This window comes from Equus asinus, chromosome 8 (assembly GCF_041296235.1).
Source record: "Equus asinus isolate D_3611 breed Donkey chromosome 8, EquAss-T2T_v2, whole genome shotgun sequence".
In the NCBI taxonomy this organism is placed as follows: Eukaryota; Metazoa; Chordata; class Mammalia; order Perissodactyla; family Equidae; genus Equus; species Equus asinus.
Genome location: NC_091797.1, coordinates 80,704,828 through 80,993,185, shown reverse-complemented (window position 1 = coordinate 80,993,185; position 288,358 = coordinate 80,704,828). Strand labels below are relative to the sequence as shown.

General features: G+C 45.8%; 2 long non-coding RNA genes across 16 annotated transcripts; one reads left to right on the top strand and one right to left on the bottom strand.

Annotated features, from left to right (window-relative positions):
• Positions 1-59,614: 59,614 nt before the first annotated feature.
• LOC123287650 (uncharacterized) lies at positions 59,615-276,315 on the bottom strand. Of its 15 annotated transcripts, XR_011505353.1 has the most exons (11): positions 275,936-276,300; positions 239,342-239,421; positions 186,631-186,772; positions 111,015-111,158; positions 109,224-109,370; positions 109,085-109,129; positions 72,842-72,997; positions 69,738-69,865; positions 66,925-67,089; positions 66,681-66,817; positions 59,633-63,589 (listed from the first exon to the last, which is right to left on the bottom strand). It is a non-coding gene; the product is annotated as an uncharacterized lncRNA (long non-coding RNA). The 15 variants fall into 15 exon arrangements; XR_011505356.1 differs by having other exon boundaries at positions 59,615-61,981; positions 63,458-63,589; positions 66,925-72,997; positions 275,936-276,315; XR_011505358.1 differs by having other exon boundaries at positions 59,615-61,748; positions 63,458-63,589; positions 66,925-72,997; positions 275,936-276,315.
• LOC139045923 (uncharacterized) lies at positions 81,525-126,545 on the top strand. Its single transcript, XR_011505361.1, has 4 exons — positions 81,525-107,806; positions 113,306-113,412; positions 115,972-116,079; positions 119,539-126,545. It is a non-coding gene; the product is annotated as an uncharacterized lncRNA (long non-coding RNA).
• Positions 276,316-288,358: the final 12,043 nt, after the last annotated feature.

Genomic DNA, 288,358 nt, shown 5'->3' with positions numbered 1-288,358 from the left:
CACGTGGTGCCTTTTAAATACATAAATTGAAACAATTTTCTCGAAAATGTACATGGAATCATAACAGACTTGTTTGATCTTTTTGAACGCTAGAACAACGCCACCTCTCTCTATAAATGTTGTTGCAATGAAAATATCTATGAAACCCTTCAAGCAACAACTGCTCTGTTTTCCCCATAGAAAGATCCAGTTTTCGGAACAATTTTCAAGAGACTGTATCCAGAAGAGACATAAGAATAGGTCCGGGCACAGAATTTGAAGTTATAGTGTCTAGAGATAAACAATTTTATTTAGCATCTACTATGTGCCAGGCACTTTAAAGACTTTATCTCACTTAGTCCCAACAACAGCCATAGGTAGATGCTGTTTTGACCCTCATTTGCCTGATGAAAAGATGGAAGCTCAGAGAGGGTGAGTATTTTGCCCATGGTCACACAGCTTGAAAGGGGAGACTCGGAGCCTCCCAGCCAGGTCTGCTGGATTCCAGAGCCAATGTTCTTAACTGCTACTCACTCTGAATTTACTCTTTGAAGGGAACAAAGGATGGCTGTTCCTGAGGAAAAAGTACATGATGGCATTACCATTCCTCTGCGGGAAAAACCTTCCCTAACCAGCTAATTATTTTAACAGCAGAAACAATGGTTCCTCACCAAAATGTCTCCCCTGGTCTGATGAGTTTCTCTGTCTGTTTCCTCCCGCCTCCACGGCCCTCTCAGCTACCGACCCAGGTGCCCCCATCTCCCAATAGACTGGGCAAATTTGTCCCCTGAAGGACGTCTTCTGGCGAGTTCTGAGGGAAGCAAGAATAAAGCTGATTTGGACTCCAACAGACCTGGATTTGAATGCTGGATCTGTCCTTCGTGAATTATGAGATCTTGAGCAACTTATATCATCTCTCTGTGCCTCCGTGTCTTCGTGTTAAGAGATACAGCGATGCCTGTTCTGGGTGCCGTAATGTGCTGTCCAGCTCCCCTTTCAGGAGTGAAGGACCTGTTCCCTCAGCTGCCAGGAGAGCTGCCGCCTGCCAGACCTCGGCTGTCAGTCTCTTTGGAAGCTGCCTCAGCTGTGAAAAGAGCCACCTCACCCAAGGGCGCCCCACCTTCCCAGGGCAGCTGTGTCCCTCACCCCAGTGGGAGAGGCTCTGAAGAGTTATCCTGGCTTCAGGGCTCCCTGTTGGGCAAAATGAGGCCTTTGTTCAGACTGTCAACCCAACTTGTCCCTCTGCCCCCTCCTGCTTCCTTCCCATCACTTCCCCAGGTACTGATTCTGACAAGTTCCTCATAAATGTCCTGCTTGCTAACCTCCCTCTCAGAGTCTGGTTCCTGGGGAATCTGGAATCTGACCTGGGACAGAAGGCCTTAAAGCACGTCCCAATTCATTGTTAGCTATTATTAGTATTCATTTTGGAAAATATACACTTAGCCTCTTCCTGTGTGCTGGGTAGAGTACTAGGCACAAATGGTAAGAGGCCAGGTTTAAAAGATGGAAAGTTCTTGAAAGGGTGACTCAAATAAGCAAAACCATAGTCATGGTCTCTTCAGTGATACGTATGCTAACAGACCTCACATGAAGGGTGCACTGATTCTGGGGCCCCTTCCATCTTGTCTAACTGATTCGGCTTAAGAAGAAAGCCCAGACTCAGACAAGAGTGCGGCTGTTGACTCGCCCAGGAACACACAGGAATGGGGCTGCTTATGCAGAAAGAAAATCAAGTCCTCTGCTTCCCCAGCCTGTTCTCCTTGGGTGTAGTCTTCAGCCTTTGTCTGGATGTCCTTGCGAAGCTCCTCCCAGGTCCCACCAAGGATGACGGGGCCAAAAATGATGCTTCCTCATAAGTGCTGGTATTCCAGCAACCAATCACGGATGACTGAGGATGAATTTCGCCAAGTTCAAGATGGCTTCTTTCTCCGTCATCACCATCACCATCATCGCCATTATAATCATTAGCCCTGTCATCATCATCACCTTCACCGTCATCATCATCATCATCACCATCAGCATCATTCTCACTGAAGTCATCATTAGCTCATCATCTCCATCATTTATTGAGTAAGCACTTTTATCATCTCGTATAATCCTCCCAACAATCTATGACATTGTTGACACCTTTTTAGAGGTGAGAAGGCAGATGCTCAAAGAGGCTAGGCAACCAAAGTCACACAGAAAAATAAAACAGAGCTGGGATTCAAAGCCAGTTTGGCCAGGCTGCAGGACCCCTCCCTCTCTCTCTTTTTTTTTTTTGAGGAAGATTAGCCCTGAGCTAACATCTGCTGCCAATCCTCCTCTTTTGTTGCTGAGGAAGACTGGCCCAGGAGCTAAGATCTGTGCCCACCTTCCTCTACTTTATATGTGGGATGCCTGCCACAACATGGCTTAACAAGAGGTGCCACGTCCGTACCTGGGATCCAAACTGGTGAACCCTGGCCGCCGAAGTGGAACATGCAAACTTAACCGCTGCGCCACCGGGCCGGCCCCTGCAGGGCTCCTCTCTTAACCATTAAGTTACACAACCTTCTTTTTCTGTCTTTTCTTTATATTAACCAAATAGAAGAATGTCAGATGATAGGTCTGCAGAAGAAAGCCTTATGGGAAAACACAAAGGAGTATGTGGAGGTGTCTGGGTGCTGAATTAGATGCCAAGAGCACCCAAAATCAAGATTTCCCTGCCATCATCTCTGAATGTGCAGCCATGGAGAGCAAGTTTTGGGGGTAACAAGAACAGGGTTGATTTGGAGTCAAGCAGATTTAGATTTGAATTCTAGAACCATTGCTTACTAAGAGATCTTGGGCCATTTATATCAGCTCCCTGTGCCTCAGTTCCCTCACTTATAAACAGCAATAAAAATATCTAGTGTGCATAAAACCGTAGTGGATGCTGTGATGTACTCAGAGCCTTTCTATTTTCTTCCCTAGCTTCCAGATGCCTCTGCTCCAGGAGAAGCAATAAGAACATTTTTAAAGTCATATTTTCATTAACTCACTCGAAACACATCCGTTGAGCCTACCGTGTTACTGCAGGGTGGGAGGAGGCGATGGGAAACCTCATAGCTAGAGGTTAGCTTTGAGGTCAGAATGGAGACTGGTGGATCGAGTGTCCCTAGGAGAGGGAGCATCATTCTGGGAGGGACACTGGGGTGTACAGAGGCTCATCGTGCGGGGTATTTGGGATAACAAGGAATGGAGTAGAAGGTTTGTAGGGGCATCGTGGAAGATAAGATGCTGGGTTGGGGGACCAATTTGCTGTTGGGCTTAAGGGTTCACCTAAGGGCTTTTGTCTTACTTCTGCAAACCTCGGTGGATTCGGACCAGGGGAGTGTGGTAAGGTAAGTCCTCAGTCAGGAGGTCTGGAGTGTTACGTTATCACGGTGGCGTCATGCCAAGTACAGAACACCAGCCTCTCTCGTCTGTCAGTGGTAGAGCAGTGGACACTGCCAGCGTGCCACCCAGGGCCCCTCTACTCTGGTCTGTTGGTTTTGTATGCCTTTCTCCAGCTTCTCCTCACTTCTATTTCTAAGAACTGCCCTTCTAACATTTCTAGCAAGACTGGTCCTCACGTCCTCAGAACCCCTATGTCTGCACAGAGCAGGGAGAAGGATGCCCCGGGGAGCTTTATCCCTCGGGCATAGCCCCTTAGCTAGTCTATGATTATCTGCTCTGGGAGGATGAAAGTCCTGGCCTGGGGTAGGGATGAGCTCTGAGACGCAGCTTACAGCCCAGAGCTCCCCCAGGGCATCAGGACGAAGCCGTCTTCTGCTGGACTTCCCACTCTGGCTTGGCTTCTTCTCATTCCTTGTCCTGCTTTTCCTGCTCCCCTGGCAACACTTCTGGGATAAATTACCTGAATGAATGAAGCATTGTTTTAGGAAAATCCATCAGGAAACAAAATGAAAGATGCGCTCAAGTGGAAGGAGGTTGGAAAAAAGGAGAGGAGTCTGAGCTTCTGCAATATTAGGAGATTATGGTAGAGCCGTGGATCTCTTTCAAGGCGTTCAAAGCCTGGCATAATTTGACACCCTTCTAGCTCTCCAATCATGCCATCCGCCGCTTCCCCAAAACCTCTGACTCGACTTAGACAGTGCTGGGATCCTTCCAAACTCTGGATTTGCCTGTTCTGTTCTCCCTACCTGGTATTCCTTTCTCCTCTCCTCTACTTGGTGAACTCCTATTCATCCTTCCAGATCCAACTCAGATGTGCCCTTCCCTAAAGTCTTGCCTGTAATCCAACGGGAACAATAAGCCATCCCCTCCACATTACTCCCTCCAGGCTTGGCCTCTAGTCTTCTCATGCTCGCCTGGTACTGTGGTTTGCTTCAGGCTGCTTTCTTTTTTCCCCTGGACGGTTTATCCCTGAGGGCAGGGGCCATGTTTCACTCATCCTCATAATAACAAAAGTGAGAGTGAACACTAATATTGTGATTAGTGTTTGCCAGGCACCACTGCAATTGGTTTGTCTGGGAACACACAATTCATCAAATTCTTCTAACTGCCCTTAGGTGAAGAAAGGTCCCATAGCTAGGGAGTGGCGGAGCTGAGATTTAAATCCAGGCACAGCTGGAACCCAGAGTCCTTGCTCTGGAGGACTAGACTTCAGACCAGGACTTGCAAACCGTGCACCCAATCCCACTGCCGCCTCCTTTTGTAAATAAAGTTTTATTGAAACTTCCTTGAAACACACCTGATCATTTACATGTTGTCTGTGTCTACTTTCCTGCTACAGTGGTGGAGTGGAGTCGTTGCAACAGAAACCATATGAATCACAAAGCTCAAAATAATTCCTAGCTGGCCCTTGTCAGAAAACATTTGACAATCTTGCTCGATGGCACTTCCTTGAGCTGTCACATGCATATCTCAGAGTTCACAGAATAATTTGATGGAAGGGGTATTATTATTTCCATTCTGTGGATGAGGACACTGAGACCTAAGCAAAGTGAGGTAATGGGTCCAAGTTTAGCAGTCGCGGTACTGGCAAAGCAAGGACTCACTTGACTCTAGGAGTCAAGGCAATTGACCCCAAAATGTGTGTCTGTAAAAAAAAAAAAAACTGAGCTTCCCCAGTGTGCAAAGAAACGCTGGGGCGTCTGAGCAGTCACCTCTCCAAGGAGAGACGGCTTGTCCATCTGCAAGGCTGGGTGTTACTGAACAAAGTGAGCTGGGCCTCCACGCCCCCTTGTCCTCCCCCACTGGGCCCAATGGCCACTCAATACGTAGTGCCCCTTCTCTCCCGCAGCGGGTCCTTGATCTCTCTCGGCTGGAGCGCTGTCAAGGAGTGGAAGCCCATCCGTCTTCATGGGAAGTTCTCTCTCCCAGCAGGACGCTGCCTCCCCAGCCACTGAAGTAACAGGACCCTGACAGGCATGATGCATTCGCCACGGGTCACCGTCCCTGTCCAGGGCCGGGCTCCTGTGTGGGAAGTCCTGGAATCCAGAGGAGGGGAGATGAGAGAGATGCCTGGCAGCCATTTGTAATGAACAGGACAAGGGCCAGTTCCATCCAGGCACCTGGACAGAGCAGTAGGATGGAGATAGAACAGACTAGCAAAGTAGAGTCTGTCCTAATGATACTGATGACGATAATAATAACAATGGCAAACGCAGAGTCCTTAACCGTGGGCAGGCTCGGCTCTCAGTACTTCGTACATATTAACACTTACATCTCATAACAACCTCGTGAGGTGGGACTGTTGTTATCCCTTTTACAGCTGAGAAATGAGAGATAAGTACTTGGTCCACAGCCGCACAGAGAGTGAGGAGCAAAATCACATGAGCCCAGCCAGTTGGACCCCAAACAGCGCCCTGTACTGCTTCTCCCAGGTGCAGCGGATTCCCGGGAGGGTGGAGACGAGCAAAGCATGGCGGGTGGAAGTCCACGTGCCCAGAACCCGCTGCACCTCTGCTTTTTGTTCTGTCTCTTCTGGAAGGGCCCCACTGCTTACAAAAGTCCAAAGGGAAGATGAAGCACTAGCAAGGGTTCTGCTTGTTTGTGCGTGCGTTTCTTCCACCGATATATCGTGAGTCCCTCTGATGCACCGAGCGCGGTGCTGCATTTACTAGGGAGCTGAGGGGAAGGCCGAGGAAGATTCCTGCTCTTGTGGAGCTCAAAACCGAATGGTGCAAAGAGACCTCAACCCAGTGCTGAGTGCGCGAGTGTAAACTTGACAGGACGGAGGGATGCGGGAGTGTGAGCCCCCGAAACAGGGGGAGGCGGGGGGCCTTCCCTGCGGAAGGGACACTCGACTGAGGTCTGAAGGAGGTGTAGGAGTGAACGCAGGGAGGGAAAAGCAACCCAAGCAGAAGGAACAGAGTGAGCAAAGGGCTGGCGTCTGAGGCACGTGGTACTCAAGGAACTGAAAGGCAGTCAGCACAACTGGACTCCTGAGAGCATGGAGGCTCGAGGCACGTGATGGGAGCAGAGGGGTGAGCAGGACCCCTGGGACCTTGAGGGCTCTGTGAGGGGTCCTGAGAGCTGCTGAGAGCCCTCAGAAGCCTTTAAGCTGGCTCATCACAGGCTCAGAGCAGCGGATCCCATTGGCTGGAAGGTGAAGCGTGGGTTTGAGTTTCACAGTCCTGCACAAGGCGGTCACCATCCACCGCCACTCCCACCAAGGAGAGTCAGGACAGGACCCGGAGGAAGGGCCAGAGAGATGGAGACAGGCATGGGGGAGAAGGTGAGGTTGTCTGGACACCTGGCGGCAGGTGAGAGGGAGAGAGCAAGGTGTGGTCAGAGAGAGGGCATGAGGAGCGCTGCTCCAGTCACTCCACAGAGGTGACACCGTAGCTGGAAGTCTTGAGATCTCCCGAAGCGGAGTCATGCAAACCCTTCTGCCCCCTGGCCCAGTCCTTGCCCCCTCTCCCTGGGGCCTGAGCTGAAGTGGGGGAGTCTTTAGGGCAGAAGCAAAGCTGGCCACCTTTTCTTGGGTGCTAGCTCAAGCCTAGAGGAGCGAGGTCTGGTAAGGGAGGCAGAGAGCAGCCCAGACAAGCCAGGGAGAAGGAATAGATGAGGTCTTGTCCCCCTAAACAAGCTAGGGCCCATGGGAAGGGCTTTCAGCAGGCACTGCCCCATGTCCCCTCACCTGGAGAATGCTCCTGTGTGAGCTGGGGCAGCCATTGGGTTTTTACGTAGGAGCTGGCTGGAGCAACCCCGATTCTGGGGGATGTTGGAGGGGTCCCGGGGCTGCTCCTTCATGACCTCAGTGCAGAGGTCAAAAGAGCAACTTTCACCCAAAGCATCCTCTAACTCTCATCTCCATGGTCCTTTCTTTCCTAAGATCAAATATTATTGTTCATTCATGTGTTAGGATCCTGGGGCACAGAGAGGTTGTACGACTTTACTAGGGTAACACAGGGAACAAAATAGAATGGAAGAAAGAAGGAAAGAGCTTTTAAAATAAAAGTCAATTATAACTTGCTCTTTTTTCTTGAAGAGTGGCATTGTTTGACAATTTGTCTCGAGATATGTAACACATAAAGGCAATTAATAATTATTATTATTCAGTTACCACTGATGTATAACAAATCACACCAAGATTTAATGGCATAAAACAGCCATTTTATTTATACTGACTCATTCCATGGGTCAGGAATTTGCACAAGGAATAGTGGGAACAGCTTGTCCCTGCCCATGACATCTGGAGCCTCAGCTGGAAGATGTGACATCTGGGGGTGATCCAATGGCTGGGGGCTGGAATTATCTGGAGGTGTCTTCACTCACATGTCTGGCAGTTGATGCTGGCTGTTGGTTGGCCAGAACATTGGCATGAGGCATCTCCATGTGGGCTAGTCGGGGCTTCCTCACAGTATGGCGGCTGGGCTCCATGAGTGCACCATCCAAGAGAACAAGGAGGAAGCGCATGGCAGTTTTATGAACTAGCCTCGGAGGGCACGTGACATCCCTTCTTCTATAGAACTGGTCAAATCAGTCACAAAGGTCCACCCAGGTTCAAGGAGACGTAGTCACATTATAAGACAAACAGATGGGAGATGTACGGCTATCTTTGGAAAATAAAAATATCAAAACAATCTAGGCAAACAGCTAAGTGATGCCTTCTATGTGTCAGCCACTGTTCTGACAACTCTACATGAAATGATCCTATCAGTTAGGTGCCACTATCATCTGCATTTTACAGATCAGTAAACTGAGGCAAAGGGCTGCTCATGTGTTTGTGATGGAGTGGAATGACCCTGTTGGCTGAGGAAGGGGAGGCCATATGTGACGGATGGATGGCAGGAGAGGGGCAAATTGCTCTCCCTGGGGACCTCCCAAAGCGTGGTCCCTGAGCCGGCTGCATCAGCATCACCTGGGATCTTAGAAATGCAGATTCTCAGGCCCTAACCCAGACCGGCTGAATCAGGAACTCGGGTGGGGGGGTGCCCATCCATCTGTGTTTTCACAGGCTCTCCAGGTGGTTCTGACTCCGGGGCTTATTGCAGTTTAAGAACCCCCGATCTACATAATAAATGATGAGGCTTTTAGTTTCTGCGGGCAGACCAGAGATGGGAGGTGAGGTACCAAGTCTGTTTGAAAAGGTGAGAAGAGAGAAGAGTTTGGAAATAAAGGGCCCTGAGGCCATGGTTGGATGCAGGAGGTGATGGGGAGACAGAGTTAGAGAGAAATTTCCTGGGCAGGCATATGATTGATAAACGTTTAGAAACAGGCACATTGGATAATGGGCTTGAGGTGGTTTCTTGCTTCCGACTATAATGACTCTCTGTAAAGTCCTACCATATACATACTGGGACTTTATATATATTTATGTATATCAGCTTTGGTTGATGGAGCATTGCATTAAAAAGTAACAATAATAAAATAGGGTCAATACTCTGAGACTCCCCCGCTGTTATTGGGATCAAATCTAAAATCCTAGGCACAGACTCGACCCACTGTGATCCAACCCCGTGCATCTCTCCAGCCTTGCTGAAAACCATCAGTGCTCCTGTTCTCTCCCTCCCAGCCGTACCCACCTTCATTTATTTCCTCGAATGGGCCTGGCTTCCGTCTCAACTCAGACTCTTAGCATGTGTCACACTCTCCACCTGGAAAATACTCTTCCTGACCCCTGACGCTACCCTTGGTCTGGTTGACCAGCTCCTACTCATCTTGCTCTTTTCAGCCAGGTTTCACCTCCTCAGGGGACCCTTCACTGGGCGTTATCAGTTCTTCCTCTTCTAGCCTCTCGGAGCTCCACGTGCATTTCTTGCAAAGCATGTGCTTGGGTCAGAGCTCTTCTATTTTGCAAGTAGCAGAAACCAAAGTCAAACCAACCCAATCAAAAAGGATGCTTTCTTAGCTCCTATGACAGCTAAGCCCCAGAGATGGAGCTACGCACAGACCCCTGGGACTTGAAATCTCTCTCTCTCTCTCCTGCTCAAATCCTGGTTCTGCCGCCTTCTTATGTGCTGATCGCAGTTCTTTCTCCTGAGAAATGGTTCTTCTCCATATGGCTGGAGTGGAGGGGGGGATGTGTGCAGACTCACAGCTCCATCCATGCTTCATCCTTTCCATTTCCTTTGCCCATGTAACTTTCCAGGAAGACACTCCAGTTGGCTCTGTTTGGGTCACGTGCCCATCCCTCAGCCAATCACTGCAGCCAGGGGGATAAACAAATATGATTGGTCAGCCTGGGTCATGCATCCACTCTTGAAACCAGGGATGTAAGGATACCTAGGGATATAATCAGCAGGCCTAGCAGAACCACATGGTGTAGGAAAGGAGCAGCTCCCTGGGAGAAAGTAGCTTGCTGTGGGCTACAGAAGCGGGAGAAAGATGTTGAACAGAAAAAAAGAGCAGATACCCATGTCAGCAGCTATCACATCGATTGTATCTGTTTGAGCGATGGTGTATTGACCTTTGTCTTCCCCACTTATTGTCCCATGGGGGCAAGGACAATTGTTCACATGACAGAGGGCTACACTGTCTGTGCCTAACCTAGTGTCTGGCACAGAGTGGTGCTCAATAAAACCTTCAGACATATTGGAGTGGCTCTGGGCTTTTTCACCAGGTACATTATGGAAGGTTGAGGTTTTTAAAAAGGCGTTTAAAGGAAGACAGCTGGAGTACTTGGGAGCACCTTGCCTGGGGACATTGGGATAGAGGGGATGGAACTTGTCCTTGGGGCTCTCCCTCTCATGGTCTCATTGACACAGATGGAGTGGAGATGATTAGTCCCCTTTCACAGATGAGGAAGCTGAGGCTCAGAGAAGTGAGGTGACTTGCCCAAGGTCGCTCAAGTGCTCAGTGGCAGAGTCATGACTAAAGCCAAAATTTTATTCCAAAAACCTTAGGGCAAAATGTGAGACTCCTAGGCCAGAATTAGAGCTCACCACCTCCCAGAGATGCCATGCAGACTCCTGAACCAGGCCACGCCACCTCCGTAACTTCCTCTCTCCCCGAGTAACTCACCCGCTTCACCGTTTCTGTCAGATTCCCCGATGCTTTGGAGAACAGGAAGAAGCAGTGGCTGGGAAAATGCCATTGGAAATGAAAAAGCACATTATTCCCCCATGTCCTTGCCCCTAAAACCCATTTCCCGGTCAGCCTGCTGATGTTGAACGCAAGAGCCACACTGCAAGATAATGAGTCATAACTGCCAGGAGAGGATAGTGGCTACACTCGGCACTCTTCATCCGGAAGGCGTCTCGCCTTGACTAACGGCCTGTGACAAGAGAAGGAATTATTATCCCCATTTGACAGATGGGAACGTTGAGAAAAACAATGAGTTTCAGCAAGCATAACTGGATGGCTTTGTTCCCAAAGGCTAGTCCATTGACTGAGTTCCAGGAAAAGGTTGAGAACTGTTGCACAGAGATCTCTGGGAATGAGATCACATATTTGGTATAACATTCTAGCCATTCATAGACTTTCTCTATGGAGTTTTCCCATACCCCTTGGAGGTAAGTTTCATTACTGAGCCCACTTTACAGGTGAACAAACTGAAGCTCAGAGAAAATAAGTAAAAAGCTAACATCTTGCACCCAGTAAATGGTTCCTACTCCTATAGGTGCCATAGCAATGCCAATGCCACCAATGAAATCTTCACCTGTTCTTACAGGGGTCATGACAATCCTGGCTTGACATGGTAGAAATAGCGCTGAGGGTTTTCTTAAGCACCTACTATGTGCCAGACACTCTGCCAGCCCTGAGGATTCAGCCCTGTGACACATGGAGCTTATAGCTGAGTAGGGGAGACAAGCAGATAATTATACTTGTGGGATCTGCTGACACAATATCTGCTCTTTATTATTGCTCAACACCTCTCTTCCACCTCTTTAAGCACAAAACACTAGTATTTTAGGGGAACTACCCCTTCTCCATGCCATGTCATTTTGTTAATTATATTTGTAAGCTTGATGTTCCCCAAGTCCAAAGGCTGGACATGCGACCCATGCTGGCCAATCACAGTCGTTCAACCCTCTGGCTACAGTGAATGAAGAATGGACACACGACCCAAACAGAGCCAGTTGGAGCTCCTCCCTGGAAATCTACATGAGGACACTAGGAGAAAGGAAATGGTGAGGATTTAGTTATGGGACTGTCTGTCTGCAGAGACATCTCTTTCAATCCCAGCCACACGCAGAAGACTCGGTTTCAGGAGGAGAAATGGAGTCAGTATATAAGATGTGATAGAGGGACAGAGAGAAAAGCTTCAAGTCCTGGAGGTCCAAGGGCAAGCAGTCCAAGCGAGAGGGCCGGCGGAAGCTGTGGTGCCTTCCTAGCCAACCTCACGAGTCGAGCATCACTTCCGCCATATTCTGTCCATTAGGCGTGAGTCACTCAGGCTGGCCCACGTTCAAGGAGAGGGGAATTAGACTCCATCTTTTGATGAGAGGTGTGTCAAAGAATTTGCAAACACATTATAAAACCACCACGCCTCCCGCTGCCGATTCCTCTTCCTGGGGCCGTGTTCTTACATTCTTTCCAAGACCAGTGGACTTTCAGAAGCAGCCAGTACCACAGAACCCAGAGCAGCTGCAAGTCATTCCTGAGAATCTTTAAGGACCGCATGTACTAAGTACTGCCTAATTCTGACCATGAGAGGGAGAGAAAAGAAACCAGAGACGAGGTCCCTGTAGCTCTTTCTGGCCCCTTCCAAGAGAGGAAATGAAAAGAGGCCAGTGGCTACCCCTCCCATTTGTAGACACCTTTACCTTTCTCATTATCTTTCATATTCAAACAGCTCCGTGAGTTGGGCAAGGTAATTGTCCCCACGTCCCAGAGGAGGTCCTGAGCCTTAGAGAAAAAGAATGAACTTCTCATGATGGCACATAATCAATGGAGCCTGGACTCCAATCCTCCGTGCTTTGATTTGGGGGTGCGGGTGGGTCCATCCTCTTATTTCTAATCTTGTGCTTCTCCATCATAGCAAAGAAGCGGGTTCCCCCAGTGAGGTTTACACCCATCTTAACTGCTCAATAAAACCTCATGAGACTTCCTCGAATCCAGAGAAGTTAAGTCCTGACACTTTAACAGCTCGTTCACGATACACAAACCAGATGGAGCCGGGCCTTGAAGCCATTGCGCCGCATCAGGCAGCAATCACGTTATGGGCTCTGCACGTTGGCCGGGCACAGAACCCTGCTCTTTGTTCTGTCCCCAGACACCCTGGGGCAGGGGCGGAGGGCACCTATTTCCTGTCCTGCATCTGTTTATAAATGTGCCACCAAAGAAGAGGGGCTGAGGGTCTTTCCCTCTGGATTTAAAACACACTTTCGGCTCTGCATGAACTAAGACAGGTAGGGTTTTAGGAAACTGGCATCCTCTGAAGAAATTAACTGGGACGTGAGGTCTCTTTAGTGAAAGAGAAAAGCGTAGCCTTTGGCTTTCATGCTTCTAGGAGAGAAATGGAGTGGTTTAGACCATGGATTCGTGGAGAACTTGGTTCAAATCCCAACTCTGGCCCTCACTGTTGGTTTAATCAGAGACAAATGGCTTAATCTCCACGGCTCCCTTTTTTGATCTGTAAGATGCAGATTGCATAGAGTCATTACATCTAGGGTGACTATGCCTATAACATGGCCAGCACATGCATGTGCTCAGTTTGTGTTCTCCACTAAAGCTCGAAGGGCTCAGCAAGGCATTGTAGGAAACAGGGGATGGCCTGGCTAGGAATTCCATTTGGGAAGTCTACAACTCAACACTTCCCAAAATGTCATCCAAGGGGCACTGGTTTCAGAAGGTGTGCTGTGAAGGTGTGTGTATGTGTATTTGCACACAACAACCTTCTAATACAGACTCCTATTATTAATTTTACTATACAGGTGGAATACTAACATAAGGAGAGTTTAGACATATGGCTTCAGGCCACACAGCTAGAAAGGGGTGAACCCAGGGCTCAGATCTGGAGGATCTCGCTTCAGCATCTATACCCATCCTAACCACGCTGCCCCTCTTGGTGTTTGTGAGTGTTGGGGAAGGAGAGCTGGTCAAGAATTATAGGATGGGTGAGATGCTATTAAGAAGGAATGGAATTAAAAGGTAATTTACATTGGGGCCGACCCCATGGTGTAGTTAAGTTGGCACGCTCTGCTTCGGTAGCCCAGGGTTCACGGTTTCGGATCCCCAGCACAGACCTACACACCGCTCATCAAGCCATGCTGTAGCAGCATCCCACATACAAAATAGAGGAGGATTGGCACAGAGGTTAGCTCAGGGCAGATCTTCCTCACCAAAAAAAAAAAAGAAAAGGTAACTTACAATTGGCAGGGTGGATGGAGCACTGGAACAGCCTAAATATCCAAGAATTGAAGAGGGGTTGGGTACCCACGGCCCCTGACACTAATGACAATGTGAAGAGTATAGTGAAGTCCCTAGATGTTGCATTCAAGTTCAGCTCCCATCTCTAACCAGTTATGAGGCTTTGGGCAAGTGACTTTACCTCTGGAAGCCTCAGTTTCCTCATCTGCAAAAGCGGCATCATAACAGTAAACACCTCATACGGTGGTTGTAAGGATTAAATGAGATTATACATAAAAGGAGCCTTTCTCAATGCCTGATATAGTAAACCCTCAATGATAAGCTGCTATTATTAATTTTATTATTACCACACAATACCACGTAGCCATCAACAATCATGTTGACTTTTTTATGCTAAAAATTAGTTGTGACATATTAAGTAGATGAGTCAATTAGAAATTAGTAAACTTAGCATATTAATGCAGAGAAAAGACATGTCTGGGGGAAAGAGCTGTTTTCTCTGAGAGATTAAATTATTACTTTTTTCTTTTGTCCATTTTTTTAATTGTGGTAAAATACACATAACATAAAATTTGCCATTTTAACCGTTTTTAAGGGTACAGTTCAACAGTGTTATGTACATTCACAGTCTTTTATCCTTTTTTACTCATTTTTATTTTCTACATTTTCCTACAATGAGAACAAATTGCATTTGTTAACATATGACAACAAGACATATTTTAATATTGTTTTTAAAGCAGAAGAAAGGGCTAATCAAAGGAATACAAAGGAAAATAAAGAAATAGCTCAGGTGAAAAGATTTGCAACATGTAAGATAGTCAAAAGGACAGAGGCCGTGATCTGTAGAAAGGCTTACCAATAAATTTAAAAAGACAAAAATCTGATAGAAACAAATGGGTAAAATATATTAATAGTTAATAAAGATGAAGAGATGCTCAATCTTATCAGAAATAGGAGAAATTAATCCAAGTGGGATAACCCATTGATAAACGTTTCAAAGTGCTTATAACCATCATTAGTGAAGGTTGAATCATTCTCTCCACACCTTTACCAAAATCAGGAATAAGTCTTTTCTACCCTTTCAGAGAGCAGCTACACTTTACCCGGCAACATCTGAAGTTCTCTTTGCTCTGGCAGTTTCACTTCTAGAAATCTGTTCTAAAGACACGCTCTTCTGCATACGGGCAGACATACGCACGAGTGATTTACCGCAGCATTTTTGCATTGACAAAATTTGGAAAACAACCCAAAAATAAATCAATTGAGGATTGGTTAAATGAATTATGGTATATCCGTATTATGGAATATGAAGTTACTGTCTCAAAAACGAAAATGAAATACGTGTATTGACGTAGAAAGATGCCCGTGATGTTAACAGGGAAAAACGCAAATATCAGAACAATGAGTGTAGTATGCGCCCGTCTAGGTTTAAAAATACGAATCGTACAAGGACCGCTGTGTGTGCATGTGCGTGTGTGAATGCACATTCAAAAAGTCTGTTAAGATTTACCCCTAATGTGAACAGTATTTATCTATAGAAAGGGAAGTTGCATTTGCAGAAAGAAGTAAGAGGGAAGTTTTCTTTTTTGAATTTATTCTCATCTGGGTTATTTGGATTTTTCAAAAAATTTACAATGAACATACAGTAATTCTACAGTCAAAAAAAAAAAAAGGAGAAGTGAAAACACGAAACCTGCTGTCAGTGGGGAGTTTTATAATCGCCAAGCATCCGCGAATGACCTCGGAGGCAGACGCAGCTGATGCGTGGTCCCCCGAAGGGGTCAAGGATCGGTGCAGACAGGCTGGGCCGACTCTAGCAGACCAATAACTATCCATCTTGGTCTCTAAGTCAGGAAGTCACTTCCACCACCTCTCTCAATAACTCATTCCCGGGCTTAATAACCTTTCCTTGCAGGAAGTCCTTCCTCTCATCACAGCTAAGTCCTTCCTGCTGTGCTGTCAGCCCTAATGGATGGGTCTCGTTTCCCTCCCTGGCTCTTTGGAGTCAGGGGCCAAGAGTGAGGAACGGGACAGAGGTCGCATCGATTTTCTGCGGTGTATCACTTCTGCCCCGTGCAGTGACAATGTTCTTAGGACCTTGGCACGGCAGAGACCATAACTGCCGACTACAGCCGGGGACAGCTGAGGCTTCTCTCTGCAGCCCGAGGGGTCCCCAAGGGCCCCCAGACTGCCCATCCCCGCCGCTGGATGCTCCGCTCTGCGTAAACTCTGCCTCTCTGGCCTCCTTCCTGTCATATTTCATGCATCCCGATGGTCACTCAGGCCAAGATTTACGGAATTCATATCCTTTCGAGCTGGAGGAAAATGGGAAACTCAAGATTTAGTATCCTCCTGGGAAGAGCTAGGAAGATGCGGACCCAGGAGCTTGAGGGGGATACGGAGGTGATTCGGAGAGACGAGCCTGTCTTTGGTCACAGTCTCGTCAAGGTGGGGCTGGAGTCTCTGCCATCCCCACGAAAGCACGTTTCACCCAGAGCCTTCCTTCCTCTCACGGGCTCCGCCAGAGTGTGGGGTCAGGACCTGGGGCAGCAGATGACGAAAGACCAACAAGACAGGGCTCCTGCTTTCCATAAACCCAGGATTCCTGGAAGGGGATATGCAGGTCCATCAGTAATTCCAATCCCAAAGCAAAAATGTTTTAGCCTCCCCTTAGGACAGTGATGAAACTATGGATTTGGAAATCAGTAGTCCTCACTTTGTGGCTTCTAGTAGAGATATTTAAGCGAGTTATTTTAACCCTGCTGAGACTTAGTTTCCTTAACTGTAAACTCTGGTGGATAATTGCACTTTCTTTGTAGAGATAATGGAATAATGTGTGCTTTTAAGGGAATGGAGCATGCAAAGGACTCTAGAGCCAAACTGTCCAGGTTTCATTCACAGCACCGTGACTCCTCAGCTGTGCCACCTTAGACAGGTCACTTAACTTCTCTGTGTTTCAGTTGTCACACACATCTGGAAAATGGGAATGATCGTAGGAATAGTACCAACCTCATAGGGCTAACATGAGTTAACATATGTGAGGTGCTCAGGACAGTGTCTGGACCATGATAAATATCACAGGGGTTTGCCGTTAGTGTTAACACTGTGACTATGTGGGGAAGATAAATCCAGGAGTGTGAAGTGGCATCAGATGACTCTGACAACATCAACCTGGGGACTAGATCGGCCTGGCTGAGTGAGTTAATAGCTCAGGGTGTCTAGCGGTGCCGTATATAGGCATCAAAATTCATCGCAGCTCATTAATGGGGGTACGCTTTGCTGTGCATGCATTATACCTCCATGAAAAATTAGAACTTCCATAATAACATTTTTTAAATATAAATAAGAAAAAGGCAAGCTCTGCAGTCAGATGGCTTATGTACGTAGCTCAGAGCCACAACCAACTGTCTGTCCACGGCCGTGTCACATAAGCTTTGTGCCTCTCTTTCTGAGTCTGTAAAACAGAAATGAAGTTAGTACCTACCTCACGGGGGAGCGGGAGTTAAGTGAGATAAAACGTGTAAAGCTCTTAAAAGAGCATCTGACAAATACTAGGCACTCAATGTGATAATTTTACTGGCAAAATTAGTGGCTTAAAGTTGGTCTCTTAGGTTTGCAACCAGCTCTGTCCCTTCCTAGTGATGTGGCCTTGGGACACTCACATCTCCTTTCTTAGCCTCATATTCCTATATTATCAAATGCAATAATCAGGCCCATTTTACAGTTATTGCAAGGTTTAGGGAGAATGTATATAAAACAGCATCAGTGGGCGCCCAGCCCGTGAAAATTGATCATCTTCATCATGGCCATCATCTTCTAAACAGCATCAATGTCATCATCCTCATCATCTAGAACATCGTCCTCATCAGCATCATTATCATCGTCTCCAACAACATCAACATCATCATCATCACCACCGTTGGTCAGAAGGGAGTGAGTCCAGGTTCAAGGTGAGAATACTCTTCATCGAGATGGTGCCAGGTGCAGATGGGGAAGACTAAGCAGGGAAAACCAGAACAGGAGGTGGGTTGAAGGACCCCTCCCCCAGGCCATGCCCTTCTCCCACACAGCCTCCTGCCACTTCTTTGAAATAGGAAGAGATGTGCTTCACCTCCTTTCTCCTTTATAGGGATCCACAAGACCCATTTGCCCATCAGTAATGGAGCTGCCTTCTCCACCTCGGGGAGAATTCGAGTCCAAGACACTTCTGCTCAGTAACTTCATCACACACGTCCTGGACTGAGAACCAACTCAAGTCTTAGGATGCCTCAGGGAAGTCCAAGGAGATGAGGTCTGCAGGACACTATGAGACTATAATAACAACTGACATTGACGTCCAGTGCTGAGAACTGTGCTTGGTACACAGTAGGTGCTCAGGAAATATTTGCTGAATGAATAAGTGGTTTCAGCTTTCATTTGTGGAGTGCTTATTGTGTGCCAGGCAATACACTAAGCATCTTACACACGTGAACCTAAGTAAGCCACACAGCCACCCCGCAGGCAACTTTCTATCACTATTCCCATCTTATAAATAAGAAAATTAAGTCTCAGAGAGGTGAAGTCACATGCCTATGATCACACAGCTACAGAGGGGCAGAACCAGCCTTTAACTCGAAAGGAGGCTGATCCTCAAGCTGGTGCCTTTCCAATTTGCTTCATTGCCTCTCAAGTGACTTCTGCTTTGTAAGTACACACACTATCCACCCGCCACCCCCACCCGCCAACCCAGGACTCACCCAAGTGTCTTGAACCCGACTAGACATTCAGAAGACCTTCGCTAACAGCCTACTGAGTGAATGAACAAATGTCACAGACCATCTGTTGAAGTCTCCCGGGGAACATACATCTTTTTCAACTTTCTAACGATTTGCAACGTCTTTCCTCCCCAGCTCCCTTGGGCCTCTTAAAACTTCAGGAGGATGCAGCAGCCCTCTAGCAAGGTCTCTGTCCCAGAGCTAACAATCAATGGGAGATTAACATCCATAAGTTACAGAACGCAGTGATTATTTTTCCCTTTCAGCTTAGAGTCCCAGGATCCGTAATATTTTCTCGACGTGACTCCAGACCAAAGTCACTTTGCGGTCAAGGTCTCCAGGTTTGCACCTGGAAAGGAACAGAGCGACACCTGCCCTGTGTCCCCCACAGGGTCGTGTGAGGCCAAGATGAGAAAGTCGGTTAAGAGAGTGAGTCTGGTCTTAGAGGACCATGGTTCAAATCCCAAATTTGTCCTTGACCTACCTTGTGACCTTGAGAAAGAGAACCTCCCAGAGTCTCCATTTCTGCATCTCACTGAGGCAAATGTTTAGATATTAATATGTATAATGTTAATAATACTTGCTTTGTGGGCCCTGTGAAAACTTAGGACACTGTCAGGAATATTTTATTTATTAAGCAAATGGAAACTATTCTCACTCTTTGTTTTCTTCCAAGACTTCATGGTTTTAAAAACTGCTTTTGTTTAATTCAGGAAAATAGGAGACTTGGCCATTTTATCTGTGTACAATGATTGTAATATATCTTGATTTCGGAAACAATAGAATATGAAAAGTAATAGAATATGAAAAGAGCCTTGGCATTAAGGATAGAGGATATTATTATCACAATAAATGTTAATGTACTTTGTCAACTAGAAAAAACAAAACAAAAACAGAAGGAAGGCGAAGAAAGCAACTAAAATGGGAGGGCAGGCCTCATTGTGCCCTTTAATGGGACATAAAACAAAGACTCAGAGAAGCCAGTCACCTGCGTTAGGTCACACAGCAAGTGACACTCAGCTCTAGTTTTCATTTTATTTCATTTGACTTTATTGATTTGATTTTACTTTGGATTTTATTTTATTTTTTCACTGTGCCTCCTTCGCAGTTGGGTCTTGGTTAAATTCCCTGCTCTAGAGGAACTGATGTTACACCTTCTATCATTTCTTGAGCCAGAGCTGACCCATTGGCCCATTTGTGTGTGTGTGTGTGTGTGCATGTGTGCATCAACCCTAAACCATTGGAAGTAGCTGCCTTGGAGAACTCTGTTGAAGGGGATTCTGAATTTATATCTGAGGTCAGTGGAAAGGCTATCATTATCAGCTAGTGATGTCTGTCATGGGTGCAAAATGGAAGCATGACATCCAGTGTGTCATGCATTTGCTGTGTCTGAAACAGGCCTCTGAGATCTATAGAAAGGTGTAGCTCAAAAGAGAGGAAAAGACCTTTGGAAATCACCTGGCCCATCCCCTACCTTCTACATGGGAGGAAAAGGAGACCATGGAGGGTGAGCCCCTTGAGGAGAGACGGAGGGATGGGTCCAGAATCAGCCTACCACCCCTTCTGCTGTACTGTGATAGAGCCGCAAAGAGCATTACCAATCACAGGAACTGGCCCATTTACAGCTGCTCCATTAGCAACAGGCCCCCGCTTTCCAATTTGGTCACGTCACCCCCTCCGACCAGCATGCCACATGGAGGTCCCCTCCATGACGGTGGAAGCGTCCCCCTGGGCAGAGGCTCCCGAGGGGGTCGCGTCTCTTCTCCGTCTTCCAAGGTTTGGCTGCGTTTATCCTGTTCACAAAGTGGCTTCCTGTTTCGAAGAGGAACGAGCTTTTTAAAGGGTTATAAAGACAATTCAAAAAGCTTTTTGGACATCAAACGGCTCATAAAAAAAGAAACATTTAGACGATTTCAGCATAAATGAATGGAAAACATACGGCATATGCCTCCCACTCTTCTGCTGCACCAAAATGTTCTGGCGAGAGAGGAAAAGAGAAGTGGCGAGTGGTTTGGGTTTCGCTGTATCTCGGACTTGAGTTTCCAAAGTGCAAGAATGTAGCTTTTACTGCGTGCCAGAGCATATTTGAATAGAGAGGTCGCCTCATATTGAACTAGCTTAAAAAAAAAAAAAAAACTTGGGAAAATATTTCCATGGATATTTTTAAGTCTGTTCTAACTGTCTTGCTGACTTCACTTCAGTCACAGGTAATTCACTCTTCTAAAGCAGAGTTTCTCAATCTCGGCACTGTTGACATTTGGGCTACATGATTCTTTGTGGTGGGTGCTGTCCCGTGCATTGCAGGATGTTGAGCGGCATCCCTGCTCCCTCGCCACCGGATGACGTGGTGACCTCCCCTTAGCCATGATAATAAAAAATGCCAAATATCCCCTGGGGGGAAGATTGCCTCCCTCTTCCCATGGAAAGTCACTTGTCTAGGGTCACAGTTCATTTATCCAGGATGTTCTAGAGTCAACAATGTTGGAGTGAGAATAGGTGAATAGCTGATCTTTAGGAAAAGAAAAGAAAATTAAATTCTAATAGGAAAATAAAATAATTTAGTTTCTGTATTTCTGTGAAAAATACATGCAAATTATTTACACTATTATGTCCTTTTCACTGGCGTAATGTGGAAGGGTCTCTTAGCCAACCCACACAAACGTCTAAAACGCAATCAGGAGGCTGAAGTTGGCTAGCCTACCTTCACGCAGGCGAAAGAATAGTCAGGAAGAACATGCACTGAAGGTCTTCATTCAGACCTCACTCAGAACCTAAGTGGATGGATTATGTCTATCCAAAAATCTAATCAGCTTGATGAACTACTTAGACCAAAAGGAACACGTGGTAATGGTGAGAGTGTGTGTATGTGTTTGTGTGTGTGCACGCGTGTACACGTGCTTTGGTAGGTGGGGTGAGAAATTTGAAGGATGGAGATAAGATGACCAACTATCCTGGTTAGCCTGAGACTGATTTTAGCAATGAAAATCTTGCATATCTTGAAACCCCTTAGACTCTAGCACACTCCAACACATATAGTGGAAAATTTGGAAAGCCAAGTACATAGCCAGGGCAGGATGAATGATCAGAGAGCCCCCACAAGATTATAAACGTTTACCTCCAGCAGCTATCTAGGTTTGGTACAAACAGGAAGTGAAAGCTAAGGCAAAGTTATAAATCACCTAGCTACACTCTGAAAGTGTGCCCCAACACACAGACACTCTACAGAAGAACAGGGGCGGAGAACTACTGGAAACCAAGAGAAGGATGTCTAAACAAATAGAGAATATCAATAAGGAGATCGAAATTATGAATAAGAACCAAAAAAAAATTCTAGAGTTTAAAAGTAAAACAATGAAATCAAAAATTTACTACAGGGTTTCAATAGCAGATTTGAGCAGTCAGAATAAAGAACCAGTGAACTTGAAAATAAGACAATTGAAATTATCCAATTTGAGGTGCACAAAGAAAAAAGAATGGGAAATGAACAGAGCCTGAGACCTGTGGAACACCATCAAGTATACCAACAGAAGTATAATGGGAGTCCCAAAAGGAAGAGGAAAGAATGAAAGGGCAGGAAGAATATTTGAAAAAGTATGGCCCCAAACTTCCCAAATTTGATTGAAGACAAGAAACTACACACCCAAGAAACTTAATGAATATCAAGAAGAATAAATGCAAAGAGAGTCATGCCTAGACATACTGTCATCAAACTACCAAAAGCCAAAGACAGAGATAATCTTGAAAGCACCAGGAGAAAAATGACTATGAGAGATCCTCAGTAAGATTAACACTCAATTTCTCATCAGAAACCAGGCAGGCCAGAAGGCAATGACAAGAATTCTATATCCATAAAAACCATCTTTCAGAAATTAAGGAGAAATTAACCTCTATATTCTAAGGAGAAAATCAAATTTACCATCAAGTATTGCAAGTGAGAGTAACTGCCAAGAGAGTTTCTGCCAAGAACTTTGCAAAAACCCAAGCAGTTATGAAATAATTCAGTTACTCACTGGGCTTTTTTGATCATGTAGATCTGAGTTTGGGTCTTGGTTTTGCTACTTACTAACTGAAAAGTTTACTTCATCTTTCCTAACTTCAGTTTCTTCTTCCGTAAATTGGGAAAGCAAAGGAACTCAGTATGACGCAGTGATGGGCTTTGTAGGTGGACTGCTTGTTTTTTGTGGGGTTTTTTTGAGGAAGATTAGCCCTGAGCTAACTACTGCCAATCTTCCTCTTTTTGCTGAGGAAGACTGGCCCAGAGCTAACATCAATGCCCGTCTTCCTCTATTTTATACGTGGGATGCCTACCACAGCATGCACCACTGTTTGCCAAGTGGTGCCATGTCCGCACCCAGGATCTGAACTGGTGAACCCCGGGCCACTGAGAAGCAGAATGTGCGCACTTAAATGGTTAATTTTATGCTACAGGAATTTCATGCATATATATATTTATATATTTGTTGCTTACGTATTTGATATCATTGCAGGCAAAAACATCCTTCGTCCTGGAGCTTCACTGTCTGATACAGTAGTTCCTAGCCACACCTGACCATTTAAATTTAAAATAATAAAAATTTAAAAAGAAACACTTAGCTCCTTATGTGCACTAGCCACATTTCAAGTGCTCAGTAGTCACATGTGACTAATGTCTACCATATTGGACAGCCCAGCTATAGAACATTTTCATCATTGCAGAAAGTTCTATTAGACAGCATTGCCCAGAAATGTTATGCCTCCAGATTTCTGATGTTAGATTGACAATCGCGGAACTCTTCTCTTCTGATTACCTTCCCAGGTCTTGGTAAATAATGTGTGTGCGGTTTTAAGTGTGGGGCATTCTGTGCCTAAAAGAGTTGGTCTAACAAACTGAGCTTATCCTTAGCAGTTCTGAACAGGCGTGGCGCAAATACTCCTGGCCTCGAGTTGATTTAGTTTGATGTTTGGTTGAATTCCTCACATTTTGGGTCTCTCTGGTAACCTTTTCACCCCGTTCTTTTTTAAGGTGGCTGGCTGGCAGTTATAATTCATCATGAACGCATCTCACTCCAGGCCTGGCTCCCCTGACAGAAGGAACAGCCGGTCTCCAAGAGGTCAAAGACATTTTTCTCCCTTCGTCTTTCTCAGTTTCCAGCATAGATTTGTCACTCTGAGAAAGCATGAATTCTGGATTTGATGTACTTTAATTGATTTCACCCTTGACAAGTCAGACTGTCCATCAGCTCACTCCTTTGCTTGCCTGAACTTTGCTTAAGGCTAAGGTTTTCATCTGTCCATGGACCCAAGCTGTCACCAAGCAATTTACTCCCCTCTCCGGTGCCTAGAAGCCATCTCATTTTCGTTTCTGGAACTCTCCTGAGGGAAGAAGAAGAGATGGAGGATAGCACAGGGAGAGATGGCAGACGAAGGAAAATTAGGATAAATGAAAGAAGGATGGATTGGAAATCCTTATCAATTGTCACCTCTTCTGGTGAATTTGTCTGATGACTTCATCTGAAGTGTTAATGGGATGAGATTAGGGGAAGAATGGGTATATAGATGGATGAATGGGTGGATGGATGGACAGATGGATGGGTGAAAGCTCAAAAAGAAAGAAGGGTATATAACAATAAAAAGTCACAAGATAGTTTATATTAAGGACATTTACCGTACTGTAAGAATAAAGAATGACAGATGAGTTTCAGAGACTTCTCACTAAAGTTAAATAAATAATCAATTAAGATAATAAATTAGGGCCGGCTCCGTGGCCGAGTGGTTAAGTTCGCACACTCCGCTGCAGTGGCCCAGGGTTCAGATCCTGGGCGCGGACACGGCACAGCGCATCAGGCCACATTGAGGCGGCGTCCCACATCCCACAACTAGAAAGACCTGCAACTAAGATATACAACTGTGTACAGGGGGAGTTTGGGGAGATAAAGCAGAAAAAAATAAAAGATTGCCAACAGTTGTTAGCCCAGGTGCCAATCTTTAAAAAAAAAAAGAGAGAGAGAATTGCTTTAAAAAAAAAAAAAAAGATAAATTAATGAATGTCAAAGTGCTTTCTGGGAGGAGAAACCCAAAGAGCCTATTCAGGACTGTTCCTAGGTCAGACTTAAAATAGAATATGTGGGTTTTCCCTGAGTTCCTTCTGTTTCTCCCTCATCCACGTGAAGAGTATGGGTTCACGTTGACCTATCTCTCCTTTCACGAAGGAACGTTAAGGTGTAAGGGTTGGCTAAATATATTGCTTCTCCCAAGCATTTGTGCATTTTGAAAGAGATTTCCTAGATTAAGACTCCTCCTGGTAGACGACTTAGGGCATCAGTGAAAGAATTATTTGGGAGACCAGAATTATATATTGAGTTTATCTTCCAGTGTGGTTCTAGCAAACTGAAAATACCCAGTTACCTGGAAAAAGCCAATGATTTTCCAGATGATGTCTGGTGATGAGACTGGCAAACCAAGTCAATGTCAAGGACTCTATGGTTAATGATATAAAGTAGTCACTTCAGCATAAAAATCCAGGTGGACCGACTTGTTTTCTCGCCGACCAAGTCTGCTATGTGATCATTGGTTTGGTTCATGTTGGAAAGAATCTCCAGCACCTTATGTCTGAAGCCTGGAGAAGATATTCCTAAAACCTGGGTGCTGTCCATGGTTCTAGATGAATTCAGGTGTGCTGTGGATTTCTAGCAGGAAGAACGCAAAACACACCAATGATGACAGTGATCTCTTGCATAAAGTTCTTCTAAAGGGACCATTTTAGATTGGCTACCAAAAGTTCGTAAAGGATGATGACTTTGCATATGAAGATCGCCTTACTGAAGAGAGATAGTTTAGTCCTGGGCTCAAATTCCATCTCTATCACTTCTCTGAGCCTTAGTTTTTTGTTCTGTCAAATCCTACTTCATATGGTTATTCTAAGAATTGAGAGGAAGCAGAGGATAATAGGTAAGACTGGGGATTGTGGCAACACTCTGCATGGTTTTGAACTCTGCCACGTTTAACTTTGTGACTTTAGGAAATTTACCTCATCCTTCTGCGTGTCACTTTCTTGAACAATAAATGGGGATGTGATCATAATAGTATCTACTTTATACATCTGTTAGATGAGAATGAGATAAGTTAGCTCATGTAAAGCACGAGAGCAATACTTAGCACATACTGAGCACTCATTAATGTTTGTTGTTTGTTATTATTAGATCATTTCCACATCACAGGTTGTCATGTGTCTGCACCCTTCACTAAGGAGATCTGGCTTTTTCAACAGTGTTTATTCCTTTGTTGTTCATTCATTCATTCACTCAATCCAGAAAATATTTACCAAAGATCCACTCCTATTCCTAACTTCCCCAAACACCAATTACAGAACCAAAAGTTTATATGGTAGGACTCCTTGACAAGTACTTACTAGATTAAAGATCGGACGTGGTTAACTTTAAGGACACTTCCAACTTTATTTCCATGAATTGAATTGAATTGAATTGAATTGAACGTGCTAACTACGTCTGTATAGAATCTTTAAGTTATCTTTGGTTCTGCTGACATTTTTCTTCTGTTTTTGTTTTATCTACTCTTGAATGATTCTTATAAGTCCCACTTCTAGTGAGATCTTGAAAATGTTAAAACTGAATGGCACATTAAGTATAATTTGAGTTTTCTTTATCTGGGCCTGAAACACAATAGGTGTATGCTGTATACATTCAGAAGGCATGAATGGAGAACTGAAATTACTTTATAGTTTCTACATCTATTTTTGGTTTTTATCAGCTTTCAGATACTGGGAGCAGGAGAATAGTGGTGGGACTAACTCAACAAAATTCCAAGTTGGTTTTTAAAAAGAGTAGCGGGCCAGGGAGCTAAATAATAATGCACCCCAAACCCTCCTTCATTGACTTCATTATTTCTTGAACCTTCAATTCAGGGATTAATCCATGCCTTTTATCTGTGTTAGCCTCAAAAAGCAGCCCCACTTTTCAGAGGGACAAAGCTTCAGAATTGCTAGAATGTATGGCTCTGGCTAATTATTATATCTGAAGTCTGTCTGTCCATCAGTAGCTCCATCTGTCTGCCTTTGCTTACAAAAACCTTCCTTTAACTCATGCCTTTTGTTCCTGTTCCAAGAAATGGCTTTACATTTGGGGAGAAAGAGTCTGGCTAAACATCTCCATCTTCTTTCTTGTTTCAAACAGAGAAAATGATCCCACTCACTCAACTTGAATAGAACTTTGCTTTAGGAACCACCTAAGAGCTTATCTTCTGGACCACGATGAGGCATTCGCTCTGTAAGTTCCTGCACTTGCTGAGTCTGAAAGGTGCTGATGCAGAAGTCACAGGTCAGGAACTCGTGGCAGTTTTTAATGTGTCTTGATGCTGGGCTGCCTAGATATTTTTTTAAACAGATTTATGCCGCATTTTCAAAATCCATTATGCTACATTACGGGCTTACTGTCAATCTAGATAATGTTGATCAATTTCAGTCTTCCAAAATCTGCATTTATAATTACACCATGTAATCAAAATTATTTTTGTATGTCTATGTCCAGACATTTATAAAATTATAAATCAGAATTATTTCTGTGTGTCACAAGATGCTTGATTATTTTGAATACCCAATATATACCAGCACACGTTTTTTTTTCTCTTCATATTCCATAAGTCCTTGCTGGTGGTTCTACCTTTCTCTCTAGAAAATACTTTTCAGACAACTCAGAATTAGTGCATATTTGACAATTATTTTAAGATAGCACATCTTGTTTAGCCTGCCCATAAATAGTAGTGTTGGTTTATTATAGAAAATTTGGCATTTTAAAGAATAGACTAAAGAAAAAATTAAAGTCAACCCTAATTACATCCTTTAGAGACAACCACAGTTATTTTGGTCTATTTTATTCTGATCTGTTTGTGTATATATGGTGTGTGTGTGTGTGTGTGTGTCATTTGTAAGAACCTGGATGAAACTTGAGGGCATTATGCTAAGTGAAATAAGGCAGACAGAGAAAAACAAATACTACGTGATCTCATTTATACATGGAATCTAAAAAAGCCAAACTCAGAGAAGCAGACAGTAGAGTAGTGGCTACCAGGGACTTGCGTGCGGGAAACTGGGAGAGACTGGTCAAAGGGTATAAACATCCAGTGATAAGATTAACAAGTTCTGGGGACCCGATGTACAGCATGGTGATTATACAGCTACTAATACTGCATTATACTCTCAAAAGTTGGTAAAAGAGTACATCTTAAAGTGTTCTCACCACAAAAAAGAAATGGTGATTATGTGACGGGATGGAGGTGTTAGCTGACAGTGGTAATCGTATTGCAATATAAAAGTGTATCAATTCAATACATTGCACACTTTAAGCTTACACAATATTTATACGACAATTACATTCAATTGCTGGAAAAAAATCTTGGGTGCAAGCAACCCAAAACATAAACTAGAATGTTTTAATCCATATTTGTTACTCCATCAATCTGTTCATTGATTGCTTACGGAGCATTTACAATGAGCTAGATACTGTCCTGGTTATTGAGGATACAGCTGTGAGCAGGACAGACAATGCAGCTGACATTCAACTGAGGGAAGCAGATAAGAGACAAAATACATCAGTTACTCATATCTGTTAGGAAGAAATTAAGAGAGAGGTAGTATACAGTGATGAAATAATGTGACTGAATTACCAGGAAAAACTCAGTGTTCCCTTAGAAGTATGATTCTCCATGTTTCTTGGGTCTCCATCATCCTTTTGAAAATCTGATGGATACTATGGACCCTCTGTCCAGAAAAAAATACATACACACAAAGCTCACACACATTGTTCATATTTTCATGGATCTCTGCTTTTGGCATTCATCTAAGTCCTATATTTGGCTGTGATATTCTGGGAGCCAGAAGCACAAGTGAGAAATATTCAGCCTATTGTTTTAGTCCAAATAACAAAATTATATCACTTTTCTAAGCTGGAAAAGCAATTGTGTGAGCTCCCAATAGCTGTTGCCAGAAAATCTAGACACAGAGGCAGTATGCCATATTATCTCTGGTGGAGGCTGCTAGCTATCCACCAGAATGCATGCCCCCTCTACCATAGCATAAAGCTGTGGTCAGGAAGCCATTCCCTGGACAAAGACTACATTTCCCAGCAAATCTCTTCCCAGGTGGTGGCCATGTGACTAGTTCTTGTCAATGAAATGTGGGCAGACGTGGTATATGCTGCTTCTGGACCACGTCTTTTAAGAAGATTTCTCCTTCCTGTGGTTTCACTCCACCAGCTGAGCCTAGCGGGAAGCAAAGTCACAAGACGGAAGCAATCTGGATGCCTGAGTCCCCACTTGAAGGCAAACTACGCACTAACCAGGTATGTTCACATCTGTTGTGCGAGCAGAATATAAGCTTACATTGTGTTAAGCCACCAACATTTAGCATCACCCTAAATCAATGGTTCCCGAAGTGTGACCCCTGATCCAGCAGCATCGCCTGGAATTTGTAAAAAATGCAAATTCCTGGGACCCATTCCAGATGGACTAAATCAGAAACTCTCCAGGTGGGGTCCAGCCATCTGTGTTCTAACCAGCCCTCTAAAGGATTCTGGGAACTCCCAGCTTACACAATACCATGCCTAACAGTGAGATACACAGTCTGATTTCCTGGATTCCGATCCTGGCCCTAGCCCTTACGAGCTACGTGACCTTGGGCGTGCTACTTAACTTCCTGGTGTCTCAGTATATTACCAGATATGAATGCCAAGAGCGCCCAACTCACAGATCTTGATATGAGCATTAAAGGAGATTATCACAGGAGGGCTTCGATCAGCATCTAGTACACAGTAAGCACTCAGAAAACTTTAACTATAATTAATATTTATCAAATTGAGCCAAATCTCAGTCACAAAGTTTGCATAGGGGCCTTTTAATTTCTCCTTTCTGCTTAATGCTATTCCCTGACATGCACAAGCCTCTATGCACACCTGCCATGGCAGGCACTCACTCCACCAGCAGATGATTACTATCCATCCTTGAGCTAGGCATCCTGATAGATCTGGATCCACAAGAGAAAACACGGCAGACTGAATGCCTGGAGAGTGACAGGCCACTGACCTAGCAGACATCAGCGTGGCCAGACCATCAAGGACAGTGAGCAAGCAGGTGGCCGAACCTGGTTCTGAGGGGGTAGGACCAACCAGCATTTCCTCACTATAGCAAACTTCTGACTGATCTTTTCTCACTCTTGCTAGAAGATGCTCTTGCATTTCAACACTTGCCCTGTGTGCAGACTAATCGTTGAATCTGTGTTCTCTAAACTGCTCTAAAGTATGAAGCTTGGTGATTAACCCAAAGGCTGTAGAAAGAGCTCTGATGCCAGGTGGAAGCATTTTTTTAAAAGGAGGGGATACTTTCAAAATCAGCTCCTGGGGGCCACCAATTAAATTTCCCAAAGAACAATGCATGGACCAATGGACAGCTGGATGCCTCCACTTTGATTCTTGCTCAACTCAGATTGGCCATAGATTTGGCAATTTGGTTTCCTGGACCAAATGGTACCTGTCACCCCATTATGAGGACTTGCACCTGCTCTTAAAGGGACCAAAGCTGCCAGCCCTCCCCACTCCTTTTGAACGCTCCTGATCAGCTTTAATTCTTAAAGCCCCAGATTTTGTCAGCTTAGCTTCCCCACCATTTGGTGGGCAAAGGGGTGTGTGCTCCAAGCAGCAGCCAACTTCACTGTCACAGCTGTGACTCTCCACAGACCCTCTGCTGAGGAAATGCAAGGAATTTTACAAAATAGTCACCCTAACCTCACATGGTCTGTGAACTCTGGTGCCTCCTGTTCTTTCCTGTTCTTTCACAGGAGATCGGATTTCTCTCTGATTCAATCTTTGTCAAGGCACAAGGACAACAGACTGGCTTCTTAGTCTCCTAGAGTCTTAGATGCATGCTTTGGGAAGGAATGGACACACACAAAAAATCTGTTCCCATGGCAGACATCAATAATCAATCACAGAACATTTGTTCCAGGCTGGGAAGCATCTTCTAAATTTGTGAGAATGCTCAAGACAACCATCACTAATAAATCTCAGTGGATCACTTTGACCTATTTGCCATTCTGACCTAGAGAAGCCCCTTTACATAAAATAAAACAAAAAGCCAGGGAAGAGAAATGACCTATCCACCTTCAAATAGCATGTGTGAGTCAAAACTGAGATTAGAACTCAAGTGTTCCTATTTCCCAGTTCTATGCCTTTCAATGACAAGAGTTCATTATTCCACTTGAAGTCTCTGGAGATCTACCCCACCTCTCCAGATTAAATAGGCCTGAATAAACAACCCTTGAAATGTCCCAGTGGCTAGCTTTCATCTCCCACCAGCATGCAAAATAAATGGTGTATTAGTCAGCTATTGCCATGGTAATGCTGCATAACAAACTGCTCCACAATCCAGTGGCTTACAGCAACAGGAATTTATTCTTACACTCACGGATCTGCCATCGACTGCGGTTCTGCTGACGTAGGTAGGCTTGGCTTGGCTGCATGACTCCTTGCCTGCTCCACACGTGTTTGTTCTGGAGTCTTGGATAAAAACGCAGTGACTACCTGGGTGATGACTTTCTCATGGTGGATTAAGAGAGCTCAAGAGTCAAGCCAGAACATGCAAGCATGTTTAAGAACTCTGCTTATGTCATGCTTCCTAACACTGCCTTGACCAAAGTATGTCCCGTAACCTAGTCCAAACTCAACAGCATGGGGAAAACATTCTCTGCTCAGAGGGAAAGAGGGTGGGTAGTAAATATTCACTAAAAAATAATATAGACTATTAAAAATGGCTCTTAAAATGATAAAGAAGCACTTCAGTGAAGGTTGGGATAAACAGAAGCTTTTTTCGACAGCAAGATTATACCAGGCTCTCTCTAAAGAAAGTTGATAAGCTTCTGCGCACCACACTTAATCCCTGAGAAAGCTAAATCCTGTGGTGTGTTAATATTGGCTCACTGGTTTTGCTGCTGAGTGCCCTGCTTTAAAGAAAGCCTGATATGGAAATTCTAGTCTGATGAAAGACAGATGATGAACATTTTAACGGCCACACAGTGAATTCCCAAAGAGTCATCCTTCTTAATAGTACTTTACCTGGTGCCTTGGAAATACATGTTGCTTCTGAAAGAAAGCATGGAATAGATTTTAAAAAACAAGGACAACAACATGGTGGTTAAGAGTATGGACACTGGAAAGAGAGAGCGAGCCAAGTGCAAAGTTAAAACCATCACTCACTGGCCAGGTGAACTTGCGCATTTGTATGGTCTTTCCAATCTTCAGTTTTACACTCTGTGAAATGGGTATATTCACATCTATCTTGCAGGGGGCATATTAAGTTAGACAATGTAAGTGGAGTTACAGTGTTAGGCTATCAATGCATTCTAGCTCATATTTTTATTCAAAGATTCTCTTAAATTGCTGGATTCCTTTGGTGCAGTAAACAATAGTGCGACCCATCGGATATTTCTAGTTCTCTGCTTTCCGGGCACTTGGAAGAATTGTACTTCTCTGTCCCTTTTGCAGTGTGGCATGGCCGTGTGATTTGCTTCAGCCAATGAAGCATGAGCAGAATGGACATGTGTCACTTGAGGCAGCAGCTTTAAGAGCCATGATAAGCGATTCACCAGCTTCATTTCCCCCTGCCGTGGTGACCATGGAAGCACACGTCAAGAGAAACCCTGTATCAGCCTGGATCTCTGACAGACTTCAAGAAGTAGAAAGCCAACAGGTGCTTGAAATTCTGATGACACCTATGAAGGCTCTGGCCAGAAAAGTGCCAATAGGAGCACATACACACACACACACACACACACACACACACACGGACACACATACAGTGCACACACACGATATCACGTAGTGTTTTGTCTGCAAACCCCAATTAGCTTAGGAGGTGCAAGTTGTCTGTCTTGCAGTCCATGATGGACCCCAAGTTCTCCATCAAAATCCTCCCACTATAGTCATGCCTAGACAACTTTGACAGCTATTCGGGACCCCAGAAGAGCCCCCTCACCGATGAATTTCTTATAGGCAGAGGTCACTGTCTGGTCCCAATTCCCCCTCCATCTCCCATTCACCCTTTCAAACAACGGAGAGAAAAGCAAGCAAGCACCAGCCAAGTGACCCACGCTGAGAAAAGCGCAGGGGCCAATAGGGCCCTGACCTTCCTGTGTAGGTAACAAATTGGATGCTGTGTTTGCACCAGGCCCTGGAGGGAGGGAAGGAAGGGGGGAAGTGGGGAGGAGGAGGGCAGTGTGGGATGGAATTGGGGTTACAGGGGTCAGCAGCCTTTGCTTTAGGCATCCACACAGCAACTCCTTCCACCCGTTCTCAGGAAATAGCCACTGCTGTGGGGCATGCAGAGGGCAGCAGCTGGAGGTCAGCAGAGGCAAAAGCGTGCACACACAAGCGTGTGTTTGCGTGTGTGTGTCCACACCCAGCCATGGGCAGGGGAGTCATTGAATAGAATTCTTTTAAGAGATCTCTCTCTGCCCCAATCCCCACTTCTTAAACACATAAGGTAGCATTCCTTTTATTTTTCTTTTTCCAGCATCACCAGAAGGCAGTGTAGTTTGGCCTTCCAATACATAGTTTCTGAAGATAAACTCCCGGGGTTCAAACCCCTCCTCTGCTACTTAATAGCTGTGTGACTTTGGAAGGTAACATCATCTTCAGGTGCCTCGGTTTCTATTTCAAAAGAAAGGAAGACAGCCGTGATGACTTCCTCATGCATTTTTGAGAACTAAGTTAATGTACACAAAACACTTAGAAAAATAAGTGCAAGCTGTTAATTAGTCATTCAACACACACTCATAAAGGACCCTGTACACAATGTACTAATTTTCTTGAAAACCTACTATGTGCAAAGCAATGTTTACTTTATATAAATTATATCATTTAATTCTCCCCCAAAGTCCTGGCAAAACAAATGCATTTTATTTCCATTGTACAGAACCTGAGGCTCAGGGGGTCAGGTCTCTTGCTCAGGGTTACCCCACTAATGAATGATGGAACCAGGCATGTCCACTTCCTTCCAGAGCCCTTGCTTCTAATCAATTCATTACGGTCTCCAATTTGCCCTTGGATTCCAAACAGTGAGGTCGAAGTTTGACTTACAGATGAATGAATGAATGGGTGAGTGAGTGAATGAATGGTTCTACCGTTCTCCCTCCACTTACTCGTTCCACTTTAACCTTTGGCCCAGAGACAGCCCAGGGAAAGTCACGCACTTCTTGCATGCGTACATCTCTTTTCTCCTTCCTGCTCCCTGATGCTGTGCCACCAATCTCCATCTTCCCCTCTCAGCTGCCGTCCATCTCTCCTACTGGTTTCTCCTCTGCAGCAAGGCCCCAAATATTTCTCTGGCGCTGGAGGAAACTCATTCTTTCTGGTTTAATTCACCCCGTCTGGCCTTAATTGCTTTGCCCTGTTGTGAGAAGAGACCTCCCATGGCGACAACCTTGAGGATGGGCAGGGGGCGGGAGGGCTGCAGAGGAAGTCGGGCGAGCTGTTGAGTGGGGAGTGAATTAGTCAGAGGCCAGTGGGGCAACGGAAGTCGGGGTTCTCCGAGCGGGTGGCTCCAGACCCACCCTTGGTTGTGACGTTTACGATTGAACTTGGGCAGGAGCATGTGTCTGGGGCGGCGTCGGCCTCCCTTGCCCCTACCCTGAGTGTTTGGTCCTGCAGCTCATTAAGCAGTGACACTTAACACATCATCAAACTGCTTTACAGGCACAGCCCACACAGCTCCTGGCCCCTGGAGTCCCCAGGTAGTGGGGGACGGTGACCTCCCAACGACTGTAGCCAGGACTCGGTGGACACACAAGGCGATCAAAGCCCTCATGGGAAAACCAGAGCAAGGTCTGGATTAGGACACCAGGACCCCTGACCTTTCACCCCCAGGACTGATAAAGATAGAGGTGCGTAGAGAACAGGGGGTCTGGGGCTGGTGTCATAGGACGGACATGGCATCTGATGTCACATGAACAAGGTTCAAATCCCCGATTTGCCACTTCCCAGCAGCTGTTGGACATCGGCAAGGTTTTTAACTTCTCTGACCCTCTGCCTCCTCAGGGAGGCTAATAGTGCCTGCCCCCGAGGGCTGTTGCTAGAAATATTGAGATAAGATATAGAAAGTGCTTAATGGAGGCAGGCAATAAATGGTGCTTATTTGAATTATGCATTCCTATTTCTCCACTCTCTGAGGAGCAAAGTGTTCAATTGGGTCAGGCTGACCATTATTAGCCTCCTCAGCCCAAGTTTTCTTTCAATGTTATCAAAAATCACAAGAAGGAAAGCAACACGAGAGTAGCCCCAAGTTAGCAAGCATCCTCCGTGAGCCTTATATATATATCACCTCCTCATGTTTTGACACCACTGTGAGGCATTTACAATAATTACTTCCGTTCTACAGAAGCGGAAACTGAGGCTCAGAAGGGTAAAGCCGTCTGTCTCAGGTTTCCTGGTGACAGAGCTGGTCTGTAAACCCAGATCTGTAGACTCTGAGTCCTTGTTCTTTCCAGCGTTGGGCAGGTCTTAGCAGGGGGTGGGAGGAAGGAGCAGGAAGAGCTGCAGGGGGATCCACTGGTGCATTAGGGGGCTCCTGGTCCACGTCTCCTGCCCTGAGATCACAGAGAGGTCCATCTGAAGAGTTCCTGATTTCCAGCCATTCTTCCGGAGCCTCAAATATTTCCTAAATCTCCTTGAAATAGTCCTGGCCAAAAAGGGCCTGCTTTCACGGTTGATGTGTAGTAATGAGGCAGGGTTAATACCTCATTAGGTCACGGTGCCATTTTGCATTTCATGGATATTCAGTAACACAAGCAACAACAAACATATGAATTCCTGGGCCTCGCTTTCTGTGGGGGTGGGGAGCGAAAGATAAGGGCCTCCTGGATGTGGGCACAGGATAAAAGCTGACGCCTGGTTCTCATGATGCGTGGAGAAGATGCTCGGGCAGCTGGGACCCATGGCCTCATCCTCCCTCTCACCTCCGAGTCCCTTTTGGTGTGGGAGTCAGTTGAGGGCTTGGAGCTATGAAAGTAAGCAATCCTCTTGGCCTGCCTAAAAGGTGAGTGTATTTTGCATGGATGCTGTATTAGTTTGCTAGGATTGCCATAATAAACTACCACAAGTTGAATGGTTTAATCCACAGACATGCATTGTCCCACAGTGCTGGAGTCTAGAAGTCCGAGATCAAGGTGTAGGGAGGGTTGGTTCCTTCCGAGAGCTTTGAGGGAGAATCTGGCCAATGCCTCTCTCCTAGCTTCTGGGGGTTTGCTGGCCTTCTTTGGCGTTCCTTGGCTTGTGGAAATATCACTCTGATCTCTGCCTCGTGTTCACGTGGCATTCTCCCTGCATGTGTATCTGTGTGCAAATTTTCCCTTTTTATAAGGACACCAGCCATATTGGATTAGGACCCACCCCAATGACCTCATTTTCACTTGATTTCTGCTATAAAGATCCTAGCACATTCTGAGGTGCTGGGGGTTAAGACTTCAGCATGTGAATTCTTGGGGAGGACACAACCCATAGCAGACACACATGACAGTAAGGGAGACAGGGCTCCCACAGGACCTGAAAACTGGAATGACAACAGCAGATGCTGAGAGTAATCTGCTCAATTCTCCATTCTGCTGTTTTTTTCTTGCTACTGGAATCCTGACTTTGTTCAGAGTGGCAATTTATTCACTCAATGCCTATTTATGCACTCCCTCAATGCACCTACTATGTCAAAGGATAAATCACCACAAAGGGAATGCCTTTTGTCCTCACAGGGGGAGGCAGACAATGAGAAATAGTTTAGTAGATCTATAGAAAGTTAGAAGGTATATAGCAGTTTTAGAAGGGAAGAAAAGTAAAGTTGGGTGCACTGGTTTGAATACTATCCCCCCAAATTCATGCCTACCTGGAATCTTAGAATGTGACCTCACTGGCAAAAGAGTCTTTGCAGACGTAACCAAGTTAAGATAAGGTCACACTGGATCGGAGTGAGCCCTAATCCAGTGAATGGTATCCATATAAGAAGAGGAAAATTTAGACCGAGACACCCAGAAACACCAGGAGCAGGTCATGTGAGGATGGAGGCAGAGGTGGGAGTGACGCATCTACAAGCTGAGGAATGCCAAGGATTGTTGGAAATCACCAGAAGCCAGGTGAGAGGCAAGGAACTCGTTCTTCCTCACAGCTTTCAGAAGAAAACAATCCTGACAACACCTTGATTCTGGGCTTCTGGCCTCCAGAATTGTGAGACGATGAATTTCTCTTGTTTTAAACCACCCTGTTCGTGGCACTCTGTTTACTGCAGTCACAGGAAATTAATACACTGGTAAGGCAGCTCAGGTACGGCTGGGGTGTTGTGGTTGCCCTGGTTGAGAAAGGAACGTTTAAACAAACATGAAGGAGGTAAGGTGACTGTGTGGGAATCTGGGGGAGGAACATCCCATGTGGAGGGAACAGCCAGTGCAAAGGGCTGGAATGGGACCTGGGAGGCCAGTGTGGCTGGAATGAAGTGGGGGAGGGAGCGACTGGTAAGGGATGAGGCCAGACATGCCACAGGAGCCAGATCTCGCAGGTTTTCCAGGCCGCTATGAAGACTTCAGCTTTGACTCCAAGTGACATGGACACGGTCTGACATTTAGGAGGAGTGACGTGATATGACCGCACCCTCTGCCAGATGGATTAAACTAAAACCAAACATGACAAGCTTATCCTTCACTTTCACAATCTTCCTCGCAGCTAGCAGAGGCTAAAAGATGACCCAGTAAAGACCCACAAGATATAAGCATAAGTCTACTGAGGGAGATGATCTCTGGGAAATGTTTACCTTCCTAATAATAAGGGACAGAAACAGCTGGCACAGCCCATCTACCACCCCTCTTCTTTTCTTCCAACTTAGGCATATGTCTGGTGCTTCAGCATCCATCTTGCAACAGGAGGCAACAAGCTTTGGGATAAAAAGTCAATCCACGAAGCAAAGGAAGCTAAAAAGAACCTTGCCTACAAGGGCATCACCAAGCCACTAAACCAAGAGAAATAACCACCTACTATCTAACTTCTTGTGACGTAAGGAAACTACGTGTTTAAGCCAAATATCAAGTTCTCTTTTACTTGCAGCTGAATACTTTCCTAATGAATATAGTAGAAAATCAGACCTCAGAGAGTCAGTAACCAGAAGGTCATTTAGAAGCCAAGGGGATTCTTAATTGAGTCAATCTTTACTCCGAAGGTGGAATTTTGCAGGAATACAAGGTTGAACAACTTTATGAGAAAAGGTTTTAATAGCTGGAAGTCATTAAGCAGATAATGATGAGTTGCCGGGACTGATCGCTCTGACTTTAAAGGGATTTGAGATAAGAGGAAGCTGTGTGTAGGAGCAGGGATAGTCATGACCCCTTTTCTCTGATAAATGTGACTAAGCCCTGTGATAAATAGTCAATAGAAAAACAAAGTTGTGCATTGAGATCTGACTCTCCCATTGGGTATCTGCTGAAGAAAGGGAAGATGCCTACATTGCGTTTTATCAAATTCTAGATCCCTTGAAACTGACACGATTTCCATTTACGGCTACAGTAACTGGTTATAAATTGTTTCAGCTTTGGGATCCCTAGGTCAGTGTGATGCGACCTATGGACCCAGCACCTCAAGTCAATTCACAGGGACACATGCATAAGAAAGTTTACATGATTTCAGAGGGTTCATGGACCCTCTGCAACACGAAGTCTACGGCCACCAGATTAAAACCCTGGTAGGACGTCCTGAGGTCGAAGACAGCCAAGTGAGCAAAATGTAGTATGTTGGGAGTGGGTTGGAAAATAAGAGGGGAAGCTCAGTTTGGGGCATCTGAGTTGAAAGTGCAACATTAATACAGTGCATGTTACGAGTGCAACATCCAAGTCCAAATTTTTAGCTCAGAAGGGAATTTGGGACTTCAAGTTCAGAATCCCTTATTTCTTCCTTTCTCTCTTTTGTCTTTTCCGGCATGCCCAATATATGCCAGCCTCTATGCTAGATGCTGAGAATACCAAAAGGAATAAGAACATCTGTATCTTCAGGGAGCTCACAGGCTAATGTGAAATCCAAGGAGGGAAGGATGGGGGAACCCTGTGATGGAAGCTGTTAGGTAATGTATCAGAGGACAGCTGACCCGAGACAATGAGTTAGGTGGTGTGAACGTGCTGTAGACGCCGATTTAGTGACGACCGTGTGTAGGCAAAAATACAACTAAAGCTGCATTGGAGAAGACCTTGGTCTTCCTATTTCTGGCAACGGCCCTTCTCTATTTTCAGTCTCTGTGATTCTGGTCAAACTAAGCTCACTTTAGAGTCAAGAGTGAACACGTGATCCAAGGCTGGCCAATCAGAACATCAGCTTCTTCCAAGACCAGTGATTGGTTCAGGAATAGTCATGTGATTCAAGTCAGACCCATTAGAGCAGGTGAGATTGAGTTCTGACACTTTTGTTTGAATTTTTGGCAAAACAAACTCTCTTCTCTCTGAACGAAAGCGGGAGAAGATAGGGCTGGAGCTACTGGAGAGTCTTTTCATCATGAGGAGATGTGACGTCTGAGAGCAGAGAAAACCAAAGGAAGGCAAAGTGGCTGGATGGGTGGATGGGTGAGGCTGCGTGAGACCTGGAATCAAGCCAAGACAGAAACCACAGCTGGTCCCTGGCTTTTCTAGTTATAGGAACATTTATATGTAGGTACATGTGTGTGTAAGTTTGTATATGTAGGTGGATATATATGGATATGAACACAATTTTGATGGGATTTCTGTCACTCGTTATCAAAACAGTTCTGAATTGGTAGCTCAGGAGATCAGTTTGGAAGGCCATCTACTCAGAAGGGGGAGCTAAGCAGGGAATGGAGGAGTTAGTCAGGAAGAGCATATATAGAAAGCAGAACCTGAACTCGTCGAAGGATTACCCTTGACATAACACTCGCACGGATGTGCCGTGAAAATAAAGAGGATTCCCTGAAGGAGGTAGCGTGGGAATCACTTAGAACCAAATGATTCCAGCTGAAGACAGTGTTGCAGCATCCTTGGGCAGGTGAAGACTCAGGGTGTGTAGGTAGATTAAGTTAATTGTTAAATATCTTATCCTTAACTAACCAAGCTGAGTCAATAAGAATAAATTCCAGAACATCTACTGAAATTGCTTGAGTAGGGGAAAAGTGTTCTTTTTCACTGAGATTGCCAAATTGGATAAAAGCTTGTAGTTACTGGTGGTCAACGTACCATCACATGGGCAGCCCTGCCTAAGAATGGAGCTGTTGCTGAGAAAAGAAAAACCAATAATGAAGTGATACACCAAGTCCTGATAATACTCCTTTAGCCCCTGGATCTAACTATGCCTGAAGCTAGCACAAACTTGAACTTTTCCATCAGTTAAGTCAATTAATACCTACCCCTCTTTGGCAGATGTTGTGGATGATACATCCATATCTTCTTGGAAGTCACCTTTACGTGCTGACAATTCTTTACAGAAAATAGCTGTACAGAACAGGCTTTCTGTCTTAAGGTCCCTGCCCCAGCCCCTGGGCTCAGGAGTACACTGGGCATCACGCAAGGAAAGCCAGGAATGCCAGAGAGTTAAAACCCCAGCAGTAGCCATCAACCAATGACTGCAGGGGGTGAAAGGATAACTTCCCCAGCTCCTCCTCTCAACTGGGATAACACAAAAAGATGTTCTATAATATCACCCAGAGTTCCCATCCAGAGTTTGGAGCAAATGCGTTAAACCCCATTGCCATATTATAACCAGCTTGATAACGAGCACCCTTAACAATGACCTTCCTTTTTCCATGCCTTATCCTTCCACTACCTAACCATGGTTTCCTGGGATCATAACTCATCTCCCTGTCTCAAGATCTGCTGCAGGGGGAGTTCAAAATAAGACCCACACTTGATTTTTTTTTCAGTCTTAGGGCAGTGCGAATTGTGTTTCTGCATCTCACACCCAACAGAGCTCTGACTAATATACCAGGTTACGCGAGATACCCCAAGCATTTGAAGTCACTGGAACCATGTTCCACTGATAAGGACCTCAGCATCCTTATCATAAACAGAAACTCCTCCATCTGCAGGAGAAGCAGAGAAGCACCTTTGATCCATCATACTCAGCAGAGAGGCCACACTCTTCTGTAGGAAGAGGGGCTGGGATGCTAACAGAGCAAGGAGAGGTGCCCGGGGCTCTCCAATGAGTGTCGCTCGATCCTGTGGAGAGCAGAAACTTCGGATCTTGCGAAAAGTCCCATTTCCTTTTCTCATAAATGTTGCAGGCTCCCTGCTCCATATATTGCTGTTAATAAATTATACCCCACCTCTCTTTTAAGGCCCTTTTGTTATAACTCCGGCTCCCAGTTCCATTAACTCTCCATTACTTGAACACTTCATTATGACATTTTTTTGCAAGCTGAGAGCATGGCTCCTGACACCCTCAGCCAGGCAGGAGGCAGAGATCAAAATGGCCCATTAAGTTCCTGTGGCCAATGCACTTTTTTTCCCAGAGTCTATTTTCTGCTGCTTTTAAAATAATGGACTTCAACGTTTCCCTTCTCCAGCAAACTCTCCAGTAGCCTGCCAAGCATATTGCCCAAGACAGAGAGGTTAACGTGGCCTGAAACGCAACTGTTCCTCCACATCCTTCATTTTCCCTACCGCGGATGAAGGTTTCATCCTCCTCAAAGCGAGGCCACTCCTTTGGGTCATTGGCTGAAATGTGCAATCCAGGCCATTGTGGGTAGTGCTGTAAAGCTCCAAGTGTTGGTCTCAAATGTGTGATTACAAGATGTTGAAGAGGAGAATACGGGCATTGGAAGGTTGGGAAAGAGAATCCCTCAGCGTCTTCCAAAGCTGGGTTGTCCAGTGCTATGCTTCTGAGATGCCATGTTCTATTTCTTGTTTCCAATGGCTTACTTGGGGCACAGGAGCCAAACCCCAGGGAACACAGCAATTTGCAAAATACAGAAGGAAAGACCATCTAGGCACAGGACACTTGCACATGCTTCATACGTAAAATAGCTTTGCGTGTACGTAGCGAGCATACAGAGCTCTGTTCTTAACGTGCTTCACCTCGTTTAATCTTCCTATCAACCTTTTTTAAGTAAGAATTACCATGATGCCCAATTTTAAGAAGAAGAAATCAAGTCACAAAGAGGATAAGTTATTCATCCAAGACCACAGAGATGTTAAATATTAGGACCTGGTTGCAGCTTTGAAGAGTCTTCTCGAGATCACATGCTTACAAACATATTGCTCTGTTGCTTCTTAAATTTTCACTTAAACTGAAATGGAAACACACATGTACTACACTCCTCACGCATTTACACAAATATCATCCACCCATGACCTCACATGATAGCAGATACACTTTGCCTTCAGACTGGCTGCAATGCTCTCAACCTAAACAGCATAAAAATCAGTCCTTTTCTTGGGGCAATGCCTTGCCATTTACAAAGCACTTTCATATACATTAACTCATCAGCACTGAATTCGCTGACAGGGCCAAGACGAGAAATGGACAAGGGAAGTGTAATACATCATTGGCCAAAATAATAATTTGGCCCTTTAGATCGAGGTTTCCATCCAAGGATAAATTACATCTTCGAGCCACAGACAGGCAAGATCAATAGTCATATAACCTTCATACTGGGAGGCATCTTAGAGATGGCTGCCATAACAAAATACCATAGTTGGGGGCTTAAGCAACAGAAATCTATCTCACAGTTCTGGAAGCTGGAGGTCTGAGATCACGGTGCCGGCGTCATCAGGTTCTGGTGAAGACCTTCTTCCCGGCTTGCAGGCAGCTACCCTCTTGCTGTGTCCTCACGTGGCAGAGAAAGGGAGAGAAAGAGGGTTCTAGCCTCTTCCTCGTCTTAGAAGGACACTAATCCCATCATGGAGCCCCCACCCTGATGACCTCGTTTAAACCTACTCACCTCCCAAAGGCCCCATCTCCAGATACCGCCACATCAGGGGTTAGGAGTTCAACAATCTTTCTGGGGGTATACAATTTGGCCCATAAAATGTCTAACCCATATTCAACCCATATCTCAGCAGAGTATGAAGAGAGATGTAGTAGGTTTCCCAACTCCAAAGAAATGAGGAATAAAAAGTCATACAGCCGATTGGACTGGCCACTGCGTCATCAACTGACTATATCATTGGATTCCTTCTTCTTTATTGGATTGATTGTTAAAGTCAATGGTCATAACTGTCCTTATAACAAACCCCCTTTCCCATTCTCTTCCCCTCTCCCCTATGCACACGCATGCCGTTTTCTCCAAGCTTTCTTGAAAACTGGATCAGACAAGCTAAATTGGCAGATGGACAGGTCTGGGCTCAGCTCCTTGGATGGTCAGAAGTATGGTTCATTTTGGTAGTTCTCTACACCGATCATTAGACTTCAAGGCGGGCCACGTCTATACACAGTCCAAACTGACATGTCTTTGTCTAGCTATTGTGGAGGGATTTTTTTCGTGTGGTCAAATTAGTGGTTGCATTTGGTGCCTTTGATCAGCTTGCTTCTGATCTCAACATTGCCCAAGCAACTGACCAGTTTGGTTCATTCACACAAACAGCCAGTTAAAAATAAGTCAACCACACCATCTGTGTGGTATTGCGCAGGCAAAAGAGAATAACAAAACCCTGAATTTTACATGTGGCTTCTTTTTTCTCTCCCTCTTCCCTCTCTCAACCAGTTCTGTAGACACAACCACAGAAGAACTGCCATCCTGGGGGGAGAAAAGAAGAAACACATACACACACTATTTCCGTTGGGGTGTTCGTGGGATCTTGAAGTTTTCCCCCGGTTAGCAGAAACCTGACACCTTATCGATTCACAACGCAGTTCCTACAAATAAGAATGTGCATGAGCCATGCTGTCCTGTAAGCCCGGACCGGGGTGATGGAGGGTGGAGGTGGGAGAGCAAATCAGATTGAAATCAGTTTCTCTCCCAGGCTGGGCCCAACCTCTGAATTCTAGGATTCCTCAAACCTCAAAAATGGAATTGCTGTTCTCTCAAGTCCCAGGGTGGCCGGATTCCAAGCCCCTTGCAGCCAAAGCTTAAAACGTGGCTTTACTTTAGAGAATTCAAATGTGGCTTCGCTTTCAAGAATTCGGCCCCAGCGTGACGGAGATCTGGTGAATCACTCGGAAAATCAAAAATGGAGAGCTCTAGAAGGCTGTGCATCCCACCCAGGCCCCGTGGCAAACTGACCTCACTGGCTGGACTCTGTATCCTGAGGGCGCCTGCCTGGCCTTCCAGATGCCTCGCTTTTGGGCAGGAGGCATTGCCCATTTCTTGGAGCCCTCAGAGCTCCTTTGTTCTTCTTCCCTTTTCCCACTGCAACCTTGAGGCCCGAGACAAGGCCACAGCTGCTTATGTGTTTAACTTTCCTTGGGATTTTTTTTTCCAGAGGCCCCATTCCTCGCTTGGCCCAACGAGGTATGCTAACCTCTCCAAACCTCCCAATATCTCCCCGAACATGTGCCGTGTACCCACCGTGATGGCCCAGAACACCAAAGAAATTAGAAAACTGGCTGAAAAACGAGGCACACGTAGGTTTACTAAAAATAAAATTAAATTAAAAATTCCGACGATGACTTTGAAAAACAGCTGCAAGCTTCCTGATCAAAATGTAGCCTTCTGGGGTTATTTCCAGGCCAGGCTGCCTGCCAAAGGCTGTGATGAATTCTAGGCTCCATATGGTGTGTCCCATACAACAGAGATTTGGCACCAATGAATTCCAAACCCTAACCTGCAGTTGCAAGGCCTGCCCTTCTGGAGATGTGGGTTTGCAAAGGTTGAAATCCAAGACCATCTTAGACCAGGGTTCTTTCCGCAGTTCTGAAGGAAGATTCACACGCAGACCTCTTACTTCTAATGTGGCTGATGAAAAGGCCCTGGGCTTTGGAGCAACAGGTCCATGGGTTCAAACCCTCGCTCTTTCACTTACTGGCAAAGTATATTCAGATAAGAGATTTAACTTCTCTGAACACCAGTTTCTGCATCTGTAAGTGGAATATCATCGAGTCCAACCCATAGGGTTGTATGAAGTCACAGACTATCTAATTAAAGTGGCTGGTATTATATCTGGTATATATTAGATGCTCAAAATCTAGTACCTGTCCTTATTGTTATGTCCCTCCATTTTTTTCCCAGTGGGACGTGAAGCCAACTGCCAGTACAGAGCATCTTGTGCCAGCCGCCGGGGTCTCCAGAAGTCAAGGGCAGCATCTGGGAAATCAAGGTTGCATTCAAGAGACACCCCTTAAGCATCCCTTTGTGTCAAGCTGCATTCAAAGCCCTGAGGCTGCAGGAATGAGTCAGACACAGCCCACGTTCTCAAGGAGTCGCAGCAGGAGAGAGAAAGACTAGTGTAACAAGGAAAATATCTGTGTGTCGATGATTGTCTACTGATGGACTTTTCTCCTTTCTCTCCCTCTTTTTTTTTAAATTCAGCTACATCCCTTCCTCCATTAAGTCAAAGCCACAGAGATATTGCCCCAGATAACGGGCAAGTGGATGTTTCCTAGAATAAAGAATTCAAACAAGTAAGAGTAAAGGAGAATACGATATCAAGGAAGTTCTTGTTAGAAAATAAGGGGAAAGAGAAAGTTCGTTTAGCACTGAGTGGTCAGGAATGGAAGAGTCTTTGGTCAACTCCCAGCAGTACTCTGTACCCTGGAGGAGTCAGGGGAGGTAGAAACATCCTGATGGGTTTGGAGGAAATCTAAGCACATCTGGGATTGTGGCCCCAATTCACTAGAATGGAGACTGCAAGCTGCTCAGAGCATGCCCATGCTGGTTGCATGACTCAAGAGGGGGCCTTTGGTTCCCCAGGGTCTGAGCAGGGCATCTAAGGAATCTGGAAGTTCCCATGTATCCCAATGGTAAGTGCTAAGAGGCTAGAAAATCAGAAAGAGACTATGATCAGAAATGGGCAATAACAAGGGTCAAAGACCACATGGCAGCATGGTACCTAGGAGACAAGCAAGTCCAGGCAACCCACAACAGAGCAGAGTGAAGACTCAATGGAGGGTGGTCACCCTGTCACCATGAGGGCATTTCAGCTTCCCCACACCCTGAGGCTGCCTTGGAAATGAGGCAGAGATGCAGGGACCTCTTGAGAAAGGAGACAGCGCCCTTATCAGGAGGGTGCAATTCTGAATTGACTGAATACTTACTGAAGAAATCGTTACCTCTTATTGACAAATTTAATTTTTTCCTGCCATTAATGGAAACGGGGACTTAAGGGCCAAATGAAATCACTTCTAGAAAATGAAGAAAGCTGTATTTTATTTATTAAATTCTTCTGGGCACATCTGAATCATAGGATATGAAACTGAACCCTCCTACACATGAGTTCATTACCATCCACTGTGAAAGAGGCAGCCCTATGAGTAGGGGGTAAGTGGGAGGGGCTTTTAACCCAGACTTCAGAGATTAGCTATAGGAAAACCTCTTGGAGGAAAAGGATAACTGAATTCAGTCTTGAAGCATCCTTAGGAGTGGGAAGGATAAGAGGCAGTTGGAGAGAGAAGAGAGAATCCAAGGCAAAGAGGACAATATGGACAGAGGTGGAAACAGAAATGCACATGATGAAAACCTATTATCTGGTTTAAAATTGGTGGAATGCAAAATGCAATTCTTTCAACATGAATTGATCACCTACTGTGTGCCAGGCACATAGTAGGTGGATCCTGAGGATGCGAGAGTATGGTAAGGATGGAAGAGGTTTCAGGAGATTACATAACCCTTGGGAAATGGAATGGGCAAGTTATGCTATCCAAAGTCACCTCAAACTCCAGGAGTACGGCAGGTATCACTTCTTAGACTTCCATGTAAAACGGTTGGGTACCTGTGGGATGTGGACAGTCGTGGGACAGGCTAAGTGGACTGAGGCTCCTTCCCGTCTCTCAGAGCTGTCCCCAGTGACTCCTGGGCTCACTCAGACCACCTGCTAAAACCAGGGCATTGGCTCCTTTCTCTGCAACATCATCTTCCTGGATGTGAAATCCTTGCCAACCAAGACCTGGGTGTCTGCCAGGCCCTGCCTGCCACAAGGACACACTCAGCCAGCCCCGCACAGGCACAACACATGGACTGCAATCTGGGAGCTGGACCTCACATTCTCTCTTGCCAATCCCTTTGCCCATCCAGGTCTAGCCTGACCCAGATGCCCCTTAAGGGCACTATTGTTCGTCCATCTAGAGCTGGGCATGGAAGGCGAGGCAACACAGCCTTTTAGGAAGCCATGGAACATTCTCAATGGCCACTTTGGTCTAGTATTTTCAACTTGGGAATTTGGATATGACTGAGAAATAATAGTGAAATTATTTGTTTTAATTACTTTCACAACAGGAAAATATCTTTAATTTATCTTTGAGCCTCTTCTCTCCATTGTCTACTCTCCCCATACCAGTCCAGGAATGGAATTTCAGGGATGAGGTGACATTTAGGCATGAAATTAAGATTAGGACGAAGGGTGACAGACTCTGACAGATCTGGGAATTCATCATGGCCATGTCTCTTTCTAGCTGTGTGACTTTGGGTGAGTTACCAAACCCCTCTATAGAATTAAGATTGTAATATCTAATTAATAAGGTTGTTGTGAAGAAGAAATTCATCAGGGTTTGCACACAGCTAGTGATAACTATTATTATCAACTGTGGTAGTTCTTTAAAATATCCACAAACTTTTCAACCCTCCTCTCATCAGCAGGGGGCATCTGTGCACTCCTCACTCAAATCTGGGTGCACCTGTGATTTCTCTGACCAAAAGATTATGGCAGAAGTGATGCTGTCTGATTTCCAAGGCTAGGTCATAAAAAACCATGCACTTTCTGTTTTGTTTGCTAGAACGCTGGAACCCTGGGCTATGAAAAGAGTGTGACTGCCCTGAGGCTGCCATGTTGTGAGGAAGCCCAAGCCACAGGGAGAGGCCATGTGTAAAGCTCTCTGATGGAAATTCCCAGCCAAGCCCAGGCATCAGTCATATGAGTGAAGAAGCTCCAGATGCTTCCAGCCCTCAACCTTTAAGAATCTTCCCAGTTGAAACCTGGTCATCATAGAGCAGTGACAAAATGATCCTGCCATGCCCTAGCCATTACCTGACCCACCGAATCCATGGGCGTAGTAAAATGCTTCTCATTTTAGGGCACTAAGTTTAGAGAGGTTTTTTAAGAAGCAGTAGATAAATGGAAAACCAATCATCATCATTATTATCATGGCTTTTTGTTCTGGGCACCCTTTGGTAGAGACTTCCATTTGATGCATTCTTACATACCAAATGTTTGCGCCACAATACAGTATCAAATCTGAAAATAAGTATTCTCAAGCAAATGTCAAGTATTTCTACACCAACATTCACACGTTGGGAGAGCCTGCAAACAATGGATAAAATGGTAAGCATTGGCACTGTAGCTGCCAACAAGTTCTTGCAGGACTTGTTACAAATTATTAGTATAATAACAGATTTTACAGTTATCTGTGGCATATAATTATGACCCATATTATGTGTCACCAGCTTATTGCTTGAATTTACTGCTCCATTAACAAGAATGCTCTGGATTTTACATTGGTTGTAATGGGAATTAATGGCTACTTCTGAGGACTTTTTATCTGCAAAAGGACATTTTTGACCCAATTTTGTTTGCATATCAAAGAATGACAATATTAAACCATGTAGATGATGTAAGGAAGAAACTGGGTATCATCTTCCTTTCCTCCCTCTCAGGACCTAGTCCAGTCCTAATGCATAGTAGGTATCAAGGTGTGTGGTAGCCACCAAGATGGGACGCTAAGATCTCCCTTCAAGAAAGAATTTGTCATTCAGCTGCAAGGAGTGCAATTAGCAGACAGCCTCCAGCAACAGCACCTTTGGGATCCACTTCAGCTTTTAAATCAAAGCCACATCTTTCCTGGGAAGCCCCTTTCCAAACACTGAGCGGAGCCTGGCCATTTCCACTCACACATGACACTTCCAATGGACTCTCTTTGCTCTGGATCACCCCCTTGAGTTGCCTGAGACTTTCTCTGATCTTTAGTGTGGTCCCATGTTCTTCCTACCTAATCCTGCTTCTTTCCCCCCTTATCTTTCACAGGTATCACCCCCCAATAAATCTCTTGCATTTCTCACTCTATCTTAGCATCTTCTTCCCATAAGACTCAACCGACACAAGCAACGTGCTCATCCAATTGATTACGTAAGAAAATATCTATTTGGGGAGATAGAGCTTTGGTTGGGAAAAGAGAAGAATCAAATGACTTTGCCTTGTCCAGATCTTGAGTATATACTGCTGGTGGGTAGAGCTAGATGACACGTGTTACCTAAAATAACCATCTGTGTTAGGTTTGGGGTGTTGGCACTGTTTCTGAACTTCCCCCTCAGCATCTATTCACATCTATAAAATTATATTGGGATAGAGAAGACTCCTGGGAAAAGAAAGGTAAGGCTCTGTAGGAATCACTGGTGGTGGCCCACCCAGCATCCATCTTCCCCATCCTTCCTCCTAATAGAATCTCAATTTTGTCCCTCCTGCATCCCTCCCTTCTCCACACAGCCTGTGTTCCTCGAGGGATGTCAACACCACTCCCACCTCCAGTGCTCAACCCAATTAATCTAAAACTAACTCGGTGCTACTCTGAGTGATAGTTCAGGCATGGTCATTTGGTCCATTCTGGACAATGAGATGCAAGAAGAGGTTTGTTGGGGGCTCCTACGAAACTTCTTTGATCTTCTAGCAGAGTTTCCAGAAGCAGCTCACTCTCTTATTCCTCTGAGTAAGATCATGTGTAGGCAGCAGACCTGGGGCAGCCACTTGACTTGTGGCTGACAAAAGTGCTGGTTCCTGGGGGAGAGCAAGACCGAAGCAGCTCAGAAAAGCAGAACCAGAGATACTGTGTGAAGTCAACTCTGAAACTCACCCTGCTTCTGGCTTCCAGGTGTGCTTGTCAGTGCATTTTCTTATTGTTTAAGCCAGTTCCCATTGCATTTTTTATATGCATCGTACAACTTAAATGATGTAGACATGCTCTCCTCTCCACTAGTTACAAAGATGGTAAAAGTATGTTCTGGCAGACTGAGTGGGCTCTAGCAAGGTCAGGCGGCAGGAAAGTACAACAGAGTCCAAAGCAGAACTTGTCCTAGGGGAGGGGAAAGGCGGGCAGGGCAGTTGCCCCAGACTCAACCCCATGCCTAGGTCAGTGGGAAGAAATGCTCTGGGTACCCGTGCAGCTGAATCTGGAAACATCTGATCTAGCCTCCATGAGAATTCAAAGAGCCGTAACACTGGTTGCGCCAGGACTTCTGCAGCGGATGCCTTTAGCTGTGTGTGCCACAGAAAGAAAGCAAATCTTCCCTCTCTCCATGAGGGAACTCATCCTCCACATCAGGCTCCACCATGAGAAACCAGAATGAAGCCCTAGGGAGACCAACAGGCAGAGCTGGGGGATGATGAGTGAGGGTCAGGGATGTCACAGCTATGTTTCCTCTCTCATTCTCCCTGCAAGCAGCAAGAGGTACGAAAGGAAGAGAAAGCAACTCTGGGATTCTTGAGAGTATTTGTGGAGAGGATCCCCAAGCCTTGCAATCAAGCTGACGGGAATCTGTTTCTGTCAGGAGAGGCTGGGTTATGCTGCAATAACAAACAAGCTCGCAATCTCAGTAGCTGAAAGGATCACAGAAAGATTTCTTTCTCACATGCATGTCTATTGTGGATTGGCTATTTGAAGGATCTGATTGCAAAATCAGGGAAATGGATGCTTTGTAAGCCATTCTCAGTATCAGTCACATTTGTAGATGCCACTACTTGCTCAAAGTCAATGAAAGCATACTTACCATTTCTCCTACCCCTTCTTCCAAAACCCCAGATATGTTCCTAAAGAAGGGCATTTATCTTGTAACCTCAAGTGGCTGCAATCCTAGGATCTGAGTTTCCTCCAGGTACTAGTTATTGTGGAAATTCACTGTGGACACTAGTCTTCCCCCCTTCCATCTTTGATGTGATGAGCAAGAAAAAACATACAAATAAACTAGGAGAGAAGAGCCTGCGACCTGGAGACCCTTAGACCTGGGTTCAAATCCTGCCATTACTTACGATCAATGAGTCTTTGACCATGTGGTCTTATCTCTCTGTCCTCCATTGCTCATCTGGAAAAAAGAGGTGACTCAGAATACTGCATTGATTGGTTGCAAGGACAGAATGAAATAATAATTTTAAAGTGCTTAGTGCAAAACCTGGCACATGGTTGTGAATATGATGCAGTCTATACAGAAGCTGGGACGTAATGATGTACACTGAAATTTACACAATGTTATAAAGCCATGTGACCTCAATAAAACAATTAAAACTCGAAAAATAACCCACAACTGGTACATGGTAAACTTCCAGCTCGTGGTAGCCATAAAGCAGAACAGGAAGGAAGAGGATGGGAAGGAAGACGAGGAGAGGAAGAGAAGAATGGCCAGTGTGGGATGCTGACGTGGTTTTGACCCAGGCAACAAACCAGAAATTCAACCTGGAGAAGTGGACTTCTACTGTGCCAAAAGATTCCTCTGTTCCTCTTGGATTGGCGTTTATTTACTGCATGGCTCCCTGTTCCTATCTCTTCTTTGAGAATAGCCATGCTGACCTCTCTGTTGGAGCAACTCCGGGAATGCTGTAAGAATACTGGGTGCTTCTTGAGGGCTGGGAGGGTGTGGGTGTCTGTATCCACCGCTGAAGGCTTCAAGTAGGTCTTTAGTAATCATGTGGTGAATGAGTGAATGTGAATGAATGAATGGGTATGGCAAGCTTTTGCCAGCCCTGAAACAGCCTTTAGTTGTCTCAACAACAACATAGCAATTAGGGATCTCTGGAAGGTCTGCTCCTTGCAAAATTCACATCTTAGCCACAAGGAAGGAGGTCTGGGAGTTATTAGAGAGCCTCTTGTTTGTTTGTTTTGCAAATGAAAATCAGAGGGTAGGAAGCTCAAGAAGTCGGCTGCAGGGTTCAGAGTTAACCCCTTCAGTGTCATGGGAGCTAGCGTCTCCTCTTCAGAATTACATCTTGTTGGGGACGTGCCTCAAACAGTGGGAGGGTGGTGAGACTAAAGGTTCCAGAGACTTAGCTGTGCCTCTAAGCAACTATGGGATCTTCAAACACTCCCTTAATTTCTCTATGTTAGTTATGAAATGTAGGTTTTGTTGCCTAAAAATCAGAAGGTGAAGCCACTTATGCTCCAGGTACCTCTCAGTTCCACCACCCCAACACCAAGACCAGTTTGTGCCTGAAGCAGAATGTCTCCTGGCTCAGAGTGAGGTGGGAGTGGCACCTGTCTCTGACGTCTGTACCATACCACAAGGAGGGGTGCTCCCTCTATATCTAATACTAATGACAGTATTGATGTTAATAGTAACAACTATTCATTGAATGTGTACTGTGTGCCAGGCACTATTTCAAAAGTTTACCTGGATTCTATCTTAATCTCCACTGTAACTCTATGAAGTAGATGCTAATATTCTTCCCATTTTGCTGATTAAAAAAAAAAAAAACAGGCACAGAGAAATTAAATAACTTACCCGAAGCCTCATGGCCCATAAGTTGGGATTTGAACCTAGGAATTTAGTGCAGATCCCTTAGTCCGGGGAACCCCCTCTTGGATTCCCAGTAAGCTATTGTCCCAGGATTGCCTCGGTCTGTTCAGGACCCTCCAGGAATCTAGAATACAACAGCGCCATGAGCGAAGCTAACACTCAACAGCTAACGAACCTGAGGCAGGTTACTCCTGTGGTCTTGGAGTCAGGGTCTTCGAGGGTGTCCAACATCGGATTGTTTGAAAAATAGAAAAAGCTATATAATTGGCTTCATTCGATCGTCTTCCAACATCTAGAAACTTCTAGAATAGAGAGAAATAACATGGCACCCTTAGGCTCAAAATCTCTCTCTGTACACAGCTTCTCTTCTTTCCCCAAGGACGTATGTCTCCCTTGCACGCAACTCCCTTCAGAGGAAGCCAGAAATCTGTTGTCACCTGCAAGGATTTCCAAATGGACCCAGCAGAGAAATGTCAGCTGGATAAAGTGTATGAATGTAGAGGCTGCAGAAACAGCTAAGACTCAGAATGTCCTCATCCACACAAATGTGTGTGTGTGTGTGCCTGTGTGTGGTGGGCGATGGCGTACAGACATTTGCAAGTGGGGGAAAGCGGTAGGCTGCTGCAGCAACAACACCAGATGGAGAGTCAGCCAGATGTGGGTGGAAATCCCAGCTCCTCCCCTTACCAACTCTGTCATTTTGGACAAGCTCCTAACCTCTCTGAGCCTCAGTTTCTTCCCCTGTAAAATTCCAGCGATTTCACAGTGCTGCTGCAAGGACTTAACACAATAACTCGTGGACTGAAGAATTCATGTATCGCAGCTGCCCCGTAAATAGTAGGAACTCAACATATGGGAGTCCACACGCCTGGGTGACCTTGGAAAATTTTTTTTTCCTTTCTAATTTCTTCACCTGTAAAATAGAAGTGGAGTGGCAGAAGAAGTTGATTCTTTAGTTTGCTTTTTATTATGGAGCTTCCCCCATCCCCCAAACAAAATCTCATGGAGAAACAGTTAGAAATAGAGTCTTGGGTTCAAGAAGAAACGACAAACTCCAGCAGACTAGATACTTTTTACCCACCCTCTTCCTGGCAAAGCCCTCAGGCGCTGGGCTCCTGTGAAGAATGGGAAACCAGAACACCACACCAGTGTTCCCCAATCTTCCTTCGTCTGTGAAGCAACCCACCAACATTGGCCAGGTCTGTGTACCACTTGTATTATTTACTAGCATTTTTCTCAACTCCACCACCTACTGTTGGCTTACATTTTATCTCAGTCCAAAAGGAAGCTATATGTCACGACCCTAAATGAAAGTCCAGTGTCTATTTTCATAAATAGAAAGTCACATGGGTCAGACATGTGATAAACACTGGGTGGAGGTGCCTGCTGAAGGTTCTGGGCCCTCTCTCTTCCTCAAAAAGGAGGATTAGCAAGTGGCCGGAAGGTGCTAGAGATGTACTAACACAAGCTGGGCCTTTCCCCCTGCCCTAGTCAGGACTGAGAGAGAAGAGACAGGGGAACACAGCAGGGCATTTCTCTAGCTGTGTCACTCTAGGTAGGCCTCCCCATGGGACATTGTTGAGAAAAACTCTATGATCGCTGTAGTGGGTTTAAGGATGTCCCCCCAAAAGATGTGCCCAAGTTCTAACCCTCCATACCCGTGAGTGTGACCTTATTTGGAAATAAGATCTCTGCAGATGTGAGAATCTCAAGATGAGATCCTCCTGCATTCGGGGTGGGCCCTAAACCCAATGGCAAGCATCCTTGTAAGAGAAAGGAGAAGGAGATTTGACACACACAATGAAGGCCACGTGAAGATGGAGGCAGAGATGGGAATTACGTAGCTGCAAGCCAAGGGATGCCTGGGGCCATCAGGAGCTGGAAGAGGCAAGGAAGGGTTCTTCGCTAGAGCCTTCAGAGGGAGTGTGGCCTCGCCATTGGTGATTTCAGACTTCCGGCCTTCAGAACTGTGCAGGAATACATTCCTATTGTTTTCAGCCACATCGTTTGTGGCGCTTGGTTGCTGCAGCCCTGGGAAGCTAACGCAGTCACCAAACCCATTGCAATGTGACCTTTGTTCAGCGTGACCTAATGAATCTTTTCTCCTCCCTCCTTTCTCCTTTACCAGGAGCTGCCATTTCAGAACTGGCTCTCTTTCCTCTAAGAGATCTCCTCTCCCCATGCGAGGGCATGTCCTTGAGTTTCCCTAACTGACAGGGATGGGTAAAGACATTGGTCTCTCAATGTCTGTATTCTCAGGACTCGTTTCCTTGGGAATCCATGGTCTCCAACTTTCATCCCATTTCTCCCAGCTGTACCTGAAAGATGCAAAGAAAAAGGAAGGATGGGGCTCCATCTTGGTAAACTAAAGTGTACCTTTTGGCTGCTATTAAAAAAAAAAACCCTCATGAATAAACCATATTTTGTGATTTCAAAAAAAAAGGCTATAATTCCAGAGTGAATCAATGGTTGGAACTTTCTACCTTAATGTGAGCCAGATCCCAGCTCCTCGCTCTCTTTCTCTCTCTCCTGCCTCTCTTTTCTTTCTTCCCCTTGTACCAAAAGCTGTCTGCTAAACTTCTAAAACACCCTTTGCCTTTTTGACCCTTCAACTTGTCTTGAACTTCAGAAAAAATCGGGGAAATGGTACTGAGTATGAACTATGTATGAGTCCTGGGTGTGGAGGGAGGAGGGGGAGGACCACGTGGGGGAGGAGGCTCACCATGAACTTGGGGTCTCGGATATTCGCTCGGAAAAAAAAAAAAAAAAAAAACCTCTTCTGTTAATGGAATTAGTAAATATTTGTTGCTCTGTTCTAGGCCGGTGCCCCAGGGGGATATCTGGAGGAAGGAAAAAAAAAGGGCAAATAAAAATAAAAGACAAGCTACTTTTCTGCTCCTTTCCCCTCTCCAAAGACACTAAACAGACAAGTCGCAGGATTAGAATGAGGCCTTGTGTGGCTGCTCTGAGCAGGAAGTTGTGAGGGGGCTTTGCGGTGGGGAGGGGGCCCTGGTGGGGAAGCAGCAGACCTGCTATCTGGTAATGGGAACGCCATTCCTGCTTAATGAAATGATTGCTGGCGGAGTTCCTGAGTTATGGCGCAGCCTGCACAGTCTCTGGCTGGCTTCCTGGAGCCCAGAGACCCCGGGCTGGGGCCGAGCCTGATGTACAAAGAGTGTGCAGTGAGACAGGGAGAGAGTAAAAAAGAGTGAGAGATGGAGGTGGTGATGCAAGCAAGAGGCAGAGAAATGGAGCAGGAGGATCAGAGATCATGAGCTGGATGGGGAGCAGAGGCATGGGCAAGGCGGAAGAAGATGCTAGAAGGAGGAAGCCAGATGGAGAGAAAATGGTAGAAACAGTGGCAGATGCATGGTCAGAGAGAGGCAAAAGGAAAATGGATGGAGACAGACAAGGAAAAGGCAGGACAGAGTCTCTATCAGGTTCAAAGAGGTAGATGCGAGAGAGAGTCAGAGAGGCAGATAGAGCTGGGATGGGATGAGAGATGAATGGAGAAAAAGAGATTTGGACACAGAAAGAGAGAGACAGAGAGAAGAAGACCGAGAAAAACAAAGAGGTGGAGAGACAGATGAGAGAGAGATGGAGCAAGGCAGAAATTCTGACTCTTAGAAGGACGAGAAGAGGAAGAAAGAACCAAGCAGTGGGAGAGACATCCCTGGAGACAGAAGGGGATAAAGAGGCAGAGAAAAAAGAATGTAGGCAGAGAGAGAAGGCAACACCTCCGTGCAGGTGGGGAGTTAAATTGCAATGCATCCATCAGACTTCATCACCTCGACACAGTGTGAGGTCCAAAGAGACTGATTACAAAATAAAGATCATATCCAAAGACACCCAAATGACGAGGAGACAGGACAGGAGAATGAAAGGACCCAAAGTCCTTCAAGGCCACTGAAATAGATCTATGACTTCTCCATCTTCTAAGAAGATTTGGGATCAACACACAGACGGAACGTCTTCACCTCCCGTAGCTTGTTTCTGGCCATCCAACAGCCTTCCAAGGGAAATTTTATGGCTCCCACTTTTTTCGGTTGAAGAATCTGAGAATCAGGGAGGTGAAATTACTTACAAGTTAACACAGAGAGGAAGGACAAGGTTGGGACGCTAATCTGGTTTGCACAAAAATAATATGAATGTCAAAAAGGAGAAAAGGTTGGAGGCTCATTGTCCTGAGAGCTTTGTTTTGTTCAGGAGAAAGTGAGACGAGTTACGGTATTGACCACAGCGATTACTCAAATGCATAGTAAGAATTTAATAGACACATTTAAAGACTAGAAATAAAACATAAAGCTGCTAAACAAGGAGCAGGGAAAAGGTGGGTGGAGAGGAGGAGGTAAAGGAAATTTTGTCACTCTGAGAAAGAGGAGAAAGAAAGAAGCAAAGACCAAAGAAAAAAAATATGATAAATAGAAATCTTAGAAGCAGAAGATAAAGTCCAAACTAATCTGTAATTACATTCATCATAATGGGATTAAACTCTTCAGTTAAAAGACAGAGACACTGGGAATGGATTATTTTTTTAAAAATCAGCTTTGAGCTTTTTTTCAAGGCAGGCATAAATTAATAGAAAAGTTGAATACTAAAGATGAGAAAAAAGATATTCTAAGCAAACACTAACTAAGAGAAAGCTGCTGCGATAATATGAGTCTCAGACAAAATAGAGTTTGGGGCAAGCCAGCTCCCTCTGACACCCAGGCGTGGGCTCTTACTGTCCACACTCGTGTCCTGGCCTCTCTGGCCGCCTGGTCTGACCCACAGGCGCCTTGCAGGCTGGGCTCTGGACTCAAACTTCACAGCGGGGCTTTACGAGGCACACTTTGGGCAACCACCTTCTCCTACCCCTCGCCTTTTTGGTTCCCCACCCCAAGCTTTGAGACCTATTTTTCAGTAATGATGTGTCACCAGAGAGGAACATACAAGAAAACCACCTTATGAAACACTAAGCTGCAGAGGCAGCGGAAAGAATCTGACACCCGAGAGAGAAGTGGGTGGGAAAAGATTTGAGGGGTTCGGGCCAGCTTCCCCCACAAAAGGCTGCTTTTCGTAGCAATGAAACATCCCATGCTTTCCTGCCTCTCCTCCTCCCGTCACCTCATCTTATTTCCTCCATCTGAAAATGTCCAGGTTGCCGTCAGTGTGGGTAGCAGCTTCCTGTTTCTTGTTTTTATTAAGAGGGCAAGAGCTGAGCCTCTTGGAAAAGGTAATTATTCATGGATTCTTGCAATGTATTCAACCAAGTGCCAAGGAACTGCCAAACCTTGACCTCCCACCTCTGTACCCCTCACTGCACCCAAGATGGAGTAGATAAAGTATCGGAGGAGTTTGGAAGAGACAGCTGTCGATTCCAACACCCTCCCTCCTGTCTACATTCCCAGTCACATAATACAGCTCACAGTCCTCATTGCCTCTCTCCTCTGTAGCCTCGCACGAGGGACTTGCTCTGCCTGAAATGCCTTCCTTGCCTCATGTCCCCCACTTGCCTTTGGTCTTTCTATCGCCCATCTTTTCCTGCCAGAAAGCCTTCCGAAAATCTGAGTCTGAACTAAAAGCCCCTTCTCTCAGTGCTCTGTGCTCACTCCTATTAAAATGCTTTTCACTCAGCCTTGTAACCGCCCACGACCTTGTCTCCCCCTCGCCACTCTCCTTTTCCCAAAAGATACCAAATCTGAGAAGGCAGAAAGAGCCTCTCTTGTCTCCTTGTAGCCCATATACTCAACATCAAGCTAGACACGCACAGAGGGGCCCCAAATGTGGAAGGAATGAATGATGGAATAAGTGTAATCAAGGACGTTTGCTAACTTGAGCAGCAGCACCAAAAGCTACACTTGACGCCATCCACAGAGCTCAAGGTTTCCAGGGACCGGATTCTCAGAAACATCGAGCAACAAAGCTAGGAAGCCACTTGGGAGAAGCTCTTGTCCCTCTGGTTTGTAAATGAGTTCCACAGTATCCTGGGAGTTGCCAGGAGGTGTCTCAGGTGTGAAGGTTGGTTCCGTTAGCACAACTTTGCATCGCCCCCTTCACTCTGCATCAACACGGCAATTCCACTTACCTCCTGTTATAGATCAGGCTTTGTGACTGGCTGCATTTGAAGAAAGAGTCCACGATTAAAAAAATAAAATCCCTAAACCACCATCCATCTGGTCCAACGCCCTCATTTTACAGAATTGACCACCAAAATCAAGAGAGGAAGGGATTTGTGGCATGTTGTATCTTGCAACTACATCTCATCCCTGTCACCCACTAGGTGTAAAATCTTGAGCATATGACCTAATCTGTTTAAACTTGGTTTCTCCCATGTAAAATGGGAGAAGAATGGACCTATCTCATAGGGGTTTGTTGTGGGGGTCAATCAAGCAAGTTAAGTCAAGAGTAGAGGCACTCAATGAATGTTAGCTCTGATGATGATGATTGCTGTTGATGATTATTATTGTATTATTATTACACAGTATTATTCTCTTTCAATCGAGTGCTCCTTCTACTCCATACAGCTGGCTCTGAGACATAATGTAACATGCCAGTACCCCAGCCAGAGGTGGAGAAAATGAAACCTAATTCTCCCAGCAGCCTTGTTCTCCAACTTAGTTACTCCATTAACAGCAGACCAGTCTCAAGTTGGACCTGCTCCATCTCTGGGCAGCCAAGCCTCAGACCAGGGACACTTAAGATGCCAAACTGCTCTAGAAGGAAAGATTAAGAGAAACTTCCCACAGGCCAGTTGGAGAAACTGCAGTCTCTCTTCTCAGGTTGTTTTTCCCTTCCTCCCAAACCCGACTGTCAGTCTAATGTGAAATCACCCATTCCACAATGGGTGGCATGAGAAGCCCCCAGCTTCCACCCTACCCACAGAAGAAGGTGGGGCCAGATGAGCTACCAAGGGCCTGGAAAGCATCTTTGTTGACGAGGTGACAGTTAGCCAGTCTAGCGAGACTCAAGCTTGAAACCCACTCCTTTGCCCAGGCCTTTGCCTTCACCAAGAACAATATGACCATCTGAACCACCTACCCCCAGACCTCCCAAGTAGCACCCACGTCACTGCAGCACATGGCATGATTATTGGTGGCAACCAATGGATGTTTTGAAAAAATTATAGATTTGTTTTCGGGCGTTTTCAAAAAATCTACAACCAGCACTTTAAATCTTCAACAAATTTTAAAGTTCTGGACAAGGCTTATTTAAGTTACAAGTGTGCAATGATTTACAAAACAAGTGTGTAATAGATTTGGTCATTTGCCGATATGACAAAGCTGGAAGTGTGTGGAAAACGATGTCCTCATTTTAAAGATGGAGAAATAGGTGTCAAGGATAGAGGAGTCATGCCCCAAGGGCTGCTGGCAAGTCGGAGGCAGAACTGGGGCTACAAGCTCATCCTTCTAGCTGCAGTTTGGGGTCCATACCTCCCTATCCTGATTTTCGTGGGATAAATTCTCCTGAGTGAGGAGCCAGGTATCTGAAGAGGCATTGGACAGCCATGGAAGAGTCTGAGATGGGGGGATTACTGTCTGAAAAATATGAGTCTTCACTCAGTGCTGTCTGCCATCAACAGATGAGTCTTCCTACAGATTCAGGCTTTAGCTCAGGTCTTGTTGACCCCTTGCTCATACAAGAACAGTCAATGTAGTGATGGAAGGAGCAGGCCTCAAGGCCATGCTGCCTGGGTGCAAGTCCGTGTCCCTCCACTTTACTAACTATGCAAATTGGGGAAGTCACATTGGCTCTGAGCCTTTTCATCTGTGAAATGAACATAAATGCTTCCTTCATTGGATTTTTGGTGAGGTTTCAATGAAATAAGTTATAAAAGCCCATAGCACAAAGCCTGGCACATTGTCAGTACTGGGTAAATGTGAGCTGTTGGAGATGGATGTGTATCTGGGATTGTTTTCTAGAAGGCTTCACTTAGCTATTGCTGTATAATAAATCAATTCAAAACCTCAAGGTTGAAAATGACAAGGATTTATTATTTCTCACAATTCTGGGGGGTCAAGAATCTGGGTAGGTCACAGTGGGATGGGTTTTTGGCTCCATGTGATGTTGGCTGGGCTCACTCATGGCTTTCAGCTGGTGGCCAGCCTGAGCTGGAAGGTCCAGGAAGAAGTCTTCCCATGTCTGGTACTTTCCATGTGGCCTCTCATCCTCCACACGGTATCTCATCATTCAGTAGTAGCGTGAGCTTCTTTATGGCCTGATGAATGACTTTCCAAAGTAAAAGTGGAATCCACCAGGCCTCTTAAGGACGAGGTCCAGAACTGGCACAGCATCCCCTTCTGCTGCATTCTATTGGCCTAGCCCTGGCCCAAGCCCAGCCTAGATTCAAAGTTTGGGTGGAACATCAGGTATGTTCAGAGATGAAGTCCTCAACAGTGGGCATCTTTGGAGGCCACATACCATAGAGAGTCTAGAGCTTTCTTGATCATCAAAGTGGTCCAAGCCACAGCCTCATGCCCCACACGCTCTTTCCATACAATGCTCCCTGTTCTCTATAAGAGTCCTGTGATTTCCACCATCATGCCATGCCCCCTCCAATGTCTAGTTCTTTGAACAAGTTGTTCTTTTTCTGGCTAACTTGTCTTTATCATCCTTTGCTCCTACTTCAACCATCTCTGTTCTGGGAAGCCTTATGTGATCTTCTAAATTTGTCTGATGCCCCTGTTATTTATTTCCCTAGCATCTGGTACCTCTCCTCCTTAAAACTCATCACCTCTGTAAATAACTGTAAATTCAGTGTCTGTGGTCCTTCCAGACATGGACCCATGAGGACAAGGACCCTGTGAGCCTTGTCACTTCATCCCCAGTTCCTGGCTCAGTGCCTGGCACCCAGTAAGTACTCGGAAATGGGCCAGGGGTCTCCTGAATGAGCAGGAGTGTTGGCACTTGGATCCAGCCTCATCTTGGCCCTTTTCCCTTTGTGTGACCTTGCTGTTGCGGGTTCCCTGGGAAGCAGATGCCCGGCTAAGGATGAATGTGCAGGACATTTATTAGGGGTGGAAGGGAAGGAAAGGAATTAGAGTTGGGTAGAGGGAGAAGTTGAGATGTGATGCAGTCAGAACAAAGGCCTCAGCTGACCCCATGGGAGTTCTGAAGGTGAGATGATGCTTCTGTTAGGGCCAAGGGGCTGGGACTTTATTCTCTTGCATCACCAGTTTTTGGATGTGAACTGTCCTTGGAAGGGGACAAAATCATAAATAAAGTGGATTTTCTCAGCAGAGTACAATAATCAGAGAGGACTGGGAGCTAAAAAGAAGGAAGAACTCTTCAAATGTCATAAGATAGCCAGAAGAGGAAGACTCTCTGATCCCTGATCAAAGTTTGTCAATAATGAAATGAATGGGGCTCGAACACCTCCATGGGCTATCCAAATGGGAAGGCCTTGTCTTGAGCAAGTTCTCAATGACACCAGTGCCCAGTTCAACCCTTTGGAGAATAACTTGCATGAAGCCTTGGCCCACTCTGAAGCCATCCTCCATGGACCTCAGGGTCATTCTCCTTGTCTTCAGTGATTTCCTAAGGAGAAATTCCAACCTGGATTTCTTGGGCCACTGCATCAATATTTACATCAACAGGCACTGTCTGGCCAGGATGTGGTGACTTCTGCTCCAGACAGGAATACCAGCTCCCAAGAACACAGGGAAAGGAATCTGGATGGTGTAGAGGTTTATCTTGATGGAAAAGATCCCATGTGTGGTCTCAGCAGCTCCTCTAGGTTCCCATTGGCTGACAAACCACAGTGGAAGAACAGAGGCATCAGATCTCAGATCTGCACATTTTTGCTGTCACTTCTTCTCCCAAGCAAATGATGTAACTCAGGAGGTTTTTGTTTGGGTATGTTTGTGGCAGACATCAGATCCTTTAAAGAACCAAGTCACAGCAACGATATTGTTCCCCAGTAACCAAGATGCCAGTGGCTGTTGGCATGAATGCTGGGGCCACTCCCTGGCTTGTCTATCCTGGCAGCAAGAAGAGTGAACAGTTCAGATTAAGGGGCAGGGCCTCGGCAGAAGAGGCCAGTAAGAGGAGGAAGAGAGAACCACAGATGGTCTGAAAGGATGGCAGAGTTCCCAGGCTCAACTCTCATGGATATTAAATTTTATTGATCACTTACTCTGCACCAGGCACTGGGCAAAACATTCTACGTACTTTACCTTGTTTGATCCTCATGAGCATCTTTTTCCCATTTGACTGATAGGGGAACTGAGGCTCAGAGAGGAGAAGTGCCCTCCCCAATGACTGATTGATTGCAGAAGGATTTGAACCCAGGTCTCCAAAGCATAGGCTCTTAATCCAGCTACATTGTGTAGCCTGGGAAATTTGCTTAAATTGAATACGTTCTAAATGGAACTCAACTTGATCGTTTGTCCAACCGGCTGTCTGTTACACAATGATAAAATTTGGCCATGGACAATGCAAGCTCTAGATGTTTCCTGTTCCTTCTGCGTCCTCTTTCCTCTATCTCCTGCTTTCTCCTTTCCTTCCTTTTCTCCTTCTTCCTTTCCCTCCCCATTTATTGAGCCCCTAGGTTATGTCAGAGTCAGCCCTGGTGGTCCAGTGGTTAAGATTCAACTCTCACTGCCGCAGTCCGGGTTCATCCGTGGGTCAGGGAACCACACCACCTGTTTGTCTGTTTTCATACTGTGGTGGCTGCATGTTGCTGTGATGCTGAAAGCTACGTGACTGGGATTTCAAATACCAGCAGGGTCATCATGGTGGACCTATTTCAGCAGAGCTTCCAGACTAAGACAGACTGGGAAGAAGGACCTGGCCACCGACTTCTGGAAAACTGGCCATGAAAACCCTGTGAATAGCAGCAGACCATTGCCTGAGACAGCGCCAGAAGGTGAGAGGATGGTGCAAAAAGACCGGGCAGGGTTCTGCTCTGCCATACACAGGGTTGCTAGGAGTTGGAATCAACTCCATGGCACCACAACAAATGTTATGTCACACATAGCGAATGTCAAGAAACTTAAACCCTTGGTCCTGTCCTCCGTGCATGTTCTGGGGGACATCCTCTTAGGAAAGCCAGACACAAAAGCAAACTATTACAATGCCACAGGGCACTCTTAAACTTAGACTTGATGGATAAAGAGGAAGCACAGAAGAGGAAGCAGGCAAAGCTGGAGGAAGGCACAGCATGGGCACAGCTAGAGAAAAGGAAGCAATGCACTAGGCTGGGGAAACAGGGGCCCAGGAGGAGAGGAGAGGAAGGCACAGCTCCAGAGAAAGCCCATTTGGAATACGACAGGCCTTGAATGCCATGCTAAGGCCGTCAGACCTGCTGACAAAGGTTCTGCAGAGCCCCACCAGATATTTAAGGGCGGGTGGTAAGAAGATGGGCTGTGTATTTTAGAAAGATCATGAGGCAGATGTGTGCAAGGTGGGCTGAGGACAGACTATAGTAATGCAGAGACTGGAGTCGGGGAACTCACCCGGAGATTGCTCAAGCTGTCCCAGAGTAGGCGAGGGTCTCCTGGTCACCAGTTCTCTTGGGGTGTCCAATGCCTCTGATAAACTCTTCATCCCAGTGCATCAGAGATGCTTTATCCTCCACAAGCATCTGCCTTTGGAAGGGACAATACAGAGGGCAGCTTAACTGAAAAGAGCCATTGAATGGTGGACTTTCAAACTGATTATATAGGGTTAGTACAAAGAGCTTTTAACACCTACAGAGACCACCACTTATTCTAACTTGACTATTCGGGGGCTAATGTCTTATTTAACTTTATTTGCATGCAAAGGCTTCATCTAAATTCAACAGGCTCTTGGCTGAGATCTGGACCTGCCCTTTATCCTCCTGCACAGACCCACAGCTGGTTTTACCCCAAGGTCCTAGAGCAGCAAGGAAAGGGTCTGGCAACCATTCCTCTCTCCCAGGCTGAAATAAAAAACTATTTGGCTGGCGCTCTCAGCTCTCAATTTCTCCAGCCACCCTCTCCAGCAGAGTCCCAGTCTCCATTAATACTATTACTCGGGATGACATTTCCTCTGACTGTCGTTGTCTCTTTTTTTTCCTCCTCCTTAATTCTCTAATTTGTCCTAATATGCCCATTGCCTGCGTATCAAGTCATCCGTGAAGCCGCCCCATTTCCAGGTTCCTTCCTCCCCATCAGCCGAGTCTCCGTCTCCCACAGAAATTAGAGGGAGGCGGCTGCAAGCCCGCAAGGGCAGGAAATAGAATTAGGGGACGTATTAATTGGGACATCAAGTCGGATTTCGTTCCAGGCACTTCCTTCCGTTAACCACTTTGAAGCTTCCCCTCCATGGCTCTGTTTCTCATTAGATGGAGCTCTTAATGGCGAGCGGTGTTTACGCATGGTGCAAATATGTCATGCCCCAACCTTCAGACTGGCAGCCCCAGCTGATTGGTGAGGGCTGGAAGAGGAAAAGGGCAGCCAAGGGGGTCGGGGTGGCAAAGGGTGGCAGTGATGCTGAGGAAGAGCAACTTTTTAACGATGCTAAAAAAAGAGGTGTGTTTTTGGGCTGAAGAAAGAGATTCCATCAAAGCGCCATTATTTTAAACTTTCCCTTATGTGCAGTTTCCAGGGTCTGCAAGTTCATTCGCAAAGCAAGTTCCTTTCTTCTTCTTTTTGTTACGACTGTGCTTTTCCCAGGCAGCCATGGATTTGCTGGCTGCTAGGACTCACGATGCCTTTGCCAACACCTAAGAAACCGGTTGAAATGAAAGTATCCGGCCTGATCCAGAGAAAGCTGCCAGGAGACCTCGTCTCTCTGTGCCTTCCCAGCTCTTCGTTTTGACATTTCCTCTCAGGGACACTCACTGCCTCCTTTGCCCCAAAACCACTCCACCCAACCCGTCCACCCCACCTCTTTGAGGTCCTCTCTCTTCAAGGTGTGGTTGGCTTGTGCCTTTGTGGAATCCCCACGCGGAGGTGTTTTTGCCAACACTAATTCAAGGCTGTGAGAAGAACTTATTTGTGGAAGGGTATTTGTTTTTCCACCGACGCAGCCAAAACCACCAGCTTCCCTTGCTGGAGAGGAGAAGGGAGAAAAGAAGAACCGTTTCTTTCCCATGATCCCTAGTGGTAGCGCTACAAAACACAACACTTCTAGGAGACGCCAATCAGGTTTCACTGAGACTCAACTGTGGGGGCCTTTTGTCCTAATCGCCAGGGCAAGGAACCCCAGAGAGCAAATGTCTGATGCACTGAAGGCTGAGGTCAGGCCCTTCTACTAACCCAGCAGCTCTGACAGCCAATGCAAATACCACAGCCCTGCCCTGGACACCCTTCAGTCCTCTTGAGCAACCAGGAGCCAAGATAAAGCAACTGAGACTCATGCCGAAAGCAGGGAAGACAAACCTCAGCGCTGAATGGAAACCAAATCAAGCAACTTCTCACCCATCAGCTTCAAGTGATGAGGGCAGAGGTGTTCCATTCTTTCTTTCTCCTCCTTCTTCTATTTTTTTCATCTTTAAATCCAAAGGGATGAAGAAGCAGGAAGGGAACTGGGAGCCGTAAGTGGCCGGGCTGCTAAGAGATCCAGTCTTTGTCTTTGCACAAAGGCCATGAGATCTAGAGCGTCTCATTTCTGGGCATGTGAGTGAAGACTGTTTGGGGTGTAATGACATAAATCAATTTGTGCTAACTGGAGCAAAAACGTTGGGGAAATTATAAAGATTCAGGATTATATCCAGGAACTAGAAGAATCTCAGGAATCCAGAGATTTATCTTTCTCCATTTCTCTTCTCTAGTGCTCACTCACACTTTCCTTCTCTCTCTCTCTCTCTCTCTGTATTTATTCTTCTGCTTCATGGAAAACCATCTTTCCTTCTTCCTTATGTTCTTGGTGAGGGAAAGACGGCTCCCCATAGTAGCCACATGAACACATTACAGTAAATACAACAGGCAAAGACAGAATCTCAGTCTCCGCTCTTCCCGGGGAAGATATTTTCCTTTGTCTCCTTGGGTTAGATGCCAATCCTGTTCCAGACAATTGTGGTCAGAAGGAATGAGTCGCATTGGACAAAGGCGGGCACTGAGAAACCAACTCTGCAAATTGCGGGAAGACCGTCAAGGGCACCATTATTCACAGGAAGACACTCTGCAATTCTCTCATACATTCAAACTCAGCCATTTAATGTTATTTCACTTTGGGAATTACTTTCATTCATTTATTCATTTATTCCTTTCTTCTCTTATTCATCAGTATTTGGACAGTATCTACTATGTGTATATCCTTGTTTGTTCTTTCCCTTTCATTAATTTTTTTCAACTTCTTCAATAACTATTTATTCAATAAATATATCTATCATGTGCTTGGGGTGACCATGATATGCAAGACACACTGGTTCCTTACAACTTCCTTCTAGCAAACAAATTCTAACCACTGCACTAAAAACGAAATTTACTTTCTTGGGCAGTCGTCAAATTAGAAGGTGACTTTTGCATTCCCTCCATCCAAAATGACTTGGTCAGAGAAAAAGAGACACTTCACCCATTTAGTCTGTCTCCTTATGAAAGCCCAATTGGAAGGTTTCTGTCCTGTAAGATGACAGGGTCAGCAGGGTAGTTATGAGAATCTCTTCCTACTCCGGAGTTGAAGAATGTTAGATTGAGTCTATTCATCAGACTAATGACAAAACCATTAGCCAACAAGAAGACAGACACATCTCAGCGGATGCGAGAGACTTACAGCAACTGGTAAGCATGATCTCCGTGGAAATGAATTAGGGGTCGAAGTAAAATAAATTCATAACCTCTTCTTATGGGAGGAGGCAATGGACATGATGCCTTCACCTCCTTGTTTCTTAAATATCTCAAGGATCCGACCTGTAAAACACGAATGCAATGACTTACAACCAGCAGGTGCACCTCAACCATTAATTACCTGAGAACCCCGATGTGTTCCTACCCTGACAGACCAAAAACAAACTCACTGATGCAGAAAGACAGACTGACACCTTTTTCTTCTGTGAACAAGATGAGTCAACAGGACGGAACTTCCAGAAAATTGTGATTGACCTGAAGTCTCCAGGCAAAAATTCATCCAGCCAACATTTGCCAAGAATCTGCTCTACACCAGCCACCATGCTGGGCACACTCTGCTAGAACCAAAGAAGCACAGAATTAGTTCTCAGCCATTTATATCTGGTTTCAGAGTCCATAAATACACCTTACAATAAAACGTCTAAAGGAAGCTGACAGAGGAGCAAAATCCATCCAAAAACTGTGCACATTAAGGGGAAAAAAACTCCATGGAATGATGGGATTTTCAGCTGTGCTGTAGGAAAAACGACTTCCTCTCTTCCTCTCTGTTGGGCTTACTTTTTTTCCATAAACCTAAACTCATGGCAAAGTGACAGTGAGACCCAGCCAACATGGCAGCAGACACACGTTGGTTGCTGTTCCTTTGAGGAACTTTTCAATTTTAACTCTTACTTGCCTTTGCTGCTCCAGCACCAACGTCTTACTCTCCTTTTCGGGATTCAGGAAACAAACAAGGAAGGCATTATAAGCTCTCTGAACCCCGGGGACCTTTAAGAAGAGAGCTAGCAAGGCTATGACAAAGAAGTATAGCAATGGCCATAGTTGGTTGCGTGTTTCTTAGAAACCCTCATCACAGTTGCAATTTTTCGCTCAACGTCTAACCTCACTCAATGTCAGGTCCAAGTGGGCAGAAACCACATTAGCCTCATTTACTGATGTGTTCTCAGAGCTCAGCCCCATCACTGGCACACAGTAGATGGTCAATAACTATTTGTTGAATGAATGAGCCTGTACACGTTTGTCTGATTTAATTCTCTCAGCAAGATCAGGTATTATGGGTCCCATTTTCCTATGGACAAAAACAATTGACTTCTCTCACCTAGTAGGTATTAATAGCCCCATTTTATAGGTCAGGAAATTGAGGCTCAGTGAAGTGAAATAATTTGCCAGTGGACGAATAGCTAGGGAGGAAAATGCAGGACTTTGCTTAAGAATGCTGCTCTGTTTGCAGTAACTAGGACAGCGCCTGCCACGGAGAAGAGACTCATTAAATAATTTTTAATACATTGAATAAATATAAGTACAGAGCTGGGATTCAAGCCATGGATTGTTCCACTGCAACACACGCTCCCCCCAACCCTGGGAGCCATTTCTCTCCGAATACACCTTTACACTTGTCTTCTGCCAAGAGCCACGTAGAATGCCAGGGTCTTTGCACCCACTGAAGTGGTCAAAGAGCTCAGTGCTCCAGCTTTGGATCACACAGATGTGGGTTTGAGTCTAGCCTCTACCATCAGGTGACCTTGAGCATGTTGATTTTAACAACTCTGAATCTGAATCTTGTGTGTGATGCTTCTAAGAGGGAACTCAATGATGATTTCATTGAGTTGGGAGGTGAGGCTGGCTTTTTGGCTTTTGGGATTCATATGTCCCAATAAAAAAAAGAGAGGTTTATAGTGTCAGCAGGCTGGGATTGATGACTCTCTCTGTCAAAGGAAAATAGAAATTCTGATTCACAGCATGAGCCAGAGGAAGGTGAATGGAATTCAAGTGATGTCCTGAGTGTCTCCCACCCGCATGTAGCCCCATCCAGGGGTCAAAGTTAATGGAAACTATGACGAATTCTTTCGGGCAAGGACACCAAGGATTTAGCCACCTGAGAAATAAAGTTTTCGGTCACCTCACTGGGCAAACAACCCCAACCAGGGAATACAGAGTAGGTAGTGTAGGATTAATAAATACTAGCCACAACCTTGTGAGTAGTCACAGAAACTTGTTATATTTGTGTGGGGGTGTGTGTTAAATATATATTTATATACTTTAAATAATCTTTCTTCTCTTTCTTCTCCCTTTCACCCTCTCTGGCACTTGGTAATCATTAAATTTACCATTTCATAGGTTGCAAGATATTGAAATAGAGTCACAAAAGAATAGGAGAAGATTTAGCATGATGCAAGAAGCACAAACTTCTGGTTAAATGCATTTATTGATGAGATATGTATTCTTTCCCTTCAAGGAGAAGAAAACTGTGTCTCTGTTTGTACAGGGAGGTGTGGATGTTTAGATAGAGCATACTTAAAAGTGTGTATATGGAAAAAACTCAAGTTGGGTCAGTGAAGGGATGGACTGTATTAGTCACACAATGTTTTTGACTGCTTGGCATCCACTGCTGCTCCCTAGATGCATTCCGTCTGAGGTCAGTTTTCCTAGAAGCAGAACCTGAGACGAGAATTTTTGTCCAGGTTATTTCTGGAGAGTGTGTTCTCAACCTGGAAGGGAGTGAGGGAAGCAAGATAGGGAAGGGAGAATACAGCAAAGATGAGTTTTCAAATGCAGTGTAACTTCAGCCTGATCTTGCGGGGAGCTCTGGAGTACAAGTTGCACCACAAAGTCAGTTTCTCTTTGACATAAGGGAGAAGGGACTTTGTACCCATGAACCAGTCAAATGTTGGCAGCAGGCCATCCTGGAGGTGAGGGACCGGGGAAAGACACAACTCCCAGGCACCTCAATAGCACCTGCAACAGCCAGGTGGGTGGGACACTGTTTTAGTTTCCTACTGTTGAGTAACAACCTATTCTAAAACTCAGCTACTTAAAGCAATCATAAACATTTACTTTGCCTCACAGTTTTGTGGGTCAAGCTCAGCTTGGGGGTTCTGGCTCACAGTCTCTCATGATGTTGCAGTTTTGATTGGCTTGGGCTGTAGTCTCACCCGAAGGCTAGACTGGGGCTGGAGGATCTGCCTCCAAGCTGGTCACTCACATGGCTGGCAAGTTGATGCTGACTCTTGGTAGAATGCCTCAGTTTCTCCTCTCCGGGGCCTCTCCACATGTTGCTTGAGTGTTCTCATGACATGACAGCTACTACCCCAGAGTAAGCAAGCCAGGAGACTAAGGGAGAAGCACAGTGCCGTTTATGACCTAACTCAGAAGCCAGACACAGTTTCCTCTGGCGTAATCTATTGGCCACACAGACCAGGTCTGATTCAATATGGCAGGAGACTACACAAGGGTATGAACACCAGGGAGTGAAGATCATGGATCACTGGGGGCCATCAAAGAAACTGGCTGCCACAGGCATCAACAGTGTCTGCTTCTCCACATCCAAATTTTATTTAGAGGGATTATCTCTGCCTTGTTGTGCATTGATGGCCAGATAATTCCAGGTGTCCCAAGTTTCGCTACAGAAGTCAAGAGATACAACCAGGAAACAGTCATGTGACCTCAGCCCAGCCAATCGGATGTCCTCTCCTAAGACTTTGCCCCCTTAGCATATTAGTTTGCTGGGAGTAACATAACAAAATACCACAGACTGGCTGGCTTAAACAACCGAAATTTATTTTCTCACACTTCTGGAGGCTGGAAGGCCAAGATCAAGGTGACTACAGGGTCAGTTTCTCTCTCCTTGGCTTGCAAATGGCTGTCTTCTCATTGTGTGTATATAAGGCTTTTTCTCTGGGTGTACATATTCCTGGTGTCTCGCTGTGTGTCCAGATTTCCTCTCCTTTTAAGGATACCACTCATATTGGATGAGTGACACCATTTTAACTTAATTATCTCTTTAAAAGCACTATCACCAAATGCAATCATATCCTGAGGTATTGGGGGTTAGGGCATCAACATATGAATTTTGGGGGACACGATTCAGTCCATAACTCTTAGAGAATGAGGCACTAGAAGGAGCAGTTCCAGGTCATTTACCACAGCAGAGGTGTGCTGACCTGAACCTTCCTAGCATGACACTGGAGCCGTGCTCCTCTCTCCCCCGCCCCCTCTAGCTTCCATAATTAATTCCCACTTTCTAAGCCTAGTTTACAAAACCTCCTGCCAATTCTGAGAGATCCAGACTGTGCATCGAATAAATTAAGTTTTGCTTAAGCCAGTCAGAGTTGGCTTATGTTTCTTAACAGTCATGTCCCCGGACCGATACCTCGCTTTTTCCGTATTTTCTGGAATGAATGTATGTTTCCTCTATACTCAATTGGGGGCAGGGTGTGGAGAAAGGTCATTTTTAAAGTACAAAAGTACTCAGGCTAAATTAAAAATCTTCCTAAGCACGTCTTTCTTCTCACCTGAATAACATATTTCTCACCTCATTCAGACACAGACATACACAAATTCACTAAATTTAAAAGAAAGGGGAAGGTGTAAGACCTGTGGGGTTTGGGCAGTGAGTCAAAGTACCATTCAGTCAGTCGATTGTTACCTGATACTATGCTTTCCTGATCATCGGCAGAACTCTGCCCAGAACGATACTGAGAACAGAATATAAGATCCCTGAGACAGGAGAGCAGTCTCTTACTCCTGTCAAACTGTCTCATGGAGATGCTCTGAAGACTAAATCCAGAACAAGATCAATCAAATGAAGCTGTAAAATCCACATCCTGCTGAGATCTGTGTGTTGGAGAATTACTCACAGTGAGATGGTCTAATGTCGATAGTTATGGTAAGGAAATCCAACTACCTGTTCTGGGACAAAGAGGAAGAGGCAGAGAGAGATGACAGAAGTAGCGAGAGTCATGAGCGCGTGCCCCCAAGTGAGTATGAGATGTGAGGGTGAATTTGGTCCTCACTCAGTCAGACCCAGTTCCAATGTCCTGCTAGTGCATGAGCATCCGCCATGCTGAGTGCCATGCTGGGCCTTCAATATACATTTTTTTCATATAACATGCCATTAAATTATAGCCAGCTACTTTTTCTGGTTCTCAAATATAGAAAGAGATCTTCAAGGGTGGAAACAAAACTGGATCTGGCAGGCTTATGGAGAGATGAGATATTGGTCTCTAATAAGACAATCTCCCAAGAGAGATTCAAGGATTTTTTTTCTATTCACATGCTGCCTTATGCTCTCACTCTGCATGGAGTTAACCCTCACACAAGAAGCAATCCCTCTGTATGTTGTTTTTCTTTTCTTTTCTGATCTATTCCAAGCTCATAAAATGACTTTGCCAGGCTTTCAGAGACCACAGACCAGAGGAAGCCTGAATGAGTACTGGGTCTCCCCATCACCACCACCAGTTAACATGGAGCGTGTTTGTTTGTTTGGTTTTTTTTTTTTTGCCATTTTTCCTTCTCTTTAGCAAGTTCACAGTGGACCCCAAGAGGTCAGTGATCTTGAATCCGATAAGGAGAGACATTCTTGCCTGCTGGAATGACAGGCTGCAAACATTACAGACTGAAGTAAAAAGAGAATAAAGTTCAATTTATAGGAAAAGAGAGAGAGAGAAAAGTATAAAAACATCCCAGGGCAACTGAACTCTGTCATCCAAACACATGAAAACGTTCCAGATAGCTGAGTGATAAGCAGGAAATTGCTGGAAAAACCAACAGTCATGGAAGGAGAAAATTGAAGTGGGGGGGGGGGGTTGAATTGAGCTAAGTGACTGTGTCATATGGTTTATTATTTTATTAGTTTTAATAGTTGGGTAGATAAGCTAATAGCAATAGGATTTACTTTAAAGATCAACACTATAGACTCCGCTGTTTATTATTTGATAGTAATGTGTCTCCAGCAAGGGGAATATTAAATCTCATAAAAAGCCACTCCTGCAGCCCTGTCTGAGTCTCATGCACACGGGTTTTCCCTCTTAGTTCTCATCTCTGGCAGGGGTTTTGTTTGGCTAATACTCCAAGGCACATCTGCTCCTCGGGAATCTGTGAGAGCCATTGCAGCTCCTGGTTTGCATTCTATGACCAGAGGATGGAACTGGAGCTCACCTTTCTCAGAATTCTTTTAGCAAGAGGTGATTAACTCATCTGGGTCCTGAAATATATGGCATAATGTAGATGAGGGAATGAATCTGATAGATGGGACCCTCACAGCTCTGAAATCATGGTGGGCGAAAAGAAATAATGGGTTTAACTTACTCAGCACAGCGCCTGGTCAATCCTGAATAAACGCCAGCCAAATGGGGAAATGGTAAGTGTAGCCGATTATTGTGAGTTCTGCAGTCGGACTGCTGGGGGAAAAGTCCTGGCTCTGATCTTCATACAGTTTCAAAGTATTTCCCCACAAGATACTTACTAAGAACAAAGGAAAAATTAGACACCACCTTAAGCAAATGATCAAACCTAGCATCACCAATCACAGGACCGATCCTGATGGCATGTGCCTCCTGCTATGATGTTCTGCGAAGTACATAACATCATTTCTAGGGTGTTCCTGTCAAAAGAACATAACAGAAATCCAATGTGACAAAGCCAAATTGATGAACATTCTACAGAATAATTGGCCTGTACTCTAAAACTGTCAACGTCCTGAGATACAAAGACAGAGCAAGGAATGCTTCCAGATCACCAGAGACACAAGAGGCATGACAACTGAAGGCACTGAGTGATTCAAGAATTTCTCTTTGCTTTTGCTTTTTTTCCTTTTCTTCTCTCTCTCTCTCCCTCTCTCTCTCTTTCTCTCTCTCTCCTCCTTCTACTCCTTCTTATTCCTTATCATTTTGCTATAAAGGACACTGTTGGGACTATTTTCCAATTGGCGAAATATAATCAAAGTCTGTAGACCTGATACTAATATTCTATCTGTATCAATAGCAATTCCCTGTTCTCAGTAGCTGTACTGTGATTATGTAAGAGACCATCCTTGTCTTTAGGACGTAAACTAACGTATTGAGAGGTAAAGGGACGTTAAGTCTGCAACCCGATCTCAAATGCTTTGGAATGAAAAAGAAGAGAAAGGGTAAAGCCAATCTAATAAAGTATTAACATTGCGAGAGCTGGATAAAGCGTAGACGGGGATTCTTGGCAACTTCTGTGCAAGTCTGAAATTATGTCAAAATAAAAAGCTAAGGTTTAAAAAAAATAATAATCTCAGCTCTGCCACTGTGGAACTCCAAATGACTTGACTTCTCTGAGCCTCAGTTTCCTCATCTCAAAATGGAGATGTCAGCACCAGCATACAGAACATCTTCCTTCCAATGACATGGCCAAAGCAGTAAAATATTAAATCCTTAAACTTTTTCTTGAGTGAGGAGATGGGTTACAGAGTCAGGATTAGGGTAGAGATCTGGGGCACTACCACACGTTTCCTAGTAATAAGAACTTTGAGTTTACACTTCACCATGGCCATTCCCTCCAATGAGCTGTGTCAAATGAGACGTAGCAGAGGTTCCCTCTCAAAATCGTGCTTCTCTTTCAAGCTTGTGGGAATCAAATGAGCTCATCTATGGAGAGGGACTCTGGCTGTGCCTGAGGCATAGTAGGGGGTTAAGTCCCAGTGGCAAATACCCTGCCATGATTGTTGCATTCGTTAATTAATCAGCATCATGCTTCTTTGACTAATGATTCCTGGAGGATAGGAAACTTCCACGGTTCCTTACGGTGGCAAGCTTTGCTCTTGCCTGGCAGTGAAGCAGAAGTTCTTTCCAGAAAGTCAGGTTTGCTCAGTGAATGACATTCTAGCCACGGTGCCACCCACCAGCCTCATCAAGCTTGGGTGGCTGCTGAAGCCAAGACTAGAGCTCAAAGCAGTTTCCTGAAACTCACTCACCTGGTGAACAAATCCAGGCCGAAGCGACCTGGGAAGGTAAATGGATGTGAAATGAACAAGGTCACGGTCCACCTCTTCTGAACTAGAGCTCTGCATTTTTCTGTCTTTTAGAAGAATTCCCCATGGATTTCTTCCCGCCTCTTCCTCACCAGCTCTCCCTATGCCCTGCCACACACACACACCCCTACCCCAGCTCTCTATGCTCTGAAAAGGACTCACTTGCTAAAGTAATCCAAACCCTCATTTCTTAGTCCCTGTGTTTCCAAAACTCATCTAAGAGAAGTCCCTCTCTACCACTCTGCAGGTGGCAGTCATCTCCAGGCCACCTGGAGAGAGTAGTTCCAAGGTCTCAAAAAACTGGTCTTGGGTGATAAGGCTGAGCCCCATCTTGAGAAGCGGGACTTCTGCAACAGCCAAGAACCCAACGTCACTCATAAGGCACCAAAGGAAAAGCATCAAAACACTTATGCAAAGGGGCTCTCGACCCAGAATTTTTGGTGGAAGCTCATCAAAGCTCGCCACAATCCCACACTTTGCCATTCCTTTTGCCTGGAACACGTATTGCCACCCTATTCACCTGGCTGAGCGCACTTCCTCCTGTAGGCTCTGCTTCTGCAAGGAGAACTTTGCCTCATGAAGCCCTAAACTGGGTTCCCTCCCACTGCTTTGCAAATATTAACCCTTTCAATCTCTCAACGACCCTCTGAAGTTGCTGCTGTCACTATTATTATCCCACTTTACAGATGAGGAAACTGAGGACCAGTGAGGTGAAGTGACTTGCCCAAAGTCACATAGACAGGGAGGGTGTGAACCCAGGAGGAAGGCCAGGCTGTCCCGTTACTGTTTTGCGTGGACGTCTGGCTGCCCTTTCCGTGTTCATGCATCCCTAGGGAAGGTGCCGACCCTCAGAATCTGGAAGAAAACAATGGAAGAACATCGGCTGGGAGACAGAGCAAATAACCAGGTTGTGTAGTGAGCATCTGTGATCTTTACCAAATATCTCCATTTCACCCCCCGGCCCAATCACATGAGGACTCTGTAGTCGGGTGGAGCCATGTGACTAGTTCTGGCCAATGGTTGTGAACAGAAGTTCCATGTGTCACGTGCAGACCACAATATTTAACAGTCAATGTGAAAACTACTTTCAAAGTTCTCTTGCTCCCCGCCGTGAGAGCCAACAATATATGACATAGTGGCCATTCCATCAGCCAGGTTCCTGAGTTATTCCATGAGCAAAACCCCTCTGAGATCCATGACAGACAAACAGCGTGAGTATCAAATAAGACTGTGTTTGTCTTAGGTCACTGGAATTTTTTTTTTTAGGTCAGCCTAATCTAACATGCCTCTTGTCTGAAACACGATGAAAGCAAAACCATATAATTAAATGACAGCTAGATGCTTTTAATTATATTAAAGATAATATAATTATATTGATATTAATTTCAAGCCTCTGAACCCAGGCTCTGCTGTCTCTTTGTCAAAAATGGATATAGCAAGTTACAGAGAGGAGGGAAATGCTAGCCTCAAACTCCCTGAGTTATCAGAATGATTAAATAAGCATTAAAGGAAGTAATTTTCTCACTTGGGATTCAGCTTTGTTTAATGTAAGTATAACCTAAATCATTCAGTGGCTAAAATCTCACAAATAGGGTTACACTATTTAACTACAATCAGGACAACCTCCCATCCAGTATCTTGTAACCCATGCACTAAGGATAATTCTAGATATGGATAAAAGCTGGAGGAACAAATGACATTCCTTCCATCACCCTCCCAATACGGTCTCACTCTTTTCCAAAGGTTCCTTCAGTACACTCCAGAAAACCATGATTAGAAACTCAGATGCAATTTTCGATTCCAAGAATTCAAAAATAGTTGCAAAAGATACATTTCTATAGTGCCGTCAGATTCAAACTCTACCTGTCATGAGTCTAAGCATTTCCGTAATGACTGGTGGCTACTTCTTGAATATTCTTGAGTTGTGGGCCATCCAGGTTTCATAGTCTAGAGAAGCATTCCTTAAACTATGATATTTGACCACGCAAATCAAAATCACCTGGGAAGAGTGTAAAATACGCAAATTCTCTGACCTATGGAATCGGAATCTTCCAGGATGGCAGACTGGGAATGTTCATTTTCACCAGGCTCCTTGGGGAATCTGGTGCAGTTAAAGGTTGAGAAGACCTGCTTTAAACTAGCTTTGCTAGGAAGACAGAAAGCCAGGCTTCTGGATATTGGTGGAAAAGCCCGAGTCCAGCCTACCATAAGGATATCCTGAAGATTCACAGGTTGACTCATTGGGCTCCGTGAAGAGCTGAGGTATCCAGGTGAGCAGAAGGCGGTCACAAACATGCAAACCCTTCCCCCTCAGGGTCCCATCTCAACTCCTGGAGTAAATTTCACAGTCCAGCCAACCAGCACACAGCTTTCCCTTGAGTACTGGCATTGGTCTAGGAATGGACAGGAAGCTCAACCAGCTGGCACAGAAGATCTATAATCCATGCCTGTGGGAGAGGTTTCAAGGCTTTTCATTCTCTCCTACCAGATGGAACAATGGACATAGACTCATCTGCCATTGGCAGTCTTGTAACTAAGAGGAAAAAGAGAGCGGGAGAGAAAAAAAGAGAGAGAGAAGAAGAAGGAGGAGGGGAGAAAAAGATGGAAGGAAGGAATCTTGGGATGAAGCAAACTGAGACAAGTAGAGCAGAAAGGCAGAAAGCACCCAGATTCCTGATAATATCAATGTTCACATTGGACCTGGAGCCTGTCCTTTCTCTGATCTTCCGAATACAAAAGATAAGAATTTCATGGATTGTTTAAATCACTTTGAATCAGGATTTCTCCATGGAAAGCAGGAGCCTTAGCTTGTCCTTACTCAGTACACACAGCTGTTCAATTCTGGAAAACTGACACTGTTCTAGAATCTGTATTGTAAAGGAAAGAAAGATAGAACTCAGAACTGGTTCTCATCCCAACTCTGCCAACGACAGTCTTGTGACTTAAGATGACTTAAGATGACAGTTGTGTGACTTAAGATGACATCTGTAGAATGAAGGGGCAGAATTAGAAGTCCTCTCTCTGCTCCAAGGGTCTTCAGTGGGGGACCACAGCAGATAATCCATGGCCACCATTAGTGGTCACATTAATGAAGGAGAGCAGAGAACTCCCAGACTGTTTTTAAAACTGTGCACTAGTTGACAATGTTTTTAAAAGCAGATTGCTCATGAAAACCAAGGTTTTTAAATTATTTTGACAAATCAAAACATCTGTCAACACTGGACCCACATTTCCACACGGCAAAAATTGGGTAGGGGTCGGCCGCTGCTCTCTTTAATTGAGGCGTGTCCCCCACACTGCCCACAACTCCCCATTGCCTCACAACATTGAGACTGTTAACTGCCTTTTGTCACCTTACACTCAGCTCACTCACTAGCGTACATTTCCTGCCCAGCCTGGGTGGACATGGACTTTGCACCCCCAGATCTAAGACAACAGCCTAATAATGCTTCTGGGATCCAAATTCTCTGGAGCCTTTTAAAGTTGACAGTTCTTGTCTTCACATCGCATCCCCCCATGGAGAACACAGGAGCCCAGCCTCCTTGAGAAACCACCCCAGAATACTACCCTCGACTCAGCTCACCCATGGTTTTTCTGGAAGCATGGTTTTGCTTCTGGGTTGTGTTTTCCATTTCTTCTTTGGACACTTCTGTTTCTTTCCCGCTTTGAGGTCTGTTTCCGGCTCATGGGCGGTCAGCTCCTTGGGCTAGATGAAGCAGGATTTTCTGCAAGCGCCACCTCTCCCGAGCCAGTTTGGAGTTTGGGGTTTGTATCTGAGTCACTAAGTTATTCACTGCTGGGGACTTGGCACTTCGCAAACCCGTAGAATAAACAACACATCTGCCTCTTGAGCGTGGATCACAACAAATGTCCTGACTCCAAATATTGGCCACATATATTTTTGCTTAACAACAACAGTCTTGAATAATCAATGTGTTCTCTTGAGTTATCTGAAGCTGTAATTCACAGTAACTGAACTGTAACCTCCTCGTCTTGAGTTTAGGTGACTTTGTAGAAAGTATCTTATGGCCTTCTCAGAGATTGATAGGGTATGTTACTGAACTGGGCACCGGGATGCTTTCTACAGTTCTCATCCAGACTTGGGCAAATCCTTTCTTGTACTAGACTCTGTTTTCCCCTCTGTACAAAAAGGGGTGAAATAATTAATGGTTTGCAAAGTGTATTTCATAGAATCTTGGACTGGTTTAAGAAACACCTGCAGAGGTGATGGGGAAACCTAGGAGGTAAGATATGAGACTACTGTGTTCTGTTTTATATGTTATGGTGATTTATTAGAGAAAAAACTTGTTCTTCTGTGACAGAAGAAAAAGAGAGGGAAGAAGGAAGGAAGGAAGACCACCAGATTAGATGAAATGATTCTTCTAATAACTGAGGATATGGGGATGATTTTTTTCTTTGAAATCAAATATGAAAAAGCACAACTTAATCTATCTTTAAACGAAGCATCTTTCATCTATCCCAAAGCAGAGTCTGTATGACATGGTGGTGAAGAGCATGGATCCTAACACCGGGCTTCCTGGATTCAAAGCCCAGATCTTCCACCTAATATCTGTATGGGTTTCGGCAAATTAAGCAGCATCTCTTTATCTCAGTTTGTGTCCCTGAAAAGCACAGTGATAATAATAGCATCTACTAACGATGAATGAATGAGTTAGCTCATGTGGGAAACAGTGCAGTACCTCACATGTAGGGTGCCATCTTGGGCCAGCATATATGGGCCCTATACTGTCAGGTCTGGCTTCATCAACAGTTGTTTTCCATTCCTTTATTCATGAGAGCAAACATTATGAAGGACTTGGTACATCAGGAGAAAGATAATAATGGAAAAGACAATAATGCTTGGAAAAGTAGAAGGCAGCAGGAAAAGAGGAAGACCAATGATGAGATGGATTGACTCCATAAAGGAAATCACAGGCTTGAGTCTACAGAGCTGAATAGGGCTATTTAGGACAGGTCACGGTGGACATCACTTATTCATAGGGTCACCAGGAGTCAGAGCCAACTTGACTGCACACAACAACAAAGTCTGTTCCAGGCACTATGCAACCTACTCAGAATGCCAAAATGATAACAAGCATGGTCCTTGTTCTCAAGACCTCAAAGCCTGGGAGGAGCAGGCATGTAGCAAGCTAATGCAAGAAACATTCCAGGAGCTGCTACCATCTGGATGGAGCACAATGAGATCAAGGAGAGGAGGACACCAATCAAGGTTTTGCTACTAGCTGGAGGCCTGGCAATAGATATTCTACATGCGTCTTCACAAGAGTCCTGTGAAGTTGAGATTATTATGATATTATTGTTATTTACAACTGAGAAAACAGAGCAGATGAGGTTTGTCTAAGTTTATTCTATTTAGCAAGCAGCAGAGTTGGAATTCAAGCCAAGTCTTGCTGAGGCCTGAACCTTTGCTACTTAACTTTGTCAAGAAGGAAACTAAGACCTTGATGGTTAATTGTCTGCCATTATCTATTTTCCCGTACTTCTTAACAACCCCTGATGCTTAGCTAGTCACATGGATATTGAGAATAAAAACTACATTACCCAGCCTCCCTTGTGACTGGGCCTATCACATGACTCCAATCTGACCAGTGATTATACACATAAAAGGAAGGTCATACCTCCCCCTTCTTGTCCTCTGTCTTCTACCTGGACGTGGTCATGTTCCGTCTTAGACTATGTGATTAAGGACAAGGTCTTAGAGCTGGCAGAGCAACAAGAGAGGATGAGCCTGTGTCTCTGTATGGCCTTATAGAGTGGAAACTGCCTTGCAGTGAGAGAGAAATAAATGTCTATCTTGGTTAAGCCCTATAAAAGAAGTGGAATTAAAGTCCTAATAATACAAAATGATATATGCATTTTTTCCCCTTTTGGTAGATTGTAGCTCCAAGGAAACAGAGCTTCAAGCAGGTCTTGGGGGTCTCCAAGAGGAGAGCTTTGGGCTCTGATATGGTCGGCATTTAGCCAGAATAGAGTCTAAGAATCTCAATCGTCCAGGAGTAAGAGGTCAGTCACCAGGAAGACAACCTCTTTCAAGCTACAAAACCACTCTGCCAACTCAATGAAATTTGTAAGGCTTTTGTAGCTGCACCACGGTGAGCCCAGGGCACAAAGAACAGGCGGTAGGAGACCCCTGCCCATCAAACAAGAGATAGCATGCACAGTGCCAGTGATGCCCTGCACCCCTGTCCAAGCAATCATTTTTCATGAGAATTATTAGTAATACAATCATTATTATTGATTTCACGGCTGTTACTCAATGAGATGCAACTTTGCATATCCTCTGCCATGTTATATATTCATTATAAGTAGCTATCTTAATCCCCATTTTACAGTGAGTGAAACTGAGGCTCGGAGGGATTAGTTAACTTTCTCAAGGTCACAGAGTTAGAAGCAAACTTAGGAGTCCAAATTGTCCTATTGGCAGAGCCCTGCCTCCCTATACAGGAACATAACCCAGTAAGAGCTGGGTAGACCAATTCCACGGTCTCTGACCACTTTCAGGAAAGATGCAACCAGCCCAGGCTGTTGGTAATTGGGTCTCTCCTAAAAGCAGCCCTTTGTTCCCAGCTCCCTGCCTCCTGGACTTCTTTCAGAAAGACAGTATATTTCTCACTTTTGAAACCATCGGGTATGTTGAGAATGGCCCATGATCTCTCTCCTGTCTTAAAGCAAGGCAAGTCAAATCAATTCTTTACCTTCCTGGTCTCTAGACATTAGTGGACAAAACCCAGTTTGCTGGACGTGGTCCCAGGTTCTGCTCCCTTAGTTCTCAAACCAGGTCCTTTCCTATGAAGGCTAAGCCCGGGATCTCCTACAGGAGATAAGTCCATACAGAATCCAACGCTGCACTCTCCTTCTCCCTAACCTCTTGACCCATGATGGACCCCACTTTGCTTTCTCCCAGTAGCCCGAGCTCCCAACAATGACATTGCAACCACCCCCCCGCCCCCCGCGCCCCCTCCCGCCATTCCCTGCTGCTCATCTTGCATCTTGGCCAGCTCTCAGCCTATAATTCTTTCCAAACTCGCCTGTATAAAATAATCATGTACATGAAGTAAAACAGGAGTCTCATATACACACTTAATAACTCTTGTGTACTGTACAAGAGGGAGTTCCACTTTATAACCCCAGAGCTTTCGAATGGTTCTCATTTAGCTTCGCATTCCTGGTGTGAGATCTAAAACTTCTCCCTCTCTGCCCCAGCCTGTTGCTGCCTTTTGAAACTGTTGTGTCTCCAGATTCCTTGGGACCATTTCATCTCCATCTCTGCTTCTAATTGGGGGATTTAAGTATTGCTGTTTAGCCCTAGAGCTAAATGTCAGGGTTTCACTTAAAATCCCACATTTTGGGAAGTGAGCACATTGTACTGGGGAAGGTTCAAGTGTGAGCATGTCAAAGTAAATGGAGTTAAATGGATCAGCTAATCCTTCCAGCCACGAGCTCAATCGCAAGGTGAGAAGGTGGGTTCCCACCCCTGGTATTGGACAAGTGCCCTGTGTAACACTGGCCACAACACGGGCACTTCTCGGGCCTCTTTCCTTAAAGGGAGTCTTTCTATAGTAGATGGCAATTCCTCTGTATCTCTAGGCAGTTAATGGGGCAGTACTTATCATCTAAATCTTAGGTTCTAGGGGGACAGTCAATATCAAATTGTCTCTTATGCTGACCCCACAGATATGGGTCTTACTTACCAAAAAACAATATCTCGTGTTTTTTTAAACTAGCTTTATTTTATAAAATATGCACAAACAACACCACCAAAGATTATGGAAAACAGGGACCAAGGATGTAATTAATTCATTGTATTAATCTGTACATTCATCAAATTTTCTTGGTACCTACTCTTTGATAGACACAGTTCTTGGCACTGAGAAGATGGATGAGCCAGATGCAGCCCTCTGCTAACATCTTCAGTTTTATTTCACTCCCTAGCTTGCTGTATTCTGGCTGCTCTGGCTTCCCTTATGTTCTTTGAGCACACCAGTTTTGTTCCTGCCTCAATGTCTTTGCACTTGCCATCCCCTCCAGCCAGGATGCCCTCCCTTCTAGTCTTCAGATGTCTTTTGGTTCTCAACTCAAATGGCTTCTCCCAGTAGAGATCTTTTTTCACCATCCCTCCTCTTAGCACCACTCTTACTTTTATCTCATTGCTATGTCATCTTGATAGTTTGCATCTCTCTATGAAATCCTGCTTGTTAGGTGATTGTTTACTGGTTTATTAACCAGTATCTTTCTCCCCGTCTCCCAAACTGTAAGCTTCTTAAGGTCAGAAACCTTGTCTATCATACATACGTGTATCTTCAAGGTCTAGAAGACTATCTGTCATAGACAGACATTCAATAAATATAGATGAATGAATGAATTCATAACGAGTTTTAGGGTTACATTTTTTTCTAAAACTTTTCTAAATAAATCTGTCAAGCTCAACCTTCATTGTTTCCTTCAATTATATCAGCACCCCCCAGGGATGCAATTCCTACTAAAACAGTATATTTCAAATGTGTTATAACATATAACTCTTCACTCAAAAGACTCTTAACATAAAGCAGTTTCCATGAAGGCAAGGATGCTGTGGCTGAGACAGGATTTGGGGTCTGGAGCCCCATTGATTTCCCCCTGCCCCAACCCTACTCTAAGACACCTATGTAGCCCCACCTAGAACAAATTTTGCTAGTTTGGTTTGAAGGAAACTTTCTTTATTTCTGCAAAATGCTGGTAGATATACTGTGGACACTAGGGAGTTTGGGTTAAGTAAGTTTAGGAAATATATAATTATTTTTAATAAACGTGTATTAAGTGGACACTACATCCCAGAAAGTGTGCTAGTTGCTAAGATACAATAGAGAAAAAGAAAGGTACCATTCCTGCATTCGAGGACCTTATAATCCGGGGATTAAAGAAAATTCTACTGGGCTAAGGAATATAAATGGGATTCTTTCCTGTTGGATCACACAGTGCATTAGCTCTCTGGTATGCTGGGAATATCTGACTATACATTTTGCCCAAAGTTACCGAGCACGTCACGGGTCTAGTGTTCCACCAAGCAGGCTTTGGAAAAACTTGTGAAGACCAACTGCTATGAGCATCATCAGAGGATGAATGCTACAGAATTACCAATTTTCAAAGCAGTCCAACACACACGAAAAATGTATATAATCCTGGATGATTCAACTCATTTGATCTCTGATGATTCGTAAGACATATTGAGATGATCCTGTGTCTTGGATCAACCCCTGGATGTGGGGTATCCTTGCACTTGGAGCAAGTGGACATAGCCATTCAGAGAACCCATTACCTGCTGGGCAGCTACAGGAGGGCCCTGTTCTGCCTTTACCCCAGTTTGTGGCTCTGTCTTTGTAGTCACTCCTTATAGGAAAATAAACTTCTTAGTGTAGAAATGCCTATAGAGAGATTTCAGCCATAAAATATATACCCTCCCCACACACAAATCAGGCAGAAAAATCCAATCAAAAGAGAGAGCCCCTTTTTCTCATCCTTGCCTGGGGACGTAATTAGCTGCTCCTTCCTGTGTATTCCCAGAACACTGTACATATAACTATCTATAGCATTGATCACAGTAGTTATTATTCACGAAAACCATGCAGGGTTCCCTATTTTGTGCCAGGCACTTTGCAAAATATTTTCTTTATACAATTCCTTATTTTCCCAACACTCATAAGCAGTAGGTACTATCATCATTCTTGTTTTAAAAATGGGAAAACTGAGGCTCAGAAAGGCTAAATAACTTGCCCAAAAGAACACGAGTAAATGGAACACCAGAATCTGAATCCAAGCTTGTCTGATTCCCAAGTCTACACTTTCTCCCCCAGATTTCCCAATTAATGGCTTAAGGGTCCATCAACTCCAGCTTGGATCTTCAGTTTCTTGAGTGACATCTTTGAGTTTCATACAGCACCTAACACAGTTTACGGTGCCTAGTGACAGCTCAGCAAAGACTAATTGAATGAACTGTGAGAGGCAACATGGTACAAAGGAAAGAGCTTTGGGTTAGAAAGAAAAAACTGGATCCTTCTCCTGGTTTTGTAACTGACCCCCATGTGACCTCAAGCAAAGCCCCTTCCTCCTCTCTGGACCTTTGTCGCCCATCTGTAAAACAGGGGGATTGAAGAAGACAATTTCTAATATAATCCTTCTCCCTGAGATCAAGCGACCTATAAAGGGAGCTAGCATCACAAAATTTTTTTAAAAAAAAGGGAATTCCCAAGAGGATAGAGATGGTGTTGTCTCTTCCCAACATCCTCAGTGCTTAGCAGAGTGCCAGGCACAGAGTAGATGCTCCGCTAGTACCCATTGGATGAATGAGTGAATACTGACACCCATTCAAAACTCTGCTGAGAATAAACTATAAACACCTCCCACACCCCAAATCCCGGAAAGAAGCAAAAGCCATTTCCTTGCAAGGGAAGATGGATCCACTATTGAACTGCACCGCTGATCCAACCCTTCAAGAATGAGAGTAGCTGGAGTCCAGCCAACGGGGGCAGGAGAAGCTGGGGTGGGAGGCCTCCCAGCTCCCCCTCCCCACCCCACCCCACTTGTGAACTTCAAATTCCTGTGGTGGATCTTTCATCACCAGCATGTAACCTCTGAAAAATATCAACGAGAAAGGTCCAAGTCTCGTTCTGCAAGGCCTTGCCCCCTATCTCACCCGCCCTGAAATAAAAGAAGAAGAGATCAGAAAGCCAAGAGACATGACATCCTAAAAACCCCTTTGTGGGAAATAAAGAAATAAATAGATCGATCCAAGACATAATCTTTTTAGCTCTAAAAACATGTTTTCCTTGCTTTCTGACCCTCTAGCTTTCCAGAGTTTGGGGAGTTGACTGAGCGCCTTTGGTCCTTGAACAATTGGAAGTTCATCACCATGACCCTCTTGACTGTTAAATCTTAACACTGCTTGCTGGAAAGTACTTTGGCTCCAAAAAAAAATCAATCTGTTTTTTTCCAAATGCCCTCATCACTGAGCTCACACTTTGGGACTAGGCGAAGGGTTTTCTCAGATAGCGTGTAGATTCCCAAGCAAATAGCCAGAGTTTTCCTTTTCCCGTGGACTCTGTGGAGTTCACCTGAAAATGTGGTGATTATTTATGTTGTAGGGCACTTTCCGGCGAGCCACCCAGGGTTTCATATCCACAGGAAAACTGACAAATCCAATCAACTCTCCAAGTACAGTTCTGTAAAGTCTTATTCATTTGGATGCCATGAGTTCAGAATTTTTGGATAATTCAGACAGTCTGGATGGAAGTTTCCCTTTGCACAGCTCTACAAAAAAGAGAGTTTCTTAACAAATTGATAATGCAAAGCAGACCGTTGCAGTTGAGAATGAACTGTCTTCGAGTTCTTCAGAATAGCATCTACTGACAGGCAATCAATGATTAATTACAAATTATTTTTATCAAATAATTAAAATGAATTCCAGGCAATTCACTATACCTTGGGAATAGTAGAGAAGGGAAGCAAAAAATATGGGCTTTTGATCCATTGGGCATGGGCTCAAATTCCAGCTATGCAACTCATGAGTTTAAGTTACTGTGCACAAGCTACTTCACTTCTCTGAGCCTTGATTCCGACATATGGAAAAAATTGCAGGATGGATGTAAGAATTGGAAATCACATAGGTAAAGGTAGAGTTTCCAAAATTGTGCTCAGAAGGATTGTTAAGTCCACAAGATGTTAACACGTATTGCACGAAAAAGGGATCCATGGCTGAATAAGTTCGGGATAAACTAGGATAAACAAAATTAAATATGTTTGCTTGCTTCTTTTGTTTGTTTATTCATAGTCCTTTTCAGAGCCTTTAATATTGTGCTTTGTGTTGTGAATTTCCAAAAGGAGGATGTCCTAAGCAGTTTTTCCCAGATTTCTTTCACCAGGAAACACTTCCTGTTAGAATACTTTTGACCTCTTATAGAACTCCCACTGAACACAGATGGGAAACTGAGGCCCCAGGATCTGTGGTTGGAGCTATGTCTCCAGCAAGGGTGTTGAGCCCTTATGGAGGCGTCCATACTCAATCCCCAAATCCTCTTGGGACCAAGGCCAAATCTAGAAGATAGAGTCCATGACCAAGACTGAGAAGTTAGATTTTGGCTTATGAAGCCATCATCTTACAGAGCCTCAAACCAGACCAGAAAAAGTGGCTTGTGGGAATTGCTCAGATGTACCCAGATGCTTTTACATCTGGATGATAGGATCATCAAGGTGACTGCCTCAAGGCCCTAAACGTTTCAGAAGATTAAAGACGTGGATTGGAGAGAGAATGTATGGGAAGGGGGCAAGGAATCTAATTCTTGACACATGGTAAGGGTGTTAGGTAAAAAAAGTATTTGTAAAATCATTAAAATAATGAAAGAACAGAAACCATATGAAATAAATTAGAGTCTTGTTATCAGTTTTCCTTCTGGGGACTATGGTAAATGCAGGAGCCATTGTCCTCAGGGGACAAAGGGAAGGACATCAACAAGGAACTTGAGATGGTATTAAAGAGTGGATCCAAAGAATGTCAAGATTAGCCCTACCCTAGTAAGGTTGAAAATGGAATTAGCAAAATAGGGTCCTCACTCTCATGACAATGAATGTTGCAACACAGCACGTTGCTAAGAATCAAATGAGAGTTTCAGGCAGAAAGTTGTCATTCATTCACATCTTCATTTATTCGTGTATTCAAGACCACCATGTGTTCAGCATTTGATAGGTGCCAGGGAGAGAAAGTGACAAGGCTAAACTATGTCCCTTCCCTCAAGCAGCTTTTGTTCTCCTAGCAGGGTATGGCAGACGCAATGGTACTCACCAAATCCCCCTGTGGTCCTCCGCATTTTCCACCTGCCCTTGAAATAAGGGTGGGGTCCCAGGACTGGATTCTGCTCAAGGGGAATGTGGGCAGAAATGGCCCGGCCTTTAAAACATGCCCAGGTGACTCTCCAGTCCTTTCTTCCTCTGCTGTGATGACCCTGGGGGCCACGTGCTCTCATGGAACAGCACCAGGATGGAGAAGGGCTGCGCAAGCACGTAGGACTAGGCCTTGAGAGAGCAAGAAACTTCTATTGAGCGAGGCACTGGGATTTGGAGGTTTGTCTGTTGTGGCAATTAGAGTTAATTGTCCTGGATAATAGAGAGAAACAGAGAATAAGCACCTAAATATATGAAGCCAGGAAGAAAAATAAAGCAGGGGAAGGGATCAAGAATTGGGAGAAGGAAAGGGAGGTTGTGTTAGGATCTCCACAGGAAACTACACCCTTGACATATGATGACACAAAGATGATTCACTTACAAAGAGACTATTTACAAAGGCTTCTAGTTCAGGGAACCATAACAGATAGTACAGTAACCCAGGCTAGCAGCAAACTACATCCATGCCTAGAAGAGCTCAGGGGAGGACGAGATGGAAAAGGTCATGTGGAGCCCGCAGCCTGGAGAGGAACAGTGGTCATCAGTGGAGGGACACATCTAGTTCAGCCCATCTTACAGTGATGGATCCAGGAGATAAATACTTTGGCCTCATTCTCTTCGTTTCCTCTGACTCCAACTAGGGCTTCCCACTGGCCAAGCCCAGCCAGAAGCCAGAGGGCAGGGAGCCCATTGATGCTGTCCATATAAGTCAGTTTCCAGAGGCAGAGAGCAGGGTGGGGAAAGGTGGAGGGTGATCTGGAGAGGAACAGAAGATACTTCAAACTGACACACTATTTTAGAAACAGTTGTCAGGGATGATCTCCATGAGAAAGCAACCTAGAAGGGGAGACCTGAATGAGGGGTGTGAAAGAGCTTTGCAGAGATGTGGGGAAAGAGGATTTGGGAATTGGGAAAAGCAAATGCAAGGACCTAAGGTGAGATTCGCTGGGCATGATTGAATAAAGGAGAGGGGGTTAGTTGTGAGACTGCACAAGTTGGAGGAAGCGTTTGAGGAAGTGAAGTTGGTGTAGTGTGAGTCCAGGCAATGTAGCGCCTTCAGAATAAGAGGTTCATAGAAAAGAGAAATTCCTGGTGCCTAACGTTGCAGATGCCTAAGGAGGTTGTGAAACAGAAGCCTACCACTGAAATGCACAGAGGAGGGTGTTGCAGCGGAAGGAATCTTGAAAACAATGACACAGAGGCAGGATTTCACCCTGCAGCTTGGGGCAACTGGAGGAAGACCCATCTACTGGGGATGCAAGCCATTTCTTCCCCAACCTTATTTCCTTTTTTTTTTAACAGCTTGAACAAGAAGCAATTTATGTATCACAAAATTTACCCATTTAAAGGAAACAACTAAATCTGTGTAATATATTTACAGTGTAGTGCAATCATCAACGCAATCTATTTTTAGAACTTTTCCATCACCCAAAAAGAAACTCTGTGCCTAATTATAGTCACTTCTTGTTCGCACTCCCATCCCCAGGCAACCTCTCATCTACCCTCTGTCTCTATAAATTTGCCTTTTCTGGACATTCATATACGTGGAATCATGCAATATATAGCCTTTTGCATCAATTTCTTTGACTTAACATAATGTTTCTGAGGTCCATCTATGTCGTAGGGTGTATCCACGCTTCGCTCCTTTTTATTGCCCAATAGCATTCCATTGCATGGAGAGACCACATTTTGTTTATCTGCTCACCAGCTGATGGACATTTGAGTTATTTTCACTTATTGACTGCTGCAAACATTCTTGCGCAACTTTTATGTGGATGTAAGTTTCATTTTTCTCGGGTAAATACCAAGAGTGGAACTGCTGAGTCATATGCTAAGTCCATGTTTAACATTTTGAGTAACTGCCAAACTGTTTTCCAAAGTGACTGAACCATTGACTCCTTTTCTTAAGGAAGTTGTGAAATGTGTGAGTCTTCATCCCTGTCCACAGCTGACTGGACCCAACGGGAGCACATGACCCAAAGTGAACCAATCGGTCTTTCCTTCTTGAGATCTTGGTAATGGGACACACAGGTACATGTGTGTGGTCTCTGCTGTACTCATGAAGTGGCGTGGAGTCTGCCCCATGCGCCAGAGAACAGAGAAAAGCAGCCCACAGAGAAAAGAGAAGTTGACAGACAGAGAGAGAGAAACTGAGGTGAGAAGCCACATGAACTGGGGCGATGGACAAAGCCCTCTTGAGTCCTGAGTTCTCAGTCTTGGTTCCAGCCCGTTGTGAGGTCCAGCATGTGCCCTTGCCGTTTCCTGCATCAACATGCCCCAGTGTCCTCCGATACGTTCCTTTTTTTTTTTTTTTTTTGTATAATTTACGGTAAAATCTTGCTCCCAACAAATAAAATTTCTTTGACTAACTCAACACATTAGTGCTGGAGCAATGAATGAGTAGAAGAATGGAGCAAACTTTTCTCTTAAATCAAAGCAAAAAAAAAAGGCATTTATATGACACCATATAGGTATGACAGCTCCTGGCCTTCAAGCAGCACATAGTAGGGTCATAAAAGTTTTAGCCACCTATTAGTAATGGAAGAGACAAAGAAGAACACTGAATAGAAGATTAATATTTTTTTAATAAAAAAGCTTTTTAAAAACGAAGTTCAAGTAGGTCATTTTACAATTTAACAAAAAAAATAATCAAGTAGTGAAAAACTGCCAAGATTATGGGGTTAGGACTCACGTGCTGAAAGAGCTGGAAATAAAAAATGCTCCTTAAGTACCAAGCATTATAATTATATGCTACTCTAAAGAACCACAGTCAATTCTCCTGCTGACTGGTCTTGATAATCTGTCAAAAATGGGAGGCGGAGAAGCCATACGAGTGTCGGGTAGATTGTCTCATTCTGGGGCCTGGCTTGCGGCTTCCTCTCCTGGGTTCCTCCCGGAGCCCATCTATGTGGCAACAAGGACTTCATCACTAATCTCCTTTTTTTTTTTTTGGCTTTTCCTAAACTTGCCTGGGGGGAAAAGAGGGGGGTAAAAAAAGAAAAAAATAGTCTCAGTGAGAGAAATAACTGTAGGATCATAGGGAAGCAAATCCAGCAGATGAGCTTCCTCATTAAAGGATCTACATGTTTCTTGCTATATGTTTACTGCCCCATTGGAAGGTAAGCCCCAGGAGGAAGGCACCATGTGAGCCTCGAACACTGCTGTATCCACCTTCTCCTAGAAGAGTGGCGGGCACATAGTAGGGGTTCAATTATTATTTGATGAAGGAAGGAAGGAAGGAAGGAAGCCAATGAGAGCATCCTTTCCTTCCTTAGTTCTAGGTTGATGTCAACTCTGAGATCTTGCCTGAAGGCTGAGTAAAAGAAAAATATTTCAGGTTGTCAACTATGCAATCTCTGCCAAATGTGAAATATTCAGGGACAAGAGACATGAGATGGAAGAGGGCAGCAACTGAGGTGAAGTCCAGAAAGGAAAAGACATTTCATTTAGGCTATGCAGAGACCTTCGTTCTTCCATCAGTAGTTAAATGAGGACCTGGTGCATGCTAGGTTTATGCTGAGATCACGGATGATTAAGATGCCGTATCTGTTCTTCAGCAGAAAGGACAGACCTACAAAATGGTCTTTCTTTGGTGATTTACCACATTCCAGCCTAGCATCACCCAATAGAAATCTAAGACAAGCCACATTTGTCATTTTTAACTTTCTAATAGTCACATTTGAAAAAATGGAAAAGTAACAGGCGAAATTAACTTTAATAGCACATTTTATTTGACCCAGTATAAAGAGAATATCATCATTTCACCACGTGATCAACATAAAAAATATCAATGGGATATTTTGCATTCTGTTTTCGTCCTAAGTCTTCAAAATGATGTATATTTTATACTAACAGCACATCATATGTGGACACCAAATTTTCATTGAAAATTCTTAATCTATATTCATGAAATTTAGAATTCATGAAATTTATAGTTGAAAAGGCTAGATTCACATACTAAAGTTGTTCCGAACATGCTTAAAAGCCTTCGAATAGCAGAATCACGTCAGTTTTTAAAAATGAATTTGAATCAATCAACATTAAATAAACTTGAAAATTCAGTTGCGCTAGCCACCCTTCAAGTGCTCGATCACGCCAGTGGCTAGGGGCTACCATATTGGACAGGACGGATATAGAACACTTCCACGCCTGCAGAAAGTCCTATTGGGCAGCGTTGCTCTCAGTGTTCTAAGAGATCTACAAACATTGAGGACAGGCATGCGATTTGTCCTCTATCCTATGCCCTAGAGCAAGGATTCATATAGGACAGATGTCAGTAAATGGTTGTTGAAGGAATGAATGAATGAATGAATGACAGTGTTGTCACATTACAGAGGTTGGAGGGATTAAAGAAAACTTCACAGGAGGAAAATTTATGATAGGTCTTGACAGGCGACTAGGAGTCCACTGGGCCAATGGTCAGGTACAGACGGAGGAGGAGCCTGGTGCCTGGGTGCTGGATTATAAAAGGATCTAATACATTAAGAGTATGATTTTTTTGTTCATCTCTTTTACAAAATCAAGATGAAATTGAGCTTTTTCTGCACCACTTTCTAACTGAGTGTCCTTGGGAAAATCACTTAACCTCTCTTAGCCTCGCTCTCCTCATCTATAAACGAGGAGTACTAATTTCAAAGGGTGGTTTTGAGGAGTAACGAGGTAATAGATGCAGCGTGTTTACCATAGTGCCTGGTACACAATAAACAGTCCATAAATGTTAAATGTCAGTCTTTACTGCGTCCAGTGTTCACTGAGAAGTGGACTGTGGTGGGACGGCAGGATACTGCATGCCCGCTCCGACACCTCTCCTCCTCTTTCTTAGCACCAGCACTCTGACTTTTAACAGTGCAGTTACATCCCAGCTGAAAGCCCACTTCTCTCAGCCTTCTAGCCGAGAGAGGCTATGGGACCTAACTTAGGTCAATAAAGTTTAAGTGGAAGTTCTGTGTGTTATTGCCAAGAAGTTTTCTTAGAGGGAGGGGCTTTCTCTCCTGCCTTCCTTCTCCCCGCCACCCTGAACGCATCGATGTGCTAAATTGGGCAGAGCAGGAAAGGAGAAGGCGCCTGTTTCTCTTGAGGGAGAAACTCCAAGTGGGAGGAGCAGTAGGTGGCATTTCTGGTGCTCTTTGACCTCAGAACCAGTTTGTCAAGGACCATCTCTTGGGAGTAGCACTTTGTGGAACGATGTTTGGGGAACATATTTTAGGTGATTGGGGGGGAAATGGTGAGATGGTCGATGGCTGAGATTCTAGTGAACAACGAAGGCCGTCTGTAAACAGTGGGTGGGGTTTCTAACGCTTTGGGATATTGAAGGAATGATGGGGATCCATCAAGGCCAGTGGCCTCCTGACTGCCACATGGCTGGGCCTAGCCATTAGTTTATGCAGTCAAGGGGACTGTAGGTGGTTTTCTGGCCAACAGCAGTGACGGCTTCACCATATGGTGTGGGTTTGTAACTTTTCTGCCACGCCTGCAGCTGCGTGTTTATTGTGGCTCTCCTGCTGATTGCCAATTGACATTAGACACTAAAGAATGTCGCCGTGTCTCTCAAATCTATTGTGGTTTCTCATAAACTGTTGTTTGTTGTGGCTGAAATACTGGATGATGGTATTTCTTTCAGCCCATGTTTTTGGAGCAGCTGTTTGATGTTTATAAGAGTACATTTCCTTGTGTGTGTTTAAACCATCGTAAACGGGAAGAAAGTCAATAAGTTACTCCTCGCTGTCCTTCAAAGAAACCCAAGCATGGCTTTCAACAGCCTTTATCTTCAATGCCGTACCAAAACCTGGTACATCCAGCCAAGTACATTGGAATTATTCACAGAGAGAAGAGTATCTTTTAAATCCCAACTAGGTCGTGGTATCCTTCGTAAGAGAAATAAAGTAGGCATTATTTCAGAAACTCACCGTGCATTTTCAGTATTGTAGTCCAACACAAAACTTACGTGAGTCTATGCTTCTGGAGTTATTTCTTTATCCTGGAGCACAGGCCGAAATTGGTTTCCTTGACCTGCTGCCTACATATATATATGGCTTTCAGAGGAAATGAAATAGATCCCTCAGGCCCCTGCACTTGCTGGTTATAAAACCTCATATAAATATCAGGTTATCAATAAATTGGAATTGCTATTGTTAATTTATAATTATTACAATGATTTTTTAATAACCCTGACAACTGCATTTTCTTAATGCTAAGAATAGCTATATCCAATTGGCCATTTCCTAACAGGGTGGTGCTAAGCGCTTGACGTAAGTCAGCTCAAACCTCCCAACAATCCTAGAGGCAGGAGTTGTTATTAATGGCGTTTCACAGAAAAGGAAACTGAGGATCAGAGAAGTTAAACCATTGCTCAAGGTCACACAGCTGAGACTAATGTTAAACCCAAGCCTGCTAGATTCTCAGGGTCATGAACTCACACGTTATGTTGTGATTACTGCTTAATATTAAGCTCCCATTAAACCAGAGCCTCTCCCTCCATTAGCAACCATATTGTTTACTATTCCCCCGTGGGCCAAGCATTTGGGAAGATATTTTTACTGCAATGCTTTAAAAGCAACCGTACCCCTGGAGCTTGCATTTCTCATCCTTAAAATGGGGTGCTGATTTCAACAGTTGGTTGTGAGAATTACCAAGGCGAGGGATGAGAAGGATACAGAGACCTGGGGTAGGAGCCTAAGTGTCAGCTAAGGGCATTTGAAATGATAACTTTTTTCCTCATCTCAGCTAGTTCCCTCAATTTGCATTTGGCTTGAATTCTAAGGGGAATTCAACTCAACTCAATACTTTCCATACCATTACCGGCCTCCCCAATTGCGATTGGCAGTCCCCAGTAATTCACAATTCATTCTGTTAACCACGCACATGTTGAAAAAATACAACTGCCAAATTTTGTGAGCCGAGATGCTCCTGGTTCCCACCCACAGTCACACATATGTGGAGATTCCAGAGGGTCTCCAGGCACAGCTGAACCCTCTCACGTGGGGCCACTCTTGTGAACAGGCATGATGCTGGGCCGGTCCATCCTGGGTCTCCGGGAAGCATTTTTGCTTTCCAAGTGTTGGGCAATATTAGCCAAGGATTGTTTATCTGTTTTGATTTTTGTACTTTTTCCAAGTTGAGGACATCTGTGAAGTGTTTTCTTGATTGCAAATATGGACCCTGTTTAGTTTGCTTGTGTGTTTTGCTCCATCTAGAAGAATCACCAAAGAGAACAAAGGTCATCTAGAGGGAAGAGAAGCTCCCCCCACGGGAAATAAAATGAGAAGGAAAAAAAGCAGAAGTGATGTTGCATCTTCAGTGATGTGCTCTGCACGCTGCCAAAAGCCACGTGTGCACGATCGGGTGATAGAAGCTGGTAGAACATTGAGAAAGAACACAAACTAAAACCACGCTGAGCTGCACCAAAATCCTGACTCTGCTCTTGGTAACTGTGTGAATTTGAACTCGTTACTTCACCTTTCTGAACCTCAGTGGCCTTTTCTGCAAATTGGGAAGAGGCCGGTAATTAATAATTCTGGGTTATATTTGTTGAATGTTTACTATGTACCTTTAGTTCACTTAATTCTCACAAATCTTTGAGCTGTCATCCCTATTTTACACAGAATCAAGGCTCAGAGATGAAACAACTTGCCCAAAGTCACAGAGTAAATGGCAGAACCAGGAAAGGACTCCGATGGTGTCTGGCCTGGAGAATAAGCTCATCATCACATAGTTAACACATGGGTTGATGTGAGAATTCAGGTAGAAGATTCAAGTAAAGCGCCACCTCCAAACAGAATTATTCACCCAAAGCAGAAGTAAAACAAGCAAAAATGGACAAGGAGCTGTACCAGATGAAAAACTTCTGCACAGGAAAAGAGATAATCAACAAAATAAAAAGGCAACCCATGGAAAGGGAGGAAATATTTGCAAACCACATATCTGATAAAGGATTAATATCCAAAATATATGAGGAACTCTTACGACTCAATAGGGAAAAAACAGCCCAATTAAAAAATGGGCGGAGGAACTGAACAGGTGTTTCTCCAAAAAAGACATACAGGCCTCCAGGTACAGGAAAAGGCAGTCAACATCACTCATCATCAGGGAAGTGCAAATGAAAACCACAGTGAGACTTCACCTCGCTTCTGTTAGGATGGCTATTATAAAACACACACACACACACCAAAAAAAACAACAAATGTTGGTAAGGATATGTAGGAAAAGGAACCCTTGTGCTGTTGGTGGGCGTGTAAATTGGTACAGCCACTATGGAAAACTGTATGGAGGTTCCTCAAAAAATTAAAAATAGAACTACCATGTGATCCAGCAATCCCCAATGACCAAAGGAACTGGAATCAGGATCTCTGAGCGATACCTGCATTGCCACGTTCACTGCAGCATTATTCACAACAGCCAAGACATGAAAACAACTTAAATGTCTACTGATGGGTGAATGGATAAAGAAAATGTGGTATATACATACAACAGAATATTATTCAGCCTTAAAAAAGAAGGAAACCCTAACCTTTGCAACAACATGGATGAAACTGGACATTATGCTAAGAGAAGCCAGACACAGAAGGACAAATACGACATGGTATCACTTACATGAGGAATCTAAAATAGTCAAACTCATGGAATCAGAGAATAGAATGGTAGATGCCAGGGGCTGGGGAGAGGAGGAAATGGGAGGTGTTGGTCAAAGGGTAAGTTTCAGTGACGCAATATGAATAAATCCTAGAGACTACCGTATAGTGCAGTGCCCATAGTTAATGACACTGTATCGTATACTTAGAAATTTGCTAAGAGAGTAGATCTTATGCCAAGTGTTCTTATCAAAAATAATAATAACAGGGGCCGGCCCCGTGGCCGAGTGATTAAGTTCGCATGCTCTGCTTCGGCGGCCCAGGGTTTCCCCGGTTCAGATCCTGGGCGCAGACATGGCACCGCTTGTCTGGCCACGTTGAGGCGGCATCCCACATGCCACAACTAGAAGGACCCACAACTAAAAATATACAACTATCTACTGGGGGGATTTGGGGAGAAAAAGCAAAAAAAAAAAAAAATACGTTATTAGGTGATTTTTGTCATTGTGCAAACATCAAAGAGTGTACTTGCATAAACCTAGATGGTACAGCCTACTGCACACCTAGGCAGTATGGTACTAATCTTACAGGATCACTGCCATATATGCAATCCATCAGTGAGGGAAACATCGTTATGGGGTGCGTGACTGTAAGAATAATAATAATAAGGGCAGGAGGAAATATTTGCAGTGATGGTATACATGTGGTGATGACTTCATGGGTGTACACTTATCTTCAAACTCATCAAGTGGTATATTATATAGGTACAGCTCTTTGTGTGTCAATCACACCTCGATACAGTTGTCCAAAAAAAAAAAAGATTCCAACTATTTACACCCTAAAAAAAAAGTACTACTTCCTAGGTATGACATGCTAAGTTAAAATAGATCAATGGATATATAAGTAGATCCATTAACACACACATACACAAACTTCCACCCCCAGAGCTAAGGGAAGAAAAAAGGAACGTGAGCAAAGAGGAATTTTCAGGTAATGAGAGCTTAGCACTACAGTGAAGCCACTGATATCCAACACTGAAGGGTCCGAGGGGGGAAGAGATTTGATGGAAATGCGATAGACGTGGGAAAAGACTCATAAAGCCTCTATTCTTCCTGAGACCCTGGCCGCCAAGGCACCAGGACATGACATGGGATCATCAGCTCCCGGTGGGCCAATAGGTCGAGTGTCAGGAACTATCTGTGGGTCAAACTAACAGACACATGGAGAACGTTCCATGTCAGAGATGGTGACACTGAACAACTGTAAACCATCAATTAGACACTCGGAGCTCAGCTTGGAATCGATCCCTTTTTCTTCCAGATTCCAACAAGGCATTTTCACTTGCAGCCATGTAGGCGCAACACCATTTACTGGACCACTGCTATTTCTGAGTCTCAATTTAGGGGCTATGGGGAACAGGAACACAGTCATCACCACCATGGGACTTAGAATGCCAATGGACACAACTTAGAATCCACTGGGCAGAGTTAAAAATAACAGTGAAATGAAGGTAAATTGTAAAGTGTATGAATGATGAAACATCATCTACACGCAAACACTGTGAAAAATGAAATAGCATTTAACGGAATTTCTGACTGTCTGGAACCTTCAATTAACTAGAATTCCTTTCTCCTATTTCACCTTTAGGAAAAAAGAATGGCTCAGAAAAATAAATGAAGCTGGATTCAGAAATTTAGTCCAAAGGGGAGTTCAGAACATATTCAACTTAATTGCCAGTACCTTTTGCATCTCTTTCATCTACATTCCCCAGACCGTGAGCCCCATGAGGACTGTCCCACATTTTTCACTTCACTGCTGCATCCTTAATGTCTAGCAGAGTGCATAGCACTTAGTAGGACTGCAGTAAATATTGACTGAATAAATGCTTGTCCCTCCCCCCTGAAATGTCTCTTCCATGTTTAATCATCAAAGGAAGATTTCAATTGTGATCACCATTGGCCAAGGGAAAAAGGAGATGCACCTCTTTTAGAAAGATTTTCAGAAATGAGGTACGGCAAACTAAAGATGGCCATAGATTCTTTGCTACTCCTCCCATTGAGAGATGAAACCTAATTCCTTCCTTGGAATCTGTACTGATTCCCGTGAACTTTTTGACCAATAGAATACGGCACAAAGGACATTCTCAAACTTCGGAGGCCTTCTGAGTCCCACCTCTTGGAACATTCTTTCTATGAGGCCTCAGCTGCCAAGAAAGAAGCTCAAGTACACCGGGGCCTCTATGCTGGACACATAACTGGACAGTCTAGCAGAGTCCAGGTAACAGCGCTAACTGAGCCAGCCTTCCGGACAGGACTGCCAAGGCACCAGGGAAGTGAGTGAAACCATTTGGGATCCTCTAGAACAGGGGTCAGGCACTCTTTCTGTACAACGTCAGAGAGTAAATATTTGAGGCTTTGCAGGCCACATAGTCGTGTCACAAGCAATCAACTCCACTGTTGCAGCATAAAAGCAGTCATAGACAGTAGGTAAAAGAAAGGGCATGACCGTGTTCCAATAAAACTTTATTTACAAAAACAGGTGCCAGGCTGGATTTGGCCAGTGGGCTATAGCTTTCTCACCCCTGCTCTAAACCAACCCAAGTGACCTCTGTTAATACTACATGGAACGGAAGAATCGCCTGGCTGAGCCTTACCCAAATTCCTAACCCGCAAAATCGTTAAAAAATAATACAATTTTTGTTGTAAGCCACTAAGTTTTGGGCAGTTTGTACACAGCCAGAGATAACTGGAACAAAAGAACTGAAACTAAAAAAAGTGTTTCAGGAGCGTGGGAGGGAGGCAGGGATAAATGTCAGTCCATTCCCCACGAGAACTACTGTTGCGACCCGTGAGCACTGGGGAGTAGAAAATAAAGGCGTTATCACCCAGGACCGGATTGTTTTACTCAGAAGCAAGGAGACTTGAGCTAAGAGTGAAAGGAGATGTTGAAGATGAGGGAAGGGCACTGAGAAGAGGCGTAGAGGCCTGTGCGATGGTTACAGGACACCGTCGCTGTCCGACTCCTGGGGACACTGTTCATGTTGTATTTCCCATGAGTGGTACCCCCAGAAGACGTTCATCACAGCAGCCCTGGTTAAGAAAGAGCAGGAGGTAGTCTATATAACGGGCTTTAGAGTCAAATGGACCTGGCTTTGCATTCGCTTCCATCTCTTACCAACGGCATGATCCCAAGCAAGCTCTTTAACCTCTGCAAAGCTCACATTCCTCACTTTAAGTAGTACTTGGCTCAGGGGGTGCTTGTGAGGATTAAATGAGGCTGTATAAGTAATTCTGGCAAATAATAAGTCTTCAATCAGCACGAGTTTAATATACAGTTTTGTGTATAAACGTGTGTGTGTGTACCCACGCATGCATGCACATATACACACATATTTATAAATAAAGAGAAAACCTACGGATGCCATAAGAAGATACAGCTCAGTGGAGTCCAGTGTAGTTGAAGTCAAAGGTTTTCCAGTGCATGAGTTCACAAAAGTCATCAAACATGCATGGAGGCCTCATTCAAAAATTGTGAGGCCCTTTAACACATTATGCGGTGTCAATATGTGTAAGAATCACCTTGGGTCTTTGCTGAAATGCATATCCCTCTCTTCCCCTGCCTGCTCCCCCAAGAGATCTGGTTCAGCAGATCTGGGCTGGGATCCAGGCATTGAGTTGTTAACAAGCGTCCCAGGGTCTGCTCATCTAAAAAGTCATCTGGCCACACTTCGAGAAACTTCCTTCTGTCAGCCTCATGACACGAGGAACCGGCTTAGAGAGGTGAAGTGGCTCCCCCAAGGTCACCCAGCTGGACGATGGCAGAGGCCCGTCTCACGCTACGTCCTGTTCTCCTGGCACTATGCAACGTGTGCCTGCAAACTGGGTGTGATGACTGTTGCTGTTCTGGACTGGGTCCCCACGTCTCTAGCAAAAATCCCGGCCTTGAGCAGCTGCTCTGTGACTGTTGGTTGAATAGAACTGAATTAAAGCAAACCCCAATGCTAGAGTTGAAAAGGAGTTTGGGAATCTTCCAACCCCATCATCGTATTGTTCAGAGGAACAAATTGAAATTCCCGTGGTGGAAAGCAGGTGCCCCCATTTGCGCGGAGAACAAAGGCATGGACTCTTAGCCCAGCACATTTTCCTTTCCTCCACTTCAGACTTTGCACCGAAATGACATACTAAATAAACCTGGCATGCGCTCCGGTCACTGGTAAATGGAAGCCAAGAGGGATAAAATCCCGCCTAGTTCCCATTACGCTATAAATCTCAGTAGTATGTTAAACGCGGTGGGAAAGCGGAATCACCCAGATCATCAGGAAATCAGTCCTTTCTTGGTCTGGCAAAATCACGCTCAACCCGTCACTCTATTATTCCATGTTATGGCCCTGAGACCAGTCTAAACAATCCTTTTCTATAATTAAAAAAGATATTCCTTTGCTAATGCCTCTGGCTCCCTTTAGTGAAGGGAGCAGCTGCCAGGTGGGATAACAGAACGCCGGACGTGCGAGAAGGCTAAGGCCAGTAGCACAATGAGCCATTACAAGTTCTGTTTATTTTATTTGGACAACGCTTCTTACGAAAAGGGAATTAAAGGCTGGAGTCTGCACCCTCTAAACTTTTCTGGACAATGCACAGGCCATCCCTTTTTAGATAAAGGCCTGTTTCGTAGTCCAGCTATACACACAGATGCGCTCACACACACACCCCTTTAGAAGTTTGTGTTATGGGTGGAATTTCTCCAAGTGTGTATATTTAAATCCAGCTACTGTGTAACTCTAGGTAAGATACAGAAAAGCACTCTTCGCCTCATCTTCTTAATCCCTAAAATGGAAAAAAAGCCAAAACAACAACAATGCCTACTTTACAGAATTTTTCCTGAACAGTCAATAAGTGAAAGATTTTGCAGGATTTCAGGCACACGGCAGATGCTAAGTAAACCGAGGCTGGCAGCAGCACCAGGGGCGGGAGAGCACGGTTTTGAGATGCTCAGGATCAGGAACCAGACTACCTGGGTTTGTCATCACGGCTCCCACATTTATCAGCCAGAGAACTTTAGGGGCATGACTGAGCCTCAAGTACCTGGATTTCCTCAAATGCACAGTGGCATGGTAATAATAGCACCTACCTCCCTGGATGGGGCGGTTGAAAGGAATAGTCCATGCAAAGTGCCTGGCTCAGACTAAGGAAGTGCTCAATAAATATTAACTCGTGGTGCCATGTGCAGTTAATCTGGAAATGAAGTTTCTCGTTTAGTTCTTCTCAGAGCTATAAACCTGAGGTCTGGATTCTCCGGCATATTTGCCCTGTAGCTGGGTTTGAGAACGCTGGCTCGGGTCGTTTTGTAAGGGCCCCCAAAACAACCACTGTATAAAAATCAAAGGTAAGGTTCTGTCTTGAAACAAAAACATTGGGCTACTTTGTCTTGTTTTCTTCAGGACACTCATGTTTTCTGTTTAAAGTTGGGGAAGCCTGGGAGCAATCATCAGGAGCGACCAGACAGAGACAGCCAAGAAGCCAACACAAGAACTTCTCTCTTCCAACAGAGAACAGAAAACCCAGCAATTTGTCCCCAAACCATTCTTGAAGAATGCTGAGGCTGGATGGGACCATGGGCTGAGCTGGTTAGGTGATTTCCAAACCTAGCTTTGATTAAGAATCACCTTGGGAAGACTGATAAAAATACATATGGCGAGCCCAGGGATGGAGATGCTAACTCTATAAAGACGGGACCTGGGAATCTGCACTTTGACATCTTCTGCCCCAGATGATTTGAATGCGGCCTTTGGAGCCACTGATCCCACTCAGTCATGACAGATGGGGAAACTGAGGCTCAAGGAAAGAAAATGACTTATCCAAGGCTAATCAGTGGCATAGATGGGACTCCAATCCAGGCTTCCGATTCCTCAATTCCGGACCCTGCATTTTTTTCTCAGGTCCTGTGTCCTTAGAACAGACATGGGGGATCCCAGCTTCTTTTCTTCAGCGTTTAGGTTGCAGAAAACCATGTGCTATCCTGCTGAACCTCAGTCCATCACCACTTTCCCATTTTCCCCAGAGGTGCCCCCACCCACGCTCTATCCTTCTCCCTGCCCAGCAGAGTTCAGAAAATAGCTAAAACCAAACTGAGAAATAGAAGTGGGTTTTTTTTGCACATTTGTAGAGGCAGCCATTAAGACCATTAGCAGACCGACCATTAACACTATATTGGCTGGGAACTTTTTTTTTTTTGGAATACTGGACTGGCTTTAATATCTCTAATTGCAACTACTGACTCGAGACACATCCTGGTATTTAACTCTGCATCTGCTGGTGCAGAAGCTCAGTTAAATGGCTATGAGAACTTCAATAGCTGGGTACCACTCAATGTTATCAAAATCTTTAATCTCGGAAAGCCACAAGACAGGACTCTTTCCCTGCTTTTTGCATGAAGTTACCCAGGACTTAAGAGCAAATGGGATTAATGTTTCAAAGCTTTAGGAGATATCTGGATAAGTACACCTGACAGTCTGGATTCTGGGGGCTCAGGAGACAGTGAGTTTGTGTATAGATACTTTGTGGGGCAGACTCTGCTATGGCCCTCATAATGGAGGTTCCAATCATGGCAGGAAATCAGATTGTATACAGAAACTCCAAGATGGGGTGAGTATCTGGTGACAGACATTTCTCCAAGCAAGGCTGGCAGTCTCGCAGACTGGCTGGGAGGGAAGATGAGCTAAAAGCTCAGAGTGAGAGCACGACCTTTCTCTTGTCTGTTTCTTGACCTCCCCTAACACCTTGATAATGAGGTGACACTACAGATGCTCAGCGGGTGTTTAGCAAAGTTCAACTCACATCTCTGCCTATTCAGTGGGGAACTTCCAATTCCTAAGGCAGGAGCAGTGGAAAGCTGATGTTGACCATGCAGAGTCAGCAGACAGAGAGACCTTAGACTGGTGACTAGTTGCCTACCAGCTGTGTGGCTTTTGGCAAGTCGCTTAACTTATCTGGCCTCGATTTCTTCATATATAAAGCAGGGTTAGTAATAGTGCCTAGGGATATAGTTAGTGATATATTGTATGGAAGGACTCAATAAATTGTTGCTGAAGTTGTAGCAGTTGTTGTTATTTGGATGGTTCCAGATCTCAACATCTCTGATACCTACCGCCAGAAAGAGGGAACTTGGAATGCTGGGAGCTAGGGCTATGCCCCGAAGGCTTTATTAAGACTTTAATTAAGACTTTTATGTTCGCAAGGGAGAGAAATCCAACTCAAATGGGTCTAAGAAAATAAAAATAATTGTTGGTTCACATAATTAGAAAGTCTAGGGGTAGAGCTGTCCACTTTCAGGCATGATTGGATCCAGGTACTCAAAGGATGTCATCAAGTTGTAGTCTCTCTCCCCATCTCTTGGTTCTATTTTCTTGAATTTACTCTCAGGATGGCAGCTTCATGCGGACACCCCACCAACCTGGCAAGCCCTTAGGAAGAGAACTCCAGTTGTCCAATAGTTCCAGTGAAAACCCAAGGGCCTCCCCTCACTGGCTGTGATCGTGGCAGCTTAGACCGTGTGCCCAGCTTTGCACCAATCACCATGGTCAAAGGGAATTGGAACTCTCATTGGCTAGACTGGGTCATGTGCCTGATCATTGAGCCTGTGGTTAAAATCACATGAGTTAAAATTGGAGGAGGGAGAGTCTCCCAAGAAAAATCAAGGTACTTTTGGTAAAGGAAGGGAGACTGAATCCTGAAGAGACAAACACAAGAGTTAAATCTTCTACAATGAGTCTGGGCAGGTGGAACAGCTCTTACCCAAACACGGAGGCAGTTCCAGAATCTAAGGAGCAGTTGTAGAAGCAGTATTTAAGGAAGGGCCAGGTTAGCCAAACCTGAGTCCTCACTCCCATTCAAAGCCAGGCTCAGAGAAGGTGTCAGTGGCACCAGTGCACAAAACTAAAGGCACCAAAGGAGAACAGATGAGCCAAAATAGGATTCTGACTGGCCAAGCTCTGGTCATGTGACAACTTTTGTGCTCAAGACATTTACACACAAAGAATATTAATTTTCTGTATTAGTCAAGGTTCTCCAGAAACACAGAACCAATGGAATATATTGATACAGCGATTAATAATGAGATTTTTTACAAGGAATTAGCTCACACAACTGTGGAGGCTCACAAGTGCCAAGATCTGTAGGGGCAGTTGGCAATCTAGAGACCCAGGAGAGCGGGCAGTTTAGTTCCAGTCTGAATCCCAAAGCCTGAGAACCTGGTGAGCCAATGGTATAGTTCCCATCTGAAGATTGGTAAGCTCGAGACTCAGGAAGAGGCAACGATTCAATTGGAGTCCAGAGGCAGGAAAAAAGTCAATGTCTCCGTTCAAACGTAGACAGACGGGAAGAATTCTGTCTTACTGTGGGAAGTGTCAGTCTGCTTGTTTTATTTAAGCCTCCAACTGTTTGGATGAGGCCCACCCACATTGGAGACAGCAATGTGCTTTATTCCATCTACTAATCTAAATGTTAATCTCATCCCAAAACATCTTCACATTAACAATCAGAATAACGTTTGACCAAATATCTGGATACACCATGGCTCAGTCAAGTTGACATATAAAACTAACCATCACAATTCCCAGAAGGAGGCTGTGGCCATCAGGGTTTGACCAGAGAAACACAACCACTAAGAGATATTGATTAAGGTGTTTGTGACAAGGACTTGCTTTACACGATTATGGCGGCTGGCTGGGCAAGTCTGAACTCTGTAGGGCAGACCATCAGGAAGGGCAGCCTGGAACTCCTGGGCGTGAACTGAAGCTGCTGCCCACAGGCAGAATTTCTTCCTCATCAGGAAAGTCTCGATTCTGTTCCTAAGACCTCTTATCTGATTAAATCGGGCCCATCCAGATTACCTAGGACAATCTCTCTTACTTAAAACCACCTGATTATGGACGGGCCTTCATCGCCTCTACAACACACCTTCACAGCAGCCCCCAGATAAGTGTTTGAACGTATCACTGAGGACTATAGCCTGGCCAAGCTGTTACATAAAGTTGACCATCACGGAGGCTCTGTTTCTTAGGAGGACAGGATAAGAGAGTCAACAAGGTGGTCAAAACCTTTGATGTCTAAGACACAGGGAGGCAGAGAGTGGAGGAGGAAGGAAAAAATAAAACTAAGAGCAACTCTAGAGTGGATATATATAGGTAGGTGCCACCTGCCTTCGCAGGCTGAGTAATCCCCGTGTTGTCACCTCAGCGATTCTGAAGGACCATTGTCAGCTTTTGGACTGCTACAGGCACGACTCAGTAAAATCAATAGCCCTCTCCCCTCCATCTCTGCTATAACTGCCCTAGTTCAGGCCTTTATCTTGTCTTTCTTGGTCACCCTGCTTCTGGTCCTCCACTTGTCCGTCTCCTCTCATGACACCCCCAGTTGGTGCCCGGTCCATATGCCCTCAGTCCACCCCAGGTGTCACTTGAAGTTTCAGTGACAGTCCCTATACCTGACTTCCTGCCTCAACCACCTCATGTCTCTGTCCGAGGGTGCTCTCTGACTCAGAGTATGCTCAGCCCGGGGGGGACATACAGGAAACGCCAGGGAGTGGATGCCCCAGGAGCATCCCTCAACCAGGGATGGAGGCAGCCGCTGGATAAATACCCAGCTTCCTCACCCACAGTAGAAAAAGCCTGGGATTAGCACAGTGTCTCCCAGAGGCCTGGAGGATGGAGCCCCATTTGCCCTGTACTGCACCCGTCCTTGCCTTTGTCCCCTTTTCTCACTCACTTCCCCGCTCCCTCCCAGTGCTTCCTGGGCGCACATCCAAAGTAAATCACTTCCACCCAAATCCTTGTCTCAGGATCTGCATTTTGGAGAACGCAAACCAAGTCATCACCTTCGACCTACTCATCCAGTAACACAACACGGGCCATTGTAGTCTCCATGTAAAACCCATCATTGCTCTCAGAAGACACCAGTTCCTCAACAGGGAGCACAAGGTTCTCCAAGCTCTGGCCCCTGCTGACTGCTCTGGCTTCATCTCCTGCTCTCCTGCACAGATTGCTCCACTGAGTTCTTGGAGTACCTTGAAAACACCATAATGGTCCTGCCTCTAAGCCTTTAGACTACAGTACCATCTGCCAAGAGCTCCCTTCCTGACCCCATCACTCCAGAGCATCAACGCCATCTTGACCTAGTGAACTCTTATCACTGAGGATGATTCAAGGCTTTCCTTCTCCTGAAGCCTGTCTAAATGTCACCCCTGATCCCCAGCCCTACAAGCAGCATTGTTCGCTCCTCCACCTTTCCCTCACACACCTTGATTAGAAGACCTGCTGCCACTCCAGTGTATTAACTGTTTCCATGTACATCTTTCCCATTTCACAATGAGACTCCCAAGAGTAATGATAACACCTTCCTTTATCCCCAAATCGTACAGTGACTAGCACATTACAAGCAATTATGCAATGCTTGTTAAATGAATGAGTGAGTACTCTTAATAGCCCAGGAAGTATCCACACCCATTCCCACTCCTCTGCCCACAGCTTGCTTCCTAATAAAGAAAACTAAAAATTTTCCAAAAGAACTCTGAATTTGATAGACCACTGATTTACTAAATGTGTATTTATAAACCTCAACTCATTGGCTGGAAAGTTCACATAGAATAATGACTGTGAAAGATGCTCCATAAACTGCTAAGTACCGAGGATATACTCAGGGTTGTTTTTATTACGAACAGAGTGGACAATTTAGAAACAAGTAAAGTGAGAGGTTGGGCGCCTTGTCCAACATCATTCAGGAAGTCAGTAGGTACGGCAGGATTAGAATGAAGCTTCCGACTTTGGTCTCCAGATTTTCTACATGTTAAACGGGCATCTTCTTAGGACAAGAAAGCCATGAAAACATGGCCACAGGTGTGGCAATAGCAGCCGATTCAATACTTGCCTAGAGTTTGGAGACGGAGGGTTAGAATTTAGTAAACCCTAAGAGCAGCCATCACTTGAGAGCCCTGGACTAGGCCCTTCATATGCATCTGCAAGCTTTGGGACAATGATTTTTGATGAATATTTCAGCTCCAATTTACAGACGAGGAAATGGAAAGTCATAGGGGTTCAGTTAGTCATCTGAGAAGAGGTTGAGCTCAGATTCAAGCCCAGATATGGCTAATTCCAGAACCTACTATCTCCCACATCCACACTCCTCAGAAAGTAAGAAAAGTTGACATTAGTAAGCAGCTATTTTGCAGCAGGTACTTAATTACCTTATTTCTCATAATAACCCCGCAAAGCGGCTCCCATTATAATTTCCCTGATTTTGCAGTTGAGGAAACAGCATTGCATACAAGTTAAGTCCCTTTGCCAAAGTCAAAGGGGGGTGAGATCTTGGCCCTTTTAGAAATCAGAGGTCATTTTTTTCCATCTTTCCCTGTTTCTTGGTTCTGGCAGTACATCAGAACACACAAAGAGCTTTTTAGAAACTATCCATCTCCAGACCCCATCCCTTGAAAGTCTGATGCAGCCATTGCCACCACAAAGAAACAAATGTGGAAACAAATTAGGTGGATAAAGGCAAAAAGGAGACAACTGTTTTGTCCAAGCCGAAGCATAGCAGAGAAATCCAGATGGATTCCGGCAAATGGGCGTCCACTCTCCCAGCGCTGACAAGGGTGCAATTGAGAAAGCGAGAAACTCTGACCTCAAATCCAATGGCCTGAAGACAGCAGAGACAGAGAATCACAAGAGAAAAAATTATGCATGAGCTTACCTTACGGTGGGGATTTCAAAACTGGCTCTCTGGAACTGGTCGGGTAAGTGATAGCACAGCTACACAAATGGCTACTTGGCAGCCGTGAAACGGGATGGATTTGTTCTAAATTCATAGACATGGAAAGATGTCCAGGGCATGGTGAAAAAAAGCAGATTGTGAAACACCTTAGGAGTTTGATCCTGTTTGCACGTATAATATGGACGTAGTACCAGGCTTTTTGGAGCATAATGGTATGTATTATGATATAGTGCACAGGAGTGTAGTAGGCAATATATGCACACAGACTGTGTGTGTATATATACGCTACGAATATACTATTATGTACATGGTACTGCATTCATTACGCATATATAGAAAGCAGGAATATATCGTGCATGACTATAGTATGAGTCTGTCTAGTACTTTGAATAGACATGAATATATAGATGGATGTTCACCAAAATATTAATAGTGATGGACTTTGAGGGCATGGATTCTTTCCTTCTTTCCTTAAATGAACATTTATTGAGCTCCTACTTTGTACCAGACACCATCTTTCTTCCTCATGCCTTTTTTCTAATTGCTTGAAAATTCTAAAAGCACGTAGATACCTGTCCCTTTATTAACAGATAATTTCAAAATAACGTGGTCTCCTGTCAATTTCCCCAGTAACCACAGATGGGAACTTTGGCGACATTTATAGGACACCCGAGAGCAGAGGAGAGAGAGGAGACCCAGACAGAGAGAGGAGAGCCGAGGATAGAATTCCCAGCCCGCTCCTCCCCGCCTCCGCACACGAAGTTGTTTTTTTTTCCTTTGGTCGGGGGTCACCATCTGTAGATTTGTTCTGCACAAAAATAAAGCCATCCATCTCCCTTACGTGGTGTCGTGTAAGCTCAGGAAAAACCCCAGCACTCAAGGGGGGCCCTGGGTGGGAGAAACACTTATCTGCCTCAGCCGGGTCCAGAGCTCCCCCGAAGGCATCCTTCTCTAGACTCAGGGGGTGGGTTTTGTTTATCCCCCTGGCACACAATGAAATGTCGGGAACACATGCTCAGGGTGAGGTGGGGCCCGATGAAGGTTAAAAATGGAACGGAGGCTTTGATCCCCAGCCAACATCAATGGCGCTGGGGTTGGGGCCAGAGTGAGACGTCATGTTCCCTCGCTGTCTCCACAAATGGTGCAGACAGTCCCCTCCTGACTCCAAACTCAGACAGGGCCCCAGACTGGAAAATGGAGGGAGTGGGGCCTGGGGAGCTGAGAGAAGCAGGCCTCCTTTAGGCAGGCCAGGGGACTTTCTCTGCTTCCAAGGGGGAGCCTCCCTCACACAGTTCCATACCTGATGGCGCCAGGACTGGAAACGGACCCCTCACTGGAGGGCCTGCTGGAGAGAGGACAAATGGTAGCAGGCCAAGGACTCTCAGCCCCCTTCTAAGTAATCCCCGGCTGCCATTTTGTAATCACTCCTCTAGACTCACGTGCTGCGGAGGGCTCCTATTCGTCTAGGCATTCTTCACTCAACCGTGGAACGTGTGTTGAGGGTCTGGTCTGTTTCCAAACTGGGCTGAGTGCTGGGGATGCAACAGTGAACAACGCCCAGGCTCCGTCTTTCCGGATCTTGAGGTCTGGCGGGAAAGAGAGGCGTGGAAAAGACAATTGCAAGATGATAGGTTAAGTGTTCCGAGGTGGGTGAGTACAGGGTGTGGGAGCCCACAATGAGAGAGGTCACCAGGACTTGGTGGAGGAGAGCAGGAGAGGTCGCCTGGAGAAAGATGGAGGTATCTAAACTGAGGCCTGGAGAATAAAAACAAGAGCTCACTAGGTAAAGGAAGTGAGGGAAGAGCGTCCCAAGTGGAGGGAACAGCACGTGCAAAAGCTCTAAAGAAAGACAAAGTATAGACTGGAGGAAATGAAAAGATGAGACACTGGTGTGCGATGAAAGAGACTTTCTTTCTCAAGTGCAGACTGTTTGCAATGAAAACGAACTAGCTGCACCCATTCTTGATTACTTTTACTATCAACTTGACCAACTGCTTCTCAGGAGGTTGAAGAAATCATTGTCCTAATCAGAGTCAACACTTTTATTGGGCATGCACTATGAGCCAGTAACTCTTAAATATATAATCTCCTTGCATCCCCACAAAAAATGGCACCAATTGAATAATATGAGGGTCAGAGTGGTTACTTAAACCCATCCAGACCACGTAGTAAGTAAGGATATATGGCAGGAGGGGGCAGGATTTGAACCTAGAGCTTTGAAAACCAGTTATTGAACCCATTCCATCTTAGTAAAGATGGATTTCCTCATTGAGGTCCACTTTAGTGACTGAACCACCTCCCAGGTAGGAGATGAAGACTTCCTCATCCATCCATCCATCCACTCATCCACGGAATCAGCCAATTATTGCACATTCATTGGGTGCCTACTGTGGCAATTTCTCTACTTTGCCTTACCAGTCTCTCAAACTGGCTCCCAGAATATGTCCACACCCCAGATTATAGGAGACTACCTTTGTCTTCCAAAACAAGATGGTGCCTCAGAGATGGAACTGTTTAAAGGTTTTCTCTGCAGCTCTACTTAAGGTCAGGTTTTGAAGCTTGTCCAGTTGCTTAGCCAATACTGTATATCAAAGACTATTTCAGAAGTCCCTATGGGCTAGGACTTAGAATATCAATGCCATGCGATGCTTTAAGGTCTAAGGCATCAACTTGAAATTTTGGGTAGAAGTGAACTTTGAGATTAAGTAGTTCAGCTTTCTGGTTTCACAAACGACAAAATTAGGGTATGAAAAGAAGAGGCACCTTTCCCAAAAGCATATGGAAGCTTGATACAAATGTTTGCTTATATGATACTTGGGATATACTTTGTCGTAATCTACTAATTCTTAGGGTAGTTTTTTCCTGTGTATGGGTATTCCAACTCTTGAGTGTTTTAGAGAATGAGGAACTGAGGTAAGTCTTCTTACTTTTCCTCTTTGATCGCAGTGATAATGAAAGCTCTGTCTTTCCCCCTCATAAGTCTCCAGAAATGTGAGAGGATTGAATCGTTTCTAATAGGTCTTAAAACCCTACAAGAAAGAGTAGTGAATAGGCTATATTAGTTACCATTTTGTAATGAAGATCTGAGATACAGAGGAAGAAAAGAGACACAGGCCTCCCTCCATCACTAACTACTCATATAAAATAGAAGGACAGATCCACACTCAACAATCCTGTCACGATGGAAAACAAACCACAAAGAAGATTTGTTATCAAAGATTTGACATCACCTCTGAGTGTCGAGCAGTGATGGATGGTCCAGAGCTAATGGAGTTTATCATCCCCGTCATGGTCATGGAATCTTCTGGGTTAGCGAATTCAGTTTTCAGATGATACCATCTAAGCTTGGGTCTAGCAGAATGGAGAAAGAGGACCTGGTGCAGGAGAATCCAAACGTCACTTCATACAGGGAGTTTTCACTGATCCCCAAAGCTAAGACCTCCTCCTATAAACTCCCTTCCTGCTGTACACCCTTATTCCCTGGACTCATACTGATGAAATACTGCCTGGATGTCTGTCCTCTCCAGTGGCTTATGAACACCCTGAGAAAACCAGTCTGTCTGGTTTGCTCTTGTACGTATACTACTTTATAATGTCTAAAATGTAGTATGTATTCAGTCAGTGCTTGTAGAATATAATACTAGATACCTTGAGGATTACACAGGAAGAGTGACACCAAGGAGGATTCTAGAATTTTCTTCTCCACCATTTTAATGTTGATCTTTTGTTACTCATTAGGTTTTTGTTTTAACTTAGTCACGAGCCTCATAATTGACACTGTTTGCTTGCTTTAAATAAGACTAGTTCTCATTTATCTGAGGGTTAATGGAAGGTAGGCAGATAAGAAATCTAGGTGTGGTTTCTTCAACCCCAAAATTCTGGTCGAGGCGAAAAGAGAAAAGATGTCCCCTCATTTATTCCGCCAACTCTTTCTATATAAGCTGCTGAGCAGAGCCACAAATCTCCCTATCGTGTGAACCCCTTTCCTCAGGAGCAACAAGCAGAAAGATGAAGTCATGGAAGCCACCAGAAACAGGGGTCCTAAAACCCCAAATCTCTGTCACAGAGGATGGCATTCACAAAAGAAATCTGGAAAAGCGCCTAAAAAAAGCCTGCACCCTGTCAGACAAGAGGCGGGATTTGAACAAATAAGGACAGTGACGCCAACAGAGTTGCCAGTCAAAGAGTGACAGAACACAACTTTCTTTGTCTCCCACTGACAGGTGACACCATCCCACAGGCACCTCCCCAGTGAGGAGCAAAAGCGTCATATTCATTCTTCTGTGGCTAAGCCACCATGAGCCTTTTTAAAACAATGCAACTTTAACACCCAAGGAATTTGCCTTTAGGGGAAAATCTCGTATCCCTTCTATTGTAGGAGCTGGGTGGCATGGAAGCACGCCAAGGGCGACGTGTGAGAAGAAGAAAAGAGCAATGAAAAAGAAAAATGGGGGTGATTACCAAAGAAAAGGATTCCTAGCCAAATTGGGAGACAGGAAATTATTGGCCATTGGATGCTCCTCGGCTGGGTAAATTTGGGGTCCGCGCATTTTGAGCTCTGTCTCTGCTGGGTGCTCTGTTGGTCTGTAGAGAAGACAAGGAAAGCAAAGCAAGCCACCAGGGAGCTATTGCATTCACTTTACGAAGAGAATCATGGAGCCACACCCTGAAAATCCATCCTGAATTTGCAGGTGCCGCCATCTTTACTGGGTGGAATTGAGTCCCTCTTTGGTTTGTTATTTTTCTTAATGTCCCTTCGTGGGAAAACTGAACTCTTGGGTTGGCACGTGCAGCAAGGCAGCCACTCTCTGAGACTTTCTGGTTGTGCTACTTTAGGCAAGAAATGATGTCATGTCTTAAAGTCCCAGTGCCCCTGTCTGAAACATGGAGATGATAATCTGAACGTCGTTGGATTCTTTTAAGGATTTACTGAAATAAACTACACAAATGTTCTGATATAAGGAGGTAAATATTAGTTTCCTTCCCTTTTCCTCTCTTCTCTCCCTAAATCCAAATTCTCCTATTAACTACCCAGAACAACCCGGGGAAAATAATTTTAATCGGCCAAATCTGAAAGATGAATAAAAGAAGAATTTTTGTCCTTGCAGTGGGAGAAGACCACAGATCTGGGACCTCAGAATATAATTACCATTCTTTCATTACTTTAGGTAGATTTTCTTTTCCTCAATAATCAAATAAATAATGGCAATGATAGCTTATATTTGAGAAGCTGCTATCCTTGAAAATCACTCCTGAAATATCTGGAGACTTTTACAGAAAGTCTAAGAATTCTGGAAACAAATAAAAAGAGGGGATGAAAAATAGGGACAGAAATAGGGATGTCTACCTTATTGGAAATGTTTAGTTTTGTATAACTGGCATATAATTGGGTAATAATAGTCATAAAAATAGAAATGATCAAAATAATAATAATAATAGCTCCCATTTCTTAAATACTAAGTATGTGCTGGGCATTCTACTGAATATCTTGTCTATTATCACCTGTCCTTCTCAATGCAAGCCTTTCAGGAAAGTACTGTGATTAACGTGTTCTACTGAAGAGGAAATTGTACCTTGAAGGAGTGGCACGTCCTCCCCTAGATCATGGACTGTAGGCAGTGAAACGAGGTAAGAATCTAGACCCTTCTGCCTCCGGAGACTGAACACTTCTCCTGGGAGGCTGTCTTTATTTTTCCCCTTTAGAACTTCTGTTGCAAATCTCTCTGTCTTATTCTGTCTGTCTGTCTGTGACATTTGTTTCTGCCTCTCTCAATGTGTCTCTGAGTCTTTCTGGCTCTCAGTGTCTCTCACACACACCCCCCCCCCCAAGATCCCCTCACCACATGCACAGACACACAAACACACATACAAGTGCATCAAATTTATCCGCACTGCATACACACAGACACACCACACCCATACATATCTCACACTCTTCACACTCAGGCACTACACTCACACACACATATGCACCATGCAGATACATACAAAACACACAGACTCACACCCACATTCGCACAGACACACTTACCACTCACACAAATACATTCACACCACCTATACATACCCACAAACACAACATACTCACACCACACACACACAGACACCCCTTCTAGGCACATATACCATACACTCCATCCATACACACTCCAAACACACACACACACTGCCCTGGCCAGCAGTCTGGCTGGCACACTTGTTCTCTATGTTTTTATAACTCTGATTTGCAGGTCGACTCTGATAAAGTAAAATAGATGATAACTAAAATTTCTACTAAACGTTCTGTATTTGAAATCTTCATGGTATGACTCTCTGATCAAACCTTTTAAAACTCTGTAAGTGCTATTGGTCAGCTTTTGAGACTGGTTTGCATTTTGGAAAAATTCTCTTAAATCTTAACATTATAGTTATTTTTTTTCTCTCAGAACCAGAAGAGCAGGGTCCTAGGTCCAGCTCTGGCACTAATCGGCTTGGAAGGTCTCACCCTCTCTCTCCCTGGGACTCAGTTTTGCAATCTGTACGATGGGAGAACTGCATCCCCCTTTGTCCTCCCCAGGCCTCCTCTCCCTTACCCTGGACCTTCACTGAACACAGTCTGAAAATCAGGAGATTGACAAACCCCCCAAATTCCTTCTGGCTCTGCAATTCTGCAATGTTATGATTTTATGTAAAATTAATAATAATAATGGTAACAATAACATTATTGACTATGGAAAATCTGATGCGAAAAGAAACAGTCATCACACATAAGCCAAAACCGAGATAAATGACATCTTGGGTATCCATTTTTGTATTATCCGTGCTAAATCGCCTCTCGGTGGACATGGGTAATTAGGGGTTTCATGATGTGGTTTGGTCCGCCATCAGTAATTTGTACTTTTGCCTCCACAAATGCAACCATGGAAAGATCCCAGATCCAAGTCATCTGACTCCACATCTTAGACAGGAATTAATGGCTGAGCATTGAGAGTCCCTATTACAAAATGCCATTATATTTTGTATGTAAAATATTTGTTGGCAGAACACCATTGCTGGAGCCTTCCAGAGTCCATCATCAATAGCTAACTTAATACATTTGGGGATGCCACACCTGGGTTAGTCTCTTCCTGGTTTCATTATGCACCATTTCATCTTCCGTATTCGACTAGTTGCGCTCGCATCTGGCTTGAGAAGGTCAAACAGTTCTGTGGAATCTTGTATAAATAAACAGATTTTTATGGGCTAGATTTTGGGTAGCTAGTGGTACCCAAAAGGATGAACCAAGTCAGGGAATCAGAGAACACATTCCTGGTTTGAGCCTTCAGAATGGGAGCATGCTCCCTTATTCTCTGGTTTCGCCAAAACTGGGGAGAAGCGATGTTCTCCCGAGCTCTTCTGGAAAACTTGGTTCATTACCAGTTACATTATGACTGCAGAAAGGCAAGAGAACTCTGACTCAAAACCCAAATGGCAGTGCTTAAAGTAATCAATCAGAAGAATTGCAAGACATATGCTGAATGTAGCACCTCAAAGTGAAAACAGATGGACTAATGTGTATTGATCTCCAATGGCTTGTTGACACCCTTTTGAAAAAGAGGCAATAAAGGGCATTGGGAGAGTGCTTTAAGTGGAGAAGGTTAAACCATGAGGGATTGAAAAATCTGGAACAAGGACCCTTTGGTGAACTCGGAGCTTCATTTTAGAACGTCACCCTGAAGTCTTCTGAGTCAACAGCTGGAATGAAGGGAAGACGCAAGAAGGGGGTGGCTTGGGGACTCGTCTCCGTCACCACCTTGCCAATTTCTCTCCGCTCCATGTTTATTTTTATTCTTTCCTTAGCTCAGCTTCCCCAGCTCCTCCAGCCTCTGGATACATCAACAGCAATCACACAACAGCACAGGTCCCACAGGCTATTCATGCAGGGCCCCCGCCCTCCCCCAACCAAATGCACTTCACCTTTCCTTAGTAAGCGTCTAATCTGTGTCTCAAGTGTGACTAGGGACCACACGATGCAGGTCCCACAATCTCCCTCTGAGCATTCCCTCTGCATTTTTGTCGTATCCAAGAGACATTGCCACCTCCCTCCTCCCTGAGGTTCTGGAACCCTCAAAATGCCTCAAAATATTAAGTGGTGGGCTAGACAAAAGTGAGAGAATCTGCCTTGGGCCGTTTCTTTCGTTACATCAACAAGCTGTGCCTTTGGTTTAGGTTGGCTGGTTAACGGACGGCGTGGGATTCTAAGGCATCCAGGCGAGAGTGAATGTTGTTGGATTTCCCAACTAGTGGAAAAGGCACCGATGACAGAAGGAGCTACAGGTAATGAATAAATATCTTTACAGAAATCTTTAAGGATATTAATCTCAAATCATAACTATCATAGTCAAAGGCAGGTTGGAGAGAGACTCTGAACACACTTTCTATTTCTATCTATCACCTCCTCCTATTTTCTTCCTCACTCCTTCCTTGTTAGGTGATACAGGAAGACAGTTTCTTGGGTCTTCTGCCCAGTGCTTTTCCTAAGTAGGGTCCTAACAGAACTAACAGCTACCACCATATGGGTTAGGGGGTCTTGAAAGAAAGTAGATGAGCTGGGAGAGCCTTGGGTACATCTGAGAGTTAGATTGCTAGCAAAAATGGACCAGGCTATATGTATAGGTTGGGCAGAGGAGGGAGAGAAAATCTTGGAACTTTCCAGAATGACAATATCCCCTAAGCAAATGCAAACCATCCAGTCACCTCCCCCCATCCCAGACCCCTAGAGCTTATTTCATCATTTGCTAAATGTACAGAATAACCACTCAATGGGCAGGGACAAGGGTCTCTCTGGGCTTTCCTTCCTCCTCATCCCTCACTCAAGGAATTTTGCAGATAAATCACCATGTTAATCCCCTGGCCTGAGAGTTATGGGCTGTAGGAAAGCAGGAGGAGAAGGTTGAAATGAGACTTGGGGACAGAAGGAAGCCCTTAATGAAAAATGAAGGGTGAACTCAGAGAGGGGCGGCCCACAGTCAGCATGAGTCTTCCGGAGAGAGAAGAGGGGTGTTCTGGGAGTGGTGGGGACAGGGGTGATCTGTTCAAAACAATGAAAGCTGAACGGGCAAAGACAGAGGCTTCAGGGAAGTGGGAAAGGGAAGGAAAGAGTTGTTACTTAAGGAAAAGAACAGAAAGGGAAGAGAAAGCACTGTTCCAATTATGAGTGAAGTTGAGAAGCCAGCCTTATTGGATCTGATATGACCCCTTCAGGCTTACAAAGTGTTTGCTCCTGGAATAAGAGGTCGACTGGCAATTACTATAGAGGCCTTCGCCGGGCCTGGTAATCTCCCTCCACACTCTCCTCCTATTGACAACTAGGCTTGTAGCCCCAGTGCCCGATGCGGAGGTGGTGAGGACAAGGCAGGTCTGCAATGTTTGCTCCATGGCTGGGGGCTCTTCTCCACTGATCTGGTGACCTGGAACTCAGATGAAGAGACTCCAGAGAGAAAAGACGGGAATTCTTGGCTTTCTGTCTTTGATGGAGTTCTCTTCCATTGTTGGTGTGTGTGTGTGTGTGTGTGTGTGTGTGTGTGTGTGTGTCTAGGTAATGTGATAAAGTACAGACGCTGACACTAATTCAGCTATCGAGAGAGGATGAGAAAGGTGGGAAGAAAAAGACAGAGAGAGAGAGAGGCAGAGAGAAATACAGTAAATAATATAAGCAGAACTCTGCCCACAATTCTAGTCAACGAGCATCTTATGCTCCGGGGAAGACATAAGATGTAAGATGTGCCTCCGTTGTTCCCATCACTTGTCTAGGTCCCCATGTGTCTCTTATAATGTGGCAACTTAATAGATTTTCAAAGATAATTTCATCTTTCAGAGATCTTCTCACTGCCTTTAGACCAACTCCACCATCTGCGTTTGTGGATGTACGAAGGCATGTTGGGTGAATGTAGCTATACATTGTGTTTGAATGGGCATATGTGTACTGTGAACATGTGTCAATGCATGTGTGGATATTGTATGCTTTTGTTGTGTGTGTGCAAATGGATCGTGTCTGTATATAGGTATGCAATACGGTGTGTGTTCTGTTGTGAATCTGCGTATATTTTTGCATTGTGTATCATGTACATAGGTATTCTGTTTGCTGGTCAGGTATATCTGTGCCGAGGGTAGAAGTGGAGTGATAACTGGGGGCAGTTTCGAGGAAAGAAATTCCTGTGAAACCCTCAAGTGTATTTTTTCCCTTCCTCTGAACACTCAGGTGAGTTCTTATGGCTGAATTTATAATCTAGTGCCACCTGGTATTGCCAATTATGAGTGCAGGTGTGGACGTGTCTGTGTTTATACCTATGAGCCTGTGAATACGGATGGTTTTCTCAATTAAGTTAGAAATTGACATAGAATGATGTGACACGCCACCCAGATCCCCCTTTATGAAAGAAGTACTTATTCTCATCGTTCTTGGGAGTGGTCCTCAGGAGTTAGCCCTCTTTGGGGAGTTCCAAGATGGAAGAAGGACAAAATGGATGAGGTCCACACTTGGTGACTGGTCAACATGAGGGTATAAGAGACCAGACTTCTCACCCCAACTTGGGGTGAGACTTGGGACATCTTGGGACACCTATGAAGGACCATTTCAGCTCCAGAGCACCCCATAGGGTTGACTGAAGCTGTCCCTCATGCACTGCAGCTCAGCTGTTTCTTCCACCTAATCCTGGTTTCTTTCCCTCCCTTCCACAGATATAGATCCTGAAAGCTCTTCCTAATAAACCTCCTGCATGCTAATCTCCAACTCAGGGTTCACTTCCAGACAGCCTAAGCTGCAATGACATAGCAGGAACCAAGTCTGGAATCACTGAATCATAGTGTGGAATGGATATTAGGGGCCATCTCTTGTAACCTCCCCACTCGTCCTTCAAGGTGGTTCATTATCATGGTTATAAGCTCAGACTCCAAAGTCACACATTTGCTTTCAAACTCCAACTCTGTAACAGTCATGTGAGAGCAAACAATCTTCAACCTTTCTGAGTCTCATTTTCCATAAACTAAGACAATAATAGTGCCTACAATCCGGGGTCATTATGAGAATTAAATGAGATAAGGGAGGCAAAGCCCTCAGGCAAGAGTCCAGCACACAATAAATACCCAATAAATACAACCAGCTACGACTATCTCGTTCTTGCTTAGTAGGTGACATATGATTGCTGGTGGGAAAATGTACAAGGTAGCATTACTTGAGAGGCTTAACTACAGCTAATAAATCAATCACAAAATAAATGCCATACTTTTGTTCCTCTTGTCAGACTTGGAATTTCCTTAAGTGAGGATTTGAGCACCAAAACCCTGGAGGCCGAAAGCGAAGGACGTCTGTGTTTGCTGACACTGTCTGTTCCAGCTACTCCTCTAGCTACAAGTTCTAAGAGCTCCTGGCTAGCCAGACTCCTATTTAATACAGTAGAGGCAGGGGGAGAGGAGTGACAAAGAGACTCAGCCTTCAAATACTATCAAGATGCATCAGGAAGTGTGGAGAGCAAGTGGCCACGGAGCAATAAATTATTACATTGCAGAGGAGGGTGGAAAACAAGCTCCTTCTGTGGAAGCCAGCCTCTGAGATGGGACCCAATGACCCTTGCCTTTTGATGTTCACATACTTGTATGCTCCCCTCCTACACTGAATAGGGCTGACCTGTGTAACCAAGAGGATACTGTGGAAACACCATGGTGTGACTTCTAAGACTGGATCATAAAAGGTAACGCAGCTTCCTCCTCACTCTCTCTTGTATGACTCATTCACAGGGAGACCAGCTGTCCTGTTATGAAGACACGCAAGCAGCCCTGTGCAGAGACCCATTTGGCAAGGAACGGAGGTTCTTGCAAACAGCCGTATGAGTGAACCCTCTTGCAAATGGATCTTCCAACCCCAGTCAAGCCTTCGGGTGAAACCGCAGCCCTGGCTTCTCAACTACACCTTCCAGGGACCTTGAACCAGACCCACCCAGCTAAGCAGCTCCCAAATGTCTGACTCTCTGAAACTGTGAGATGATAAATGTTTGTCCTTTTAAGCCTCTAAGTTGAGGGTAATCTTCTACAACAACAGAGATATCACTGATATATCTTCACTTTTTTCTTTAGAGAAGATACAATTTACCCAAATTTAGTTATTAGCTTAAATTATATGAAACTTCCAATATTTGACCATTTTTAACCCATAAAAATGGCGAGTGCATATGGTACAACCTCTGCACTGACCTAGGGAGGGACTCAAAGGTCTGGATAAATGCAGGCTTGCTTATGGAGCTATGGACACTTCGTTCCCATAAAGGTCCAAAAGTGGGACTCCTACAGTAGCTGGCTGGGTTTCTGGAAGCCAGCACCCTGGGAGAGTAAAATCCTTCTGGCTCATCTGCCTGCTCATGCCCTCCTCTTCCCAGCAAGGCTTGGAGACAAGCGGGTGGAAGTTAGAGGCCTCCCCAACAACTCTCCTCCTCCTTCTTGGTCCCGCAGTGTTGCTTTTTACAAGCCTCCAAGTTCAACGAAGCCCCAAGTCCTAAAAAGATGTGGAAAGGTGTCTTGCAGCAGACAATTAGAGAGATTGGTTCATGGGCCCCGGACACAGCACTCCATCCAGCAAAGCCTCAAAGACTCCCTGGTGAACCATTTGCCGGGTTTAATTTCTCAGGGGCTGCTTCAGCAGGTGGCCGCTAGCAGGTAGTCAATAGGGACCTTCTGGCCAAAGACTGAGGGCTCTTTGGAAAGGTCAAAACCAGAGGCCGGAGGGCACGGCTCAAGAGGTCACGGGGTCGGGACCCGTCACTGTGACAGATGAATCTAAGCATGTCTCTCACTCTCTCTCTCTGGAAGCAGAGCCAAGCCTCTTGAGACAGGAGAGGTGGGAGGGGGTGGTGTTGGGGGCTCACAAAGAAAGGCGAGTCTGGTGTCTGGCCGGCACCTCTCAACTGGTCTTCATTATGTGGGCCGACAACCCTCTCTTCTGCCGCCCTCTGTCCCTCACTGATGGGGTGCTGTCTCCAGACCTCTCAACTGTTCCTCATTAGGTGAAACAGTGGGCTTTTGTCCTGCATGAAGCCTTCTTTGTTCCGCCAGCCCAGCCAAGCTAGAAAGCCAGAAACTGATACAAAACAATGCCACTCTATCCTGAGGGGACCCCCCTCCCTCGTCCTCCCCCTGGCTGGACAAGGAAGGGCGACTTTTCCCCCAGTCACATCCCTGGATGTCTAGCTGAGAACGCGTTTGCTGGAGCAGAAGAAACACGTCTAGCAGAAACCAGTGGTCCTCAAATTTGGCCACACATTGGTCATCTAGATAACTTCAAAAGACACCTATGCCTGGCCCTTACCCCCAGGCATTCTGATTTGATTGGTCTGGGGAGTAATCCAAGCATCGCGATTTGTAAAATCTCTCCACGTGACTCAAATGTGCAGAAAAGTTTGAGAACCACTGTTCAAGGAAGAGAACTTGCTATCAAATATCCATGCCCACCTGTCACCTTTGCACGCTTTAAAATTAGGGATAGTAACAACACATTTCATATCTTGCGGGGTGTGGTGCCATCCATCAGAAAATGTGCCTGCTGGAAACAACCAGACAGGCCATACCTGTATGTGCCATGTAAAGACCAGCTCTGTCTGAGAAGGCGATGTGGACACAGCCAAGGTAGGTGTGGAGGAGTGTTTTAATGTTGGCATTCGGCATCTTAAATCGTGCACAGATATTTTAAGATCCCCGGGGCTCTGCCTCTCTTCCTCCTCCCTGATCTTACCACTGTGCTCTTGAGCACAAAATCCACATCCTCAAAGACAGAGCAGGTGACAGGAAGACTTGGTTGGCTAGAAACAACTTGTCTTGCCAGCTCCCATTCCCAAAGCAATGCTGAAGGAGACTTTTACCCAAAAGCTATCCCACAACATAACAAAAATGTACAACTGAAATCTCACAAGGTTGTAATCTATCATAACATTAATTAAAAAAAAAAAAGTTATTGAGCTTTTATGAGCCTGACGTGTCTCAGTCCCCACTACTTGGCTTATAGGCTGAGTGGGAAGATGGAGTGTAATTTCAAAATGAAGAAAGACTCTCCTTCCCAACCAACAGCAGACCCCAAATTATTTCCCCTCCCAAGATCTACAAGAAAAGTCTCAGCTCTTCGTGGCCCAGGTCTGAAATGACAATGTTACAGATTTATATAGTTTACAGCCTCCCAACTCAGCTTTTAAAAGTGGACATTAGGTAGTGGTGCCAGAGTTCACAAATAAAAATACGAGACTCCCAGTAAAATTTGAATTGCAGATGAACAATGAATAATCTTTTAGTACAAGGATGTCCCATACAATACTTGGGGGCATACTTATACTAAAAATTCTTAATTATTTATCTGAAACTCTAATGTAACTGGGCACTCTGTATTTTATCTGGCAAGTCTAAAGTAAGGAAAAGGTAAAGAGCAGTTTGCACATTGGTGTGAATTAATTCAACTGGTTTCCTCTTTGCTTAGCATGAAGCTGACAGTTTCTGAAGGAATGGGAGCTTCCAATGGGGACAAGAGGACAACACCTCTGACTTTGGAGTGTTGTTCTGAGAAGGATCCTAAAGCCACAGCAACAACTGGGGGAAAGAATGTCATGATTGATTAGCAATGTCTGCCTTGGGTCTGGGATGGAGAATGAAGACATGCGAGCCACATATTTACAGCCATAGGTCAGATTTGTAATGATGTGTAAGAAATGGGCTCATTGGGGTGTTGAACTTGGGGTCATTTTTTTGTTTAATGAGGAATAAGAGATGGAGAAGCTGGGTTTGTCAATGACGATGTAAAAGAAATGCAAATACGGCTGAGTCTTGAAAAATGTGGAACTGTTCACTACATAGAGACTATGCTTTCTCCTTCTTGGTCTCCTGTTTCTTGCCCTTCCCTCACAGCAGCTCCCCTGATGCCAGCCACCCAGTAGGTGCTTGACACATGAGCACCCACCCAACACTTTGAATTAGAAGTCACCGAGGAGGACTGATGGCATCAAAACACATTTTAACCATTGCCACCCTTTCTCCCACCAGGCAGATAGTAAGTAACCTAAGGTCACGCACCCGCAAATGGCTGAACCTATAGAAAAAGTCTTTCTCAGGCCTTTACGTCATTGAGTTTTCCTGCTCACCAAGAGATCTGAACTCAACGTCCTCATCCACAAACCGCCATTCTCCTTCAATACTGAGAACCATGGCTCCTTCCGGGCTGCAGACGTTGACCAGGGAGGAAGTCAAGAGCCACCCTTGAATGGGAATGCCCATCTTCGTGCACATTCCAGATGGCAGAAGGAACCCATTCATCAAACTATGAGAATTCCCCCCGCTCTCCAGGAAGAAGGACCATGAAGTGCTTGTAAATACATGTCTTTAGGTTTAAACAAATTGCATCATTATTTTTATTTTTTGAGGGGAGTCCATGTGAAGGGAACGAGAGGGCTACTTTGGTATTTGTCTTGCAGACAATACGTGGCTGGATCTCATGCTGTTTCCGTATCTTCTGCCCAAGCCAACTGGCCAGTCCCATGGCCTTTCAACGGGAGAAGGGTGCCAATTCCTAACATTCTATTTTCATACTGTTTGATGATAAAAATCGCTCCAGCAGGACGAATGGCAGTGAACAAAAACAGGAAGCAGCCCCCTGATTAGATAGGGACAGGGCAGCTTGTGGACTGAAAAACAAAACAACTAAAATGATAAATGAGTAGACCACGAGTGCTGCCATCCCCTTCCTGAACAGGCCAAGAATAAATGGAGAGAAGAAACCAGGGAAGAAGTCATGACTTGGGCTATAAGTGGGGGTGAAGGAGGTTTACCCTGTGGCATGACTTGGAGGATATGTTCATTGAGTTGCCTCTGGTTAAGGCCATTGGGACCACACTCTGGTTTTTAGTCACTTCCTTTGAAAATCTTGCCTAGGTGACTTAGCCCCTTGCTTTGAAATGTGGTGGTCCTTTGAAATCTATGATCTTAGGACCTTAGCCAAAAGTAAGTCAGCACTTGTTTTGTCATCTCTTTACTCTATGATAGTGGTTCTCAATCAAGGGAGATAATTTTGCTCTCCAAAGGATATTTGAGAATGTCTAGAGACATTTTCCACTGTCACAACTGGGGCGGGGATGCTATTTGGCATCTAGTGGGTACAGCCCAGGGATGCTGCTAAACATCCTATAATGCCCAGAACAGCCCTTAACAACAAAAAATTATCCAGCCAAAAATGTGAGTAGTAGCAGAACTGAGAAACCCTGGTTTAGGATAAGTTAAAATATAGGAATAGGCGTAGACGCAGATGTAGGTATAGATATAGGTACAAGAACGGGTATGGATATGGACATGGACATGGACATGGATGTGGATATAGACACATTGAATTCATTCTGCAAAGAAGGAAGAAAAAGAAAGACTGAGCATCATTTCTGCTAGCAAAGTCTTCACAGGGATAAATCAGTAGAAAAATGAAATTTAGACACTTCCTTATAAAGACCCAGAAGCTCAGACCTGTCCTAAGTGTGGGCCTCACCTGCTCATCCCAACCAGGAATTCATGATGAGAGCATCTCTTCAAGTTCCGCCTGTAACACTGACTTCTTGCTTAGTCTTTGGCAAGTTCCTTATTCTGTCTGAGTCTCAGCTCCACATCTATGAAGTGCGTAATAATGTCTACCTCCTATAGTTGTAACAATAATTAAATAGGATTACATGAGTAGCGGCCAATGCATGGCCTGAAATCTGGTCAAATGGGAAACATTCAATAAATTGCATCAGTTATTAATATTAGCATCATCATCAACTTTGGGTTTGAACCTGGATTTCAGATATTTCTCCTTTATTAACCAAAGGGGTTCTTTGCATTTGGAAAGAAAGCTCAAGGGTACCAAGATGCTAAAATAGGACTCTCTCCTTGTCTTAGTTTCGGCTGAGGTCCCAAGGAAATAAAGACCAGTAGATAAGCTCATTGAATGGTTTCCTTGAAGTCCCCTCACCAGGAGAGGCTATGACTGAGATGGAGCCAGGAGACATAACCACTGTGGATAGAGCCCTGCACTTCCAGCAGTCAGGGGACAAAGCTAGTGTGAACGTTGCCCATGGAGCAGATGTGGGCCAAGCGGACCATGTGGCAGGAAGCGTCAGCCTGGAACCTTCAGGTACCGTCAAGGGCAAAGTGTTGGAAATCTTATTTCCACCCATTCTTTTGGACCGCTCATCCAAGTGGTTGAAGTTTTAACACCTCCCTTTGGAAGCTGGGAATGTTCAGACTGATTGCTTTTGACCCCTAGCCAAACCTCAGAAAGTCCCATTTTAACGCTTATTACACTAAGATGAATTAAGAAGAATAGAACTCATGTCATGGCAGGAACATCTTATATTAACTAACATGTAGAATTTTAAGTGACTCATTAGAAGAAAAATAATATATAGATACAGGATGGGTCCAGCATTCGCCACCCAGCCTTCATCACTGCTATTGTGGCGAGGGCTAGGACAACCCATGGAGGCAGAAGACTAAGCTGAGTTCTCAGGCTGGGGTCCTCGGGCAGGTTGGACAACTTCTCTGGTCCTCGTCTCCTCATCTACAGTAACAATAATGGCAATTGCCTTGCAAGGTAACTGTGAACACTGCAGCGTGTGCGTGAGCTTTGTAAAATGTTAGATCCCCCTGGATAAATCACTATGCAAATATGAGCTGGTGTTCATTAGCATGCTTTGTCCCAAATTGCTGTTGCACGGACCTGGTCGTTGCAAGAGTCTCAGGAGGTACTACTCTTCTGAGTACTTCCTTCCTGTACAAATGGATGAAAACTCTCCTCTGGGGTGTGTTGTACAGAGGGGTGATAGACCTTTGTGGTTTTAAGGGGAAAGAATTTACCTTTGATTAGCCTTGCTGCTGGACCGGGTGCTGGGCACATAATTGCCCCTCCAGACACATTTATTGAACTGAGTGAGCATTCGTGCTTTGCCAGCTGAACTGGAGATGTGCTTTCTCTTTATTTTATTAAAATTGTGGGTCATGCTAGCCCAGTGTCTTACCCTGATAGTGTGGAGTAAGAAAGAAGTCAACTGGCTGCCCACAGTTCCTGGGCGAATGCCTGTCCACAGCCTTCAATGAGCAGGCTGCAGGTCACGTGCTCCCTGCCCCAGGCTGGTCCGGGGGAGGAAACCTGACCCGCTGGAGACCATCCATATGCTGGCCAGTCACCCGTGTGTCATATAGGGCTCTGTCCACCAAGACATGATCCAGGCCATAAATCCTGTTCAAAGAATTTAGAATTGGTAAACCAAGCTGCTGGTTGATATGGGTCAGTGGACGTAGAGAGGTCGTGATGGGGAGTGATGAGGCCATAAGCCCAGCCACCCAGAGCAGTGATGGGCCAGGTGCAAGAAGAACCGAGTGGACTCCAGAGGAGAGCAAAGATGAAAGAGGCCAGAGGGCCCCGGAGAGGGAGAAATGGTGGCTTTTGCTGTCCGGTTCTCAATTCCAGATCTCTCAAGGTGTCCTTCTCCCACTTACCTTTCTGCTCTGAGATAATTTATACCCCTTAATAATAATAACTAATATTATTTTCTAGTACAGTCGTGTAGCACATAATGGCGTTTCAGTCAATGCCAGACCAAATATCCAGCAGTGGTCCCATAAGATGAGTACCACACAGCCTAGGTGTGTAGTAGGCTGTATCATCTAGGTTTGTGCGAGTGCAGTCTGTGATGCTCGCACAATCACGAAATCACCTAATGATGCATTTCTCAAAATATATCCCCATTGTTAAGTGACGCATGACTGTATTGAGAATAATCTTACAATAAAACTCCTTTTAACTTGAACTTGTTTGAGTAGCCATATATCCTCATACGCCAAAGAGCCTTGATTCAAGTAGTCGCCGATGTGAGCACCGCCCCAAAAGAAAATCACTCAATCTTCACAGAAGGGGATTGTGGGAATGATAACTGGCTGAGAGAGTCACGTTAGGCTTTCTCAAGGTGGTTATACTGGTGGACTAACCTGAGTAGCCTTTCCATAGAGAAAAAAAATAACCTACTTCACTCGATAGGATCTGAGACGCCTGGTAAAATGAGATCCTGGGGTATGCTGACGTCTTTAGGCTGTGACATATTTTGTTCTCCCTCAAGGAGAGCTCTATTCTACGAGATGACTGAGCCTCAGATCCAAGGAATATTGATTCATTTCACATCCCAAAAGAAATTCTCTCAGACTCGCTAACTGAGCATGGCCCAGCTAGAGAGCAAACGACTATTTCTGTCATCTTGCATAATGTAAATTCCTGAAGGGCTGCTACACAAAAGTCAAAAGTTACAAGAGGATAGCATAAGAAGGTATAATGGCATCTGTTATGTTTGCCTGCCTGGCATTCCATCCCCAACCTGTCTTCTTGAAAGAGCATTCCCTCTTTCTTTGGGAAACCCATTCCCTGAGGTTTTAGGGGCTGAAAATCACAAATTCTCCCAGCCCCCTGTCCATTGGTGTAGGGGCGTCACTCAAACTGGATATTATAGAATCCTATCCCAAAGGCCAGAATGAGTGACATAGGGAAGGGGGAGGGGTTAACACAAACTGGCCAATCATATTCTTTGCCTGGGGAATTTTTACAAAAATGCTAGAGAAAAGGAGTTTTTTCCTCTGGAGTTCCTATGGTGGGATAATGTAAGTTCAAAACTGCCTGTGACCATGACCCTTTCCTTCCCATACTCAGTGAAGGAATAAGCTCATTTGTTGTAGAAGAAAACAATACCAATATAGAAAGAGAAACAGAGTTAAAGATGGAGAGAGAGAGAGCAAAAGAGGAAGAGAGAGAGAGTGCTACTGTTGGAGTCTTTTTCTGAAGTTTACAGTTAGATGAGCCAATAAATTACTTTTTGGTTCTTTTTTGTTTTTCCTTAGTTAAATTTCTGCCACTTGCAAGCAACACAGTCATGGCTAATAGAGGGTGAGTCTGAGAGCACCTGGATGACAGAGCCCAGGGATGCATGGCAAACTACATTCTTACGAAGAGAACAGTAAAGTTCTCCAAAAGAGACCAAGCCCGCCCCCACCCACCCTGTCACACACCCCTCCACCATGACATTTTCAAAGGGACTTTGCTAAAGGAGGTGACATGAAAAAATGGTCCCATGGTCAAAATAATTAGTAGAATGTTAAGTTAAAGAAATGATTCTAGTTTCTTTATTAGGACAGGACTTCTCAGAGCCTTCAATTTGGTAATTATACAATTGGACACTCCAAAAGAAAACTACAGTATTCAGGGTCCCAGTTAGAAAAAAGAAAGCTTTGGACCCCTTGATCAAGGACTTGTTTCCAGGCCAGTTCAGGTGACCTTTCACATCCCATCTCAATGCTGGCACACCAAGTTCATTACTGACGACCAATTATGTCGCACCCTATGCTGACATTAGTGAGAAAGAAGAAGGAAACTGTGTGGGGGAGGGCATGGAGCATTAGGGTGGCGCCCCTTTCCTTCCAGTTACTTCCAGTTCAACAATTTAGCAATCCCTCTGCGTCTGCTGTGTGCCAAGCCCTGAATGACATGCCAGTGATACAGAAATAAACAAGACACAATCCTTGTGTCCAGGAAACTCTAGTCAGAGAGATGGACAAATAAAGATATGCCAATGCAGGGTGGATACTGTTGGGGGGGAACGGAAAGCTTCTTGGAGAAGAAAATGCCCAGGATGTCAGGAAAGGGGAGGAGGTCACATGGAGTTTATGTGAAAAATAACCAAGCCCACCCCAAAGCTATTCTAGTTGCAGGACTGACAAGTCATGTCATCCTGATGACCCTCTTCTGAATGCATCAGCTGCTGCCCCTTCTTTTGGCCTTTCAAAAGCCACATGGTTACATTTTGCTCCAGAACAGCGATCAGCGGAAATAATTGACATAGATTAAGCTATGGGCAGGCTGTATAGATCATGGGCCCAGATCTAATTCCTGCCCGGTCCACTCAATTACACAGGAGCTCCTGGCTAGAGAAGCAGGTGTAGTTACTGTAAATAAGTTCAACTTTGGGCACGGATGTCACCGGGTAACTGCATTTGCCATGCTTGGATGATACATAAGGAAAGCATCAACAGTGTGATTGCTGAGTTTGCAGAGACGTGGCTAGCCCTTCCTGACAGCCTGGTATCTAAGTGACCTAAGGGTGCCCTCACTGAAAAGACCAACTTAGTGTTCACTTAATTCACACTGCTAAATTTTAAGTTGGTAGGGAAATAGGCAAGAATAAATAAGCGATTGCCTCCACCAAGAAGGCTGTAAGACAGGCATCGGCAGGCTTACAATGAGTAGTGGATGGTGAGACCAGGCTGGGAAAGTAGAATAGAAGTTTGGGGTCAGGAATAATGCTAGCACTATGAGAAAGAATGCTTGCTAGCTGTGTAATCTTAGGCCAGTCACTTAACCTCTCTGAGCCTCACTTTCTATATCTGCAAATGGGGTTAGTCATTCCTTCCTACATCCCAGAGCCACTGTGGGTCTAAAGTAGGAGAATAAATGTAACATTCTTTGTATTTTGTAACCTGAAGTGCATATGTGAGTTATTCTTGTGAGCAAAACTCGGGAGAGGTGATGAGAGATAGGGAGATTTGGCTAGATTTGGCTTTGAGACTGTAAGAAGAAAAACGACATCAAAATCATTCTAACCAAGAGTACAAACTTCCAGTTACAAGATGAGTAAGTTCTGGGGATCTCACGAACGGCATGGCGATTACAGTTAATAATACTGTGCTATATACTCTACAGTTGCTAACAGAGTAGATCTTAAATGCTCTCAACACAAAGAAATAGTGGTAATAATGTGACACAGGTTAAGTCACTTTCACAAGGGGTTTTTTTTGAGGAAGATTAGCCCTGAGCTAACATCTGCTGCCAATCCTCCTCTTTTTGCTGAGGAAGACTGGCCCTGAGCTAACATTCGTGCCCATCTTCCTCTACTTTATATGTGGGACACCTACCACAGCATGGCTTTGCCAAGCGGTGCCATGTCTGCACCCAGGATCCAAACTGGCAAACCCCAGGCTGCTGAAGTGGAACGTGCTCACTTAACCCCTGAGCCACCGGGCTGGCCCAACGTTTTTTAACTAGTAAGGGGTGACTCTTGATTGATTTTGTTCTCAGATCCATGCTACAGTGTCTCCCAATTACCTTTCTAGGTTTGATCAACTTGCAAGAATCAAAAGGGAATTTAGCGCAAAGAAAATGTGGTATATACATACAATGGAGTATTAGCCTTAACAAAAGAAGGAAATCCTGCCACAGGCGACAACATGGAGGAACCTAGAGGACATCATGCTAAGTGAAATAAACCAGTCAGAGAAAGACAAACATTGTATGAGTCCACGTACATGAGGAATCTAAAATAGCCAAACTCATAGAATTGGAGTGTAGAATGGTGGTTGCCATGGGCTGGGGGGAGGGGACATGAGGAGGTGTTGTTCAAAGAATACCATGTTTCAGTTATGCAAGATGGATAAGTTCTAGAGATCTGTGTACAATACCATACTGTACACTTAAAAATTTGTTGTGTTTTTACTACACTTTAAAAAAGAGGGAATTTAGTCTCCCAAAGGACCAAATGTTGAAACTTAGTGGCAAAATATTTAGCTTTGTTAAACCTTAATACCTTCAACAATTAAATGGGGCTAAAACAGTAGTCACCATGTAGAGTTAGGTGAGGACTGAATGACATAACATAGCGCCTGGAATATACGAACAGCCTAATTAATGTTTGTTGATGCTTTTGTTAGCAGCAGCAGCAGCATCCTTATTACTCGAGTGCCCAGAAAGGCTGCCAAGAATTGATGCTCTCCCACCACATTTCCTTTGCACAGCGATCCCTTCCGGCCAGCTAAAAGCTACATGGCCGACAGGCAAGTCAAGATCTACATCCCCACCTTGGAGGAAGGAATGTTCAACGAACTTCACAATCTAATAAACCATTCAAGGGACCCAGGAGTTTGAAAACTCTTCAAACTGAAAATCATTTAAAAAAGTTATTTTATCATATCTAACAACAGTCGAGCTATGTCAATCATTTTCTAATTCTTAGGATGAACAAAGCTTGAATCAAGTTTTGGCAAGTTTCTGAGACTAGATAGATAGAGAGGTAGACGGATAGATAACACAATATCATAAGATGACACATTCCCTTCACATTTGACTTTTTGCAGCAGGATCATAAAGAGGGTAATTTTTCAGGAATACTGGAGGGCTTCATAAATTTTCCTAAATCCTCTCTTAATCCTTCGATACACAAATCATTCTCATTTGAAGCACCTGCCGTGTCAACTGGCCTGATGCTACCACATTCTCATCCATCAAATGCTTTGCTTGTAATTAGAGATGCTCTCCAGCAAAATTTTCATCCACTTTATGAAATCCTGAATCCTTTGCAGGATTTGCAATTCCACTTTGCAATCCGTTTGCATCGTATTTGCATAGTACTGTCAGATACCTACAGCAGCTGGCGATCTATGAGGGAGTGTCCGGCAAAGGTGTCGATGCACTGGTGGGTAGCTACATTTGTATAAAGTTGGGGGAGGGGATGTGTTGGGAGGGAATATGTGTATAAGTGATGAGTTTATTGGTAATTTTTTTCATATCATGATGATGTTTGCTTCATTATACAACTCTCTGCAACATGGGCTCAGACAATGAATTCCCAACTAATGGGACCTCCTAAACTTCGTTTCCAACCCTAGAGTGCACAGGATGTCATGTGATGCATGTTACGGTTAATCCTCTTGGCTTGAGCTAGACTGGGTGAGTTTCTGTCCACAAAACCACATATTTCTTCACTAAACCCTGCAGACACTCAAGCTCTCCCACTTACTTTTTTATTGTTTCATATGAATTATTTAGTTCAGACTTGCTGGAATTGTGCAAATGTCAAAAGACTGGGGTTTGTAATATTCTCAGTCATAATTTCTAATAGTTGAACAGCAATGAGCATGAAACAAAGGGTGTTTATAGGCCTGGGGTCTTCATCACATGAGAATTTATTATCTAACTCTAACACAGTAATGAGGTTATATCTGGAAGCAAAAAGCCATCTATACTATAAAAGAGAATTCAGAAGTGAATGACCAATTATAAAATTAATTCTCCTTCAGACCTCATTCCCCACATAATTGACTCATTTGGTGACCTGAAGCAAATCTTTTCACCTCTCTTGTCCTCAGGCGCCTCCTGTGTAAATTGTGGACAAAACAAGCCCCAATTGAAGATTTGCACATTAGTTGAGATGAAACATGGAAAAGCTTCCCAACCAGGAAATTGAAGTAAAAAGACAGGTGTCTGCAAGCAGAATCAGAGTTGTCCCTCCATATCAGCTTTCCTTTTCTATTCTATGGATAGAATAATTGGATTTTAGCCAGGCTGCCCATTTCCAGCCTCCCTTGCAGCTAGATGGGAATACATGATTATGTTCTGGTCAATGGGACCAAGAAAAATGTGTGCCATTTCCCATCATGTCCATAGACTGAAGGGGCATTTCTCCCCTGCCTTCATTTTCCTCTTTCCACTGGCTAGACTACAGACTTCGTGTAAAATACCTAGAAAAGTGTCAACAAAGAAAATACCCAAGGATGATGAAGAAAAGAGATGGAAGAAGGCTGAGCCCCTGAAAACTCCAAGGTTCAGAGCTGCCATACCAGCTGGCACAGTCTCTCCTGTGCAAGAGGAATAAGTGTCAACCTCATTTAAGCTATGGTCATTTGGGGTCGCTCCTCTAGCAGCAGAACTATATCCTTCCCAAGATAGTGTCGTTTTCCTTTTATCGGCTGCACAATTAAAAACACCTTCATTTTGCATTTCCCATGGTCAAAACAAAGAAATTAGAGGCAGTATAGAGGAGTGGTTAAATAGGGGTTCTGAAGTCAGATTAACTTTCTCCAAATCCAGTTCTACCCGTTCCTGGCAATGTGATAAGTGAAAGCGATTTAACCTAGCTGGATCTTGGATTGCTAATCTTAAATTGGGTACAATAAGAGTACTACCTCATGGGATTGATGCAAGGGCTAATGATGGAAGGCTTAATGAGATAATGCATGGAAAGCACTTAGCACAATGACTTGCCAAGCATTCAATAAATATTACTTCTTATTAGTACAAGGAAAGGTGTTTTCATGGCTGGAGGAAGCCACAGTGTTACGTTCAGTTTGGGGGGCACTCATTCGTCCAAGTTTTTGCTCATCTACTAAGTGGGTTTTCATCTGAGGTGTGAGCTTGCTTTCTCTTTGGCAAGTTCCCAAATTTTCAGATGAAAAACAAAAATTGGAAGATCGTCATCTCTCACCCTTTACATTCACTTTTGATTTGGGAGATGGATGTCAAGTGTACGGGTAGGGCCAGGCAATAGTTGGCACCCACATCTTTCCAAGAGAACCCGTTTTCACCACTTGTGCCAGCCCTGTGCCTGCTCCAAATCACAGGGAACTACATTTCCCAAGCTCCTTTGCCTTCTCGCTTCCTGGCAGGCTCAGCCAATGAGAGGCACCAGTGGAAGAGTTGGAGGGAAGCAAGAGGAAGCAGCCGAACTATTTCCTACTCCACTCACCCATCCTGCTTTGGTAGCAGCTATAGCTACTCCATGGCCTTGACTCCATTTGGAGGTCCTGGCACCTGGGCTCTGATAATACAAGTTCCTCTTTTTGCCCCTTTCCATAAGGGTAGCAGTGATTTCCTCCTATTGGTATTCTGTGAGTTGCCTCACTTTCCCTGTTTGCCTCCTCTGCTCTTCCATCACTTATGGAATCAATCCCCTGCATTAAATTATCTCTGCTTGAAGGACTTTCAATGATGTTTACTTTCTGTCAGAATCCCGACAGATATAATGTGGTAACTCCGGGTCTGAGTGCATTGCCTTGCATGTGCAGGGGATTCATTGCACATTTGTCAAATGAATGAATACATGGAGCAAGAAGATGCGACTATAATCACTCTGAACTCAGCCCTCTGACCGCTCTGAGGAACTGTGAAGCTGGGAACACCCCTTAAGGGATGCTCATCTCTACTCACAAAGACTCTCAGCTGGCTAAATCACAGAATACACCAAAATGTTCATCTTTCAAAACCCCATTTCTAGTCTCAGCCCCCAAAGTAGTAAATCCTATGTTCTCAGGTCCTGAACTCCCAAAGGCAGTGAAGAATTTCGTCTGGAGACATTCTCATTATAAGATGATCCAGCTGAGAGCAGGATAGATGATCCGGATGGAGGATGAGAGGGTGTGGAGAAAAGCACAACTTCTCTGAGAAGCTATTTATCTCCAGACAGCCATGACACTGCTGGGGATCGGCACAGTGCTTTCAATATTTGTAAATATCTGTTTGGCCCTAAAAGTTCTCTCCCATGGAAACAGTTAATAAACCAAGTTGCCTGAGTTTACTCCTCGTGCCAAAGCACATTCCAGGGTCTGATCATGTTGCTGTTTTATTATGGACAAGAAGAGAGAAGGAGAGAGAGAGAGAGCCAGGGGTCAGGGAGGTGACAGGGGACTCCGAGTTGAAAGCAGGAACATTCGTCTTCCAGGTTGATGAGGTTTTTTCATACAGAGCAGAACCAGAGATGAAAATTAGAATCAGCACCAGCTTTCTCCCTAAAACAGGAACTGCCCTCTTGACCTGGAGCTCCAAATTGTTTAGGTACATCTGGCCAAGTAAGCGGCCACTTCACCAAGGCGCCAAACAAAACCTGAAAGCGGGAAGGATATGGGAAAGAACCTAATTCTCGGCAAGAGAGAGAAGAACGCCCAGGCGACGCCAACGCTGCTGGTCTGTGGACCACACTTCGAACGGCAAGACGATATTTTCATCTCTTGTTTATGTTGGGTGGTTAAGAAGCCCAGGGCCCAGGCAGTGAGGTGGTTTCCATATGTTCCTAGCTAATGCACGTCCAAGTAGGACACGGCTTCAACCCAGGGTCCACTAGAGTTTACCACCTTTGCAAGACAACTCATTTCGTCCAAATGCTGCAATGGCTGGCCTGAAGTTTATCTGGGAGATTATTTGACTTGCCTGATTAGTTATTAGATTCCAATTCTTTTTTTCATTTCTTCCAAGCCAACAAGCCCACATCACTTTCAGTGAGGACACTGTATCTAGAATCATAGATATTTTGAGACCTGGAGGTGACTTTGAAGTTCAACCCCCCTCTGTAAGAACAGTAACGATATTTGCTGCTTACCAAGCATTTATATGTGCTGTATGCACTGTTCTAAGTACTTTATTTATTTTATTTCATGTGATAGCCTTGACCAAAATGTTCCCCAGAATGCTAATCTTACAACGTGCTTCATAAATTAAAGATTCCATGGTCCAAAAGTGTTGGCAGAAATGTGGCCTACTAGATCCTTCTCAGGGAGAAAAAATCAAAATGCCTATGAGTAGATGATGACCCTGCGAAGTCCTGCTGTTAAGACAACGACCGCATTTTTTAAACAAGCTGTTTTCCCAACCATCTCTGTCTGTGGAATCCTGATTTCCTGAAATCCAATTAGCATCCTGCTCCCATTCCAACCAGTGAGAAAGCTCAATCTTCTATTAATATTCCCTGGCAAATTTAATTAAGATGGAGAAGGCCTTTAGTACCTTAAAAAGAGTTTGCAACAATCAGCATTGTTAACGAGGAGCTGCTTAACACTTTCTTAACCAGAAAAACGACTGTTGAGAACTGCCCATTTTGTTAAGAGATTTAAGACTCTCTAAATGAAGTTTCCAAGTGGATAGATGGAATATCTTCAAACACATCGCTCGCTCCTCACCCTCGCCCAAATCAGCCTCAGATGCATTATAATCGATATTTAAACAACTACAAAGGTGAAGGTTGACCCTGAGCATACTTCTCATCCTTCCCTACGGTCCATTTGAGATGTTATCTGCAAGGAGTAAACAAGCCTGTCCCTGGAGGCTTGGCCACCCCGGTGTGATACCAAACAGCTGCTCAGAGGTCCTTGCGGCAGCTCCCATCTTTCTCCCGCTGCACGCACTTATAACAAGCCCAGCTTCCCGGCAGGGGCTTCTCTTTGAAGTTCAAGGGAGTGCTCTGTATGGTATGTGTGGGAAGGAGAACTGAGATTCATCTCGCCTGGAGCCATGTTTTCCATGAGAACAGAATCTTTTAGGAAAGAGAGGCATAATTTAGCACCTCACACGATAAAAACACTAACAATGGTAACCCACCCGATATTTATGAAGCACTTACTAGTGTCAAACATAGTACCAAGCACTGTCTTGTTGAAGTGCTTACTAGAAGGTAAGAACTACAGTCGTTCCCTTTTTACAGATGGGGAAACTGAGGCTCAGGGAGGCTAAGTGACATGCCCAAGGTCCCCATGCAGGGGAGTGGTGGAAATGAGTTTTAGTTTGGTTCAGAACTGACTTTTTTAGTTCCAAAATTGGGGTGAAAGCAGGTTTCTTTGCTGACCAAGGAGCAAAGAATGGGTTCTCCAGGAGGTTTCTTTACCCCGTGAAACACAGGCTTAGCAATTATGAGCGGAAGGAAAGCAAGTCACCAATGCTATTCTCATCTCTCCAAACAGAGGAGGCTCATGCTGATGGTGGGGGGGGGAGGGGTCTGAGTCCTGGCAGCTCCAAGTCTCTTGGAGGGTGAGTTCACTTCATCTGCTTGGGGGAGGGAAAGCCAGGAACCACAGGTGTAGCAGCGAAGGCACACAACACAAGGACAGAACCCGTAAAACAGTGCCAGACCTCCAAAAATAGTGCAGAGAGACAGACGCAGAGAGGACAGAACAACACATCTTTCTTGTGTGCCAGCTATGTGCTACCTGAAGTGACCTAAGAGACAGCAAGGTGGAAGCTGCAATGTCTTTTATGTTGCATACCATTATTTTCACAATACGTCCTTGGATACACAGGTCAGCCCTATTCAACAAGTGAGGGGACTCCACAAGGGCAAGAACACCAGAAGGCAAGGCTCATTGAGGGCCATCTTGGAAGCTGCCTACAACAAGCACCTACTCAATGCCACGAACAATTTCAAGCATCTGAACAATACAGAGTTCCCAGTCTGTCGGGGTGACAGGCTTTACTTATGTAATCACACGAGGAAATATGTGATTATGCATGGGGTGGAGGTGGGAGACAAATCACGTGATTCCCTTAGAGTGTGGAACAGAGAAAAGGCCCAGCCATGCTGGGAGGGTGTGGCCAGGGTTCTAGTTGCTGCCACTTCTTTTGAAGCCTTCCAGCCTTCAGCCTCTCTCAGTCTCAGTAGCCTTAGCTGGAAAATGGGGACAATGTCTCAGTGGCTACAAAGATGTAGAAGGGTTGGACGCACCCCAAGTTACGAGATGGCTGTTTTTTGAATGCATGGACTCAAAATTTTAGAACTCTGAACATTTTAAGAGAGTATTTTGGTGCGGGCAAATTCCTTCTTGAGGCTTCCTTTGCTTGTGTTTGTCATCGGCTTTGTCCGAGACTTTGTGTGTTCATTCAACAAACGTTTATTGAGCATCTATTATAGGTTCCAGCCCCTAATTGCCTGAACCAGGCACTGGTCATACATCAGTGAACAAGACAAACATCCCTGCTCTCATGGAGTTTATAGTGGATGGCCAGCATGTGGGGGAAGGTGGCACTCATCCACCCTAGCCTCGGCTTCCACTGAAGGTGTCCTGACATCACAATGGGTCCCCTGTATTGCCCAGCATAGTCACCAAAACCAATCAGAAACTCTAGTAATGGAAAAATTCCGAACAAATCATCCTGTCACCACGGCAGCCAGGGGACAGGGGAGCGCACGGACAGAGACATCTCAGGGCCAGAGGGTAGGTCCCCTGCTATTTTAACAACCTGTAAAGTGGTACCACTGCATCCCAGCTTAATGTCAGCCCTGGTTGCAGTTAATCCTGGTCCCTGCTCTTGTTTTGCCAGTTTCTTCTCCATGAAGCCCAAGCCATCAACGTCTCTTAGTTCACATTTCAGAAATGAACCTCCCTAAGTCAGTTTACTAGGAAAGCACTCAGTAATCCTGCTTTGGGTTGAAGTATGTTCTCCAGAAAGTATGTTGAAGTCCTCGCCCCTGGTACCTGTGACGTGACCTTATTTAGAAATAAGGTCTTTGCAGATGTGAGCAGGGTGAGTTCTAATGCAATATGACTGGTGTCCTTATAAGAAGAGGGAACTGTGAACACCAACAGAGGTACACACAGGGGAGAAGGCTCTGTGAAGATGGAGGCAGAGATTCGAGTGATGAAGCTGCAAGCCAAGGAAAGCCAAGGGTTGCAGGCCACCACCAGAAGCTGGAGAGGCAGGGAAGGATTCTGCCCAGGAGTCTTCAGAGGGAGCCCAGCCTTGCCCACACCTTGATTTCAGACATCAGCCTCCAGAACTGTGAGAGAGTAATCTTCAGTTGTTGTAAGCCACTAAGTTTATGGTCCTTGGTTACAGCAGCCCCAGCAACCTCATACAATACCCAAATTCTGGAAAGAAACTTCAGATTCATTTCTAGCCCAACATTTTCATTTTACTGATGAGAAAACAGAGGAGCCCCAGAGAGAGGAAGGCACGTGCCCAAGATCATCAAGGGCCAGGCCTAATCTCCCACCAGGGCTTAGAAGATACTGGGGCTTTTTCTTGTCATCACCCGGCCCCAGTCAGTCTCAGTGCTGTTGTCATTTATTATTTCTGCAAAAAAGAAGATGCTCAGGCGTCTGTATGTTTTCTGACTTCACCAGACAGTCTGTTTTTGCTGGTTTTACATGAAAATGGCCAGGCAGTTGGCTCCGCGGGGTAACAGGCTGATTCGGGATGTGATGTGAGTTTTATGTACAATGACAAACTGCTCCGGGACTGCTGGGCACAGTCTAGCAAAGCGGACCAGAAAACCACAGCATGTCAAGAGCATCTACAAGCGCCGTGCGGTTTCTTAATGCAGCTCTCTGCCCTGTCTGCCAGGGTGCTGTGAGCCTGGTGGGACTTTCTTTTTTTTCTGTGTGTCACTCCTTGAAGGGGAGGCAAAGAGGAAGGAGCAAAGGAGGTAGAGTTTCTGCTTAAAGGCCTCAAAGATCCCATTTTAGGACACATAATTATAGACTTTCCTGCCAGTGCTGCTTCAAAGATGCATAATTTTTGACATGCCCAAATAGCATGAAGGATGACCTGGGTGACAAGAGGAGATGGAAGCAATAAAGAGCTGAGTCATGCCAGATCTAGGGACTGGAATCAGATTGAATGGGATTAGAGCTTTGAGTGAGTTTGGGCACACAGGCCAAGCTCTGCCCATGGCCGCCCCTCACCTCCAGCCATGATGATGACCTTAAGGAAATGAGACAGCCTGAACCTTCTTCCTATCCTTATAGCCTGAGCCTCTGGTTCAAGACACTGGGGCATTGCTCCCACTCAGGACAACTCAGGATCCCTCGGCAGACAAAAGGGATGCAGCGTGCTGAAGCTGACTCTGACTTTGAAGTCAATGGGGGCTAAGTTTCAGTCCTGGACCAGTGGCTAATTTGCTATGGGACAAAGTCAATTCACCCCTCCGAACTTCCAAGTCACCATTTGTGAAATGGGACAGCAGTACCTTCTGTGAAAGGTTATGACGCGGAGCCCAGAGCATTCACTGGGGACCCTGAAGTCAGAAGACCAGTGGATTCAGATCCTGGCTCCCCCACTTACCAGCTGGGGAGCCTTTAGGAAGACTCTAAATTCTCTGTGGCTCAGTCTTCTTGTCCTTGGCATGGACCTGTAGTGGATACTGTGGGGACACCCCCATACCCTCTCTACACCATTCCCATTTGGGCCAATGCAATGGCTTCCAACTGCAAGCACTTAAAAGTCTTTGCCTGAAGGATTTCTCTGTCCCCCCAGGACCCACTCGGCCTGCATGTGGGGCAAGCTGGGAGCGCCGGGGGTTATGACTCCTGAAGGAGCCCCTGCCATGGTGGACGAGAGTTGGCACATAACTACCCCAACTTCCTCACCCTCTGGTGAGACATCTCTGGGTACGTTCTATGCTCTCTTCCTAAAGATCCCCAGTTGCTCACAGTAGGGAGGCTGACATTATGGGGCGAAGGCGGGGCTTGACTAGCTTCTTCCCTTTACAATCTAACATTCTTACTTCCTTATGGTGCATCCTGAGATCTCCCAACTTAACCACTTACACTCAAATCCTGTCTCAGCATCTTCTGTGGGATCCTGATCTTAGCACCACCTCATGGAGTTATTGTGAGGATCAAATAAGCAAACAGATGCAAAGTTCTTTGAACAGGGGCGGGCCCCATGGCCGAGTGGTTAAGTTCCTGCACTCTGCTCAGGGGCCCAGGGCTTTGCTGGTTCAGATCCTGGGTGCGGACATGGCACTGCTCATCAGGCCATGCTGAGGTGGCGTCCCACATGCCACAACCAGAAGGACCCACAACTAAAAATACACAACTATGTACCAGGGGGCTTTGGGGAGAAAAAGGAAAAATAAAACCTTGAAAAAAAAAAATAAAAGTTATTAGAAGAGTGTCTACCACACGGTCAGGTCATGATCACGTCAGCATGGTGGTTGTGAGGATTGAAAAAGCTGGCACGTGGCATGTAGAAAGCAGCTTAGCGTGGTGCGGGTACAAAGTAACCCCTTAAACCATGGCTGTGTCATTTTATAGGCGTGGAAAGTGAAGCTCAGAGGCCTTAAGTAACTTCCCTGAGGTTACATTCAGTAACGGGTAGAGTTCAGATGGAAACCCAGATTGGTCTTGCTCCTCGTAACCTCTTTAAGAGGGAGAAGGGGCCAAAGTTGTGGTTGTTGGACAGAGTGTTATGTCCACCCCTGAGTCTCCCTTTCCTGGGTCTACTGAGAATGCAGGAGCCTGAACAAAGACAGCTTTGGAGCCCCGAGCCCTGCAGATGAGGGGCACACAGAAACAAAGCCATGTCTCTAAGTCCTGGCCATTGACCCTTCCCACAGCGATCCGTCATCTTGAATGGGGATTTTATGCACACTACACGCCAATCACCTCTTCAATTACCTCTCCGGAGGAGGGAGAGGCCCAGTGGCATCTGATGTCACATTTGATTTAGGGTAAGTCACACTTAAGAGAGCATCTGAGGTTAAAGAACAGGGAATTCTGGGCCTGTTTATAAATCAACAGGCTTGAGGTTTTCATTATTCACCTTCTAGAGCACGGAGCGATATGACTCACTGGATCATAAAAGAGATCAAATAGCTTTGTTGCTAATAATTCTTTCCCTGACCCATTCTCTGGCACATTTGGTTTGTAAACAGAGTTTTAATGGCATCCCTTGGACATTATAACATCATTTCTTTATAGCACCTTGGACGCCTCGCCACTCTGGGCTGTAATCGGGTTTAGGTTCAAACCTCCCTCATTTGTGGGAGCTAATGTTTGGCGTTTTAAGAACTACTTAAAGCCAGGGATATTGCCCTTCAAAAGGGTTGAACTGGCCCCTTTCAGAACCCATACTCTTCAAGTATGACCTCGAAGCCACCTCACCACCTTCACCCCAAACCATTCCCCAGGATCCTGACTCTGAGATGCGCAATTCCTCCCCCCGACCCTGGATCTCCGGGGGAGCTCCTTCCTGCAAGGGTCCTCGGCGACCTCGAAGTTGGTCTCTGAAAGTGTTGGGAATGTCAAATGAGCTCTTGGCGCCACATATGGTTTTATGGGTAAGACGGGATTGTTCATTAACTAACCATCACACAGAGATGCTCTGGGTTTGGAGGCAGTAAGAGAGCGGCTTGGTGATTACGGAGTAGAGTAAGGAAAAGAAGGAGAAAAAAAGAGTTGAGAGGTCATTAAAGGGATGGAAAATACCCCTCAGCACAGGTTTTCCTAAACTTTAGTCATTTCTGTACCACACTACAATTTAAGCCAGATCTGAGCACCCTTCTTCTTATTATTTACTTTGTGTATTTTTTGCTTAAATTAACTCATTTTATACACTTTTGAATGCTTGCCATAAATAAAAGTTAATCATAAAAAGAAATAGGGGTCCACAATCCCTAACCCAAAACCTCAGGGACAGATGTGATTCAGAATTCAGAAATTTCCAGACTTTAGAAAGGGAACATGGCGCACACACCCCCCAGGACTGCACCCAGGATTAAATACATTTCTACTTCTGCAGTACAACCTATCAACATTCACATTAAGTCGGATTTTAAGAAGGCCAACAACGATCTCATACCTTCTTGGGTTAAGTATGGCTATCACATGATTTGTGGAAAAAATCTATTTTCAGCGAATTTTGGATTTAGGAATTTCACATAAGAGATTATGAACCCATACAGAGGGGCAAAACAGTATGACTGAATTCCAGCTGACTATGTGGCATGCCTAAAGAAACGAGCCAGAGAGGAGCCTGCTTCAACATTCCTGCACCGACCTAGCCTCTCTCCCAGTTGCAGTGGGAAGCACTGGAAGAGAAACAAGAAGACAAGAACTTGCTCAGGATGGATTTTCCTGTGGCTTGATGTCAGACAGGGACCCTCTCAGTCATGTCCAGGAATCCTAGTGGCACTTATCGCCCACAACGGGGCAATGCCTGTTTATAAGGAATGTTCAGTAGTGCCAGCTAAACATCATGGCATGAATGTTAAAACTAAAAGGGCCTTAAGAAACCATCTATTCCAAGAGTTGGCAAACTTTTTCTGGAAAGGACTGGATTGTAAATGTTTCAGTCTTTTCGAACTGTACTGCCTCTGTGGCAATTCTCAACACTACCCTTCTAATGCAAAAGCAGCCATAGACAAAGTTAAACCAGTGGGAGTGACTGTGTGCCAATAAAACTTTATTGACACAAACAAACTGTGGGCCATAGCTTGTGGATCTCTAATCTAATCTAGGCTTTCACTTAATGTGAGGAAAGCAATCCAGAGAAAGAAGAGATTTGCTCAAAGTAATTAGCAGCAGAGCCAGAACCAGAAGCCAGTTCTCCTTTCTATGTTGAGAGACTGGTAGTCTACAGAAACAAAAGAGGAGAGAAAATCTCAGCTGCTATCTTCAACCCTGGGAGTAATTTGAAGGCAAACACCCTAAGAAGGTACTCTCTACATCTAAACAAGAAGCAGCAGGTTTCAAGTTAAACAGAAATGGGGGTTTGAATGGACATTCAGAAGAATGCACACAGGGCCAAAGATAAAACATTTGAAAGGACAATTGAGTCCATCTGTGAAAAAGTCTGTCTCTGGACACCTTGAGCAGGAAAATCACCAATGTGATTAATCTGGAATCAACCACACTGGGGTGGGAATTTCCCTGCCCAAAGCTAGGGAGTTTCCAAGCTTCCTATGGCTATAGAATGATCTGATCCATTTAGGGAGGGGTGAGAACTAGAAAGGATTTAGTCTGAAAGACCCCAATCAGGAGGACATCATTGCTTCACTCCATCCAATTCAACAAATATTGATTGAGCCCCAGCTATGTCCCAGCCACTGTGCTGGCCCTGTTGAAGATGTAAAAATGTATAAAATATGGTCACTCTCCAAAAGAAATTCACAGCCAAGAAACAATATGATTGCTTTTCATTCTCAGGAAATAAGGTGCTACAATAATAGAGACAAGGTAGTTATTAAAATTTCCCAAGAGAGAAGACACCCTTTGAGGTGTCATGTTCATGGCAAAGAGAGTAGGGGTGGACAGAGGAAAGCAGGGGTGGTACCAGGTCACTCTCCAATCAGAACTACGTGGGCAAACAGCTTTTGGTAGCTTCAATGGCTTCCCCAAAGCATGGCTATGTCTGCAGTGAAGGATGCATTATTTGAGCCTTTCCTGATGCCCTTCCACCCCACACCAAGAGGTGGTGATGACAGATATGGGATTCTCTGTCATGCCAGTTCAGGGAAGAGGCCTTCATGAGAAAGATGAGTGACGGGTAAAAAGAGGGAGATAAGGAGACAGGAAGACCAATAGGCAGAGAAGGAGTTTGAGGAGTTGAGAAAAAATAGGCAAAGAGAGAGGACGGGAGAGTAGGAAGAGGAAGAGACAGAAAAACCAGAGGTGGATGGAGGAGGTGCGATGAGGCGGTACCAGAGACATCTGTTCCGATGGGAAGGTGTTGGAGGGCTTAAAATGGGAGAATGGTGTGATCCAATGTATATTGTAAGATCTCGAGGCCTTCTACAGAGAGAAGGCGGAAGGTAGCAAAGTGACAGCATCAAGGAGGCTGTTGCCAGTGTCTGGAGAGAAAGGTGGTGGGTTAGCCTAGAGTGGGGCAGGTAGAGAAAGAAGAAAGGGGACAGAATGGAGAAAGTCTGACCTTGGACAGTGATGGTCTATTGGGAGTCGAAAGTGAGATCAGTCTTGGGCCCACGTTTCTGGATCCAGGAACTTGACGTTACCTGGGGTGGGAACCCAAGAAAAAAAAGCAAGTCTCATTAAGAGTAAAAGAAATCCCAGGAGCAGCCCTGGAAGTAAAAGAATGCAAGAGGAGGAGGAAAAAGAAACCAGATTGCAGGGCACCTTAAGATGCACCATCCCAATCAACCCTTCCGTCAATCCTGTGTGGTCGACATTTATCCCCATTTTACAGATGTAAAAAAAGAGAACATCAAGGAGACTAAGCAGTTTGTCCAAGGCACACAGTGGTGGATCCAGACCATCTTTCTAGCTCCAAAGACTATGGCCTTTTCCCTCTACCAGAAATGCACAAACTGAAAGATACATGTATCCCATGCCTTCAACACGTGGTGCCACATATGGAAAGGAGGGAGGCTGTGAACTGGCAGTGGATGTAAATCCCAGGTCTCTTTGGATACCAGATGGTAGACACCTGGTCTCTAGTTCTCAGGCCAGGTCTCGCCAACAGGTGGGACCTTCACACGTAGGATCTAGAGGGATCCCTTCTTTCATCATGCCAGGAAAGGGGAAACGAGAGTCTGTTTTCAGGCTGCTGAGCACCTCAGGGCCTGGTTGGTATCTGGGAAAATCAATCCTTCTGGAAGGAAACGAGCAAGTTCCTAGGATTATATGCCTCTCACCTGGAAGCCTTCTGCCAAATGACCCCAGGGAAGAGTCAGTCCAATGAAAGACAGTCGCCCTCTCCAAGTAAAGCTCACTTCTGGGGCACCAGGAGCCCCCAGGTGGCTGAGAGGAGCCACCTCGAGGGAGGCAGAAGTGGTGAAAGGAAACTCAAGGGAACAAGGATAATAACAGCTCACCTCTGCGGCACCTTTCATCTTGGGATCTCAAAGCCGTTTACCACCACCCAATTAATTTTCTCAACACCCACTACACCACCAGCCCCCATAGAAGGTGTCATTATCGGTTTTTTACAAGTCGGGCAACTAAGAGGTTAGTCGGCTGGCTCCAAGCCACAAAACAGTTGTAAAGCTGAAGCCAAATTTGGGATGATTGCCTTCCTCTGATCACAAGGAACTGGAGAGAAAAGATTCATTTGTAGGAGGGACCCTGATTACCACTCTTAGACATTCAGTTATTCATCATTCATTCATTCATCTATCCATCCATCCCTCTACCCACCCATCCGTTTGTTCATTTATGCATCTATCCATCATTCCTTCCTTCCATCCATCCATCCATTCATTCAGTTAGCAAGCAGTCATTGACATCACGCTCCGTGCCAGGCCCTGTGCTAAGTGCTGAGGATTAAAACCATGAGCGACACAAAGTCCCTGCTACCATCTAGTGATTCTCCAAATATTTTTTTCCCATTACTACAGGACTTTGGAGTTTACCCATATCGTATCTTTTACAGATTCTGGGAAATAGGGCTTTTCATTCCTTTTTGTAGCTGAAGAAACTAAGAGTTAGCAGTCCAGGCCACTGAGCAGAGCTAAAATCTGGACCCAGTGTGCCTGGAGCCCTTCCGCATCCTGCAGCATCCTTATTGAGCTGATCTTCCCAGCTGCTGGGAAAACCCCCATAACGCCTGATTCGGTGAAGAGCTTTGCAAATCCTTATCCAGCAGAAGGGCATCTTACCAGTAACTTCTGGGTTGACTAATGAAATAGCTAAACTGATGAAGATACTGGAGTAGATTTTCATGGGAGCATGAAAATAAAACTTCAGTTATACCAGAAAAAGAGCAAGTCTGATGAAAATGATCAGGGCATTCAGATTTGTGAGTTAAACCTTCAAGTGAGGCTGGAGGACAGATGAAGTCAGCAGCTGATTCGGCAATCAGCTTTGTTTCTGCTCTGATACGGGTCGGTGATGACGGTCCCCTCTTCTACAGGTACCCACCACCTTTCATAGGTGGACCTGTTTTCCTCTGTTGCAGTTAGAGAACACCAGGATAATAAGTGAGACAAGAGGCTTCCTGCTCTCTCCAGCACTGTGTGCCATTTTAAAGCAGTGAGCGCATCCCTCAGTGAGACCGTAACTGTCCAGCCAACCATGTATCCAAAGAGGACCGTGTTCTTCTCTGCTAGATTGTGAGGTCCTTGGGGATGGAGCCAACTCTGTCTTGCTTCGGGGGTCTAATACAGTGCCTGTCATACAGGAGGCACTCCACCAACATTTGTGGAATGAATCAATGACAGCAGAGTCATGCAGGCAAAGTCCAAATTCTCTAGAAGGAGAGGAATGAAGCTACATGTCAATGACTTCATTGATTTAAGTGAGTAGGGTGTCTAAGAGAACCAGCGTGTTTATGCTAACCAATCAACCTATTCCCTTCCTTTAAGAGATGTTACCAGGAGGGGCTTGGTACATACACGATCAAAGCAGAGGGTGCACGTTGGGCGATAGGCAATGGCTCTTGTCAACTCCCGCCACTACGGAGAGAAATATTCTATGAGGACCAGAACACCCCAGCCAATCGGCTTATCTTCGGGACCTGCTGGAGACAATATTCATTCATTCATTCGCCCATCAAACACGGATACAGGCTTGTTCTGATTCCACTTTTTCTAAGTTCAGTGTGGACCATCTATCTTCTTTCAGCCTTTTTTTTTTAAGCCAAGGCTCATTTCCTGCTTTCATTTAGGTGCTCAGCAAGCACAAAGCTATGGGCTAGAAACATCCCAAGCAAGTCCTCATGGAGTTTAAAACACACATTGATGGAGTAATTACACTATATTCTTTTCTATGGGTTTGACACGGTTCATGGTATAAAAATAAATTTTAACAGGCATCAGCTCCTGACAACCACTAATGAAGTCACGTGATAAAAGCCTCAACAGTGACAGGTATGTACCCTTGAGACGCTGTGATGGGAATGTGTGGCATGTCTCCCCAAATCCCACAACCTCAGTCTAATCATGAAAAAAACATCAAACTGACCCCAACGGAGGGACCTACAAAATACCAGAACAGCATCCCTCCAAACTGTCAAGGTCATCAAAAACAAGGAAAGTCTGGGAAACGGTCTCTGCCAAGAGGAGCTTAAGAAGATATGATGACTAAAGGTAATATGGTGTCTTGGATGGGATCCCAGGGACAGAAAAATGAAATTAGGTAAAAACTCAGTAAATTTGAATAACGTAGGGACCTTAATAATAAAATATATCAGTATTGGTTAATTGCAACAACATATCATGCTAACATAGAATGTTAATAATAGGGAAAATTGGGTGTGAGGTATATGGTAAATCTCTGCACTATCTTCACAATTTTTCTGTTAATCTAAACTATTCTAAAATTAAAAGTTTATTTAAAAAATAATCATCTGTGTAATTGAACAGTGTAATGAAAAGAGAAGCAGAATAATGAGGGGGCATTTCTTTTCAGCTCTTTTAGTAACAATCCCATACAGGTTGTGCCTTTCGGAGACCAGGTGGGCATCATTGTGTAAGATCTATTCATCACCCATCTGTTCCATTCATAGGTAGCTGCTGAATGTTCCTGTTTCACATTTGCTTGATTTCCAGGCTCTTGGGATACCTAAGGAGCTGGCTGTCAACATGTTCCCACAGAGGGAAAGGTTGTGTTGGAGTGAAGCCATTCCGTGGATCCTCACCCATCCTGTTATTCCTCTCCATTTACATCCTTAAGCCCAGCCAAGGGCCATGCATTGGCGGAATTATAGCTCCCAACATGGAAGGACAGACCACCAACAAGGAGTGAGGCAACATTCCCACTCAAAGTCATCGCGACCCGTTCCCTCTGCCATCACACACCAGACCTGATGCTGGGGGGATCTCCTGCCCCGATAAGTATTTCCTGAGTCAGAGATGACCGTGGAGGCTGCCAAGTGGGAAACACGGGGAGTCCTAAATTAGTCACAGCAAATGCCTCTGTGTTAATAACTCGGCGCTTCCCTCGCACCTTTCATCCAGGGAATCTCAAAGAACTTGTCTAAACGTTAATTAATCTGGCCCACAACACCCCTACTATTATTAAGCCCATTTTGCAGATGAAGAAATAAACATGAAGCGATGCTAGTTGAGCAATGAGTTGGTGGCTCCGTTCCCAGCCCAACGGCAGGCTCCGGGACAGAAGAGCTGCAGTCCACAATGGGGGCATCTGGGAGGGTGGATGGTGTCTCACTGTGACAACCTGAAGTCCCATGAATAACTCTGTTTCCAATCTTGGACACAAAGACTTTCCATCGGACAAAGGGTCTAAGTTAATGCTGCTTGTTGCAGAAATGCAACATGCCGATAGCTCCATTTTAAAACCGTTAATGACACAAACGTAAAGCTGGGTACCATTTGAGACAGGACACCTTGTATCTAACACGATGCAGCAATTCTCACTTTCCAAGCAAGATAATGATGTTGGGATTTTTAACAATGCTGGGAAAAGCATGGTGGAAAGGATGACAAAATGCCTAGTTAAGAACGGAAACTCATTTCAAAGTGAATTCTGCATGCAACGTTGTAATCGTACATCTGCTCGTGGACCAAGACTAAGGACTAACGGGCAGAAATGAAAATGTTTCTGTCTTTGGGTGTTAGGATTATGAGTGGCTATTGCTTTTTCCTTTTTGCAAAATATATATTTTTTTAATATTGTCACACCATCTTTCTAATTGAAAGGAAAAAAATGTTTAAACACACTCTGGCAAATCCAAATGTCTCCTGGAGATGAAATTGCAGCAAGGGGGCCGTTTCACAGCTTGCCTTAATTTTGTTTCATGCCTCTATACCCGAAGGAGGTTGTTCATCATTACCTGGCTACAGCATTGAATAGGTGTGAAATCCAACCTGATAGCAATACATCACTCCCCATTGAACTTCAAAGCCAAGGCCAAACTGCCTATAAAAATAGTTTTCATACCGGGTCTTAATCTCTTTCATACATTTTTCCCTCTTTTTATTTTCTTTTAAGTTTTACCATCCCTCGGGTGAGTATTAGGCAAGAACTAAGCATAGCATGGCCAAAGAAAAAGAGCCAGAGGCCTCAAAGTGTTCGTTTTGGTTCATCATGAGGCCAAGTCTGAACCTTATCAGATCGTTTCATCAGAGTTATTACTAACAAGGTTCTAATGAATAAAAATACACACTTATGAAAACCACAAAAGTGGCTTCTTGCCATAAATGTATGAGCAGTTTTTATCAACGACCTACTAAGAGTGAATCATTGAAGAGTATCAGAAAGAATTGCTTCAACTCCCACTGCCTTAAGCCCTTAAAAGTTGTGCCACAAAGAGTCTAGAAAGAGCCTGGGATGGTTAGGCTCTTGATGGCAAAAATCCCTTTTTGTAAATAACAGTCTTTCCTGAGGATTCAGGAGTCCATTACTACCAAGTTCTTGATATTACTAGTTTTTACCATTATCCAGGATAAAGTATAGAATGCAAGCTTCTAAAACTGGAAAGACATTTTTATCATCAAAGAAGTCAAGATTTCCAGAGACAAATGTTGAAACAAGTTGTAAAGAATAATAATGACACAATAATAATAACAGTAACAAATATTTGTATAGTGCTTACAATGTGCCAAGCACTACTCTAAGCACGTCTTCATGAATTGATTTCATTCTTAGGATAACCTTTTGAGAAAGATGCTAATCATGTTTTTACAGTTGAGGAAACTGAGGCACAGACAGGCTAAACCACTTGCCCAAGGTCACACAGCTATTAAATAGAGGAGGTGGAATTCAAACCCATGCAATCTGGCTCTTATCTAACGATTCTTTCTCATTTCCAGCCGCCATCATCACTGGTTTTGTTACTGCCGACATCATGACTATTTGATACTTTCTATTTGCAGCTTGCCTTATAATGTGTGAGATGTTTTTGCATATTCGTCCCTTCTACCTCACTGGGTGTGATAGAGATGAATTAAGCAGGAATCATGTCTTCATCTCACCAATGAGAAGAACACCCAAAGAAGACAAATGAAGTTGTATTCACAGTCATATGCATGACTTAGACGCGTGTATTCATCCCCTCTGATCTATCTCAACATCAGAAGACTTGGGCTTGAGATCAATTTTATAATTAAGTTACAAGGAAATAAATCTCCATTTTCCCGGTTGGATGTGTAGGAAAGAAGTGGGGAGGCGCGAAATAAATTACGCTGACTTCAAACTAAGAAAAGGAAGGAGCAGAAAAAGATGCTTTCCCCCAGGAGCATCCATTTCCAGACAAGATCCAAAATGGCGGCTGTTTTTCACAAGTAGAGAGACAGCAGGCTTACCCTTTAACTGGTCATTGCAAAGGGTCAGGAAAAAAGGGTTGCGAAAGAGGGTTTGGAGACAGCCTTTATGGAGTGAGTAATTACTGTGTGGAGTGGGCAACTCCCCCAGGAAGCAGAGAAAGTTGTAACCCTGAGCATATTTGAGGAAGAGTGAGACAGGCACTTACAGGAAATAAATGATGTGTTCTTGGGGCACGAGACAGGCTTATATGAATTGCAGAGACCTCTGTTTTCTGCAAATGCTGCTTTTAAACAGTGGCTAGGGGCTGAAACCAAAATGGCTGGATAAGAAACAGGCTCGTGTTGATGTCCGCTTATTTTTGAGTCAGTGTCCACCCCTGGAAAGCATTGTCATTGGCAGAGATGAGCCCAAAATAGTTAGTATGGCATTAAACTCTCTTCTCAGTCTGCCCTGCCTATTTCTCCAGCATCCTTGCCCTCCGGCAGTGTGGATCTGCTGCTAGGCTCTCTCATTTACCATTTCTTCTTAGTTTTTTCACTTGCTGTACCCTCTCCCCACCTTGCCTCCACCTCCACCTGGAAGGACCTCTCTTTGAGTGACTGGCTAAGTCTAATTACTCAAGGAGTCTCCGAGTTGTCACCACCTCTAAAATCCTTCCCCATCTCCCTGGGCAAAGTAGGGTACTTTCTCCTCTATGCCCTCCCAACCCAGCACCTTATAAGATCCCCAATTTAGAGTATTTATGTCATCATGTTGCATCTGTTCGTTAGTCTGTCTCCCCAACTAGATCAAAAAATCAGAGGGCCACAACCAAGAACAATGCAGTTAAGAGCACAGACTCTATGGTCAGACCACCTATGTGGCCACAAGCAGGTTCCTGAATTTCTCTTAAGTCTTGATTTCCTCATCTATACAATGGGGCTAATGATAGTGTTACTTTACACGATTGTTGTTAAAATCAAATGAGATAACACATTTTAGCAAAGCGTTCAGCACAATGCCTAGCTGTAATTATTATCAATTTTATCTCCAAATCCCATGTCTAGCACTGTGACAGGTCATAGAAAATACTTAATAAACATTAGACAAATGCTTAATACTTAAATAAATACTAATAAATACTTAATAAATATTAAATTTTAATGCTTAAGTGCAATAATTTTTGGCATTTGTTTTAGCAGAAAATCTTTTGGTTCAAATTAAAACTTGTGTAAAAATAGTACAGAGAATGGTTTTGAGAGCATCAGTTCTGGAACCAGATTGCCTAAATTTGATTCTTGGTCCGTCATTTACCAGTTACGTGGCTTTGGGAAAGTTATTTAATCTCTTTGCGCCTCAATCTCTTCACCTGTAAAATGGGGACAGTAACAGTACCTACCTCAAGGGTTGTTATGAGGGATAAATGAGTTAATCTATGGAGTGTGCGTAGGCTAATGTATTTCATAGAAGTATCCCTTTGTAAATGGCTAACCATTAGCTCTTCTTAGGATCCCAGTATATAAAAGAGTTAAAGCAGAAGAAGAAAGGGGACCTGAAGCTCTACCCAATCATCTTCTGCATCAATTCCCAGAAAAGCTCCTAAGGATAAAGCATTGCTTGAAAAGCAAGGCTCAGTGAGGGGATTTTGAAAATTACTCATGCTAGCCCAAGCCTTCCCATTGCTTATCAGCCCCTACTCTGCTTCAGGAAGGCAGACAACCAGTCTGTTCCAGTTACCTACTGCTGTGTAACAAACTACCTCAAAACTTAATAACTTACAATAAGAATAGTCATTCATTTCGCTCACAAGCCTACAACTCAGGACTCTGCAGAGATGGCTCATCTCTGTACCACGGAGCATCCGTCAGATGGAACGGTTCAATTGAGGATGGAGGATTCCCTTCCAAGATGACTCATCACATGGCAAGGCTGTCATGTCAGCCTGGGACCTTGGTCCCTGTCCACACAAACCTCTTCGTGGGCTGCCTGAGCTTCCTCACAGCCTGGCTGTTGGTTCCAAGAGCAAGTGTGCCAACAGGCCCAGGGCGAAGCTGCAGGGCTCTTATGCCCCAGGCCTGGAAGTCCTGGAAGGGTACCCCTCCCCTTTCTATGGGCCAAGCAAGTCGCTAAAGTCAAGCCAGTTCAAGAAGAGGGGAATTAGACTCCACCTCTCAAAGTTGGAATAATAAAGAATTTGTGGCAATCATTAATGTAGCCACATCTTCTCCAGGTGACTTGACAAAGCCAGGGGCCTCATGAATCCTTGTAGCCCAGGAACAGCTTTCATCCCCGCTCTGCTAAGACTTGGAAATACTTCCTTTTGATATCAGTCCGTCTGGGAAGTTCTACAACGGCTCCTTCTGAGTAACCTTGTTCCGTTTTGTGCAAGCAGTAACCAGGGCATCCAAAGGTACTAGAATGTACTAGAGTAGCGGCAATGGTCAGTGAGGTGACGGTCATGAGAACAGATGAAAGGGAGCGTGGGCATTAAATCTGAGAAAGAGAGGGCTGGAACTCACAGATTAAACTGTGCCACCGACAACAAATGGAATTTCAATAAACAGAAATAGAAAAGGGATTATAATTGGACACAAGTGCTAAGTATCCCCAGTGATAGCACAGAACCAACCACATATGAAAACACATGTAAATTCTCCATATATTGCTGAGGATGTTGATTACAAAGCAGTTAACGAGTCTATTCCTCGCCTTTGGTAGGTTTATAATCCATTGTAAAAGGCAGTTATCAATAGACTAGAAAGGCTATGAAAGGCAGGATATTCCTGGGGAAGAGTAATGGACTAAGAATGTAAAGTTGGAATCTTGGTTCCATCATTTAGTGGCTGTGTAACCTTGGGGAATTGACTTAACCTCTCTGAGCTGTAGTTTCTCTGTTAAAGCTTTCAGTGAAAATGAAATCAATTATGTATGGCAACATACCTACTTAGCACAGTACCTTCTCTAAAGTAGACATCATATAGATGCCTCTACCATTGTCAATTGTAGTTACAATTAACAAAGCACCAAAATGACGTTTGGTACATAGCCAGGAGGATCAAAACACCTAATGGGCTTTGATGAAAGAGTGTGATGTTTCCATTCTTGGAAAGTTCCAGGAAAAGAGAGGAAACATCTACTCTGGATAGCTCAGAGGACAGTGGATGCATTGGAATTCACGGGACTCTTGAAAACTAAGTGTCCTCAAACCCCAGGTTACAAACCCCTGGATTAAACAGTCATCCTATTAAATGTAAGGAATGCACCACCGACCCTACCTCCTCGCCCAGACCCTTTTATAGCATACAGCTTCCTCTTTCCTTGTAGCTCCTAAGATGCTGTGATTAAATAAGGATTTGTGAAATTATTGATTTAATGTACAACACCTTAGACTCTAAGCTCCCCATGAAGGCAAAGGCCAAACTTGTCTTATTTCGCACCATGCCCCACTCACTACATAGCATGCTCTCAATATGTATCAGTTGAATTAATTAAATGATCACCTGATGGAGCTTCCAGCTGTGGGTTTCCAGGCTCCCACTCCAACCATCTGACCAGAATTAAGAACATGAACTTGATCCCACGTGGAGGTTTCCAGACAGCCAAACATGTAGGCATAAAATCCACAGAGCCAATGCTTTACTCCCTGGCGTCGCTGAGCGGTCCCATGGGTTGCACGTGTTTTGCATATGGAACCCCATTGACGTCACCGGGAATTTCATGGATGGAACAAATGAAGAGGTGGCAGCAGAAGCCTGCAGCATGAAGCTGTCAAGAGGAGGTGTTTTGTGACTGGGAAACCAGAGAGTGTGCCCCAAATCATGAGGGGCGAGGAGCAGGCTGACGGGTGGTGGTCACTGGCTGCCCTTTGAACGCACTGAGGGTCCAGAACTCGCTTGGCCCCACAACGTTGGAAGCTTGGGTTGGTTCCATAACAGCAGCCTGGCCCCGCTTTCCATCCTGCATCCCCCTCCTCAGCCGTGGCTGGCCCCTGTCCTCCACTTCCCTCCCACCAGGCCCCAGACAAAAACAAAAGACCCATTACGGAGTTATTAGCTTCGTCTCGCATATCCCGCGGAGTGAGACAACTGCCAACCCCACTTCGACTTAAAATGTTTAACAGATTTGCCCACATCTAATTTCTGTCACTGTGTTTACAGTACAAGGAACCCAGAGAAGAAAGCCGTGGAGAAAAGTAGTAGGGTTGGGATTGTGGGGGGACAGCGGAGGGGGTAAAAAATAAATGCCAAACTCCTTCAAAGGGCAACATTCCTCCTCGCGGTTTGCAAACACTTCCTCTTTCCCCAGCCATCCTGTAATCATGCTCCAGCATTCACCAGGGCAGTGTTTACATCCAACACCATTACCGGCAGGGGAGACAGGCAAAATTAAGGCCTCTGGTCTCTGTTCTCTGAGGCCCCATTATCTTTTCCCTTCACTTTACCCTCTTTCATCAAACGCCTCCAATATATGAAGGGGTAAAAGCCTTTAATGGGATTTTGAAGATCTTAAAAGCCAGGCGGTTTGTTTAAAAAGGAAAAAGACCAAGAGCGGAGCCTAGCCTGGGATCCCTGGGTCCACTTCTTGAAAAAGGGAGCAAACCTTGTTCTATTTTTTTCCCCTGCCTGCCAAATCAAGTGTTGGGTTTGAGGTTTGTCTTGGATGGACAAGCAGACCACACAGAGCTGCCAGTGGACAGCCCCCTTTCCAGCGAGGCTGAGAATTCCCATCCACAGGGGAGGAAAGGATGAAGGTTCAGTGCCTGGCACCTTCCTTCCAACTCTCTCTTGGAGCTGTCTCCAAGGCCTAAGTTGGCACCAACATCCCGATCGTGGTCAGTCAAACCTAATGGTGGCCAAGGGAACAAGAAAAAGGGGAGACAGCAGTCAAGGTCAGAGGAAATATTGCATGTTGGCAAATCCAAGGGAGTAGATTTTGGTTTCTTCATTCCCCAAGGCTGGGAAAACCCCAGTCCTACATGGCCACAAAATTTGGTTAGGAGAAAGACTGGGTTTTCCAAAGCAATAACTCTATTTGGTATTTTCTTTCCATTTCATTGGGCCAATTACGCATTGCTGAATCGGCACTGGATGGCTTGGGGGTTTGTTGGACCAAGGCTGTCTTGGAGAGCCATGTTGGGTTGAAGAGTGATTTATTAGTTACGCTGCATTTGAACAAGACTTCGTGTTGAGGTGTGCTGTGTTGAAGACGTTGGATTTGTGTGTACTATTAGAGTGGAATACTGGTGCATAATCTTGTGTTTCCATAGTATTATTTTGATCCCTGGTGCCATGTTGAGTTGTGATATTATTTCAGATGGCATGTTGGGGTCCATGCTGTGTTCGTTTCAGGGTGTTGTTGAGTTGGACTCTGACGTAGCATTGGAGTGTGGTGTTGTGTTGGGACAGCCTTGTAGTGAAGCCATCAAGTATTGGTTTTCTTCACCAATGGAACTGACTCTCCCGGTAACAAAACCCAACCTGTCCTCCCACTGTTGCCACGAGGCCCTGCTGCACAGAAGCTGAGGTCTCTCAGGAGCTATGAGACAGAACTATGTCTCCTGAAATCCCAAGGGAGACCTCGGGGTCATCAAAGCGCAATTACCCAAACTGACAATTGGCTGAACACCAGGTCCAAATCCCCAGGTCCCTTCTGCAAAGTGCAAGAGGGTCTTTAATTACCAGATTCTCTGGTTTTGCTCATTGCAATAGCCTCCCCTCGAACTACATGAAGCTGCGAGCCAAATCTCAAGTCTTGCCTCTTCCCTTAAGCACTTCAGAAACGTTTGCTAAACTCGCAAAGACTTGGGGTGGAGGTGGCCCGGCCACGAGAGCTGGAGGCAACAGAACGTGACCTCTCCCTTCTTTCACAAGAACATTGCTCTCTGCATATCAGTGGACACTGTTTCCTCCCTTGCCCAAAGTGGCGATCAGCAAAGCACCTTATTCTGGGGGAACCGAACACCCCTACATGGGTTTTATAATGAAACTAAGCTATTCTACCACCAAAGAGGATAGCAATAATCAGAACGTTCACAAAGGGCCAGCCACAGAACTAGGAGTGCACAGGCCTCTTTGCATTACAGCCTCACCACACCTTGGGGAGAGAAGTATTATTAGCTTTGTTTGACAGATTCATTCAGCAGTTCGTTCAACAAATATTTTCAGAACAGTGCTACATTCCAGGCACAGTTCTTGGCATTGGCCATGCAGCAGCCATCGAAGCAGAGGAAAACCTCTGCTAGCCTGCAGATTCCAATCTAGTGGATGGGGAAACTGAGTCTCAAAGCTGCGCACAGCAAAGTGCCAACTCAGCCCCAGAGTCACCTGACTCCAAAGTCACAGTTGTACCAATTACACGTCCTGCCTTTATAAAAGGCACTCATTTGTCCTTTCAGGATGCACTGACCTTCTCTGGTTTTCTAGGTTTTGTTTTTGTTTTTAATATCAGCTCCTCTGTCATGGATGCTTCCTGCTTGGTCATCGTCTATCATATACAAACACAAATAACACAATAGACAACCTCTGCAGGCTCACGTACTTTTATGGAGGGGTCGGGTTCTGAGTCCAGAGAGAGAGGGCTGATGGGGAGGAAAGGATGAAGGTTCAGTGCCTGGTTGGGTTATAGCTAGCATCTCTGAGCTCTCAGGGTCATTGCCAGCATGCGAAAAGTAACAAGGATGAAATCCTGGCTGGCACAATCCATTCCCAGGCCACACAGGGCTGTTGTAATGGAAACGCAGTGCTTTATTTTTAAACTAAGGACAGTTTGCACAGGAGCTCAGGGCTTCGCTTCCTCCTGGGACCGCAGAAGAGAAAGAAGGGTTATATAAAGAGCAAGGAATCCAAACTTAAGAGACCAAGCTCCAAGTCCTTCTTGCACCTTTTCTGGAGCCGGGGCTGGTCATTTTACCTCTCTGAGACTCAGTTTCTTCATCAAGTCAATGGGAATTTTCTTAACACTGAAGTGACAGCGCTGTGATAAGAAGTGTACAAGGAGAATGCTTATGGAAAGTGCTTTACACATTATAAAGAGCTACACAAGTATCAGATAGTCCACCAGCCCGGCAGGGGCCAACTCTCATCTTAGGAACTACAAAATTACAAGCCCATGAACACTGAGAGGAGGAGCAGGGTCTTCCAAGTGGAGAAGAAGTTCAAGTCGAGATTGTAGGGGAAAGAAAATAGAGCTCATGTTGATATATTTTATATATCTCAAGCTCTGTGGTTGGGTGTGTATGTATGTGCATATATATATATATATATATATAATTTCATTTGGGATAACTATATTATTGCCATTTTATGGTTAAATAAATAAACGTTCAAGGAGGTAAACCAGCGTTTCCATCATCACCAGACAAAACATGGAAACGCTGGGATTCAAATTTAGAATGGCTACTCTCCAAAACTCATATTTTTTTTCCCCACTTTGTTACCTCCTTTGCCAAAAAAAATTCTTAAAAGAGAAGCTACTCCACTGGATTTATACTGAAAGGCCTAACCCATCTTTGGTACCCGTCTCCTCAAAATAAACAGGCACCCAACCTCCGTCACACCACGTACAGAAGCCCCAGGATGGAGTTCGTTGCCTCTGTCTGAGCAGCTTCCTGGAGTTAAGGCAATGAGTGACGTGACCCCTTCCTGATCCTCCATCTCCTCCTGTCTCCTGGCTCTTCCTCACACAAAGAGGATGTGCATGTGTGGTGCAGGCCATCACTGACGTGGGGTGCCCCTGGCTGCACCTAGGCTCTGTATTCTAGTCCCTCTAGATAAAGGACGACATTCTTGACATGATGATGCTCCAGGATGTGCTCTTTGGTCTCCCCCCTCAAATCTGGTTCTGTGCTCCTTTCCTCCACTTACTGAAAGGACTCTCATTCAGGACAGCTTGCTTCTCCCAAACTGTCTCCAGTTCCATAGACTCCAGGCTTTAGTGCTCAGAATCCCACCTCCTCCACTTAGTAGCTGGGTGACCTTGGGCAGATCATCCAACTGTCCCTTCATCTCAACACATGACTGCACCCTCTACCTCACTGCCCGAGTCTGAAAGGCAGTCTTAAAGTTTCCCTGCCCCTCTGTGGCCCGACCGAAGTCACGTCGATCCACCCTCCCAAACATTCCTTAAATCCATTCACTTGCCTCCGTCCCCACTGCCACCAGCTTTCACTACCTCCATCCCTCTCTTGGCTTGGTCTTACTGCTTCCACTCCTGCTCCCTCCATCCCTTCTCCTCATAACAGACAGAGTAGGCCTTCTCAATAAGCAAATCCATTCATTGTGCCCCTCAGCCCCCATCCAAAATCCTCCAGTCGCTCCCAATTGCTATAAGGTAATGGGCCAAAGTGGTCAGCTAAGTCCCTTCTTCACTCTGGGATCCTACCAGCCTTATAACCTTGGCCAGATGGCTCAACTTCTCTGCGCTTCAGTGCTGCTCAGGTTGTTACAAAGATTAAACGAGTCAATAAAAACTACTTGGAAAGGTATCTAGTGAATAGGAAAGACTCAATTAGTATTACCTATTTTATCATCTTCATCATCATCATTAGTATCGTTATTACTTGAATAAAGTCCAGAACGCTTAGCATGGAATACAGTGGCTGGCAAGACCTACTTCTTGCCTATCCACCAAACTTATCTGTTGTCTCACCCCTTACGTTCTATGCACCAGCCATTCTGAGCTTCTTTGCTCTTTGAATTCAACGTCGGGGCAATGATTTATGCATAAAGATGGTCACTACACTGATGTTTATCAGAATAAATTGTTTTTAAAGTTAAGTATCCATCAACTAAAAATGGTTAAGTAAAATCATGGTCCAATGAAGTATTTCGCAGTCATTGTAAATGATGACTCGTGAACATTTAATGACAGGAGAAAATGCTCATGACAGTACAGTGCATGAAAAGCAACTCAAAATGGTACTTACAGGATTATCTCAACCTGGAGAAAATAAATGAAAATGTTTAATGGTGGCTTCCTCTGTGTTTTCAGATTCTAGGTGATTTTTTTTCTTTATGCTTTACCTATTTTCCAAATTTTAGAGAGTCAGCATGTATGCTTTTCATAATGGAGAAGCGGGGAGTGGGAAACTAGGAGGAGACACAATGGAGAGAGAGAAACTTGCCTCCTTTTTTGTTTCAGATTTAAACGTTCTGGTATTAAAAGTTAATTTTATCCACACTGACTCTCCAGTCCCAACCCACACGCATACAATTGCCACCATTTCCGCCTTCTCTTCTGCCTATAGAAACAATATTTTCACTTCTGGTCTTAAACCATTGAACTGAAAACTTAAAGAAAAACCAATTCCCCTCCATAGGCTAAACTAATTTGCTAGGCTCCTGTCTTCAGATAAAAAAAAAAAATCTTGAAAATGGAACAAAAAATTACAATCTGTTCCATTTTAGAATCATATCCAAAATAGATTCAGTTGTAGGGGACAATCGCATGTTAAATTTAGAAAAATGGAGACAAACAAGTAACTTTAATCCCAGGATTTGGGGAATGCCGCCCCTATTCTTAGAAAATGGCACCTGGTCAATATACTGCATCTTTTGGGAGCCAAGATACCCCTTACTGTGTTGTTTGGTGACAGTGGTGGTGGGATGTAGTGTGTGTGTGTGTGTGTGTGTGTGTATCTCTTTCTCTCACGTCAACTAGATGTTCTGAGACGCATGATCTTAGTCTTTGTCCCCAAGATGCTGGGTTGACCAGATGTCCGAACATCGTGCATGTGCTTACACGTGTGTGTGTGTGTGTGTGTGTGTGTATACCTGGCAGAGAAACAGAGAAAATAAAAGGGCAAAATACTCTTTCTTTTCTTTTCAAAACAACTTTAATAACTCTCTGCTCCAGTAAGTTATGATTTCCTCCCAACCTGCTTCCTTGGTGGGAAGAATAGGTTCCCATGCCAACTGGGATGGGGGCGAGGACGGGTGTGAGGGCCATTCGATGGTTTGTCAAGATATCCACTCTAGCACCTCATTCTTTTACAAACGCTTTTCGAAGAAAAAACATTGCTGCTTAGACAAAAAGAGGAACTAATATTCTCGCAAGAAGGTAAAGAACTTCATCCCGAAGGATGCTGGTTAACATTGCTAATATATCATTATGAACCCCTAATGAATGAAAATATTATTCACATTTTCCTGTGATTTTTTGCTTGGTTATGGAGCATTTCAAGAGGAGGGAATGAAAGAGACGAACACTGTAGCTGGCATTGTTACTTTGACATTACAAATAACTGTATTTATGATGGTATTATACAGTTCATGTATTTCCTCCTAATAATGCCAATAAAAAGATGGCATTTTCCCAGCATCTGCTGTCTGTTCGTGTTTTATGTCTTACTTTTCTCAAGGGTCTATGTGCTCTCAAGCAAAAGAGCTAATTTTTCAGCGTTCGAGGAGAAAGGAAGTTGGCTTTCTGTCTTTCCACCACTCAACTGCTATTATTCTGTCAGACCTCACAAAAGCAAAATGCGGTTCTTTTTCTTTAAAGGGAAATGCCACCCACACACGCCCACATTACTAAGAGCTCACGTTTTTCAGAATTCTTAGTACCTACCCAGGACCTGGGCTCTGGACATGGTCCTTCAATTCCCTTCATGACAGGCTGATGAGGCAGGTACTCTTGACTGCCCATTTGGCAGATGAAGAGGCTGAGATTCTGAGAGTAAGTACCCCAAAGACACTGAGTATGATCCAGGACTCAGGTCCCTCAAAGTCAACGCTCCAGACAACACTCTTTTCCTTTCTTGTCCTTTTTCTCACGATTGAGGCTCTCCCTGCTTATGATGGATAAATAGCAGATGGATGGTAGCACAGGCTTTGATCTTCTGGAGCCTTTAGCCAGGCGCATGCTCTTTTTAGGCAGGATGGAAAGGCCAGTTAACTTCCGTCCATAATACTTCTTGATGTCTTCTTCCATGAGTTTAGCTGTGTGCCCTCGAATAAGTAACTTAACCCACCTGAACATGAGTTTTCTTATCTATAAAAGGGAAATATAGCTTAATACTGGCACAGAATATGAGCTTAAGAAATGTGATTCATTCATTTAAATAATATTCACTAACCCCTTCTTAGGCGGCCGGCAAGATGCTAGGTACTGAGGAGACTGCAATGAAATGACATAGCCCCTATCCTCACGGAGCATATGGTCTGGCGCAGGAGAGAAACACACAAAGAGACCAACAGAATTGACCGTGGATGGTTCTTTGATGTTAGTATTGTATTGTAGTCCTTAAGATTCTGACCAGCGCCTGGAGCAATGACAGGCAAAATAATTTCAGAGTTATCTAGAAATATTTCATAAAAGCTCTCCTCTGAAACAAACAAAAACTTGTAGAAATCCACAGGGCTTCTGCTGGGCAATTTAAGGTATAAATTGAGGATCCAGGAATCAAATACACTTTTGCACTATCACAGTGATCAAAGATTACCTGTCAACAAATTACTACTCCTGCTGATCAATATCTTGTTTTATAAATACGTACCTGCATATCTATGCACCAATCAACAAAACGGAAATGTGGGAAAGCTCACTAAATGATGCCAGCCAGTAAGAAGACAATATTTTTATTACTCAGGAAGATTGTGCTCTCAAAGACATCCTCAGACCCTGTCTACTGTCAAATCTCCATGATCCTACCGGGTGCTTAAAAGAGAGTTTCTCAACCTGAGCGCTATTGACATTCTGGGCCAGATCATCCTTTGTTGTGGGGCTGTCCTGAGCATTGAAGAATGTTTAGAAGCATGCATGACCTGTATCCACTAGACATCAGTAGCACACCCCCCCCCCCCACTATGACAACCAGTAATATCTCCAGACATTGCCTAATGTCCCCGGGCGGGGCGGGACGGGGGCGGGGCCGGGGGGTGCGGGCCAGAGACAAAGTCACTCCCAGCTGGGAACCATTGGTCTAAGACTAAAGGCACCTCTACATTTTGGAGGAGTTAAGATCAACTTGAGATCCAGTCCAGCCTGGCCTGATCCCTTCTAAGATACCTTTTCTTTCTTGAAGTCAGGGACTAGGATGAAAGTCATCAAGCGTTTCATTCATTCACTCATTCGCCTCCTCACTCCCTCATGCTGCGTATACTGATGATGGTAGCGGCAATACTCAAGTATCCCCTGGGACAAACCCCTGAGTATTTTAAAGATGTCCAAGCAAACACCATCCAGGACGGGATCCGAACTACCAAAGCTGACCAGGGCGCTTGAGCTCTTACCTTGACCCTCCCACTATTTCTTGAGCCAGTCGCTTCTCTCTAGGACTCAGTTTCACACCCTGTAAAATGGATTTGATGTGTGTTTCCTAAACATCAGTCATTTGGGTGCCACTTTCAGCATTTTTTGCCATCTTCACCCACTGCAGGATCATTCGCTTACTATATTTTTTCTTAAGTCTGTTCCTTTCATTTACTTAATCTCACAGGGAAATTACATATAGATAAATCCAGTGTCACATCCATAAATAAAAAGTAACCTTAAAAAAGAAAAATAGTGAAAGCAAATCAAAGCTATTAAATTCTAGCTAGACGGTGTCATCTGTGGGAGGTTCTAAGCACGAGGCCTGTCCTCTCCATGTTACAAACTGGAGAACAGAAAGCATTAGAGAGGCGTTAAGGACACATTGGGATGAAAGTGAGACTTTCTCTGTGCCAGTGAGACGTGAAAGAGGCTTGCAAGGGGGAAAAACTCTCCCCGTGTGATTCAAAATCAGTGATTTTCAGTCCTTGGATGATCTGGAATCATCCACACCTGTTAGGAAACAGACGACCAGCTGGGTGAGTCTGGTTTTTAATGCCTTATCTCATTGGCCTACCTGTGTGGCCTCATGGAAATAACTTAATTACTCCGAACCTCAGTTTTCTCATCTGTAGCAAGGAAACGCCGTCACTGACCCTCAGAGTTGTTGGGAGCAGTTAATAATACATTAAACCTTGTTTTGATTTCCAAGGTTCTTCGTTAGATCTAACATCCTAGAAAGAACAGCCCCTTGATAGCCTTTGTAGATAGTCTTTGAGCCATCCTTAGGAGGTGGCAGAGCATAACAAAACAAAAAGTCTTTGGAGTTGCTATAGACTGAGTGTTTGCGTACCCCCCAGAACGCGCATAGGATGGTGTTAGGAGATGGGGCCTTTGGGAGGTGATTAGATCGTGAGGGTGGACCCCTCATGCATGGGATTAGAGCCCTTATGAAAGAGACCTCACAGATCCACCTTGACCTTTCCACCATGTGAGGACCCTGGCTACCTACGAACTAGGAAGCAGGCCCTCACCAGACACCAAATCAGCCAGGGCCTTGATCTTGGACTTCCCAGGCTCCGGAACTGTGAGAAATAAATTTCTGCTGTTTATAAGGCCCCAGCCTATGGCATTCTGCTATAGCAGCATGAACAGACTAAGAGTTCACCACCTTTGAGCTAGAGGACCTTAGCCAATCACTTAGGCCCCATAGCCTCAGTTTCCCAGAGAATAAAATGGGAATCAGAGAGGCTATCCTGTCTGCCCTTGTTATAAAAATCACATGGGGGGCCAGCCCGGTGGCGCAGCGGTTAAGTTCACACAGTCTGCTTCAGCGGCCCGGGGTCCGCCGGTTCAGATCCTGGGTGCAGACCTGGCACCGCTTGGCACACCATGCTGTGGTAGGTGTCCCACATATAAAGTAGAAGAAGACGGGCACGGATGTTAGCTCAGGGCCAGGCTTCCTCAGCAAAAAAGAGGAGGACTGGCAGTAGTTAGCTCAGGGTTAATCTTCCTTAAAAAAAAAAAAAAAAATCACATGGAATGATGAGAGTTCTTTGTAAATGTAAATGAAGGATATACGCATTAGTGTTGATTTCAGAGCTCTGGGGGATTAACTGCCCCTTTTCGTGCCTTCTCAGTTGCTCCCAGGCAGGAAATGGGGCAGCGAGAGATGGAATGCTGGGGGCTGCTGCCGCTAAGGTGAGCGGCTGTGAAAGAAGTATGTTGGAGGGAAGAGCAAACGTTTGGAACTGGGGCAAAGAGTTCTGCAAGGAAGCCAGAGGGGCCAAGATTGGGGGGCGGGGAGGAGAAATGGAAGAAGGTGTCGGGATCGAGGAAGGGGTGACTTCGAAAACTTGCCCTCTGGCATCAAGATCCTTGGCAAGCTCTGCACTTCTGAGGTTCAAGTTTGTTTATTCTTGGCAGAATGCAACCGCCTGTTTCTAAGAGAAAAGTCTTTAAAAGGCTTATAAAATCTACTCAAAAGGCTTTCTGGACATCAAATAGCTCATAAAAAGGAACATTTTGATGAGTTAAGTGTAAATGAATCAGAAACATACGGATTCCATTTCGCCTAATCTGCCTGTGGATTTAGAAACGAAGGGGAAAACCGCTCAAAGCCAAATTCTTCAGGGGCTTTGTAGACCCCAAAACCTTTGAAAGCCGTTGGCAACGTTAGGCGAATCCCTCACCGAACTCCGTTTTGCCCTCCTGAACTCCAGTCTCTGAGAAAGGCCCCCGCTGGAGGATCCGTTCTGAGCCATAAAGGGCAGGAAAGGGATAAACACAGCACATTTACTATGTGGTGGGACCTCTGCTACCACTTGCTGAGCCCCTCCAGGAGAGGGACCACTCGGCATCATCCGAGAAACAGGAGAGTACAGAGGACGGCGGCGCCAAGGAGAGAAGTTCCCGTCCCAGCTCCCCCAAGAGCCGGCTTTGTGAAGCTGGCCAAGTTAAAGTCACGTCCCTAGGCCTCAGGTTCCCCTTCTGCAAATGGAGCCAAAAAGAGCCTTTAGGTAGAATTTTGGAAAGGGTTAAATTTTAAAGTTGTAAAACGTCTCCAGGGCTTGGCATGTAACAAGTGCTCCGTCGAGATTGGCCATCATTATGATACACAAACCCTGTGAGTGGGCACTACTGTTGCCCCCTTTTTAAAGTCAAAGAAACTGAGTCCAAGAATGCTTCAGAGGCTCACCCCAGGTCCCACATCCATTAGAGCAGGACTCATGATTTTGACTTAAAGTCTCATGATTCCAGAGCCAAGGGTCTTGTCGCTACACTCCGCTACTTTCCCCGAAGACTCATGAGTGTAGCGGAACCGATCAAATGCCAGGGACCTACAATGAGTTTCCCAGTAAGGTTGGTGCTGGGGGCCTCGCTCCAGCCCCAGGCCGGTGGCTGGAGGTGAGCTAAGACGGGCCCTCCTCCAGGACTTCCAAGGCCTTACCGATGCCAAGACACAACTAGCCCCACATCCTCCATCAGAGGTGTTGAGAGATATCCCTGGCTCCAGGTTTTGTTTTCTTGGTGTGACGGGTTAATGGAATTACAGGGAAGAAGCCGAAGATGAAAGGAGAGACGGAAATTTGGAATCACGGTACATTTTCCATTTACTGTCTCTCTGACGGGTGCTGTGTAATGTGGCTGTAAAAATACGTGAAGCGAGATCTAAAGCAGAAAAAAAAAAATAAGTATATGTAAATGGGCCAGGTGGATAATACTTGGCGTGTTGTGCATGTTTTTGCACATGGTTTTATCAAAGGGGATAATTACAGCATATGGAAAATAGTACATATTGTTTCCATATGAGAGATAAAGAGAGTGTTATAAATGATTAAAGGAACTTAAGGGTGTGGAGTGTTCTCAGAAGGAGAAGAACTGCTCGTGTCTCAGATTTGGAGTGTTTTTGAGCAAGAATTGAAGAAGTCTTTTTAGTACTATATAGAAGGAAAGCTTCTAAGCTTCTTTGCGAATTTGGCCAAACTCAAAAAGTTAGAGTCACTTGAACAGCCTCCCTTCATTTCCTGAGTCTGTTTTGTCCAAGGATTATCTGGGCAGGTCTTTGCTTCTGGCTCCTTCACCAGTGGGCCTCACAGCAAAACAGCAGATGAGGTCTAGAAAGCCCGGAGCCCAGCAACAAATAGACAAATGACCCAATTAAGAACTGGGCAGGAAGCTTGAATAGATGTTTCTCAAAAAAGATATACAAATGGCTAATAAGCACATGAAAAGATGTTCAACATCATTAATCATCAGGGAAATTGAAATCAAAACCACAATGAGACACCACTTCACACCCACTAGGATGGTTATGATCAAGAAAATGATTATGGACAGTTAATATTCGACAAGGGAGCCAAGAACATACGATGGAGAAAGGAGAGTCTCTTCAATAAATGGTGCTGGGAAAACTGGACAGCCACATGCAAAACAATGAAAGTAGACCATTCCCTTACACCATGCACAAAAATCAACTCAAAATGGATTAAAGACTTGAATGTGAGACCCGAAACCATGAAACTTCTAGAAGAAAACATAGGCAGTACTGTCTCTGACATTGGTCTTAGCAGCATATTTTCAAGTACCATGTCTGACCAGGGAAGGGAAACAAAAGAAAAAATGAATAAATAAGACTGCATCAAACTAAAAAGCTTCTGCACAGCAAAGGAAACCATCAACAAAAGGAAAAGACAATCTAACAATTGGGAGAAGATATTTGCAAACCATATAGCGGATAAGGGGTTAATATCCAAAATATACAAAGAGCTCATACAGCTCAACAAAAAAAAAACCAACAACCCAATTAAAAAATGGGCAAAAGATCTGAACAGAGATTTCTCCAAAGAAGATATACAGATGGCCAACAGGCATATGAAAAGATGCTCAACATCATTAGCTATCAGGGAAATGCAAATCAAAACTACAATGAGGTATCACCTCACTCTGGTCAGAATGGCTATAATTAACAAGACAGGAAACAACAAATGTTGGAGAGGGTGTGGAGAGAAGGGAACACTTGTTCCCTGCTGGTGGGAGTGCAGACTGGTGCAGCCACTATGGAAAGTAGTTTGGAGTATCCTCAGAAAATTAAGAATAGATCTACCATATGATCCAGCTCTTCCACTGCTGGGTATTTATCCAAAGAACTTGAAAACACAAATGCATAAAGATACCTGCACCCCTACATTCATCAAAGCATTGTACACAATAGCCAAGACTTGGAAGCAACCTAGGTGCCCATCAAGGGACGAATGGATAACGAAGATGTGGTATTTATACACAATGGAATACTACTCAGCCATAAGAAATGACGAAATCTGGCCATTTGTGACAACATGGATGGTCCTTGAGGGTATTATGCTGAGTGAAATTAGTCAGAGGGAGAAAGTCAAATACCATATGATCTCACTCATAAGCAGAAGATAAAAACAACAACAAACAAACACATAGCAACGGAGATTGGATTGGTGGTTACCATAGGGGAAGGGGGGCGGGGGGAGGGCAAAAGGGGTGACTAGGCTCACATGTGAAGGCATGGACTATAATTAGTTTTTGGGCAGTGAACATGATGTAATCTACACAGAATTCGAAATATATTGCAATGTACATCTGAAAGCTATACAATGATATAATCCAATGTTACTGCAATTAAAAAAACATACAAAAAGAAAAAAGAAACAGAAAATAAAATGAAAAATAACGAGTGTTGGTGAGGATGTGGAGAAATTGGGTTCCTTGTGTGTCGCTGGTGGGGGCGTAAAGGGGTGTAGCGACTCTGGAAAACAGTCTGGCCATTCCTCCAAATGTTAAACATAGAGCCACCATACAATACAGCAATTCTGCACCTAGATACACACCCAAGAGAACTGAAAACAGGTCTTCGAACAAACATTTGTACACAAATGTTCATGGCAGCAAGATTCACAGTAGCCAGAAGGTGGAAATCACCCAAGTTTCCATCAACAGATGAATGGATAAACAAAATGCAGTCTATGCATACAGTGGAATATTACTCGGCCGTAAAAAGGAATGGAGTACTGACACATGCTGCCAAATGGATAAACCTCAAAAATATTATACGGTGAAAGGAGCCAGACACAAAAGGTCGCATATTGTAGTATTCCATTTATATGAAGTATCCAAAAGAGGCAAATGCATAGAGACAAAAAACAAATTAGTGATGGCCAAGGGCTGGAGGTGGGGAATGGGGTGGGATGAGGGACAATGGGGAGAAACTGCTTAATGGGACTGGGGTCTCCTTTGGAGTGATGACGTTGATTTAGAACGAGATGGGGGAATGGTTGCACAACATTGTGAATACATTAAATGCCATTTAATGGTGCACTTTAAAATGGTTAATTTTATGTTACATGAATTTCACCTCTATAAAAAAAATTTTAATTAAAATAAAGGCTGGAGCCCACTTCCTGCCCTCCATTGGCTAAGGACCATGAACACATGACTTTACATTAAAAGATTCTGGCCTCCAGCTCAATGCCAAGAGCTGTGTTTTCCTAGAGCTGGCCTCCCACGATCTTTAATTCCTCTCTTGAAACTAAGCTGGATGGGCCCCGATGGTGAATAACCAAACCGGCTTGCATCTTGGAAGGGTATGAATAGGATACGGCTGCAGCAGATCTGGATTTTCACAAGCTTCTTCCCTTAAATCTTTACCCTGTTATCCTCCAGAAAAATAATTCTGACACATCTAAAGGGAGTTGGCCATTCAGACCTTTGTCAGTCTCGGTTGCTGAGCAACCTGGCTTGATTGACAAGGAAATCTGCATCCACAGAGAACTGTGTCTGTATGACTTGGAGGTGACCTGCCTCAATGCTATAGTCATAAATAGAGAGTTACATCTTTCTTTGCCCCTTACCCACTCTGATCTCCAGGGCAAGTCATTACCTCAGTTTCCTCATCTGTAAGACAGGGATAAGCACACCTCGGGATGTTGTCATGAGGTTCACACAGCGTTCACAAAGGAGTTGCTCAAATATTATTCTTTTTCCTTTCCCACTATCCAGGCCTGGTCTGGGAGGTTTACAATGGAGATGTTGCCCAACAGGAAAGAAGACAGACGTGGACAGGCACATAAGGTGTGGTGTTAGCTTCCTGATGGTCTGGAAATGGATAGGATCTCCCCCCTCACAACACACATGGGAAAACTGCAGCCCAGAGAGGTTCAGCAACTTGACAGATGTCACCCAGCAAATCAGCCACAAAGCAAGAATTACACCTTGGGTGTCTGAAGCTCCTAAACCGTTCACTACGCAATCCATGGAGGAGAAGTCTGGTACCTCATTCCAGCTGGGCAGATGCCAACTCCTGCATGACCCTGGGCACTGCAGGTTCTGGGATATGGGCCTACACAAGGTCACTTGCAAGATCAGAAATCGTGCACTGACAGAAGAAAGAGAATCTTCCAGCCGAAGGTCACCGGTTTCCTACAAGTCTCTGGCAAGCAAGAAAAGAAGGAGTTTTTTTTTTAATAATCCTCTTTTTTGAATATATATTTCCCAGAATTTGTTCATTCAACAAATATTTATTGATTTCGTGTTATGTGCCAGGTTCTGTTCCAGAAGCCAAGAACACAAGGTCCCTGTGCACATAGAGCTTACATTCAAGTGGAAAAGACAAAAATTAAGAAGTTAGAGCAAAACCAGGAGAATTTCAGGATTATAAGTACTGTGAAGACAATAACACAGGAATGCAATAAAATGTGCTGAGCATGCTCATCTTAATTCAGTGGGCAGGAAGGGTCTCTCCGAGGAGGGGATACTTGAGTTGAGACTGGAATGACCAGAAGGAGCTGGCAGAGACCTGGGAAAAGAATACTGTAGGCAGAATGTACAGCACATGCAAAGGCCCTGAGTTGGGGACAAGTCTGACACACTTAAAGAACACAGACGCTGTGTGGCTAGGTTGGAGCAGGCCAGGGAGACAGTAATGGGAGACGAAGGCAGTGAAGGGGAGGCTCAGACCAAATCACGCAGAGCCTCTCTGACCTTGAATTATGTGAGAAACAGAATCTCACCATAAACAACTTAGACAATGCCGATAAAGTAAAAGATTTAAAGAGATAATAGTCACCCATAATCTCAACATCCTGCGAAACTGACCAGTGATATTTCCATGCATGCCTTCTCAAACATTTTATTTCATATCCCGTCATATAAATATATAATATACATTTACAAGACTGGATCATATAATACAGCCATGAAACTAGCTTTTTAACTTATTTTATTACGTATTTATTACTTAATACATCATAAACATCTTTCTGTGTCAGTCCACTTAGATATACAAAGTGTCTGGGATGTAGGAGGCATTCAACAAGCATTTGCATAAGGAAAGAGTAAAGGAGATGAAGAAGGAAGGTGGAAGGGAAAGAGGAGGAAGTAATTTTTAACAGGCGCTTAATCTTCCAGTGCCTGACTTCGGCCTCATTTCATGGCCAACCTCCCGTTGCTGACATACAGGCTGTTCGCAGCTTTTTACTGCCACCCGCAATGCTGTAGTGACCATCTTTGTCCTCACACCTCGGTGAACTCCTCCAATTACATCCTCACGATAAACTCTCAGAATTGGAATTTGTGCATTTTTAAGGAACTTGCCTTCCAGAAGGATTTATCCATTTTCCCTCCCACTGACAGCGTTCAAGGATGCTGGGCTTCCCTCACTGATGTGAGTAAAATGTTGCTTAGAAAAAAAAACACAAAACAGAGGCATCCGGGATCCATTTACGAGCATCGCTGGGTTTCTAAAAGGTCACCTTATTTCACTCAGTCACGAGGGCATCTCTTCCTACCTGGAAGCTGGGGAACTCACCCTTCTGACTTGCTTCTTGGGACATTTCCAAAGTGAACCATCTCAGACTTCCAGAAATGAGACAAATCGACTGGAGAAAATCTTTTCCATTTCTGGTTGTGGTGTCACTGAAAGACCTGCCCCAGATGAGACACTTCCTTCTCTCTGCAAAATTAAGAGGTGCAAAAAGATCCCCAGAACCGCCTGCCAGGCCTTTCATAAGCCACTGGTTTTAATATTGGTTTGGCAGCTCCAATAATGATTTCTTTTTCTTAAAGCACAGGATTTGGAGGCCAACTTCAGAACGTGGCCGTGAACTGGGCCATGAACCTGGCCATGAACCCAGCTATGAACCTGGCGTGAGCTGTGGTTATTAACACTTCACACATCCCCACCACCTTTTAACCACAATCCCTTTCCACGGCCATTACTTCTGTCTCTCCATCCTTCTACAAGGAAAATCTCAAGATTCCCAAATTATAGACGAAAGAAAAATTGAAGGTGAGCATGCCCCGTCTACAAATACACGAGGGGTTGATAACGCTAATAAAGACGTGGACTTGGTTGGCTTTCCAAGAAAGATTTCCTTTCAAATCTTTCCATGCAGGAGAAATACTATGATTCCCAGTTTAACGATGAGGAAACAGTGGCCCAGAGTGGAGTGACGTCTTTGGTCCTGGCCTCACTGTGGTCAGCAGAATCGGAACTGGACTCAGGACTTCTGATGTCTGGTCCATATCCTACAAAAAAGTCTGCTCTCCCATAAGCCTGTGCTTCAAATGTTCTCTTAAACATGACCCTTTCTCTTTAGCACGGAGAGTTGGAAAAGCAGAAAGCCAACACGTGAATTTGCCAGCAACGTGCTTGGAAAGCTGGACCTGGGTGGAGAAAATGGGAGAAAACTCTCTTCTGCCATTTCACCGACCCAATGAGCCATCCAAAGGCGACACACTTCCTCTGTCTTTTGAAGCGTGTGCGTGTGTGTGTGTTTAAGATCACTATCCCATGTCTGCCACAGACCCAGCAGACAGGAACGTGTGATGGAGCGGGACATGGTCCATTCCAGCTCCAGAAGATGTCTCCACGTTTCCCACCCTCAGCACTGCTCTGGGATTCCAGCTGCATCGTGAGTCTGGCAGCCCTCAGAGGTCTGGCATGGAAGGGGAGCATCCCCGATTCTCTGGGGAAGGGATGGGGACTTCTCAATCTTAAGCCCCATCTGCAGGGTTCCTTGGCGTGCTGGAGGGGAGCAGAGGTAGGGGGACGCAGTCCCAGGGCCCAGGGGTCCAGAGGACCCATGGAAATGCCTAAATACTCAGGATAAATGAAAGCCACCTCCCCCTTCTGCATTAGGAAAAAAGGAAAGAAAAGAAAGAAGCTTCCCCGGGCAGGTTTATAAAGGCAGCCCGGCAGACCTACGGCCCATTAGTCTCGGCTCTTTCCCTGCGGTCGGTTGGCCTTGACCTCCATTAATCGGCTCATCCGCCTGCGCATTTACCTATTGTTTATTCTCTACACCTGAAAGGCCAGGAGCAGCGCAGAACCTGGACCTCTGCTATTCAATGTACCTGCAACAAACTGTTCATGCTCAAGAGGCTGGGCAGCCTTTCTGCCCAGCTCTTCCTTTCCCTACCTCCCACCCCTTGCCTCCTCCTCCACGCAGCCAGCCAGCCAATAGGAACTGCACCCTCCAGGAAACAAGCAAAACTGGTCCACACAACGAAGAACCAGCGGAGAAGAACCCAGGTGCGCCCCTCTTTACCCAGACCCAAGGAGTGTCCAATGAAATTGTCAGAAAATGTCTGAGGAGTCTTGGAAGTATTCAGTTTTCCTTAAGATATCTGTGGGATGCTGTGTCTCAGATCTGAAGAACCTGATGGCTATAGGAAGTATGATCTGGCCAGGGGCTGTGACCTCGATTTTAGTCTCATTTTACACATGAAGAAACTGAAGTTTAGGGAAATTCAGTGACTTACCCAAATTTCACAGCAAACAAGTGGCAGAGCCAGACTTGCAAGCCAGGCAGTCCCAAAGACCACGTGATCCAATATGGCAGCCACCAGCCATGTGTGGCGACTGACAGTTGGAATGAGGCTGGTCTGAACTGAGATATATTGTAAGTATAAAACACACATTGGATTTCCAAGCCTTAGTACACTAAAAAATAATGTAAAATACTTTTATTTCATTTTTTATCTTTGTATTTTATCCTTTTTATACTGGTTTTATATATCTATATTGAGTTGAAATGGTATTTTTGTTACATTGGGCAAAACAAAATATATCAAAATGAAAGTCACCTGTTTCTTTTTCCTTTTTGCTGTGGCTACTAGAAAATTTAAAATTGCCTATATGGCTCACATATTTCTATCGGACAGTGCTGATCTGGACTCTTGTTACCCACAGAGTGGTCCATGCACCAGCAGCATTGGCATCACCTGGAAACTTTTGAGAAACACAAGCACTGCGACTCCACCCAGACCTGCCAAAGCAGAGTAGGATCGTCAAGAGGATTATGGGAGTACCTGACAAAGCGGTATTACAGTGTCTGGCATATATGAGATCCTCAATAAATGGCGGCTATTAAGAAAAATTAGATGAGACTTTTTAAGCAAGTTGGTTCTGAGACGATTGGTCATTATATCAAAGGGGAAATGGAAGGCCTGAGTTGCTAAGTAACTCACGACGGTTATACAGCATTTCCATGGCAGAGTGGACACAGCCCAAGCTCCCTGGTGCAGGCCCAGCTCGCCAACATGGTGGCCTGACTCCTAGCCTTTAGAGGGAGAGGTGTTTAGAAGTCCTCGGAAGAGGCGTCCCCGCAGCCTCTCTTGTCACCTGTGACATCACGTTGTAACCAAGATGTGCTTCTTGGTTCTAATCCAAGCTCCCACTGCTGCATTCAAACCCCATGAGAGGCTGCTCTCCATGCCAGGAAGAGAGTCAGGAAGAAGTCAGGGCAGTGGCCACGGGCTGCAGTCCCACCCGGCTTGGCCTCCTCTCCCAGCCGCAGGCTGCCATCCTTTAATTCCTGAGTCTTCCATCACTCCCAGGGCCAGCTGAGGACTGCCAGGTCAGGAGCACGGGACAGAGACACCACGCTCTATGCGACGTGCTACAGAGCTGAAGTCCCTGCTCATCTTCCTATAGGTCTTGTGAGCTGGGACAAGTGTCTTAATCTCTCTAAGACTCAGTTTCCTCTTTTGCCAAATGGCACAGATTATAACTTTCCCCAACTACTTCACCAGGTTGAGCCAAACACTGACAATGCTGATGGTGTGAAAGGCTTTCTTCAATCATAAATAATAATAATGTAAAACTAATGCTCCTCGAAGGGTTATTACGTGCCAGGCACTGTTCTAAGTGCCTTTCATATGTAGCCCATTTCAATCTTCACCACACCATGAAGAAGGTACTGGTATCAACCCATAGGAAAGTGAGGCTCGAAGAGATTAAGCTTTCAAGTGGCAGAGCTATGATTGAACCTGGGCAGTTTTTAGGTTGGTAATAATTATAATAATGATAAAAACCATTATTATCACAGAGAGAGACCTGGTGAACTGGAAAGAGAAGACTTTTCCGCTCCATGTCCATCATCAAGAAGAATAGAAATACAGTGCTAAGAATAATAGCCACCATGGTTTGGGGACACATTCAATGCCAGGCCCTGGGATGGGGCTTTTCATGCCTGATTTCTCTTAGTCCTCATGAGAATTCTGAGAAGTAGATTCTCTTACCGTCCCAGAGGAGGGGAAGGAGGCTCTGAGAGGTTAAGACACCCGCCCCGGGTCACACAGCTGGCAGTGGGGAACTGGGATTGGAACCCAAGTGTTTAGCTGTAAAGCTCACCTTCTCGTTAGTCTAATCTCCACAGCACCCTCCCTCCTTGGAGGCAGCCCCCAAATGGGCCCCGTTCACAATGACAGCTGACATTTATTGAGCCCCCACTAGGTGCTGGGCTCCAGTGCTGTGTATTTTATACGTGTCCCATCTCATTTGACCCTCATAACAACCCAGTGAGGTATCTATTATTGCCCCCATTTTGAGGATGAAGAAACTGAGGCACAGAGAGACAAGGCAACTTGCCCAGGGTCACACAGTCCCTAAGAGGTGAAAGCAGGATTGGAACCCAGGGGTTCTAGCTCCTGGCCACCCCCTTGTCACCTCTATGCTACCTACCCCTCCAACAATCCCTACCAGAGTTACTGCTGAGGCTCTTTTCAACTCTTGCCCTCTTAGACAAGATGTAGTGGAAAGAGCTGGCTTCTAGCCCCAGCACTTCCCAGCCAGACAAGGCACTTCCCCTCCTGGCCACAGGTTCTCCATCCATTAAATGGGGGTATTGCTAACATCAGGGCTTTGCAACATCCTAGAATCCAGAATGGGAGAGGAAGCCTCCTACCCCTACTTTATCCAGGGCCACTCCTGGTTGGCTTTGTTTAAATATTGCATTACTGATCTTGTTTGCTTATAGGAAAAAACAATGTTTGAAAACCACTAAGAAAGAACGTATCTTCAAGCTTCCGGTGCCTGCTCAGTGAGTGGAGAAGAGAGGGGGGAGGTGGTGGTTTGGAGACGGTGCCAAAAGGGAGGAGGCTCAGATTTGTTTCTGGGTCATCCATCCAAGTCTGACACCAAGTGAGCCCTTGTTCAGAGCAGTGGGAAGATGGGAGCATGGCTCAACCAGGAGCTGGTGAGGGGGGAGAAAAAGATAGGGGTGTCGGGACAGAGGGACCAGAGGGTCCTGTGGGCAGAGCCAACAGAGCAGAAACCAGATATCTGTGAGTCAGCTCACTGCATCCCCAGCCCTCGCTTAGCCAGCCCCGCTTCCTTGCCCATCGTCCCATTATACAGAAGATAAAATTGAGCCCCAGAGAAGACACGTCTTCCCAAAGTCACTCCTTTTTTCATGTATCCACTCAACACATATTCACAGGGCACCAGCCAGATTCTTGGAGGTTACAGGAGACCTGGGTCCCTTCCATATTTAGAAGCTCTCGAGAGTATTCACAGATGAAGAAAGGTCTAAATAGAATCACGTGTAAACCTGGGTGCAATGTAACATTTACATGTAACATACTAACACATTGAGCACCACCGCAAGGGAAACAGAGCAATGTCGCTGTGCTAGTCACAAGGTAATTAAAAGATTTATGAAAATTAAAAGGATGTTCATGTATAGCTCTGGACAAGGGATGTGTTCCAAGTATAGGACATAAGTTTAGAGTCGTGTGACAAATGTCACCTCCTTTCAATGCTGGTAGGACATTTCTGTGTGCAGATGTTCAACCGTTTGGGGATACAAACATTTAAATTTGCAACCTGTCATGAACATGAGGCTGAGATGAAACAGCCCCTCAGGAATCTACTTGAAGCCAAGCCTTACAGGACAAAGAGGAGACGGCACCGGGAGGGCCGCTGGGCTCGCAGAGCACGCAGTCTCCTGGGTACCACCGGGCAGAGATGATCCGGCATGCTCAGCACTGTGATGGGGGAACTCTGCTGGGCAAGAGGAGAGACAACAGCAAACCAGAGGAAGAGGCAACTCCCAGCCCGGAAAGCCATTCTGCCCGCAACCCAGCAGCCTTGGGGAAGCAGATTCTGCTCTCTTGATGGGCTGCAAGCTCTCAGCGCCCTGTGGCTTGACGGTCCCACCATCAGAAGCCACAATGTGTGCCAGCACCCAGGGCAGAGACCTTAGGAGAGGCTGACCCCGACAATTCTGCAGCCCAAGGACTCAGCGACCATTTTACCCAGACACAGCTTCCTCACTAAGAGCCAAGACCCCCGTGCGCCCCAACACACCCTGCATCAACAGAGTCACAACATATTACAGCGAAGTTTTGCTCCCCAGAGCCTCTTGCCTCTGCAAAACTAACTAATTCAGATTTAACCTCCCTCTTAATAGGCCGCGTTGCTGAGCCTTCTAATTAATGCCACATGTTTCCCTCAGCTGTCATCCTGAATAAATGTTTACAAAGCTATTAACGTACTGTATTTGTAAACCGGGACCACTCGGCTTTGGGGAGTCATGTGGTATGCATTTTCTTCTCAAAGATGGAAAAGGCTTAGCAATAATAAATACATTGTTTTGCAGAGATGGGAGAAAGGCGTTGCCTGAAAAAGAATTTATTGAGAGCTTCCTGAGACAGCATGGCTGTGTGTACGTGAGGAATCGGAGATTTTCCCAAGTTCAGAAGAGCTGCAAGGGGCCAGAATGGCCCAGGTGGGGGCTTGGAGTGGGTGAACTCCAGGCGCAAGAAAAAGCACTGGTTTGAGATCCAGAGACCCGAGCTCTGGTTCCAGCCCTTTGCTCACCAGCTTTGTGACATTGGGCCAAGTCACTTTTCTTCTCGGGAGCTCAGTTTTTCCATCTGGAAAATGGAAGGTTGGGATCTCCAAGAATTTTCCATCTTGGATCCAGGATTCTAGTCTGATTTCTTCTCTGCTCCAACCTCCATAGGACACCTGGAATGGTCTTGCATAAACTCTTCAAAGAGACCCCATGGCTCAAAAGATAAAAGTCTTACCATCTTAACATGAGACCCCAGACTCAGCATAACCCCCACTTGCTTTTCCAGTCCCATTTCTGATCATTCCTGCTTCACACTTTAGCCATGCTAAGTTTACTGTCACTTTCCTAAAAGGAGCCCTGCTCAGGCTCACTTCCAAGCCTTTGTCTGTGCTGGGTTCTCTACCAGGAGCCCCGTCTTTACCTCAACACCCTTGTACCTGGTCTATTTCTACGCATTGTTCACGCCTGCGCTTACACATCACTTTCCCCTGGCAGCCTTCCTTGAACTATGGTTCGTGGATCCGATTTCCCTCACAAATGCACCCACAGCAGCCTGAACATCTCCTGTCTCAGGACAGGTTTGTAACCGCTTATTTACAGGTCCACCCACGAGAGTGTAAACTCCCAAAGAGCAGGGACGACGTCTATTTTATTTGATGCTGTACCCCTGATGTCTCGCAAACAGAGAATACTTTCGATCAGTGCTGAATGCATGTTAAGTGAAAGGTGATGAGGCAAGCTACCAGCACAAAAGACGATGTGGGGATCTTTTAGACACTTTTCAGCTCCAGGAATTTTGGCCCAGATACACACCATCTTGCAGGGCCCTTCCCATTTCCCTTAGTATTAATGATAATGGGCTCAGAGAGGTTAAGCAACTTTCCTAATGTGATACAGCTAGTCTTGGATAGCAGCTGGGATTTGAATCCAAGACCTTTAGTCTCTAAAAGCCCAGACTTTCAACTACTGTGATATTCACTCTCCCAGCAGTGCCTGCACCACCACCCCTGCCCACTCTTGTCACCCATACACACCCACCCACCCCCTAAGTCTGTGGCCTGATGCCTCACACGAGCTGATATAAATGGCTTTGGCACACTACTCCAGCTCTTTTCAAAGTGTATGACATGACGGTTACGTAGGATGTGTCAGTCAGCTCTCCTTGGGTGTCAACGAGAGAAAGCCAACTCAAACTGAAATTAATCCAAGGGGAGAAGTCGAAGGACAGTAATTCTCCTGTCAAACCACAGAAAGAGCAAAGGTGAAACTGGCCTAGGGATGCTCAGAATCAAGGACTCAGACCTGGCAGTCCTCAATCTACTTCTTTCAAGGCCAGCTCCCACCAGGTAGCAGGAATCGTAGCTGCACTTGAATGAACAACGACGACAAATTTTGCGCGTCCAGCTCCCTGAGAAAACCCTGGGGAAGCAATTTGATTGGCCAAGGCTGAGTCACATGCTCACGCCTGGACCAATCACTGGAGCCAGGGGTGGACGGCTGAGCCTGGCTGCTCCTGCCGGAGCCCCCTGTTTGGAGTTAGGGAGGAGGAGTTTCAAAAGGAAGCGCACAGAGATGTTTCTAGAAGAGGGGGTGCTGAGCAGAGCAAAACACCCGTTGTTCATGCTGTAGGTCCTGGGCTAAGTTCGAGGTACAGCCCCTGGTTCTGGGGTTCATCGTTTGCTGGAGAAGAAAGACAAGCCACCCACAACTAAAGCCCAGTGCGTAGCTGCTACATGGAGGAAAGCAAAAGGCGGATGGCTTTCCAAGTGAACTTTGCAGAGTGGCATCCACCTGAAGGGGCAGAAGAAAACTGAGGGGGCGCATCTTACAGAGCAATGAAAGTCAGACTGCATTTAGTTTTGCTCATCGTTGTACCAACAGTGCCTGAGACAATGCCTGGCACATAGTAATATCTGTTGAAGGCGTAAGTTAGTGAGTGACAGCAATGTGTCTGCCTAAGGATATGAACGTGTTCCTGCTTCGCTACGGGGCTCGAGAGTCAGACCAGCATGGATTCAAATATTGATTTCAGCGCCTACAGATTGTGCAGTTTGCAGAAGTCCCCTCATCTGTTGAAACCTCCGTTTCGGCCTCTAGGAATGGGAAATAACATCCCTGCCTCCTACGGTTGAGAATGGAATAAACAACCTCTCCAAAGCACCAGGATCGTGTCGGGACGCCATGACTGTCCCGTGTGCGGCAGAGGATAGATGACAGTTTTTATAAAAATGTCCTACTGCCTTGCTATGGGGCTCGATAGCTTGAATTTCCATTCAATAGCAGTTTTACTTATTTCCTTGTTTTGGCTCAACTTTTAGAGAGCAAGAAAAAAAAATCAAGACAAAGATTTTTGTAAGAGCTAGTATCCGTTACAACAAAACATGATTTTCCTACAGAATCTCCTGGTGAATTGAAAACGGCTTGAACTGGTTTCCTTCTAAGCAGCCGCAGAAACCATTGCTGCCAACCTCATGGCTTTTCGGAGGGCGAGCTGGCCCTGCAAGGGGTATTTTGGTGCTCTGGGCTCGGCTGTCTCTATTTAAAAACGTGTGTGAAATACCAACCCTGTTGAAACAGCAACGCTTCTAAAATTGTTGCCGATGTCCTAGAACACGAAACCCACAGAACGGAAGGGGTCCCCTGACGCTTTGCTCTGAGCAACGCATACGCCCAATATTTCGACCCATGAAGCCAGGAACCCGAGTTTTTCAGAGATATTGGCAGCCACGTGAAGGTAAGAGAGCAACAGCCAGGCCAAAAAGGATGTTGAAACTATTTTGCAGGTTCTATAAATCCACATTAAAATTTTTTCCCTGTTTTTTTTTGGATCCATCCCTTCTCTCCTGCCTCCCCCACCCCCTTCTGCTCCGTTATCCTTCCCTCTTCCATGACAATGCAAGGAAAATATTTATCCTCGCACATAAGTATTAACCACACAGACCTCCCCACCAAGCAGACAGAGAAAGGCGTTACTCTGAGTTCGTCTTTGGAGAACATCCCTGTCTTATATCTCTCCTGGTCCGGCTAAGAGAATTGTCTCTGGAACACATCTCCTGGCTCTGCTGGGTTCAGAATCCCCAGGCTAGAGGCTTGGCAAGGCCAGGTGTTCTTCCAGCTGCATAAAGACCCCACACTTCACATCCAGCCTTTCGATTCCTGGGTGCCCCTTGAATGTGGGTGGGTGGCCAATCCCAATGTCCTTTGCTCCAGGAACCTGGGCCAAGCTGGCCCATTGGCCCTATTTAAAACAGCATTTCTCAAAGCCTACAGCAGGGCTGGCTTCACCAGCGTACGGCTGCCCTGCACGCAGAAGGGCCCCAAGCTTGGTGTAATGCTCTGCTATCCCTGCCTTGAATTTCTAAATAATTTTTGAACGAGAGGCCCCGCATTTTCATTTTGCACAGTTCACATTCCATTTTGCACTGAGCCCACAAATTACGTAGCTGATCCCGCCTGAGACTCATACCTCTCACTGTACACAACACGATTTTAGGCGCTGTGCATGTAACCTTGTCTCAGTTTAAGTAGCCACAGACGCAGCATGGAACTAGGTCAACGTGTCCCTGATTTGCTGGCTATTATTACTTAGGAGGGGGTCAGATTTACTTGTGGGAAAAAAGTGAGTCCGTTTAAAGAAAAATAGGAGGTGAATTAACTGCAGATGCTACTCAAATGTGGCAAAAGAATAAAAGGAAGGGAAGCAAATGGATTGATCAAATTTGGGAATTGCCAACTTAAAGAACCGCCAATGCTTTCTCCCCGCCACCGCCAAACCCGTGATCCAAAAATATTTCCCTCCCAACCAGCCGCGGTGTCTGGAGTTCCCGCACCCACTGTTTCTCAGAAGGAACTCTAATTCGCTGTATGCCTTTGGGCAAGTCCCTTCATCCCTTGAGCCTCAGTTTGTCCATCTGCAAAATGGGCTAGCTCTTTCCTCCTAGAATCTTGGATTCTCCTGAGTTCAATCAATGGTTTGGAAATGCTGGTCCTCCCACCAGCTACATGGGAACCACTGGAGGAGGTCATAAAATGTGCTTGTCCCCAGACTCCGGCCTTGGAAATGCTGATTCAGTAGGTCGAGGGTAGAACCTGAGGATATTTTTACCAACCTCCTCAGTGATTCTGATCAGCAGCCAGTTCTGAGAACCACTGGGTTGAAGTATTGAAAATCGCTCATTAATCACTCAACAAACACTTGCCAAGTATCGCCTGCGGATCTTGCATGGCGCAGAGTAACAGAGAACTATAGAATCTCTGCCCTCTGGGATCCTGCAATTTCCTGTTGCAGAAAGAACTCGAACGTGAGATAACATCAACTTCCTGTGCGCCAGCTACTATTCAAAGAGTTGTATGGGTATCAACTGTGGCACCCTGGATTTTCAAAAAAACAGCCACTGCATTTTGCCAGTCCCGTATGGCCTTCCAGAACTTTACCCCATTAACCAATGGAGAGTCTTTCTGCTCCCCTTGAAACTGGGCAGAATGTTGTGACTTTCATGACGAGCAGAAAGCAGCAGCAGTGACCCTCTGTGACCTCCAGGTGAGGTCAGAAAAGGCAATAAATATTCCTTCCACCTGCCTTTCTCTCTCTTGGGATGCTCATCCTTGGAACCCAGCCACCATCTTATAAGGAAGCCACATGGAGATGACACTTGTAGGTGTTCTGGCTGTCTGACCTGACTGAGGCGTCCCCGACCACCAGACACATGAGTGGGCAGGCTTCCAGATGATTCCAGCGCCCAGCCTTCCAGCTGGGTGACTGCTCCGGCTGTCACCAAGTAGAGCATAGAGGTTGTCCCCACGGAGCCCTACCCAAGTTGCAGATTTATGAGCAAAATAAATTGTAGCTCGTTTTAACCCACTAAAATTCAGGTTTGTTATGCAGCAATAGATAACCATAAGATGAGCCCATGGACACTCCACGACTGTACAAGAAATGTACCATTTTCCCCCTTTTTACAGATGAAGAAACTCAGGCTTAGTGAGGCAAAGCCACTTGTCCCACATCACACAGAGAACAGGCCATATAGCCAGAATTTGACCCAAAGTCTGTCCAACCTCAAATCCACATTCTTTGTTGATGGGAAGATCAGCGGGTCAATCTAGAGGGTGTAGAGCATTTGAGTTTGGAAAGAATGGTGGAAAATAGTGGAAAAGATGGCCAAGGGCTGAGCTTAGAGAAAAAGCAAGAGTAGCCAGAAGAAATAAGCAGATTTGCCATTGGAATTAAGATCAGTCAAGGCCACACTCTACCTGGCTCAGCTAGGGATGGTCCCTGCTATGCAAACGCCGGAGAGGAATCCATTGCTCGGCTGTCCAACACCCAGATCAGAGGGCATAGAAGGCTGTCTTCACCTTCACACCTCTTCCTTCAACAGGGAAGGATCTTGTCTTTGAAATCCTGATTCCTCCTGCCCTCGCCCACCCCCAGGTTTTCTCCTTCCAACACGCAAAGTCTGATTCACACAGATGAGACGCCCAGCAAGCAGATCCCAGCACAGGCCATCTTCCTTCCCACTACACTCCATTTCTCTCTCCCTCTTGCCTGAAAGATGGAGCTCTTCAGCAGGTTAGGGACTGAGAAAATGAGAGTTTTCAACGATCTGGGCGATACCACTTTCTGGTTTTCACTTTTTCCTGGTGCCGCCTGCATCGCCATCCTGGGGAGATGTTTTGTGAAGATAATCATGATTTATTAAATGCCAGGCATCGAGTTAGGTGCTGGACATACACGATTATATCTGCTCCACTGCAAAATGGGCCGTGGTAGAGATGACATGAGCTTTGGCACTTAAAAGCTTTTTGGCACTTCCACGTGCCAGACACTCAGAAGCTAACTTTGTTGACCTCCTGCTGCTCTGCCGATAACAATAATTCATTATGATGATAACTTAGCACATTGGCCCTATAAGATAATACCTAATCCTTTTAGGTCCTATTACATCTCTATTTCAAGATGAGGAAACTGAGGCACTGGCAGCATTTGTCCAAGGTCGCACAACTTATAAATGGTGGAGCCAGGACTCCAACCCAGGACTCCATAACTCCGAATTCCATGGTTGTAAGCAATATCACTCCTTGCCCATTTTCCTGTGCTCCTCGGTGCTCCCCAGCCCCTGTCTTGCTTTCCCTCTCATCTCCTGGTGCTGTGCAGTCATTCTTTGCCCTGCAACACACGAGAGCCTGAGCACGATTCAAAGCCCTTTGCACTTCGTTGACCGACAGCCTTGTAATAGTATTACTGCTGATGGCTTTTCATTCCCGATGCCAAACCTGATTTGGAGTTCACAAGGCTGAGGGTTTCAATCCAGGCCCTGTGGACAGGCTCCGGGAGCCCTAAGTGACTGTAGCTTACAGACAATCTAATTGTTATTGACATTTGTGTCTGATTGTTCATCAAGGAGGAGCTGGCTTGTAGGCCAAATCATTCTATTACCCGGCCCCCTTTCAGCCTCCCCACTAACGACAAAACACGTATGCGCCATCAGTGGCAGGCCAATCAATCGTAATATCACTCTACATCTATCACAGTCGCTTTTGTGGGCTTGGGTTTGGGAGTGGGTCGGGCAAAGGGAAATGGGAGGATGGACTGGATGAAAATTCTTGTACACTGAATCTGAAATGGAAGCATCCATGCAAACAGAAAGGAATGGCTGTAGATAGATGATAGACACATAGGTAGATATAGAGACAGTAATGCAATAATCTGTGTCTGTATCGGTATCTATATATCCTACTACTTGAGAGGGTAATTTTTAGGAGGCATGTCACTTGTCAGTTCCTTCTTCTTGGTTGAAGCCCAGTGTCCCAGGATAATGCCCAATTTTATCTTGAATGACACTTGTGTCGCATTAAGCAAGCTTGATCATAATCTATTCAATATGTTGATGAGTTACCCTGCCCCCCCCCAAAAAAGGGCATCCCTCATTCATGTCACAAATCTTTGCCTCATTTTATTTAATTCTATTTTTCTAGACTCTCCCATTGGCCAGACTGCCCTCTTTAGTGTTATCTTGAAAAAGTTGAAACCATCAGCCTTCACCAAGTGTTGGCTGCGCCTGACGTCAAGTGCTTTCACAATTTCTCATTAATTCCAAGAGTGCGTGAAGACCTCACAGCATCAGTTAGACAAAGGTCATTTTGCGAGGAGCAGTAAAAGTTTTGCACCGAACCATCCATACTTTCTTGGATTCTAATGACAGTGACACAGCCTTTTGGAAGGGCTGGCACAGTGGTCACTATGGGGATACAATGACCTTCTTAGGAACAGGATTGAGCAAACTCACGGAAAGCAGTGCTCTTCTTTGCTTAAAAAGAAAAAAGCAGGCACATTAAAACAATAATGAGTTTTATACACCAGCAGAATGACGAAAATTAAAAAGGCTGATAATACCAAGTGCAGGTGAAGATGTTCGATGACCGAAGCCCTCACACCTTGTTGATGGGTGTGATAGACCACGTTGTGTCCCTCCCAACATTCAGATGTTGAAGTTCTAACTCTAGCAACTCAGAATATGACTGTATTTGGAGACTGGTCTTTAAGATGGTGATTGAGTTGAAATGAGGTCACTGGGGCGGTGTGGGGTGGGGGAGCCCTGATCCAATCTGACTGGTGTCCTTGTAATGAGAGATTAGGACACGAACATGTGCAGAAGGATGATCACGTACAGCCACAGGGAGATGACCATCTACAAGCCATGGAGAGAGGCCTCAGAAGAAACCAACCCTGCCGACCCTCGATTTTGGACTTCCAGCCTCCAGAATTGTGAAACAGCAAATTTCTGTTGTTCAGTCTGTGGTGCTTTGTTACAGCAACCCTAGCAAACCAATACAATGGGGATGCAAAATGGTGTGGCCGCTTTAGAAAACAGGTTGCCCCTTTTTATGAAGTAAACCATATACTAGCAATATAACCCAGAAATTCCATTCCTGGGTATTCACCCGAGAGAAATGAAACATGTTCACACAAAGACCTCAAAATGAATATGTATAACATAATTATTTACAATAGCCCGAACTGTTGAAACAACCCAAATGTTTATCAACTGATGCGTGCATAGACAAATCGTGGTATATCCCATCCAATGGAATATTATACACCAAGAAAAGGGATCAAATTACGGGCACATACAAAAATGTGGACAAATCTCAAAAGCATTCATTCTCTCAAGTGAAAGAAGTAAGACACCAAAGACTACGTAATAATTTCCATTTAATGACATCTTGGAAAAGATAAATCTAAATGAACAGAAAACAGATCAGTGGTTTCCAGGGGCTGGAAGTAGAAGAAGGCAATTGATTACAAAGGGGCATCAGGGAACATTTTTGGGTGATAGAAATGTTCTATTTCTTGATTACAGTGATGGATACATTTCAGATTCATCAAACTGTATCTTAAAATGGGTAAACTTTACTGTATATTAATTTATTTCATATAAATATTTGTATTTATAAACATATAATATTTCATATATTTAAAAAAATAATGAGCTATCCTTCTTTGCCTAAGGGGCAAAAATTGTCAAAATTAATAACATCCAACATTGGTGAAGATGCAGGGAAATGATTACTTCCATGCAGCCCTGTTGGGTGTTTAAATGAGGACAGTCTTTCTAGAAAGCAAACTGGTACTTCTCTATCAAAATGTAAAATATACCCATCTTTTGACCCAGCATTCTCACCTCTAGGAATCTTGCCAAACTACTTGCACATTTGCAAATACGTCCATAGCAGTGCTGTTTATCGTGGCCAAAGGTAAGCAATCCGTGGGAAAAAACTTATCACAGAAATAGGAGCTCAAAGATATATACCAAACTGTTGACATCCTTAGATCATCAGGGAGGAGAAAAGGAGGCACGAGTGGGGACTGAAGACGGACCTCTGAACATTTTACTCAATATTCTTCTGTATTGTTTAAAATATTTTATGCAGAGAATGAATTCATACCATGTGTAATATTTTTTTTAACCCTGGGGCCAGAATTTCCATTTTAATAAGTTAAAATGCTTCTCACTCCTTCAAGAGTCCCCTTCTCTGCTCTCTCTTATTTGACAAATGCACTTATTGTTTCAAAAAAAATAATTCGTTGAGATGGGTGCCAAACATTCATTTATCTTAGCAGATTTGAGACAAAGAAATTCTTTACAAGAAAATAATGCTAGGTGCTACCAGCGCATGATGTTACCAAAATAATGACAGCAATATCGAGGGTCATAAAAGTAAAAGAAATTGACTGACTCCGCTTAGGCGCAGACCCAGTGATCAAGAATTTCATATGCTTAGTGAAGGTTTTCTCCGAGTTGGCCCAATGACAGGAGCAAAATAAGGGTGAGAGGAGAATGGAGGAACTGTGGACCATTTACACCGCGGAGAAGGAACTAGAAATGCTTCAGGGAAGAGCAGAGGGGTTGACGTTAGATCCAGACTTCCCTGACCCCAGAGGGTAAATATAAAACAAATCAACTTCAATGACAGTGAAAAACACCGAGTTCCTTTGGACCAAGGCTACGATCAGGGACTTTGACTTTGCAAATACCTGGTGCGCTTGCAACACGTGGCCTCCAAGGCCGCCCTGGGAGCATGCGCAGCTTGGGCCGACCAAGTTCCCGGGTTTCCTCCGCGTCTCCACTCCTGGCGTTGAGCAATCAGATATCTCCCTTGCTGGTGGATTCATCAGCCTGGGGAAAACCAGAGATTTGCTTGAGCTATCGGGGTCATTGGAAAGGAGGATGTAGGTAAGTCTTTGAGCTACAGTCATTCTCTGGGGCCATTTCTCCCCCCCGTGAGAGAATTATATGTCATTTTAGAGATCTCTCGAATTTTTCCAGGTGAAAGTTCCAGAAATGATGATCTCGTTGAATTATTTCTTAGCAGACTTTAAGCGAGAAGTAGAAAATCAAATGATTACAGAAATACCTACTCACTTTGAAAGTCCCTTACAAGCAACCATTAGACATCTTAGTGTCTTTGCCCGACCCAGTAATTACAGTATTTTCCCACTTAATTTGGGACTGAGATGAAGAGGGATTCTGTTAAATTGGGGGCCAGCAAAATTTTCCTGTAAAGGGTCAGATGGTGAATATTTTAGGCTTTGTGGGCCTTGTGGTCTCTGTCACAACTACTCGATTCTGCCATTTTAGTGCAAAAGCAGCCATAAGTGAATGGGTGTGACTGTGTTCCGATAAAACTTTATTAATGATGCCCAAATTTGAATTTCATATAAATTTCATGTTTCACAAAATATTAATCTCCCTCTGGTTTTGTTTTGTTTTTGTTTTCTTCAACCTTCGAAAAAGGTTAAAAAAAAAAAACCATTCTTATCCTCGAGCCTTACAAAAGAGGAGGTGGACTGGATTTGGCTCACAGGACCTCGTTTGCCAACATCTGCATTAAATCTTCTTGTCATTTATGCTTTTTTGTTACAAACATCTTTTTATTTTGAAACCTCCCTCTTATGACACGAAATGTCTTAACAGGTAGATAGATGGATAAATAGGTAGAACGTTGATGGTTGACAGATAATAGATAGATAAATAGGATTCTTTTTAAGCAAAAGAAATGGTCTTTGTCCCTTTGGGATATTAGAATGTAAGCCCCCTGAGGGCTGTGCTTAGCATAATGCCAGGCACACAGTATAGGTTCGAAAATTTCTCTCAGATAAACGAACATATAAAGATCAAAGGAGGGGAAGTTTGGTTCCCATTCTCAAACCATTAGCAACACTCCTTTCTCCAAACTCTGAGTGTTAGGTAGAGGCCAGGTGTCAAAAACTGTTAGGTGAGATCTACATAATGGAGGTGAATTGCCAGGAGTTCGTCAGACAGAGGAGCATTGCAACATCAGAGCTCAAACGCAGCAGCAGCCCAAGATGAAAGTCTGAAAGGTATCACAAAAGGAAGGACCTGTCTGGATTGGCCTTACCAAAGGAGAAGTCCAAGTGTGGGGAGAGAAAGAGAGCTAAATCAAGGGAAATAAGATCCCAAATTATATTGGTTAGGTATTTAAGCCCAACTACAGTGACTTAAACACTTAAGATTTCACTTTTTCTCTCATAAAAGAATCCCTGAAATAGACAAGCAGGGACAATATGGCAATTCCATCAAGTTTTCAGAAAGGTAGAGGCAGGATCTTCTTTTTTTTCCATCTCCAAGTTACCTCATAATTTAGGGCAGCTGCTAGAGCTCCTGCCATTACATAAACATTCCAGATTGCAAGTACAGAAATGAGGAATTTTAGGACAAAGGGTGCACTTATCAGCTGAGTCAACTCTCCTAATCAGTCTTCCCAAGGCATTGTGCACATTTCCGCTTACCTATCAATGGTCAAAATTTAGTCATATGAACATATTAGCTGCAAGGGAAGCTCAGAAACACAGCTTTTTGATGGGAGCATTGCTGCCCACAGAAAATTGGGGTTCTATTTCTAAGGAAATAGAAGTGAGAGAGTATTGTAAAAGCAACTAGCCATATCTGCCTTAGCAACTAATCGTGGTTTATTAATTCATTGATCCACAAATATTTATTATGTGATTACCATGCCTGCCAGACAGGGCTACGTCAGAGAACAAGGGAAGCCCCTGTTCTCGTGAAAATCAAGTTCCAGGAGAGACCAGAGGCATTAAACGGAACTATGTGTAGTGAAACATTCTAAAGTACTATTGGATCATATAAACTGGGTGATCTGTCCCAGGGGGGTGACAAACTTTGTCTTCAAAGGGCCAGGTGGCAAATTTTTTACACTTTGTGTACCATATGGTCTCCGTGTCAACACTCTACTCTGTCATTATAACACAAAAACAGGCACAGGGAATGTGTAGATGCATCGGCATAGTTGTGTTCCAATAAAACTTTATTAACAAAAGCAGACGGTGGGCCGAATTTGGCCCACAGGTCATTGTTTGGTGACTCCTGATCTAAGCTAATGTGAGAGCTCAGTTAGATCCTGACGTGATGAGGCGTGAAAGATGCTCAGAAGTTCATTATGAAGAAAGGAGTGGGGCTGACATGGAGCTTTCCAGGCAAAGAGTCATTGTTTCAAAGATGGAGCTACAAGAAAGAACAAAGCATGTTCAAGGATATTAAAGGCATCCAAATAGAATGGAGTGTAATCAGCAAGAAGAAGAGAAATGAAAGATGAGTTGGTAGGAGGCTGAAGTCAGGGCTTCCACAGGTAAGTCTGTACTTTATCCTAAGGGCGCTATCGAGTGACTGAGGGTTTTTAATAAGGAAGGGACATGACTAGAGTTTTAAGTTCATTCTGGCTGTTGGATGGGTGAAGTTACCGGAGGGGTTAAGAATAGAGGACAGACATCCATCAGAATGGCTAAAAGGAAAAATGAAATCCAATAACAACAAATGTTAGTGAACTTTTTTTACTCACAACACTTCCGGCACCAAATGTGTGGGGTTTTTCCTCACACCAAGTAATTCTCCAGCTCTCTGGGCACTAACTAGGGGTTTTACAATTCATTTCAATTCTGACACTACCTACCTAGAGTCAGTGCCATAGTCCCCACGTTTAAGAACTCAGTCCCCCCAGATGGCCCTCACCTCAGTCACAAACATTGGGTCCCAGGGTCCTCACGCTTCTGTCTGACTTGGCTACAGATCAGGAGTTCCCACAAACCCCTCCCCCAGGTTCAACAGTTTCCCAGAATGGCTCAGAGAACTCGGGAAGACAGTTCACTTGTGTTTACTGACTTATTATAAAGGATACCACTCAGGAGCAAGCAAATGGAAGAGATGCATAGGGCAAGGTTTGGGGTGGGGTTGGGGTTCGGGGAGCTTCCATGCCATCTTGGGGCACACCACCCTCCCAGCACCTTGACGTGTTCACCAACCCAAAGGCTTTGCACCCCCTATTGTTGAGGGGTTTTCATGGAGGTTCGTTATGAAGGCATGAGGGATGAGATCATTGGCCATTGGTGACCGACTCGATCACCAGCCCCTCTCCCCTCCCCAGAAGTGGGACTGCAGGGCTGAAGTTTCCAACCCTCTGGTCATGCCCTGGTCTTCCTGGTAACCAGCCCCTATTCTGAAGCTACCCAGTGGCCCCCAGCTACCAGGCATCTCATTATCATACAAGGGACAATCTCCTCCAGAAAGGCCAAGAGTTTTAGGAGCTGTGTGCCAGGAACCAAGGATAAAGACCAAATATTTATACTTTATCACAGTAGGCAAATGAACGGACAACCTGGGACATTTCGTTAGCTTCTGCTGGGAGGGTAAATTGGTATGACCAATTAAGAAGACTGTTGGGAAATTTCTAGTAAAGCTGAATGTGCTCCCACCCTGAGAGTCAACACTCCTACTCCTACTCAAGAGAAAATGCTAAAACACACAGACACGAACGTCCATAGTCACCCTGTTTGAAATAGCCCAAAACTGGAAATAACCCAAATGCCCAGCCGTAGTAGGATGGATAAATAAATTGTGTTATCCTTATCAAATGTCATAAAATGCAACCTTGAGAATGACCAATCCACAAGTATGTGCAGTAACATAGATGAATTTCACAAACATGAGCTGTAGTGAAAGCAAGAAGCCAGAGACAAAAAAAAATACAGCCCGTTCTGCCATGACATGACATCTGCGTACCTAAAAATCACTGCTCTACACGAAATCGCTCAATAAAAACCACAGGGCTTGCAGGGGACATGGGGTGAGGGGGACAACACTAAAAACTTTGTTAGTGATGCATTAAAAAAATAGGAAACTAATAAAAATCGTATCACAGTTTTACATATGTTAAATGCTTTAAAAAAAAAGTGCATAAATGCTACAATAAATATGGCACTTTGGAAAAGCCCTGAAGTTGCTTGTGGAAGTGATGTCAGAGGGTTTCAGCGTGTGAGTTCTTGTGGAGCAGTGGGAGGGGTGGTCTGAAATGGGAAACTGTACCCCAGGTATGGATGAGTGTGTCTTATCACAGACACAGTGAACTGAGGTCGACAGCAGATGTTTGAGGTGTCCGCATTTTGTGTATTTCCCCAGGGTTCAGGCCAGCTGGGTGCTGTTCTCTACATTTATTTAGTGTTTCTTGCAACAAAATCACACATCAGCCAATGCTAAATCTGCCTGACGTTCACATTGTTCCCTAATAGATTAATCACGCTGGAACAAAATTGCATTTTCAAAACAAGTGTGATAGCAGAACTGACTGCATATTGGATGATTCCGTTTTATAGAAGCTTCAAAACCAGGTCAAGCCCTCTCTATGTAAGTCAGGATAGCAGTTACCCTTGGGTGCGGCGAGGTGACTGAGAAGGGCGATGAGGAGGCTCCCCGGGAGCTGGGAACATTGTGTGCCTGGGTGCTGGCTCCATCTGGGGAAAACATTATGGAGCTGTGCCCTTCACCATACGTGCACTTTGCTATGCATCTGCCAAACTACAGTAAGACATTTACTATGAATGAATGGATGGATGTTCAAAACAGAACCTAACAGAGCAGCAAGAAAAGAAAACTAGTTAGGAAGTCGGTCTGTCTTCTAGACGAGAGAGAATGGTGGCCTGGACCAGGGTGTGAGCAGAGTGGATTGAAGAGCTGCCTAGAATGCAGCAGTGAAGGGTCCAGGGTAAGTCCCAAGTTTCCCTCTGGAGTGAAGGATCAGACTGACCACAGAAGGGAAGCTCCCATTTCAGATGACCTTCTCAATGGTTCATCCCTGGCCAATCTCCCTGCAATTTTGGACAGAATTGACCAGCCAGGACCAAGCCCACTGCATTGCTAACAACACCCAGATACTTCTTCCACTGGGTGTTTGGGGTCTGTCTTCTTTTTGGAAACAGAATGGCGCTGAAGGAATGTTCTCTTGTGGAGCATCTTCATGATGTCACTGAGCACGGACCACAGTGAGAGCATCATGGTTGCCAGAACACAGGAGAAGCCTGAGATCCTAAACACACCGAACTTCCAAGCAAAATGGCACACGTTTGTACTTCTTTATCCACCTTAAAAAAGTCATCATTACAGAGGGGCCGGCCCGGTGGCATAGTGGTTAAGTTCGAGCACTCTGCTTCAGCAGCCTGGGGGTTCATGGGTTCAGATCTTGGATGCCGACCCACACACTGCTCATCAAGCCATGCTGTGGCAGCATCCCACATACAAAATCCAGGAAGATTGACACAGATGTTAGCTCAGGGACAATCTTCCTCACCGAAAAAAAAAAAAAGAAAAAAAAAGAAAAGTCATCATTCTCCCTTCCCCACCCCCATAGGGTAAATAATTTAGAGGGTAGACTTTTAAAGTCGGAGACTTGTAAAGCACAGGAAATCAAAATCCGCTCAGTTTCATGGTTTGTGGAGACTTACTGCTCTGTGGTTTCCAGCTTAGAAAGAGTTCTTTTTAAATTAATTTTTAATAGCATCTGCTGTTACTGTTTTTCTATATCGAGAAAAACTCTGCAAAGACCCGAGCTCAGCTTCTCACTTAATCGTCGTCTTTGTGGGAGGAATGAGTGAGCTGAGAGGTGACGTGCCGTGGGCATCCAAACTCTGTCTCAGCTGGCGCGCTTGGAGTCTGTGCAACTTAAATCGCAAAGCCCCGGGGGCTGGGGCTTATCTCCTTTATCTCTTGTACAGGGCTGAACAGACTGTGGGCATTCAACAAGTAATAAATAACGCTATCTTACATATCAATAGCACGTGCAGTCTGGTTGGGAAAAGCCAATTCTGAAAAAAGCAAGACCCAACCAGCACCCAAGCCTTGCATTTGATCCAAAGGTGACCTCGTGGGAAGACATCTTGAAACTCGGGGGGGGGGGGTGTTGCTTTGCATTTCCTCTGTCCATTTCGATGCCCCTGAGAGTAAGACGATAAGGGTTTTCCGAACAGCAGAAGGATCGTCTTTCTTTCTACAGAGCATCCGCGATTCCTCAGGTTTGATAACTAACTGGCCTTCAGTTAATATCTGCTGAATAAATAATAGTAATAACTAATGTTTATGAAGGGCTGACTCTGTGTCAAGCACTCTGATAATCTTTTACAAGAAGCCTCTCATTCAACCCCCATATCAACACTATGAGGCAGGTTCTATCCTGAGCCCCATTTTACAGATGGGAAAACAGAGGTTCAGAGAGATTTAGTCACTTGCTCAAGGTCACTCAGCTAGTCAGTGGTAGTGCAGGATTTTAACTCCAGCTCAGAACCACTCTACTGTACTATGTCTGTAGGTTAAATGCCTCATCAACCTTTGTGCCTGAGTTTAGACCAAAAGAAAGGGATTCTTGAGATTCAAGGGGAAAAAAAAAACTTGCCAAGTGATTCTTGAGTGGTTAAGTCTCCGAGGAAGGGGTGGATGCTGCATATATCTCAGTCAGTTTGCCCTGAATATAATAAACTCCAAAATGTCACAGAAACTTGGAATTGGGCATTGAAAAGAGCTCCAGAGATTATTTAGTTCAACCTCTTACCCAATAAAAGACTCCCTTCCATGGAATACTGCAGCTTCTGCTTACATGCCTCCAGGGATAGGAGGCTCACCACCTGAAATACCTTAAGTGGTTCTAGAGGGCCAGATTGCCCTTTCCTCACCTTTAGACCTAAAACAAGAAATTGGTGCCTAATTCCTGGTGCTTCCCAAGAAAAACAGATCCGGGGCTGGCCCCGTGGCCGAGTGGTTAAGTTCGCACGCTCCACTGCAGGTGGCCCAGTGTTTTGTTGGTTCGAATCCTGGGCGCGGACATGGCACTGCTCATCAAACCACGCTGAGGCAGCATCCCACATGCCACAACTAGAAGGACCCACAACGAAGAATACACAACTATGTACCGGAGGGCTTTGGGGAGAAAAAGGAAAAAAGTAAAATCTTTAAAAAAAAAAAATACAGATCCAGCTGCCTAAGTGAACACTCTGTTCGGTTTGTTTCCTGGAGAGAAGAAATGATACCAGAACTCATTGAGGCTCCCTGTCAGCTCAGGACCCCATAGGCCACTCTCAGCTCCACAATCCCCGGATCTACAGAAGCCAAGCATCTATATCCTCCTCGAGCCCAATTTGTGGTTCTTTCACCTGAGGGCACACCTCCCATAAGTGGCTGTGCCAACGCTCCAGCTCACATCTGGGTGATGCCCGCAGCCTGCCTTCATTTAGCAGCGTCCGATTGAATCTGGGACAGAAAGAGCAAGATCTGTGTCTCCACACACACAGCCACTGCACCTGCAGAAAGAGGCACAAAGTGGGTCTCGCCTATTTTATCCCCCCTGCCCCCCATTTGGAGCGCTGTAATATTTTCAAGACCCCAGACTCAGAAGGTTGCATCATTCCTACAGGCAAATGACTCAGGCGACCTCCAAACGGAGCATTCAATACTGGGCCCTCTTGGCACCTGGTATAGGTGTGCTCTTTGCAAAGGGGTTAAGCCAACCATGGCACCTGCTGGACTTCTAGCTCAGGGCTCGAACTGACAACACTCACGGTCAACAAGTTCTGTGAACACATTGCAGCTCCACCACTCACCAGCTCTGAAAACACAATATTTGTTTACTGGTCTATAACATGCCTTTCCCAACTCAGATGCGAGAGCCCCGCCATTGGGGACTTTGTATGTCTGCTTCATTGCCATTCACCCCGTGTCCAGGACAGTGCCTATGCACAGGAGGTACTGAACAGATATTTGAGTGAATGGATGAATGGACGAGCAAGCCTCAGCTTAGTCATCTATAGTTAAGATCTCAATCTCTGAGGCATGGTGGCTGTAAAGACTGAGTAGGAACGCCCACGCATTCAGAAGGTGTTTAGTACGGAGGCAGGCATATTGTAAGCATTCGGTAAATGGGTGCTATTTAAAAGAGACACACACTCATCAACGGATGAATGCATAAAGAAAATGTGGTATATACATACAATGGAATATTATTCAGCCATAAAAAAGCAGGAAATCTGCGTTTGGCACAACATGGAGGGCATCATGCTGAGTAAATAAGTCAGGCAGAGAAAGACAAATACTGTATGTTCTCACTACTATGCGGAATCTAAACAAGCCAAACTCATGGAAGCAGAGAGTAGAATGGTGGTTGCCAGGCTGGGGGGGTGGGGGAAATGGGGAGACGCTGGTCCCAGGGCACAAACTTCTAGCTATAAGATGACTACTGGGGGTCCAGTGCACAGCCTGGTGACTCTAGTTAACGGTACTGTATTGTATACTTGAAAGTTGCTAAGGGAGTAGATTTTAAATGTTCTCACCACACACACACGCATGCACACAACGGTAATTACATGAGAGGATGGAGGTGCTAACTAACCTTATTGTGTAATCATTTGGCAATATATACGTGTATCAAATCATCACATTGTAAACCTTAAACTTACATATATGTTAATATCTCAATAAAGCTGGAAAACAATGGCAGGATAAAGTGAAATGAAATGAAATTGACACACAGCACTCAGATTGACACTTACAGACCATCAGGCAGATAGAGACAGAAAGACACACACCCAGAGAGACGCACAGACATTTGTACAGACACGTGCGTGGACCCACACATGCTGAGACACACAAAAAGACACACACACGGGAAGCAACAGAAATCCATCACAAGTGTGGCTCTGTTCCCCTCCACGCAGCCCACGTCCGCCCCGAGCGCCCCCCTCCCCGCCGCCCCCCAGCTCCCATGTTCGGAAAGTCGAGCGGGCCAGGCTGTTTGATTGGCGGAGCCCCCTTCGTGGTTTTCTTTTTCCGAGTGCGGTTTTCAAGCGACATGGGGAGTAATGAGAGGAAATAATTCTGTTCATTGTTGAACAACCGGAGTACACCGTGGCAATGTGTCTAACAGATGTGTGCGCGGGGAGAGGATTTCTATACATGACTGTGCGCTCGGTCTGTCTCCGAAGATGGGGAATTCAAACCGGCATTTTTATTTTTTGTGAAAGAAGGCCGCGGGAGGAGAGCTTGAAGCCGCTCCGGGGGTGTATTAAGTTGGACAGCCCTGAAGCACGTGGGAGCAGTGCCTGCAGCCCGCTTTCTCCCGAGAAGCATATTGCATGTGTGCTGATGTTAATTCCTTGAATCGATACACTATCACAGAGTTGGGTTTTATTTCTCCTTGCCCCCCTACAAAGAACGTTTAAAAAAAAACTCTGGCCCAAGGGAAAATCACTTCATGGGGACGTCCAGATGAAACCAGGATTCTGGCTACTTTGGGCTCCTGAATGTGATAGCGGAACTGGCATCCTGTGAAATGCACCCCATGTCTCCTTTTAGTGAGAAAGGCCAGTGTCACTCACTCTGCCTTTCCTGCCAGCTAAATGTCTCTGCTTCCTATGCATTCTTCTAGCTCTTAACAGTTTAGGTCAAGGATGCTTTATCTTATCTCTGCTCTTTCAGCTCAGGCCTTCAGTAATGAGGCCTCTGCCGGGGGCCAAGGTCATGCTCTTTCCTCCTGGAGAAGCCAACAGCTTTCTCTGCTCCATGGGTGTAAGCTTAACCAAAGAGACAACCGGCTACATGTGAGCTGGATCCAGCCCCCAGACCTGTTTTGTTTGGCTCACCGAATGTTGGCTCAGACGATATACTTTTTTAAAAATTTGAACCGTTTGCCAACATTTAAAAAGTCAGAAGCTTTCACATAAAAATTCCAGTTTTTCAGTTTTCTTGAAAACTTGAAAGTTCTGGCAACACTCAGCCTACATTCCTACCAGGTCATAATCAGCTAGAGGTGAGTGGTGGGGGGTGCCTTGAGACAGGACCCTGCATTTTGCCACAGTCCCCACCACTCCCAATTGTCTCCTTACACTGTGTCTCAGAGTCATTTGCTCTCTATTAGTGAGCTCTCACTGTTGTTTTACTTACGGAAGAATTAAAGGGACAGTAAAATAGGTCTTGTACCCATGTCACTTTGAAAAGTAGAGAAACAAAGGATCACGATGGTGTAATAAAATAACATGCTAAGTTCATTACAGGAATCCATTCATTTAATATAACTCCTCTCTGAGGGTTGGTAAGTGGATAATTTTATTATTATTATTATTATTATTATTATTATTATTATTATTCCCATTTTAGATAATGGGAAACCAAGACATAGGGAAATTAATGTAGCAAAGAAAGCCATGTTTTTCAAGGAACATGGGATGTATTTCTTTGTAGAAATGAAACCTGCCTTATGTACCATGTTAACCATCTTCCCTGTGTCCTTGCAGATCCACTGTCCACTCTTATCCGCCCTACTCTCTGCCCCTGGAGATTGATCCTTGGGGATCTGTATGAGTCCCTTCTTTGACTTCAAGTTGGACTTGGCCAACAGGAGACATGGGGAAGAAATGCGAGTGGAAGTGACACTGGAGTCTATACTCCCCAGCTCCCTCCCTGTGGGGGCACTCAGTCTCAGCAGGTTGGCTGAGTCCTTCTACCCAAGGTCAGGTCTCCTGTCCAGGGCCACTCCATAGCGTTGCCATCTCTAGTAACTTCTCCTTCAGCCTAGGGGAGGTAAGCGCTCCCACCTAGCCTCAGGGTACTGTACTTTTCTGCTTGGTTTCCCCCTACCCTGTGAGTCCCCTACGTCCTTCCCAGACATTTGAAAACAGTCGCTTGAGTAACCGCTTATCCAATGGCCCAGTTGGGGAGTACCATCTGGTCCCTGCCAGAATCCCGCCTAACAAATACATATTTGATCAGCTTCACTCATTTGCCCTACTTGCCCAGCCCTCGAAGATATTTGAATCTCCTACCCTGAGCTACACTTGCATTTTATAGAGAGCATGAGAGGAGTCCAATAAGTTCATCTGTTGCTCTCAGAAATGAATTTCCTACCACTGGAACTCGTAAGATCGCCTTTCACTCAAAAAGAGAGCAATATCTGGAATCATGCCCTGGGTTTGAAAGACTGTGGAGTAAGGAAAAGAATTCTAGAAAAGGAGTCAGGAATCCTGGATTCCACGTAGAATGCCCCCTTTCAGAAGCATAATCCCTCTTCAGAAGCAGAGAAAAAGCCAAGCAGCCAGCTGGGCCTTCATCAAACACAATCGTGCAAAATAATGTGGCCACAGATAGGGTTTTTCCAGGCCCTGCCTGGGGTAGAAGGCAGCCTGCCCATATTTTTCTCTTTCTATTTTGTTTCCCTGTTCGACCCCCATCCCTACCTCCCCTTAAGCCTTGGATAAATTCCCCTTTCCCCCAAAAAATTTGCCATTGTGCATCTATGGCATAAATGTTTGTTTCTCAACAAAACTTAATTTAAACATTTTCTACACGGGAAAGGAATGCCTCTTTTAACATAAAAATCAATCAATATTGTTAATAAACAATGTACATGTTATTTAACATCAGTGGGCCGTGCAAGTTCCACCAGGTCACTTGGCATTTCTATAGCAACATGTTTCTGGATAATTCCAGCACCCCTGGCCAGGCCTCACCCACCAGCCTCTCAGTGTTAAATTAATCACATCGGCGAGCACTGGATGAGATCAGAATTGTGCAAAGGGCCCCTTGGAAACGAAATCCTTTCTCAGCCAAAAGCAGAAAGAGCGAAAATATGATTTCACTCATTCTTTAGCACATGTTCGCGAAGGGCCTTCTCAGTGCCAAGCTGACCTGGGTCCTGGAGCTTCAGAGGGGAGGAGAGAGCCTCCTCTGGGGCCTGTGCTCCAGTTGGCGCCCACACACTCAAGACCCTGCTTTGATGGAATTTTCAAGTGCATGAGAATCACAGGGGTGATTCTCCCTGGTGATTTGTTCCCCCAGCTCTGGTGCGGGGTGAAGCAGACGTTGGAGAAAGGGAGCTACAGACCGTGAGACCAGCACGTGCAAATGCACAGAGATGGGAATGCCAAGCGTGCCCGGATAACTACAAGAAGTTCCATATTGCTGACGATCAGGCGTTCTAGAGTCCAGCATCCACACATCCACCCACATTAGAACATAAACTCCCTGAGAGTAAGCATCCTCTTCTTTTGTTCATGACCACTGTGCCTGATACATAGTAGCAGCTCAAAAAATATTTGTTAAATGAACATACCAAAATATCTACTGAAAACCTTCTAGGTCAGATGCTTGGCTGGGGATAAAGACTGGACAGAGCACAGATCCAGCTTTCCTGTGTTCACAGACTGAGGGAGTGGGTTACAAGTAAGCAAAGGGAAAATCGTGACACAATGTGATAAATACTAAGATATGGGAGCTGCTAAGGTGAACGTCTTGGTGAATGAAGAACCCTGGAGAGAGTGACATCTCAGCTGAGATCTGAAGGGCAAACCAGAGTAACCAGGGGACGAGAGGACAGGAATGGACATTCAGAGCAGTGGGAACAGCACATGCAAAGCCTTGGAGGTCAGAAGAAGCATGAGAGGATGGGATCACTGGAGACAGACAGCCAACAGGTGCTTGTGTCAAAGAGAAAGGTCATCCATCAAACCAGAACACGGAAAATAAAGGAAGATAGATAGATAGATAGACAGATAGATAGGTAGGTAGATAGATAGATAGATAGATAGATAGATAGATAGATAGATAGATAGATAGATGATAGATAGATAGACCAAGATTGCCAATAAAAGTTCAATCACTATGGAGAGGTCAACCCTAATAACCAAATCTAGAGAAGTCACCCAGGCCCCCAGGCTTTCTCTCAATAAAGACACAACACCTTTGTTAATTACTTGCTGTGTGCCAGCCACTGTGCTTTGAAGGTGTTTGGTTTTCAGCCCTAAGACATGGGTACCACTATTATCCTCATTGTGCAGATGAGAAAACTGAGGCTCTGAGGTGCAAAGTGACTCCCCACACAGGGTTCATAGGACTCAGTCACACAGATAACTGAGATTTGAACCCGGGCCCATGAGGGCAATGGGGGCACCTTGTAGACAGAGGGGCAAGCAAAGAAAGGAGAGAGGAGGCTGAGGAGGGAAGTGGGTCATTTTATCTACACAAATGTCTTCCTGGCTCATCAAAGCCCACAGAAGGCTGGGATGGAACCAGCACAGGAATTAAGGTGGAGTGAAGGTGGGGAGGATGGAACAATGAGAGGCATTCTCCACCTTGTGAGGCCTGGTGGTTGCCAGGGAGATGTGTCAAGGTGATGAGGCCAGAGATGAAAGGCCTCCCCACGATTTTCTCCTTAGTTGGAGTTGAAGGATCAACTGTTGTAGCTACTGAAGAAGCAGGGAACACAGCTGGTCGTCCCACTCTCTGGGACAGTTTCTTAGCATCTGCTTCTGAAGCTGAGACATAGAAGATGGTCAAGGTGGGGTATTCGTGTCCTTTCATGATTATTTGTAATTAACTTTAATTTTCTTTTTTTTTTTTTTTTGAGGAAGATTAGCCCTGAGCTAACTACTGCCAATCCTCCTCTTTTTGCTGAGGAAGACTGGCCCTGAGCTAACATCCGTGCCCATCTTCCTCTACTTTATATGTGGGATGCCTGCCACAGCATGGCTTGCCAAGCAGTGCCATGTCCGCACCCGGGATCCGAACCAGCGAACCCCAGGCTGCCGAAGTGGAACATGTGCCCTTAACCGCTATGTCACCGGGCCAGCCCCACTTTTAATTTTCTTTACACTAAGCTTGTTGTCAAAAATTCAAACGATAGATACAAACTGGATATACATTAGAAGGAAAATTCTCTCCCTCTAATTGAAGCCCCTGATAACTGACTCTTCCTAAAACGACACATGAGAAATTGAATTGCTCTTTGGGAAGAGAACTGGGCGCCCCTGGTCAGCAGAAGGGGGAATTCTTCACTGTATATCCTTTTATGGCTTATGATTTATTTTTAATTCAAAAAGTATAAATAAACTTTAAATAAAAATTATAAATATAAATCTAATTTTTAAAACTGGAATAATATACATAAAATTTAACCCGCTCTTAAATATGTAGTTGTTCCTTAAAGACTTTTTTCTCTTCGTATATAGAAACATAGATATGTAATGTATATAATTGTTCAACAACAGTGAAATCATTGGAGGATATTGTAAAGGTCTATTTCATCCTTTTTGAAGATTTCATAGAATTCCTTCAGAGCGTGATCTGTTTAATCTATTGACAGACATAATTTATTTCATCTGGTCCCTTTCTTTAAAGGAGAGGATTGAAATGTTGCTGTTCCGGTTTCACGCTTCCACCTGTGTCACCCCAAACTGAAAGGGAGCAGGGTCACTCCATGGGGACTTCAGTTCAAAGCTTGAACACTTGGACAACTGAGTCAGGCAGGCCTATGACGCGGTGGACAGATGCAAGAGCTCTTTAATCAGACTCCCTGGGCCCAAACCAAGGCTCTACCCTTGACCATCATGGGCTCTCAGGCTAAACCTCAGTGTCCTTATCTCTTGAAAGAGCTTCACCGTGTCCCCCTCATGAGGAGTAAATGAGAAAATCGGTAGACGCCTGCCGGCTGCCTGCCGTGGAGTACCTAAGCGCTCGGAAAATGAGCGGTACGATCTCATTCTCATTATCATTGTCATACTATTACTTCCTCTGGCATGACTCTTCCCTAAGCCCCCTCCCCATCCACTCACTCGACACACGCTCATTGAGTGCCTCGTATGTGCCCCGCTGGGGTCCACCCTGGCGAGGAGGAAGGCATCCATCAGAGGGGAAACGGACCCAGCTTTGGCTCCGGGGCCCAGGCTTCACGTCGCACCTCTGATCTAGCCTAAATCAGCTCGGGCCCTTCCAAAAAGAGAAGAAAAAAATTAAAAACAACAAAAAACTTGCCTAGAGTTCAAAGTCACTGATGTGGCTCCAGACCATCAGGACATGGTGTTGGTTTCCAGGGCTCTGGGAAATAGTTCCCGAACGGGGATGTTTCAAGAGAAACTTTAAGGTAGGGCCAGGGAGGACTTCCAGAAGGCGTTTGTTCCCACTCAATTCTCAACCAAGGGACCACCATGGGAAAATCAGTGTTATATTGTTAAATTGTAAGTTAAGATAATAATAGGAGTAGTAATCACGACAATGACAATAGGTCCTCGTTATTAAGAGTTTACTACATGCGAGATTCTGTGCTAAGAGCTTTCCATGCATCATATCATTTAATCTTCACTATAACCCAAGAGATATGAAGTGTTAAGATCTACACTATACGGACGAGCCACCCGAGGCTCAGAGAGGTTAAGGGGCTTGCCCAAGGTTACACAGCTGGTAAACAGCCAAACCAAGATTCTAACTGTAAAGCTCATGCTCTGGAGATCTCTGTCACCCAAAAGTCAAAGAGCAAAGATTCTTCAAACTTGGGGAGGAGTTGGACTTCCCTAAGAGACATCCACACCTGTGGCCTCCTTCTCTGTGCCCCTACAAAGGCCACCACAGAGAGCATTTGCAGAGACAACAGAAGACCAGAAAGCCAGCAGAGAGAGCTCAGTGGTTACCTTCCCTCTGGGCGTACACGGCTCGGGGGCTCCACACACAGGCTACGGAAGAGGGGGTACAGAAGCCTGAATCATTTAGCACACGGCCCCGGAAGACAATGGATGACATTGTAGGCTGAGGGAGCTGAATCTGAGAACCCTGGAGACCTGGCCACATCTCTCTAATCGGATCTGAAAGCCACATTCCTTCACTTCCCCCAGGTTGCTGCAAATTCCTCAGGCTTATTAAGCAGGTATGACCCGTCTTTTTGATATAAAAACAATAGGCTGTGTGCCAGGCCGGTCTGCGACCTAACAGAAAATAAAAAGTCAGCAGCACAGAGCCTGTCACCTCAAACACACATCTGGAAAGCATTTGCTATTGATATAAAAATGGATGTGTGGATAATGCATATGTGTATTTATGAATCTGGTGTATTAATCATAAAAGCCACAGTGAGAAAGGGCCGTTCTTATCCCAAAGCCAGCCCTCATGATGAGCTTTTGGATAACTTTGGGGATGACTTATCCTAACGGAGGCCAAACGCGGGGCGAAAGAATCTCAGACACACACCCTCTTCCCCACCAGCTGTGCCTTCAAAACCCGACTAGGCTAAACACGGACCAGTTTTCTCTGGTGTCATAGAGTAGATACATCTGAAAAATACATGCTGGTGGGGTCGGCTGATTCCAGCTCCTTCCAATGAAAGCTCTTACTTGACTGAAATCCAGGTTTCATGGAAAACTGCCTTTTGCAACAGAGCTGGTTGGTTTACACGGCTTCATTAAGACGGGAATTAACATGAGGAGAGAGTGGTAGGAGAAAAGGGTTGGGCTGTGAAGTGGCAAGTAAAATAAAATCATTGCTATGAGTCTTCTACAGATTCTGCCGATCTAGGGTAAGCCGTAATGGTGGTTAACTGAGGTCCGCAGAGTCTGGTTCCTCAGCCTATGACTCTGATTAAATAACATTGCATTCCATTTGTTGGACAGCTGGAGCTTCATCTGAAAAATGGTGAGATGTCTGGGATGGTCTCAAAATGCTGGGCGATGTCTGAGAAATTCAGTTAGGTGGATGCAGGGCGTCCTGGGGAACTGTGTTAAGCATTGAAATTCAGTGGAGCAACTTGGCATGTGCAGATCTCCAGTAGCAGGGTCTTGGGTTGGAAGCAAGAGGGTTAATATGGCCATGGTGAGGATGCCTGAAATTTACTTTGGGAGGCTGGTAGGGGCAAAGAGGTACAGACCTTAAAGCAATAGGCAGTCATTCTTCAGAATAATAAATCCAATGTACGTGGAGTGGCTATGTAACCTCCCACACATGTTAAGATACTGTGAACAAGGCAAACTCATAGTCACAGAGACAGATTAGGGGGTTTTGTTTAATCGAGCTGCTTCTCACATGAGCAACTTTATTTGGTTTGTTCCAGGATAAAGAGCCACAAGATAAAAGAGCTATTTATCTAAGAAAGGTTGGTTGCTGTATCAGTCGAGATGGGCCAGGTTATGCTGCAGTAACAAGCAATCCCCAAATGTCTGTGGATTAAATCAAAAAAAGTTTGTTTCTTGCTTTCCCTGTGATGTCTTTTGAAATCAGCTGAGAATTCTGCTCAGCATCATCTGCATTTAGGGACCGAGGCTGAGATAGGAAGTAAGAAGTAAGAAGCCACAACCAAAAGCATTGTGGGTCACTACAGCAAAGGGAAATAGTGTCATCATACATGCCAGCTCTTAAAGCTTCCATCCAGAAGTGACATACATCACATCCACTTGCTGTTCAATGGCCAGTGCAAGTCCTATGGCCACTTTAAGGGACCAGGAATGCATCCCATAATGTTCCCAAGTGGAGGGAGAATGAGAAGTAACTAGTGTACAACACTAATTTAAAAAAAAAAAAAAAACCACAATGATTTTCCAAGAAGATGAGCTGGTGAGACCATAATAAGCATAGCGCCTAGCATTTACAGAATGTTTTACAGTTTACAAAGCTCTTTCATTGATACCACATTTTAAACCTCAAAGCAATATTTCAAATGGCAATTTTGTTGTTTTTTAAAGGAACAAAAATTCACTCAAGCTAGCTCAATTAAAATAAGCTTAATTTTTTCATTCAAGAAATATATTTTGAATACCTGCTATATGCCGGTAATTGTTCCAGGTGCTGGGGATATAGTCACAGACAAGACACATAAGGTCCTGTAGCCTTGAAGGTTGTGAGCTAGTGAGGAAGGTTATAGATGAAAAGTGAAATAAATGAAAAAAATAGAATAGAATTGTGATATAAAGACTCTAAGTTACGCCTTCCATGATTCCTGCATCTCGGTGTTCATGGCTTTGTCATCCCCTTCTCTTTAGTATGAGTGGGACCTATGACTTGTTTCTAACCAATCAAATATGGCAACAGTGTCATTTCTCTGACCTTATGTAAGACTGTCTTGCTAGTTGACTCACTCTGAAGACCCTCCTTTCTGGCTCGATGAAGTAAGCAGCCACGTTAAGCAACTGCAGGTCGCCTCTAAGAGCGGAAAGTGGCCTCTAACTGACATCAAGCAAGAAGCCAGGACCCTCACTTTTGTGACTGTAAGGAAATTAATTATTCCAAAACTTCAGTGAGCTTGAAAGTGGATCCTTACCCAGTCAAGCCACCAGATGAGAACGCAGCCCAGCCAAGACTTTGATTGCAGCCTTTTGAGAAGACCCAAAGTAGAGCACTCCACTAAGGGGTACCCAGACTCCAGACTCAAAGAAACTGTGAGCTGATAAATGTGCATTGCTCTAAAGCACTAAGTTAGTGGTCACTTTTTTAAACGGCAATAGAAAGTTAACAGAATAATTATAGATAGTAACAAGTACCGTGAAGAAAAATAAAGTAAGGTAAAGTAAGGTGGAGGGTTCCTTTACTGAGGTGTCCAGAGATCACCTCTCTGATGAGGTGACATTTGAGCAGAGACCATTAAGAAGCTATGTGGCAGATCTGAGGGAATAGTCTTAGAAGGAAAGAGAATGGAAAGCACATGGTTTCATTAAGGAAGAGAGGAGTTGGTATTTGAGAAGCAGCAAGGGGACAAATGTAGCTGGAGCCAGTGGTCAAGGAAAGAGTGATAGTAACCACAGAGTCAGTGGTCAGGTTATCCAGTGCCTTGTGGGGCACAGTAAGGATGCTGGATTTTATGCTAAGTATATTGGGAAGCAATTGGAAGGATATAGTCATGAGTCATTTAATGATGGGGATACATTCTGAGAAACGTGTCGTTAGGCGATTTTGTCATTGTGCGAACATCATAGAGTATACCGACACACACCTAGATGATATAGCCTACTACACACCTAGGCTATACGGTACTACACATGGGACGACCATCGTATATGCGGTCCATGGTTGACAGAAACATTATGTGGCACATGACTGTAGTCAGATCCACGTTTTTAGAGACTTCCCTGGCCACTATGCTGAGAAAAGATTGAAAAGGAGGAAAGATGGAAGGACCAGATAGGAGACTGCTGTCATTGTCTTTGGGAAATGGTGGCTTGGACTACAGCAGTGGTGGAGATGAAAAGAAGTCATGGGATTCAAGATTTTCTAAGGGGCTCTATGTAGAGTGAGGCCCAAAGTGGGGAGTTTTCTAGGACATTTCGTGGAAACTACGGGCAGGACATTTAGCAGGCACTTAGGGAATACTGGGGACTCAGTGTCCAGTTTTCAGCGAGTAAAATAAAGCTGCTAAGAACATGTGTGTACAAGTCTTTTTTGAACATATGCTTTCATCTGTCTTGGGTAAATACCTAGGAGCAAAATGACTGGATCATAAGGTAGGCGTATGTTTAACTCCTTAAGAAACTTCCAACCTGCTGTAGTGGTTGTACCATTTTACACTCCCCCGGCAGCATATGAGAGTTCCAGTTCCTCCACATCCTCACCAACACTTGGTATGGTTAATATTTTTTACTCATTCAAATGTAAAGAGTCAAGATACAGCTGGTGGAGTGAGGACGGTGGGGAGCGAGAACTGCCTCCCCGAGGCCCAGCGTCACAGACAGCAGGAGGGCTAAGGATCTGTTGAATTTGGGGATACCTAACTCGGGGTATCAGGGCAACATTAGCTGCTGTAACAAATAAACCAAAAAATGGTAGTGGCTTAACACGATGGAAATTTATTTTTTGTGCCCACATAAAGGTCTAGGGTAGGGATTCCTCCACATGATGACTCAGACACAAGGGCACGTTACATCCTGTGGGTCCACTACCCCTTGGGACCTCGGAGTCCTCTGCTGTCAATCACCACACAGAAGAAGAGAGCATGAAGAAGCCCCATTGCTTTTTAAAGTCTCTAGCCCAGGAATGACACACTCATATTGCATGGGTAAGAGCCAGTCATGTGTCCCTACTTGCTTGAGACGGGGTGGGGACAGGAAATACAGTCCCTGCCTGTGCAATCACCTCCAAGTGACAACTCCTCACTAAGGAAATGGTGAGAGGTCACAAATTTTTGTTGAACACCTAGCTATCTCTGCCACACCCAGGCTTGTGGAACAGTTGCAAGCACAGATGCTGACCCCAGCCCCAGGAGGACCGAGGGACAACCACTCTTCTTGACTTCCTGATGCCCATGAAGCTGAACTCACCCAGATTCAGCTGGATGCTGCAAATGGCTAGCATAGCTTTCCCAATGTTACATTCTAAGGTCTGCCCAGACACTTCCTGTTAGCTCCCCCCAAGACCTCTCACTTCTCCCAAACAACTCTAGGGGCTTAACCACAACATTTTACTACTCTTGACAGAACGAGCTCTCGGGGCCAAAACATTGTGTTAGCATTTTCTGTTCACAGGAAAGTGAATGGGTTCACGTCGAGTTCTTACAAGGCTGGGAATGAATTCGTGTTTTGATGAGAATACTTGTGGGGAGTCTTTCCAGAGGCAGGAATTTCCAGATCCCCTGAACATGCGAAGTAGACTAATAGCAAAAATATGGCGCTACACTGTGCTGAGACTCAATGCGCATCTTTGACAGTTCTCACGATAAGGCTGCCTCGTTAAACCAGTTTCATAGAGAGGGGAAACTGACAAAGACCAGTAAATCGACTTAAAAAGACATGTCACCGGGGCCTGCCCGGTGGCGCAGCGGTTAAGTTCGCACGTTCTGCTTCTCGGCGGCCCGGGGTTCGCTGGTTCGGATCCCGGGTGCGGACATGGCACTGCTTGGCAGCCATGCTGTGGTAGGCGCCCCACGTATAAACTAGAGGAAGATGGGCACGGATGTTAGCTCAGAGCCAGGCTTCCTCAGCAAAAAGAGGAGGACTGGCAGTAGTTAGCTGAGGGCTAATCTTCCTCCAAAAAAATAAAAAAATAAAAAGACATGTCACCTGGCCATTAGCGGAGCCAGGGTTTTGACCCCAAGCCACATCTTGCTCCTCTATACTAAGACTCTTAGGAACCAGGCATCTTAGGCATTTTCTCAGCCTTCTTGAGGACACCCCCCAAACTCTCTGTTTGCCAACAGACTGGTCAGAACCTTTGGGAAACTATGATGCCCTCCTTCTTCAGTCTCTTTGGCCAATGCTTCACCTGGAAGGTGGAGGGTGAAATTGAGATGATTGGCCACAGCACCAGCAGCTGAAATTGCTATGGCATAGATGGAGATAAGGATGGACTGAAACTATCTTGGGCAGTAACTCAAAGGATTTCAGGGCATGAAGTATCCTCTTCTGCATCCTGAAACAGTCAATACTGCAGCCTTGATGGAAGAAGGTTGGGACACATGTGGCTACCGCTGGCCTGACCCAACATGTCCTTAGAGGCAGAACATCCTACAGACAAGCTACCTGAAGTTCATGAATGATGGCTGTAGTCCCTGTGGATGTCTCCTCTTGGGGATACACCATAGAAGCTCTTTAGAAACTCCAGGAGGAGTCAAAGAAAAATACTCATTCTGATGCCCATTCATTTGTTCTCAAAGTTCATTAGATGGTAAGATCCAGGAATTTCAGGAACTATATCTGTTTTGTGGACCCAACCATCCTACATGTTGCCTTCAACAGAGTGGGTGATTAATAAATTGAGCGAAAAAAAAATGTTCACTGCATGAGCAGAACTTAGCAGCCAGCTGGAGACTGACAGCTCCTATGTACAGTAAAAATAATACCAACCTAGTTTTGAGGACCTATCATCTTGTATGCTTTGCATGCATTAGTTCATTTAAGACTCCAATAATACTGAAAGGAGATACTATTACTGAATCTACTTTAAAACAGAATAAACTGATGATCCAGCAGGTTAAGTGACACGCTCAAGGTCACACAGCTAGTAAGTGCAGAATGTACTAAGATCTAAACTCAAAGCTGTCTATAGCCAAAACCTCTGCCATTCGAGTTTACAACTAAGTGATTGGAATCTTATTTAAATCTCTGTATTCCTGCCTGGATCCAGAAAAGTGGTTCGTAATGAGCAGGCACTCCATGTTTACAAAGGGGAAAGAAATCTCGACGAACATCGAAGAGAATAAACAGGTGGCATTGGTATTGCCACTCCTCCCTTTCATGTACATGGCAGACATTACTAATCTATCACCATGTGCTTTTCAGCTGAGTTCAATCTGAGCCTTGTGTCACTTGGAATATTACAAGGGTCCTCAATAAAATCAACCATCAGCCTCATTACTGTTTCATTGAAGGGAATGTCTCTTATTTCCTGGGCACTTTTAAGATTTTCTCTTTGTCTTTAGTTTTCAGAAGTTTCACTATAATGTGCCTAAGTGTGGTTTCTTATATTGAACTTGCTTTGGCTTTACAGAACTTCTCAAATGGGTGGCTTAATGTCCCTCTCACTTTTGGAAAATCAAAATCCTCATCCAGTTTTTCTTCAAATGTTTCTTCTGTCCCATTGTTTCTCTTTTTTTTTCCTGGGATTCCAATTATACGTCTCTTACACCTTTTCACTTAGTCCCTATGTCTCTCACACTCTTTTCTGTATTACTTATCATCATTTTTCTATGCCCCAATCCTGCATATTTATTTTTTACTGATTTCTCTCTTAATTTACTAACTCTCTCTTCTTCTGTGTCTAATCAGCTATTAGAACAATCTAGGGATTTATTATTTCAGATTTTTTTTTTTAGGTCTAGAATTTTGCTTTGATTCTTGTTTTTAAAAAATTGATTTCAGATCTCTTTTGAAATTCAACATCATTTTGTTAATTTTTAAAACATATTAACTATTAAAGTCTCTGTCAGATAATTCCTCCATTTTAACCATACATGTTTGTTTCCCTGTCTGATAACTTCATTACCTTAATTATCTGTGGGTTTGTGTTGATTGTATTGGGATTTTTTTCCTCTTGATTTTGGTCATTTGGTCCTTTTTTAGTACGTTTCATAATTTTTCGTTGTACGTTGGACATCATGCATGAAAAATGGTTGAGGTCTGACTCAACCATTCATCTGAAATTAACTTCCTTCAGAGAGTGCAGAAGGCAGATTGACCACAAGCATGTGACCTTGATTCTGTTTTAGGCTTTTCTGGGCTTTTCCAATTCAGTTTTGCTCTTAGTCTTAAGCGGTGGCACTTACTCTTAGTTCATGACTCCTGAAAACCAGGTGTGTTCACCAGGTCTCCTTCACCTTGGTGGACACTGAACTCTAACGTCTGTCTCCCCAGAAGACAAGGGCTGCTGTTCTCTCTATGCTCAGTTCTTCAGCCTCCCAGATGCTACTATTTTCTGGGTTTCTGGAAGTCTTGATCCATGTGTAAGTAGCTTTGGAATCAGCAAATACCTCAAGGAAAAAGTGCACACACATTTTTGGGTTCACATCTCTGTGGTTCCCTCCTCTCCAGAAAATGCCTCTCAAGTCCCAGCCACTTTGGAAGCCCCAAAGTTCAACCTCTATCTCCTCAGCCCAGGAAGATGGCTACTTTATGCTCATCTTCTATCCTGCTGCACCGTGAATTTACCAAAGTGTTTAAAGAAAATGCTGGGATAAATTTGAAGATCTCAATATGCTTCCCTTCTCTCTTGTATTCCCACAAATTCTGTGTTGGTGCATTCTTTTCTTATAAATAGTTGTTTCATGTATTTTTGTCCAGCTTTTATCATTGTTTTTGGAGGAAGGGTTATTTTAATACAAGCTATGCTGGAAATGACTTGTTCATTGAAGTCTCTTCCTATGTCTGGTTCAAACCAATCCTTATACTGTAGTGGTTAAGAGTCCAGACTCTGGAACCAGGCTGCCTGGATTCAAATCCCTCTTCTGATATCTTCCAGCTCTGAGTCTGCGATTAATCACTTAATCTCTCTATGCCTCAGTTTCCTCATTTGTAAAAGTGGAAGAAAAACAGCTCCTATCTCATAGAATTGTGAGGGTTAAGTAGGACAATATGTTTAAAGCACACAGAGCATTGCCTAATACATGGTAAATATTTATGTAAGTGTTTTTATTGTTATTATTTATTCAATAGATGGGAAACCAAAACCCAACTTGATACGTAGCAAGTTAGTGACAGAATCTAAAACAGGTCTCCCAACTTTCAGTCCAAAGCATATAGAAAAATATTGGCATGGAGATAATACCCGTAAGAACACAAATTCCCTGGAGCACCCATCAATATTATTAATACAAAGTAGCTAAGCTTCTTGATGGCCTTTCTCCAAGAGAGTAGACTGCTGATGGTATGGGAAATCAGGTAAACATTGCTGGCAAAGAGATAAAGGAAAAGTCTACAGCATAGGTGTTGGGACTGTGGTGGGACTCTGATTAGCCAAGCATAGCATCTATTTCCTATTTTGCCATGACCTGCATTGGGAAAAAGCTCATTTCCTCTGAATTTATCAAGTTTACACTTAAGCGTCAACTTAGACCTGAAACACTAGAAGACAGATGAGTTCTGGTGGATTCCATTTCTTTGTGAACTCCTAAGTGTTTAGATCCCAAGGTCCTCTGACAATGGGAGAAAGGTACCATCTAAGACTGTCTATACCATTTCCCATCCACTCCTCTGCCCACCAACAGGGAAATAGAAGGCCTCTCAGCCAGAAACTCAGAGGATGCCATGCAATTCGGACACCACTCACAGCTCACTCTGTGGTCCTGGGAAAATGACAGAACTCCTGAGCACACTCATTTCCCTATTGCCAGAACAGAAACAATAGAATCCACTTCTCAGAGGGCCCGGGGAATTAACTGCTTGAGCATTTCTTAAGCTCTTTGAAGATGAAATGTGTGAAGTGCTCACTTTTTCCCTTCCTTGCCCTCAGGTTTTCCTAAGCAGGACAAGAAGTCACTAAGAGCCAATTCCATGGCTTGCATGGAAAGTTCAGGACATCCCCTAAGGGCACAAGTAGCACATTAACTCTGACTTGAGTTTCAGCCTGTGCAGCACTAGAGATGACATGAGTTTGCAGAAACTCTCACAGCTTAGCTGAATCCCCTCCAATAGCAGGTCAGAAAATTTCACAGAGCTGCTTCCATATCTGCATTCATTTATTCAATAAATATTTACCAAACACCTTCTATGCCAGGGATTCTTCGGGGCACTAGGAATATAGCAATAAACAGAACAAGACAAATCCCTTCATCCTCGAATTTATATTCCACCAGGAGGTCGGGGCAGAGAGTGGGGACACACAATAAATAACAAAGACAAATAATATATACAGTATGTGAGATGGTGAAAAGTGCTAAGGAAAATAAGTGAGAGTGGTAGGGAGGAGTTGCCATTGGATGAAAGGTGAACAGAGAAGATGACATTTGAGTAAAAACTTGGAGAGGCTGGGGAGACAGCAGGAGAGTGAGAGAGCCAGGGGGATATGTAAGGGTAAAGTGTTCCAGGAAAAGGAAACATCATGTGAAAAGGTGCTGGGGCAGGAGCTTTTCTAGAGTGGAGCATGGAGGTCAGTGTGGCTGGAGTGAGGAAACAAGGGGAAGAGTTGGGGGAGAGGAAGACAGGTGGGAAATGGAGGGGGTACAAGTTATAGAAGGTCTGGTAGGTCATTAATACCTTGGCTTTTATCTATGTGTAGTGTAAACCCACTAGATGGATGTTTGGGTGGATGGATGGGTGGATGGGTGGATGGGTGGATGGACGGATGGATGGATGTTTGGATGGATGTTTGGATGGATGGATGTTTGGATGAATGGATGCTTGGATGAATGGATGGATGGATAGATGGAGGGATGGATGGATGGAGGGATGGATGGATGGAGGGATGTTCAGATGGTTGTTTGGATGGATGGACACATGGATGGATGGATGGATGGATGGATGGATGGATAGATGGATGGGTGGATGGATGGATGGGTGGATAGATGGATGGATGGGTGGATGGATGGATGGATGGATGGATGGATGGGTGGATGGATGGATGAATGCCTTTGTCATAGCAGTCAAGATTCTTGGTTGCAAACAACTGACCCTAATTGAGGCAGAAAATAAAGGTTTTAGATTGGATGCTGGACAACTCAGAATCTACAAGAAAGATTTGAGCGGAGAAGTGTCATGACTCCCCTTACACTGTGGTGCCAGGTGTCTTCTATTTGATCCTCCAGATAGACTCTCCACCTTTCTCCATCCTGCTCTCTGCACGGGAGGCTGACCTTTATGGCCTAATTCAATGTTTTCTCTTGCACTGGCAGGAGATCAGAGGGAGGGAGGAGTGTGGTGACAAGGCATTTTTCTTCCCATCCCCTCCCTGCCAGGTCACCACAGTTTGACTGTGTCCCTCTACCCAAGGCCACAGCTGCTATCAGACCTCTCCATATACCATCTCTGGATTCTGAAAACTGCTTCCTTTCTCCACGCATTCAGGTCTGAGGGTGGTAATATTTCCAGTTCTGGAGTTCTATACCATCCCTTTTCCTAAACACAGCCCACATTTTTGTTAATTGCTCCTTCATGAAACTCTCCACAAAGTCCCAGATTTGAATATGGCATCTGTTTGTTGCTGTTTCCTGATCCTGTTGATTTATTTACCTTAGTAATGTGCCAAGTGCCTGGCTCAGTGTCTGTTATGTTAGAGGAATGGATGGGTAAATGATGGATGGATAGATGGATGGATGTTTGGATGGATAGATATTTTGAATGGATGGTTGGATGGATACATGGGTGCGGGCATGGATGGGTTTGACACAGCAGTCAGGATTCTTGGTTCCAAACAACTAACTCCAAGTGAGGCAGAAAATAAATGTTCAGGATACTGGATCATGGGATGCAGGACAGAATCTTCAAGAAGGATTGTATGCAAGAAACAAGGGAGGCTAGGAGGCTGAAACCCCAAACAATGTCGTAGCACAGCAGTAGGCAAATTAGGATGCCCCAGCTCTCACCATCACCACCACTGTCCACTGCTCCTGAATAAATGCTACATAGTTTCAATGTCACGCCAAGATTTCTGTCCTAGGCAAGAATGTCCAATTGGCCCAGCAGTAATCACTTGACATATCCTAGCTTCTAGGGAAGGGGGAGAGGGAATTTGCCCCTCCTTGGCTTGTGTAGAGGGAGATAGAGACCACCTCTCTCCTATTTTGGAATTTCTCCCAAATATGAAAGATATGTAGATGTTGAGTAGCAAAAAACAACAAATATACACATTGTAAAGAAATAAATAGTCGTGGGGCCAGCTCATTGGTGTAGCGATTAAGTTCATGTGCTCAGCTTTGGTGGCCCAGGGTTTGTGGGTTCAGATCCTGGGAACAGACCTACACACCACTCATCAAGCCATGCTGTGGCAGCATCCCACATACAAAACAGAGGAAGATTGGCAACAGATGTTAGCTCAGGGCCAATCTTCCTCACCAAAAAAGAAAGAAAGAAAGACATAGTCCCATATGTGGCCCACCAAAGTACACTAAATAAGTGGTTTTGTGAACAAACAACCCTTGGAAGAAGATGCAACAGGATTATAAGGCTGGACTCTGCCCTCAGCAAGCTTTCTTACTGATAGATGAGAAACATTAAATACACAAGAAATAGGCATTTGAGACCTAAACAAACCTGGGAAGGCAGACTTTCCAAAAATGGACATCCACCAAACCAGTGCCTTGAGATACTCTGTGAGAGGGAAAAATGCTCCGTGATCAATATTGCATTCTTGACACTCCCCACCTTAGAGATTCACATTAAACATTAGCACAGTAAAAGCTCTGAAAAGCCCTATGGGCAAAAAAAATATTTGTTGGATTTTCTTTAATTCTAAACCTATTCACCACATAATCCTTTTTCATATAACAGCCCCCAGCCATAGTGGTTTGTGAAAGGAAAGCTGTTATCAGATGTTGGGTGAATGTGGGAATAATATGGATGGAGTAGAACCCTGTTCGAGAAAACTTCACGTTGGAACATGATCTTTCACTGTGATGGAGGGAGCAGGGGTGGAAAAACCATTTCCTGCGAAGATGTGGGTTAAGGACACTCAAATACGAGATACAAAGAGAGAGACCGGGAGGGTCTGGAATGGGGACACACAGCGTAGCGCTCACCCTTCCTCTTGGCCCCAGGCATTCATCGCAGTTGCTGGTGAGTTCTTGGGGATGGATGAGATACTGAGATCCCCAAGGCCAGTCTACTCCATGTGGAAAATACAAGCAAAAGACTGAACCAATGGGATTCAGGGCAGTTGCTCATGGCATCTCAGCCTGCTCAAACTGAAAGAACATTCTGGGCAAATCCAGAGTATCACAAAACCAGAGTCCTGTAGGATTTCAGAGTTCTGTCATCACCGAGTTCTATCTGTCCCACTGCTGGAGACATAATGACATGAACAAAATTAAACATGGTTCCTTGACTATAGGACTTCTCAGAGCCTTTAATACACAGATGATCTTTGTCAATCTTCAGTGAGGGAAGAGAAAACACGCTGTTTCCTCAATATATTACACCAACAACAGCTGCCTTTTTCAGTGGAGTAGCTATCACAATAGGCATTCTATAGAAAATACTTCAAAAAACTAATGATGACCCAATCCTCTCATTTTACGGATGGACAAACTGAGACCCACGGAGGGAACATGAACCTGCCTAAGGCCACACATCCAGCAGACAAGGATAGAATTCAGGAGTCCCATCTCTTCCCACCATACTGCACGGTAGGGAGGCTACGGTCCAATGGCCTTGGAGCTTAGCTCCAAGAAATGAAAGGTGAAGAAGATATTTTTTGGTTTTCATTAAGTGCTTATGGATTAAGTGTCTGACAAGTGCACAAAAAAATGTCTTTTTTTGAAAGATTATGGAATTTGGAAAAGTTGCCAACCATTGTTTAAATCCAGCTTAGAAGGCAGAGAAGCAATGGTCGTGAGCAAGCGACTATTGAGGTTAGGGAAGTGTGGACCCCACTGGATGGAATGATTGAAGCTTTATGAAGGGTGGAGACAACCAGTTAGTCTTTTTTTAACAAGTCCGCCTCTATCCCCTGCCCACCAACTCCATTCTCAAGGCCACTGCCTTTAGCTCAGAGCCTCAGCCTCTCTCCCCTGGGACAAGGACCATGGGCTACAGGCCCCGAGCCATTGATGTCATCACTGCCCAGGGGGTCTTGCTCAAGTTCAAAGCTGGCTGTCATTCCATGTCACCTCCAAAGCAAACACCAAGTTCCTCACTGAAGAATATGGGCCTAACGAAGACTTCAAGCCACGCCTCCCATCACTCACGCCCTCTCGCCCGTCACTTGGACCTTCTCACGTCCCCTAAACTCCATCACTTTCGGATCTCCCTTCGTGACGTTGGCTCTGCTTTATGATCTGCCCAGAATGTGCTTCTGTCTTCACTTGGAGAGCTCCTCTTCCTTCCAAGCCCAGCTCAGATGGTTTCTCCTCTTCGAAGTCGCCCCATGGTCAATGGGTTGGCCCATAGTAGAGTCTATATTATACTTATCTGTTCATGAGTCCAGAGGCTCATGCAGTACCTGCTGTGTGCTGGTCATTGTTCCAGGTGTTGGGGATATAGAAGTGAAGAGGAGAAACAAACTCTCTGATCTCACAGAATTTTTAATCTAGTAGAGAGAAGACGACCAGTTAGGTAAACAATTAAATCATCTCTTTCAATCTCTACAAAAGGATCTCAGCCGTCATGCTGTATGTCTAAAAGCACAATCCAGCTGTCACTCTGCGCCATTTCTGCACCTCCCAAGAGGGCACCTACAGGATAGAGGAGCACACTGGGCATCGGAATTTGGTTTGGCTCATGGCAGAGCCTGGGGCAAGTCCCTTCACTTCTCTGGTGCCACAGTTCCTCCCCTAGGGCAGAAAATATCAAGGTTAATAATGTGGCCGCTCAACCGCAAGCTGGGGTGGAGTTGGGGCCACAGATCATGCTTATTAAGCTCTGCCTGATGCCAGGATGAAAGGCAGTCTATAAAAGGAGTGGTGCTATTAGGGCGGAGTGGGTCAGGTCCCTGCTTTAGCCAGTGGCTGGAGAAGGACTAGCGATCCCTCTACATGAAAGTGTTGCTGCAGAGCTGTGATTAAGCAGCACTGTCATTAGCTGTCCTTATGAGGATGGCTCGTAAAGCTCCCTCCACTGCACTCTGAGGAAAATCTCAGGGTCATAACCCCAAATGGCCCCAGTTCTTGTCCACCAATCAGATTCCTCTGGACTAGCAGGAGCTGTGTACCTACTACGTGCCACGCATTTCCCCCACATGGTATTCAATAAACTATTGCAGTAACAACCCCAAAGTTTCAGTGTTATTGCCCCATCCTTGACCTATAAGTCCAGAAACCGAGGGCCAGGGCAGTGAGGGGATGGTTGGGGTAGGACCGAGCCAGAATTCAGATGTCAAGTCCGGAGCTCCCTCTACCGTGTTCCACACCTTCCGGGCCCTTCCTCACACACCATCTCCTGACCAGTGGAGATGCTGGTGCAGCAGCTGAGGTCAAGAAAGAGGAGAAAAGTCACCACAAGGGCATCTTGCCTCGGATGTTCTTTCCTTCCCTCCTGCTCACTCTGATGGATCCATCTCCTTCGTTTCCCCAGAAGTTTCCAGCTTCTATCAGTTGGAAAGACATGGCACGCTTTTCTCGAGGACACAGTAGGGCAGCATCTTACCAACCCTCAGAGAGACAGCATTTTATAGTGAGTCTTTGTATAGATTCAGAAAATATTGGGAATTTTCTTCCAGCTTGGATTGTCCTCAACTACAAACCCATCTATCGCTGGTCCCAAGGCTGCCAAGTCGATGGGAACGTTCTGCGTTAACAGTCAAGCTACCTGGGAATTTATGTAAGACCTCCCACACCTTGAGAACCGTAACTCAGCTTTCCCATCTGTAGAACAGGAGTAGCTAAATTTCTTAGGATCAAGAGCATGGGAAAAGGCTTCTCTCTCTTTCTCTTTTACTGTTCCCTTTGTAGTGGCATCTAGCCACAGCTTTAGCAAGTCATTCATTCATTCCATAAATATTTTTTTGAGCACCTACCATGTGCCCAGTGCTGCTTTAGGCTCTGTAGATAAAGCCAAGAGTAAGACACATCTGTGCATCTGTGTGCAGAGGATCCCCAGCTTCCTGCAGATTCTCCAAGAGCCGTGAACCAAAAGCCTGCAGTGTTAGGATATTACAAGGTGGAAAAATACTTCTACAACTGGGAATGTTTTAAGAGTAGCTTTTTTTTTTTCACTGATCTAATCCAGCCAATAGTTCCTGTGTTCCCAGCCACTCACCAACGTGTTTAGATATGGCCACATAAATTCTTTCTGACACACAGGCATTAAGGGATCCCCGGGTCAGCCTCCTCCCACCTATATTTCTCCATCTATAAAATGGGGTAATGATAACCCCCAAGTATGTACCAGAATAATGAGATGAAGAGACCAAGGTGCTTGGAGTTCCCTGAAAAAGTGTGAGCCCAGCAGCTCCAGGGGCTGAGATGTGGCTGCTGCCTGTGAGAATGTGGTTTTCCTCCCTACTCACAAGAGCCCAAGAAGCCTGAAAGGACACTCTGGTCCCCTGGGGCGAAGCCTGACCAGGCATTGGAAAGGGGCAAGGTCTCAGAGTTACGGACCCAAGTGGGAGAGAGGGCGACGCATACCCGTTTACCTCCGGGTCACTGGTTCCGACGCAGCCTGGCAGATCCCAACTGAAAGTTACTGCCATCTGCTCCGTGACCTCAATCCATTTGCTACTGTGCACATAGCAACTGGCAGCCCCAGTGGGCAGGCTGGCACTGACCGAGGCTGAAAATGGGTCACTCCCAAAAGCCCCGAGGGCTGGCCTGGGCCCTGGACAGGGGCAGGGGGTGAGCAGGGAGGGGCCTGGAAACTTCCATCTAAAATAATAACTGTAAAAGTAGCGTGGGTGAAGGTCTCGTCACTAGGAAGCTTTCCAGACTCCACCATCCCTCAGCTCTGTCCCCCAGCAAGCTGTGCCATGTACCACCCCCAATCACAGGAACTGCATGTCAGATAAATCAGAGCAGAGCATAATGGGACATATGGTCAATTTCACATGACAATAAAAGCTGTTTACTAGAACCTACAGTGGACCAAGGAAAGAGTGGGGCTCATCACTTGTGTCACCTCATGCAGTCATCAGCCCAAATCCAGGAGCTATATGCTCTTCCTTTCAAATTACAGATGAAGAAACCAAGGCTCAGAGAGGAACAGAAATTGCTCAAAGTCACCCAGCAATAGGTGGTGGGCCAGGGTTTGAACGCATGAAGTTATTGTTTGATGGGTCCAGAGTTTCAGTTTGAGGTGATGAAAAAGTTCTAGAGAGGGTGGTTGCGCAAGCGTACTTAACGCCACCGAACTGGACACTTAAAAATAAGCAAATGGTCGATTTTGTTCTGTACATTTGACCACAATATAATTAATTAATGAAAGATATTCTTAAAGGGAAAAAAATATATCAAGTGTACGTCCCATGGGGACCCAGTGAATCCACTTTTAGATGTGACGATAACCCAGTGGAAACAGCATACATGACCATCCACAGGGGAAGAGCTAAATGGGGTGCATTCATTCAATGGAACATTATACGGCAGCGAAAATATGATGGGTCTACATGACTAATACAGAAAAGTCTCTTAGGAATAGCGTTAAGCAAAAAAAAAAAAAAAAAAAATAGGTTGCAGACTGATACATCCAGTATGACTCCACTTATGTAAACATACTAACACACACCCCAAAAAAGTACCATGTATTTCTGTTTGTGTGTGTGCGTGTCATCAGTTCTGCTTGTTTTGAAAACATAAATTTGTTCCAGCGTGATTGATATGTTTGGAGACAATCTGAGCATAACCAAATTTTGTGTTTGTTCATGCATGATCTCATCCGCAAGCAACACTGGATCAGGGCAGAACATTGCGCCCAGCTGAACTGAGCACACAAGAACCCCCCTTCAAACATCCACCAGCTGCCCCCCGTGCGGCGTGCGCGCCGGGAGCCACGCCCACCCCCCCTGGTTTACAACTCTGATTTCAGACCACCTCTTCCCACCAATTCACAGCAATTCACAAGCTGCCACCCTTCTGACGCCACTTCCACAAGAAAAGTTCAGGACTTTTCCAAAGTAAAATGCCATTTTCATTGCAGTATTTATGAGTTTCTTCACCATTTAACGTGTGTAAAATGGCACTATCGTTTTGATTAGGACCCTATTGTTCTATGTGTTACTGATGACGTTTTTGAGTATTGCCCTATTTTTCTCATAACGCCTTGGTTTTTATTGAGCGATTTTGCATAGTCAGTGATTTGGGGAATGCGTATGTCAAGTTATAGCAGAATTGACTGTACACACATAATTTTTTCTAAAGATATACATACATACGTACACATATATGGGCATGTATGTGCGTGTATGTGGACAGATAGAGCAAAACTGATAAATGATAGCAGTTAATTTATCAATGGGGGGTTGGAGGAGCTGGCTAAAGGGGCTTTAGTCTTGTCTGCATAGATGTGATTTTTTTACAAGAAGTGTTATTAAATTTCATAATATATACAAATATCGAATCCTTATGTTGTACACCTGAAACTAACATAATGTATGCCAATTGTACCTCAGTACTCAATCAATAAATAAGAAGTGTTATTAATTTTGTTAATTGTGTAGTTCACTTTTAATTTAAACAAAGAAAGGCTCCACTATTTCCATACCCATGTTCATAGCAACACTACAGGCAACAGTCAAGAGGTGGAAGCAACCCAGACGTCCAATGATGGATAAACAAAATGTGGAATATACACACAATGGAACATTATTCAGCCTTTAAAAAGAAGGAAATCCTGTCACGTGCTACAACGTGGACGAATCTTTAGGACATTATGCCGAGTGAAATAAGCCAGTCACAAAAAAAAATCCTGTATGAATCCACTTAGAGGAGGTCCCTAGAGTAGTCCAATCCATAGGGACGGGAAGTAGAACGGGGGTTACCCGGGGCTGGCTGGGAGGAAGAAATGGGGAGTCGTTGTTGTTTAATGGGTACAGAGTTTCAGTTTCGAAAGATGAGAAGAATTTTGGAGATCTGTTGCACAACAAGGTGAATATACTCAACGCAACTGAACGGGACACTTAAAAATGGTTAAGATGGTAAATTTTTGTCCCATGTTTTTTATCACAAGTCAAATTTTTTTAAAAAGAAGGATCCACAGTAACAAACCAATATACCGCATGACAAGTTACATTAACAAAGCAACACACACACAGAGTACACAAAAAGATATGGGACGGCCCATTTCCTGCAGCTTCTAGAATAATGCTTGGCCCCCTGTAAGAGAAAGAAAAACTAGCTGGTTAACGCTGGTTAGTCAGCCCAGAGGGTTGGTGGGGTGATTGACTGGTGCCCCACCCAGAGGTCTATTGCGAGACCAGTCAGGAGGGCACCATAAATAAAACGTTAACGACACTACTCTTCACGGGGCCAGCCTTCCAGCAAAGTGCTGCGTGGCTTTGTCCCTCCAAATTCTCTGTGAAACCAGATCTAGCCTGTCCTCTCTCACGAAGGTGCCCAGAAACCTACAACCCGGGCACACAAGCAGAAGGAGAAGCTTGGGGCCCAAGGGCTGCGGGTCAGCCTGGGGCTCCAGACCCCATCCCCTGTGCCACCCGCAGATGCCCCGGGTGGCCCTGCCAGCTGCTCCCGGAGAGCAGCCCAGGGATGAAATAGCACGCCTGCGTGCGTGCTGCATAGCGAGAGGACAATTTTGGCAGGCCTGTGTGGGAAGCTGGCGGAACACCTGCCTCTGGGGTGTGTGGGGGCAGATCCTCTGCGTGGGCCGGGGAAAGTGTGATCCTCAGACGTGCCCTGGGCCCCCGCCACCGCTTTCAGCAGCAATCAGAATAATGGCCCGCATCTGCCACACTGATGAGCCAGTGGGGTGAGGAGGCTGCGTTTCCAAGCCCTGGTGCTTCCAGCATCTCTGAGTCGCCAGGGGAAGGAAAGGCAGCTCCAGCCAGCTCCGTCCCTGCCAAGGGGACGAGGGTGCACCGTCTCCTCCCTCGCTCAGAAAAACCCTTCCCACCTCTGCCCACCTGTCTTTCAGGCAACCTTCAAGACTCAGCTAGGGCCTCCTTCTCCCGGAAGCCTCCTGACCCCAGTCCTCCCACCTCTGCCCCCACAGCCAACAGAAGCCCATCCAGTTGTATCCGCCGCGCCCCGCGCACTGCCTGGCATACAGTAGGCAGGTTAAAGCAAGCCAACAGAATAAGGAAGACAAGGCCTTCTCAGGGTAGAGCCGCCGAGCTGGGAGTCATCAAAGTCGGAAGAGATCTTAGAGGGACTGAGGGAGCCAGCATTTTCTAGGCTGCTTATCCTTTCTTGAGAATCTGATGAAAAAGCTCAGGACCACCTCCTTGATTGCACACGCTCAAGGACATGCTGCAGATTTTCAAGGACTGGCCTCACAAAGTTAAACACAGAATTACCAAAGGATCCAGCAAGTCCACTCCAAGCTGTGTACCCAAGAGGAATGAAAAAATACATCCACACGACACTCATGTGTGAATGTTCATAGAGCATTATTCACAAGGGCCAAACGGTGGAAACAGCCACAACGCCCATCGACGGAGGAATGGATGAACGAAATGTGGTCTCTCCCCACAATGGAATGTTATTCAGCCAGATAAAGAAATAAAGTACTAATATGTGCTATAACGTGGATAAACCTCGAAAACGTGATGCTAAGGGAAAGAAGCCAGCCACAAAAGACCACAGATCGTACAATTCCATTTATATGAAACGAGCGGAAAAGATAAACCCCTAGAGACAAGCAGATTGGTGCTTGCCGGGGGGTAGAAGGAGCGAGGAATGAGGACCAACTGCTTAAGGGGTTCGGGGTTTCCTTTTGGGGTGACAGGAATGATCTGGAACTAGATAGAGATAGTGGGTGCACGACATGGTGAATGGACCAAACGCCCCAGGATTGTTTGCTTTAAAAAGGCTAATTTTACATTATGTGAATCTCACCTCGATAAAAAATGTTTAAAAATTCCAGAGACTTCAAGACCATCTCTTGGTCCCCCTCTTCCTAGACTCGCAGAGGAACAACCCAAAATAGCATCCTTCTTTTCGTTCATAGTCGGGGAAATTAAGGCCCAGGAAGGAAAGAGAAGTTGTTTCTGCTCCTCCTTCTGAGCTGGAGCTGGGGTCCCCTGACTCCCCGTGCAGCTTCTTTTCCTGTCTCTCCAGGATGCTTCTCTGGCCTCGCCCTGCTCCCAGCCGACTGTCCCTCTGCACACACTTTCTCTCTCTGAACCTCAGCTTCTCCACATACAAAATTGGAGGTTTGAGCAAGATATGATACTTCTATCGTGTGATTTATGCTAGCATATGGGTGAGCATCAATTTTTACCCTAATGGTTATTTCAACATAAACTAGAAAAAATATAATTAGCCAATCAAACTTTAAGCAATAGAGATGCAAGGAAATGTACTTCTTCTTAATTCTTCATTCACGCCGATTTTCCTCTTAAAAAAAAAAAAATTCTCGCCACCCAGAAGCTAGAGGGTTTGAATTTGTCTGTATCCCTTATTGGGGAGGAAACTCATGCCTGCTGGGCTTAAAATAGATGTTTCTCTTTTTTCCAAGGGAGTCCGTTTGGAGGAAAATATTAAGAGAATAATCCTACAGGTGGTGTAATCATGGAAAAAAGGGCTAAGAAGGAACGTGACTAACTGGCGTTCAAGACTGGCTGAACGGCAGCTGTGACATTCTGCGACCCCATGACAAGCTTCTGGGCTTCCCCTACGCCGAGCATGGCTATTTAGGGTTCCAGCCGAAAACACAGCAGTGGGGCTTGGCAGTGAGACAGGTGGGGCCTTGAGGGGCTGTCTCTTTGGGAAAACAGGCCCACAGTCCACACTGTAGTTGAGCGCCCACTTTGGGATCTGCCACGGGCCTGCTCACCTCCCCACGGACCTCCCCTCTCCTGGTTCCCCTTGTCCCCCAGGATGCCCCTACCACAAAGCTACCTCCCAGGCAATGTCCTGGCCCAGCTGCCCCGCCAAGAGGGGGCTTTCGGTGGAGGGCGTAGGTATAACCTCCCTGGGGTTAGTGTCTACACTTAAACCGTGACCAAAAAAAGTCTTTAATTGAAGCCCAGGAGCATACCTCTCTGATGGCGGAATTTGAGGCTGTGTGACAGGTGGCAGGGGGAGACATTTTTGAGCGGTGGGGGACTTGCCAACATCTTCTAAGCACACCCCCGAGGCAGCTGCCAGCATGTCCCACATTGGAACAAGCACATGGTTCTTTTCCTGGGCAAATTCATCTCCGGGGAGGGGGACAAGCTCAGCCTGGCTGACGGCTCCCAATGCCTCCCAGAGTTACCTTGCCGCACAGCCTTTCCCTCCCAACTTCGACCAAGCTCTTGGTGTCGTTGAAAGAACACAGACTTTGGAGGGCCTGGCCTGGTGGCGTAGTGGTTGGGTTTGTGTGTTCTGCTTCGGCGGCCCGGCGGTTCATGGGTTCAGATCCTGGGTACAGACCTGACACCGTCCGTCAAGTCATGCTGTGGAAACATCCCACATAAAATAGAGGAAGACTGGCACAGATGTTAGCTCAGTGAAAATCTTCCTCACGCAAAAAAGAGGAAGACTGGAACAGATGTTAGCTCAGGGCCAATCTTCCTCACAAAAAAAAAAAAAAAAACCCACAGACTTTGGAGCCAGACAGCGCTGAGTTTGAGTTTGAGCTCTTTCCCTTGCCAGCTGTATGGCCATGAGTGTGCCCTTCATCTTGCTGAGCCTCAAGCTTTTCACCTCCAGCGTGGGGTGAATGAATAACTCCAGCCTTGCAGGGCTGGGAACGGCCATGAATGTAAATCCATCATAGTTGACACACAGTAGGTGCCGGAAAAGCAGTAACTATTATTTTAAGGAAAATGTGAACTCTCTTTTAGACAGATCCTATCAACCCCATGGCTCGGGAACTAAAAACAGACCTAGCCCAACAACACACAGTCTGTTTGTGTGTGTTTGGGGAAGTGAGAGACGGAAAAATCGGTGGATTGGGTAAGAGAAGACAGCTCTCTAAACACGTTTTTGCATTTTTGGTTATTGAACCAGGCAATGGTATTACTTACCCCAAAAATTAAATTAAAAACTAGACATCCCGTGGGATGGGTAGGGTGGGGACACCCTAATGGCCCCGTCACTTCTCCTCCCTGCACATCCCCACCCCAACCCCGACCACAAACGAGGGCATCTCTTTGGGCTCCCCTGAATTGAGTCTGTTAAGAGCCCAAGTGAGAATCGAAAAGGAGGACAACTTTCAAACGGGCTGTTAGATTTAGCCCAGCAACTGGTCTCCCCATCGCTAATGAAGTTAATCCGGTGGGTTTGTCTTTTCTTTTCTTGCCTGATTTCCTCCTGCGGAATCAGCAGGGACACCAGCGAGAAATGTGCGTGGTAACCCGCCAAGCAGCCTGCTCCTCAGCTGACAAAATGCATTAGCGCCACAGAGGAGGGAAACGCCCCCCTCCCGCCGCGCAACGCAAGTAATAAATAACCTATTCCGTCTTCAGCTGGCCATCCAGCGCATGTGCCAGGGTAAATGGATCCACTTTCTGCGGCTCTACCTCCCTCCCCTCCTCCGCCATCTCCACTCCGCCTTCCCGTGTTAGGGTCGTTTGGATATGTCATAACATTGTGTCTGTTTATCTGAAATATTTCCACTCAAAACGCTGGTTTCTTCAGCCCGACTGGCATGTTGATACAGCTCCTGACAGCTGAGTGACTCCGATTGAAATAAAATGTAAAGTAAACCCATTTGCATACAGTTTATATACAGCCGGGTCCGAGGAAACAGGAAATAAGGAGATTGAAATCGGAATTTCTTATCTCCCATCACCCCCGCTTTCGGGGTCCCTCCCTTCTGGTTTTCCAGCTCTCTGCTCCTGGAATGCCTCCGGAGGGCATGGATTGGCCCGCCATTGGGGTTGGAAAAACTTCCTCCACAGTTGCTGCTTGATGGGCCCTCTTCCCGAGCTGGGCATGGGAAGGCCTGAGTAATTTTCTTGGTAAATGTCTTTTCCGATTGTTTTCAAGATCTGAGAGCTTTAGGCCAAGTGAATCTAAACAAACAGGATGTTTATGTTTGGGTGGAGCCCATCTCTTCTGTAAGACTCCGTTTCTCTAAAATGAGGGAGTTGCACCAAAACTGATCTCTGGGGACTCTTCCAACTTTAATCTTCCATGTCCACCTGCTCTGATATTCATGGGTGCTACTCTTAATAGTTGAGATGGGGGAGACGGGCCCGGTGGTGCATCGGTTAAGTTCGAACACCCTGCTTTGGCAGCCTAGGGTTCCCGCTTTGGATCCCAGGTGCGGACATGGCACTGCTTGGCAAGCCATGCTGTGGCAGGCATCCCACATATAAAGTAGAGGAAGATGGGCATGGATGTTAGCTCAGGGCCAGTCTTCCTCAGCAAAAAAAAAAAAAAAAAAAGTGGAGGATTGGCAGCAGATGTTAGCTCAGAGCTAACCTTCCTCAAAAAACAAACAAAAAAATAAATAGTTGAGATGGCCTGCACATATGAAGCTTTTCTTCTTAATTCCTCTATGTCCTTAGGAAATGGAACTCCATCCAACCCCTCACTCCTATTTTTATAAAGGCATCATAAAGTAGCAGTCAGAATCCAGGGCCAGCCACTGCCTCCATCTTATGCCTGTGGGAGACCTGGCTAATTGAGTGTGGCCCTTTTTCTCGCTGAGCTTCACACAGCCTCAGGATCCTACTCAACCCAGCCCTCCAAGGACCTATCACAAATTGATTCGAGTTGGCCCTCAAGGTGCCACGTTTCCAACTTCTCAGCTAACCTAGTGGTCCTCAAAGTGGGCAGGAGCATGAGCACCACCTGGGACTGTGTTAGAAATGCAGATTCTCAGGTTCCACCCCAGACCTTCTAAATCAGAAACCCCAGGGTGTGGCCGGTGGGGCCAGCCTGCACCCGATCACACGAGCCACAGTAGGAAGATCTAGGGCATGGAAATGGGCTACAGATCAGGCTTCCCCCTCGACCCCCATGCCCACCCCACAGAGCCTGGGGTTAAACCTTTACCAGCCCACCGTGGGGGGGGCCCAGCAGCTTATGCTTTAAGATGCTCTCCTAGTGACTCCGAAGTATGAAACATCTCAGAACCAACACTCTAAGTAAAAACTCAGTGATTCCCCGTTAGAATTATCATGGGAGATTTCGAAACATACAAATGTTAGGGCCCCATCTCAGATCATCTCAGATGAGAAGTCAGAATCTCCGGGGTGGGACCTGTGAATATTTTTTAAAGCTTCTTGGGGATTTCCAAAGGACAGTGAAGTTTGAGATCCACCGGCCAAAATCAGTGCTTCTCAAGCTTTCGTATGTGCGCACACACCTGGGGAGCTTGTTAAAATGCAGATTCTGATTCGCGGGTGGCCAGTGCTGCTGGTCTAAGGACCACACTTTGAGTAGGCAGCCTGCAAACCCCCCTTGCTGCCCCTTCGGCCCCTCGGATGCCCATATGCCTATCCACCTTTATCCTTTGCCCTCGTCCAAAAGCCCCGAGACAAGAACAAGCGCCTTCTGACTCACCTGCCCACCACGTGGGGGCATCTCCAAACAGGCACGTACGCAGCCTGGAAAGAAAATGAATGTCACAGCACAGCATTTGCCTAGAGAAACCCAAAGGCTGTGAAAAGGCTGAAAGGCGGATCCAGGCCACTCTGTTTGCATACAGTTGGCAAGCCTTTGCCAGGCCCCGGGCTGCCCTCCAGGGAAGCAGAGCCACAGTTATAGCTCGCCTGCAGGTTGGCAGAGCCCGGCACAGGGCAGGTGGCCACCCTGTGAAGGCCCGGCCTGTTCGACTCAGTCTCTTTCCTCCTTCCATGCCCTCTGCTGCTGCTGGGGCCAGACTGCACAAAATCATCCCACACTCCTGCCCCTTTTCCAGGGCAAGACTGCAAGGAGGACAGGCAGCCCAGAGCTAGTCTTACGATCACACCACTGGCCAGAAACTGTCTCCCGGGGAAGGCGCCTGAGGGCGGCCTCAGACCCTGTGAGTGACACAGATGAGCCGGCAGAGAAGTGGGTCTACAGAGGCACCCCAACTGCATTAAATTGTGGAATAAGGAATGCATCAAGTGGGCGGTGCACAGTTCCCTGCACCCAAGATGCATTCCCCTTTCTTCATCCTCCTCCTCCTCACACCAAGCATGAACTCAGCTCCTGGAACATGCCACAGACTAAGGGTTTTACACGATTAGCTCACAACTATGTCACTAGGTATTATTGCTAGCCTTTGTAACAGATCAGGAAGCAGAGCCCTAGAGAGGGAAAGTGGCTTGCCTAAAGCCACTTCACACGTGGCACAGCCAGGATTTGAACCCAGGTCAGTTGTACTCAAGAGCCTGTGCTTTTATTACAGCCCTGTGGGCTCCGTCTACGTATTCTCTCCTCTGGGAGTTCTTCCATGATTACCGAGTCTCAAATACCCGGGCACTCCTGTGTGTTCCCAAAGCATGCTCTAGGTAAACTCTATCAGAGCACTTGCTGCACTATCTCACTTCGTACCCCAGGGCCTTTGCACTAGCTGTTCCTTCCACCTGGAATGCTCTTCCCCAGTGAGTCTTAGGTCTTCACCTCATTCTGGTCTGGATGAGTTACCTACTGCTGCTGTAACAAATACCACAAGCCTAGTGGCTTAAAATAACACAAATTTATTATCTTACTGTTCTGGCAGTCGGAAGTGTGAAATGGGTTGGTCAGGCTGCATTTCTTCTATAGGCTCTAGGGGACGATTTGTTTCCTTGACTTTTCCAGCTTCTAGAGGCTGCCCACATTCCTTGGCTCGTGGGCCTGCATCACTCCAACCTCTGCTTCTGTTGTCACATCTTCTCTGGACTCTCCTGCCCCCTTCTTATAAGGATCTTGTGATTGCATCAGGCCCACCCGGATAATCCAGGATTATCCCCCATCAGAAGCTCCTTAACCACCTCTGCAGAGTCCCTTTCACCACGTAACATACTCACAGCTTCCAGGGATAGGACGTGAGCATTTCTGCAGGGCCATCATTTTGCCTACCAGAAGCTTCCTGCATCTGATCCAAACCAGCATCCTCCTCCGCTCTCTGTTGTCCTTCAGTCCTTTATCCCCCGGAGCACCTGCCACCATCGGACACTTCCTGTAGCTCTTTGTCAATCTCCCTCAAGAGGAGAGAATCCACGAGGCCAGACCTTGTCTCTCTCATTGCTGACCCTCAGTGCTTAGAACCATGCAGGCATACAGAAGGTGCTCAATAAAGGATTGATAATGAACAGTGATTGGTGTCATCAAGGACTGTCCAGCCTGCCTTCCTCACTGGACCGTGGGGACCACAAGGGCAGAGGCCCTGACTGATGGCTCTGTCTTGATGGGGGTGGTCAACACAGGAACATTAAGTGGAAAAACCTACTCCTCAGCCCCGCCCTCCAGCACCCGCCAGTCCCCAGGGGAAGAGAAGGAATCCAGACGTCCGGGTGCCCCCACCTCCCACACCTGCACACAAACCCACACTGGAAAACCCACACAGCTGAGGAGAGTCCCAACTGCCCAAACTGCAGAGGAAAATTGGGTGTTTGTCACGTCACTCTGGCCCCGAGCGAGCATGCCTGGACCAGGCTGCTCTATGCCTGCCCCAAGTTCTTTCTCAGCCTTGTCAAACAGCCCAGTGATTTAGCAAGAAAGCATGTTCGCGCCACGTTTATCCACGTGCCTCCTGTGTGTCCACACCCAAGCGCGTGAGGGGAAATGAAACTCTTCCAGGAGTGGTCACGTGATTTTTTTTTTTCTTGCCCTCAAATTCCTACCAAGCTAATTCCACTGTCCCCCACTCCAGCGGTGGTGCTTGAAAATGCTGCAGGGGAAAATGAGGATGACAAGGAAGAAATTAAATCTGACTTGTTTCTCTGCTCAAAACTCTTCAAGGAGGTCCCATTTTCCTGGCTTTGTCTCTTACGATCTGTGTGGCCTTGGCCTAGTTGCTTAACCTCTCTGTGCCTCAGTTTCCTTAACTAGGATAGGAGGATAATAATAGTAACCAACCTCATGGGATTGTTGTGAGGACGAGGTGAGTTGAGACATGTAAAAACATTTAGTGCAGTGTGTGGTACAGAGTAAGCGCTCAAAAACTGTGGAAAATAGTTTGATAGCTCCTCAAAAAGTCAAACATAGAATTATCATATGACCCAGCAATTCCACTCTTAGGTAAATACCCAAAAGTAATGAAAACGTTTGTCCACGCATGTACATGAATATTCATAGCAGCATTAGTCACAAGAGCCAAAAGATGGAAACAACCCAAATATCCAACCACAGATGAATGGATAAACAAAACATGGTTGACCTACACAATGGAATATTACTCACCCATAAAAAGGAATGACGTGCTGACACATGCTACAACATGGATGAACCTCGAACGCATTACGCTAAGTGAAAGAACCCAGGCATGAAAGGTCACATATCGTATGAGTCCATCTACATCCAATGTTCAAAATAGGCGAATCTCCAGAGACAGAAAGCAGATCAGTGGTTGCCTAAGGCTGGAGGGAGGGGAAAATGGGGAATGAATACTTAACGGGTATGGGGTGTTCTTCTGGGATAATGGAAACATTTTGAGACTAGAGGGAGGCAATGGTGGCCCAACACTGTGAATGAATGCCACTGAATTACATACTTTCAAATCGTTAATTGTATATTATGTGAATTTCACTTCAATTTCAAAAAATAGTCAGCTCACATACATAGTATTCAAGAGCTTCCCCCATCCCGGGCCCAAGTTCTGGCCTTTGCCAACATCTCCAGTCACATCTACCATGACTACCGCTCGTATTCTTTATGCTCCGGCCACGCTAAGCTACAAACGTAAATGACCATAACACGGCTGCCATTGCTGACACTTTCTAAATGTCCGGCTAGGTGCTAAATGGATTCTACTATTATTTTCAGTCATTGAGTCTCAGAGATGTTAGGCAATTCACCAGAGGTCGTGTAGCTAGTAAGGAAAGGAGGCTGGAGTTGAATCCATGACTGACAGATTCCAGAGTCCCAATTTCTAACTACTATGCCATATTATTTCTCCCAGTCCACCAGGTTCTTTCACGATTATCCCTTCATTCAAGGTATTCCTTTGACCCAAGGTTTCTCAACCTCAGCACTATTGACATTTGAGGCAAGATCATTCCTTGGTGCGGGAGGAACAGCATCCCTGGCCTCTGCCCACTAGTTGTCAATGGATCCCCCATTGTGACAACCCAAAATGTCTCTGGACATTGCCAAACCTCCCGTAGTTGAGAACCACTGCCTCGACCAAGAATGATCTCACATTCAGAGCAGACACAGTCATGCTCCCCAATACTCTGTTGCTCCCCTCCGTTCCCAGTCCCTTGCAGTTGGTTGGGGCCATGTGACAAGTTCTAGCCAATGAACTATAGGTAGAAGCTATACGCTTCACTTCCAAGTTGAAATAATAAAAGCCCACGCAAGATTCCCCAGTCTCTCTCTTCTCCTGTCATGGTGACCAAGGAGGCCAAGCGCTCCATTTGGTAAGTCAACAAAATGGCGGTGCTGCCATTTACTCAGCCCCTCAGTAGCTGTGTGGAGCAGCGTGTTCACCAACCTGGGATAGACATGCAAGGTTAGCCAGAAGCTAACCTTTGCTGGGTCAAGCTGCTAAGATGTTGAGGTCTGTTCATTACCACATCATAACCTGGCCTGTCCTGATTTACACGCGTACCTTGGAAAACCTCTTCTTCAACCTTCAAACCCTAACCCAGAAGTTGTCTCCTCTGAGAAATGGGTTTTTTTCATCCTCCAGAAAAAGTTACTCTCTCCTCCTTCTGTATTCTATATCTTACAGATGTGTCTATTGCTACTTTTATCACATGTATGTACGTCTTTTGGGAGTCCCAACCTGTCCACACCCTCATCGCTGACAACCCTGTGGAAGAGGTGCATTTGTTAGTTAGTTAGCTAGTACCATGTAACCCCACTTTATCAGCCTCTAGCTATTCAGAATGAGAATAGATCTTTGACCCTAACTGGATCGATCCATTCTTTCTCCCAGAAACCAGAAATTTCTCACAAGAATTGAAACACAGAAGCTCTGGTCAATCAGTATCAGATGCTGGAACTGAAAGCAATCGTGTACAGTTGGGGCCGGAGTGGCCATTGCCATCCATCAGGTGCCAAACCAGAGCAAACTGTTCTTCAAAGAAAGAGAAAGAATGAAACAGATGGACAGAGAGGAACAAAGATAAGAAGCCATATGGGCTAGGGAGACCAAGAAAGTAACATCTAATCCTGACCTTCCAGTTTCCCATTCTGATCCCTTCCAATGACGGCCTTTATGGCCTCATCTTGCATGAGTCAGTCTATAGAGGGGTTTGTTTCTTCCAAACAAGAAACCTTGATTAAGACATTAAGGATTATTTCCAGAGTGTTTCAGAGAGGGTGCCCTTGAATGAGACAAATGTGGATTTGAATTCCAGCTTCTAGGTCTTGAATAAGTTAGGCAGCCTCTCAGAGCCTCACTTCCGTCATCTGTAAAATGGGGATATTAACAGTATCCCATAAGATTATTGTGAAAATAAAATTATATGATACATGCAAAGTACTTTGGATGGTGCCTTACACAGGGTGATCCTTAGATCTTATTATGATTACTATTACTAGATGATTATTCTTTAAGTCATTTAAAAAATATTCTGGTTCTTTCAGTTCACAAGATCTTAACTTGAGCTCCAGGGGGACTTTGAGACACCAATATCACATGAAATTTGGAGAGCTTGTGCATATGGAGCTACTGAGAGGGAGAGAATCTCACAGAGCTGTTGTCCATTTCTCTAAGGGTGTCCAAAATCTGAAAGATCTTCAAGGCGACTAGTGACTCAAAACACACATCTGTATCTGATCCAGCAACTGCACTTCTGAGTATACGCCCAAGTGAACTCAAAGTGGGAACTCAGATATTTGCACATAAATATTCATAGCAGAATTCCTCACAATTGCCAGACTATGGAAACAATCCAAATGTCCATCAAAAGATGGACGGATACACAAAATGTGGGGTATACCTACAATGGAACACTCTTCAGCTTTAAAAATGAAGGAAATTCTGACACCTGCTACAACATCGATGACATTATGCTAAATGAAATAAGCCAGTCACAAAAGGACAAGTCCTGTATGATTCCGCTTATAAAAGGGACCCAGAATAGTCCAACTTATAGAGACAAATAGAATGGTGGTTGTCAGGAGCTGGGGGGAGGTGGAGTAGGGACTTAGTGTTTACTGGGTAGCAAGTTTCAGTCTGGGGTGATGAAAAAGTTCTGGAGATGGATGTTGGTGACGGTTGCACGACAAGGCAAATGTACCTGATGCCACTGAATTGTACAGTTAAAAATCATTGAAATGGTAAACTTTATGTTATGCATATTTTATCACAATTTTAAAAAGTGAAAGAGAAAAAACTCAAACATCTGTGGTCCCGTGAACTTCTAAGACCAAATGCCCTCCTGCCAGCCCCACGCCTACGGATCACCCAACGTGCAGAGTGGAGGGACAGAGCCAAACAGGGCTTCCTCTTTAGTTGGCCCAACAGATGCATGTCTTCCAAGAGCACTCCGGGTTCAGCCAAGCCCCAAACACGTCTCGCCTGCAGCACTTCATTCCGGCTGTAATGAAATTACATGTGTGTGCTCACAGGGAAAGGGAGCCGGTATGGTTTTAATTTATTTATGCTCAGCTCCTCAGAACACACTAGGGTAGTTGCTGTTTGATGTCGATGTCGGAGGCGTTCTGCAAGGCCTTTGCATAAGCTTTGGTTCTCTTTGGTAACAAGAAACCAAGGTTAGCTCAGACTAAATTGTCTTGAAAGTCTGAGCAGAGAAGGGGCTCTGAATGCATTCCCTCACCCAAGGAGGCGTGAAATAAGGATCTGGTTCCCGGGACCCAAGGGCATCCCACAGAATTCAGAACCTCAGACTTATTCCGCAAAATCTCAAGAATAGTGAGGCAAGGAGTAATTTAGGAAGAAAATAGAAAAGACCTTTATCAAGAACCTGCTATGATGCTAATGTCTTTACGGATGTGCTTTCGATCAAACCCCATTCTTCTGATGAGGAGATGAGGCCCAGAGAAGCCAATAGAATGAATTAAGACGCTAAGCGCAATAGCTGGGCTTGAACCCAGATAGGTGTAACGCCGGCATCTATGTTCTCGCAATTGAACCATCTGTTGCAGTTACTATAGCTGTGTAACAAATCACCCCAAAACTTGTGATGCAAAGCAACAATACAAGCTTTGTACTATGCTCGCAGAGTCCGTGAGTCGGAAACCTAGAAAAGGTATAGGGGTACTATGAGTTGAATTGCGTCCCCCAAGAAAGCGACGTTGACGTCTTCACCGCCAGTATCTTAGAACGTGACCTGATTTGGAAGTAGGGTCTTTACAGAGGTAATCAGGTTAAAATGAGGTCCTCAGGACAAAGAGAACAGTTTAGTGGTTACCAGGAGGAAGGGGGCTGGGGGTGGGCACTAGCGGCAAAGGGGCACTTCTATGGTGACTGACAAATAGTAATGTACAACTGAAATTTCACAATGTACTAAAGTATTATGACCTCAATAAAAGAAAAATGAGGTCCTTTGGGACACCTAATCCAATATGATGGGTGTCCTTATAAAAAGAGGAAATTTGGTCATGGAGACACACACACATACACACACACACACACAGGGGAAAGACGATGCGAAGAGACACAGCAAGAAGGCCACGGGAAGACGGAAAATTGGCATGACTCATCCACAAGCCAAGGAATGCCGAACATTCCAGGCAAACCACCGGAAGTGAGGAAGAGACAAGGAAAGATCCCCCCTACAGATCTCAGAGGGAGCATGGCCCTGCCAACACCTCGACCTTGGACTTCTGGCTTCCAGACCTGTGAGACAAGAAAGCTCTGTTGTTCTAAGCCACTCATTTTGTGTACTTTGTTATGCTGGCCACAGCAATCTAACACACCAACTAAGACAGAGGTCAGAGGCTAAGTTGAGTATTGGGGTACCAGGTCGTCACATCCCCTCAACCCATCCCTCTCAGCTTTAATCTGCTTTACATACAGGATTTCTGCACATGATTTTATTTGAAAAGACATGCCCAGAGTGACAAAAGCACTTTCATTTTACGAGCTGGGGATGGAAACTGAGGTCCACAGAGGTGTAGGACTTGCCCAAAGCCACCCAATGACTCAGCAGCAGTCTGAGACAACAGCACAAGTTTTCTGGCTGCCATTTTGTTTTCTTTCCTTTCACCACTCATCTGCGGTGAAGGCCCAGCCAGCGTGAGGTTAGGACACAGGAAGTTCCATGTGTTCATGGTGGGCGCCATTTTGCATGGCTCCACTTCAAAAGCTTTTTTGCCCCCGTTGGGCCCCATTTTCACCACTGCTCTGAGACTAGAGGATGGTGCCCTCATTGCATCAAGCACCCAGGCTTGCCCAAGGCCAAGCGGGCACGAGGGCTGGCCTGCCCCTCCCAGCAGTGACCTTACAGAACGCCCTTTCGGCAGAGGTGAGCGGCGGGTGGGAGCTGGCAGAGCAGGCCCGGGGCACAGGGTCAGGCCCTGATAACCCGAGATCAAAGCGGGCTGTCAGCAGTGTCAGCTGAGAGGCAGCCAAGACAAGCGGAGCGGGCAGCTTTATCTCCCCACTGGCCCAAGAGCCGGGCGGGGAAAGCACCACAGTTCCCGGAAACTATTTCTGGCTGGGCAGGAGGGAACTAATGGAGCCTGGCTCATTCCAGGTTGGCTCAGGGTCTGTCTCCTGCCCTCTCCTGCACCACACATGGTTTGCTCTGGTCTCACGTTTGGGTTTTTTCCTGCTCTTTCATCCATCACTTTCCATTTTCCTACCTACATGTGCGCACACACACCATAAAGATTGTTCTTCTCGCGCTTGAAACATTTCCATTCCTGCTCTGGACAGACAGAGGAGGGCTGCCGGCCTTCTCACCCCCCCTGCCAACACACACAGCTGCCTCCTCTCCTCCCGGACTTGTCCATTCTCACATTCACAGACGTACAGCTTTCTCCCACCTTCCCTTCCACACACGTGCGTTCACACGCACTCACACAGACACCCGCACACTCACACCTGCCTGGCTTACAATTTCCAAACCCTCTTGAACAAGAATCCAGAGACAGCTGCCAATTAAAACAATCACAACTCCTTGCCTTCCTTTCAGTTGTTATGAACCCTGGGACCATTTCCACCAGCCGATGCCTGGACTTTTTGTTTTTTCTGCAAGGTGTTGACCCCTTCGTTTGCAGCTGGAAGAGACTCAGCCCCAGCTCTTGCTCCAGCTGTGGCCTCTGTCAGCTGAGCAGCTCACAGCTGGCCAGTTTCAAACCCGTCCATTGTAAGCCAGTTATCTCAGCACTTTGAAAAAGGAAAGGAGGGGATCTACTCTCCCAACATATTATCTGAGAGGTTCCAGAACCTTCCATATACCAAAACTGAATTTCCAGGGCCGGCCCCTTGGCCAAGTGGTTAAGTTCACGTGCTTGGCTTCGGCAGCCCAGGGTTTCACTGGTTGGGATCCTGGTCACAGACCTAGCACCACTCATCAGGCCATGCTGAGGCAGCATCCCACACAGCAGAACTAGAAGGACCTACAACTAGAATATACAACTACATACTGGGGGGGGCTTTGGGGAGATGAAGAAGAAGAAGATTATTAACAGATGTTAGCTCAGGACCAATCTTTAAAAAAAGAGTTTGAATTTCCTTCTCTCCCCTTGAACTCACACCTGATCCCTTCAGCAGGTGTCCAGACTGGCTGCAGGAAGACAGCAGGAGAGGGACATCCACAGACCTGCTACTTTCTGCCTTTAGCACCTGTAGGCTTCAGACTTTCATCAGAACAGCCTGGCCGGCAAGAATGGGGAGACGGGGCAGGAAGGGGAGGAGATGGTTCAGGGAGTCATGCCATTGCCCGGAGGCAAAGGGAAGGAAAGGAGTATGTATTGAGCCCCTGCTGTGTGCTGGGTACTCACTTCCTCCCTGTGCTGGGAGATGTCTTTGGAGGGCTGTGGGCCCTGCCCTTAGCACAGTGCCTGGGACATAGCAAGCACTGAATATCATGAAAATATGTCTCTCTCTTGTGACCCCCATGGTAACGCTGTGCAGTGGATATCCTCATTTTGGAAATGAGGAAAATGAAGCTCAGAGGGGTTTGGAGACAACCACCTACACACAAGCCATAAATGCCAGAGCCAGTATATCCCTCCCTACTCTTCCCGCCAGGCAGGCAGCAAGGTAGTGGACTGGGGAAAATTGTGTTGCATCCTTTTACTTTTTCCACAGAATGATGCAAAATCCTGGTTTCAGAAATGTGTTTTTTCTAGCTTCTTTCAGGCCTGGCTGAATCAAAATTTCTAAGCATTGCATCTGAAAGGGCTCATACAGACCCCCGTGACCCAAGCTCTCATGTTAGAGATTAAAAGCAAACTCATCAAGGGGGAGCATGGAGGAGCTGTGAAATTTTTACCTCGCCTGCATCCATATTCTTTATCCAGGTAAGAGCATCTCAAGGTTGCTTTGGAAAAGCAAACTTTCTTTTACTGGGCATCATCAAAGTGGAGCTGCCAATCATGACGTCACAACCATAGGGCGGGCTTATGACCCAAGCTCTGCCAATCATATGCGTCCTCCCAGGAATTTGCATCGTTAGCAAGGACTAAAGACGCTCATTCGCGTCTTCAGCGGAGTCCCTGAATTCCTGCTACCCAGCTTCCCTTGCTCCTATTCATTCAGAGACCTTGTTCTTCTATCCTTCCAGTAAATTCCTTCTTTGCATTAAGTTGATGAAAGTCACTCTCTGCTGCTTGCAATCAGAGAATTCTAAGCGATACAGGAAGGCATCCAGCTAAGCTCGCCCAGCAAAGGAGAGGCAGAGTAGAGACTAGAACCCACTTCTGATTCCCACTCTGTTACTTCCTCTGGGGCCTGGAAGGCTTAACTGGGCTTCCTTCTTTCTTTCATCCTCTGTATCACTTAATACCTCTGAGCCTCATTTCCATACCTGACAAATGGTGATATTAAGTCAAACACTATGAAATCACAAGTTTTGTAGGTCAAAAAATGAACAACTAGGGGCTGACCCAGTGGCACAGTGGTTAAGTTCACACGCTCCGCTTCAGCAGCCCGGGGTGTGCAGGTTCAGAGCCCAGGCACGGACCTAGCACTGCTCATCAAGCCATGCTGTGGCAGCATCCCACATAAAGTAGAGGATGACTGGCACAGATATTAGTTCAGTGACAATCTTCCTCACAAAAAAGTAAAATAATTCAAAAATGAACAACTATATTGGCAATATCATATTAAAGGTGTCCAGATTCCAATTCCAATTTGTGGGAGGTAGGTTTTCCCACACCAACAAGCAATTCTTCAGACAGCAGCTGGGCGTCCTACAATTTAATTCAATTCTGACTCTATCTACCCGGAGACAGCATCACATCCCACATATCTCACACCACTGCCTGCCCCCGACCCCTTCAGATGCCAGCTGAAGCCCAGGTTGTTACCGGTGCTTAGACGGACTGGCTATAAACCAGAGGTTCTGTGGCCGCCTCCTTGGGTTCAATTAATTTGCTAGAGAGGCTCACAGAAGTCAGAAAACCTGTTCACTCACTAGATGATCAGTTTATTATAAAAGAATATAAGGCAGGGACAACCAGAGAGAAGAGAAGCATAGGCCAGCGTATGTAGGAAAAGGCGTGGACTTCCATGCTCTCTGAGCACCACTCTCCCCCAATCCCCACGCTTTCACCAACCTGGAAGCTCCCTGAACCCCCTCCCGCTGAGTTTTTATGGGGGCCTCATTACATGGACAGAATTGATTAAATCATTAGCCCTTGGCGATGGATCTCTATCTCCAGCCCTTCTCCCCTCCCTGGAGGTCATAGGGGTAGGACTGAAAGTTCCAACCCTCTAATCACGTGGCTGGTTCTCCCAACAACCAGCCCCATTCTTAGATGCTCCCAAAAGTCACCTCCTTCACATAACAAAAGACACCTTTATCACTCTCATCACTTAGGAAATTCCAAGGGTTTTAGGAGCTCTGCGCCACAAACAGAGATGAAGACCGAATACAGACTTCTTATAAACGACAATATCCCCGTCCTACCAATTTAGCAACCTCAGCCGAAAAGGTGCTCCCATTTCTTAAGCATCCTTTTAAAAGTCCCAGGAATGAATCTCATTGTCCTGGCTTATGTCACATGGCCATCCAATCACTTTGGCTTGGTGAACTTGCAGACCTTGTGCCCTAGACCTTGGGGAGGGAGGGTCAGCCTCCCCCTATAATTAGAAGACACAGCAGAGGAGGAGCGGTTTCCAAAGGGGAAATTGGGGTGAGCTACACAAAAGGAGGACCCTGAGCGGGAAAAATTGTAGACGCCCACTACATATGTGTTGCTGATTCACACGTGCTCAGCAGCCTGGTTAAATGCACATTTATGATCTGGGTGCTACGTACCTGCATTCGAAGCCTGCCTCCACCACTTTCCAGACCTTGGGCAAATGGCGATCTCACTAAATACAGGTCAGTTTTCTCATCTGTAAAGGAGATAGAAAACTAGTATAGCTCACAGATTTATAAAGATTAGAAAGAATGCAAATATAACAGATCTGTGACATAGAAGGTGATAAATACAGTCGATATGGTTACTTTGAAAAATATCGGTTCTCAACACCCATAAATATCCTAACTCCCAGCTTCCAGAGGAGATTCTCTTGTCTTTCTCTGTCCTATTTCTTCCTCATTTATATGTGGCTTTGCCTTTTTTTCCTTGCATAGATTAAATAAACACACACACACACAAAGTCCAACTCAAATAATGGCATTCGGATAAAATAGAGAAGGACGCAAAGATCTGTGGAACTCATTTATATTTAACTGTGTGCAGCCAGAGACTCGTGTAGTGGAAAATAGGCAAGGAGGCTTGAAGGAGGAAAGAGGATATTAAAATTGTAATTTTCCCAATCATATCGAGACATCTCTACCTGCCCGAATGACAGGATGCATAGTACATCTCTCAAAAGCTGTGCCACATCTCCAAGCCAGCACCAAATAAATTGAGTTTCTGCTCAGTGACAGTGGAGGCTGAGGTTGCTGTCAACTTTGTTCCAATTTTTTTCCTTTTCTTTTTCTCTTCGAGGCGTTTTGTGTTTGTTACAATCTTTGGGATTTGCTCATGTTTTATCTTTCTCATTCTTCCGCGTTCCACAAGAGTTGGCAAGGACCTCAGTCTGCCTGTACCAGAAAAGTCTACTATAAAGCTTCCAGTGGCCCCACATGGGCCCCAGGATACAGTATAAAGTCAATTAATCAGCCCCTGTGGGTCCACCTGGATGGTGACTTCCCCCGTAGAGCTCATTTCTAGTCCTTTCTCAAGTGGTCCATGCTAGAGGCCAAGATTGGTTAGGCAGGGGCCGGCTCCGTGGCCGAGTGGTTAAGTTCGCGCGCTCCGCTGCGGCAGCCCAGGGTTCAGATCCTGGGCGCGGACGTGGCACCGCTCGTCAGGCCACGTTGAGGTGGCGTCCCACATCCCACAACTAGAAGGACCTGCAACTAAGATATACAACTGTGTACAGGGGGGGTTTAGGGAAATAAAGCAGAAAAAAAAAATTGGCAACAGTTGTTAGCCCAGGTGCCAATCCTTAAAAAAAAAAAAAAGGAAGATTGGCAACAGTTGTTAGCCTAGGTGCCAATCTTTAAAAAAAAAAAAAAAAAAAAAAAAGGACTGGTTAGGCAGAGGAACGCTGTGGTTTGGTGTCCTAAGTGGTATGTGGTAGAACTGACATTGGCCAATGGGGGCTGGTGAAATCTACAGCCAATGGGTGTGAGAACGGCACAACCTCAGGAATACATTTGGTCTCTTCCTTGGGCCTCAAGAGCCTAACTTGGAAGCCCAATCTATGATGATTTTTAGTTTGAAGCTGGTTCTTGGAATTTCTGCTGACATCAGGGGAGCCCCACTAATCAGCATCACAAGGGGGTTCTTGGCTGGACTTATTGAGGGAACCCCACCATGCTGGTGCCCACTTCGCCTCACCCACATACCTCAAGGTGAGGCTCTCCTTTCTGCCTTCCAGGGCAAGGCTAGGGCAGCAGCCCCAGAGAGACAAGCCTGGAGACGGAATTAACACACTGAAATCTCACATCCCTGAATGGATGGGGCATTCAAGAATGGAAAATCTGAAACTAAGTCAGAGGAACTTGGGATCAACTAGACTCAAGAAAGAGATAGCCGACGAACTCTTTAAAATATTTTCCAAGCCAGTGGCAAGAGATGAGTGTGGACAGGGAGACATGGGCCAGATCTGGAAGGATTTGGACATTATCCCGTGCACACGTGGGAGCCACGGAAGGGTTTAGAGCAGGACAGTGATGATCGGATTTGAATTTCAGGAGATCACTCGGGTTTGGGGGTGAAGAATGGATGGAGGGGGAAAGAGTGGAAGCGGTCGACCAGATAGACGGCTCCTGTGGAAATTAAGGTAAGAGAGGGAGGTGGTTTGAGCCAAGACATTGGGTAGAAAATGGAGACGAGTCAACAGTTCCAAGAACTCTTCAAGCAATAGGATTAGAAAGGTTGAGAGTTCCAGGCAAGGGAGACAAGGGGTGAGCACCTAAAAAGGCTCCACTCTACAGAGAGCTAAACTATTCCACCTACCCTTAGCTTATCTAACACGAGGGCCTCATGAAATTTTTTTTTTAACTGAGTTCATGGACCTATTGTTTCTATGTGTCCCTGTCCTTGTGCATAGTGCTTGATGTGGCAGGCCCTGAAATCAGACAGCCTGGGTGTGATCATATCCTTTAGGGTCTTCATTAGAAGCAAGTAGAGACTGGATGCATTTAATGGTTCTCTTTGGCGATCTACTTAGGAGGTGAGAAGAATTAAGGGATGAGATTTGGAAGGCTCCAGAGCATTTAGCAAGCTAATGTCCTGATCCAAATAAGAAAGGACGTGATCTAAATGCAGCCCACGGCAGTGAAGTCAAGACGGCAAAGCTCTGATGGAGAGACACTGTTCTATGCAGAGAGAGAAAAAATACTTTCCGGATCTCAAAGCTTATAGTTAATATTGAAGAACCACTGACTAGTCCCCTGCCCTCTAGGGAAAAGCACACTCATTTGCCTGTGTGTCCTCAAACACCAACTGATGGATGGTACAAGTTGCTAAGGTTGTTCCTCCAGTGGATCTTATCTAACAGATAGCCTAAGGCTGAGCAGAGCAGGAGCTAAAGGAGTACCGTGGTGGGTAAATTCATCATGCTGGAGTCAATTAAGAGCCCGCCACTCAATCCAGTTGACAAATTGAAACATTCCACACGGACATTGACCATCCTCCACAAGTAGGATGACCCACCATCCCAGTCTGCCTGGGACTTTCAGTGCTAAAATGGGGACAGTCCCAGGCAAATTAGGATGAGTTGGTCACCCTACCCATGAGTCCCACTCTGAACTCATGCCTCCATTTTGAATAGTATATTGTTTTCAATGGCAATCTCAGAAAACATATTAACCAAATTGGGGTCAATTTTATTGTGAAGAAAAGAAAATCAATTTGTTCATTTACATCCATTCCATCCATCTTTTCCAAGGGAAAGGAAATTGGTATAGCCACAGTGGTTAAGAGGGCCCGCTCGGAAGTCAGCTACAATGGGTTCAAATTCTCGATTTCCTCCATAAAATGGGAGCGCTCCTAATTCATGCCTCATATGTAAGAAAATGTATGGAAAGTGCTGAACACCATGTCTGGCTTGTAGTAAGTATTCAAAACCCCGAGCTGTTATTATTAGAACTTTCCATCTAACTCCACCCCAACCCCAATCCTCTGGATCACAAGCCACTTAGAGCCTTTAATCTTTTTCTTGGCATTTCCCATTTGACACAGGCTTTGAGGAGCTTCTGCAATTCATCCCCTTACAGGGGGCCTTAACTGACAGAGTCCACTTACAAAGTTCCTCTTTGCAAATTTGTAACTGAGAAGATTTAGAAAACCTTTGACCAAACTGACTGACGTGATTGAATATGAAAGAAAAGCATAGCAGTCGTGTCTTTCCTTCAGAAGGAATGGGTTATTTCCCGGGGTAGGGAGTTTTCTAAGCCCTGAAGATGTTTGTTAACTGAGATAATGCATATAAAAAGCTCAACGCTTTGGTCAAAACAATGCTACTACCATATCATCTCTGCCTGAACAATTACAGCAGCCTCCCATCTGCTCCACGCTTCTGCTTTTTCACCCAAGAATTTATTCTCCACCCTGCAGCCAGAGGGATTTTTTGAAAACATAAGGCAGCTCAAATCTGGAAACTGCCCAGGTGTCCATTCACAGGAGAAAGGATAAACTATGATATATCCATATCCATACAAAGAAATACTACCCCGCAAGAAAAAAGAAATTACTGATACAAAGTATAGCTGAGTGAAGGAAGCCTTCCACAGGACCATACACTGTATGATCCCATTTATATAAAGTTCTGGAATAGGCAAAGTAACACGGTGGGAAAAATCAGAATAGTAGTTTCCTGGGGGCAGGGAGGCAGGGGCTGGGGGTGGGGACGGAGGCGATGATGATATCCTCTATCTTGATATGGGTTTGGGTTGCACAGGTATGTCAAAAATTTGTCAAAATTCAAAGAAAAAAATCCAAAGAAGATAAGATTCGGGCATTTCACTGTATGTAAATTTCCTCCTAAGGAAATCCATCAACAAATCTTGAAGTCTAGTTAGTGATTTGCACACGGAAGTGTTCAGGGATGAGGTAACCGGTATCTGGGACTTACTCTGAAATGCAACAACACAATAAGGTGAATTGATGAGGATAGAGGGATGAATAAATGATGAGAGTGTGATAAAGCAAATAAACAAAATGTTAAGTGTAGGATCCAGTTGGTTGGTGTATGCGTGCTCCATATACAATTTTTCAACTTTTCTATATGCTTGAAATTTTTCAGAATAGAATTTGGGGGGGGGGGGTAGTGGGAAGGGAGATATGTCACTCCTTTTTTACATAGCTTCCCCTTTAATTGATGCACTACCAAAGCCCTTGCGAGGTCTACAGGATCTGGTCCCCTCCCTACTCCCAGCACTCCGGACTCATCTCCTGCCACCATTTGAATGGTGTCCCTTTCAATGGCGATTGCAGCCTCTCAACTACTTTACTTCCAGCCACTGTGGCCTCCTGCCTCTTCCTCAGACATGCCAACCTGGTCTGGCCTCAGAGCCTTTGCACTTGCCGTTCCTCCAAATTTCACAAGCTTGATTCCCTGACTTCTTCAGGTCTCTGCCCCAATGTCACCTCCTGACTACTCTAACTAAAATAGCACTTCCTTCCTCCCATCACTCTATCCTTCTGCCTTTTGTACATGTTGTGTGCTTCATCGCCCACGGATGCAATTGTAATTTTATTGTCTATCTCCCCTCACAGCAACGTGGGCACTTTGCTTTGCTCCTTGTGTTGCGCCAGCACCTACAATGGCACGTGGAAGACACAGTGCTCAATAAACACTTGTATAAATGAGTGTGATGCTGACACCACCAGTAGTAATCTTAACCGAGTACTGTCATGCTGCATAACGACCTTTCAGTCAACAACGGGCCACATATACAATGGTGGTCCCATAAGATTAGTACCATACAGCCTAGGTGTGTAGTAGGCTGTCCCATCTAGGTTTGCGTAGGTACACGCTATGAGGTTAGTGCAACAACGAAATTGCTTAACAACGCATTGCTCAGAATGCATCTCCTTCGTTAGGCGACACAAGACTATACTTGGTAATTGTGCTGTACTAAACCATTTACTTCTGTTGTCTCTTTCAATCCTCACAACAAGTCTACTGCTGTTTTTACAATTGAGAAAAATCATAGTTTAGAAAGATTCGGTGATTTATCCAAAGACAAATGTCAGGGCTGGGAGAGTCCAACCCAGTTCTTTTGGTTCCCAAACCCAGCAATCGGTTCACCTTGCCACAGGGCAGGGAGGGTCTAGAAAAGGACGACAAATGGGAAAGAATGTGTCAGCTGTCACCAGGGCTGCCCTAACGGTAGACAGAAAGACCAGGGGCCAGTAGATGTGGGGACATCAGACTGTCAATCATCAAACTTCCAATGACACCTGGTGTCCCCTGTCCCCAGTTTTAAGGGTCAAACGGGCTGACCAGCATTACCAAGCTTCCAACTTGATCAGGTCTCCTACAACAAGGCCCGTGTTAATAAATCGCCTTTCAGTCGCAAAGATGACCTTAACCTCCTTATCAAATGTAACTCTTGTGCGTTTCTCCTTACACATGGGCTGTATCTATTGACCCTAACACAGAGCACATTTTTAGGAAACATATCACACTTCTCATCCAGGAGCATGAATGTCCATTGTGCAATATTTTTACAAGTGCTCCAAAATGTTCGTTTTCTCCAGGATTAACTAGTCCCCATCTGACATCAGGTTCAATATAGAAAAAAAAAAGTCAAAAACTTCTGCAATTATTCATAGATGATCAGTCAGTGAATGGGCATTCAGGAAGTCAGGGGCACTTCAACTGCTGCCACACATGTGCAGCGAGCATCTGCCATGTGCCAGACATTGTACCAGGCACTAGGGGACAAGGGGGTGAGGAGTGTAGCATGTTCCCTGCAGAGCTGGCCACTTACTGTGTGACCTTGGCCAAGTTACTTGAACATTCTGAACCATAGTTGCCCCGTCTGAAAAGTAGATATAATGATACCTCCTTGAAATCGCTATTCTTGTCAGGAACACAAGAGACAATATGTGTAAAAGGGTCTAGCACCATGGCCAGGATGCAAGAGCCCAGGAAAAGGATGCTAGTTCCATGCCCACGTCTCCCTTCCCCGCTCCCTCACACTTCAAGGAGCCCCTGAGACATACTTGGGTAATTCTGACTTCTAGGCAGACGGGGTGAAGTGCTCTGAGCAAGAAACTGACCAAGGGTATTTAATTCTATGCCTAGGGATACTCACAAAGGAGGTATGTTTGTCTCAATGTTACAGATGCGAAAACTAAAATTCAGAAAGAATAAGTAACTTGTCCCAGATAATACAGTTTTGAAGTTTTAGAAACCTCCTAGTTCTTGTTTTGTTTGTTTTATGGTCGAGAGAGATGGACTCCAACTGAGGAAATCCAGGAAGTCTGCTCGGAGGAGATAGCAATTTCAAGAGTCTGTCTTCGCAGTGTGAATATCTGTTTTCTCTAATACCAAACTTGGCATCCCCCTAGGAGGCTGCATCCTGGATTCCACAACCCAGAGCTCTGCCACTTTCTTTCCGGCTTTGGCTTTTGCCACAGCGGGCATCAGCAAAGAGTCCCCTCCTCTGAACACAAGGCAAACATTCAGAATCACCAGGATCTCCACCCAACGCCATGCCTGCCCCTCCCCCAATGGCCCCACATCTAAAGAGATTTGAGAAAGAAACACTCTGCTCTAAAACCCTTTGAGAACTGCCTCCCACTGGTTGGTCATGTCAGACCTACTTTTTGTCATTTGGTGACAAGGTTTAAAAAGGAGTGGGGGGAGGAATCCAGCAAATATTAAGACTTCATCCTCAGGATGGATGACCCACCACGCTTCCATCTAAAGTATGTGCATTCTGGTTATTTAGAATTACCTGTTTGTTTGGGAAGGATTTCTTCTCTTCCTTCCTCGTCTCCTAGCCGTCTCTACGGTGAAAAGGACGAAGCTGGGCGTGTAAGATTTTTTTTTTCCCTCGGCTGTGTTTATCCACCCAAGAAAGTATTTTAAGTACTTTGTTTCCATTATGCTATTCTGAGCCCATTACTTGGTGGGGTGATTAAAGATTGCTTTTGGCAAGAGAAGAGAAGACCAAGTGTTTGTTACTTCCACGACTGTTAGCCTTTCCCAGGCAGTCTTCAAAGGGAAAAACGTAAACACATGGCATACAAAATACATATTGGCTTCATGAGGGGAGCCCTGGAGAATGTCTGGTCCTTCACGTTTGCCTGGAATCTGAATAGCTGGGACAGGAGGCATGAAAAGCGCCCTTTCTAGGGCATCTTGGAAGCTACTGACCTCTGGGGTCCTTCTGTCTTCCTCTTTGCCTGCGTGTTCCTTGAGCTTTTTCCCTTGGCTGGGGTCTTGTTGGGAACTTCCCTACCCTTCCACCGGTGTTTCAATCCAGCCATGGACAAGACATGTGGGCTCTCTGCTTTCATGGGGCTTAGTCTTCCAGCGTGGTACGGACGTTATCCAAAGAACCTCTCAGGTAAGTTTCCAAGCGGTGATAAGTTTCGCGATGGAGAGGTACAGGGCGTATCCTGGGCACTGGAGTAGGAATCTGAGTTTCTCTTGGGGTCAGGGAGGACTTCCTTGCATGTGCAAATCTGAAAGATAAGCAGAAGCTGGGGAGGAAGAAGTCTTCCAAGCAAAGGCAGTGAGGCACGGTTTATTCAAAGGGAAAGAAGGTGGGGCGGCTGGAAGCCAGGGAACAAGTAGCTAGAAATGTAACAGGAGGTCGGGGAGGCTGGGGGAGCCCTCCCCAATAAGCAGATAGTGGGTGCTAAATACAAGTTAATGAAAATAGGAGTGAAAGGAAGAAGCATCGTTTACAATAGTCTCTGCTTGCTTTTTGTTTTTTTAAGATTGGCACCTGAGCTAACAACTGTTGCCAATCTTCTTTCTTTTTTTTTTCTGCTTTTTCTCCCCAAATCCCCCCGGTACATAGTTGTGTATTTTTAGTTGTGGGTCCCTCTAGTTGTGGCATGTGGGATGCCACCTCAGCACGGCCTGATGAGCGGTGCCATGTCCACACCCAGGATTCGAACCAACGAAACCCTGGGCCACCGAAGCAGAGTGTGCAAACTTAACCACTCGGCCACGGGGCCAGCCCCTCTGCTTTCTTAACAGCTGAGTGGTCCTTGGGCAAGAAATTTCACCGCTATAAGCCTCCATTCCCTCATCTGTCAAATGGGTATCATCAGTTCTACCTCCCAGGGTCTGCGGTACCCAGGTGGAACTCAATAAATGTTAGCTTCCTTGTTCCTTTCCAATTATCTTTAATGAGTTCGACTTTCCTCGTTTCACTTAGCATCTTGGGAGACTTGAATGAAGTGGAAAAACCCCATCACCATCTCGGATCGATCCCTCATTTGAATGAATGCCCAAGACTTGACAGTCCCCTGGTGACAGTCCTCCTGGCCAGGGGACCTCACTGCTTGCAAGGTTGTGGTAGTCACTCATCCTCCATCCCTCCCTTCAGATGGTCTCTTTGAAGCCAGCAACTGATGTCTCCGCAGGATCTTGGGGACATTAGCATCCGCCTGGCCTATCTCCCAGACTATTGTGACAAGCAGATGAGATAAAGCATGGGTGAGGTCTTCAGAGGCTCCATAAAGCCCAGGCTGGGGGAGGAGGGGACACTGCCTTGATCTAAATAGGGTTACAAGTTGCACAAATGCATTTTCCCTGAACTCGCTCCTTTAAGTTGAGGGCCTCTCAGATTCAAAATGGCACCTGCAAGTTCAGACATGTCCAGAGCGCTTAATACGTCTGGGAATCTCTCTCTTCTGGAGCCAAGTGGGCAGCTTCAGAAACTCCAACTGCTCAGGCGGAGGGAAAGCACTGGCGGGGCAGCCCATGTGCGTCCTCTGCTCCGAGACCTCTTGAGTGCTGGCGCCACGCTCTCTCCTTTCAGACACCCCTCTCCATTTCATCGTCCCCGCAACCTGGGGGACAGGGATTGGCCCTGGGGTTCCCATTTTTACAGATTTGATCCACAGGGAAGTTCAGCAACTTGCCCACAGCCTCGGTTATGAAATGCAAGAACAGAACTCCTGATTCTGAACACTCACTGTTCTTTACTCTTCAATGGTGTCCTGATGGCTATTTAGGACTCTCCTCCCTCCACCCCCCGGATGCAATTACCTGGGACCCAGGGAATCACTCTAGGACTGGTCAGGTCAATGGGGGCCTCCAAGTGGGGGTCTCTGCTTTGATGGCTGAATTTGGGTTTCTGGAGACTCCCAGGCTCCTGGCAGTTAACCGACACCTTCTATCTAGTCCTTCCATAACTGGTCTTCTTCCAATCTCGATTCTTCTGTGAAGCTCACTATAGTTCTAGAAAGTATGATCACCATCATAATCACCACAATTGGCTCTATTTATTAAGCACTTGCTAAGTGCTAGGCATTGAGCCAAGAGTTATGCATTTATTTCTTCCTGTGATGAATTTAAGAATTTTACAAAATGGCTATTGGTATCATCATGGCCATTTCACAGACAAGAAAACTAAGGCTCAGAGAGGGGAAAATCTTTACCCAAAGACGCAAGCTAGTAAATGGCAGAGCCAAATCTGAAATTCGCTCTGGCTGACCCCAGGCTTTCAGCCCCCACACATTGCCTGCTTTTCTGCCTCCACACTTTGACAAAGGTCTCTGCTCAAAAAGACTGTACCAAAATCCAGTAAAATCCCACCCAGCCAAACCCTGAGGCCCAACCCAGGCTTGCAGGTCCCCCTCTATCTCTGTCCCCAGGCCTCAGTTTCCACACCTGTGGAATAGGGAACTGGACTAGATGAGCCCGTAGGTCCAGCTCGAGTCTGGACAACTAGAACTCCATACAGGAGCAGCAGCCCCCTCGTCTCCAACCCCATCCCAGTCCTGCATCCTCCTCAGAACATTTCTCTCTTCATAGGGAAGACGGGTGGAGACTTCTACAAATTCACCCTGTTTCTCTTGCTGACTTCCAAGAGTGAGGGGAGAAGGTCTGAAGTCACAGCTGGGCTCCTTTTGGCCCCACCGCACACACCCTGGGCTCCCTCTCGGGCTCTTCCCATTCTGGGAGCCTACCTTGGCTTTTTCCTGCCTGAAATTTTCCCTCATTTGACTGGCATGAGAGTCCAGACGCTGAGGTTGCAATCGGAGTCATAATCTCCAGGAAGTCGGCGCCATCTTGACTGTGAGCCTTGAAAAGATGTAGATCCAAGTCTTTAGAGCCAGAGCGAGCTGGGTTCAAATCCCAGTACTGCCACGAACTAGCTGCATTTTCCTTGTCCCTGTGACAGACAGTTATGGATTCAGCACTCATAAAGATCCTACTGTGTGTCTGGATCTGTGCTACAGGGCACAGTGTTGAACAGAGAAACAAGGTCTCCGCCATCTTGGAGCTTTCTAGTTGGAAGAGTAGAGCACGCAGGAGAGGTAGACAGTGAGCAAATACGCATAAGATTTTCAGAGGTAAATAACACAAGGCAAAAATATGGGAAATAGTGGGGGACCAGCTTTTGATGGGCTGGTCAGCAAAGGTATGTGTAAGGAGAGGATAGTTGAGGGGAGTCTTGATCGTGGAGAGCACCATATGAAGGGCTAGAGAAAGCATCCAGGCAGAGGGAACAGCAAAGGTGCTTGCTGGGCTTCAAGGTCAGAAGAAAGGTCAGTGTGGCTGAAAGGAGTGAACTAGGGGCATGCAGGAGCCAGATTACAGAGGACTTTGGAGGTCATAGTACAGAGTTTGGATTTTATTTTAGAGCCATGGGAAGCCACTGGAGAACGGTAAAAAAAACTGGTTTCACTTTTTCACAAAAGCACACTTTGAAGAAACTCTCCAATTCTTCCCAAGTGGCTGTACCATTTTGCATTCCCTCCAGCAGAGTATGGGTGTTCCAGTTGCTCCACATCTTTGCCAACACTTGAAATGGTCAGTCTTTTTTCATTTTTGCCATTGTGTTGGGTGTGTAGTGCTGTCTCATTATGGTCTTTTTATTTTCCTGATGAATGGTGTTGAGTACCTTTTTATGTGCTTCTTGACTATTCCCACAGCTGCTTCTGGGAAGTGTCTGTTAAAATCTTCTGCCCATTTTTAAATTGAGTCATTTGTCTTCTTATTAGTGAGTTAGAGGACTTCTTTTAAGATTCTGGGTACACGTCGTTTGTCAGATAAATGATTTACAGATACGTTCTCCCAGACTTTGGCTTTTCTTTTCATTTTCTTAACAAGGTCCTTCAAAGACCAGAAGTTTTAAATCTTGATAAAGTCCGATTTGTCATTTATTTTTATTCTACGCTTTATGCTTTTTGTGTCCTAACTAAGAAATCGGTGCCTACTCCAAGGTCACAAAGGTTTTCTGGTATGTTTTCTTCTAGAAGTTATACAGTTTTAAGTTTAGGGTTACCTTTATGTCATTTATATTAAAACGTTAGACATGCACTTACCATATATCTCAGCAACTCCGCTCTTAGATATCTGCCCAAGAAAAAAGGCGCATGTCCACAAAAACACTTACACTTGAATGTTCGTATCAGCATTATTCACAATAGACAAAAACTGGGAAAACCCAATGTCCATCTATAGGCGAATGGATATACTGCCATACTCCCATATAATAGAATGTTACTGGCCAAGAAAAAGGAACCACTGATCCATGCAACAATGAGGATAGCTCTCAAGACTACAATGCTGAGCAAAAGAAGCCAGACACAAAAGAGTTCGCACTGGATGCTTCCATTAATATGAAACTCTAGAAACGATCAAGCTCACCTATAGTGACAGAAAGTGGTCACTGGGGACAGAAAGGGACAGATCAGTGGTCCCTGGGGCCAGAGTGTACAGGTGGAGATACACAGGTGACTGGGAAGGGGCAGAAGGGAACTTTGGGGGTGAAGAAGAATGTTGTATATCTTGATTGTGTTGCTGGTTACAAGGATGCAGACATTTGTCAAAACTCATTGAACTGCATACTTGAAATGGGTGCATTTTATTTTGTGTAAATCACACCTCAAGAAAGTGGACTTTTGAAAAAAAAAAAAAGGGGGCAAAACAGATGCTGATGCAGAATGGGCCCAGGGTGGGGACAGGGAGGAGAGTGAGGCCACCAGGAGTCATCCAGGTGGGAGATGCAGGTGACTTGCTCCAGGGTGGTCCCCGAAGCAGGCAGTAGTTTTTGCTGTTGTGGTTATTACCATGTTGTTGTTGCTTTTCCGCCTTGTCCTCGCCTGGGCCAGGGGCGGGCTCTCTTCTGTAGATGAATGGACCACTTTGCCCTCCCCGAGGCCTGCCCTCTTCTCTGCTGAGTCATCCCTCAAGGTTATCGTGGGGAACAAAGCTTTGACTTCCCACTGACATCCAGACAGCTGAGGCACACACTCAGAAAACTGCATCACTGGCCAAGGAAACTCTGAGAGCACCTGTGAGCCGCCCCCAGCCTCCCAGGCCCCTCCCCTCCTTTCCAAACCTTCTCCTGGAGCTCGTTCCAGGGCACTGAGACCCGTCTCTAAGGGAACTGCATTAGTTTCCTGGGACCGCCCTAACAGAGTACCACGGACTGGGGGGCTGGAAACAACAGAAATTAATTCTCTCACAGTCCCGGAGACCAGAAGTCTGAAATCAAGGTGTCAGCAGGGTCGCCTTATAAGGACACCAGTCATCGGATTAGGGCTCACCCTAATCCAGTATCATCTTCCCTTAACTTGGTTATGTCTGCAAAGACCCTACTTCCAAATAGGGTCACATTCACGGGTATCCTGGTTAGGACTTGAACATATCTTTTTGAGGGACACAATTCAACCCAGTACAGAGACCTTATTTTCCTGTGACATCAGATAACTCAGTTCAAAAGGAAACTCCCTCAGGGCGGGGCAGCTGGTTGGAGAAGAGAGGAAAGAACCGTGGACTGGGAATCGTGCAGATACTGGGTTCAGATCTCGGGTCGGCCACTAACTTGCTGTGTGATGCTGGTCAGTCCATGACTTCATTTTGGGACTCAGTTTCACCATTTTTAAAATGGATCTGTTGATCCCTGGCTGCATCGTGGGGCTCTTGGGAAGTAATGGATATGATAGCATTTATGGGGCACCTACAGTATACCGGGACCCATGCTAAGCACTGCACACATTTCATCCCATTCGAACCTCGCAATGGCTGTAGGGGAAACCGACGTCACACAAACGAGGAAACTGAGGCTCAGGGAACTAAGTAACTTGAGTTTCCCCCGTCCACTCAACCCCTGAACATCTGTCAATGGTCTGCCTCCCTCTGCTCCACTGGCATCAATTCTGACTTGGATTCTAAAAATGGCCTCTGGTCTTACATCCACCCCAAATCTATCTCTGAAGCCAGAAAGACATTTTTTTTGCTAATGAAACTCCCTTGCATAAAATTCCTCAGTGGCTCCCTATGACCCTCAGAATAAGGCCTAAGTTCCCCAAAGAGGCTAACCAGGCCCTGGATGATCTGAGCCCAGCCAAACTCCATCCACATCTCTCTCTGCTCCCTTCCCAGGATAACACCTACTCATTCTTCAGAATCCAGCTTAGATGCCCCTTCCTCCAGGAAGTCTTCTTTGCCTGTCCCTCAGGTGGGAGGCAGGTTGTCCTACTCAGTACTCCAAGAACACGCTTCCTAACTGTCATGATGGTGCTCAGCACAGTGCATCCTGTCGCCCATTAACTTGTCCATCTGCTCCAGATGGCAGGGGATATACAAGGGGGCTAGCACATGGTGGTTCATATTCCTCAAATGTCATGGGCCACACAACCTCCAGTGCACAGAGGAAAGCCAGGATTAGAAGCCACTACTGGCTGACTCCAGGGACTGTGTTTTGTCTACTATCCCACATGGGGGTCAGCGGAAGCACAAGAATCTATCCGGACCAACAGGCCCCAGAGAGGCTAGGCCCAAGTGTGCAGGGGCCTGGTATGGCAAACATGCCTCCACTTTCCCCTCCCACATCCAGGGCAGACATTATTAATGGATCACAGCACTCCTTCTCACTGATCCCAGGCTCAGCACAGGGCCCCAGCCAGTCCCTACCAGTTGATCCAAACCACCACCTGACGATGAAGTCTATTTGCCCATGTGATGTGCTATCCAGCATCCCTATTTGGCAGGCAAGGAAAATGAGGCTCAGAGAGAGCACTGGCTTTCCCGAGACCACAGGGAAGTTCACACGGGCGCACGGACAGGGTCTCTCCTCTCCCAGTTCAGTGCTGTTCTCCTGACCTCTGGAGCTCAACTCCTCATGCTGTGTGGTCCACCTACCCTGGGGACATCTAGAGAAAGATGCATTCTTGTGAAACTGGGGCCAGGTGACTCAAGGAAGTTTCCAAGAACAAGAACAGGATGGCCCTGGGGACCGACTTTTCTTTTTAAAAGTTGTCCAGAGGCAACTCCAGCCTCTGTCTCTTTCCCGTGAGTCTAACCAGCCAGCTGCTTGCCACGTGCTCACTGCCGCCAAGGAAATCCAGCACCTGAGTATGTGGACTGCAGACCATCTGGGATGAGCAGAATTTCCAGACCAAAAAATGGAAGGCTTTCCTGGATACACCCTGAAGCACAGTGGCCCACTTTCTCCCTTTTTTAAAAACAAATCTTTTTTTTTTTTTAAAGATTGGCACCTGAGCTAACATCTGTTGACAGTCTGCTTTTTTTCTTTCTTCTTCTCCCCAAAGCCCCCCAGTACATAGTTGTATATTCTAGTTGTAGGTTCTTCTAGTTCTGTGATGTGGGACGCTGCCTCAGCATGGCCTGATGAGCGGTGCCATGTCTGTGCCCAGGATCTGAACCAGCGAATCCCGGGCCACCTGGAGCAGAGCGCACGAACTTAACCACTCGGCCACTCACTGGGCCGGCCCCCAAAATAAATCATTTATTGTGGAATAATTTTAGATTGACAGAAAAGTTGCAAAGATGATATAAGAATCCCCATACACACTTGGTTCAGTTCCCCCTTCTGCCATCAGCTTGCGTTGCCATGGGACATTGCTCAAAACTAAGAAACCAACCTTGGTACATTATTATTAACTCAACTCCAGATTTCATTCTGATTTCACCCATTTTTCTGTTCCAGGATCCAGCCGAGGGCGCCATGTTGCCCTGAGCACTTTCTGTTTTTGGTAAATTCCTTCCCCGGCTTTCTCCCTTTTTCTTGGCGGCTCATGTCCCCTCGCACTCAGAAACGGATGTTGTCTCGTTGTTTTCTCGGCTCTGATTCATTTTACAGATTACGGTTTGGGGAAGCTTCACCTGATGATTTCTAATATTGTAAACGACTCTTCTCGGCCACATTCATTTTTCCTCTTTCTGTTTTAAAGCCTAGTTCACATCATCAAAATGGCCCCTGGCACTTCCTGGAGAACTTGGCAGAGCATTTTACTGTATTTCTAAAAAAAAAAAAGTTCTGCTTTTTTTTTTTTTCCCAGCACCCCGCCGCCCCCCTCCAAGTTCGTTTGTTCTTTTTATGACTAAGGATATTTATCTCCTGCCTGCTTTAGAAGTTTATGGGCCCCTTTCCCTTTGAATTCCAGGCCAAGGTCAGTAGCCTCTGGGTTGTGATGTCACAGTGCGTTGCCTTGGTTACTGCTGTGACGTCATCAGACAAACGGCGGTGGGGGGGGGTGGCCTGGCGAGGAGAAGGTCTTTGAAACAGACTCCCTCTTTCATCTGCTGTTTGTGAGGAAACGGCTGCTGCTTTTGGAAGGAGTTTTGAGAAACTGAGAGACGCTAAAGGGAAGAGTTAATAAGAGGATTTACTACCCCCCGGGAAATGCCACAGACCCCCTAAACGTCGGGGCGCAATCAAAGACTGCAGACTTGTGGAGGGGAAAAACCTAAAGGAGCAAATGCATTCCGAGAAACCAGAACCCTGTATTTGTACAAAGACCATCCGTAAGCCACAAGAAGAAACACACACACACACACACACTCTCTCTCTCTCCCACGCATGCGCACGCACACGCGCGCGCACGCATACAAATGGACCCTGTCGACCATATTGCCTCTAGATGGAATGTATTTCATGAGGTGTCTCCTGCTCTTTAATCTAATCTAATCTGTCTCTCCCCCAGCATAAAAGCTAAAGAGAGGAATTACAAGCCAGGAATGCTTGGTTTCAAAGGCTTTTTAATAAAAAGAGAAAAGAAAAAGAACAAAAACTGAGTGAAAGCTCAGCGGACAGTTTCATGCCATTAAAACAGCATCTTGAAAAATGTTCATCTTTTTTTTCTGCTAGGGTCAGGGGAAGGGAGAAAAATGTGTTTTTATTGTGAACATGTGTCAAGAAGACTCAGTCACATAAACTCGGTACCCACAATAAGTGTGTTTGTGTAGTAGTTAACATGAGATCAGAGACGTGAGTTTTGCCAAAAGGCCATTGTCAGCATGGGACAGATTATGTGGGTCAAGAATCCGGTTTTCCAAACGCCGCGTACGTTGTGCTCGTTGTAATTAAGCGCTCTGTCATCTAACGACAAAGCAAGAATGACTCCCAGACGGGATTATACCTAAAACACAGTTTCCAAATGTTTCTTCTTGGCAAATCTTTTAAGGAAACTCTATGCAGAAAGAATGTCAAGACATCTGTAATTAGATCTTAGAGAAAAGGGTGGAAGATTGGGGGCCAGTTTTTATTTTGTCTCTCCAAGAGACCCCCATGCCCCGTCCTCCTGTGTCCTGGTGTCAGGGGTCTTATCCATCACGAGTCCTTTGGTTCATCTATCTTTCATTCACCTTCGGCGAGGGTCTCCAGGAACGCTTGCGATGCCAAGTCCCCCTCAGAAAGTTTATTGCAGCAGCTGTGAAGGCAGAAACAGCAACATCCAAACGGTCTTGAGCCGGGCCCACGCTTCGGATTGGGTGACATTCCATTTCCGGGGGTTTCTGCCTTGTTACGGGCCTGGAGGTCTTATGAAGAAAGCAGGATGAAGTGCAATTTGCCGGCCGCAGCGCTGCATTTCAGAAGATATTTGTATTACAAGGAAAACTGAAGCAAGAAACAGGGGTGAAAAGGGGCCCCTCCAAACCCAGTCATTTAAAATCTTTGGAGTGGCCGCAGGGAGGCGTGTGAGAAGCAGGGCGCGTATCCCCATCTTGATCTGATGCTGAACGTCAAGTTTGTGTCTGTCTGCAGTTTTCCATGTTGAAATGGGTCTGCTTGTGTTGGAACATGCTGCCACAGGCCTGTGGGTCTTTTGCGTGTGTTTGCAAGCATGTGATGTCTCTCTGTGCATGCGACGGGGGGGGTGCCATCTCTGAGATCATTGCTGTGTGATTTTCAGAGGCTCCGAGGTGCTTGCCACACGCGCCGGGGCATTTAGAACTTTATGGATGTGCACGAAAGAGCGACTGAGAAATGTACTCTGTTCATTATACATTACACTCTCTTTCCCAACCCACAGGCTATCTGCAGACCTCTCAGCTCTTTATCACCCAAATACGATCTTAGGGTATTCGCAAAGCAAAGCACGCCATAAATCTCAAGACAGGCTGGAACCTGGAGACTTTAAAACGAAGGAAAGAAATGCGACGGGAGATGGCTAAGAGGGGCATTTTGATGAAGAGCCCGCTGCTCCTAACGAAGCACTTCTCCATGACTCCAACTTAGAAGCAATTTTCTCTTGGCACTAGGTGGGACCAATCCCAGCATTTGGGGTTTTCTCCTCTCACCCGACCCCCTCCCCTTCCCCGTGCTAACAGTCAAGAACAGATGTGGCCCACTTTATAAATGCTGACCAGCTGGGCAGGCTGCAGCCAGCATCCACACAGCTTTTCCCAAATGCTGATGCCTGAGGAGGCCTCTGGGAGGGAGATTGGGGTCTCTCAGACACATCTCTTGGCCTCCTTGCTTCTAGAACCTTCTTTGGGTTTCCCTAAAAGAGAGGTGTTAAAGAAAATATGGAATGCTTATATTGTATTTTGCTTTGGGCATCCACGTGGCTGTACTGCTGTTCATAAAGACCAGAAATGCCAGAAGAATAATAATCTAGGGTCTTCTGGACAGAGATGGGCTTGTGTGCGTGACAAGGGTTCAGGAAAGAGGTGTAAGGCCAGCCTTTCCTCTAAATGAGTGAAAAGACGCCAGCTCTGACCATTGCCCATGTAGATTATTTTCCCCTCCTCCAGAAGATGAAAAGGACCATTTGTTTTCAGAAATCTCAACCTGACGTATTGGTCCATTTCACACGTCAGTTTGCAGTTTGCTCCCCTCCGAGGGGCCGCTGGGAGAATCCACAAGGCAGGAAATTCAATTCAACACAAGCCCGGTGACATCTCTGTTTGGGGTGCGTGTGCATGTGTGTGTGTGTATGTGTGTTTGTATAGAGGCTGATGACGTGTTCTCCTCAGTCAGACCCGTGCTTAGTAGACTTATTGTTCCTGTAGCTTTAGAAACAGCGGGAAGGATTCTAGAGAATCGTTTAAATAAAGCTGCTCATAAACCGTCCTCCACGGGGTTTGGAAAGCAGAAGAAACCTGTGCCATTTGGATTTTTTTTTAAGACAGCCTTCTCCTGTTCTCCAAATGCGTTCATTTAATATATGTTTCTCCCTCAACACACACACTTACAGCTTTTGATTCAGGTGTAAAATACATAGAGAAAAGCACATATATCATAAGTGTACTCAGCATCTAGAAAAAAAAAAAAAGACGTCTCCGGAAGTCCCTGTGGTGGTCTCCCCTCCCCACAAAGGGCACCACTATCCTGCTTCACTCTGCCTCTTTTTGTGCTTTGTATAAATGGTGCTACACGGCATCACACTTTAGTATCTGGCTCCTTTTATTCAAAATTAAGTGTGTGAGATTCACCCGTGTCGTTCTGTGTATTTGTAGATCAATGATTTTCAACAGGGAGTAATTTTACCTCCCGTCGGGTGACGTCTGGAGACATCTTTGGTTGTTACAACTGGGGGGCATCTAGTGGGTCCGGGCCAGGGATGCTGCTTAACACCCTATCACACAGAGGACAGCCCCCCCACGACCGAGAATCATCTGGCCCAGAACCTCAGTGATGCCGAGGTTGAAAAGTCCGGATCAATCACTCCTGGTTGCTCTTTGATTCTCCTGCAGTGCCGTTTTTAAAGCTTCCTGGATACTCACGCAGGCACGGCGGAGTTAGCCTAAACTAAACTTCAAGTTCAAAGGCTCGGCTCAGGGGCAAGTTTACTGACCTCTCGTTTCATCGCCAAGGTGGGGGCAGGGAGGGTAGGGAAGGGAGTGGAAGTGGCGAGGAGGAAAACGGAAAGAAGGGTCGTCCCTAATGATTTCTTAATCTCGTCTGGTGACGAATTCCACCTTAGAAGGTCTGAGCAAGCCACCCATGCTGCTTTGGCAAGCAGGGGAAGGAAATGACAGAGAAATTCTTAGGAACACAGGCACACTGAGGCACGCAGACATAAACAGATGACCCCACGAGTCCAAACACGCACCTCCCACGGCCCTGAGTACACACACACACACGCATACACACACGCACACACGCTCACTAGCTACCAGGCCACACTTGGACAGAGGACAAAACAGAGGCCAGCATTGTTCTTAAAGGGACCCCTTCCAAGTCCAGCCACTTACAGACATAGTTAGGACTTATTGTGGGGACCACGTCACAATACGTACAAATATTGAATCATTGTGTTGTATACCTGAAACTAACATGTTACATGTCAATTATACCTCAATTAAAAGTTTTTAAATTTTTTTTTTAATTAAAAAAAGTAAATAGTTAAGATGACTATGTGGACAGAAACCCAGCCAGGGCAGGGAACACATCCATCTTGTTTGCCACCGTATATATGTATCATTGGGCCTCCGCTAGGTTTCCTAATCTCGGCACTATTGCTATTTCGAACTGGATGATTCTTTGTCGTAGCGGTTATCCTGTGCATTGCAGGACGTTTAGCAGCATCTCTGGCCTCTACAAATTAGATGCGCCCCATGTTGTGACAAAGTTTTCTGGAGACAGCGCCCAAGGTCCCCTGGGGACGTCGCCCCCCAGTTGAGAACCCCAGCCCCAGCCCAGTGCTGGCTCATAGATGAAATATTTGTCAATTGAATGAGTAAACCACTCTCATCCTTTCCTGAAAATAAGTGGACGCTGGCGGAGACTCAGAGGGTTCCCTCCCCTTCGGCATCCACATATGTGGACCAAGAGTTAAAACCACAGACAGGCAGAGGCGAGGCGGCCCCGGGCGCCCTCCTGCAGCAGGGATCCTGCACTCCCAGGCTCAGGCCTGGGCCACAGAGCGAGCGGCTCTGCCCGGGTGGGGGCCATCACTGCCGTCATGACAGCCTTTGAAGAAGTGGCCCCCAGAGAGATGCCCACGCCACATGTGCTCTGCCGTTTCCTGGAGGGACACTAATGCACTTTTCCGGACCCTGATTGGGTTTTAATTGTGTTTGGAACATTGTGCCTCCCACACACCAGCTGACTTCACTGCCGCATTCAGAATCGTTTTCACCTTTCCCTTCTCTTTTCTCCAGCATGTCTGCAGAACTTCAGCTGGTGGGGGCGGGGAGGGGTGATCTGGACCAGAAAGGGCATCTACGGAACTTTCCACACCATCAAACTGCGGCTTCCTCTATGCTCTAAACCTCCCAAGGACACCTGGGTCTGCGGACAGGCTGGGAAGGGGGACTTCAGACAGACTTAGGTATAGGCTCACATGTCTACTTTTTGCATGTGGCAGACAGTACTTAAAGATCATATATTCATTCAGCAAACATCCTCCGAATGTCAGTAGGTACCAGACACTGAGTTTGCAGAGATAAACGATCTGCTTCTTGCCTTCAAGTAGCAAGAGGAAGAGAACGAGTAACAGCTCCTTTGGCATTTATTCAGTGCCAGGCACTGTTTTTTCCACTTTATAAATAGTCACTCAATGGAAATAACCCTCTGAGTTAAGTCCCATTGTTCCTCCCGAATTATAAGTGAGAAATTGAGGCTGACTTAGGTAAAGTCACTTGGCCAAGAGGACATGATACTTAAGAGGCGGAGTTAAAACTTCAAACTCAAGTAGTGGCTAGCAGTGGTTCTCAGCCAGGGGCAGTTTGGGCCCCCAGGGGACCTTGGGCAATGTCTGGAGACATTCTGGGTTGTCCTATCCTGAGGATGGGGGAGCTACCAGCATCTAGAGAGTGGAGGCCATGGATGCGCCCAACATCCTGCAATGCCCAGGGAAGCACTCCCCACCCCCAGCAATTAAGAATCATCAGCCCCAAATGTCCACAGAGCTGAGCCTGAGAACCCTGGGCTGGAGGCTCGGTGTTCTGATCGCTGGCTGCAGCCCAGGGATGTCTTCAGGGGTCCTGGGAACACACTCAGCCAGCCCGCGTTGTCCTGACCAGCACCCCTGAATGGAGTCGTGGCGAGCATCTAAGTGACGACCCAGCCACTATATTGGATAAGGGTGCAATCACGCTGCTTGAGTCCAAATTCGCTCTTTGCCCTTTTTAAAGTCAGGTGACCTTTGGCGAGTTCCTCAGCCTCAGTTTCCTCGTCTGTTACACGGGAATATCAACCTCCGCCCGCACAGGGGTGTTGTGATGATTCGATGAGCTGACCCGGGTGGAGAACTCCACACTGTGCCTAACACATCACCAGCACTCCACACATATCGGCTATGAGGAGGCAGGAAGGGGACCCCACATCCCAGGCAGGTGGAATCGATCTGATAGCTACTTCAAGGCAAGGACACATTGTACATAAAGGTCCTTGGTAAACTGTAAAGTGCCGTGAGCGTATTAGTCTTTGTTACCTTCAAACCCTGGATTGATTCCTGAGTCCAGTGAGGTTTATGAGAGGGCCTGCTAAAAGGCTAGGTGCTGGAGTGACTGACCTCTCAAAGCCAGCATGACCCCACCCTGAGAGGAATCACCAAACTGGGCCAACAATACTCACCCAGTTGACGTCACCGTGACCACTTGTGTGTCCAGTCCGATAGCTCACAGCCTCCCAACAAGGAGCCAGTTCCTCCTTCGGTAAACAGCTCAGGTTGCACTTAGCCAGGTGTATGGATCATTTCTTTTTACTAATACAATAAATGCATAATTTTAATTGCACATTCAGTTCTCTATTCCCTAACCCTGGGTTCAATTTCTGGCCCTACATCATACTTTGCATGTTATCTTGGACTGATTATCAAAGCTTTCTGGCCTCACTTTTCTGTCTGTAAAATAGAGTTGAATTATATCTACCTCTGGTAATTTAAAAGCCTATCCCCAAATTCTTTGGCACTCTTCTCATCCAAATATGGGTCTACGTCCCTTCTCCTTGAATCTGGATGGGTTGTGACTACTTCAACCAATAGACCATGGCAGAAAGAATGCTTTGCACTTCCAAGAGGGGTCATGAAAGCATGATGCGGCTCCTGCCTTATCTGCTGGAACACCGGGCCTTGGAGCCCTGAATCACCGTGGAAGAAGTCTAGTAACCCGAGGCAGCCGTGTTGTGAAGAAGCCCAGGCCACACGCAAAGGCCCCATTAGGTGCCCTGATTGGCAACCTGAATCTTCAAGTCATCCCAGCCTTGAGTCTTCAGACGAAATAAAAGAGCCAGCCATCAAATCACCACCAGTCTTAGGGTCTCCCCAACTGAGTCCTGAGACATCATGGAGCAGAGATAAGGTATTCCCGCTGAATTCTGGCTTAAGTCCTAACCCACAGAATCCATGAGTTGTTTTAAACTGCTAACCGTGGGGGAGATTTGTTACACAGCAAGAGCAACCAGAACACTATCTCAGATGACAGTTGTAAGGATTAAGTTAGCTAAAATATGTCAGTGCTCTCCCTCAGTGCCAGAAGAGGCTCTCAGAGAGCATCAATCTTTCTCCTTCACTTTATATATATTTTTTTCTTTATGACCACAGTGACTTTTTTCCCTCCAGTTTTATTTGACAAACACTGGGAAAATAGGCTTTTCTAGCTATTTCCATTCTGTCTAGGCCATGGAGTCACGTTGGTAAACAAAATCATGGGATGATCATAATGGATCCAGATCTGGCTCTAAGCTGAAGATTCATAGCAAACCTGATCACTGACTCCCCACACAGCTTTATAGCTCACTTAACACATGGTCTTTGGGGCCACAAGGCAAAGAAAACCCTCCCAAGAAAAAAATAGAGCACAGTTCAAGTCAAAGGTACCCCACGATGTCATCACAAAGCAGAGTTCTCAAGGATGCAGGATCTTGATGCTACAGGGTGTCTCCTCTCGGGAAAAATTTCCCAAATCAAGATTTAGCCTCAGGACACTGAAGAAATGTGCCGTGGAAGAATCTGCCTCAGGCCATTCTTTGCCAGTCCTGCAGCTATTAGATCTGTGAAATAACTAGGGTTTTAAAAAGATGCCCCACTGCCCTCTCTCTATTGGAGTTTAATGGGCATGAATTGTGCCAGGCTCTCTGCTGGAGGGTGGGAATTCAGAGAAGGAGAATTCCCAGCCCCCACACTGCAGAACCCAGCACTGAATCCGTTCTCACTTGAACAAGTCCTTCCAATAACCCAGGACTTTGCACACTAGAAAGCATGTTATCAATGGAGGCAAGAGTTGAGTGAAAAGCCAAGTCAAGGCTGAGGGAGTCTAAATGTCTCCCAAACCAAGAGGCCAGATGGAAATGAGAAGAGTTGGAAGCAGGGATTAGAGAGATGGTAAGAGGTGAGACACAGGAAGTCAGAGTAGATGGGGTCAGGGATGGGTAAGTGAAGGCAGTGCCCCAGAAGAGGCCTGGCTATTGGTGCGAATGTTTTGGATGCTATGGCTAAGCCGTCGGGTTAGCTGATCCAAATCCATTCCCAACATCCTTCTCCCTTCCTGTCTCCTACAATAGGGTCTTCAAAAGAAAAGATTCATTTTCCTGGCCCCTTGGCAGCTAGAACAGACCCTGTGGCACAGTTTAGGCCAATAGAATGTATGCAAAGGTCTTTGGGGAGGATTTGGGGGAGAGTATTGATTTCTTCTCAAGGAGAAAGGCTCAAGAGAAAAGGCTTCTGGTGCCCAGTCCTTTCTCCTTTCTGTCTTAATGCAGATGTGATGCCTGGAGCTGAGGCAGCCATCTTTGAACATGAAGAAGACAGTACAAGAATAAAAAGCCAAAATGCCAAGGATGTTGGAATGATCAACCAGAAAGCCGGGATCCTGATGACTTCATAGGGAAGCTGGATCAATGTCAGCAGCAGCAACCTCTGGATTACTCATCATGTGAGAAAAATAAACCCACCATTGTTTAAACTACTGTTAGACTTCCTGCTACTAACGGTCTTCCTAGCAGATTTGTATTTCTGTCTTGCTATATATAGAGCTGTTGGCGGGAATGGTGCAGCTTTGCTCAATGAGCTGTGAGTGGGACACAGATCCCACCCAGTAAAGTATTGGTAACACACCACCTAAACCATCAGAAGAGGTCTTTATGGACAGTTGGAAACAACCTAATTGTCCAGCCGTGGGGGATGTATTAGCCAAACCACACACAGTACATCCTTACAATGGAACACAACTCCGCCCCTAAGAAACAATGATGCAGAGACAAATCTGTTGACAGGGAGAAGCCTATTCTATGTTGTGAAGATTTTTAAAAGCAGATGATCAAACAACATGGAAAGAGAAATCTAGAAATATGTTCACCTGAAGGTAAACAGTAGCTGCAATTTGGATTTTTGTTGTTGTTATTGGTCTGGTTATTTTCCATATTATTCAAATATTTTACAGTATGTATATATAATTTTTGCTAATAAAAAGTCATTAACAGCATATGCAATATGATGTTATTTTCATTTAAAATGCATATACCATATGCAAAAGATGGGAAAGATAGATGGTAAAATACAAATAATCCCATGTGGTGTGATTACAGGTGATTTTCATTTTCTTCTTTTTCTGTATCTGCTTTTTCTGTTTTTTCCTATAGTAATATATATTACTTGTTTAATTTTCCAAGTCGTGTTTCTGAAGAGCTTCTCCTCTCATTATCCTTGCCAAACCCTCAAAACCTCCACTGGGAAATATTTTAATCCGATCAACATCTTCCTGTCCCGGCAGCACACTCTGGGACTGGCGTACCGCGATTTTAAGTATCTAGGAGGATGTGAAATTAGGAGACAGCTGAGTCCCCAATTTCTGGTCATTGTCAACTTCACGAAGCTAGCAGCCTAAGGAACTCCCTAAACTGCTTAATCCAGCTGGTGGCATTGCCTTTAAACCCCAAAGCAAAAGAGAGGGCGAGAAGATGGAAATCCTACCTTCTGATACCCAGCGATAAGAAATTCTCTTTCGCTTCTCCTTAAAGATAAATCACGCTGACCCACCCTCCATGGAACCCCTCTTGGAAGAAGAGCCATAAAAAAAAAAATGGCAGGCCAAAGCTTTTGCAGAAGGATGACGGAATGACATAATGACAGAAAAATATATGATCAATTTAGCAGAGGTGGCTATCAGTTTGGGGGCCCTCCAGAGTTCAAGCATGCCCATGAAAGAACTCCACAAGCCAATGACTCCCCGGGGAGAAAGAGATCTCCCTGCAAACCCAGCCTGTCACCTAACAGCGGGGAGCAGGCATGCCCTGGGGGAGCAGGAATTAGTTTATCTTCGTCAGAAGGAGCCAAGGATGGAAAGAGGAAGGCCAGAGGAGTAGACAAAGGGGCCTTCGCTAATGATTTAGGGCTCCGGATCTTCCAAAAAAAGTTCCTCTGGTGCCCTAGGGGTCCTGGAAGAGTCAGCCCAGAGAGGGACAGCCATGGAAAACAAAACTCCCTGGGCTTGCGGTGGGAGGGAATGTCAAGGGCCCAGTTGCTGCTGTCTACTAGAGCTAACGTGCGGGCCCCGAACATGCGTGACCTCTCTGGTTCACATCAGCGCTGCTGATCAAAAGGAGGCACCTCCCTCGGCCCTGCCCAGGCTTCCCCATCCGGGGAGGATTCAAAGCTACTGGCTTCGTGGATGGTGTGGCTTCCATTAACCCAGAGGTTGGTGCTGCAGACTTCTCGAAAAGTCGAGCATCAAACGTAATGAATCACCAGAAACCAACAGCTCCGGCCACCCCAGTGACCTTTAAGCAAGATAATATTACTCAAAATGAACATAGTTGTGGAACCATTAAGATAAACAGTATTGGTTTGAATGCCCTTCAATGTTGACTGCAGGCAACTGTCTGTGGAGACTGGAAGATGGGGCTCCCTTCACCCCTTCCCCTGTTTCCTCCAGCCCCTGACTCACTGGGCCAAGCACACTTCTTGCATTCTTTCCTTAAACAACAAGAATGATGCCACACTGGGGGTCGGGGGACTGCAATTACTTAACAGAGCATTTTCCATAACAAGATGCTTGTATGCCCAAGGACTTACTGTGTCAAAACCAATGAAATGTTCATCTTGGTTTCCTGCCCGTTACCAGGGACACAAATAACTATCAATACCCCCTCCTTGGAATTTGCTGGGGTTCTGAAATATAATAGGTAATTGAAAAGATAGTGTGCATGCACACATGTGCACACACGTGCCCTCCCTCTTTCTTATATTCAGCTTCTGCACGGCCCAAAGTTTTGCCCGGAAATAGACACAGGGTATTTTGAGATCTCGACAGAATCCTCACTTCAAGAAATCAGATCAGTTTCAGGCAGTGCCTGGGTTCAGCGAGAGGCCAGTCTACCGAGAAACGTAAACCAGTTCCAGCCAGGGCTAGGTGAACACTCACCAGACAGACGTATTGGCCCCACGTAGGCTCAGCTCAAACGCGCACACTGGAGCATGAACGCACACGCACACACACATATGCATGCACGGATGCACACACTCATTTTGTGCTTAGCTATCATAAAACTTAAGACACTTATATGGGGGTGAAAGGTCAGGAGGGGGAAACATTATTTTCTGTTATTAATTACACCTTATCCATGCTACATGTGCTACGCTCATCTTAGATAAAGTTACAGTTCTATTTTATTAGGAAGCCTCTGGGATCATGTAAAGGGGGATTTCGGATTGAGACAAAGGAAATCGCAGGACGGGGTACAGGGAGGCAGGGGGGCTCAGGCTCATTTGTTCTCCTGCTTAAAAGCCGAGCCAGTCTCCTTCTAGGCCATTCCCCGGACTGAATCTGCACATTCTTGAAATAGCTCCTTCTGCAAATGGTAAATGAACCTGGTCCCCAAATCAACTCGGTCCTGAGCAGGGTGTGGGTTTCCTGAGGGAAAGGAGGAGGTGGTGAAGGGGAGACAGGAGGTGAACATGCCAGCCAGGCTGCTGCTGGGGTCAAAGACAGAGATGAGGCCAGACAAGTCCACATCCAGGTCACCCCTGCCCGCCCCGCAATGGGCAGCTGCTGGGGGGAATTCTTTTCTTGCTCGGAGCTCCCACGGTGGCAGCAGGGGCTGGGGACGGATTGCCGATTGGTTACGCAAATGGAGGGCTTTGGGTCAGACAAGAGGGATCCTTGAGCCCCTTCATCCTTAGGTGACAAGAAGAGGAGACTGGAGTAGACCACTGGGGAGAGAAGGCACCAAGACCCTCCCAGTGCATGGAGGTGACAAAATGGCAGATGGAAAGGAGGTCATCTCCCTCAGAGATGAAACTAGGGAGCAGCCAGAAAAGGCTCAGGATGACAAAAAACCTGGATTTAAATCCTGGCTTCCTTGGCCAAGTCACTTGCTCTCTCTGAGCCTTGGTTTCCCCAATTTAAAAACAAGGAGAAATAACATCCATAATCACATTGATAACACCGTCATCACTAATAGCAGCAATTACATTAAAACTGCTGTAACGATAGTCAGCACGGTACCTCCTTCCTGACACTGTAAGATAATACAATGGGAAGCGCATCGGGAGCCATAAATCACGGTGCAGATATAATTTATGGTTATTAATATGATCTGCCCTGTCCTTCCCCAGCCCCCAGGGCTGCCAGGAGAGTCTGCGCTCTGTCATCATGCACTTGAAGACAGGCTGTTTTGTCCCTTCTCTCTTCTTGTTTCTAATCACAATGTTCTCATTCTCTAGCTGAGGTTGAATTCAATTCTGGGCTGGAGCAAGATGCCATATATTACCCCCTGTCGTGGGCTAGCGATCTGGCTTCTGTCTTATAGGCACTCTCCAGCCGCCATGTGCCCCACGCTTACTATGCACCAGGCCTGGCCCCGTCTCAGCGCTGGTGACCACATTATGCCCAGGGCAATGCAGCCAGAGGTATTTCTATCATCCCCATTTTGAGATGAGTAAATTTCAGGGGGATGCGGCTTGCTTTAATCCTAAATGTGTGTCACTCCAAACCAGCACGTTCTTCTGCCCCCTGAGCATTTCGCACCATTCCACTGGGGTCTTCCATACGCAGCAACTAAGACTCAAGAGCTGGGGGCCCTTAGAGCAGCGTGCCCTGCATTTGCCAACCCTCAGTTCTGATTTCAACAATTCTGATTTCAACGAACACACAAGATGAAGAGGATGAGGAGGAGGGAGGGGAGCCTGTGGTTGGAGCATCTCTATCTGCCCATCAGAATGTTTCCTGGGGGTTTTGCCAGGAATTCAGGCTGTGGGCCCCACTGGGAGTCCCGCCAGTGAATCCAGGGCGCTGGCTCCCTTTGATCCTCCTGCACTTCATCTCTCCCCTGATGTAATCCTGCCTCGAAGCCCTGATGTCTCATTTGTGACATCCCAGCAATGTCCCCAAGGGCGCCAGGCTAGCAGGGGACTTTGAAGGCCTGGTGACGCGGACAGGGAATTCCACGTTCTGGGGGCGAAACGAGCGTCAGTATCCCAGATCCAGCACCTGCGCCCAGGACACTCAGTCTCAAGGTTCCTACCTGCCTGCTCATTTGTTCTCCGTTTCTCCCTCTGTGGTCTTTCCCCTAGTGTGACCGTGTCCTTGTGTTTCTGTTTGTCTTTGCAGGAAATATCTGGTGTTTCCGACCTTCTCCTGGCTCCCTTCCTGCGTATTCGTGTGCATGTGGATAATTCTCTGTCTCTCTCTGCTTTTTTTCTCTCTTCTCCGTCCTATTCTCTCCTGCTTTTCTCTATCTCTGTCTCTCTTTCTCTATTCTGTCTCTCTCAGTCCCTCTTTGGGCTCCTTCCACCTCCTCTCCGCCTCTCTTTGTCCCCATGTCACCTGCCTGTCCCCATCTCTGTTCCCCAGGGCACCAGGAAAGCCCAGTCATTCCACAGAGCAACCGAGCAGAGGCCACAGCAGCCGCCACGGAAATGTGGCTCAGGTTGATGAGATTCACCCCACCCCAGAGCCTACCCAAGCTCACAGGGTTTGGGGGAACCTGTCCAAGGCCCCGCTCACCTTCTCTCCATCACTAAGAACGAGTATGGGCTCACAGAGGACCAAGGTCGTTTCAAATACCTGAAAGTGCTTTTGGGAGAGAGAATTCTGCTGATGGGGATTCCTGGATGTTTGCTACACGGGGTGGAACAGCCTCCACTCTTCCTGACAACCTTCCAGACTTGCTAATCAATTTCCAATTCACTATCTCAACATTGCTAGGAGCTGCCAAGGCCACCCTCACAGACTGGCTCCACCGTGTCACGTTTTCCACCAGTTATCACAGCCCAAAATGTCCCTTTGGCTAAACCTTGGAGCTCATCTACATTTTGAAACTTTATGAACCAAAGGAGTCCACGCGTGGAGGACCAGGGTCTGCCTGCACCCCGCCCCCGACACACACACATCCATTCATCGAGCGTCTACCAACAGCCCCGCATTTGCTGCTCCATTTCCCTCACCTTCTTTCTTTTAGTTTATACTTCTTAATAGGCCAGCAAATCCTATGTATCCTATGACGGTATTATAAACCAGAAAACCGAGATTCAAAGAAACACAGGGACTTGTCCAAGGTCACACGGCCAGTATGATGGGAGGTCTGCTGAGCATCTCCTTTCACATGGAAGACAGAACAGGAAACGAGCCTGAACTTTGTTGTTTTTTCCTGATCCTCCTCTCACCGGTCTGCATCGGAACTGGATTTTGTCTCCACGCCAAGAATATTCAGTCATTTAGCTTCCAGAACCCATACCAACACAGAAACATAATTTCTCTTCTCTAGAAAACTGCTTTCTTTGGCCCTGGATATGCCGTTGTCTCCTCCATCCGGGGCAGGAGGCATTCCGCATATTTGGCTTTTAGAAGGCAAATTTGGCATCCAGGACTGTTTTCTGCCTTATTAAACTTTTTAGAAACTGTATCTCTTTTAAACAGCCTGTGGGGGCTCTCCCCCACCCCGTCCCCCGCTCCAGAGAACCCTCTCCATCAGCCCACACGCTCCTTCTTCCCATCTGTCAGAGGTTGAAGCCAAAACACGTCCCAGGAAAAAGCCGGGGAGGAAGGGGCGAGGCGGGATAGAGCTGTGTAATCATCACAAAAGCTTTGAAAAGTATCTTGAGCAAATCGAGTTTGTCTCAAACGCATCCAGCATTTAACATTTAATCGGAGCTGATCAACTTAATGCGCCACATGCACGGCGTAAACGGATCCTTCCCCTTTAAGGGCCTGTTGACGTTAGGTGAAGGAGAAAAACAGTTGTTATGATTCAGAAACTCAGGATGAACCCAATTAATCAATGCTGAGATGATTTGAATCATGTGGCAAATCCTTGGTCACCTCTCTGATATCCTATCCCCAGCCCTCGGAAGATGCAGACATGATTGATGTCACCTGTGACCACCACGTCTCCAGGCAAGACCCCCCCAAACCCGGCAGACAGAGAAACAAATTAGATCCAAAGACCGGGGATCAGTTTCAGAGGGGACAGGCCCCCGGCCGGGGAGGGGGTGGTCTCCGGGGTGCCTGGCCTGGCCTGTCTGTCACAGGCGGGCAGAAGATAGAGGCCAGACCACATGGGGGCTGGGAGAGACGGAGCACTCCGAGATGGGGTACTGAGGGCCCCGCTTCGTCTCCAAGCCCTTCTTCAGGGGCCCCGAGCACGCCACATCTCTGAGGCCTTTTTCTTCCCTTTTTTTTAGTGTAAAAATAATTGCTCGAGCTTCCCCTGTCTCTTAAGGTTACAATCAGGCGTGTCTGCCCTGGGCCTTGGCTGGGAGGAAATGGGTCTGAGAGGGAGCGGGTGGGAGAGAATGTTAATCAGAGTTATTTTGATTGCTTTGAAAGTCTCTCTTACACACACACACCCCACCGCCTTTTCTCTGTAACTGCCTACACTGATATCAACGTCCTGCCAGGTCGGCTCCCTACTCCCCCCACCACCACCACCACTTTCTTTCTTTTATTTATTTATTTTTTTTTTTTTTTGAGGAAGATTAGCCCTGAACTAACTACTGCCAATCCTCCTCTTCTTTTGCCGAGGAAGACTGGCCCTGAGCTCACATCCATGCCCATCTGCCTCTACTTGATATGTGGGATGCCTGCCACAGCATGGCTTTTGCCAAGCGGTGTCGTGTCCGCACCCGGGATCTGAACCAGCGAACCCTGGGCCGCCGAGAAGTGGAACATGCGCACTTAACCGCTGTACCACCGGGCTGGCCCCACCACCACTCTTTCTGTCAGCCTCCCCTGCCTCCTTCCTCCCCCAGGAGGGAATGGAAGGTAGGGCGGAAGCCACTTCTGCGTGTCTGTGATGCTTTGGTTTCTAACAACAGACCCTAAATATGCTCTAAGGCATCAGCCATAGCTGCACACACACACACACACACACACACACACACACACACACAGTTAGTTTACTCCTACTCCAAACAGCTTCTGGAGCTTATGAACTACACACTGGGCTCATCTGTCTCTCCCTCCTCCTCCTACATCCTCATTCATTCTCTTTGTTCTTTGCTCTCTGTGTATCTTTATCCCCCCGCCTTGCTCTCTTACCACCTTTCTCTCACTCATTCAACAAGCATTTCCAGAGCAACGCAGGCACCTCCAGGAGCTTCCGGGAAAAGGGAGATAAGGTCCCTACACTCTGACTTTCCAGGAAAGATGAGCAGAAAAAGAGAGCAGAATCATGGATTCCCCATTTCCCCATCGTTCTCATCTACTTCCCCCATTTTTTTTTTCTTTTTTGAGGAAGATTAACCCTGAGCTAACATCTGCCACCGATCCTCCCCTTTTTGCTGAGGAAGACTGGCCTTAAGCTAACATCTGTGCCCATCTTCCTCTACTTTTTTCTATGTGGGACACCCACCACAGCATGGCTCGACAAGTGGTACTGAGGTCCACATCTGGAATCCTAACCAGCGAACCCCAGGCCACCGAGGCAGAATGTGTGAACTTAACCGCTGTGCCACTGGGCCGGCCCTCTCACCTACTTCCAAAGTCTGTGATGCTGCTGAACTGCCAGGCCCTTCCACCCTGTTTTGCAGTTCCCTACCTCAGAGCCTTTGCTCACACCAGCCTTCCGCCTGGAGCACCGACCCTGAATCCTTGGGGATAACCTACTGTTCCATCAAGCCTAGCCCCGAGATGCCACCCCATGATGTCTTCCGGAACCATCCAGCCACCATCACGTTCTTTCTCCTCTGAAGTCGCCGGGAATACAACACTGGCAATCTTAATTACCTCGTGCATGCTGTATCCCCAGCACCCAGCCCCTAGCAGGTGCCGAGCACACAGTAGGTGCTCTGAACATCTGTCGAATCACTGGTGAAGAGGCCTGCACAAGCTTTCAGCTTGACATTACCCTGATGACTTTACAATGCGCTCATTTAAAAGATGGTTACCTTGCCTCCTTCCAGAAAGGTTCTCAGATTGTTTACAATGCAGATTCCTAGGCCCCAACGAGATGGATTCAGTAGCTCGGGGGTGTGGTCCAGGAATCTGGAGTTTAACAACCATCCCAGGGGACTCTGATGCAGACACTCCTTAGACCACCCTTTCAGAAGCTCTACTGTGGACAATGGGGAGCCACTGAAGGTGTGGGGGCAAGAGCATGACTTTACCAGAGCGGGGCTTAAGGAAGGTCATGCTGGCTGCGGTCTAGAAGATGAAGTGGTGCAGCAGGGGGGTGGGTGGAAAGATGAGTTAGGAGGCCATGTGAGGATGGAAGTTCCAGAACTCTCTTGTGAGGTTAGAGGCAGAGCCTTATTAGAAGGGAGTTTACGGGATTTAGAGCGTGTTTATTTGGGGGTATTTTAGGAGAACTAATGGGGATTTCAGGAATGCAAAAACCACCACTTCCTGGGCTCCCCCTCTTCACGGAAGGAAGAGCCATTAAAATCGAGAAATCGGCAGGTCGCAAGTTTGGAATGTTCCGAACGCGTGGGGAGAGCAAGGGAAAGAAAAGATAGGTCCCTTTCCTTCCTTTCTATCTTCCCCTCTCCATTTCCAAAAGCCTCTTTGTGGCCCCAAACCTCCAATTCCAGCAGCACCCCCCCACTGCTCCCAACCTGCAGGGTCTGGAGGAACCAGACTCCCGGCGTCCCCCCTCCCAGGGTGCTTGCAAGCGCCTCTGGCCTCGGACCCTGGGCTCTGGCGGCGGCATCTGTTAGCAATGTTCGACTCAGTAGTTTTATTTCTGCTCCGCGGTATAATATAAACTATCCTGTTACACGGCAGGCAGGCTGGGCGCAGAGCCGGCCGCTCTGCAATCCTGCAGCAGGACCAAAGCCGAGCTTAAATGAGCTGGGGGGCTTGGGCAAGGCCCCCTTGCCGTCAGAGGAAATGGCTGCTCTCCTGGAAAGTTCTTCCCGGCCTGGGCCTCTGCTGTTTGAATCCAGGGCGGCTCCTGGCTGACCCCTGGAATCTACACCACCCACGACACCCACGCGTGCACATGCACACCCCCCCCCCCCCACATCTTGTCGATTTCTAGAAGCTGCCAAAATAGATCAGAACTATTGGCCACAAGGAGAGGTGTTAGTTACAAGGTTGCAAGCTTGACTCCTGGAGTTGGCCTGCCTGGGTGTGAACTCTTGCCATAGGATTTTAGGCCAGTGCTTTCCCCGCCCCTGGCCTCAGTTTCTTCATCTGTACAATGGGATTCACAGTCACTCCTCCCGTGTTACGGGGCTGTTTCGAGCCTTCCGTGAGACAGTAGCTGCAAAGTGCTTAGCACAGCGTGTGGTGGGCGCTCCATAAACGTTAGCTGTCATTACAATCATTAGGATGCTTGACATGAAACACCAGCTGGCATTGGGAGCAGCAGTTGGGCATTGTCATTCCCCTCAGCCCAGCTCAAAGGAAACGCACACCCTCCCAGGACGCTGGACAAATACAAAAGGAAGTCCAGTGTCTCTCCCCACTCCTCACAGGATCCCCTTTGGGGTAGAGGCCGGGGTCCCCAACTTGGGCCCAGGAGCCAGGCAGGACTGACTCCCCAAAGAAACAGACACAGAGGGGCAGTTCTGAGACTTGACAGAGGGAGGGGACCCCCAGCCCTCTGATCGCTCATAACAGTGGGGGGCTTGGGGGTGAGGAACAGACAGAATATATACCCTGGGAGGCCCCAAACTCGCCCCAAGCTCACCTATACTAGTTTGGGTGCTCTTGGCCCTGACTGCAGTGGGGGACTGGAGCTCTCTACCCTGCCACACACGCTGACTTTGGACACTCACAAAGACAGAGGGACAGTCCCCATGCCCGCTGCCCCTGCAGCCTCGGTCTGGCTCACCCCGTCTGCAGGGTGCCCTGGCATCCCCACCTCTAGGGGGAGACTGACAGAGTCCCCTTTTTTCTCTATCTGCAACACCCTGTCCAGCGCCCCACATGTGGAAGATGCTCAACAAATGTTGAATGCATGTGTGTTCACACGTGCTGCAGTGAGCGAAGCGTGCGTGCGTGTGGTGGACTTCCGTAACGGTGTGTGCACACACATGTGGTGAGGATGCTAGTAACTTAGGGAGGTTGTATGACCCTGTGCACACACGCAAGGGGGTCCCCGCGGCTGGACATGGATTCTCTGAGTGTCCACTGGAGGCCGTGCCTGGCTGCCGATGGCCTGGGACAGCCCATCCACAGGTGCCCATGCCACAGCTGGCAGGATGAAAATTAAGAACTGAAGATGGGGTGTGCTGGGGTTGGGACGGCATTAAAAGCCACTTATAAAAGCCACTTTATCTGGAAAGGGAACTAACCCTGTTACAAATTGTGGCCGAAGTCCCTTATGCTGGGGCCTGAGGGACAGATGTCCCCAGACCAGGACAGACAAGGACCCACAACACGGATAACCTCAGATCCTTGCCACCAAAGCGAATTTACATCGATTTGGTTTTCTGTCCACATCAGCTACAGATCACATCCATCTCTGCTCCCTTCCTCTCTGGGCCTCTGCCTCTCTCTCTCCTCCTCTCTCTGTCCTTTCTCTCCTCTCTCCGGCTGTTCATCTGTTTCTCCCTGACGCAATGTCTCTCTGACTCTGTCTCTAGGTTCTGGGTGTTTATTTTCGCTCTCTAGATCTGTCTCTCTAGTTTTCTCTGTCTCTCCCTCTCTGAGTCTCTCATCTCTACCTTGTATCTCCTGTGTCTCTCTGTGCTCAGTATCCTTCCGTCTCTGTGTTTCTCCCTCTCTTTTCTGTGTGTGCGCCTCTCTCGATCTCACTCTTTCTCTATCTCTGCCCTCTGTCTGGGTCTCCCTTCTCTGTGAGCCTGTCTCTCCGGAGGGCCCTGCGCCCCGCCCCGCCCCCAGGCCTCCCCCGCAGCCGCTCCACCCCCCGGGCCTGTGGATCGTCACTCAGCGGCCCCGCCGGATCCAGCGCGGGCCCCTTTGTTCGCAGCTCCTTCCCCCACACTCCCCCACGCCGGCATCGCCTTCCAGGCCCTGCTTTCCCTTCCTCCTTCCCAGAACCTGGAAAAATGCGCACCCGCCCGGGAGCGCCTGGGCACTGGGAGGCCAGGAGGAGAGTCAGAGCTGGACCACCCCCACCTGACCCCTGGGGCCTTAAGGAGACACACCCCCCACACCCCCACCCCAGGATCCCTGCCCCTACGGCTCACAGCCCCGCTGGCTAGTCCACAGGGCGGCTTAAGGGCAAGTTTGAGACCTTTGGAGGCCAGACCCCATCCCTGACCCCGGAGTGGCCTTGGCCGAGTCAGTGCCCCTCTCTGGATCTGTAAAGTAAGCCCAAAACCTCGTCGGACTCTAACTGGAGGGACAATGGTTTATCCACCCAGGTCCGCCCCCGCCCCCAGGGTAGTTGAAGCATTAACTGGGGCCCACAGTAGGCTCCTGGCCAGGCTCCTCCCAGCTAGGCCCCCAGGCCGACTCCCTCTGCTGCCCTGCGCTCCAGCTCCCTCCTCGGCATCCTTTATCCCTGTCGTTTCCTGGAGCAGATAAGGAAAGCTGAGATTTCTGTAGTGAAAAGGCCTGCTCCCCCACAGAGTCACCAGAAATGGAAATATCTCCATAAATCAGTCCCAGAGCATTCATGGGCACATTTCTGGAGACACTGACCACGTCACAGACTTACCCATAGTCGCAGGAACAATCCACTTCCAGAGACTCTGGCTTTGGTGTGTGTGATCAGGTCAAGGATGGTCCAGCTCCGGGCCAGATATGGGCAGGGAGATGGGCGGTGCTGCCTGCTCCGCTTCCTCCTGGCTCTATCCTCTGACTGGTCTGATCCATGTTCTCTGTCTGTGGGCCCCTCACTGGCTGAGCACCTTCAGCAGGTGCCTCCACCTCTCTGACTCTCAGATGTTATTACTGAAAATTGCAACGCAGTGGCTTGGAGTAGGGGCTAGAGAAAGCAGAGCCCTTAAATTACAGCAGCAAGAAGGAGATGAAGAAGAACTCGGAGGAGGAGGGGGGTGGGCTGAGCGGGGGTGTGCCGTGCCTATGTGGGCCTAAACGCAGGGCAGGACTCACATAAGCCGCTCCAGTTGAATATTTATGCAAGCATTAGCTTGCAAAGCTTCCGGGTCCTAGTGACTCCCCAGGCCAAGCCTGATCACTCCAGCCAAACCCTTCGCCCTTTAGCCCCCACCTTGGGGGCCTCAGAGGAATCCCAGTGATGGGGTTGTGACCCACTTCTCATGTGGAAGCCCATGTAAGCCATGCCTGGGCTGGGATCCAGAGGCCTTTGGGGTGCCTGCCAAAGAAAGGGCCCTTCCTCAGCGATCCAGTGAGCCTGCCACTGCCGCCCACCCTCCAGAAGTTTGGGAAGCCTGATTGCACAGAACCCCGGGACTGGGGACTGCTTCTGCTTGCCTCTGAATCTGCTTTTTTGGCTGTGGCCTCATGAGCTTCTCAGAACATTATGATCACCAAGTGCCTCAGCAGTTAATTAACCTAGCCCCCTGTACCTCCATGATTTTGCAATCGGGAAAACTGAGGCCCAGAGAGGTTGATCGGCTTGCACAAAGTCGCACAGTAAGTTGAGGACAGAAGAAACACCTGCCGTATGTCTTAGGCCACGCCCTTCCTTCTTCCCTCAGAGCTTCGGGAAGTACCCCGGCCTGCGAGGGAGGCAGTGAGCCCAGACCACTTGAGTTCCCCTTTTGTTTCCCCTCCTGACTTGATGTGGGACTGTAGGTCATGCTCCACTGCTCACCAGGCCTCGGTTTCCCCAAATGGAGGGTGCCGGACCCACTGTCCCGAGACCCTCTAAGTCTGTTTCACAGCTTGTATCAGAGAAAGTCAGAACCCACTTCTACCAGAATGTGCCAGACTTACCCGAAGTGAGCTCCCATTGAGGGCCTCCGCCCTATGGAATTCTGGACCCACTACCCGCTCTGTGACTCTAAACAAATGGCTTAACCTCTCTGTGTGTTTGAAGGGAATGATTGAAAGTCCTACCGATAGGGCTGTTAACATAAGAAAAGAACCATGCACCATGCATCCATATAGTAAGTGCTCAATAAATGCTGGCCGCTGTTGTTAAATTTATTCTTCTTATCCCACCTGATCTCTGTTCCCCCACCTTCAGTTACAGACCTCCCACCCGGTTCTCACCTCAGCCTCCTCCACCGCCCGCTGCGCCCTTGGACTACAAGGAAGTGGAGTCAGAGATGAGGGGTGGACAGCCCTCGGGTGGCAGATTGGTGCCCCTGGCCAGCCACCCAGAGCCAAGGCTGTACACCCCTGTGGTGGCTGCCTTTGAAGTCACGGCCTTATGTAACCCCCACCCCCACCCCCCAATCTTCCTGTTTGTCCCCAGAGTGACCTCAGGGAGGAAAATGCAGCCTGGGGTCCAAAAACCTGGGATTTCTTTCCTGTGACTCAGGAGAGAGCTGGGAAAGGCTCTCCCAGAAGCAGGAACATGGTGGTAGGAATACCTCCGCCCGAGTTCAAATCCTGACTCCAGCTCTTCCTCGCTGTGTGACTTTGGGCAGATCACAACTTCTCTGGGCCACGATTTTCCTGTTTGTCCTGTGGAAAGTACACGATCCCTACAGACATTGTGAGAAATATTTGTAGGAAATAAACGAGGAGATCATAGGTGCTTATTAAAGGGCAGTTGTTACGAGTATTTAATAATGTTATAGTAAGCCATAAGTAATGATAATTATTAATTGGATTGAATCCCAATGGAAAATGGGATTTGAATCCCAACAGGGTGGCTGAGAAACTGATCTCGTGACTCAGCCTCAGTTTCTCTCATCTGTAAATTAGGGCTAACACCGCCTTGCCAGGAAGCTGGCTGAGAAGTGATGGAGGCCCTCGATGGAAAGAACAGTGCTGACACTCAGTAAGTGCTGGAGCGTCTTCAGCGTCTCCACTGTCTTTCTTCCTAAGACTTCGAATATGGGGTAAGGAATGTTTACACACACACACATCACAACGCATCACAATCCTTAAGAAGAGGGACCACAGGGCAGTTATTGGGATGGTTCCCCTCCCCTCCCCCAATTCGTCCTCCCAAACGCTCCGAAGGCGAAGGCGTCTGCCGAAAAAGGCTCCCATCCACCGGAACTCTCGGGGCAACCGCCTCCGCCTCCCCTCGCGGGTGTAGACCGAGATTCTGGCGGACGGGAGGAGAATGTTTGCACAGCCTTCAAACGACTTGGCAGGCAACAAGAGGGAAAAGGCCGCTCTGGGGAGAGTTCAAATTGAAATTACACGGAGCGAAGGACATACAGATCAGCTCTGAAGCTCATAAAAAAAAAAGCGAGGTGACTGAGAAGAACAAACACGCCTCCAGAAGGAAAATGGAAAAGTTCCTAAAACGCGCTCTTCAAAGCCTGGCCGGGGGGCGCGGGGAGGGGGCGGGCCGTGGCCGCCGAGGCGAGGCCGTGGCTGTTCCGATACGGGGTCTGGATTGGGGAAATTAGCCTAACCTCCGTCTCCTTTCCCCTGGGATGGCAGTGTCCCTCTCGTCCCCTCCTCCATGTGCTTCGCGCGCTGGAAACCAGAGGCGCTGGCGGAGTGGTCCCAGGTCGAAATGAAGCGAGGCCGCGGGGACTTGGGGAGGACGTTCCCAGCCGGGAGGCCGCGGGGAGCATGTAGTAAAAGCTGAGCCCCAAAAGGTAGGCAGGGGCTAGATCATTCGCTCATGGGATCCTTCGTTGGAGGTCAGGGCATTATTTGGGGTCTACTCAAAGAACACCTGGAAAGCCTATTGAACGCCCCATTGTAGGATCAAGACAGGCCCCCCGCCCCCCAAACCCTCCTTCCGCCCCCGGATCCTCTCTTCCTCGCCCTTCCGCTCCGCCTGGGAGAAGGCTGGGGTCGCCTTCCAAGCCCGCGCCGTGCGCCCTGCGCTCCTGTGCCGGGACAGCCGTGCGCGCCGCTAGGTCCACGACCGGCGGCTCCCCGGGTCAGAGTCCCCACCTCAGCCTCCCGGACAATTCATTAGCTTCGCAGCTAATTTTGTATTCGTTTTGTTCCCCGGATAATTCCAGGACGCTTTAGAGAAAAGCCTGGAGGTTATCCTCACGCCCCGCTCGCACTGCCCGATGTCCCATAAGTGGGTGTTCTCGGAGAAGATCAGCGCGCCAGCTCCCGAATCCCCCAGCCCCTCGCGGCGCGCGCCCCAGCCCACTTCTCTGGCTCAGGCTTCGTCGACCCCTCCAGAGAGGAGCTTTCTGTAAACCACTGACCCGAGCAGTGGCGGAAATGGGTCATGACGCGGGACTCTGCAGCCTCCTAGGTGCCTTATACGAGCCTCAGGGATCCCGCAAGATGGGGGAAATTGAGGCTCGGAAAGCTTAGGGTGCCCCAGGAAGAGACGGAGTTGGCCTGAACTCAGGGTTGGCGGGTTTCAAATCCGGGTGGCCACGTTCTGAAAGCCTTTCGGGGAGCTCCCCGAATTGGGTCGAGGCCAGTGGTCCTTCCCCCTGAGAAATTCAGCCTCTGACCAGGATGCTGTGCTGGGGAGAGGCCTGTGATTGCCCTTGTCATACTCTCCGGGTTGGGGCCAATTCCCCAACCCCCACTCGACTCCCTCTCCTCCGGCTCCCAGCCCCACCCTCCTCGGAGCTTCCTACAATTTCTTGGCTGAAGCCTCATTACAAGCACAGAAGTCGAACCTGCGCCGGCACACTCCGAAGTCTGTGCCTCTGTTCTTTCTATCAGCGGTTCTACAGCCTTAGCATCACAGTCACCTGCAGGGCTGGTTACAACCAGATTGCCCGGCCCACCCCCAGGGCTCCGGATTCAGTAGCTCCGGGTGGGGCCGGAGAATTTGCATCTCTGCAGGTTCCCCGTGGTGCAGAGGCCGCTGGGCCCAGAATGCCTCCGAGAACACTGCTTTATATGCTGCCTGGATGCTAAGTTCCTCTGCTCTCGCATCTGAGGATAAGGCGTCCTCCCAAACTAAAAGCCCCTTAAGGACAAGGACGCCTGTCCTCTCTGTACATCCACAGCACCTGTCACGTGGCTCTGCATAAATCTTTGGGCTTAATTGTGATTGCTAAAGATGCTAAAGATGTCACGTTTACAGGTGTTTAGGGTGTGCCTGGCACTTTGCTGGGTGCATTAGGAGTAGCAGGTTGTTTAATATTAGCAACGACCTGGGGAGGCAAGACGACATCCCCATTCTACCAACGCTGAAATGGAGCCTCAGCATGGGGATGCCCTGCACTGAGACCAAGGGAGAGAGGAGACTCAGGAAATCTTTCCAGCGGAAGCCAAGGTCTGCCTGAGGCTGGGCAACCACTGTCTTCCTCTCCACTAACTTGGGGTAAACCGTCTTAAAAGGGCTGTTGGGGAAGGTCAGGATTTCCCAGCAGGCAATGGAAGAAAGGGAAGACCCACACCTCCAGGTCCCTGCACCCTGTAACGTATGCGCCTCACACCCCTAACACCTGCCAGCCCATCCGCACACCTGAAGCTGCGAGAGACCCAGAACCTCAGCCTCACACTTTCAGCTCTGGAGACGCCCCAACCTTTCCGAAGTCTCCAGAACCTGGCACCAGCCTTAGGGCTTTTGGATTCTGGTCAAGAGGGATACCTATCCAGTTAGCTGGGGTGGACTGGAGAATCTAGGCCTTCTGGTGCCATCATAGTCTCGCCTGGAAGAAAACTGTCACCCAAGCGACACCGGTTGAGGGAAGGGGGTGCCCCTGGAGAGCCGAGGTTGTGTGAGGTTCCAGTTGGTTGTGGGGCCCGACCTTCTGCCTTCCGAGTCTATTTAGTCCCCACTTCTGCACGCAGCTCCGCGTTCCTGGGCCACGTCGTAAAAAGATTTACAAGACTATGTTAAACTGGCAGTAAAAACAATTAACTTTAATGGCACCTGGGGTAGGTGGCTGGGTGGGTCAGAGGGAGGCCCGTGCTTCCTCCTACTCTCCTGTCCTGGAAGCCAGGTGAGAGAGGGGACCTACTGTCAGGCGGCCCTTTGGGTTCAGGTTCCAGGTGGGACTGACAAGAGGGCTGGGGGCCAGAGGAGAAGAGTACTAGTCCTGCTTGGCAGCTCCCAGCTGAGTGATCCTGAGCAAGCGTCCTAGCTACTCTGACTCTCAGCATTCTCATCCATCAAATGGGAATCTATTCAATGGGAATGTGTAAAAACTCTATTAAAATGGGAATTTGTAAGAAAAAGACAAAAGAACAGTCTCCTCAGGGTTTGAGGATTTCAAACAATAGTGATTTGTAAGTATCTCTCATCATACCTGGCGTATATATATATATATATATATATATATATACACGCGCAGATTTATTAAGCATATGTTTGTTTAATAAATGACAAATGTTAGTTTCTGGAGGGCCAAGCCTCCCCAGGTGTAAAATGAAGTGGAAAGATCAGGCTATTGCAGAGGCCAGAGCCCCCTTGTCCAGAATCCTGACCCAGTCAGCATCACTTCCATGTAGGTTTCCTGCTAAAATTGACCTGCTTGTCCAGCCAGTGACCCCGGAAGCGACCCCATGCTCGGGCAGGCTGCAGCCCGAGGCTTTGAAACTGACCTGGATTTCTGGAGAGCCGGCAAGGAAATGAGAGTGGCCAGGGGGTGGGGGCAGGGTCTCTCTGTCCCATGTGACCTGGTCCAGTCCGGAAAGCCCTCATTCCACAGGACTCCCGGACCTGGAGACAATTAACAGTCCATTTCAGAGAAACCTCTGTCTGTATGTCTGTGTGTGGCCCTCTGGGCCAACCAGGACCGGGAAGAGAGGTCCCTGCCTGGGGAATGCCCGGGAGAGGAAACCACCCATTGGCCTGTTTCTCTGATTTGGGCAGTGGGTGGGGAAACAGGAGGGGTTGGATGTCCTCATGTGTCCATCCTCCTCTCCCAGGGTCCAGCTCTGTATGCTGCCGGAGAGGCTGACCCTGCCTGAGACCTGCACCTCTCGCTAGGACCTCTTCAGGCCCCATCTCTGAGGCCTCTGGCTCTGCCCCTCTCTGGGCCAGCCCCCTGGGACACATCGGCAAACACACTTAGCCCTGGAATGAAACCACTGTCATCAGGCCCAAGGAACCCATTGGACCTCAGAGTATGCACCCTGCCTGCTTCATCTCTGGGGCCCTAATGGCAATTTGGTACCCAGTCCTGTTTATTCTGTGCCCCTTTCCCCCAGCAGAGGTTTTCCCCTATTCATTTCAGGCAGTTAAACAAAGTTAAAAAGTTGGGATGGTGATCTAGGATGAGTGGTGTGATCGTTAATTTTTTGACTGGGCTGAGGGATGCCCAGATAGTTGGTAAAACATTGTTTCTCGGTGTGTCTGTGAGGGTGTTTCCAGAAGAGATTAGCATATGAATTGGTAGACGGGTAAAAAGGATGGTCCTCACCAATGTGGATGGGCGTCATCCGGTCTACTGAGGGTCTGCATGGAACAAAAAGGTGGAGGAAGGATAAATTTGCTCTTTGCTTGAGCTGGGACATCCATCTTCTCCAGCCCTCAGACATCAGTGCTCCTGGTTCTTGGGCCTTTGGGCTCCACCTTGGACTTACATCATGGGTCCCCAGTTCTCAGGTCTTCAGGCTTAGACTTAACTATACCACCAGCTCTCCTGCGTCTCCCGCTTGCAGATGGCAAATCACGGGACTTCCCAGCCTCCATAATTGCATGAGCCAATTCCCCTAAGAAATCTCCTCAGATATAAGAGGATAGAAGATATCTAGTTGGTTCTGTTTCTCTAGGAACCATGACTAACACAAATAGACAGGTTGAACATGTCAGGGAAAGCCCCGTGATTCGAACTTGGGTATAAATCCTGGTGCTGCCACTTAACACTCATGGGGTATGGTTATTTTTCTTTCCTGCCCCTTGTTCCCCTCATTCCCAAATGAGAGAAGCATAGCATGAAGCCTTTAAGCAAGGGCTCTGGAGACAGATGGCCTTGGTTCGAATCTGGCTCTGCCACTGTCTAGCCAGGCTCCACTGGATTGGTTACTTAACTTCTCTAGGCATCAGTTTGCTCATCTATAAAATGGGGGTAATAACAGTACCCATCTCAGAGGATTGTTATGGGGATCGAATGAGTTAATACATGCAAAGTGCTTCTAACAGTGCGTGCGTGGCAGACAGTGAGCCCTGAATGAGTGTTACCTATTATTATTTTGTAGCCAGGAATATGAACTTGGGCCCACAATGTAGGGTTCTGGCTGGAATGGCTAAAAGCTTACCAAGAACCTTAGGGGGTCTCCATTCATAGATCTTTTCTAGCAAATAATGTGGATTGTCTCCCCCAAAGCCATCCCTCTGATACCCTGCTTCTCACTTTCTTTGCTAGCAAAGGCCCTGCTTTGGGGTGGTGTCTACTTTGTCCTCATGGGACTTGCAAGTAAATCCTCATTAGTCTAAACCAATCATGGTCACACCATTCCTCTTGCCACTGATGTCTTTAGGAATCAGCCAAAGACAGGAGGAATGCTGGGTGGGGCAGAGGATGGGGTTGGGGACAAGTTCTAGTGGGAGATTTCCTTGTTGTTAAAAAGTGAAAGAGAAAGATATTGTCCCTTTTTTCCTGCTAAACCTTGTTGTATCTGGATGTGATGCCTGGAACTGCAGCAGCCATTTTGTGATTATGAGAAGAGGTGACCTAAGAACAAAGCCGATATGCTGAGATGGCAGAGGTAAAAGACAGAAAGAACCTGTATCTCAATGACTTTTTGAGCCATCAAGTTAACTAACTCTCCTTACTTTCAGAGCTCTTGTTATGTGAAAAAAAAATTATCTTTATAACTTGAGGCCCCTGAGTTGGTCCTTGCTGCCAATATATATATATATAATGGATACACCTTTTCTATCACACAGAATGATCTTGATGGGGGCATCCCTAAGGTGACCTCTTCAAAAAACATCCATTGGCAGGGTTGGTGGGAGGAGTAGTGTCTTTCCTCCAGAAATGCCCTAGCTCTATCTCCTCACTGGGTATCCAGGTCAGATTTTAGGTCTGGATTCTCCTCTAGCAAGTGATACAGCCTGACTCTAAGACTAGGGTAGAAAAGACCGTTCAGATCTGATCTGGTTCTCTTGGAACACTTGTTCTCCGGTGTTCAATCTCAAGACGGTCTTACTTGGAACCCGGTTGCCATGATGTGAAGAGTGTCAAGCTACACACCTCTTCCTAGGTTGCTGTTTTGATCAACTGTCTCAGCAGAGCCCAGCCTTGGAGTCATCCGGCCCCAGAGCCACACATGTGAGTGAGCCAGCCTTCAGAGGCTTCAGGCTCCCAGCTGTTCAAATCACTCCCAGTCCTTCAGGTCTTCCAAGCTGAGGCCTCAGACATCATGAAGCAGAGATGGGGAAGTTAATAGTTTGGGGTGGTTTGTGATGGAAAAATAGATAACCAGTAGAAGGACCTTCACCAGTCTGAGCCTCAGTTTTCCCATCTGCAAAATGTGGATGTGAACGCCTTCCAAAGGTGAACCTGGAAGTGAAGGTGCTCCTACAAATAGCAGATGACCAGACACTTAGGCCCACTGGGTTCAAGAGGTCAGAACATGCTGTGCAGCCCAGAGAGAGGCCAGAAGCACAGACGGGGCACTCGGAGATTCGCAGCACCCAGAATGTCTACTCCACCTCGCTATACGCGGAGAAACTCAAGCTAACACTTCATCTAGATCTCACATCCAAAAGAAACCCCGCACATGACATGCACCCCGCCACTATCAACTTCCCTTTCCATGCTAATTACAGAATTAAGTTCCAGAAAGCAAGACTGCCAACAGCAGAAACCAATCACGATTGGGCAGAAGATGAATGTTATCCAAGGAGAAACCATTTAGCGAAAATTTCTCCCCCTCCCTCACCTCCTCCAAACCAAAAGCAATTCAGTTATTCAGCTGTCACTATAAATGATGAAGCAGCCACATGGTGTCCCTGGGTGGGAAGGGGGAAAGCTTTGGGAAAGGAGATGAAAACCAGCCAGGAGGACATACTGAGAAGCACAAAAAGGCGGCACCTCTCTCGGCACCTAGAACAGTCTGCCGCCTGGTAGGTGTTCAATAAACAGACGTGGAATGAATAAATTAGGCAGTTGGAGAAGGGCTGTTCAAGGAGATGAGCTCCAAGGCTAAGGTTTAAAGGATGAGTGAGAGACAGAGAGAAGGGGATAGGGTGGGTCCAGTGATTCTTGCCTCCTGGTATTCCGGCCATGTGTCGTCCCCTCCCACATCAGATAGGGCCAACTGGCATAACTACCAGGACATTGCAGAAATGATGGAGTGTGGCTTCCAAGGCGAGGTCATAAAAGATATTGTAGCTTCTACCTTGCTCCCTCTTGACTCTCTCCCCCAGGGGGATGCCTGCACATTGTCATAAAGACACTCAAGCAGCCCATGGAGAGACCCATATCGGGGAAAACTGAGGTGTCTAGCCAACAGCCACCACCTGTGGGAATTTATCACCTAGGTGAATGAGCCATCTTGCAATTGGATCCTGCAGCCCTGGTCAAGCCTTCAGATGACAGCAGCCCCACTCAACACTGTGACTGCAACTTCATGAGCCAGATCTGTCCAGCTAAGCTATGCCCAGATTCCTGATCCGCAGAATCATGTGGGATAATAAAAGCTTGTTGTTGTTTTAAGCATTAAGTTTGGGATCATTTGTTGTGCTGCAGTAGCTGACTGATCCAATGCTCAAGGTTAAGAGAAAAGATCAGTGTGGCTTAACCTTATGCATGTGGGAAGAGAAGCAGGAGATAAGGACCAAGGGCTCAGTAAAGACCACATGGTGGGGAGCCTTGCCAGCCCCAGGAAGGAGTTTGGATTTTGTGTTAAGTGTACTGGGAGGTTATCAGAGAGTTTTTCATAAGGGAATAATGTGACCTAAATTTACAGTCTCCAGATCTCTGTGGCTGATATTCTGAGAAAGGAGAGGAGAGGAGCAGAAGTGACCAGGAAACCACAAGGAAGCCATCACAGTCTCCAGGTGAGCAATGAGGGTGGCTGTGACGTCGGAGAGATCTGGACATACTGGAGACAGAGTTTGAGGGAAAGCTTGACAGAATTAGGTAAGAGTTTGGACTATAATATAAAAGGGCGAGAGAGAAGGAGTAGCCAATATTTGGGTCCCATGCTCAACATGGAAAGTGATGTCCTTCCCTGAAAATTGTCATGCTAGAGAAAAAAGTCTCCAAAGGAGAGAGTTTAGAGTTCTGCTTGGGACATCCGAAGCAGATGGGGCGGTTGATTTCTACGCTCAGAATAGGAGGGGAGACTAAGCTTAGCAAATAGCTGGCCTTTAAAGTCGTAGAACTGTGTGGGGGCATCTAATACGGGCACACTAAAGAGAGGAGGGACCAGAACTGAGACACACCAATGCTGAGAGATCCAGGAGATTCCCAGAGATGGAGAGAGGTGGAAGAAATGTAGGGGCGTGGAGGAGAGGGTCAGCCAGGCAGAGCCAGGAGTGAAGGAGTGCAGACCGAAGTGACTGTGGAGAAGAAGACCAGCCACTGGCCCGGGCTCCAAGCACAGCACTGGTGACTCTGGCCTCCATCTCAGAGGCTTGGTGGGAGCAGATAGACGTTAGATTCAAGAGTAAAGGAGACTGGGGAAGTAAAGCCATCATACCCAAAAAACTTTATAAAGAAACATCAATCTCAAGAGGAACAAAAACAAGGGCACTAGCTAGAAGGGGATGGGGTATGGGGAAAAAAGAACTAACTCTTAAATTGTTTTGTTTTCTTAGACTGGAGAGATTCGAATGCATTCTGCTGCGTGACGGAAGCCAGACATAAAGGTTACAGCGTGTAGGATTCCGTTCATTACGTGACATTCTGAAAACTGATCAGGAGTTTTCTGAGGTTGTGGTGGGGGGGCCTTGGCTAGCAGGGTAGGGGCTGACTTGAAAGGGGCACAAGGGAATTTGGGGGGCTGGTGGAAATGTTCTAGGTCTTGATCATGGTGGTGGTGACGTGACTGTGTGTATTTCTCAAACTCAAAGAACCATGCATTAAAAAAGCTGAATTGCACCATACCCAAATTACCCCTCAATAAAAAAAGTTCTGGAGTTATCAGGACCCATTTGCTTGCCGAGAGAAACGATGCAGTGGACAGAGAGAAATCAGTGATGCATCAGAGAAAGGGTTCAGCAAAACAGATGATGGAAAGCCCAGTTCCACCACTTACTAGCTGAGTGACCTTGAGCAAGTTCATCTCTGAACGTCAGTCTTCTTGTCTGTAAAATGGATGTCATGTTCCCTACTGCCGTTTGTGAAGATTACGAGATGATACGTCAAGTGCTTCCCACAGTGCCTGGCTTACTGTAAGTGCTCTGCAAATTTCAGCTCATCCTCCTCCTCTCCTCTTGCAAAAACAAGTTCCATCAGGTACCCCCAAACCATAGATTTTGTATTCTAGTCCTTGGAACTAACAGACTACAGAACAATGCACAAGGCCAGCCACCACGGCCACACTGGGTGTCTTCTAAGTGCCCGGCCCTGGGCCAACACCCTTCCATGCTCCATCTCATTCATCCTGCCCATCATGCTAGGAGGCCAGTAATTACTATCACCACGCCACCCTCAAAGTGCCTGAGCTCTCCAGTTCCCATGATGTCATGTCACAAAGTGGGTCTCAGTTGTCACTCCCAGTCCCTTAGAAACGACGCCACAGACACATACGCAGGTTGCCCAAGAGACTGCAAGAACTGGAGGAAGTCCTGGCCTAAGATACAGAATTCTGTCCCTTGGATGGACACTGGAGAAAGAAAATCCTGCTGTTGTCCCCAGTGACCTGTCTGAGCTGCAGCTCATCGTGTTCCCACTCTGACGTCCCCAGCTGGATTCATCAGACCCGCGAAAGGCACCAGAGCAAAGTGGTTAAGAGCGTAGCATCTAAAACCACAGTCTGCCTGGGTTCACGGCCCAGCTTTGCCACTTACTAGCATGTATGGCCCCAGGGAAGTTATATAATCTTTCCATGCCTCATTTTCCCCTTTTGTAAAATGGAGACAATGACCACGCCTCCTTATAGGATTGACCTCAGGATGAAGTTATTCACACATATAAGATGCTTAGATCCTTGCAGCCACTGAGATGTAGACAAGCTTGCCTGCTCTTCC